The following is a 222,775-nucleotide window of genomic DNA, read 5'->3' as shown; positions in this document are numbered from 1 at the left end:
CATATGTTGAGATACACCAAGTGAGAAGACTGGTCTTTGACAATTACTAATAGTGTCCAGTATCATTAAAGGTTAAACAAGGCTACCAGAAAGGGGGCTGAAAAATAACCGACATGGAAGTAAGTCCAGTAGTAACATAACAGCTAACAAAACAAAAACAGTTGCAATAATGGGAGGCCCACAAGTTTGCACAACAAGATATTCTACTGTACATCAGGTGGACGGTATGTGTCATCGTCAACAATATTGTAATAATGGAAGGAACATTACTGTGGCTGAACTTAGGAAACGAATGATAACCAAGAATTAACAGTGCACTACAACAGTGAGACCCTTGTACCCGATGGCAAGTGCAAGAATATCTTCGTTGAAAAACTCACTGTATACGCATGCATGAGCAATGGCATTGTACCCAAAAAACAGGAATGCCCAGGCGGGCACTGGACATTACACTAGGTTTAGTCTCTATAAGAATAAGTAAGTAATCAAATGAATTTGCAGAATGTAAGTAATCAAATGAATTAGAGAAGAGAATAGAAAGACGACATCAGGGTTTAATGCAGGAACAACATGGACCCATGAGTTAGAATTAGCAATGCCTCCATGATGAACCAGAACTGGAAGAAATAAAAATGAATGGCAGTTACATGCGCAGGGCTACATCATACACTGGATGAACACAGCCTAACTGATGATGGTGGTTCATTAAATTATAATCTTCTTCTCCTTTTTTTTCGTAAAAAGAAACTTTGTTTTCGAGCTATCGATCGTTGGAGCATGGAGGTAGGTTGACGTTTTAACTTACCCTCATGAGACTGCTTTGCTCCGTGGAGGAAGATGTGAGACCTGCACGGGAACTTTGCGGACAGATCCCCGCGAGACAGACGAAGAGCATCCCGGCAGTGAAAAGATTAAACATCTTGAACGCGGACTTTCGATTGTGCTTACAAAATGAGCTAAGTTTCGGTTGTGTGTTTTGTTTCGTTGTGGCTCCCTTCTTCAACAGAGTTTCAAATTGTGGCTACAAGTCTTGTTTGATCGTCTTTATATAGACCTAAAACGTTTTGCAAAAATATGATGTAATTGAAGGGGTTGACGTCATTGAATCTGCCGAGTTGGATTATAGTTGAATATCAAAAGACAATGACGTCAGGATTCCAGGGAGACAGGGTTGACTGCACACCAAACTACTGACTACACTAATGATCCCAGTATTTAGGGCCGGCCAACCCAACAATGACTGAGTCTTATCAAATTAATGAATGGGGCTACGTCACAGGATTGAAGAGAGCAACAAAAGCCAACTCCGGATGAAAATAAATAGAAAAGTTCACTGCTGGATGCAATCATTTCAGCAAGCAACATTCCATAAGTAGGCCTAAACAGACTATGCCAATTGCTCTAGCAACATTACATAAGTAGGCCTAAACAGACTATGCCAATTGCTCTAGCTCTTTGATGTTGCTGAACGAGTCCTATTATACGGATGCAATCATTTCAGCAAGCAACATTCCATAAGTAGGCCTAAACAGACTATGCCAATTGCTCTAGCAACATTACATAAGTAGGCCTAAACAGACTATGCCAATTGCTCTAGCTCTTTGATGTTGCTGAACGAGTCCTATTATACGTGTTCCACTTTCAATACAGATCTTCAGTTCCTAAATCACGCCTGTTCGGCGCTCTGGGGCGCTCTATTCAATAGATGCATCGATCCGGTTAGAAACTTTAGGATTCTTAACAATGGCTGCTAAAATGTATGTCAGACACAGAAGGACAGGCCCTTATTTGGGCACTGTTGGCCACCATGGTTCTGCTACTATGTTCCCTGGGAACAGACTCAATATTTTGCCAACGCTTATAGGCTTAAACCGATGACACAATCATTTAAAAAGTAATAACATTTTGGTTGGTATGGACACCTTTATTTTCATTCCAAGAATTGCCACAACTGATGAGGTAATGCAAAGGAGCCTAATAGATTTCTGTAACTTTTTATACAGGTCGAGCATGAATCGGGGGTGAAATATCGTCTCTGCGTTTTGGGGGGAAGACTTGAGAAAATCAAGCACGTAATGCGCATAATGACATACCAAAACTGAACCGTCATTTTTTTCTTGTGGTGTTTATTTTGCTTGTTTGTTTTGTTCACTTTTGTTTTGTTTTGGGTTTGTTGTCGTTAGAAGTTCACCGATTGTTTATTTTTTATAACGTGGTTTGTTTATTAACAAGGATTTAAATGAATCAGCACTGGGGAATCTATACCCTTCCAAAACAAGTGACGCCATAGACGCAACATGACGTCGAATGGGGGTAAAACAAAGCCCTCTATAGACAAATGACGACCATGGAGGTCCTCCATGTGACGACCGACCACCTTTACCATTCCGGTTGGGTATGGCTTAAACTCTACCCAGTCTAGTTTTCAGGTTGTCTTCTGACCGGAGCCTTCGTATTGCTTGGATCTTGTCACACGAGCTATCTTTTACAGGCGATGTAGGCAGCCAACATTATATTTGTACGTTGAAATGTGACTGCTGATCTCTTCTCGTTAGAGATCACATAGAACTGGTTGCCTGTAAATCACCTTGTGTGGCGTGATCTTCAGATTGTCTCTGATTTTCTTCTTTTAGATCGATTCAATAAAGTGAACCAGGACAAATTTTGAGGGTGGAAATTCTATACTCCAGACAAAAAAATGCGGCCCCAGAAAGGATCGTCATTCGTCAAACTCGACCATTATACAACCTGTAGTCTCTTTATCGTCTACAACTTATGGTGTTTTATTAACGAACAATTCGTGTTTACTGAAGGAAAATAATGGTACTAAACAAACTACTCAATGACGCAAGTATAAAGAACACAGACCACGAGGTAGTCATTGTTTTTTTAAAATAATTTTCCCATGATGGAAACTCAGGAAACTTCCACATAGGCCGGCAGCATATGCAAACGCCAATCTGGCAACACCCAATCTCCCATATAAATATTGGTTTAACGTCTGTTTACAAGTAGCGAAACAAAAACAAACCAGTCCGTGCGCACCGTGCTCGATAATGAAGCATAGCGCTCGATTTCATTTGCAGCGAGAGCTGGCCTCGGACCCCTTCGAGATTTCGCGTGAAAATGCGAGCGTTCCGACACTGCTCCTTCAAACCGATGGGAAGTACATTTCCGTCGGAGTTAGACCAACATGGTGGGGTAAGTAGCCTTCTCGACAATCTAACGTAGATTTAGAACCCAATTTTTACCGAATTTAACCTTCTAAGACATTTATATTTTCAACTGAAGTGTACTTAAGTTTTCACACTTTTCGAAGAATAGCCTCACATTTTTGGTGAACTTGACTGTTTCGAGCATAATGGAGACAAATGAGGTCGATATTATGGTAGACGAAGGGTTTCCGGTCCTATTGATGGTACATTCATTTCTGCACGTTCAACCGTTGTCGTGTTTTCGGCCTCGTAATTTCACGAGAAATCACAAATTTCTCCGTTGTTGCGGCACTCATTGTTGCGTGACGTCACAGTAAACACGATTTTCTGGGGCTGCTGTTTAGTTGTTTTGTCTTTCGTCGTCGTCGTGGCATGTATTTATAAAACATTTTTTTAAATATCAGAAAGTAGTACTAGTAGGGACCTGGTTTAACTTTAAACATTGTTATAATTATACCATGGAGGAAGAAATAGACCCTCCATGCTCGTACTACACAGTGAGTCAGTGACAGTTCTAGGCTATTTTGGACATGATATTTACAATACACAAGTTTTTGTCTTCAACTTGCACTTTGTTTTATTGCATTAATATATTTGTTTCTTTAGTCATGTTAGTTGTCATCTTATTATACAAAGTTAAATTTTTAATAACCGGATGTGTTTATATCGCAAACCTTATATTAGCGTGCTACGGAGTACAGTGCCCCCAGTTTAGGTCCATATACAATGAGAATTAGCCTGGTTATTTCTGTCAACCTTTTTTTAAATAACTATATGATGGGATCTAAACAATGTAAAATTAAAATCTTATGATACTTTTTTTCCCTCCAAACCTCAGGCCTACCCTTGATGATCTACCGTTGTTTCTAGCTTTTGGATAATTCCGTCACAAAGTACTTGTCAGAGAACGTGAAGTTGAACATTGACTGGTTTCTTCCTGATGTTGTAACCCAGCCAGATTTCTACGGGGTGTTGTAATTATGACTGTTCGGGAATGCCGTGCTCAGAGATGTAGTTGGTATCGCTAGGCTTCCGAGATGAAAGGTGTCAGGACACTTCGTACCTTTGCCTCTTCGCACCCTAGACGCTTCGTACCTTTGCAAGGTACGAAGTGACTATGGGACTCTTCGTACCTTGGACACTTCGTACCTTGGACACTTCGTACCTTCTTACAAGATACTTTAGTACCTCGTACTAAATGAAAGGTTTTGCTGGGTTTTTTTTTTTCTCAAGCTAACAGACCCCGAATTGAGTTGAAACTTTTGCATGCTTGTGAATTTATATTTCTGAATATTTTTTTAATTTAAAGTTTAAAGTCTTAAGCCTGGTTCATACTTACTGCGAATGTGAATTCGATATGGATTTTACTTGAATTTTACATCACAACTCTGTTTTCGTTGCGATATTTGCACAATGCAATATTCGCACAATTCAACCTCTGCAAGTTATTTGTGAACTTTTGGTATCAACATTGGTATCGCATTCACATTCGCAGGAAGTGTGAAGCTTCATTTCAGATCAGAGACAGAAAAAATAGTTCAAATGTGAACTTAACGATCAGTAAGCTTTTCAACGAAAAGATCTTTGCCAATAGTATTGTACAATAACTTTAAGATAAAGAGTAAGCATTGTTCAATCATTGCTTTACAGGGTTCCCATCAAGATAAATTACATTATTTTAATCAATATTTATTGGCAGACAAAAATAGTACTTAATGTTGTATTGCAAGTTGCTTGTGATGTTTATAGATAATAGGGAAAATAAGAAACTAGTTGAATTAGAAAGTATAATTTCCACTTTATATGTTTACAGATCTCCTAATACCTGGGTGTTCCTGTAACAACTTTTTTTTAAATTTTTCTCCGAGCTGACCTAGCATTAAACAATTATTTAAATAATTAAGACTCTGTAAAGGAAAATGTGGATAATTGCATGAGACATTCCTGCAGCTGAAAGAATCAAATAAATAAATTAATAAATGAAATAAGAAAAGAATGTTGCAGTGTTTAATAAAAAATATGTTGTTAACAAATTGACCAATCCTCACAGAATAAAAGCATGAAAATGGGCAAGTAATGGTGGACCCTTGAAATGCAATAGTGTTTCTTTCATCAAGGTATAAACCACGGCGAATATCTAATACTATTTTCGGTGGAATGGCATATTAAAAAGCTTCAAAAAATAATTTTAATGGATTTAGCCATTGTACGGCAGACCTTCTTTAAACGAATCCCTTTTAGACAAATGCACAATCCTTTGAAAAGCCTGGTACCTCAATGTTTACCCAACACCGCATTAATCAGTGTAACGTTTGAAGTAGGGAACCAGACATGACTGAAGTGTACGGAAACGCTAGGCAAATGACTAGCGTTTCCTTACACAGCAGCTGATTGGTTACACTAGTTACATAGGACATTGAGCATGGTCCATGTTTTGACCAATCACGTGTGGGCTCTCATTTTACAAGCGAGACATGGCGGATTTCTCGATTCTGAACGGTCACGCTGACGAAGACGGATTCTTTTGGTGAACTTGACTGTTTCGAGCTACCTTGGAAATAACGAATACAGCGAAAGACTACATCAATAGTTTACCTAACAGTCCATCTGTAAAATTCTTCTGCACAATTTGGTTAAATATTAAAAAGATGACGTTTTTGAAGACCATTATTTCTGCACAAAGAGGGTAATGTTTTTTGTCTCATATTTCTTATTTTTGGATACATAAAATTATGGAATAATTTTTGTAGGTACAAGAAAACATTATTACTCCGTTTTATGAAAGTTTTTGTCTGTTAGAGTATTTAATACTCCCGAATTGGATTTTTTAAAATGCGTCCTCCGAGCTCATTATATATTCATAGCCGCGACGGTCATGAATATCTAACAAATGAAATGAAGGGGTTTTCTGACCCTTGCGCACTGACTGAAACTAGAGATTGAGAGTTTGTGAACAAACTCAAGGTGTTCGGTTTCCGGGAGTAAAAGCCTGGATTAAAAAACAAATATTACACCTTGCTTTGTTCTCAAGATTTGTAATAAATGATTCAAATTACAAAAACTGTCAAAACCACATGATTACGTCATCTAGTAAAAGTGTATGTTTGGTGACGTCATCGGTAATATTTGTTTTAAACCAGACCTTTGCCAGACTTGTATGGTGTGATGGTAAAGCATCAAAGGATGTTTATTTCGACCTAAAAGACAATAAACCACGCCCTTTCAAATCATTTCACAGTCACTTCCCGTTTAAACAGGTCAAAAGGTCAACGAAAGTTCACCAACATATCCATTTCTGTCAAGTACGTAAAGCCCTTTCATATGATGTACAGATTGTCAAAATAGCTTATGTAGTTTAGGAAATATGAACTTAGGAAATATTGACTGACGACTGAAGAAAAGACTGTAAGGGGCATGTATGTTTTAACCGCCTTGAACGAAGACTATTCTTCATGAAGCTTTTTCGCGCTCTATTGATAATATTTTAAAAAAGAAGTAAAAAAAGAAAACGTGGATCAAAAATAATGATTTTTTGAAATAATAATTTGAATTTTTATTACTCAAGAATGGATGACGTCATCATGACCTAACTAACAGAATATTCCACTCCTAATCCATATCTAACTATGTGCGAAGTTTCAAGTTCATACGAGTTTGGGAAGTGTGCTTTTGTTCGAGGACAAGGGACGAAGAGAAGAAGAAGATGAAAATCTGGATTGTTTTATTGATTTGTTTGTACTAAAGTTTTGTTTAATCCGGCAGTTTATTTTAGCAAGACCACTCCTAATTGCTTGGGCCTTATGCTTTAACCATTCTGTTTTCTTTGAATGTTTTGTGTTGTAACATCCATGTCTGTGCATGGAGGTAGAAATAGATTAGTTTACGTAACGTCCTTTCCTACTAGAGAAAGTTTGAAAGGGCTTATGTTATTTCAGAGATTTTTTTTTCTTCAAAATATTTAACTCAAAATAACTTGGATAGTTGTTTTAACAAATAATCAAAACAATTGATGATTATGCTAAGTTCAAGAAGTAATAGATATCGTAATACTGACGTGAATTCCGTGGGCCCAAAACGCCCTTCACCCGGGGGAGTGGTCGATCGATGTAACGTCTCTATTCTTCTCGGTGTTTAACCAAAACATGACCAATGTTCGTCATTTTGTACTGTTGTTTTCTCACATAATTAAAAGTCCCATGAATCACTGAAGTAGGTGACCATCTCAGCGAAACTTCGTCTTCAATTACACATTGACCACTAAGCCATCAGAAGGGTAACATTTGAACAATTTGACGCTGAAGATTGAAATGAAATCGTTTTCGCAGCGTTCTGCATAGCTATATAGCTCTATGCATATCACGCTATGGCACAGAGTACAACAAACTTGGCAGCATGCCACCAAATAAATTATGCCTAGTACACTACACGTGCACGCCACAAGTGTTACGCACAATCAATGGGGAAATTTCGTAGTTCTTTATACAAGAAATTGTGAACTTTCAAACTCAATTTTGAACCAGAAGACGAGCTCAAAATGGGATCACGTCTGCGAGGCATTTACGAAGTTTTTAACGAACTTTCCGATGATGTGTCGATTGTAACAACCCATCATGTAGATCAAAAGTTATGATTTTTTGAAATAATAAACTTTGAAAATTCATAACTCAAGAATTGATGACGTCATCGTGACATAACTCAAACGGTTTCTTCTCCTTATACATATCTAACTATGTGTGAAGTTTCAACTTTATATGTGCTTGGGAAGTGTGATTTTTTTAGCGGACAATCGCCGCTAATAAGCAGAATGGATGATCACTGGAGCGTGCTCTGCTGCACCGCTAATACACTACACGTTGTGTGTATGGCTACGTGCAATGTTTATGCACATACCAATGGGGATTTACGTTGTTCTTTAGACGTGAATTTTGAAATTTTCAACCTCTCTTTTGAGCCGGAAGACAACATCAAAATGGGGTCATGTCTGTGGGGCGTTTACGGAGTTTTCAATGACGATTCCGATGATGTTTCGATTGTAAGAATCCCTCATGTAGATCAAAAGTTATGATTTTTTGAATTAATAAACTTTGAATATTCATAACTCAAGAATTGATGACGTCATCATGACGTAACTCACACGGTTTCTTCTCCTAATAAATCGCTAACTATGTGTGAAGTTTCAAGTTCATACGATGTTTGGAAAGATGTTTTTGTAGGGGGACAAGGGACGTACAGAAGAAGAAGAAGAAGAAGAAGAAGAAGAAGAAGAAGAAGTATCAACTAGACTCAAGTTTTTGTCATAACAAAAACAAGGTGTTCGGCTTCCGGGAGTACAAAAATACACCCTGGTGGACAATTATCAAAGGAAAAACCCATGAAAATAGGCCTTTTCAAAGCATTTTACATGCACTTCCGGTTTAGAAAGGTCAAAAGGTCAAGAGAAGGTCACCAACATATCCATTTTTGTGAAGTACGTAAACCCCTTTCATATAATGTATAGATTGTCAAAATAGCTTTTGTGGTTGAGGACATAGGAACTTATGAATGATGACGACTGGAGAAGAGACTAACTAAACGAAAGGGAAATGTTTATTGAAAACGCCTTGAAAACAGACTATAAACGAAGCTGATATAATATTTTTTAAAAAGAAGTAAAAAAAAAACCCCAAAACAAAAACAAACATACAACAACATCAACAACTGGTTCAGCGGGTTTCCCATCCAAGTACTGACCGGGCCCGATGTTGTTTGAATTCACTGATCGGACGAGAACCGGTGTGATCAACGCAGTACGGTAGTAGTCAAAACAAAAAACTTGACGAAAATACACAAAAAATCTGATTTGAACCAGAAGACAAGGTAAAAATGGGGTCATGTCTGCGAGGCCTTTACGGAGTTTTTAACGACCTTTCCGATTATGTATCGATTGTAAGAATCCATCACGTGGATCAAAAATAATGATTTTTTGAAATAATAATTTGAATTTTTATTACTCAAGAATGGATGACGTCATCATGACCTAACTAACACATTATTCCACTCCTAATGCATATCTAACTATGCGCGAAGTTTCAAGTTCATACGAGTTTGGGAAGTGTGCTTTTGTTCGAGGACAAGGGACGAAGAGAAGAAGAAGATGAAAATCTGGATGTTTTATTGATTTGTTTGTACTAAAGTTTTCTTTAATCCGGCAGTTTATTTTAGCAAGACCACCCCTAAATGCTTGGGCCTTATACTTTAACCATTCTGTTTTCTTTGAATATTTTGTATTGTAACATCCATGTCTGTGCATGGAGGTAGAAATAGATTAGTTTACGTAACGTCCTTTCCTACTAGAGAAAGTTTGAAAGGGCTTATGTTATTCCAGAGATTTTTTTTCTTCAAAATATTTAACTCAAAATAACTTGGATAGTTGTTTTAACAAATAATCAAAACAATTGATGATTATGCTAAGTTCAAGAAATAATAGATATCGTAATACTGACGTGAATTCCGTGGGCCCATAACGCCCTTCACTCGGGGGGAGTGGTCGATCGATGTAACGTCTCTATTCGTCTCGGTGTTTAACCAAAACATGATCAATGTTCGTCATGTTGTACTGTTGTTTTCTCACATAATTAAAAGTCACATGAATCACTGAAGTAGGTGGTCATCTCAGCGAAACTTCGTCTTCAATTCCACATTGACCACTAAGCCATCAGAAGGGTAACATTTGAACAATTTGACGCTGAAGATTGAAATGAAATCGTTTTCGCAGCGTTCTGCATAGCTATGTAGCTCTATGCATATCACGCTATGGCACAGAGTACAACAAACTTGGCAGCATGCCACCAAATAAATTATGCCTAATACACTACACGTGTACGCCACAAGTGTTACGCACAACCAATGGGAAAATTTCGTAGTTCTTTGTACAAGAAATTGTGAATTTTCAAACTCGATTTTGAACCAGAAGACGAGATCAAAATGGGATCACGTCTGCGAGGCATTTACGGAGTTTTTAACGAACTTTCCGATGATGTGTCGATTGTAACAACCCATCATGTAGATCAAAAGTTATGTTTTTTTGAAATAATAAACTTTGAAAATTCATAACTCAAGAATTGATGACGTCATCGTGACATAACTCAAACGGTTTCTTCTCCTTATACATATCTAACTATGTGTGAAGTTTCAACTTTATATGTGCTTGGGAAGTGTGATTTTTTTAGCGGACAATCGCCGCTAATAAGCAGAATGGATGATCACTGGAGCGTGCTCTGCTGCACCGCTAATACACTACACGTTGTGTGTATGCCTACGTGCAATGGTTATGCACATACCAATGGGGATTTACGTTGTTCTTTAGACGTGAATTTTGAAATTTTCAACCTCTCTTTTGAGCCGGAAGACAACATCAAAATGGGGTCATGTCTGTGAGGCGTTTACGGAGTTTTCAATGACGATTCCGATGATGTTTCGATTGTAAGAATCCCTCATGTAGATCAAAAGTTATGATTTTTTGAATTAATAAACTTTGGATATTCATAACTCAAGAATTGATGACGTCATCATGACGTAACTCACACGGTTTCTTCTCCTAATAAATCGCTAACTATGTGTGAAGTTTCAAGTTCATACAAATTTGGAAAAGGCGCTTTTGTTAGCGGACAAGGGACGCTGAGAAGAAGAAGAAGAAGTATGAAGAACTAGAATTTAGTGTTTGTAGAAACAAACACAAGGTGTTCGGATATCGTCAAGGTCAGCGTTTGAGTCAATGAAATAAGTGTTGTTAAAAATGCAAAGATTTTTTTTCTCGATGTGTATTATGGTAATTTAGCATCAAAAGGGTTGTTGCTCGAACAACTAACAATTAAAGGAACACGTTCCCTTATGAGGCGCCAAGTGTAAACTTATTATTTAACGCAACTATTTACAACTATCTCACCAAGTCGACTTACAGAAACTAAGAAGTTGACTTAACAGCCTGAACACGCGTTGAGATGTGTGTGTATCAAACCTTGTGCACCACTATGAGAGCACTCTATTTCCTAGTCTGTATATTGCTTTTTAACTTTACGTTTGCGGGCTAAAACTAAATGTAATACTGTAATGCCCCTTTAAATGATGTTTGACCAGGCAAAGATATAAAGTAGGTTCCAACGGTTACAAAATATTAGTATGATTAGCCCGTGCTTAGCCCGCTCATGGGGGTTCCATTGTTTGTGATTAAATTTACTTCATTATCATTATGTTTGACAACTTGGACCGAGCACCTCTGGGTCAAAAGATGTTTTGGAGTTTTCTTAACTTTACAAAATTATGATATCACTTAACCATTGCTTCGTCCTTCGGATGGGACGTAAAGCCGTTGGTCCCATGTGTTATGTAACGCATATAAAAGAAACCCAGTGTACTTATCGAAAAGAGAAGGATTTCGCCCCGGTGTTCCCGGTCCGATCGGCAGCAAAATTGCGCCACAGCACCTTGTAAAGCATTACATGGTGCTACCAGAGTATTAGTATGATTAGCCCGTGCTTAGCCCGCTCATGGGGGTTCCATTGTTTGCGATTAAATTTACTTCATTATCATTATGTTTGACAACTTGGACCGAGCCACTCTGGGTCAAAAGAATTACGGATTTATTTTAAACACATGTCATGACACGGCGAAACGCGCGAATACGAGGGTGGGTTTTCCCGTTATTTTCTCCAGGCTAAATTTTCACAGGTTTGTTATTTGATATAGAAGTTTTGATACACGAAGTGTGGGCCTTGGGCAATACTGTTTACCGAAAGGGTACAATGGCTTTAAGTCATGTTTGACGCCTTGGATCGGGCACCACTAGGGCAGGAGATGTTAAGGAGGTTCCAAACGATACATAATTAGTATGCTTAGCCCGATCGTGGGTTCCAGTATTTTCTTATTTTATGTAAATAACATTACATGCGTTAAAGGAACACGTTGTCTTGGATCGGACGAGTTGGTCTAAAAAAAGCGTTTGTAACCGTTTGTTATAAAATACATAATGGTTGGAAAGATGTTGTAAAATGATCCACACAAATTTGCCTCGAAATTGCGTGGTTTTCCTTTTACTTTGCGAACTAACACGGTCGGCCATTTTTGGGAGTCATAAAAAACAGGATCTATGGAAAAGCTGAAAATAAAAACCATGACGAAATATACCATTGTTATTCAATAGAGAAGTATTGTAGTCACTTTGGTTGGGGAGTGAGGAAACTAGTAAAACACACATAAATCACAGTGCTGGCTGGGACATAATTTTATGCACCTGACAAATCTATGCATGGATATTCTTTAGAAGGTTGTGTTTGTTTGAATATATTCACATGGTTCGTTGAAATATAAGGGGGTTGGTTGTGGCGCCAACAACCTTTTTGTCCTTTTGACAACCATCATATATAATGTAACTTCACGGCTGATGGTTGCACTTTGGTATTGTCACTTTTCGACTCGGCTCTACGTGCTGTCTGGTACCTTCCATACATACATTTTGTTGTGAAGATTTTAATTGGGTAAAGGCTTATAGTTTGATGATTAATATGACGAAAACAAACTTTTATCCTTTTGAACTGAATTCATGATTTATTGTCTCATTCTTCTCACGTAGCTATTTAGTAGGGTCAAAACGTGAGGCCAATAACACTTTTTTGCAAGTACATGTACACCATGTAATGTTAGTTGGACGCAGTTTGCTAACAGCCTAATTTCCTTTTTTAAATAAAATCAGTAAATTAATAATTTGGCTTGTTACATAAAATAAAATTGAAGAGGATGCCTGAATTGACTAATACAATCGGAGTTGGACGAGGTGTAGACTTGGGAGTTGGACGAGGTGTAGACTTGATTCAAGTAGATCGACTTACTGACATAATCCATCTCACCAAGTCGACTAAGATAAAATGATCAGTCGACTAACTGACATAATTTATCTCACCAAGTCGACTTACAGAAACTTAGAAGTTGACTTAAAGCCATGGACCCTTTCGGTACAGAAAAAAAAAGTTCACAGATTTATTAATATTTTACAGGGTTTACAGAAGGTAATGGTGAAAGACTTCTCTTGAAATATTAGTCCATGAAATGGTTTACTTTTTGAGAAAACGGTAAAACAAGATAAATTCTCGTTAACGAGAATTACGGATTTGTTATAAACACATGTCATGACACGGCGAAACGCGCGAAAACAGGAGTGGGTTTTCCCGTTATTTTCTTCCGACTCCGATGTCCGATTGAGCCTCAATTTCCACAGGATTGTTATTTTATATATAAGTTGTGATACACGAAGTGTGGGACTTGGACAATACTGTTTACCGAAAGTGTATAATGGCTTTAACAGCCCGAACACGCGTTGAGATGTGTGTGTATCAAACCTTGTGCACCACTATGAGAGCACTCTATTTCCTAGTCTTTATATTGCTTTTTAACTTTACGTTTGCGGGCTAAAACTAAATGTAATACTGTAATGCCCCTTTAAATGATGTTTGACCAGGCAAAGATATAAAGTAGGTTCCAACGGTTACAAAATATTAGTATGATTAGCCCGTGCTTAGCCCGCTCATGGGGGTTCCATTGTTTGTGATTAAACTTACATCATTATCATTATGTTTGACAACTTGGACCGAGCACCTCTGGGTCAAAAGATGTTTAGGAGTTTTCTTAACTTTACAAAATTATGATGTCACTTAACCATTGCTTCGTCCTTCGGATGGGATGTAAAGCCGTTGGTCCCATGTGTTATGTAACGCATATAAAAGAAACCCAGTGTACTCATCGAAAAAAGAAGGATTTCGCCCCGGTGTTCCCGGTCCGATCGGCAGCAAAATTGCGCCACAGCACCTTGTAAAGCATTACATGGTGCTACCAGAGTATTAGTATGATTAGCCCGTGCTTAGCCCGCTCATGGGGGTTCCATTGTTTGTGATTAAATTTACTTCATTATCATTATGTTTGACAACTTGGACCGAGCACCTCTGGGCCAAAAGAATTACGGATTTATTTTAAACACATGTCATGACACGGCGAAACGCGCGGATACGAGGGTGGGTTTTCCCGTTATTTTCTCCCGACTCCGATGACCGATTGAGCCTAAATTTTCACAGGTTTGTTATAGAAGTTGTGATACACGAAGTGTGGGCCTTGGGCAATACTGTTAACCGAAAGGGCCCAATGGCTTTAAGTCTTGTTTGATGCCTTGGATCGGGCACCACTAGGGCAGGAGATGTTAAGGAGGTTCCAAACGATACATAATTAGTATATGCTTAGCCCGGTTTTGGGTTCCAGTATTTTCTTATTTTATGTAAATAACATTATATACGCTAAAGGAACACGTTGCCTTGGATCGGACGAGTTGGTCTATAAAAAGCGTTTGTAACCGTTTGTTATATAATACATAATGGTTGGAAAGATGTTGTAAAAGTAGAACAAAATGATCCACACAAATTTGCCTCGAAATTGCGTGGTTTTCCTTTTACTTTGCGAACTAACACGGTCGGCCATTTTTGGGAGTCATAAAAAACAGGATCTATGGAAAAGCTGAAAATAAAAACCATGACGAAATATACCATTGCTATTCAATAGAGACGTATTGTAGTCACTTTGGTTGGGGAGTGAGGAAACTAGTAAAACACACATAAATCACAGTGCTGGCTGGGACATAATTGTATGCACCTGGCAAATCTATGCATGGATATTCTTTAGAAGGCTTTGTTTGTTTGAATAGATTCACATGGTTCGTTGAAATATAAGGGGGTTGGTTGTGGCGACAACAACCTTTTTATCCTTTTGACAACCATCATATAATATTGTAACTTCACGGCTCATGGTTGCACTTTGGTATTGTCACTTTTCAACTCGGCTCTACGTGCTGTCTGGTACCTTCCATACATACATTTTGTTTTAATTTTTTTTCATTGTGTAAAGGCTTATAGTTTGATGAATAATATGACGAAAACAAACTTTTATCCGTTTGAACTGAATTCATGATTTATTGTCTCAATCTTCTCACGTAGTTATTTAGTAGGGTCAAAACCTATTTTGCAAGTACATGTACACCATGTAGTGTTAGTTGGACGCAGTTTGCTAACAGCCATTAACCTTTTTTAAATAAAATCAGTAAATTAATCATTTTGCTTGTTACATAAAATAAAAGTGAAGAGGATGCCTGAATTGACTAATACAATCGGAGTTGGACGAGGTGTAGACTTGATTCAAGTCTTAGATTGTGGTTATTCTTCTGCATCCTAGGCACAAAAAACGCCCCACATTATTAGCGATCACGCGGGCCCTAACTCGCAATCTCAATTTGCAACGTGTGCAGGCTGTGTATAAGTAAACTGTAAGTCGACTTGGTGAGATAAATTATGTCAGTAAGTGGACTCAACATTTTATCTAAGTCGACTTGATGAGATAAATTATGTCATTAAGTCAACTGATAGTTTTGAGTAAGTCGACTTAGCAAAATAATATGTCGGTTAGTAACTGGTTCCACGAAATAAGTCGTCTTGATGAGATAACGTATGTCGGTAACTCAATATGTTGGATGGCACTCCTGGAGCTCCGTATGTGACCTTTTGCCAGTCAAAACTTATCAATGGAAAATCACGCCATGTGCACGCACATGGCACTGGCGTTTAATGTGTAAACAAGTCTGAACAAGCTATAGTCGCGAGGGGTATGCTGCGTTGGGCATAAACACTTAAGCCAAGAAAATATACAAATGCTTACTTTTGAACCGTAAGACAAGGTCGAAATGGGATTATGTCTGCGAGGCGTTTACGGAGTTTTGAATGATGATTCCGATGATGTATTGATTGTAAGAATCCCCTGTGTAGATCAGAAGTTATGATTTTATATTAATAAAAAAACTTTGAATGACCATCATTCAAGAACGGTTGACGTCATCATGACGTAACTTAAACGGTTTCCTCTCCTAATAAATACCTATCTATGTGTGAAGTTTCAAGTTCATACGGGTTTGGGAAAGGTGCTTTTGTTAGCGGACAAGGTATTTTTGAGTTGGCCGAACAAACTTAAAAATACACTAGAGATAAAATTTTTGTTAATTACAATACGGTGTTCGGTTGGGCGTTACGTGATGACGTAGTTCAAAAACATTGAACCATGAAGATGACTTTTTCTACAACGTGTCGTTAATTTTTATAGTTAAACTTGTGTCACAGTTTTTAACGACTCCTTTTTTTCTTCACAAATGCAATATTTTTGTGTAAGATTGGCTTTAGGTTTTAATTTGCAATTTATGGAAACCCATTTAAAATTTAGCTACCTCCGCACGGGATGCTGTACACAGATTTGATAATCAACAGCGCCCTATTTTGTTGGACAAACGAGAGCTCTGTTGGGATTCCCCCCAAAACGTTCTCGCTATATGATTTGTACACATTTTAACATTGTTTTATTGTAATTTAATACCTGATGACGTAATTAGGCCTGTTTGTCTTAAAAACACTAAGGTTCAACTATCTGTTGAGTTTCAAGGTTCAAATCGATCTCAATCTTGAGTTATGCCGTAGATCAGCTCAAAAGTTGTTTTTTTTATGAAAAAAACACGAAGTCGAACTTATTCGTTGAGATACAGCGAAAACCAAATATCGTTTTTCAACATTAAAAACCTTGTCATGACCTAATCAATGACGTCATCATTCCAAAAAAATGGCGGTTTCATCTTCTCACTATTGTCTATGTACATAGTAAGTTTTAAGTTTGTACAAGCTTTACTTTTGTTTAAAAGCTCAAAAGTTGTTTTTTTCATGTAAAATACACGAAGGCGAAGTTTGACCCAGGGTAACGACCGGAAGTTAAGGTCATACGTTTTTTTGCGCTAACTTTTCAAATGTTGTCCAAGTCTTTATCTATCCGATACCCAAGTATGAACATCATAGCTCTTATATTCGTTGAGATACAGCGAAAAGCAAATGTCGTTTTTCAACTTTAAAAACCTTGCCATGACGTCATCAATGACGTCATCATTCCCAAAAAGTGGCGGTTTCATCTACTCACCATTGTCTATGTACATAGTAAGTTTAAGTTTGTACAAGCTTTACTTTTGTTTAAAATTGCTGGAGAAGGTTCGCAGGGAAAGAAGAACACGAGGGAAAAATTGCACGGTTTTCCTTTTACCTCGTCGACACGGTCGGCCATTTATATTTGACTCCCATAAATTGGCCGACCGTGTTAGTTCGCACAGTAAAAGGAAAAACACGCAATTTCGAGGTAATTACTTGTGTGGATCATTGATTCTACTTTTAAAACATCTTTCCAACCATATGCATTTTATACAAAACGGTTGCAAACGCTTTTTATAGACCAACTCGTCGTTCCTTTAAGAACAATCAAACACCAAACATTCAACAAGCACAAGTGATAGTTCGTCTCTTCACGTTAAGAACATACTACCCAGATGTTGTAGGCTCCCTTAAAGCCATTATACACTTCGGTAAAAAAAGAATTGAGAAAAATCACAGATTTACAAATAATTTACAGGGTTTACAGAAGGTAATGGTGAAAGACTTCTCTTGACATATTTTTCCATGAAATGCTGTACTTTTTGAGAAAACATTAAAACAACATCAATTCTCGATAGCGAGAATTACTGATTTATTTTAAACACATGTCATGACACGGCGAAACGTGCGGAAACAAGGGTGGGTTTTCCAGTTATTTTCTCCCGACTCTGATGACCGATAGAGCCTTAAATTGTCACAGGTTTGTTATTTTATATATAAGTTGTGATACACGAAGTGTGGGACTTGGACAATACTGTTTACCGAAAGTGCTTTAAACCATTTCCTGTGTTCATTGATTCATCCAAAACATATTCCAATAATTCATAATCTTTACAAACGGGTTTTTATTTTATTTACAATGCGCGGTTGAACGCCCCTCGTTATCATAATAATAAGTGGTTTCTCTGAATAATACGTCATCAATAATAGTTTCAATAGGGTGTTGTGTGAGGGCTGTGAGCTCACTTTACGCTAAAGAATGCAGCACACGCATCCATTCAAAATTTTAAAATTCAAACGGAAACTTCAGTGCCTTAAAGGAACGCGTTGCCTTGGATCGGACGAGTTGGTCTATGAAAAGCGTTTGAAACCGTTTGTTATGAAATGCACATAGGTAGAAAGATGTAAAAGTACAATATGATGATCCACACAAGTATTACTCAAAATTGCACGGTTTTCATTTTACGTCGCGAACTATAACACCGTCGGCCATTTATGGAAGTCAAATTTTTGACTCCCATAAACGGCCTACCGTGTTTGTCGACGAGGTAAAACGAAAACCACGCAATTTCGAGGCATATTTGTGTAGATCATTGTATTCTACTTTTACAACATCTCTCTAACCATACCGATTTTATAACAAACGGTTACAGAACGCTTTTCAAAGACCAACTCGACCGATCCAAGGCAACGTGTTCCTTTAAAGGGTGTATGTACTTTTTGTAGGACAAAAAATACAATGTCCTGACAGATTTACACTAAACTATATAGTAGGCCAGCCAAAGTGTAAAATTACACTTTGGACGGCATAGTTTGTTAATGGCTGGCATCCATGCTAGATGTATGGATCATGGGCTCGGGAAGACGATTAGGATGGATGCCCAGCTTGATTTTGAATTGTAAGGTCATTTTGGGGTAAAAAGGTCAAAAAAGGTCAAAAACGTCTTCCCGAGCCCATGATCCATACATCTAGTATGGATGCCAGCCATTAACAAACTATGCCGTGGTTTTTTTTTCTAGAGCACTTTTTAAAGTTTGGCTGGTCTACTAATACATAGCTTGAAGATAATGATTGAAGAAAGATTTCCTGAAAATATTATGAGCTTAGGTGCTGTACTTTTGGGGAAATGAGTAAAACAATGTCACGCAAACAATTCTGCTCTCATGTGACCAAAATTATTTGAAGAATTTAAAAACGTATTTTCATGACATTGTTTTACTCATTTCTCAAAAACTACAGCACCTCAGTAAGTAATAGTTGAAGGGAAGCTTTCCACTATGATTTTCTTCAAACCCTGTTAGTTTAATGTTAATCTATGGACATTTAGAAAAAGTACCAAAATCCTTTAAGACGTCTCAAAATCTTGCAGTTTGGCATTACTCCTATCAGTTGTCATGTACAAAACATCTACAAGGTGTTGTGATTGTAAGCAGTGATTAAACAATTAAAGTTTGCCTGATGTGAAAATACAACAAACGGAACAAAGGTCCGCCATCTTGGAGTCCTTGAGATGTTTTTTTTAAATTTTGACTTAAATTTGATAAAAAGGCTGGACTTATCCCTAACGATTTCATAGTCGAAGATCTAGTTTGGAATCTCCTGTTTCCTTCGAGAGCAAACATTGATCAATAATTTTGACATATTAATTACTAAACTACGTTTTTGACGTTTTTGTCTCATGCAGACACAAACAAAAATGGTCTGAGAATTACAAGGGCAACGACCGACAGTTATATGGTAACACAGCACCCATTGTTAACATTACGATTAGGCTTTGATATCCGAGCAGACAGCTGATACTATTAACAACCTATGAAACTGGTTACCAAATCGCGCAGTTTGTGATATTATATCTAATCTTTAATTGCTGGACAATCACGGTACGTGTCACGGATACTTTAGTTTCCGAAGTAGCATTATGTGTTTAGCAAAAATAGACCGGCTCTTCAAAACTGGGATTGGATATGCCAATTGTAGAACCAGCCCCAATATATCCCCAGACTGGTCTCTCGGTCAGTCAAACTCTAAAATTTGCTTTTGTTTAGTGGCCGAATTTGGGAACATCAAGTGGACTAAAATTATCTCCCTTATCGAAGCTAGTTGTATAACGAGATACCACTAGATTGGTTAAGTAAGGTTAATTAGTCTTAGTATGACCCTTTGATCTTTACACCAACAAGATAATGCCTTGATATGAAGCTTAAATCCTGGCGATGAGACTGGACGATTATTACGAATTACATCGAATACAATGATGGGGTTGAAATCCAGAATGATTCGTGCTGTCGGTTTCTTATTAATGGTGAGTTTGAGTATGGTGGTTCTGAGTTAAAGACAGTGGACACTATTGGTAATTGTCAAAGACCAGTCTTTTCACTTGGTGATCTCAACGTGTGCATAAAATAACAAACCTGTGAAAATTTCAGCTCGATCGGTCGTCGAAGTTGTAAAATAATTGACAGAAAAACAGCCTTGTTTCACGACGTTGTGTGTTATCAGATGGTTGATTTCAAGACCTCAAAATTCTAAATCTGAGGTCTCGAAATCAAATTCGTGGAAAATTACTTCTTTCTCGATAACTACGTCACTTAAGAGGGAGCCGTTTCTCACAACCTTTTTATACTATCAACAGCTCTAAGAGTTGTGCTAAAAATTATTTTGAGTAATTACCAAAAGGGTCGACTGTCTTTATATAAAATATCTCAATGAGTGGTTGCTTTGTATCCAAGAAACTCAACACTACTGTTGAATAGTTGTGTGACATTGTTACAAACTGTCGCCATCTATTTTTGTTTTGCATTATGGCTATCCATATGTTTCCAACCTCGGTTGACAAAAGTGACGTTGCAATAAAAAGGTCTATAGTTTAAACATTTGACCACCATTTCCCTCAGAATTACTTATATTTTTCGGGTAGCCATAAAACAAATCGTAGATCCATGTGATATGTTAATTTATGTTGTCTTTACGAAACTTTGTTATGAAAACGTTCTGTGATTGATAATAAACGTGACCGAAATGTTTAACATCCCGACAGGTGGAAGGTTTAGCATGCACGGTGACTGAGGTCGATATTAGATGTAAAGGGATCAGTCGTCAGGTCGGATGTACTGAGGTAGGCTGCTGTTCTCGCTCAACAAGAAAATAATGTACTGAATCAAAACTGATTAAAAATGACATTAATTTAAAGAGTGATCAAACGTATACCTTCCATTGAAATCGTATTGTACGATGTTTTATTGAATGTCTCTTTAGACACTGATAAAAACTATTGGTAAATTGTCAAAGACCAGTCTTCTCACTTGGTTTATCTCAACATTCGAAACCAAATTCGTGAGAAAATTACTTCTTTTCCGAAAACTACGTTACTTCGGAGGGCGCCCTTTCTCACAATGTGTTATAGGCCTATAACGATATTATTTTGAGTTATAACCAAAAGGGGAATCGCAGATAAATATTGTACTTATGTCCTATTCGATATTATATAACAAAAATATTTAAAAAAGCCACATTCTAAGATCGGCACATCAGTGGCACATGATCCCATTACCTACATACCGTACTTTCGAATTTATTTGTTTTTATAATGTGACTTTATACTATAGTCCTATTCCTGTTGTTTATTCCTGTTTGATATTTTTTATTTATTTTTCATTTATTTAATGTTTATTCAGTTCTTTTTAAACGACGACACATTGTTTTAAAAACCGTTTTGTTTACTACTACTAAAACATGCGGTTTCTTTTATTTATACCAGTGCTCTACAGAAGGCCATTGCTTGCCCGGCAGAGTACCAGTTGATCCTTGGTTATCGTTCGCCACCAAAACCCAGCGGGAACTACAGGTAAAATACGCGAGGGAAGGCGCAGAAGGGTCTGATTTCAAGTTTCTTTTTTAAACGCAAAATGGCAGTTTAGAAAGAAGTAATACGCAGTAGTAATATGAGAAATAAACAAATTAATAAAAATGATTGAATTTTGATATTGTTTAGTTAATAATATTAATTTGCACATTCCTTCCCCAGATTGATGACCAATGGAACAGACTCCAAATGCTCGATGTAAGTACATGCCTTGGCTTGTGACAAAAAAAAAAAAAAAAAAAAAAAAAAAAAAACCTCGAAAACAAACCTAATAAACCTTCCATCTACTCATTGTAAATCTGCTGCCACCAAGCGTCCACAAAAGTGTCCCGGTGGTATTCGAGGTTTTACAGAATCCCATTGGTACTTCTGTCAGGCTGGGAGGGGGGGGGGTGTGTTCCATATGACACCCGGTCTAGGGTCCGAATGCTAACCGAGTTGTTAGTATGTCCCTGTAGATTTCATCCCGAAAGGACATGGAGAGCGCATTGAGTATACAAAGTGCTCATCACAAATCGGTGTAAGGGTATAAAATACATAGTATTTTATCCTGACGCTTTTATGACTTGTCATTACACCTTGAACTTTACCTTCTTTATTTTACTCTATAGGCTCACAACGCTTACAATGCAAGAGCATACGGGTACGGATACGGAGGTAAGACAGTAAGACGACTGCCACAAACTGCAATGGCTGCCAATACACATGTTTCAGACAGGCTCGCCAGAGTCGCGCCGAACCAAATAGATTCGGAGCGACTCTAGTTCGACTTAAACATTTTAGTTTCAGCAAGTCAGTTTCCTTTGTGGTTCATTATTGTGATATTTAACAATTGTTTGTCTCTTTTTTGCTTTGATGTATCTAGGGCATCGTTTATTAGGGTCTATGAAAGCAAGTGTTTCAGTAATTTTGTAGGCTAATACCTTTGACGATAATGATTTTCAAAAGATGAGTTGTAGTTGGTGTTAAATTTCTCATCATTTGTTGTTACTATGATTGTGTTGTTCATTATTTTGACAGTTAACGATACGTGCAACTGGCCCCCACCGTATGAGAATAATTGGTGTGTTGCTTTGGCCAATCAAGTACTGAGTTTCACTGATCTACTCAACATGGGTATCCGGTCCCTGGAGATCGATAACTGGTGGTGTGAAGATGGAGCGGTAATCAATCAATCAATCTGTCTAACAATCGATCAACTTATCAATCAATAAATCAAACGAACGATGAAAACGCCACGGCGGTAACCAAAATGAAAAGAAAAAATCTGATTTCCCACACCGGGAATCGAACCCGGGCCACGGCGGTGAGAGCGCCGGATCCTAACCACTAGACCATATGGGATGCTTATTAGCAATGTTGAAATATTGGTTGATTACAGTAAAAGGACGCGTTTAACACTACCTGCTGTCAGACCTTGAGTCGGGTTGAGACCATGCCTTAGATCTTCATTTTCATCACCCATACTCTATGTTCGCAAATCTCGCCTGGCAAGCTACGGAGACAGTGCTATTTATTTCCAGCTGCGCACCGCATCTCTGGAATTCCTTGCCAGACGAGTTGAGGGACACACCTGATCTATCAACATTCAAACGCAACCTCAACACTCATCTGTTCAATCTGTCAGCAGAACTTGCTTGCAGCCGGCGCTGTTGAATGGTTTCCAGACACTGTGCGTCTCATAAATTTGATGTTATGATTATTATTATTAGATGCGGATGGCACATTTATCAGATGAGGCTGCCATTGGCTGTTTACCATACCATAGACTGTACGCAGACGGCATCAAGGAGATCGCTGATTGGCTGAATTCACCAGGCAATGAGCAGGAGATGGTGCGCATCTACCTCAATGTAAGCCAATGATTAAAGGGTGACTTCATTGTTGCCTCAATACGTTTAGAGGCGTGCCGTTGTGGCATGAGATTTTGTCCCACGGAAACCCTGTCCCCCCATAGGGCGAACTGTGTACAAACTACTTTTGAGCGCCCTCCATTGACACATCCTCCTTTAGCCCAAGTTAATTTACGATATGGAGGTCAGAATCTCCGGCGGACATCCCCGACGGCGCTCTACCAACTGAGCTAAGCTGTTAGTCAATATCTCTGTTCGGGTGCTAGTCAGAAGCCATGGTACAACCGCTAGCGGTGGTGTAGTCATAGGATCACCCAAGTTTACGATAAAACATTGGAAGCGGCAGCCAAGGCCCTTGAAGGGGGTGACACTGTTTTTATACCGTTGAATGGGTTCTGACTGCCACACCCGAGGAGGGAGACCGCCAACAGGGCTAGAAAGTTGTGTTGGTAGAGCACGTTAAACCACTTTGAAAACGAAATAATACACTCTTACATCATAATTAAAGGCATGTTAGTAATACTCGAAATAACTATCAGCATAAAACCTCACTTGGTAACGAGTAATAGGGAGAGGTCGGTAGTATAAAACATTGTGAGAAACGGCTCCCTCTGAAGTGGAGTAGTTTTCGAGAAAGAAGTGATTTTCCACGAATTTGATTTCAAGACCTCAGGTTTAGGATCTGAGGTCATGAAATCAAGCATCTGAATGCACACAATTTCGTGTGACAAGGGTGTTTTTTCTTTCATTATTATCTTGCAACTTCGACGATCAATTGAACTCAAATTTTCACAGGTTTGTTATTTTATGCATTCGTTGAGATACACCAAGGATGAGGAGACTGGTCTTTGACAATTACCAATAGTGTCCAATGCTTAAAATAAAAAAGAGTAAGTTACATGTTTGCCCTAAACATAGGCCTACACCCAAAGGAAGTTATGGGTACTTGCTCTATCTTTTGTCAACATTTACTCCTGCTTGGGCCTTTTTGTGTATTATAGGAGAAGTTCAGCCAGGGGCACGACGAGGAAGTAAACCGTCCCCTGGAGCAGTACCTGGGAAAGAGGATGCTTACTCCAGCAGAGCTCAAAGAGGATTACGGAGGAGTGTGGCCCACTGTGAGACAAATGAGACAGGTATTATCATCTCACACTGAATAGCCCTTTTCACACGACAGCAATTTATCAAGGGTCCCTGTAGAATTCACATGGTTGCGAAACTAGCATGATTTTTTTGTAATTAAATTAAAGTAAATTTTAATAATTCCTAACTTAATAACCAAACAAAATGAAGTTCACACACCGGGAATCGAACCCAGGCCAGTGGTGAGAGCATATGGGACTACATGCTCATACTTGTTTTGTTCTGGGATTGTTTAAATAACGCAGAACTTAATAACGAAGCAACATGAAATTGGATGTTCTATGTATTACAGTATTATTTATAACCAAATTGAACAGTTAGCATCTTCAATAATGTACCCAACCTTGTGAGTTGGTTAGTTTCCAAATTGTTGTTTAAACTAACTGTTTAACTATCTTCATCTTGGTCGGTTAGCTCATCAGTCGGTAGAGCGTCGTGCTGATAACGCGAAGGTCGTGGGTTCGAATCCCACATTGACCAATACACATTTTGGTATCGTATTATCAAGAAGGAACAAAATCGTATTTTTTCGCATGTCAAAATGTTAATTTGTAAAAGAATGCCAGAAATAATGAAAGAACTATGAAAACATTCTGATGAACTTCACCACCTATAAACTATACAGACATTACAAAACATTTCACAACCCTTGCTTTTCGCTATGAATATTTAGGCGGGCAAGAACGTGGTTATGGCGTCTGGGTCAACAGCAGGTTCTGGTGAACTTTACACACACGGTGGATTCTTCATTCATCACATTTACTGGGAAGATATCAAAGTAAACCAAGTAAGTGAAAACAAGCCCGGAGTTACCGGGTTGTTTAGTCTTGACTCAAGTCCCAATCCCGTGGCATCGGCAGAAAACTTATGTTTTGTGTGATGCTTTGCATTCCCTTAACCTGTTCCGCACGCGGGGCCACAGTTTGACGGCGAGCTCGCGCTGCGGTACGGGTTTGTTTGCTTGTAGTGTAGTTGGCGCGATATGCTGAAGGACCTCTCACACGAGAACGGGGACTTGAATCAAGTCTAAGGGTTGTTTGGCTTCTGAAGTATGAGGCCCACTACTTTTACAATGCACCGATGGTATAGTGCTGTGGCGCATTATGCACTGGGTTAGTTTACGTGCGTTTACACAACACACGGGACCTACGGCTGTACGTCCCACCCGAAGGACGAAACAATCAGGGCTAAATATTGATTTGGTTACTTTTGCAGTTCAGTAATTACCCTTCGTGCGGAACTAAGAACGCAACCAACATGATTCGGTACTATAGTGACGGAACACACTATGGGTAAGTCATTTGAGAGATTGTAACATGGGAAGACGCCTATCTGTCTCCATCAATAACAATTTACTACTGTGGAGTTAAATTTATAATTTAACTATGTAAGGGTGAGACTATTAGTAATTACTTGCACTATAGTTTTAACTAGAACATGAAAAACATGAAGACTTCCCACACCGGGAAAGGAGCCCGGGCCACGAGAGTGACGATTACATGCTCTGACTTGTTAGTCAATTTATTTAACAATTAATGGTTGTCAACTACATTTTGAAAAGAAGAAGATTGTATTACTTATTTTGCAAGCAAAATGAAATCGAATCGAACCGCGGCAACGGCGGTGAGAGTGCCGGATCCTAACCACTAGACCATACGGGATTACTTGATTTTACCTGTTATTCAATTTATTTAACAATACATTTTTGTTAACTACATAAAATAAAGGAGTTTATTACTAACTATTAGGCAAAATGAAAATTCCCACACTGGGAATCGAACCCGGGCCACGGCGGTTAGAGCGCCGGATCCTAACACTAGACCATATGGGATAACATGCTCTTACTTGTCAATCAAATTATTTCAAAAAGATTTTGTTTAACTACATTTTGAAAAAAAGGTATATAACTGAATTTGAATTCAAAAAAATGAATTTATCACTTTTTATTAGGCAAAAAGAAATTCCCACACCGGGAATCGAACCCGGGCCACGGCGGTGAGAGCGCCGGATCCTAACCACTAGACCATATGGGATTACATGCTCTTACTTGTTATTCAATTTATTTAGAAATACATTTTTGTTAACTACATAAAATGAAGGAATTTATTACTTATTAATAGGCAAAATGAAATTCCCACACCGGGAATCGAACCCGGGCCATGGAGGTGAAAACGCCGGATCCTAACCACTAGACCATATGGGATACCATGCTCTTACTTGTCAATCAATTTATTTCAAAAAGATTTTGTTTAACTACATTTTGAAAAAAGGTATATAACTTATTATGCAAGTAAAATGAAATTCCCACACCGGGAATAGAACCCGGGCCACGGCGGTGAGAGCGCCGGATCCTAACCACTAGACCAAATGGGATTACATGCTCTTGCTTGTTATTCTATCTATTTAACAATACATTTTTGTTAACTACATAAAACAAAGAATGTATCACTTTTTATCAGGCAAAATGAAATTCCCACACCGGGAATCGACCCGGGCCACGGCGGTGAAAACGCCGGATCCTAACCACTAGACCATATGGGATTACTTGATTTTACCTGTTATTCAATTTATTTAAAAATACATTTTTGTTAACTACATAAAATAAAGGAATGTATCACTTATTATTAGGCAAAATGAAATTCCCACACCGGGAATCGAACCCGGGCCACGGCGGTGAAAACGCCGGATCCTAACCACTAGACCATATGGGATTACATGCTCTTACATGGTATTCAATTTATTTAAAAATACATTTTTGTTAACTACATAAAATGAAGGAATTTATTTCTTATTATTAGGCAAAATGAAATTCCCACACCGGGAATCGAACCAGGGCCACGGCGGTGAGAGCGCCGGATCCTAACCACTAGACCATATGGGATTACATGCTCTTACTTGTTATTCAACTTATTTAAAAAATATATTTTTGTTAACTACATAAAATGAAAGAATTTATTACTTATTATTAGGCAAAATGAAATTCCCACACCGGGAATCGAACCCGGGCCACGGCAGTGAAAACGCCCGATCCTAACCACTAGACCATATGGGATTACATGCTCTTACATGGTATTCAATTTATTTAAAAATACATTTTTGTTAACTACATAAAATGAAGGAATTTATTTCTTATTATTAGGCAAAATGAAATTCCCACACCGGGAATCGAACCCGGGCCACGGCGGTGAGAGCGCCGGATCCTAACCACTAGACCATATGGGATTACATGCTCTTACTTGTTATTCAACTTATTTAAAAAATACATTTTTGTTAACTACATAAAATGAAAGAATTTATTACTTATTATTAGGCAAAATAAAATTCCAACACCGGGAATCGAACCCGGTCCACGGCGGTGAAAACGCCAGATCCTAACAACTAGACCATATGGGGTTACATGCGTCTTACTTGTTATTCAATTTATTTCAAATAGATTTTCGTTAACTCCATAAAATGAAGGAATTTATTACTTATTATAAGGTAAAATGAAATTCCCACACCGGGAATCGAACCCGGGCCACGGCTGTGAGAGCGCCGGATCCTAACCACTAGACCATATGGGATTACATGCTCTTACTTGTTATTCAACTTATTTAAAAAAATACATTTTTGTTAACTACGTAAAATGAAATCATTTATTACTTATTATTAGGCAAAATGAAATTCCCACACCGGGAATCGAACCAGGGCCACGGCGGTGAAAACGGCGGATCCTAACCACTAGACCATATGGGATTACATGCTCTTACTTGTTATTCAATCTTGTTAACAATACATTTTTGTTAACTACATAAAAGAAAGAATGTATCACTTTTTATTTGGCAAAATGAAATTCCCACACCGGGAATCGAACCCAGGCCACGGCGGTGAAAACGCCGGATCCTAACCACTAGACCATATGGGATTACATGCTCTAGCTTGTTAATCAATTTATTTCAAATAGATTTTTTGTAACTACATAAAATGAAGGAATTTATTTCTGATTATTCGGCAAAATGAAATTCCCACACCGGGAATCGAACCCGGGCCACGGCGGTGAAAACGCCAGATCCTAACCACTAGACCATATGGGATTACATGCTCTTACATGGGATTCAATTTATTTAAAAATACATTTTTGTTAACTACATAAAATGAAGGAATTTATTTCTTATTATTAGGCAAAATGAAATTCCCACACCGGGAATCGAACCCGGGCCACGGCGGTGAAAACGCCGGATCCTAACCACTAGACCATATGGGATTACATGCTCTTACATGGTATTCAATTTATTTAAAAATACATTTTTGTTAACTACATAAAATGAAGGAATTTATTACTTATTATTAGGCAAAATGAAATTCCCACACCTGGAATCGAACCCCGGGCCACGGCGGTGAGAGCGCCGGATCCTAACCACTAGACCATATGGGATTACATGCTCTTACTTGTTATTCAACTTATTTAAAAAATACATTTTTGTTAACTACATAAAATGAAAGAATTTATTACTTATTATTAGGCAAAATGAAATTCCCACACCGGGAATCGAACCCGGGCCACGGCGGTGAAAACGCCGGATCCTAACCACTAGACCATATGGGATTACATGCTCTTACTTGTTATTCAATCTTGTTAACAATACATTTTTGTTAACTACAAAAAACAAAGAATGTATCACTTTTGATTTGGCAAATAAAAATTCCCACACCGGGAATCGAACCCTGGCCACGGCGGTGAAAACGCCGGATCCTAACCACTAGACCATATGGGATTACATGCTCTTACATGGTATTCAATTTATTTAAAAATACATTTTTGTTAACTACATAAAATGAAGGAATTTATTTCTTATAATTAGGCAAAATGAAATTCCCACACCGGGAATCGAACCCGGTCCACGGCGGTGAGAGCGCCGGATCCTAACCACTAGACCATATGGGATTACAAATCTTACATGGTATTCAATTTATTTAAAAATACATTTTTGTTAACTACATAAAATGAAGGAATTGATTAATTATTATTAGGCAAAATGAAATTCCCACACCGGGAATCGAACCCGGGCCATGGCGGTGAGAGCGCCCGATCCTAACCACTAGACCATATGGGATTACATGCTCTTGCCTGTTATTCAATTTATTTCAAATAGATTTTTGTTAACTACATAAAATGATGGAATTTATCACTTATTATTAGGCAAAACGATATTCCCACACCGGGAATCGAACCCGGGCCACGGCGGTGAGAGCGCCAGATCCTAACCACTAGACCATATGGGATTACATGCTCTTACATGGGATTCAATTTATTTAAAAATACATTTTTGTTAACTACATAAAATGAAGGAATTTATTTCTTATTATAAGGCAAAATGAAATTCCCACACCGGGAATCGAACCCGGGCCACGGCGGTGAAAACGCCGGATCCTAACCACTAGACCATATGGGATTACATGCTCTTACATGGTATTCAATTTATTTAAAAATACATTTTTGTTAACTACATAAAATGAAGGAATTTATTACTTATTATTAGGCAAAATGAAATTCCCACACCTGGAATCGAACCCCGGGCCACGGCGGTGAGAGCGCCGGATCCTAACCACTAGACCATATGGGATTACATGCTCTTACTTGTTATTCAACTTATTTAAAAAATACATTTTTGTTAACTACATAAAATGAAAGAATTTATTACTTATTATTAGGCAAAATGAAATTCCCACACCGGGAATCGAACCCGGGCCACGGCGGTGAAAACGCCGGATCCTAACCACTAGACCATATGGGATTACATGCTCTTACTTGTTATTCAATCTTGTTAACAATACATTTTTGTTAACTACATAAAACAAAGAATGTATCACTTTTGATTTGGCAAATGAAATTCCCACACCGGGAATCGAACCCGGGCCACGGCGGTGAAAACGCCGGATCCTAACCACTAGACCATATGGGATTACATGCTCTAGCTTTTTAATCAATTTATTTCAAATAGATTTTTGTTAACTACATAAAATGAAGGAATTTATTTCTTATAATTAGGCAAAATGAAATTCCCACACCGGGAATCGAACCCGGGCCACGGCAGTGAGAGCGCCGGATCCTAACCACTAGACCATATGGGATTACAAATCTTACATGGTATTCAATTTATTTAAAAATACATTTTTGTTAACTACATAAAATGAAGGAATTTATTACTTATTATTAGGCAAAATGAAATTCCCACACCGGGAATCGAACCCGGGCCACGGCGGTGAGAGCGCCCGATCCTAACCACTAGACCATATGGGATTACATGCTCTTGCCTGTTATTCAATTTATTTCAAATAGATTTTTGTTAACTACATAAAATGATGGAATTTATCACTTATTATTAGGCAAAACGATATTGCCACACCGGGAATCGAACCCGGGCCACGGCGGTGAGAGCGCCGGATCCTAACCACTAGACCATATGGGATTATATGCTCTTACTTGTTATTCAATTTATTTAAACATACATTTTTGTTAACTACATAAAATGAAGGAATTTATTACTTATTATTAGGCAAAATGAAATTCCCACACCGGGAATCGAACCCGGGCCATGGCGGTGAGAGCGCCGGATCCTAACCACTAGACCATATGGGATTACATGCTCTTACTTGTTAATCAATTTATTTCAAATAGATTTTTGTTAACTACATAAAATGAAAGAATTTATTACTTATTATTAGGCAAAATGAAATTCCCACACCAGGAATCGAACCCGGGCCACGGCGGTGAAAACGCCGGATCCTAACCACTAGACCATATGGGATTACATGCGTCTTACTTGTTATTCAAATTATTTCAAATAGATTTTTGTTAACTCCATAAAATGAAGGAATTTATTACTAATTATTAGGTAAAATGAAATTCCCACACCGGGAATCGAACCCGGGCCACGGCGGTGAAAACGCCGGATCCTAACCACTAGACCATATGGGATTACATGCTCTTACTTGTTATTCAACTTATTTAAAAAATACATTTTTGTTAACTACATAAAATGAAAGAATTTATTACTTATTATTAGGCAAAATGAAATTCCCACACCGGGAATCGAACCCTGGCCACGGCGGTGAAAACGCCGGATCCTAACCACTAGACCATATGGGATTACATGCTCTTACATGGTATTCAATTTATTTAAAAATACATTTTTGTTAACTACATAAAATGAAGGAATTTATTTCTTATAATTAGGCAAAATGAAATTCCCACACCGGGAATCGAACCCGGGCCACGGCGGTGAGAGCGCCGGATCCTAACCACTAGACCATATGGGATTACAAATCTTACATGGTATTCAATTTATTTAAAAATACATTTTTGTTAACTACATAAAATGAAGGAATTGATTACTTATTATTAGGCAAAATGAAATTCCCACACCGGGAATCGAACCCGGGCCATGGCGGTGAGAGCGCCCGATCCTAACCACTAGACCATATGGGATTACATGCTCTTGCCTGTTATTCAATTTATTTCAAATAGATTTTTGTTAACTACATAAAATGATGGAATTTATCACTTATTATTAGGCAAAACGATATTCCCACACCGGGAATCGAACCCGGGCCACGGCGGTGAGAGCGCCAGATCCTAACCACTAGACCATATGGGATTACATGCTCTTACATGGGATTCAATTTATTTAAAAATACATTTTTGTTAACTACATAAAATGAAGGAATTTATTTCTTATTATAAGGCAAAATGAAATTCCCACACCGGGAATCGAACCCGGGCCACGGCGGTGAAAACGCCGGATCCTAACCACTAGACCATATGGGATTACATGCTCTTACATGGTATTCAATTTATTTAAAAATACATTTTTGTTAACTACATAAAATGAAGGAATTTATTACTTATTATTAGGCAAAATGAAATTCCCACACCTGGAATCGAACCCCGGGCCACGGCGGTGAGAGCGCCAGATCCTAACCACTAGACCATATGGGATTACATGCTCTTACTTGTTATTCAATCTTGTTAACAATACATTTTTGTTAACTACATAAAACAAAGAATGTATCACTTTTTATTTGGCAAAATGAAATTCCCACACCGGGAATCGAACCCGGGCCACGGCGGTGAAAACGCCGGATCCTAACCACTAGACCATATGGGATTACATGCTCTAGCTTGTTAATCAATTTATTTCAAATAGATTTTTGTTAACTACATAAAATGAAGGAATTTATTTCTTATTATTCGGCAAAATGAAATTCCCACACCGGGAATCGAACCCGGGCCACGGCGGTGAAAACGCCAGATCCTAACCACTAGACCATATGGGATTACATGCTCTTACATGGGATTCAATTTATTTAAAAATACATTTTTGTTAACTACATAAAATGAAGGAATTTATTTCTTATTATTAGGCAAAATGAAATTCCCACACCAGGAATCGAACCCGGGCCACGGCAGTGAAAACGCCGGATCCTAACCACTAGACCATATGGGATTACATGCTCTTACATGGTATTCAATTTATTTAAAAATATATTTTTGTTAACTACATAAAATGAAGGAATTTATTACTTATTATTAGGCAAAATGAAATTTCCACACCAGGAATCGAACCCTGGGCCACGGCGGTGAGAGCGCCGGATCCTATCCACTAGACCATATGGGATTACATGCTCTTACTTGTTATTCAACTTATTTAAAAAATACATTTTTGTTAACTACATAAAATGAAATAATTTATTACTTTTTATTTGGCAAATGAAATTCCCACACCGGGAATCGAACCCGGGCCACGGCGGTGAAAACGCCGGATCCTAACCACTAGACCATATGGGATTACATGCTCTAGCTTGTTAATCAATTTATTTCAAATAGATTTTTTAAAACTACATAAAATGAAGGAATTTATTTCTTATTATTAGGCAAAATGAAATGCCCACACCGGGAATCAAACCAGGGCCACGGCGGTGAGAGCGCCGGATCCTAACCACTAGACCATATGGGATTACAAATCTTACATGGTATTCAATTTATTTAAAAATACATTTTTGTTAACTACATAAAATGAAGGAATTGATTACTTATTATTAGGCCAAATGAAATTCCCACACCGGGAATCGAACCCGGGCCACGGCGGTGAAAACGCCGGATCCTAACCACTAGACCATATGGGATTACATGCTCTTACTTGTTATTCAATTTATTTCAAATAGATTTTTGTTAACTCCATAAAATGAAGGAATTTATTACTTATTATTAGGCAAAATGAAATTCCCACACCGGGAATCGAACCCGGGCCACGGCGGTGAAAACGCCGGATCCTAACCACTAGACCATATGGGATTACATGCTCTTACTTGTTATTCAATTTATTTCAAATAGATTTTTGTTAACTCCATAAAATGAAGGAATTTATTACTTATTATTAGGCAAAATGAAATTCCCACACGGGGAATCGAACCCGGGCCACGGCGGTGAGAGCGCCGGATCCAAACCACTAGACCATATGGGATTACATGCTCTTACTTGTTAATCAATTTATTTGAAATAGATTTTTGTTATCTACATAAAATGAAGGAACTTATCACTTATTATTAGGCAAAATGAAATTCCCACACCGGGAATCGAACCCGGGCCACGGCGGTGAAAACGCTGGATCCTAACCACTAGACCATATGGGATTACATGCTCTTACTTGTTAATCAATTTATTTGAAATAGATTTTTGTTAACTACATAAAATGAAGGAAGTTATTACTTATTATTAGGCAAAATAAAATTCCAACACCAGGAATCGAACCCGGGCCACGGCGGTGAAAACGCCGGAACCTAACCACTAGACCATATGGGATTACTTGATTTTACCTGTTATTCAATTTATTTAAAAATACATTTTTGTTAACTACATAAAATAAAGGAATGTATCACTTATTATTAGGCAAAAATGAAATTCCCACACCGGGAATCGAACCCGGGCCACGGCGGTGAAAACGCCGGATCCTAACCACTAGACCATATTGGATTACATGCTCTTACATGGTATTCAATTTATTTAAAAATACATTTTTGTTAACAACATAAAATGAAGGAATTTATTACTCATCATTAGGCAAAATGAAATTCCCACACCTGGAATCGAACCCCGGGCCACGGCGGTGAGAGCGCCGGATCCTAACCACTAGACCATATGGGATTACATGCTCTTACTTGTTATTCAACTTATTTAAAAAATACATTTTTGTTAACTACATAAAATGAAAGAATTTATTACTTATTATTAGGCAAAATGAAATTCCCACACCGGGAATCGAACCCGGGCCACGGCGGTGAAAACGCCGGATCCTAACCACTAGACCATATGGGATTACATGCTCTTGCTTGTTATTCGATCTTTTTAACAATACATTTTTGTTAACTACATAAAACAAAGAATGTATCAATTTTTATTTTGGCAAAATGAAATTCCCACACCGGGAATCGAACCCGGGCCACGGCGGCGAGAGCGCCGGATCCTAACCACTAGACCATATGGGATTACATGCTCTTACTTGTTATTCAATCTTGTTAACAATACTTTTTTGTTAACTACATAAAACAAAGAATGTATCACTTTTTATTTGGCAAAATGAAATTCCCACACCGGGAATCGAACCCGGGCCACGGCGGTGAGAGCGCCGGATCCTAACCACTAGACCATATGGGATTATATGCTCTTAAGAGTCAGTTCAGGTAAATAGTTGACATAGTTGCTCACGGTCAAAAAATGAATTTTTTTTATACTTTGTTGGTGGAAGGGCCTTGGGGTGCAAGTAAACAAAATTGCATTTTCAATTCTATATATAGCCCGTTGCCATGGTTACGGCTCATTTTGTTTTTTGGCCATTTTAGGCCGATTTTGGGGTCTGAAAAACTGGTTTTTAGCTCATATTTACAACTCCACCCCACCAAAACGCAATATTATTTCAAAAAACCTTTTATATCACTACAAAGTATCATCCTTGGCCTTCCTTGAGAAAAAAAATTATTGCTTTAAATATCACCCTTGTGCTATTTTTGCATCATGCATTAGAGTATGTTTTTAGAACTTGCAAAATCGAAATTTTTACCCTATTTTTGGACCCCAAAATGTCAACTTGCCAGGGGTCTCAGAAAATTTTCCTTTCGTCTGTGATTAGGGCCAACATTGGTCTTTCCATATCTGGTGTCAAAAACTTGGGCAATTGTATCCTGTTGGGCCAGTACTGCCTCAAAACTAGACTTTTTTCCCCAAAACATGAAAAATGACTTTTTAAGGGTCTTTTCACATAATATCGACATACGTGTCCATGGTAAAAGAAAAGGAATATTTTTCTTATACTTTGTGGATGGTAGGGACTTGGGGTGCAAATAAACAACATTAACATTTCAAATCATAATATAACACGTTGCCATGGTAACTGATCATTTGTGTTTAGGCCACTTTGGGCCGATTTTGGGGTATGAAAAACTGTTTTTTTTTGAGCTAATATTTACAACTCCACCCCACCAAAAAACAAAAATATTTCATAAAACCTTTTACATCACTACAAAGTATCATCCTTGGCTTTACTTGAGACAAAAAAATATTGCTATAAAGTTCACCCTTGTTCTATTTTAAGAACGTGCATTATAGTATGTTTTTAGAGCTTGCAAAATCAACATTTTTACCATATTTTTTGCCCTCAAAATTCCATTTTTTCAGGGGTCTCAGAATATTTTCCTTTCGGTTTTGATCAGGGCCATAATTTGTCATTTTATTTCTGGTAAGAAAAGCTCGGGCAATTGTATCCTGATGTAACAGAACTGTCTCAAAAATAGACCCTTTTCCCCGAAAACATAGAGAAATGCATTTTGAAATATTTGCTTCATTTTGAATTTATAACATGAAGAAGTAAGCAATAATTCCATCAACCTGGCAGCTTTTTATAAGCACTTTGTAGGTTTAGTGCATTACCAAACATTGATCAGGACTTGTTGATGACCTAAATCTTATAATTTGCCCCACCCCGGCCCTGGCCCAATCATATTTCTTGACATTGCATAAAATAAAATAACAGTTTTGTGAACAGCGCCTCTTTTTTGAAAGTCACATTTTTAAATTCCCCTGCACATCAAGAAAGTTTGTACTGTCTTTAATGTTTTATTGGTTCTCAGAATATTTCCCTTTTTGTTTTGATTGGGCTATTATTATGGTTTGCATGTCTACTGGGGAGAAACACTTTGGTTTATTGTATCCTGTTGTGACACTTCTGCCTCAAAAATGGTAATTTTTCCAAAAACAATAAAAATGCATTTTGAAGTTATCCCTTAGTTTGAATTGATAAAAAACAAAAACGAGCATGCTTGTTAAAAAAATATGGCACTGTTTCCATGCTCTTTAAGCCACTGAGATCTTGTTTTGTCATAACTACTTTACCTAGTTGTACAGGTATGATTCACATTGCAAGAAGAGAAGTAGTGCGATGAGCAATCTTTACTGTTCTTGTCTTTACATGGCCTTATAATAGTCTTCTTGGTCCCCTGCCCGCTACCAAACTAAACATTTTCATCCCAATCAGAACAAAGAGGCTCTAAAAGTGAGCAAGTACTGTATCCAAAGTATAAATGGCCATTCACCTGCTTTGGCCTTCTGTAAGCAGTTCCCCCATCTATGGTGGGGTTCCTTTCAATTGTACTGTTGCAAACAATAAAAGAGTTGGTTTATTTAACGTGATAAACAATTCAGCAGGTAATGTTTGACAATGTTTTTTGTTGATCGTTCTCAGAGACATATATAATAATTATGAATTAGTAAGATAGTGAATGGAAATAATAATCAAACTAGCCTGAATAGACTTTTGTTACTGCAAATGCATCTTACTTATTTATGTTCAGCAGGTGCAAGTTTTTACAACTTCTTTCAATGTTGTTTCATTAAAGGAACACGTTGCCTTGGATCGGTCGAGTTGGTATTTGAAAAGCGTTTGTAAACGTTTATTAAAAAATGCATTATTATTAGAAAGATATTTTAAAAGTAGAATATAATGATCCACACAAGTATCACTCAAAAACCATGCATTTTAAAACAAACCGTTACAAACGCATTTCAAAGACCAACTTAACCGATCCCAAGCAACGTGTTCCTTTTAAATAATCTCTTACGCTCATCTTGCAAATCGTTAGTATCATTGTTTTTAATAAGATCTTGGCAAACTTTTCCAACACTTTTAAGCGGGCTTTTTAATTTCCCACGTTTGTGTTGGACATGATTGGATGCTCCAAACCATCTGCCGCAAGCACAGAAACTACATTGTTTATGATCTCTATCTCTAAGAAAAGTTTTACATTTGGTAGCAGGCAGGGACCAAGAAAAGTAGGCCCTGTATTAAAGACAACTTGTAAAGAATGCTCATCGCACTCTACTTGCAATGGGAATCATACCTGTATAATAGGTAAAGTAGCCAAATCAAGAACTCTCAGTGGCAAAGCATTGGTTATGGTTTGGTTGGATACCATTATGTTTAAATAAAAACTTTGTATTCAGTACTCAAAGGGCATGGAAACAGTGCCAGATTTTTAACAAGCATGCATTGTTTTTGAAAAATTACTATACTTAAGGCATGATCAGTCACAACAGGATACAATAAACACAGTGTTTCTACCCAGAAGACATGAAAACACCAATAACAACCGAATGGGAACACTTTCAAAAGAAGAGGCGCTATTCACAAAACATTGTTTTATGCAATGTCAAGAAATATGATTGGGGCTGGGCCGGGCAAATTCTAAAATTAAGGTCATCAACAGTTCCTGATAAATGTTGGGTAATCCACTAGTGCTAAGGAAAAGCTGCAAGATTGATGGAATTATTACTTTTTAATGTTAGAAATTCAGTATGAAGAAAAAACAATTCAAAATGCATTTTTCTGTTTGAGGAAAAAAGTCTATTTTTGAGACAGTACTGTTAACATCAGGATACACTTGCCAAGTTTTTCTTACCAGAAATAAAAAAGACAAATTTTGGCCCTGATCAAAACCGAAAGGAAAATATTCTGAGACCCCTGAAAATAATGAAATTTTGAGGGCAACAAATCTGGTAAAAATGTTGATTTTGCAAGTTCTAAAAACATACTCTAATGCACGTTCTAAAAATAGCACAAGAGTGAAATTTATAGCAATATTTTTTTGTCTCAAGTAAAGCCAAGGATGATACTTTGTAGTGATGTAAAAGGTTTTATGAAATATTTTTGTTTTTTGGTGGGGTGGATTTGTAAATATTAACTAAAAAAACAGTTTTTCATACCCCAAGATCGGCCTAAAGTGGCCTAAACACACATGAACTGTTACCATGGCAACGTGTTATATTATGATTTGAAATGTAAATGTTATTTATTTGGACCCCAAGTCCCTACCATCCTACCATCCACAAAGTATAAGAAAAATATTCCTTTTTTTTTTTTACCGTGGACACGTATTTCGATATTATGTGAAAAGACCCTTAAAAAGGCATTTTTCATGTTTTGGGGAAAAAAGTCTAGTTTTGAGGCAGTACTGTCACAACAGGATACAATTGCCCAAGTTTTTGACACCAGATATGGAAAGACCACTGTTGGCCCTAATCACAGCCGAAAGGAAAATTTTCTGAGACCCCTGGCAAATTGACATTTTGGGGTCCAAAAATAGGGTAAAAATGTCGATTTTGCAAGTTCTAAAAACATACTGTAATGCATGATGCAAAAATAGCACAAGGGTGTTATTTAAAGCAATAATTTTTTTTTCTCAAGGAAGGCCAAGGATGATACTTTGTAGTGATATAAAAGATTTTTTGAAATAATGTTGCATTTTAGTTGGGTGGAGTTGTAAATATGAGCTAAAAACCAGTTTTTCAGACCCCAAAATCGGCCTAAAATGGCCAAAAAACAAAATGAGCCGTAACCATGGCAACGGGCTATATATAGAATTGAAAATGCAATTTTGTTTACTTGCACCCCAAGGCCCTTCCACCAACAAAGTATAAAAAAAATTCATTTTTTGACCGTGAGCAACTATGTCAACTATTTACCTGAACTGACTCTTAAATGTTATTCAATTTATTTAAACATACATTTTTGTTAACTACATAAAATGAAGGAATTTATTACTTATTATTAGGCAAAATGAAATTCCCACACCGGGAATCGAACCCGGGCCACGGCGGTGAGAGCGCCGGATCCTAACCACTAGACCATATGGGATACCATGCTCTTACTTGTTATTCAATTTATTTCAAAATATATTTTGTTAAACTAAATTTTGGAAAAAGAGAATAACTTATTATGCAAGTAAAATAAAATTCCCACACCGGGAATCGAACCCGGGCCACGGCGGTGAGAGCGCCGGATCCTAACCACTAGACCATATGGGATTACATGCTCTTACTTGTTATTCAATCTTTTGAACAATACATTTTTGTTAACTACATAAAACAAAGAATGTATCAATTTTTATTTTGGCAAAATGAAATTCCCACACCGGGAATCGAACCCGGGCCCTGGCGGTGAGAGCGCCGGATCCTAACCACTAGACCATATGGGATTACATGCGCTTACTTGTTATTCAATCTTGTTAACAATACATTTTTGTTAACTACATAAAACAAAGAATGTATCACTTTTTATTTGGCAAAATGAAATTCCCACACCGGGAATCGAACCCGGGCCATGGCGGTGAGAGCGCCGGATCCTAACCACTAGACCATATGGGATACCATGCTCTTAATTGTTTATCAATTTATTTCAAAATAGATTTTGTCAAACTACATTTTGAAAAAGGTGTATAACTTAATTATTATGCAAGTAAAATGAAATTCCCACACCGGGAATCGAACCCGGGCCACGGCGGTGAGAGCGCCGGATCCTAACCACTAGACCATATGGGATTACATGCTCTTACTTGTTATTCAATCTTTTTAACAATACATTTTTGTTAACTACATAAAACAAAGAATGTATCACTTTTTATTTTGCAAAATGAAATTCCCACACCGGGAATCGAACCCGGGCCACGGCGGTGAAAACGCCGGATCCTAACCACTAGACCACATGGGATTACATGCTCTTACTTGTTATTCAATTTATTTCAAAATAGATTTTTTAAAACTACATAAAACAAAGAATGTATCACTTTTTATTTGGCAAAATGAAATTCCCACACCAGGAATCGAACCCGGCCTTGGCGGTGAGAGCGCCGGGTCCTAACCACTAGACCATATGGGATACCATGCTCTTACTTGTTATTGAATTTATTTAAACATACATTTTTGTTAACTACATAAAATGAAGGAATTTATTACTTATTATTAGGCAAAATGAAATTCCCACACCGGGAATCGAACCCGGGCCACGGCGGTGAGAACGCCAGATCCTAACCACTAGACCATATGTGATTACATGCTCTTACTTGTTATTCAATTTATTTCAAAATAGATTTTGTTAAACTACGTTTTGAACAAAGGTGTATAACTTATTATGCAAGTAAAATGAAATTCCCACACCGGGAATCGAACCCGGGCCACGGCGGTGAGAGCGCCGGATCCTAACCACTAGACCATATGGGATTACATGCTCTCAATTCTTACTCAGTGTATTTCACAAAACATTTTTGTTAACTACATTAAAAAAAGAATTTATTACTGGTAATCAGGCAAAATGAAATTCCCACAGCTGGAATCGAACCCGGGCCACGGCGGCGAGAGCGCCGAATCCTAACCAATAGACCATATGGGATTACATGCGTTTACTTGTTATTTCATTTATTTAAAATAGATTTTTGTTAACATTACAAAATGATGGAATTTATTACTTATTATAAGGCAAAATGAAATTCCCACACCGGGAATCGAACCCGGGCCACGGCGGTGAAAACGCCGGATCCTAACCACTAGACCATATGGGATTACATGCCCTTAATTGTTATTCAACTATTTAACAACACATTTTTGTTAACTACGTAATTTTTTTTAATTGTTTATTATTAGGCAAAATGAAATTCCCACACCGGGAATTGAACCCGAGCCACGGCGGTGAAAACGCCGGATCCTAACCACTAGACCATATTTTGTGATTATAGTTTTTCAGCGAACAGAGTAGGTTTTGTACATAAAATGTACACATGGTTGTGTTTGTAGTTCTTTAGATCCAACAGTAATTTTACGTTTTCATGAAAAACAAAAATGTGCAGCCCATTTTCTTGTTACAGTCCAATCTACGACGGGGTGACTAGCACCGGTGTGATACTAGACTTCACCGAGTTCATCAAGTGTCGTATCCAGTATCCAGCCACGGACTTCATTACACCTAGTCTCATTCAGACTGCACTGTTTACGTGGGCAAAAGGGGAACCGTCAGGTACCTTGACTTCAGAGTCATGTGTCTGGGTCAGGTAAGTCTTATGTCACCAGCCTTTCAGTTCAGTTAGTTCAAATCGAGGCTGCAAGGGAAATGTACGATGGGCCTGTCTGTTGGTCATGAAGCAATATTCATAAAGATTGCTGTAATTAATTACTGTCCAAGTTGCTGTGTACTGTCAATCTGAAAAATTGACGCAACTTTCTGAAAATGGGGTCTGACATTTTCGAAAATGCTTATTTTTAACTGTTAGAGTATTCAAACATTTTAAACATCCCAATACAAATTATAAATTTCTTGTATTAACATGCAAACGTGCAAAATTATTCTAAACAACATGGCTGCCACGTGTAAATATAATACACACAACTAAGACCGAATCCGTATTGGCGGCTATGGCTGTTGCTAAGGGTGTTGCTAAGGAAGTCCTATACCTCAACACATGATGCACGGAAATCTAGCCGTAGCCGTAGCTGTAGCCGCTAATTCGGACAGGGGCTTAGACACTGCAAACAGTCAGGGTAAGTCATGATAAACATATAGAAGAGTTTGCGGTAACACCATGTAATATTTATCTCTAAATGAGTTGGGGTGGTTCTGAAAAGAACCGTTGGATTAACTCGACGTTTCGATCAGTATGCTCTGACGATCAGAGCATACTGATCGAAACGTCGAGTTAATCCAACGGTTCTTTTCAGAACCACCCCAACTCATTTAGAGATAAATATTACATGGTGTTACCGCAAACTCTTCTATATCTTATTTCCACCATGCAAAGTTTCAAATCCTACTTATGATAAACATACTTGGCTCTAGGGCCATCGCAGATCTGTATGCCAGATTCCATCTTATCATCAAAGTCACAATCACATACCTGGCTGAGCGTTATTTTTATTTTATTTTTTATTTTGACGATTAACATAGTAATTTCTCTTGTTCTTTTTCGTTTGTACTTCAGTAAAACTGACTGGCGTTGGTACTTATCAGACGATTGCTCCATCGAACTGCACTACGCATGTCAGAACTTAGACGAGCCTGACGATTGGACAATCAGTGCGTCTCCTGGACCCAGCGATCCAATAAGAGCCGAGTGCCCACCTGGATATAAATTCAGCATACCTCAGGATGGATACAGAAATCAGAAGGTTGGTTCTCTAATGGAGTGAAGGACTTAGCCAAGTTTTTGTTTTTCTCTGTCCACAATCATGAACAACAAAAATCAGTCCCCCATGTAACAAAGACCATGTCACATGTAAGACAACTTTTAAAGGCTGCAACTCTGATGAGCCAATGGTAAGCATCATGCGAAATGATTTCGACCACAATGCCCGCCATTTTTTTCAATACAAATTTAATTTCTTACGTCCTCTTTTGCAAATAACGCTGTGGACACAGATGCGGTTGGTACCCTCTGCCACCTCGCTGTTAACGTGGTTATTGGTGATAATACAGTGACAGTTTTTGTTGTTTTATAGTATGCAGCAGACCCCGATTCCGCTGGAAGTTTCACAAGCGACTGTATCTTTTTTGAAGAAAAAAAAAATGTGCCAAAACCAGCAAAATATTGAAGAAGGAAAAGAACCCAAATATTTATCTTGAGTTGGTGGAGGCAATAGTTAATTTATAGTTATGCATGACATCATAATCATAATTCAATATGCGTGACATTATTACATCTTTGTTGAGAAAATTGATGCATTAACTTGTTTTCTTCCATCTCCCACAGCTTCGAGAGTCCTCGTCTGGCTTGTCTCTCTGGATCAACTACCAACCATGGCTTCCTGAACCTGCTGGATCAACAGCGCCCTATGTTGTATCTTCCGTATATTTATTGCTCGTCACTGTTACTGGGACAATCTTTTCAATTATTATATAATAGGGATACAGGACAAAGTTTAATATAAACATAGTTTTTCTGATATGCAATCTGGAAGAGGTAATTTAAGCATTTATCTATAAAGAATCCCCCACCCTTCAGATCTAATCAGAGAGAAAAATAAATAAATAAACGCACCCCTCCGGCCGTCCTTACAGCTAAATCCTTACTAGGCCTAAAGTGGCAGGCGATTCTGCCCCCCCCCCCCCATCTGACAGCGCCCTCTTTTGAACCACCCGCCTTCGGCCAACGTTAATTTTCCATATGGGTGTGACTGGCTTTACAAGAAGAAGGGGTATTAAAGACAGAGGACACTTGTGGTAATTGTCAAAGACCAGTCTTCTCACTTGGTGTATCTTATGCATAAAATAACAAACCTGTAAAAACTTGAGCTCAATTGGTCGTCGAAGTTGCGAGATAATAGTGAAAGTGACCACCCTGGTCACACGATGTTGTGTGCTTTCAGATGTTCGATTTCTTGAACTCAAATTCCATGGGACACCTACACGATTCAATGGAGTGGACTGGCGTGTATTTGTTTTCATTTGTTGTTGCTGGTCTTTTTTTTTTAGCGGTGACTCGTGAAATTACTCCATGGCTATGTTTAATTATTTTTGAACAATTAAAGATTTAGAAATAAAAGTTGTTATTATACGCCTTGCTTGTCGAGGTGCATGTTTATTTGCTGTTTGGTGTTTTGGACATTTTCGGGGTGGGGGGGGGGGGGGGGGTGGGGGGCGTTCAAGGGCGGGCGAAGATTTATTCCCGGGCTTTTGATCTCAAAATCGTGAATTTGTTTGTTAGTCTCATTCTCAGGCAATGTAGGGTGGGGAGGGCAAAGGTTATAAGTGGCGGTGCCATGGGGGCTTCTAGGAGCCCAGCTCGTTATGCCACAAAGGTATTCACAGAAAAATGATGTGTTTTAAAATCCCCAACACTACTACCAACCCCTGCACACACCTACCACCTAGGAATCCAGCCTTCTGACCACAATTAAATGACGTCATACCACGGTGGACCAAGCTGGGACGCTCATCCGACCACATCAGCGTAGAAACATAAAAGCAAATTTGTTTAAGTTACTGTAATCAAAATTGCCACGAGTCGTGGTGATTTTCAACGAAGAGTTTTGTTTCTTCTAATTTATTAAAAAAGCGAAACCTTTAAAAATAGAAGGGCAATTCTATAAACTGCAGACAAACAAATTGCCAACAGGAATGTGATCAACAATCAATATTAATATCAGTGTCATCATTGCAAGGACTAGTGTTCAGCAAACAGACAGCTTGTCGAATGACCTTAGAACCAGTGGCAAACAACGATGACAGAGTCATTAGATAAAACACTGGTTTAACAACCTGCTTGTTTATCTTTCTCATAAACATAAACCGATACCAAGAACTGTAAATATTAGGACAGTGTTTCAAATAAAAAAGGCTAACAAATCTTGATTTAGATAGTGTATGTCGACCCTTGACCTTACGGGCGAGGTTGTAGGCACCCTTATATACCTGCACCAACACACACCAATGAGGTATCACACTGGTAGTGGTATCACTGCTCCCCACACACGGCATAGTTCTACGAAGCGTTTGGTTCCAGTGGATTTAAAGTTCGTTTGTTAAAGTTCGTTTGCAATAATGGGAACTAAGCTTGCCCATGTTGCCCTCATCTTCCTGATGTGTGCGCACTCTTCATTTGAGGTGAGAAACTTTTCTTGTAATGTTTACGGAAGAATTGAATTAAAATTCCATAAAGAACAATATTATGTTGTGTAAACTTGAATGCAGTTGAAAATAAAGCATAATTATTAACTTAATTACATGCAAAATAAAATTCCCACGCCGGGAATCGAACCCGGGAAGCGGCGGTGATAGCCGGTACCTAACCACTAGACCATTATGGGATGATGTGTCTATCAATAATTTATTTACCAATATTATAAAGTTTTGTAAAATAAAGCGTTGTAAAAGAATGCAGTTAAAATATCATTACCTTAATCACACACAAAATGAAGTAAGCCACTTCGGAATATCAGCGGCACAAGTCTGTTATTCTGCTGGCCACGCATTTCTATCTCACCTAACCTTTGACAACGTTACGGGAGATAAACAAAATGCGTTGTCAGCAGTTACAGACATGCGCGGCTGACATTCCGAAGTGTTACCAAACCGGTTTCACAAATTTGTCTGCTTTTAGATGCCCAAACTTGGCTTCTGAAGTCTTTAATTAATAGATTTAAGTCTTTTATTACTTTTCATGTTTGCTGACAAAAATGAAATGAAATGAAATATTTGAGTGAAAAATTAGCTTTCTCAATAACTACGTTACTTCGAAGGGAGCCGTTTCTCACATTGTTTCATACTATCAGCAGTTCTCCATCGCTCGTTAATACGAAGTACGTTTTTATGCTAACACCTATTTTGAGAAATAACCAATAATGTCATGTGCCTTTAAAAGGCAGTGGACACTATTGGTAACTACTCAAAATAATTATTAGCATAAAACCTCACTTGGTAACGAGTAATGGGGAGAGGTTGATAGTATAAAACATTGTGATAAACGGCTCCCTCTGAAAAGACGTAGTTTTCGAGACAGAAGTAATTTTCCACAAATATGATTTCGAGACATCAAGTTTAGATTTGAGATCTCGAAACCAAGCATCTGAAAGCACACGACTTCGTGTGACAAGGGTGTTTTTTATTTCATTCATATCTAGCAACCTCGACGACCAATTGAGCTCACAGGTTTGTTATTTAATAATGCATAAGTATAGATACACCAAGTGAGAAGGCTGGTCTTTGACAATATTACCAATAATGTCCTGTGCCTTTAAGAGCAAACATTAGATCTTTACATTGCCTTTAAGAAAGAGCCAGACTACATACACGGTCCGGGCTCACATCTGTAGTATACTACTGCCATCTTTCATACGAGCAAACTATTTCTACAAAACGGAAAAGAAATCATCTCCTGAAGACGGGCAGAGTATACTGTTCGAAACGTCAAGACCACACCGGCTCTTCTCATAGCCAACACTCACTCAAATGAGATATACACATGGTTGTACCCGCAAGTTTACTATCAATTTTGTCAATAATTGTTATAGTTTCGTCTTATGGGAAAATCATAGTTCATAATCCATTCAAAAATTGCGATACGATAACACATCAAAGTATTGTCGTGTAAACAAAACAATGTCGGCTACCTAATCCGTTGGACGTGATTTCTGATTTTGCAGGTCGGTGCGGTTGTTGATCCATCATGCACGGGGCTGAGTAAATCTGTCATGTGTACCAAGGTCAGTTTCTCTCAATATTGTTTAATTCTGTTTTTAGATAACTATCATAATAACTAATTTACATAACCCCCCCCCCGTTGTTTGTGGCGTTTGATTTATTGCGTTGTTTTTCAAAATAAACAACCTTGTCCCTAGAATCGGACCCCTTTTCCCCCTTTTCTTGTTAGAAACGTGGGGAAAGTAAAAAGAAAAAAAGAAAAAAAAATATGCGGTCAAGGGACTTGATTGATTTATATTGTTCTCAGTCTATAAAAACCTCACGAGAAAGACTCAGCTGGTCATTGGTGAGACCATTATAACATCTTAGACCATTTATATGTCATATACGCAGTTTGCAAACACAAGTTTCTTCCAGGCTTCTTCTGTTTTTAACCTCACATAGGCTTTAACAAAAATGCATTTGATTGTATTGGTGTTTTTTTTCTGAATATAGGCCTACATGTTTTTTATCCTTTTCAAATCGTAACCATTTGTATGTGCTTGTATGTGCTACTATCTTTTCGAAACGACGACTTCGGCTTCAGATTCGGCTCATCCTAGCTTGGGCACGCAGTTGTTCGACAATAGCGGGGTTTAGCTACACCGAAGAGTAGGCTCTATGGCTACACGTTGCGCGAGCAAACGTGAACGTGAACATCATATAAATTGTGTTGTTTCTGGGTGACGCCACCACTTTGCATGCTCACGAATGACATCTGCGCGCACGTATGTCTGACGTGAAAAAAGGTATAACTTCATGAATGCTAAAACGTAAGATTTTAACGACACAATTTTCTTACGTTCACGTTCACGCGGAACTTGCGTGTGCTTTGCGTACGTGCTCGAGAGATAGGAGCCTGAAGCCGAATCCAAAGCCGAAGCCGTGGATTTTAAGAGGGCCTTACCTCTTATGACGCAAAATAAAATCATTGTACAATGTTTTTCAAAATACAGTGTAGTGAGGACACCGGCAAGTGTATGCAGGGCGGGGTACCAGTTGACACCTGGTTGCAATTTGCCACTAAAACACAGCGTGACCTACAGGTAAGTACCCTTTTGAACGTTTCAATCTCATAAAAATGTTACTGACATAAACAATTAAGACCGTGCACATGACGTCATTTCAGTACGGGGTCCTCGCCTTGAGGTCAAAAAGAGGTTGTTCATTGGCCAATCTATGTGCGTTTCGATGTTTCGTCACCGTTTGACCTCAAAGATGGCGGCTGGATGACATCAATGAATAAGGTCTATACCAATCCGCGTCTTTTGAGATATAGCCGAAATTTTGAGCGAATATTTCCACGCAGGAAGACTAGTCTCTAATATCTAAGACTATTTTTTTCTCAAAATGAAATGCATCACACTACACAAAGCTGCTTTACTTTTTACCACGTAAGTTTTTTCAGAGTATTTACCATGCTTATACAGACCCTTTAAAGGATATGAGTAAACTATAAATGATCATATACGGGGGTGGGGTAAAATCATCTCTATCTTAAAACAAAAGGGTTTAGAATGCATAACTACATTAACAAGATTGACAATTTAAACGGTCATATAATACAACTTATTATTAAAGAGAGAGTGGCGTCATGTTCTTAAATTGTTTCACTGTAAGAAATTCTTATGAAACTTTATTTTTATTGCCAACTGTTTGTTTTCCACAATACTTCCAGATGGATGAACAGTTCCACAGACTGCAGATGCTTGATGTAAGTAGTCAATAATAGTCAAGAGTATTACAAGACAATCGATTGTTTTTCTTTATTTAACTCTTGTAGATGCACGGGAAGTAAGCATGTATTCGGCCCCATAGACCTTTTCGCAAATACCATTGCGCAAGCGCAGACTGTTGAATGAGGTGCAGTGTGGGATAGATATGGATCAAATATGATCACCAGCTAGACCACAGTGCACCTAATTCCGAGCATTACGCGCGCGCCCCATTTGCGAAAAGGTCTATATACAAAATAGAACGGATTACCAAAGACAGAACAAATTTTGCTTATGTATTTGACAATGATGTAACAATGTTGGTCTGCAACTGGTTTCTTTCGCTTTAAGGCAGTGTACACTCTTGGTAATTACTCAAAATAATTATTAGCATAAAACCTTTCTTGGTGACGAGTAATGGGGAGAGGTTGATGGTATAAAACATTGTGAGAAACGGCTCCCTCTGAAGTGCCATAGTTTTTGAGAAAGAAGTAATTTTCCACGAATTGAATTTCGAGACCTCAGATTTAGAACTTGGGGTCTCGAAATCAAGCATCTGAGAGCACACAACTTCTTTCATTATTATCTCGCAAGTTCGATGACCGATTGAGCTCAAATTTTCACAGGTTTGTTATATTTTGCATATGTTGAGATACACCAAGTGAGAAGACTGGTCTTTGACAATATTATCAATAGTATCCACTGCCTTTAACTTACTCCTTTCCCATACTTCTATCTCTCTCTCTCTCTAACTAGGCACACAATGGCTACAACACCAGAGCCGATGGTTACGGTGGTAAGTTCGACGTGCACTATAATACAATGCTTGGGATGGAAAGACGAAAATGGTGAAAGAAAAACATCCTTTTTTTTTTTTTTTTTTTTTTCTCCTGAAGACGATCAGAGCATACTGATCGAAACGTCGAGTTGAAACCAACGGTTCTTTTCAGAACCACCCCAACTCATTAGAGATAGTCATTACATGGTGTTACCGCAAACCTTTCTATTAAAGCATGTTGCACTGCTTTGTGTGCTTTCAGCGAAGTCTTTTTTATATTATGAGTGAAAATTTTACCTCTTTCTCAAAAACTTAATTACTTCAGAGGGAGCCGTTTCTCACAATGTTTTATACTATCAACAGCTCTTCATTGCTCGTTACCAAGTTAGTTTTTAAGCTAACAATAATTTTGAGTAATTACCAGTATGGGTCACGCTAAAAGAACATTCAGACATTACAAGAACCTTGAAGTTCGTTATAACTGGAATGTGCTTATTATTTAACATTATAACGCAACTATGATATGTATAATGTACTACTAGCATTCCGTGTCACGGCGCGACCTTTCTTCGCAGACGACCTTTCACCGTATAGTGTCGTTTATTACTCGAATCTTTATTCGGCAGATAAAACAAATATTGACTGCTTAATAATCGGGGAACAGTTAAAATTTGGGCATAGTCATGGTTTTGACAACACCTTGGGCCTATAATTTTAACTGTGCCCCTCATAGCAGTCAATATTTCCATATTATTTGTTTCCCCTGTATGTTTGGTTCCCTTCGTTTAAGTTGAGGACACATGCCCATGGCCGCCACCATACCCACAGGACTGTGACAACTATGCGAATCAAGAATTCAGCTTCACTGACTTACTCAATATGGGTGTCAGGGCCCTGGAGATTGACAACTGGTACTGCTTCAACCAGGTAAGCACAAGTTTCATGCTTTTAGTTACTAGCTAACTTTAATCACACACAGTTTTTCTTACTTGTATAACTCGTATACAGTACCCGTGTATATGTAAACCTCAGTTGGGGGCCTTTAACTTTAAGCACTTACTTGTACGGTTTAAACCAGGTAACCCTCAGCTGTATCGTTGTAAATTTGCAACCAGGTCTTGAACTTGGTAAAACAACATTCCAACCGCAAATGCAGCCCTAGACTTGATTCAAGTCCCGTTTTCATGGTGATGAGAGGTCCCCATCAAGCATTTGTATTTCGGCCAACTAGCAAAAAGCCGTACAGTGCGCGCGCCCGCCGTCAAAAGTGGTCCCAAGAATGGAGCAAGTTTGGGAATGCAGAACGTCATAAAACTATAGTTTTCTGGCGATGGCTCGGGATCGGGACTTGGGTCAAGTCTAGTGCAGCCCCTCCGTCGTTTCGCATCAATGCAACCCATCGAGATTAAACTTAACTTAGTTAAGACATTAATTTCTGCATTCGTCAAAAATCGTTGCCCTGAAAACCCTTGCAAGTTGCTCCTACATTTTATTGGTCTCATAATAAAATTTAAAAAATGACTTGCTTTTTCTTAACCATCAGATGCGCCTGGCTCACCTGGGGTCAACCATTGACCTCGTGTGTAGCGTCACTGATAGGCTGTTCTCTGAGGGTATCAAGGAGATCGCTGATTGGTTGGATCAACCTGGCAACGAACACGAGCTGGTGAAAATCTACATGAACGTAAGTTTAGCAACTGCTGGGAGAAATATTATATACTTAAATAAAACATGTGGCTGTCCCATGGAATGTTGTCCGCCGGAGATTCAGTCCCTATGGGAAATTAACATGGGGTCCGCCGGAGATTCAGTCCCTATGGGAAATTAACATGGGCCGGAGGAGGATGCACTGTCAGAAGAGGTTTGTACACAGCTTACCATAGGGGGTTGGGGGCGGGGCTCCGAACCTCAGGGGAACTTAATCTCCTGCCACAAACGAACATCAACGCGACTGTGGGCCTAAGCACTATTGACCCCCCATGCACCGAGTATAAACTGTTTCATGTATTTGTAATTTTAAAATGTGCACCTGGGCATAGTATCAATTTTGAGAACGCCACACCCCGGGCCCTGTCCCATCTTCCTTTACCCTGCGCCCCTACTTCATCAACATCACCACTCACGGGAGCCTTTTGCGGCGAGTAGAGTTGCTTGTATCATAAACTTGTTGACACTTGTCGTGGTGATGGCGAAACGACTCCATCGCTCACGCGAGAGGGCGATTCTGAAGCGGCCCTTTCGCAAGGAGTTGTCTCGCGAGTGCGAGGGAGACGTCCCGCTATATACTGCGACCGACATTAACGACTGGTGCGCAAGTCTATTGTCATCAAAACTATTATTCTTCATGTGGTGTTTTTAGGAGAAGTATGACCAGGGAAATGACGACACCGTGAATGGTCCCCTTGGAGACTACATGGGCAAGAAAATACTGACCCCTTCTGACCTTTCGGATACGTACGGAGAAGAATGGCCCACGATGAGAACGATGATCAAGGTACGTTCCTATGTGAGACTGTGAGGAAAAGGGGTAACCAAAACGAGGTTGAAAGGCAAAAGACAGGTCAAGAGAATTTGACACTGTCATTTCATTTATAGTGATAAGCCTACCAAACGAAGGTCAAAGTATACTGATTTCAGGCTTCGTTGGAGGTATATCAGTGTGATGTACACAAATCACAGTCAAATGTTATTTCTTTTGAATACGAGGCAAATTAATTCTAAATAGGCCTATGCAGGCGTTAAAATGATATTCCATCAGCACTTTAGTATTAACGTGTACATTTTGCTGTCATTTTTGTTTGCCATCAAACTTTACACTTTTACGTATGGAATGAATAAAATCTGAAAGCTTTTTTTAAACTAGACTTGTGGACAAGTCGTTAAATGTTTGAGCGTTGTATCAGCTGTCACGTGATTTTAGTGCTCTCGCAATATTGGTGGCTCCTGACTTATCCCTGCCCATGTGCGGGAGCCCAGTAGTCTCGCGCGGAGCAGCAGTCTTACGAGAGCGTCAAATAAACGACTTGAAAACAAGTCTACATTTGTTAAAAAAATGAAACATTTAACTTTTCAAACTTGAAGCTTTCTTTTTAAGGTCAAGTCTGGTCATCCCTTAAAACCTCGAGGACGGTTTACGTTTGGTTAACACTCCTAAAATTAATGGCAACAAAACTTACTTTGTTGTAGGCCCGCAGTTTTCGACAGGGCCTACATTAGTTTTCTACAGAAACAATTTGAGGAATCATTCAACTTTGAAATAATGTTAACGGGTGGACAAATTAATGTATCAATTTGTATCCCCCAATTTTTGAATATGAGCGACGTGACTGTCATAAACATGTCTCGGATAGTCACGAATTATTGTCTGCGTGAGTAGTAAAGTCTGAGTCACGCGTACCTAATTCTCAAAAAAATCACGTGTGTACCTAATTGTCCGTGCGCAATGTTGGCGCGCACGTATTGTTTGGCGCGTAAATTTTGGCGCGGTGCGCAAATTTTTGGCGCGAACCTAATTTTTTCGTGAGTTTCGATCCGTATCGGTGTGTACACACATAGCCTTGATATGTAAGTGTTGTGTGTGTTTGATGTTGAAAAACATATTGGATGATATTGAAAGAAAGAAAGAAAACAGTAATTTACTCACGTTATTTAGTGTCTCTGAGGACAAACCGTTATTGTTTGTACTCAGATGGAGGGGCGGGAGTGATTTGTAAATTCACGGAGCGGCGACAACATTCCACGCAGCACAAACGAAGTCTATACGTTTCGTTTGTATTTTCATGAAGTGAAAACACAGCGGGTTGATGAGTACGTTGACAAGACGTCGAGAAAGTAGAACAGAGATGAACATCTTGAAGTGTTTTGAACTAACTTGTATTGTGTAGATCCCAATGGCGAAACAAAGCTTGTCCAGACGTTAGCGCTAGTGCATAGAGAAATGGCTAGTGGTACGTATAATCTCAGTCAACCAGCTGGATGGAGGGGTTAAAGTCTAAATCCAACTGTGTTGTTGTCACCCGGCATTGTTTGTTGATTGTTTTATCTCTGACCTCGAGGGACCAAACTTGTCCGAACGAATCTATACGACATCACGTTCCACTAGCGAACTTTTCTGGACAAGCTTTAAAATATAGGGTTACTGAGTACAAGGGTACTCTGTGTATTATTTTTATTATCATAATTTATTCGGCCATTTCATAAAGAACAATAACAATACATGTAATTGCAAATAAGATTATAGTAAAAGGAAAAACAAAATAAAAAATTATGTTGAACAGAACTACATAAAGGCATACATGCTAAATAATGGCAACTAAAGCACTGGTCCTGAATAATGAAGACTGACATAAGGTTTGGATACAACAAGAAACATGTGAAGAATAGCTGAGAGAGTAGGGTAGATTGGGAAAGGAATTGCTTGTATTGCTTATAGCTGTGTATTGTTTATTTTGTATGGTGTTTTGAATTATATTTGTATCGACCAGTTAGTGATGGAATCAGCTTTTTTAATGACCTTACTTACAAGCGGATAGTGGTAAATGCAAACGGGTGTCGTCGCTATCTGGAGTTGCTAAGGTCTATCTAATATGCGAGGCAGGTGGACACTAATCGTAGAAGGCTGAAGCAACATTCTTATCAGTGATAGGGGTGATTAATCAAAACAGTGCGCTGAAACATCATATTATTATCTTTGATATGGGTGATTAAGGCAAAGAACAATTAAAGAGTAGACTTGTTTTTGTTTGCCTTTTATCCAGCTTGCGTCCATTCAAGGGCGCAGTGTTATTAAATTTTAAGGCAGACTTCTCTCTCTCCTAAGGTCGTAGAGAGGTTATTGATATGTTTAGTCAAAAGTTGTTTTTCACACGACTCTTCGACTGGTTTTTCTTGGTCCTGTACCCTGTCTTGATTTTGACTCACACTCACAACTTTTCTTTCTTTTTGTTTAAAATGTACTACGACGATATCGATGTGTTCGAAGCGTTGGTTAAGGAGGGTTCCACCTCAGTCGAGGACCTGGAACTTTTCCGAGTAGAAATGAACAAGAACCCATACCTGCTGGATTGGCACGGTATGGAGCTTGGTCAAGAGTTTCTTTCACAGAAAGATGCTTTTTTGTATCGCCATTAAGGTTGGAAACATGCCATTTACACAATGGTTAAAAAAGAGGGAGTTGTTTTGGACAATCAAAAATGCTGGTTGTGCCAATTGTACTTTGTAATCATTAAATTTGTGTTTTTTGTTTTGTTTGTTTGTTTGTGTATTTGTTTTTGTTTTTGTTTTTTTGCTGTCCTCGGGTAGTTGACCGTGACATGTCAGAACTTGTTCAAAAGTTCATTACCACTTTATCAAAGGTCATTACCACTTTAACAAAAACAAGCAGCATTTAAGAGCCAAGTTATTCTCTACTGCTCACACACTGTCAATGGTTAGCCCAGAGCGATGATCGTTTTAACCGGGTAAAAATAGTTGAGCACCATGGCCCAAAACAACGTGGACTGGGGTCTTGAATATACGGCCTCTCAAATGGAGACCATAGATCGGATGGAAGTCGAAGCTGAGATTTCAAACATTGAATGGAGTCCAGATTATACGGCGAGTCAAGTTCAGCAGATAAACGAAATGGAAACAACGGCACTACAAGAGGTAAGTTAACGTCCTCATAAAATAAAGTAAAGTTTGAACTAGAAATAGTATTTTATTGTAATAGTGTCGCCAAAAACAGGAGTTCTGAGCTGGTGTGTAGCCAGTTAACGTTATATATTTCAAAGAGCTTGTTTGTTTCGTTGTTATTATCACAGCCTCAAGAAGGAAAGGGTGTGGAGCAACAGACGTTCCGAACTGATAGCCCAGACCAGACGACCTGGTCAGATAGTTCTTCTGAAACAGCAGAGCCAAGAAGAATGATTACTTCCCCTCAGCCCGGCTGTTCCCATTGGCCGACTAATATCGCCGAAACGCCACCTCTGCCAGATTTGGTAAGAAAAAGAGCAAAAACAAAAACAACAATTCACATGTCAGCCATATCGTATTCAAGTGTGTGTACCCCGTTGGCAAAGAATATTTTAATTAAAAGTACGTTTGTTTCGTTGTTATTATGACAGCCCCAGGGAAGAAAGAGTGGAAAAAGAAAAAGACCATCCTTTGTGAGACCGAAGAAGAGGCGGACACCCCCCAGTCATCCCGAGAAGCTGAAGACGAGTAGCCCTAGGTCGGCTTTAAGTAAGCTTAAACGATTAGATAGTATTGATAGGAATAGGTTTACTTGTGATATCTGTGGAAAGTCATATTCTCGAAACTATTCTTTGAACCGACACAAGGAAATCCATTCAGGTTTTAAGGAAAAATGTCCAAATTGTGGTAAATTATTTATGAACCCTGTTAGTCTCAAACGTCATATCAAAACTCACAACTCTCACCAATCAAAGACAAATGCCGTTCTGACACCTGCTGCTGCGCTGCCTCAACCCCCGCATTTGCCGCCTCAACCCCCGCATTTGCCGCCTCAACCCCTGCTCTTACCGCCTCAAACCCCGCGCTTGCCCCCTGAAGACTCATTCGTGTTTCCGATTCCCCAAAACGAAGACAATAGGGATGATGAGTTGTTATCTCTTTATCGTAGCAACTGGGGTAGTATTAGGACCCATTACCTTCAAGACAGACCGACTCAAGATGTGATCAATTTTCGGTTGGGCCCGCCCGGGAGTGGGTCCGATCGTGACGCACGGTTGGACCAAGCCCCAGTTAGAGTGGAGCTAACGCCTGGTGTGTCACTCCATGAGGGGTTAAGGGGGTTGTTTCACACTTTCCAATGTAGAGTAAAGTTGAATCTGTCTTGTGGGTATGCTTTACGAAACATAGAGACGGGCGGTTTGCGGTATTTCCACTCTAGTTTTAACAACGCGCTTTTGTTAGATGAACCATTCACTATAGCTTCAGAAGAAGATTTTGCAAAATTTCTTGTAAAGATACACGACATGGATATGTTACAACACGCCCTGCATTCACGCCCGAACACGAAGTGGGTCGTTGCTGATATCAGTAACGTCACAATTTATGTAAACAAAATGCCTGCGTTTTACATAGGTTCAGCACCCGACCAATTACCCGATTACATCGCAAACAATGGGGGCCTTAACAACATTATCAAGAGTCACAATTCGGGTGCGAGATACAAGGATAATTTTTTTTTGTTTCGATGTCTCGCCTTAAAACAAGGGTACCCTGCACGCGCCCTCGAAAAACGTACCAAGCACCTCGTAGGTAGATATGTTGAAGTTATGAAAAAACAACCAACTCAAGGGGTTTGTTTAGAAGACCTCCCACACTTTGAGGAAATTTTTAAAGTGAAAATTCAAGTGTTTAGCCTCGTTCGTGAAGAATATCGCGCGAACGAGAACGAAGCGGGTGTTTACAGAGTAGTGGCTCGTCTGATACGTAGATCCCTATGCAAACATAAAGATATCATGAATGTAAACTTATACGGAGCACATTTTTCATATATAAAGGATATGAACCGATACAGTCAAGTGTTTGCTTGTCCTAAATGCAAACAGGTTTATAACAGAGCAGCCAACTTAAAAAGGCATGTGTCAAAGTGCGACAAGGGGGTTAAGTATGTATTTCCGGGTGGGTGCTATCGCCTACCAGAATCAATATTCGATGAGTTGGTTGAAGAAGGAATAGACATAGACGAAGACATGAAATATTTTCCATTTCGGGCCACATATGATTTTGAGGTGTATTTTAAACCGATAGAACAGGCGTACAGAGATATACAGGGACTCAATGCACAACATGAGTTATTGAGTGTCAGCTGCACTAGTAATGTTCCGGGGTACCAAACACCCGTTTGTCTCATAACAGACGGGGATTCTGCCCAACTAGTGTCTGACATGGTAGCTTGTTTGCATGAAATTTCTGAAAAAGCGAACTCTTTAATGACAGAACGGTTCGGAGATGTTTTTGCCCAGCTTGAGACACTAATACGCGAACAGAAAGTAGCACTTGCGCGCGAGCGGGTTAGGTATCCGATTCAGGAGTCTAAGGGGCGCGACAAGAGTTCGAAAAGGGGCAGGACAAGGAGAGCTGTAAAACCAAGGCCGAAAAACTCATGATCAAACTAAAAACTTACATCCACAAGCTTCCTGTTCTGGGGTTTAATTCTGGGAAGTACGACGTAAACATCATAAAACAGTATCTGTATCAACAATTCCAAGGAGATTCGGGGCTCCACATCATTCGAAAAGTGGGTGCGTACATGTCCATTAGCACGGACAGACTAATATTCCTCGACATCTGTAATTATTTGGCTCCGGGGTGCTCGTACACTAAGTTTTTGAAAGCGTACGAATGCTCACAGACAAAGGGATTTTTCCCCTACGAGTGGGTTGATACTCTTGATAAACTCGATCAGACCGAATTGCCCCCGCATGAGGCTTTTTACAGCCATCTTAAGGGGAGCATAATTTCAGAAGAAGAATATGCATACTGCCAAAGGGTCTGGCGAGAGGAGGGTCATGTGACGTTCAGGGACTTCCTTATCTGGTGCAACAACTTGGACGTGAAACCGTTTATCGAAGCTCTCGATAAAATGTTTCTGTTCTACAAACAGAAACGGATAGATATGTTCAAGTCGGCTATTTCCGTACCGGGGTTGTCTCTTCAACATTCGTTTCTGACAAAACCACAAGATGTTTATTTTTCACTCATAGATCGTGCAAATAGAGACCTCTATCATAAAATACGCGGTAACATTGTTGGTGGACCTTCTATCATTTTCCACAGGTATCACGAGAGAGATGTAACCTATATTAGGGGTGATAAGCTTTGTAAGAAGGTGGTGGGTTTTGATGCAAATGCACTCTACCTATGGTTACTTATGCAACCAATGCCGGTGGGAACCTTTGTGAGACGAAACCATACCAATCACTTCAGACCTGTTCGAAGTCATAGGTATGGGATTATGGCCACTGAGTGGTTAGACTGGGAGGCAAAAGCAAACGGTGTCTACATACAACACCAATTCAATTTCAAAGAGAAGTCTGTTGGTAGTAGAAACGTCCGAGTCGACGGGTATTGTCATGAGACCCATACGGTCTACCAGTTTCAGGGTTGTTATTGGCACGGGCACAACTGTAGACTCAATAAAAATGAGGTTAACAGTTCCAACCAAAAAACGAGAAAGGTACTAATGGAAGAGACCCAAAAGACGTCTGCCTACATCCGGGATCTTGGGTATGATTTAGTTGAAATGTGGGAGTGTGAGTGGGCAGACATTCAGAAAAACAACCCAGACTTGCGACACTTCTTGAAATCTGTAAGACTTCCACATTACAATAGATGGGAAATGTCCACAGAGCAGATCTTAACTGGAATTAGAAATGGTTCCATATTTGGCATGGTAGAGTGTGATCTTCAGGTACCACCTGAAAGTAGAGATTTCTTTGCTGAGATGCCCCCAATATTTAAAAATGTGGACATCTCCATGGGGGATATTGGTAATCACATGAGAGAGTACGCTGAAGATATGGAGATCATGAGTAAACCGAGAAGAAGCTTGATCGGGAGTATGTTTTGGACTAGAGTATTACTTGCAACCCCATTATTAGTGTGGTATTTGAAACACGGCTTGGAAGTCACGCGGGTTTATGAAATTATTCAATACCAATCAAGTGCGTGCTCCAAAGATTTTGGTGAGAGGGTTAGCCAGGCTAGGAGGGAAGGGGACAGCGACCCCAATAAAGCCATCATCGCCGACACGATGAGGTTACTGGGGAATTCTGCTTACGGTAAAACGGTGACTAATCAGTTGAAACATGTAGATGTTGAGGTGTGTTCTGACGCCAATGCCCCAAGCAAGATCAATGACAAAAACTTCAAAGCACTCCACCCAGTTGGTTGGTGGGATGTATGAGGTAGACATGTTTAAGAAAGTGGTCAATTTAAACTTACCCGTTCAGATTGGTTTCTTTGTTTGTCAATATGCTAAACTCCGCATGCTTGAGTTTTATTTTGACTTTCTTGTGAAGTTTGTCGATTCGCGTGATTTTCAGCTGTGTGAAATGGATACGGATTCGGCTTACATGGCCATATCGGGCGACACTCTTGAAGACGTTATCAAACCTAGTATGAAAGATCAATTCAATCGAGAAAAGCACATGTGGTTTCCCCGTCAGAACACCCCTGAACAGTATAACTATGATAAGCGGACCCCGGGGCTGTTTAAAGTAGAGTGGGAGGGAGACGGCATAATCGCCCTATGTAGTAAGACATACTTTTGTTTCGGGCCCACTGAGAAATTCAGTTGTAAGGGACTGAACCGACGAAACAACCAACTTACTAAGGATAAGTATATGACCGTGTTAAATACCAGGGCTTCGGGTGGTGGAGTTAACAGAGGTTTTATCATGAAAAGGGGTATAATGTTTACTTATGAACAGAGAAGGTCTGCCCTGACCTATTTTTATCCTAAACGAAAGGTCGCCGACGACGGGGTTTCCACAACCTATTTAGACATATGATGAGATTAACTGTGCAGTTCCACGGTCATTAGAAAAACAAACAAAGTTTTCTGTTAATAAGTAACACCTGGGACACCAATTAATAAAATGCCACGCAAGTATTTTTGTTTGAAATATAGCGTACTTAAGTAATAATATTATTGTTAGTAGTACTTGTTCACAATATTTGACAATTTGTCTAACTACTCATTTTGCTTATTGACTCCCTGTTTCCATAAATTTTGTAGACTTAAAAAGTATGTTGTAAACGAACGCATTGTAACTTTTACTGTAACTATGTATCAATATTGCGCCTAAAACAAAACAAACTGAATAATAATAAAACAGAGAAGTACCAGAAAATAAATAAACAAGGACTGGGTCCAGCCTTGATTATTTTTGTGTTAAGTAAATGTATATTGGATATTAAACTACAAAACCGATACAAGAACGGGTGCGTGGGAGGGAGTTGTGTTAGATTGACTTTAACCTGAACACGAACGATAGAACCAATAATTTATAGTTGATTTTGAACACCAACAAAGTGGGGGCGCTGTTCATTTTAATTGGGCTGAACATAAACGAAACGTGGGAGCTAATAATAGTTGAGTTTGAGTTGTGGTAAGCGGCGACGAAGACGAACACTACGAAGGGATACCCAAATTGTTCGCAACGGCATCGCATCTTCCGAAGAAGAAAAAGAGACAGCCTTTGTTTCCAAACGAGAACGAACCACCAACCAAGAAGAGAAAAAGTACCCGACGTTACTTTACCAGGAATCAAAAGTGGACGTCGTTATAAACCAAACACCTTACTCAGAACCGTCATTACGATACCTACTTCCGCTATGGAGTGTTGTTTCCCCAAACCTGAGTGCTCAACACCAGATATTCTGAAAAAGTCACGCTGTCTGTGGGTATGTTGTAACAGCACACTCGTCATCGAAGATTCAAATTTCGTCGATGGAGGAGTACCTGAAGAAGGTGTATTACGACACAAACCATCCTTCTGGTTTCGGTGGTGTGGATGCTGTTTATCGCGCAGTTCAAAAGGAGGGAGTGGACATCAGCAGGAAACAGATCGTTAGATGGCTGCGTCAACAACCAACTTATACGCTACACAAACCCATTCGGAGACGATTCAAACGAAATCGAGTCATAGTGGGAGGTATCGACCATCAGTGGCAGGCGGATCTAGTAGATGTATCTTCACTCGCTCGATACAACGGGAATATTAGATTTTTACTGACTTGTATTGACATATTTTCCAAATTTTCCTGGGTCGTTCCTCTCAAAGATAAAACGGGGGCGTCGCTTATCAAAGCCTTCGAACGTATTTTGCGAGATGGTCGTAAACCACGTGTGCTGCAGACTGATAAAGGTTCGGAGTTTGTAAATCGAAAATTTCAGAGTTTCCTTTCAAAACACAACATTGAATTCTTCACTACTCAAAACGAAACGAAAGCTAGCGTGATTGAACGCTATAACCGTACGCTTAAAACCCGTATGTGGAAGACCTTCACCGCCAAAAACACTTACGTCTATGTTGGAGTTTTACCAAAGCTTGTGTCTGCATACAACCGGTCGTTTCATAGGAGCATAAAAAGATCACCGGCGTCTGTCACACCCGAAAACGCAGAGGCCGTGTGGCACACGCTGTATGGGTCCCCCAATGGGGGACACACCGCCGTTACAACCTTCAAGTTTGACCTTGGGGATACGGTTCGTATAAGTATGGCGGCGAGAACCTTCAGTAAGGGTTACCTCCCCAACTGGACCACAGAAATTTTTACCGTCAGCGGAAGAGTACCCCGGAAGCCTCCAGTGTATAAGTTGACGGATTACGACGGTGAAGAGTTGAAGGGGACATTTTATGAACAAGAGCTACAAAGAGTTGAAAAAAAGAACGACATGTACGAGATAGAGAAGGTGTTACGCACGAGAAAGTGGCGTGGAGTGAAAGAATATCTTGTAAAGTGGCTCGGTTATCCTGCCAAATTTAATAGCTGGGTGAGAGGTCTAGTCAGCATATAATACAAGGCTTACAGATCATTGGTCAACACTTGATGGGCGAAAGAGCTTCGAGATGGAGTCCTTTTACGTAACTCTCCCCAGCAACAGCAGCATGGATACCTACCCGGAAAACGCACTGAGTCACTACAGCGTAAATTTACCCTCTGCTCTATCATTCGATGGTGAATGGGAGGTGTGTCTCGTCGAGATAACCTACCCTCGCAGATGGCTCAATATCGTAGAAGGTCACAACCACATCTACTGCAACGCTGAAGAGACTGAAGGAGGTGTACATATTCACACCATTCACGAGGGGTTTTACCAGACACTGGATGACGTACTTTCGAAGATTTCACCACCGATCGAACACGGCAACAAAATACGCATCAAGTACAACAAATACTTACAAAAAGTTATCGTCAGAACGGAGGAAGGCGTCGCCATTACTTTCGTCGAGCGTCTGGGTTACTTGTTTGGTTTTAACAAGGCTATGTCCATCACCGGTATAGAGAAGTCTCCTCACGTAGTGGATATGAAACAGATTCATAGCCTGTTTGTGTACACAGACATCATCGAGTACAACATCGTCGGGGACACGAGGGCACCTCTTCTACGAAATGTGGGTGTGCAAGGTGAATACGGTGATATAATTACAAAGACATACGACAGTCCGCATTACGTACCCCTTAAACAGAAATACATCACCACGATCAACATTAATATATTGGACGACATTGGGCAGTATATACCATTCATCGGCGGGAAGGTCATCGTGAAACTACACTTTAGAAAACGTCGCTCCACGTACTTCAACTGATTATAACGACTGTTATCATGAGAGCCCACTTCAGAGCCAACCCCGGTCACTATGTGGACCACTACACAAGACAACTCGGGCGTGGTCATCCAGTTTTTCGCGGCAGCCGCACTCAAAAAGGCTTCGGTCTTGGAAATATATTGGGTGGGCTTTTCCGAACCGCCTTGCCTTTGTTCAAACAGGGGGCTTAGACTTTGGGTCGTCAGGCCCTCCGCACCGGCTTGGGGATCGCACAGGACGCGCTGGAAGGAAAGAACATCAAAACAGCAGCACAGTCCAGACTGAAGCAGACCGGGCGTCACATGGTTGGACGGGCCATGCGGAATGTACAAACTCAACTAGCCACACCGACTAGAAAAACTTTAAAAAGAAAACGCAATCAGAAAAGCACCACTTCTACTTCTAGGAAGCGACCGAGACGAACACGCGATATCTTTGATTAGTTGCTCCGAGACTGCTGCTTCACCATGGCACTGCTACACGACCACTCGGAAGAGTGTACAAAGAGTGAACTCGATCTCTTTACTCTACCACCAACACAAACAAGTGTTGAGAAAGGCCAGTATGTAGAATACCACCCCATATCCAATGTTGCCGACGGAGGGCCTATACAGTTTTATGTTCCCGGATCAACCGATGAATACATTGATCCCTCCCAGACTCAACTCTACGTCAAAGTAAAGGTGACCAAAGCCGATGGTGCTGATCTAATCGACACGGACGTGGTCGGTCCGTGAAACCTGCTTTTACACTCGCTCTTCAGCCAAGTCGACGTTACCTTGAACGATCGCCTGATCTCGGCCTCCACTCCCACATACCCGTACAGAGCCATGATCGAGACGTTGCTTAGTTACGACAAAGGGGCCAAGTTTTCGCAGCTGACTGCTTCAGGATGGGTGAAAGACACTGCCGGCAGGATGGATAACGTTAATTGTACAGCGAGTGACGCGGAAACAAACGCGGGCTTGAAAAAGAGGCGCAAACGCATCCTGAACAGTCGAACCATTGATCTGATTGGACCCATCCACGGCGATATATTCTTCCAAGACAGACACTTGATCAATGGAGTTGATTTGAAAGTAAAGCTAATACCCAACAGCAACAGCTTTTGTCTCATGGCTTCCGGCGAAAACCCAACCTACAAGATAAAGATTGTGGACGCGTCATTGTTTGTTCGGCGGGTAACGCTAAGCTCTGCGGTAATGCTGGGACACATGAAAGCTCTGGAAAAGGGAACCGCTAAGTATCCCCTGCGACGTGTCGTTTGCAAAAGAGTGCCGAGAGGTAACTTAACACTGACTCAAGATCACGTGTTCTTGGGGCAGTTACCCAACCGAATCGTTGTGGGTTGCGTGTCCAACGCCGCCTTTAACGGATCTTTTTCCAAAAACCCCTTCAACTTTCAACATTTTAACGTCAACTATGTTGCGCTCCACGTCAACGGCGAACAAATTCCACACACCCCTCTGAAACCCGATTATAATCAAGGAAGGAAGAACTGCGTCAGATCATACCACACGCTGTTTTCCGGGATGGATAAAATGTATATGAATGAAGGTAACGACATCACTCTGAGCGACTACCCCGATGGATATGCACTGTACGCCTTCGACCTGACCCCGGACTTGGCATGTGGTGGCCACTTCAGCCTGGTAAAGCACGGGAACCTTCGCCTGGACATGCACTTTGCACAACCCCTCGATGAGACCATCAACATCATCATCTACGCCGAGTTCAACAATATCTTAGAGATTGATCAAGCTCGTAACATCATCTTCGACTACAACAGCTAGACAGAACGACCATGGATACCAACGAGATAACGTCCATCTTACAGAGAGACCGCTTTGCCAGTCAAGTCTTCAGGGGAGTGTTTGCGAGTGATAAATTACCGAGACATCACCTCCCCCAACCAAGCGCCATTGTTGTCAACACGGATCCGTCTTCTAAGCCAGAACAGCACTGGGTGGGTATTTACATTAGCAGAGACGGCGTAGGAGAATATTTCGACTCTTTTGGAAAACCCCCGACCCTACCGTCTATCAATAGTTTTCTTAAAACTAACACTCGTTTGACTGTACATAATCGGATTAGTTTACAGGGCCTTCTGTCGGCTGTATGCAGTCAATATTGTTTGTTTTTCCTATTACACCGTTGTCGAGATATCAACATGAGAACCATAGTTGGTTTTTTCTCGACCAAAAAGTTAGAAAACGATGTTGCAGTAAACGACTTTATCAGAAGACACTTTCCCCGCATCAACACAAAGGTGTACGACTTGTCTTTTGTTACTCAACAAATTTCAAATGCCTTGTTATAAGTCGGGAAGAGGGTAGTTGTTGCGTCAATTGAAATTTAACTTTAATTTATTTAAACGGATCCATTTTGTAATGTACTTTAATTTTAAATACTGCTTTGGTTTGTAGTAGCTATGTTATTGAACCCTGGTTTATCCAATAAAATATTGTTTTTGTCTTTTGAGAAAGAAATATATATTGTGTTTGTATTTTCTTTGTAGTTCCTTGTCTCTCCAAAACAAAAATAAACTTTAAACAAATAAAATAATACACAAACAACAAACAGACGATTCAAACGATTTGTTCAGTACCTTTTTAGCTCAACTTTAATTACAACAACCATAATATGATTAATACATAGGCCATTCTTAATTTAACACATGAAATCGGTAAAGCCTGTTGTTTTTAAGCAATCATACTATTTAATCAAAATCCATCACAAAAGCTAATAGTCTGGTGACATTGGGAAATCTAAACGAATTGAACGTTTGGGTGATATCCTCGGTTTCGTTTTGCCAACCCAACAGAATATCTTGAGTTATATCCTTTAGAGTTTCTTTTGTCAGACCCGCCTGTGTAGCATCAGCACCAAACAGAATACGGCATACGGCGTCGAAAACTTCGATGACCTCATTCGTGTCAATGGTTGAAACCACATGTTCATAATGATCGGAAACAAAGTCTTCCACACGATACTCTGGTCCATTACCGAAAAACAAACAGGCGTGGTCATCCTGGTTGCCCCAGTGCTCCTGACAACCTTTCTCAGGGAAGTTGTTGTTGTGTTTGGTACACCCTCTTAACTATACGTGCCTTCACTTGTTTGCCAAGAATTCTCTGAAGGAGTAGTCCAACCCGTGCTCTACAGCGCAGGAAGCTAGGTCTACAGTCTAGAGTAGAAACAGAAAAGTAGCAGTTAAGAGTCAATTAGCTTACTCAGGGCGTTATTGATGTCGTTGGTGTGGCTCATCAGCTGAAGCCACTGTTCTGCAGTGAGGTTCAAACCCTTCTTCCCCGCCATCATCTTACTGTGAACTTCGTTCCAGTAGTACTCTCGTATATTGACGTAGGAAACCCCCTTGAAAGCCTTCACGGTAGCAAAACGCTCACCTCCGATAGGAAACTTGACGGCCTTTCTCTCATTCTCAGCCTGGTCAGGATCTGGCTCAAATCTTCGCTTTCTGCTGGGCTTTTTCCCCTTCACGGCCACCATCGGTACATCGTCGTCTTGCGTAGCACTCAACTCGACCATGGCGGCTTTCAACACCTTGGAGCTTGGTTTCTTAGGTAGCATGTGCTGTTCTCGCTGGTAGGTAGGTACATCCTGGAGGTTCCATACGCTGTGTCGAGTGTATACACTAAAGTAGTACACTCTACCGCTCAGACTCTTGGCTTCACGCCAACCGGCTACAAGCATGTCGTGACAAATATCACGGGTGTTTTGGGTTTCAACTCCTTCATCCATCGCCGGTGGTGGCGAGTTCGGTGTCGGGCTGTAATCTGCTACCAATTTAGTATTCATCTTGGGAAGAGCAGCCATTATATCAACGTAGACGAGTTATTCAGATCTCACATAAAATCATTCGGTTTTCAGTGTAAGTGAAGAACACCGCCTTTTATATGAATCGCGAATAACACTTTACAATTTTAAGCAACCAATCAAAACAAAGCATAGGGGCCGTTTCAAAGCTTGTCCAGACGTGACCGGTAGGGGGTCGTGACGTCATATATACGGACAAGTATGGGTACAACAAAGCTTGTCCAGATAAGTTCGCTAGTGGAACGTGATGTCGTATAGACTCGTTCGGACAAGTTTGGTCCCTCGAGGTCAGAGATAAAACAATCAACAAACAATGCCGGGTGACAACAACACAGTTGGATTTAGACTTTAACCCCTCCATCCAGCTGGTTGACTGAGATTATACGTACCACTAGCCATTTCTCTATGCACTAGCGCTAACGTCTGGACAAGCTTTGTTTCGCCATTGGGATCTACACAATACAAGTTAGTTCAAAACACTTCAAGATGTTCATCTCTGTTCTACTTTCTCGACGTCTTGTCAACGTACTCATCAACCCGCTGTGTTTTCACTTCATGAAAATACAAACGAAACGTATAGACTTCGTTTGTGCTGCGTGGAATGTTGTCGCCGCTCCGTGAATTTACAAATCACTCCCGCCCCTCCATCTGAGTACAAACAATAACGGTTTGTCCTCAGAGACACTAACGTGAGTAAATTACTGTTTTCTTTCTTTCTTTCAATATCATCCAATATGTTTTTCAACATCAAACACACACAACACTTACATATCAAGGCTATGTGTGTACACACCGATACGGATCGAAACTCACGAAAAAATTAGGTTCGCGCCAAAAATTTGCGCACCGTGCCAAAATTTACGCGCCAAACAATACGTGCGCGCCAACATTGCGCACGGACAATTAGGTACACACGTGATTTTTTTGAGAATTAGGTACGCGTGACTCAGACTTTACTACTTGCGTGGACAATAACCACTCTGGATTTTCGTCGATATCTCAAAAACTTATAACCACCCTTTGAGATGAAATTTTAACAGGTTGGTTTTTATTGTATATATTTGAATAAAAAAGAAGAACAGTTCCAACAATCAAATTAATTGAATGTTTTTCAAATTTTGATGGTTTGCAGGATGGTAAGAACGTGGTGATTGCGAGCGGGAGTACTGCAGGGAGTGGTGAGGCTTACACTCACGGTGGAGTTTACATCCACGCCATCTTCTGGGAGGATCTCAAAGTCAGCGCGGTATGATTGCTTTCACATTCATGCTCTATCGATCAGAGGCGTGGAGGTCCGATTTCTGAGAGATGCTTATTAGCACACCATCAGCCGATTTCACGAAACTTTACGCAACTGCGTAAAAGTCAACTTGCGAACGTTTATGGCGCAACTTACGCCATAAACGTTGCGCAAGGGGACTTACGCAGTTGCGTAAAGTTTCGTGAAATCGGCCCCATGCCTGCTAAAAAATACACAAAATAATATGCAGATGGGTCTTGATTATGTGCATCTGCAATTTGACTGGTAAACTCATGTTGGCTAACCAAAACAAAAAAGCTTAATGCCGATTCATGTGCTTATGGAGCACATTATATGCAAGTGGTCATAATTATACACTAATTATTAGTCGGAGGTCTATAGGCAAGCGGGAAAAAAACATAATTTAGGGGCCAGGTTTGGGCCTTTTAACAATTCATTTTGTGTACGGATATCATGGGGAAGGGTGTGGTAAGGGTGGGGTGAAGGTTTTGAGCAGGCGCCCCTCTGGGCAAGCCACTGATGACCTTACCTTCCAAAAGAACAAAGTTAATGTTCATTTTATTTTATTTTATTTTCTGTAAAGGCCTTTAGAACGTTACAGTAAATATAATATGGCTTAATTCTTATTGGGTTTGAGATCATTTGAAAATCGTCATGCCTCACGGGTTTGTTTAAGCCCCGCCCCTTCCCGAACTGGGTCCGCCCGCCACCACCATCACGCAGGCAATTCTTTACCAACCATATTTTGAACCACACATCTCTCAAAGAGTTTTCACGCCATTTTCAGTTCACAAACTACCCCGATTGCGGCGGGAAGACTCTTACGAACAACCTGAGGTTCTACAGTGATGCCACGCACTACGGGACCAATGTGACGTAAGTAGAAATAGCATTTTAACACTGATCAACGTAAACGGACGACCAAATTATTTTGTTTAAACGAAAAGACCGCAATTTTTTTATTTTTTTTTTATTTTTTTTTTACACATTCCATAGTAGTTGGATGGCGTTTATTTAAAGGCAAAGAGTTATTGTTGGTATTGTAAAAGGGGCCTGTTTTCGCTTGGTGTCCCAACATAAATATAAAAAAATAACCAATCTTGGAAACTTCGGACGCAATTGGTCATCGAAGTTGCAGAAAGAAAACAGAAAATGAAAAATGGCTTCATGCTCTCAGATTCAAATTTTTGAGTGAAATAATTAACACTCTTTCTTTAAAACCACACTACTTCAAATGGTCGTTTCTAACAATGTTTTATAGAACAGCTCTCCGCTGATAATTGATAAGTTTCTATAACATCATTTGTATAGTAACTACAACAGGTATTTATTATACTCACGTGAAAGCCATAAATTGAAAGAGTTCAACATGGATAAGCAACCTTATAATTGGTTTGAATTATATCACAAGTAATGTTTTCATTGTAGAGACAGTAAATTGCACTGTATACGGACATACTTAAGGGTCAGTGAACAAAGACAAATTACCGTACTGGAGCTCGAGGGACTTGAACCAACGACCTCGTCAGTTTCCCTGGTGGTTTATCACTTGATGTTCAAATTATTATTGTAAGCGTTCGTTTCAAGTTTACGTTATACCCCTTTGGAATTAACTAAGTCCAAGCCTATGTCCGCAATCGACTCACATTCATTTTAAAGTAAGTTCACTTGTTGGTTTTCACATGGTTTTCATGATGACAGATTGAAGCACGATGGGCCGTCAACAACCGGCGTCATCTTCGACTTCAGTGAGTACGTAAAGTGTCGAGTACAGAACCCCGCCACCGATATGATCACACCGGAGCTTGTCAGCACTGCAGTGTTTACTTGGGCTGAAGGCGAGCCAACAGCACCTCCCACATCAGAGTCGTGTGTGTGGATTAGGTAAAACATGCGTTTGCAAAGGACACAACAAAAAATGTTGAGCGTCCTCAACTGCTCTAATTTTTACGAGATTTCCCTTTTTCCACGAAATATGTATATATTTTTTTCACGAAAAAAAAATGTATTAACTATTTCAACGATCTAAGCAAAACAAAATCATTTTGAAAATTAGCCAAGCCAAATCTTACAGCATAAGCAACAACCCCTACACCAGCCGTGGCTAAAAACCAAACCCAAAACCCAATGACACTTTTTAAATTTCTAAACGTGTATTGTAAATTTATTACACCAATTTTGCGTTATAATTATGTACAGTTTAATTTGTATTATAATGTCAAACGCAAATGCAATTTCTCAGTGCACCTGATTTTCATTCATTGAAACAGTAAGACAGATTGGCGCTGGTACCTGTCCGGAGACTGTTCTGTTGAGCTATACCACGCATGTCAGAGCACCAACGACCCCGATGATTGGACCATCAGTTCATCAATGTCTGCTTTTAGTCCAATGAGCAGTGGGTGCCCAGATGGGTACACATTTAGCGTACCGCAGGACGGCTTTAGAAATCAAAAGGTTGGTTTAAGAACATTTTGGATCTTTTTTCGTGTGTGCACAATAATTTGGCAAGGGTGAAAGTGGAAAGGGTTGTACATCAATCACCATATCACTTTGAAACAATCCCCCACTCACTGTGGTCCTTTTTAAAACCAGACAGCTTCGGCTCCAGAGCTTGGCCCGCGTTTGCTTTGAATTTGGAAAAAAAAGCCGTTTTGATTTAATATTTCCTCAGTCTATAGAAAACCTTTCGATAAAGACTCGATCAGCTAGGGTCGAAAGTGAGGCCATTATACAATTTCAGGCTATTGTTATTTCCTTTTGTTTGTATGCGTAGTTTGCAAGCGCAAGCTTAATCTGTTGTTGTTTTAAAATAGGCTTTGAATCAGTCACTGTGATTGTCCGTTCTGACTGTGTATGTTTTTACCCTTATCAAATCGTAATCATTTGTATGTGCACTACTATGGCCCTTTTCGAAACGACGTCTTCGGCTCCAGATTGCTCAGGCTCTGCTGTTGTTTGACAATATTGCGCATGCTTTGCGCACGCGCTCACATGGTTCCAGACGAACGAACGGAGCCTGAAGCCGAATCAAAAGCCAAAGCCGTGGATTCGAAAAAGAAAAAAAAAACCCGCATATGCCTAGACTTGTGGGCTCCGTTGCGCTGATATCCACACAATCTGTCAACCTTGCTTGTTGGACAATGAAACAATGATTGAACTTAAATGCTTAGTTTTTTTTCTTTAATTAGTTATACAACAATTAGCTTTGATCTTGTGAGTTCAAAACCCGATGTTTGAAAACAGTGTGTATTATGTATATTATTTTCTTGTGGGACATCGATATGATAGAGCTACATTTTTCATTTTTTTTTTTCCACAAAGAGTGTTGGGTCACAAAAGTACAGAGGCTCTTCTTAAAGGAACACGTTGCCTTGGATCGGACGAGTTGCTCTATAAAAAGCGTTTGTAACCCTTTTTTATAAAATGCTTATGGTTGGAAAGATGTTTTAAAAGTAGAATACAATGATCCACACAAGTTTGCCTCGAAATTGCGTGGTTTTCCTTTTACTGTGAGAACTAACCATATGCATTCTATTAAAAAAAACGCTTACAAACGCTTTTCAAAGACCAACTCGACCGATCCAAGGAAATTATAAACTTCCAACGAAATTATAACAATTGAAATTGTGTGTGTACCCTCCCTCCTTTTCTCATCTATTTATGTATTAATTGTTATTTATATCTGTATATATTTCATTACAGCTAAGAGATGCGAGTAATGGCAATTCTGTCTGGATTAATTTCACACCTGACGAAGAAGTGTCTGCAGCGCCCTCACTCGGCCAGTCATTGACATTGTTGCTGTTGATGTGCCCGGCAATCGCCCAATTTTTACGAGTTTAGAAGAGAGTCGAGAGACTATACATGTAGATCATTTTGTGTTTCTAAAAATAAACAGTCACTAGACCTACTGCAGAAACATTTCAATTGCCGGTTCCTCTTTTGGTCATTTTTTTTTAGACCCAAACAACCATAAGGGTCATTCTGCAAGGATAAGCTATGCAAGGTCCAATCATGGAGGCTACCTCCATGGTCCAACAGTGTCCGATGCCATGGATTATGTAACAGCGGTTCTGAAGCTAGCGGTATGAGTATGTGACGTCACATGTGTTGGATCATTGATCAATGTGTGGGATACCTCATCGTAACCAGATCCTTTCAGTTCAGTTATCATTTTCTGATTTTTGATATCTTACCTTTATTTTTTTTAAACTTTCAAACAGCTAGTTCTTTTGGGGGTAAAAATAAGAGTTTAAAATGGTGAATTGGTTGTTCCAACTTGTTCTACACTTCTAGTCTTGGTAAAAGACATCGCTTTTGGCTTCACCGTACTTTCCCCACAAGAGGGCGCTTCCATCCACGAAAAGAAGATCTAGCACTAAGAGTGGAGTTGTCTTTTTATCTAAAACCTGCACATTGGACTGTTGTGCCATATAAGTCAAACAATTAAATCATAGTTTAAACATATACAATTTAGAAAAGAACAGTGCAAGTATTTATCATTACTCAACAATGTACACATAGAAGGTCATAATAAAAAGATTGTCGTCAATAAAAAAAAATCTGGCAACATTTGTTTTGTCGAGTCCAGTTTTTATTTCTTGTTTTTGAATGATCATTGAACAAAAGAGCCTCGAGTGAACCTCTTACATGTAGAAACTAGGCATTTAGGCCGGTTCCATACATGTAGGCCTACATTTTCGGCCACAAACCCTTTCCCTTTTCCCCCAAACAAAAACTGGGCAGCAATGCTGCTACGTGCTGCCGCAGCATGTAGGCTATAATAATGATCAAGGTGTGTGTCCCCCAGCCCCCATCTCCCCTAACTATGGGCGTATAAATTTGACACCCCAGGATCCAATAACGCAGATTTTGGAGTAGATATATAAAATATAATGGCACTTTGTTGGTCACTTGGCAATTTATTTAATTGCTTGAACTTTCATGTTAGGTACGGCCAAGTATGTAGAGCACCAAGCACTCAATGGCAAGAACCATAGCTCTGGCCTCAAAGGTATCCAATCACTCCTGAGTGAGGAGAAGCATCGTTTGTGAAGTGTCTGATTACCCAAGAACACGATCAAGACTCGTAATGCCGAAACACGTTTACAAACCTTCTTCAAAGACAGCGGACACTATTGCTAATTGTCAAAGACTAGTCTTCACGGTCGGTGTATCTTAACATAAAAATGCATAAAATAACAAACCTGTGAAAATTTGAGCTCTATCGGTCGTCGAACTTGCGAGATATTGAGATAATAATGAAAGAAAAACACCCTTGTCACACGAGGTTGTGTGCTTTCTGATGCTTGATTTCGAGACCTCAAACTCTAAACTAAAGGTTTCAAAATCAAATTTGTGGAAAATTACTTCTTTCTCGAAAACTACGTCACTTCAGAGGAAGCTGTTTCTCACAAAGTTTTATACTATCAACCTCTCCTCATCTCGTAATCAAGAAAGGTTTATGATGATAAATATTTTGAGTAATTACCAATACATGTAGTGTCCACTGCCTTTAAACTGAAGAAACTACTAGGGGGAAAGGCTGGCAGGGTTATTGGAGAAAGTATTAATTTTTCGGGGTGAAGAAATAAACTTGAAATGGGATTCAATGCACTAGATCTTGCAAGAAGAAGTACACGAGAAAGTGCCTTGTAAATTGTGCCATGGGCGAGTGGTCTAGTACATGAGACTTAATTAGGCTTACCAGAGTAAGGTTACCAGCCAAAATACCATGTCACATGCACCATTTATGACTGGTACACCGATTGTTTTTGCTTAGCAGACAATTTTTTATGCTTTGAGCAGTTCTATAAAAGTCTGACCCGTTGGTTAAGTCATCGGGGTGTGGGTTAGAATCCCGGTCATGACACTTCCCTGACACTGCTTCTCTTCGCCCATGGTTATAATGGGTTACAGTGAGGTTAAAGGAACACGTTGCCTTGGATCGGTCGAGTTGGTCTTTGAAAAGCGTTTATAACTGCTTTTAATAAAATGCATATGGGTAGAAAGATGTTTTAAAAGTAGAATACAATGATCCACACGAACACGCCTCGAAATTGCACGGTTTTCCGTTTACCTCGTCGACTACCACGGTCGGTCATTTATGGGAGTCAATTTTTGACTCCCATAAATGGCCGACCATGTTAGTTTGCAAAGTAAAAGGAAAACCACGCAATTTCGAGGCAAATTTGTGTGGATCATTGTATTCTACTTTTAAAACCTCTCTCCAACCATATGCATTTTAAAACAAACGGTTACAAACGCTTTTCAAAGACCAACTCGTCCCATCCAAGGCACCGTGTTCCTTTAAGTTTGAAAAAGCATTTGAAGACATTTTACAACAATGTATCAACATACTTTTAAATACAATAGTGCCCTGGGTCCAATTTCATAGAGTTGCTTTTAAAGCAGAAAATATTGATTAACACATTTTCAGCTAACAATGCTTAAATGAGGCACCATTGTATTCTAACATGTCTTTGTTTAGCAAGAAAACCAGACGGCCAGATTAAATGTTCACCCTGAATTTACTTTAACGTCATTCATTTTCGCATGCCCTTTCGTGTGCATACATTTATAAGCATAGAATGGAAAATCGTTTAATAAGCACAAAATTGGTCGTTAAGCAGCTCTATGAAATTAGAGCCCTGGATTCAAATCCCTGCACTACACTGCTTAGCAAGACAGCTGATTCTGATCATGACTCATGTCGCCCGTTACATCCGTCGTTGTGATCTCATAGAACTGAGCTACAGGTACGGAGGTCATAGCCACATTGGATTGCTGGATGACGTGATCCTCGAGTGTGCACTCGTCTTGATTCAGATTGTCCTCTGGATGATCGATGTCTTGTGAGTCGTGAATGATCTGATACTGTTTGACGATCTGTGAGACTACCCTCGAGTCATCATCACCTGTCGAATGTGAGAAATCAGAGTCGTCTTGAACTTGTGCCATCTCTTCCTGGCTTGTTTGAATAATGTGAGTGACGTGTATGCTGTTCATGATACCAGCTTGGGCTTGGAGTGACTCCTGATCTTGGAGTAGCGCCTGATGATGGTCCTCTTGCGCTTCTTGCAGGAGCTGTGTCTCTCTCAGATGTTCGGAGTTGATCTGTATGCTGATCTGTTTACTCGGGGTGATACATGTATCTTCAACCTGAATACTATTTAAGACATGAATGTCAATCGGTTCGTCCTCGGACGCTAGTCCTCCCTCCGGGGCAGAGAGACGTCTAGAGTAGAGAAAGTGCTTTTCTTTCAAATGTCTCGTCAGTCCATGATTGTGCTTGTATGACTTTCCACAGTGACCACACTGATACAACTTTGCAGTGAAGTGCTTACGGTAGTGCATTTTCAACTCGTTCTTCCGTTTACCTGCCCAATCGCATTGATCACATTTATACCTCATCTGTTCTCGAGAGGTGTGCACAAGCCGATGTCCATAGAGGGACACTCTCGATTTAGCAACAAAGTCGCATTCAGCACACGGGTATTTATGGTCCTGATGAGTCTCCATGTGGATTTTAAGAACTGTTTCTGTTTTTAATGACTTCCCACAGATCTCGCAAATGAATGGCCGATCATCACTGTGAGTGTTCTCATGCCGTTTTATATAAAACTTGCTTTTGGTCTTGAATTCGCATTGAGAGCATTTAAAGTACTCTAAGCTTTCTTTGCCATTATGTTTCGTGTTTACATGGTTCTTCAGACTTGATTTCCATTGAGTCTTAAAGTTGCACTGAGTACAGGCGAGGAAGATACTCTTGTGTTTCTGTACATGCCTATAGAGGGATGTGGATGTCTTGTACGTCTTTGAACATTTGTGACACTTGTGGCTGCGAATCAAACTGTGCGTGGACATGTGCTCTAACAGCACCTTTCTATTCTTGCATACTATCTTGCAATCTGTACATTGAAACGTGTGCGCCCTTGTTGGTGATTTCTTCCGGTTATGTAAGTGAGAACATCTGAAGCGTTGGTGCGACTGGACACCTTTCAGAGATGTAAACGTCTTGCTGCACAGGTCGCACGGGAATCTCCTCTCCTGACGCTGTCCATGTATGCGATTGTGTATTTTAAGCCCGATCAGTGACGGTGATTGATAATCGCACTGGTCGCACTTCAATTTCTCTCCACCCGTGATATCTGTCATGTCTGTTCGTTTGGTCTGTGGTCTGCAATTGTTGAATTGTCTGTGTCTCTTTAAGCCACGATGACTCCCAAAGCGACGGAAACACAGGGGACACTTTGGCTTTTTCATCGCAAAGTGATGAACATTCCTCAAATGTATCTGAAGGCTATACTCCCTTGAGGTGTGGAAGTCGCACTTATCACACTGAAACTGCAGTTTCGGTTCTACATCTTTCGGTTCTACATCTTCCGTTTCTGGAGCTTCTGGTTCTACATCTTCCGGGTCGGCATGTTCATAGTCTGACGTCTCCTCTTCTCCTTGTTTCACATCTTCATTCTTCCTCTTAGACAATCTACTCACAACGTAATCCTTGAAAACCTTAGGTTTACGATTTCCCCTGAGCCCAGGTCTGGTTGGCCTCTCCCTCGACAAGTCTGTGAGGTCTTTCAAACAGGCAGACTCGGTCAATTCATGTCCTACATCTCTCTTCAACTGAGAGGTTTGGCCGTCACCCTCTGGAGATAACTGTCTTTCCTTCTTCGGACGGCCAGGCTTCTTCTTCCTCTTTCCAACCTCTTGCTTCCCTTTTCCATTTTCAGGAGTGTTAATAGATTTTTCCCCAGCTTCAGCAGATTGTTCAGGGCTTTTGGTCACATTAGTTTCACATATTCTATCAAAGGTTTCTGTTCCATCAATATGGCTGTCTGATGATCTCTCCACAGAAGAATGTTGGACCAAAATGGCAACCCTCTGAATGGACAAGCAATATCAAAAGTAACAACCATCATTTTATAATTTGTTTTCTTCATAATTAATGTTTTTTTTTTTTAATCTTTGATCAAGCCTGACTGCATAGAAAAAAAAAAAAAATCATGTTTTATCGCAGGAAAAAAACAAACAATTGCATTTGCTTTTATTTCATTTTTTGGGAAAACTACACATCTCGAACCCTTGACCTCCAAATGAACGTACTGGTGCCAACTGAGCCTGAAGTACTATGCACTCGAACCCTTTAAGGTGATCCCATTGTACATGATGCACATGTACAAGCCACTCTCAGCTGCTATGGACAAGCAAATTTATACAATATTGACCCATTTCACCTGACGTCATCATCAGAAAAATCTTGAATGGGCCAAATTTTTGGGCAATTTCACTGTGCGTTTTCATATATAACTCTATGCCGTGTGTTATGCAGTGAAGTGTGCATTTTAGGGGAAGCGGCGTTAATACATGTAAACCTAACTGCCCACCAACATGGTGAGCGTGGCATCAGTTGCCGTGTGTTACGCGCTTGCAAGGGGTCAATAGAGGAAAATAGACACAAAGGTCGAAACCTGAAAGAAAACAAAATTGTTTGCTGAGGATAACACAAAAAAAGTGACTTCCATTGTGGTCATCTTATTCCTAGTCAATGCACTTTGATAACGGTGTGCAAGTGTAAAGTGATTTCCTTTGTGGTCATCTTATTCCTAGTCAATGCACTTTGATAACGGTGTGCAAGTGTAAAGTGATTTCCTTGAAACTTAAAGGCACTGGACACATTTGGTAGCTGTCAGCATTCTCCCTTAGTGTATCCCAACATACGCATGAAAAAGGAAATCTGTTAAACTTTGTGCCCTTTTTGTCATCCAAATTGCAAAAAATATGAAAGAAAAAACACCCTTGTTGCATAACATTTGTGTGCTTTCAGTAGACTAAATTGATAAGAAATTACTTCTTTCTCAAAAACTACATCACTTCACAGAGAGTCGTTTTCTCCGATGTTTTACACTATCAACCGCTCTCCATTGCTCGTTACCAAGTAAGTTTTTATGCTTCAAGCTATACTTTGAGTAATTACCAAAATGTTTCCAGTTCTTTAAAGGCTCTTGACACTTTTGGTATACATGTACTCAAAACAATTGTTAGCATACAAACTTACTTGGTAATGACGTTAGAGGTAACTTAACTTTTGAGAAAGAAGTAATTTTCCACTAAAATATTTGGATTTGATTTCAAGACCTCGGAATTAGATTTTGTGGTCCCGAAATCCAGCATCTGAAACCACACAACGTCGTGTGACAAGGATGTTTTTTCTTCCAATATTATCTGGCAACTTCGATGACCAATTGATTTCAAATTGTCACAGGTTTGTTATTTTAAACAGAAATTGAGATACACCGATAGAGAAGATTGGTCTTTGACAATTACCAAAGGGTTTGAGTGTCTTAAGTAATTATTTTTGCCTACCTGGTTTGGCGATTGATCAGGTATTCTAAGCTGATCATCGGTCAGTTCTCTCTCCACCATTTCCTCTAAGTCTTCCTGGTTGACTGGGTTGGATTGGCTCCCTTTATCCACCAAAGACACATTGTTTACGTCAGTTAGGATCTGCCACTCTGCCAGATGTTTCTCCTTTTAAAGGAACATCAAAGAATTGGTAAGAAAAAAAAAAGTCTAAGATCACAGACTTACATAATACATACATGGTCTAATGGTGATAGTAAGTAGAAAACTTCCCTCAAAAAAAAATAAACTATTTGATAAGAAATATTGGATGAGAAATAAATAAAAGCCAATTTCCCGTTTGAAGTTTTCGCTCAGTGAGCGTTCACTTTTATTCAATTTTCTTTTAATTGATGTCATGCAAATGTGAACTGTTTTTTCACTATTTTCTTGTCACCCAGATGGCTGATTGATCTCAAAGTTCCACAGGTTTGTCAGTTTATGTATAGAATGGCTTACATAAAGTTCTTACAAATACAGCAACAGTACAAATAGTGCAATAAGATTGCTACATGAGAATTTCAACACACCTTTAGATGACCAGTGACCGTCACCTTCTGTGTGGAGTTAAAGCTACTGCAGAATCTACACTGGTAGACCTCAATGAGAAACACTGACAGGCATTGCTTAGCAAGACTCCACTCTGCATCCTCAGGGAGAATATCTGGAGTGTCTTCATCATCTTGGTCATCCTTCAAGACAAGGATATGAACATGATAAACAACTTGCATAACACCAGGGCCCGATTTCATCAAGCCTGTAAGCACAAAAACTTGCTTAGAACAAACAACTTTGTTCAGCAAAAATTTGTTACCAGCCGGCCACAAACAGTTAGAGTAACCATTGCTGCGACTGGTACCCCGTTCATTTTATTGCTTAGCCAAGACATTTTGCTAAGCAGAATCTGCTCAACAACTTTACGAAATTGGGTCTTGAAACTTGATGAAACTTGACGTAGAATGGTCCCCTAAAAACAGGGACTGGTAGGATGGATATATTGAATACACTACTTACCGTGCGATTTCCATCTCACAGCTCTGCTGAACCTATAAGTGCTGGAAAAAGGCGTGCTAACCTTCCAGCAGTTATGGTAAGCAAATAAATACAGAAAAAATTCCAATCCTCAGTAACTGCAAGCTGGTCACATCCTTGCTGCTTACCATTAAGCAGCTCTCTGGTCAGAGTTCAAATATTTTTAAATGCTTAAAGGCAGTGGACAGTTTTGGTAATTACTCAAAATAATTATCATCATAATTATAACCATCATAATTACAAGTAATGGGTAGAGGTTGATAGTATAAAACATTGTGAGAAACAGGTCCCTCTGTAGTGACATAGTTTTCGAGAAAGAAGTATTTTTCAACAAATTTGATTTTGAGACCTCAAGTTTAGAATTTTAGGTCTCGAAATCAAGGATCTGAAGGGCACACAACTCTGTTTGACAAGTTACCAATAGTGTCCACTGTCTTTAAAAGCATTGGGCCAGAGCAGAGATCCCACAACAAATCCTGTCCTGAAGTCTTCTGATCATTAAATCCACATACTTTGTACTAAACTTTTGTTTTGTGGTGTTTTGCAAAAACTCAAACATTTTCTTTTCTGGAGAAAAGGTCTGATGAGAGCATACAGATAGAAAGGGCAGACTTATCAAAACCAGCACACACCATTCGAGTTGTTTGCTTTCTTACAGCGTATAATATACATGTAATTGCCTAGACTTGTAGACAAGTCACTAAAGGAACACGCTGCCTTGGATTGGTCGAGTTGGTCTTTAAAAAGCGTTTGTAACCGTTTGTTATTAAATTCATATGGGTAGAAAGATGTTGTAAAAGTACATTGTGTAGCATACAATGATCCACACAAACATGCCTCGATATTGCACGGTTTTCTTTTTACCTCGTCGACTAATACGGTCGGCCATTTATGGGAGTCAAATTGTTGACTCCCATTAATGGCCACCCGTGTTAGTTCGCACAGTATAGGGAAACCTTGCAATTTCGAGGCAAATTTGTGTGGATCATTGTATTCTACTTTTAAAACATCTTTCCAACCAAATGCATTTTATAACAAACAGTTACAAACGCTTGTTTTTAGACCAACTCGTCCGATCCAAGGCAACATGTTCCTTTAAATGTCTGTGGCAGTGATAGCGTTCCATCTCTCTCCACGATAGATTCTTGCGTGACTGCTGGCTTTGCGAGACTACTGCTCCAGTTAATTGGGGAGTAGTCAGCAGCCAGTAGCTTCGCGCACCACCACCACCACGACATGGCTATCTCACCCCGAAAGACCATTAACGACTTGCCCAAAAGTCTAACAAAGGCGTTCAAAATGCGAGATAGCGTACCTGGTAATTATGAATCAGTTTGGATTCCATTTCCTTTTCGTTCAGTTTGCTTAATTCCTCTTGCCTCAGGTACTGCAGGTTCCGTCCCTGTATCAGTGCAATGGTTTGGGAGGTTAGCGCCAACTCATACCCAATGCATTGCTATGGCCCTGTTAACAAAAATAAATAACTGTTTGTAACATTAAAAATGTGTTGATACTTGACAGTATTAAAACAGAAACCTAAATGAACACGAACAATGCAATTAAACAACTCCTTCAACAACTCTTTTTTTTTTCCGGAACTTTGTAAATAGCGGTCTTACTAGTAAAACCCTAATGAAAAGGAGTAGGCCTACAGCACCCCAGTAACTTGGTCTAACGTCAAGCGTATTTCTCGGGTTAGCAGGAACTAACAGCTTTTGCGCTTGCCTACTCCACTTTCCTATTTACTAGGCATTCTACGCTTAACAGTTCAGTCACACAGCACAGCCAGCTAGCGCAGAAATTTGGCGCTTGGGAGTTTTGGGACGTAAGCGGAGAACGGTGATCATAATCTTGGAAGTGGGCGGTAAGCAGAGCCATGAAATTGGGCTCAGGCAAATTTCATAGAGCTGTTAAGCAGAAAACTAGCATGCATGAAATTTCTTCCTTATTTGTCTTTTTTGACTCTTGATAAAAACAGGATACCAAGTTTCCATTTGTTACATATTGCTTGTTAATGTTACCTTCTGGTATTCAGATGCTGCATTTGTTATCCTGAAAATCACATGGTAATCATGTTTTCTTAATTAATTAACAACGAAGAAATGTCATGCTAACGCCTAAGAAAGACCTCTTTTAAAAGACCTCTCTTGAAACTGGGCCCAGCCCCAGGTCATCACTGACTGAATGACTGACATGAATTATATCAGTAATATGACACAACGACAATGCCCATGTCTACATCCATACAGTGACGACTGACAAATGACATGATTGACACTGTGGTCTGCGTGGACTGATCGAAATCAAGACCAAATGCATGGATGGATGCAATAATCATGATTAATATTATTATTATTAATAATGATATGCGCGAGTAAACATGCCATTCCATGACCATTGGCATTGCCAATCCCATGTATTTTTAAATTAAACAACCTATCCTCAAAAACTCATTTATAATGTTCATTTCACCATGGAGGATATTCCTCCACGATTTCACTGACTAGAGCTAGAATTAGTTGCATTATATTTTTTATTATTACATGTATTGTCAGAAACTCTGTACCTTCTCGCATGCTTCTCGTTCTTAGAAGTCACAGTCAAACAACGCTCATCAGTTTGTGTTCAACACGCTGATTAGTATCCGAAGTAATAATCACGGCTACTAAAGTTCACCCAGTCCTCCGTCTTCAATCGGCTTCATTGGCCGTCAAAAACCTCTCATGTGTTTTTTCTCTACGCAAAAAAAAAAAAAAAATTAACAAACACAAAAGGCGAAACGTACGGAGCCTCTAAAGTACGGAACCCCTAAAGGGACACAAACAAAAGGTAATTTAAAAAGAAGTACACAGAAAGTAAATCATAATATAAATGAAAATTTTGACATCTGATTTTAGAAGCTAATTGTTTGATTGTCTCAAATTGTTATTTCGCTTTGTGTAAAGCTGTTATTCAAACTGAAATAGAAATTGTGTTTGTTCAACTAGCTATTGGATCTGAAAAATGGCTATGCGGGTCATATTACAGGCCGCCTTCTTTAGATAGCACCAGTATCGATGGTAGAGAATGTGTTAAAGACAGTGGACACTATTGGTAATTGTCAAAGAGCAGTCTTCTCACCTGGTGTATCTCAACATATATGCATAAAATAACAAACCTGTGAAAATTTGAGCTTGATTGGTCGTCGGAGTTGCGAGATAACTATGGAAGAAAAAAAACACCCTTGTCACACGAATTTGTGTGCTTTTAGATGCTTGATTTCGAGACCTCAAGTTTAGATGCACATGTTGAGGTACACCAACTGTCTTTGACAATTACCAATAGTGTCCACTGCCTTTAAGCCATCTTGATCGGGACTCATTCGCCGGTGTCACGTGTCTAATTCGTAGGCCCTTTTCTGTAAACGACGGGTTTGAGGGCTCCAGTTTTCACGAATTGTTAAAATATGGCTCGTTGGGTTGATCTGACTCACAGTTTTTTCTTTTGAGCCGGCAAAGACAACTGAAGTTCAGATGTCACTTAAATGTTTATTTTTGTTTTGAAAGACTGACTGGTTGAATAGGGCTTTTATTTACAGGGGTGCACCCATTGTATGATAGGCATGATTTTGTTGTTTACTTACCATGTCTCAGAGGTTACGGTATATTAATGTACAAACATCCGGGACCTGTTTCTTTACATCCAGGACCTGTTTCTTTACATGGATGGGGATGGATACAGAATTTTTTTAACAGAACTTAAAGGAACACGTTGCCTTGGATCGGACGAGTTGGTCTATAAAAAGCGTCTGTAACCGTTTTTTATAAAATGCAAACGGTTGGAAAGATATTTTAAAAGTAGAATACAATGATCCACACAAGGTTGCCTTGAAATTGCGTGGTTTTCCTTTTTCTGTGCGAACTAACACGGTCGGCCATTTATGAGTCAAAAATTTGACTCCCATAAATGGCCGACCGTGTTAGTGGACGAGCTAAAAAGGAAAACCGTGCAAGTTCGAGGCATGTTTATGTGGATCATTGTATTCTACTTTTACAACATCTTTTTACCCATATGCAGTTTATAAAAAACGGTTACAAACGCTTTTTATAGACCAACTCGACCGATCTTAGGCAACGTGTTCCTTTAATACACGAAGTTTTTTTATTACCATGTCTCAGAGGTTAGTATATTTATGTACCCAACCTCCATGCAGGACCTGTTTCTTCTGTATCTGTGTCTGTAATGTTGAGCCGGCAAAAAAATGTCTAAAGTCACTTCACACCAGCTGTGCGCATTGTGTGGATGAAATGGCTTAATTTTTGAAGTGCTTAGCGAGAGTGTCTTTGAAGATATCTAACGAGTTGCTGGAAATCACACTACTGGGTAAGGCGTTCCAGTCCTTGATGGTGGCCGGAAAAAAAACTGTTGCCGTAGATTTTGGTTGAGTGACGAAGTTGATGAAATTGGTGATTGTGTTTTCTGGAGGGACGAGTGGAATGTTGAGCAAAGTCTTGAAGAGGGATTTCAACTAAGTTATTAATAGGAATTTAATTTATTTGAGTTTATAACGATAAGGACATTAATTTACTGGGGTGCACCCTTATACAAATAAAGGTTTATCCCGGCTCAACAGTAGTCTTGGCCCAAGACGATTGTGCTAGATTCTGTATAGTATACTACGCGCGGTTGAATCGCCAAAGCGCGCCCGTCACGGTATGATTTAGTTATGTGGACGGCTCGAAATCTAGACTACACTCTGCAAGCTAGCAGAGTGTAGTCTAGATTTCGAGCCGTCCACGTAACTAAATCATACCGTGGCGGGCGCGCTTTGGTGATTCAACCGCGCATAGTACACTATCCAGAATCAAGCACCATCGTCTTGGGCCAAGACTAGCTCAACAGTGGCTGGAGGATAGGCCGTTGCATTATATTATAAATACTGCACGGACTGGGCTAAGTTTAGTAATTGCTTCCAACATTTACTTCGGATACGATTTATTTACCGTGCGATACTGCGGACAGAGCGGTGTACAGGATATTATTGATACATCGCGCGTTATTTAAATACACAAAAGCTGTGTTGTTAGGAGGCGGTCGACAGACTAGTAAGGCGCACACTTGCATGAACTGCGTTCGTTATAGTTGTCGTCGTACGTCTAGGTTTCAGACTGTCATCTGCTGTGTAAAAACGAGGATTGAAACGAAAAGTTAAAAAGGTAAATTCAAGCTTTAATTATTATCATATTCTTTTAAGGTGTTAAATTAGATTATGTATGATTGTTAAATAGGATTGGCGGCTGTGAAATGGGAGATTGGTCTTCAAACTTAGTCACATTGTTTTGTGCATTGCAAATGCAACATGATGATCATAAACATAACAACATGGGATCCTGCAAGTGCAACATGTGCAAATTAAACTCCCCAGGCAGTCCACACAACTAACACAGGACATGCTCTCTGCTCATGCTCTGTCATTGTCTGTGCTCTCTGGCAGTGCAACAGTTACACTGCAGTGCTGATGTGTGTGTGTAGTCATGTGGATTGCTTTGCTCTTTTTTTTGGGGGGGGGGGGGGGGGGCTGAAAAAAATGTGGGGGGAGGGTCATGGTGAATGCGGGGGGGGGGGCATCATCCTCTTTTTTAGAATATTATACAAATTAAATAATAAAAGTAATTACTAATATTTTTGAAACTTCAGTTGTTATTATATATTATATAAAACAACAGTAAAAAATAGTAAAAAATCAGTATTGTTGTAATTTACATGAAATAATGATTGATAAACCTACTTTACTTTATTCTTTAAATTGAATGCCAACATCTTGGCCCTGCATGTTGTCGCCAGGCATGCTCAGTCTCACCACACATCACAGCACCGGCGCCCGGCGGGATGTGTCAAGGGGGGCCGGGGGGGGGGGTGTTTAAGGAGATCAGGGACATTCACATTGTATCACGCAGGTGTGCACTATCTATACATACCTGTCCTGTGTGCTGTCTTGAAACTTTTTTAGTGAATGGCAAAGAAAGTTTTGAACAATTTCCAGATCTGGTTGCCACGTTTTCTTTCCTGAAATGAAAAAGTAAGATTCTATGTAAATGTAGGTTGTGCTCTTTGAAAAAGACGATTTGTAGCTCTTTGAAGAACAAAGCAAACTAACTTTTTATTTTTTTACTGTAATGATGTGTTCTAATGTCTAAGCTTGATTTAAAATGATAAATGCAAAGAATCTAAATGTACATACAGCTCTCACTACTTTGAGGGCCAGGACATTTTCATCCCTGTTTGTCAATCGTCAGGCATACATGTATGTACTTGGATATTCAACACAACATGTAGTCCTAATGTAGCTCAGCTTTGCTGTTTCTCATTTGCACCTGTGTGGAGAGAAGTGATCATGGTATCGTTCCTTGTTCAAGAGGGACATTGAAGTGATATGACCGGGATTCAAACCCACACTCAGCAGGGTAAGCCCTGACTTTTTAAATGATTAGAAAGCTCAGGCTTTTCATTACACTGGTCCCTTTTTTTTTCTTTTTTTCTTTTTTTCTTTTTTTATGCAAGTCGCCTGACACACAAGGCCTGAAGGCCACTTCAAGGTGTGGGCTACAATTGTTTTTTTTTCCAGAGGCCATTGCAACCTACTCCTAGGGCTGAACCAGGGTACCCCTTTCACAGTCCATACGAATGTAGGCTTGGGTATCTTCAATTCGAAGCCTAGCCGGTAGAGCAGAAAGCTTACATTGAGCTAGAAGGCCAGTCCACTTGGAGGAAACTTTGACTGTTTCTCAGGTGTTTTAATCTACAGACTTTGGCCAGCAAACCACATTCTTGAACCTTCTGGTTTTGAACTTGAGTCTGATGCACTAGAGACTGATTTGGCATGTTGGCCACAGCACACCACAATTCATATCCTCCATATGGTTGTGTAAGTTGCCCATTTGCATTAAAGCAAGCCACCGACCTTTGGCACTTTGTCATAGCTGTATTTACCGAAAAAGTATGACCCAACACGAAATAACCATCCGTGAAAGCGATCAATGTTGTCACCTTACACCCCGACATGCTTTCACTGAACTCATAAGATCAAAATATTGGAAAACTCATTTCTCTAAAACTATAGGGCCCTTGTCACACTGTTCAGACAAAAATGTTTCAAGAAAAACGTTTGCTTTCACCTTTGGCAATCTTTATACATGTACATGTACTGTACATATGTGAATCTCAGTGTGAGTTCTTTTTCAAATCTACTATATGTTCATGTTTGGTATCGTACATTGTAGCCAAGTGTTCTAGGGCTGCAGTTCATGTTTGGTATCGTACATTGTAGCCAAGTGTTCTAGGGCTGCAGTTCATGTTTGGTATCGTACATTGTAGCCATGTGGTCTAGGGCTGCAGTTCATGTTTGGTATCGTACGTTGTAGCCATGTGGTCTAGGGCTGCAGTTCATGTTTGGTATCGTACATTGTAGCCATGTGGTCTAGGGCTGCAGTTCATGTTTGGTATCGTACATTGTAGCCATGTGGTCTAGGGCTGTAGGCCTGGAATACACACAGGCCACGGAGGCCATGGCCCGTTGCCCAGCTTGGCCCAATTTTACAGAGCTGCTAAGCACTAAAAATTTGCTTAGCATGAAATTTCTTCCTTGAAAAAAAAACAGTTTTACCAACCAATTTTCCATATGATTTTCAGGATAAGCAAACAAAAGCTGAACACCAGTGACAGTCAATATCCATCAAATGGAAATCTTGTTGGTAATCTTGTTTTTATTAAGGAAGAAATTTCATGCTAAGCAAATTTTCGTGCTTAGCAGCTCTATGAAATTGGGCCCTGGTCTTGGCCTTGTTACCCTTCCAAAGTTTCCCATTGACTTTCAGATTTTGCAACGCAGTGCTCTTTGCAAAATGAAAATGGCTTTGCCCGTTTCAACATATTCAAAGATAAATTTCCAGGCCTGCATGGGGAGGAGGCTGTGGACTCGAGTTCTGTAATTTACAGAATTTGGGTTCCAATCCTGGCCAGGGCCTAATTTCATAGAGCTGCTAAGGACAACAATTTGCTTAGCATGAAATTTCTTTCTTGGTAAAAACAGGATTACTAACCAAATTTTCGTTTGTTGCGTATTGCTTGTTACTGGTATTCAGCTGACATTGTTGGATTATCCTGAAAATCATGTGGACATTTGGTTGGTAAATCCTGTTTTTATCAAGGGAGAAATTTCATGCTAAGTAAATTTTTGTGCTTACTGTACATAGCAGCTCTACGAAATTGGGCCCAGGGGTCGATTTCACAAAGAGTTAGATCCTATGAGATATACAAATTGCATGGATAGTCCTAAGTAAGGACAAGCCAGTCCTAACTCGAGATAAGACTAGTCCTAACTCTTTGTGAAATCCACCCCTGGTCAGTTGCGACATGTCCGTTTTAGCAAGGCACTTTATCATTGCTCTCCTCTACCTAGAAGTACAAATGGGAATCGGTGAGAGCTGGAGAGTAACCTGTAATGAGCATCCTGTCCAGGGGGATTATAAATATTCTCAGTTATAAATGCGAAGGAAACCGGATAAAACACCAGCCTGATGAGTCGCACAGACTTTACTTAAACGTACGTGTACAATGTTTAAAGCACAATGCACACTGCACAAAAGTGACAGCATTTAAAATACGTATTTTTTAATGGTTTTAGCATTGACATTGCCCTTCCCTCGTTTACTTTCGTGTCCTGGGGATCGTATCCTGTGGCAAAGATGAGCTGTGATTATCTAGGACTAACCCAGGATATGTCGGAAAGACCCAGACTTCCTCTTCTAATCTGTTTCTTGATGACTTTATAGTCTTCTCCCCAAGTTTATATGACAGGAAAAAACATTTTGGGAAAATAACCTTGAAACACATGTGTCAGTCGAGTGACACTGTTGATGCTATATAAGCTCTGAAGGTGTTGAATGTTGTTCTGTTGTTAAAATATGAGTTGCTTCGTGTGCGACTCGCATACATTCCTGATCTAAGCCTGAGATTTAATAAAAAACTACTCAAAATAAATGAGGTTGGAACTGGTTCAATTTATAACCTGTTAATTAAAGTACAAGTTTCCAAATGTTCGTTTTTTGTTTGTTATTTTATTATATATGGAAACGAACTAATCCAAACATTATTCGTGACTGTTACACCTTTTACACACAAGACCTTTTACACACAAGATGTAAATGTAGTGAAACATTTCCGCATTTAAGTTCAGTGTGTGGGGGAGGGGTAGGGGAGAGGGTGGCAGAAGTGAGGCTCCGTACTTATTTTATGCTTTTTGAGAAGAAAAACTGTCAAAATTTTGGCACCAAGAACAATACGTTTTGTCCATCTTCAGACCATTTTGTATTACTTCAAATTTCAACTCAACCAGTTTTGGTAGGCTTTTGAAACATATTGTTGGTTTTACCCATACACCTATGTGTGTTGGCAGTAGCAGAGTATAGGGCCTATTAAAGGCATAGTCATGGTTTTGACATCACCTTGGGCCTATAATTTTAACTGTGCCCCTCATAGCAGTCATTATCTTCAAGTACGCGCTAATCCTCCAATCAGATTCGCAGAATGGAGTGGTGATAAAAACCTATATTGCACGGATAATATCACTACCATGCGTCTTGTGTGTTCTATGTCATGCGCCAAGTTTGCTTGAAGATAAATACGTTATCACACGCGCGCTCGTGGAAATACGGAAAATATTGCGCGTCTGCGTCCCATATCCAACGAGGCCGAAGGCTATATTTTTCCGTATTCCACTCGCGCTTGTGTGATAACTTATAATATTTCCATACTCTGTACTTTCCTGAACCCTGTGAAAAAAATTGGGGTGGGATGTATGCAAACCCACATCCTTTCCAGACAATCTCAGGTGGTCTAATGTACCGTAGTTGGTGACACACTGCTCTAGATTAGAGTTGCAAGTGTCGTGGGTTTGAAATCCCAACCAAGTAATTGCCTGTGGTTTTGTTTGGGAACAAAGAGCTTGTGAAAGTAAAGTACTGATGATGCTAACACACATCAATTCAAGGGTAAAACCAAGGCCGAAAGGACAAATGGTGGCACTTTCTTGTGAATGTGAAAATGGCCTCCGGTGGTACATGTAGGATTAACTTGTGTGCTTCCTTTTCTTAAAGATGTTTCATGTTTTAAACTGCCCGTTCCATTTAACCTGGATTAGGGAATGTGTGTGGGTGGTTATGTATGTTTGTATATAAACTGCGTTGGCATGTGTTTACTGTTTCTAAATAAATTGACTTGGAGGTGAAGTGTAGGTAGATTTTTTGCAATTTAGTCTCAATCCTCTCAACGGGAGATCAATCATGCTTGTCATGTTTAAAGATACTGAATCCTAAAATTAATGACCATAAAATATTACTTGGTAAGAAGCGTTGCAGTGCTTTCCCAAGTCCTGCTTACAAAAAACCCACATCCCTCGGGACAGTTGGGAATCGAACACATGACCCTGCACCACTATTCTAGAGCAGATGTCACTAGGCCAGTTCAAACTGTCAAATCCTAAATATAGGCCTACAGTTTGTAGCTACTTATCCTATTGGTTAAAACTAAAACTGTTATTTTGGTCAGTTTTTTGGTTATTGCTTGATCACTGTTTTTGTTTACAAGTATTCCTCAAACACTTTTTATGTAATAAGCACTTTAAGGTTGGCCCCAGTTGAGTGACTTGTTGAGAGTAGTTTCTGTTGATGTGCCACCTGAAGGCTTTCTCTACAACCATGTCTTCTTATGGATTACATTCATCCCTAATTGAACCTCTTCCTGTTCACAACAAGTCCCTGGTCATTGACCGACCCTTTAAGGGATTTGGGGGGGGGGGGGGGTAACCCGCTGAGGACAGGGGACTGAGCCAAAGGTCCAGTGGCTTGTCTTTGAGTTTATAATTATAGGCATGTGCAATTAAGATAAACGAAAGCCAAGTGCTGAGAGGGCTTAAGGAATTATGAAGAGAATTCTTTTTAATTACAGGGTCACTGTCTTAGATTTAGTGACGGTTGTAGTGGGAGCTTTTTAGCACGTTGTAACTTTAATACACTCATGACTCAAGTGGCGGATCTTGTGTTTGCTTACTATACTCTTGGACCAGCATTTGGCAGGTATGACATGTTGTTTTGATTTTTGTTGATCATTTGCCAACTTTTTGTAACCAACTGAGTAGGCCTAATTTGATAATGCTGCCCAGTAAATTGTCGGTTCTTGGATGCTAACTTTATTTTTTTATAGACTAGGCCCAATAATTTTCACAGGACAGTCAGTTGGGGACAGTTGTTGTCTTGTAAACATTTTGACCACAGCAGAAATGTGGGGATCTTGTGAAGTCAAACTTTTCAAAATTTGTCAAACTTTGTTGATTTTGTCAGAGGCCATCTTGTTTTAAAATATCTTTGCATCTACTCTAAGTACATATTATCCTCCGAATTAATCTTAGCAGTTAAAATTCATCAGCGTCCATTTCATGGCGATGCTTACCACATAAGACTTTGCGTACAGCACCCTGTAAAAATAACGGGCACAACTCCATTGGCATTGAGCGCAGTGTTTCACGGTAAAGCAAAGCCATCTGGGTTCTACCATAGAGAAAGGCCCTTTCTCTATGGTTCTACTTAGATAGTTGAGCCTGTAGGAGAGAGACAGCCCGGGCTTAACCATGAGGTTACATGTAATTTGACTGTAAACCCTCTCAGCAAGACATACTTGTGGGTCTTGTAAACCCTCTCAGCGAGACATACTTACTGTGGGTCTTGTAACTTCACACCTGACGAGTCTATCTTTTATGGGACATAACTCTAATGCTACAATGTCAAATTTGTGCGTGTCTCCTGGTTGCCTACATGTACATGTAGTTTACTTATTGCATTCATTTGGCTGTCAAGGACAGCATTATCATTGATTTCATAATCATCGCCAGAGTAATTGCGTCCGTGGCAAGTTGTCAAGAATTTGTGCATCATCATGTCATGAGAAAGTGCTGAGGTCTTTAAGTTTTATCCTTCTTTTGCCAAACAGGATTTTTAGAAACTTGAATTTAAGCCATCAACTACACTCTATGAAATCTCATGCACAACTAACGTACACTGTCACATGGAAGTGATGATAAACTGTCAGATGATGGAGTCACACACAGTTCACGATAATAAATGTCACTAATAACAAGTAACTCTTGTCTTTGTACTTCCAGGTAAACATTACTGCCAAGGATGTGCCCATGCATGGCCCTGCCATGGTCTACCGGTGGTGTGAAACAAACCGATGAATCGAGCCTCGAGCCAGGAGCCGTCCAGATCAGTGCGATCCGCTTTATTGGTTCCCTATTGCTGTCTTCTTGTTGAGCCGTTTTCATGCCATTTCTAGTTAGGGGTGAAGAGCAACTGAACCTGGACGTGAATTATAACCTGACTGCACATCATCGGGTAAGTACCTTACAACGATCGAAGTACATAGAGATCAGCTTAGGTTCATTCCCAAGTGCACTGTAAGTAATTGTAAGTAAGATGTTTGAAAATACGTCATGTACGTGTTACTTTTAAAGGTACATGTATATGTAGATGTAGGGTCAACGATTCTGTTTATTGTTAAATTTTAAAAGGCTTCTGGATCTGGATCTGGATCTGGATCTGGATATACATGTATTATACTCGAATTAAAATGGATAACCCACATCACATCAGAGTTTAGAATTGAATAAGGAAAGATACTCGATAAAACAACAGTACTGAGAGAACAGCAAAAAACTGTCAAATGCTCACAAGAACATTGAATCCGTCCATAAGTGAGTTGATTGTGGGTACCTACATAACTCTTTAAGCCTGAGGTCTCCCTATTCTGTCATTTGTTCGGGGGTGCCCCCGAGTCAGAAGCCATACAACTGTTAATGTACCTGCCGTGAAGCCAGGGATCACACCCAAGTTTATGATACGGCCTGGGAAGCTGCAGCCAGAGGATCACAGGAAGGGGATGCTACTTTTTATTTCAGATATCAAATTATAAGCCACAAGGCAAACTGACTGGGTAAATTTTAAATGATTTGGGGTTGAACAAAGAAATATTGACTAGAGCGGGATTTGGACCAACCACCTCCGGATTAGCATGTATTGGGTTGGGTGTGATCCAAAACTTCGCAGCAGTGTACCTGTATAGCTCTGACTGGCACACTGAACAAACATATTGACAACTGAGACCGCCAACTAGTCTTGTTTTACCCTGGTAACAAACTGTGAAGTTTGAATGGTCGAGAACGAATCATGTGACATGCATCAAAAACGCATGTTACATGGCTCGACGGGCGGGGTAACATGAAAAGTGATGTACACCGGTGTACATCACCTCGATCGTTCCCAGCTTGGGCGATTTCCAGCGCTGTGTACGAAACAACCGCGGGTTCGAGGGAATTGTTTCTCGTTCGTCTGCTTATTAAACAATGAATAGTTCGTCGTAATAATGTTTGAGGATGACAACAGAACTTTGAGAAGAGGAATAACAATTATACAAAGGTATAACAAAACAATTGTTGTTACGCTGTGACTGGGGTCCATGGGTTTTGTACACCCTCGAGGGGAAATGAAGCTGAGGGTGCCATTTTCCCCCTCGGGTGTACAAAACGCCATGGACTCCGTCACAGCGTGCAACAATTGTATATTGGTGCACTGACGCTTCTCCTTTGCCTTAGGCACAGCGCAGGCGATCCGCCCCAAACCTATGGTATAGACCCATTTCACCTGACATCATCATCAGAATATTCTCTGATGCGCCATTTTGGTGGTCAATGTCAACGTGTGTTATTAGAGCATCCTGTCATTCAGATAAGTGCGCATTTTAGGCGACGCAACGTTTACACGTAAACCTATTGACCACCAACATAGACCTTATCGCAAATACCAATGCGCAAGCGCAGACTGTTGAATGAGGTGCATTGTGGGATATATATGAATCAAATTTTGCTACCAGCTAGACCACAATGCATCTAATTCCAAGCTTTACGCGCGCGCCCCAGTATTTGCGAAAAGGTCTATGGTGAGCGTGGCATCAGTTGCCGCGTGTGATGCGCGTGCAAGGGGTCAGCGCACAAACTGACCGTATTAACCTGACTTTCATGCTTATATACGCATTAACAACAAAATAGTTTTACTCTATCGGATGACATAATAATAACACTGACACAATCAATCTGATTTCAAGTATTTTATGTTCAAGTCAGGTTAGTGTATACATACAAGTACATTGTAGGTTAGGTAAATGAGAAACGTCTTGAACCAAGACTAACTACCAACTGTATCTGTTGCCAATGGGCTAGATAGCTCATTTGGTTCAAGAGTGGGTGTCATTCAGATGTCGTTGGTTCAAATTCTTGCTCTAAGTCACTGTTCCAAATCGTATGACAAAAAAACAGTAACACACGGGAAACCTTCCGTTATTGTGGTGATGCCAGGTGCATTGGGTCAACAAGCTTGTTAAAGGGACACACCGGCTCACCGTTTACGCAATTTAGGGGTGTAGAATCATAAATAATGTTTTTATAGATGGTTGCTGTAAAAAAAATCATCAAAATGTCACGTATTTAGCGAAAAATGAATTTAAAAAACCAAAGCGGCTTATAACAAGCTTCCGTGACATGGACTCTTTGAATGTGAATCTTACGTTAGTTTTTTCACAATTATTTACATTTTGTAGCGATAATTTGAATACATGATCTTTTTCATCAATTATTCGTAAATAATTTTGTAAAAAAAAGATTTAAATTTGGTTAAGTAAGTTACTTTTAGACGGCTGAAAGTAAAACTAGCCCGGAAGGTCACGTGATTGTTTGTACCACTTTTTGGTTAGAACAATCACGCGACCTGCGTTTTTGACTTAAAATGCTCAAAAACGGCTAAATTTGATGATTTTTTTTAAGGACTGTTCTTCTTCATTCCTGGAAGACCGTTGAAGTCATATCTTAGTCTATTTTGTAGCCCACCCAAATAGCCCAATTCGGCCGGTGTGTCCCTTTAAGCAAAACAATGAGGGTAGATTAGAACTTCAAAGTATTTTTTTATAAGGAGATATTTGACTAGTAACTAGACCCTTGCCCACAGTGCTGGCAATCTGTTCCTTCCATTAAACTGAAAATGTTTATTTGCAAAAAAAATATCATATTCAGTGGATGGAATGTACACAGCGTAGTCCATTACTGCTCCAATTATTTCACAAGTTTGGTTTGTTTGTTCGACACGCGAGTGGATGATTGATAATCATTGAACTTTAATGAACTTAAAGATTATCACCGCCAAAGAAGAAGTACCGCATTCACACGAAACAGACAAATAGGAAATCAAATTAAGAAAATAAATTATACTCCTCGATGTAAATAATTTGGGTAATGAATAATAAGTCATTTGTCAATTAGTGTTTCAAAGAGGTGATCCATAACCGTTGCTCTGCCTTTTTGTATACATACATGTACAAGGTTAAAGGCACTGGACACTATTGGTAATTACTCAAAATAATTATTCTGCATAAAAACTTACTTGATAATGAGCAATGGAGAGCTGTTGATAGTACATGTACATGTACATACGTGTAGGCTATAAGACATTGTGAGAAATGGCCCCCTCTGAAGTAACGTAGTTTTTGAGAAAGAAGTAACTTCTCACTGAAATATTTGAATAGAATTCAAAACCTCGGCTGAGTTCTCAAATTTAAGCTTATGAAAGAACACAACTTGTGCGACAATGGTTTTTTTTTTTTCTTCGACGTCCAATTGAGTTCAAATTTTCACAGGTTTTTTATTTTAAATGCATGTTGAGATGTACACCAAGTGAGAAGACTGGTCTTTAACAATTACCAATGGTGTCCAGTGCTTTTAAAGCCATTGGACACTTTCGGTAAACAGTATTGTCCAAAGGCCCACACTTCATGTATCACAACATTATATAAAATAACAAACCTGTGAAAATTTAGTCTCAATCGGTCATCGGAGTAGGGAGAAAATAACGGGAAAACTCACCCTTGTTTCCGCACTTTTCGCCGTGTCATGAAATCCATAATTCTCGTTGTCGGGAATTGATAATTGTTTTAATGTTTTATCAAAAGTAAAGCATTTCATGGAATAATATTTCAAGAGAAGTCTTTTACATACCTTCTGTAAACCCTGTAAGTTATTTTTAAATCTGTGATTTTTTTTTTTTTTTTCTGTTCCGAAAGTGTATAATAGCTTTAAAGATTTATTTTCTGTTGCATGGCAGCTGCATGATGGTCTCTGTCGACAGAAACCGTTTGACATATTCTTACGGTCCATTAAGCAAAGGAAGATATTTCTCTAGATTCACATTTATTTATGCTGTAATTTCAAGGCTTGCTCACCAGACATGTACAATCATATTTTAAGCTGGGTCCAATTTCATAGTGAGAGCTATTTAAAAAACGGTAAAAAATTGCTTTAAAAATGTTCTGCTCCCAAAGAAAGAAAAAACAAGCAGGATACGAGACAGCCAATATCTCATAGATCTATGTAATTAGGCCAAGTTTTGGGTGAAACAACCAAACAATAATTCATGTTCAGGCCAGGATTCACTATTTATTTTTTTCTATCTTGGCAAATAAAATAAGCAAGCAAGGCTGATATGGGGGCTCTTTTTACATTTTTTTTTATTTTACTTTTACATTTACATTACTATTTTAGATGGAAACATTTCTCTGGAGGATTGTCATGTGTACTGGTACTAACTTTATATTGCAGGCCTGATACTTCACAGAGGCAACGAAGGCGATTGCCTTTGTGTCCCCTGGTCATTGCCTTGGTGCCCTCGAAATGCTACAGTAGACATTTGCAATTTCATTATAGGGTGCCTTTTACCAAGAAGAAAATGCCTTGGTGCCCTTGCCCTTTCAAAAACGAAGCATACAGCCCTGATATTGGGCATGTTGGATGAGTATCTTCTTTTATAAGACTAAGGGTAGATTGGCTATTACCTCATGACTTCTGACCTTACATCTCTCTGACCTGAGTCAGTTATTGATTTTTGAATGACTCAAAAAACCATGGATTTTCATGTACTTTGTAGACAAGATTGGGTGTGAATCTTTTTCTAATGATATAAGAGTTAAGCTTTCAACTAAGTAAAACTAAAACAATTCAACTATTTTCCAACCGATTAGTTTTAACCCATACACTGATGCAGGGCTGTATATGCACCAAGGCACTTTCTCTTTGGTAAAAGTCACCCTATGAGGAAATTTTAAATTTCTACTGTCAGAGCATTTCAAGGGCACCAAGGCAATGACCAGGGGGCATTGAGGCAATCCCCTTCATTGCCTCCGTGAAGTATCAGGCCTGCTGATGTGTATGTACAAGTATGGATAAGCACTGTAAACTTTGTTCTGTGACATTTGACATCGGTTTGGATCTGAACCCACGACCTTTGCATTGCTAGAGCAGATGTTTTACTACAACCCTAGACCAACGAGCTAGCCTATTTGCCAGAGGCAGTTTGAATCCTATGAAGTTAGCAGCAGGTACTGCAATGATGTTATTTTTGCATCTGGATAACAAAAACATCATTAAATAAAACATGTGAAAATATTTTCTTCCTTTTATGAATAATTCCCTCTTGATTATGTTAACTTCTCACCAGAACTATGAACAGCGCCCCCAACCATGTCAGCAAGGGCATGCCGCACTGCGATGGCAGCGACATTGTTGACATTCCTGCTCGTTCCCACCTCCGGCCGCGGTCCGACCCTGAAAGTAGCGACGTACAACTTGTGGAATATCATGTTCAACTGGGACGTGAGGAAATACCACATTGCTAGCATGGTATGTATCAAACCAAGGCAGTCATATATCTTTTGGTGGAGGGGGGGGTGGGGAATGTGATTTCCATTTAACCTGACAAAACCGCAACACAGAGAAAGAATTACAATGATGTTGCGGAGAGATTTATTGAGAAATCTGGAATTTGAATGATATTGGGCACACATGCATGACACTGTTAATTGGTGGGAAGGAAACTTAAGAAGCACTAAGGACTACTCCAGAACCAGAAGGGGTGAGAAGGTGAGGCACCTCTCCTGGGGGGTTGGGGTGAGGGGGGGTGTTCAGATGTCTGCGTGGTAAAAGGCTGCTTGCCTGTGTTCTTCTCAGTCAACTACGGTTTCAGGAAAATCCTTGCTGGCAATGAATGGAGGTCTAGTTTCTAAAGAAAGTGTTTCCGTATGTGTACGTAGTGCCAAAACCTGTTCCGTTATATCAGGCATTGAATTTCATTCTGGAAAGGGCTCAGACAATTTTCCTGTGGATGAGGAGCACTTCAAAGAGGAAAGGTTAACTTTGTTTTGTAACTTTGCAAATTGCAATTGCTGTTGGTGCCTTGGGCTATTTAGAGGTCTGCATTATTACAGTTGCTCATAGGTTCAAGGATTGGTTGTTGTCAACGTAAAGGCACTGGACGCTACTGGTAATTACTCAAATAATTATTAGCATAAAACCTTACTGGGTAACGAGTAATTGGGAGAGGTTGATAGTATAAAACATTGTGAGAAACGGCTCTCTCTGAAGTAATGTAGTTTTCGAGAAGTAGTAATTTTCCACGAATTCGATGTCGAGACCTCAAGTTTAGAATTTGAGGTCTCAAAATCAAGCATCTGAAAGCATACAGCTTCGTGTGACAAGGGTGTTTTTTTCTTTCATTATTATCTCGCAACTTCGACGACCAATTGAGCTCAAATTTTCACAGGTTTGTGATTTTATGCATATGCTGAGATACACCAAATGAGAAGACTGGTATTTGGCAATAAACAAAAGTGTCCAGTGTCTTTAAAGTCACCTGGAAGTGGTATTTTTTTTAAATAAAGCTTTTGTCACTAAAATATGTGTTTTTATGAGAGGAATGTGAATAAAAAATTAACTAAGGTTTAAAAATCTTAGTTTGATTGTATTTACAAATTTACGAGTAGGCCCCGACCCGAGAGGGCGCTGTTCGTGACGTATTTCAAGGCGCGATATTTGGAGAGAAAATTTGAAGTCGGGCCCCCGTACATTACGTCTGGGAACATGGCACATCAAAACAAATTTAGACACGATTTTACACACATACGTACATTGAAACTTGAACAAGTTGAACGCCTAGTGGTTTTTACAAAAGCTAATGCTGCTATTTTTATTTAACTATGCGACTTTTTAGTGACCAAATGGGTTGTAAGATGCCTACGTATTATTATAGAAATACGGCCACGGAGCAGAATGCACGCACGCACTATGGCTGCTGTATAATGGGCGGACGGTCACATAGGACCTGCACGCACGGTGAATCGCATGCGGTACCAACAAAAAATCGTGTCACTTGGCAAAAGCTAAAAACATACCCTCAAAGTTCAAACTTACCCGAATTTTTTCACGTTTAGCAAATGCTCCTCTGAGTTCGTCACGTCTTTCAGATACCTTCTTCGACTTCCCACTAGCTAGAAAAATTGTTGGGACGGCGTCGTGTTTAAGAATGGCTCTTCTCGTCATGTCAAATGAGTTGTGTATCCAGGATTCGAAGCACGACGGCTCTAAGTGTTCGCTGCAGCGCTGAAAAAGACGTCGGACCGGACCACTTTGCTCTAGTTAATCTGACTTTCGCAGCCCACAACCGCCAATACTTGGGATCTGCAGGAAACAGATGAAGACTGACCCCATCTTTAGTTGTTTTGCTGCATCCAGCAGCAATACACCTGGTCGGCATTGCCGGGAAAATGCCAGAAAAAAAAACTTTTTCGCAGCGTACAAACTCAGTCACGTCTTAGAATTACATGTACTTTTGCACGTGTGTTTATCTACGCATCGAGGGGGTCTATGTTTGATCGAGGCAAAGTCTTCCTTTTCCTACGTCACAAAAGGGGTAGGCGGAGTCAACCCCCCCAGTCACTTAATTAATTTTTTTAACATATAAATCGTGACAAACAATTACTCAAAAATTTTTTTTATTGTTAATAAACATATACTCTTATGTTTAAAAGAAAAAAATCCTATTTCCAGGTGCCTTTAATTGAACACATTAGCAAGAAACATACAATAAAAAGTCACATGGGAAAGTTTCAGCTGAATACAGTGTGTCTTCTTGTTGAGAAAACGACAGAAAATCTGTCCGGTACTTTCATCAGGAATGTTGAATCTTGTTTAGGGATGTGACGGCAGGAACAACTGCATCTCTGGCCACAGCCTTCACAAACAGACAGAAGGGAAATCTGAATCTCCAAAGCCTCCTTTAATAAGTAATAAGCGATCTGTACTTTTATTGATTTCAAATAAACATTGATTTCAAATAAACAGGGAATGCAAACCAAATAGTTGTACAGGATACTTACAACCATTTTGCCATTACAATGCATCTTTTTATAAGTCCATGCTTTTTGATGAAATTAACCATCAAGTTCCTTTCAAGGTCATTACCAGTGTGTCCCTTCTTTTAACTTTGGATCGATAAGTTTTTACTTTATTTTCAAGTTATGGTAAGGCTTTTTAAGTTGCAAGGGCTGGAGAAGATATTCTGGGTTTTTTTAGCAAACTTTTTTCTCAACAACTTAGGATCAATCAACTTTCAAACATCTTGTTGTGGATTTGAATGATAAATTAGCTTGACCCTGTTTTGGCTCAATAGCTTCCCGTCACAGTACATTGATCTTTGACCTTCAATTAGTCATCTTCCAAATATATTAGTAGCTCAATCCAGTCTCTCCTGGAGGTCAACATGGCGCATTCACTGACTTTTGACCTTACAGTTGGCATCTTGCCAATCTTTGTCATCTTTCTTGGACAGAAAGTTAAAGGCAGTAAACACTATTGGTAATTACTCAAAATAATTGTTAGCATAAACACTTACTTGGTAATGAGCAATAGAGAGTTATTGATAACTTATAGCATTGTTGCTAACTGCTCCCTCTGTAGTAACATAGTTTTTGGGAAAGAGGTAATTTCTCACTCAAATAATAAAAGACTTATATTATGCATCCGAAAGCACACAAAGTTGTGCAACAAGGGTGTTTTCTCTTTCATTATTATTTTGCAAATTCGACGACCAATTGAGGCTAAATTTTCACAGGTTTGTTGTGTTATAAATGCATATATGTTTGGATAAACCAAGTGGGAATATTGGTCTTTGACAACTACCAAACGGTCCAGTGCCTTTAAGAGTTCAGCGTAACTGGTTCATCTCCTCAGCTGGTTTCGTTTATATACCTCTAATCTCACTTAAGGCCAGAGGAAGAGGCGACTTATCCTAGAGAGAGAGGGGGTACATCTTGACTGGTCATTAGTGACTCCAAGGCCATAGTGGGGATGCTTAGTGTTATAATGGACTTTTCCTTCGCATTAAAATTGTCTGGAAATGGTCTGTTAGTGTCGTTGTGTGAATTTTGTGCTGGCTGGATACCTTGTCAGGGTTTGCCCTTAACTTTTGTAGTGACTAACAAACAGAACTCAAGCATTTCATTTCACAGGTCAATATTTCAAAAGGAATAGGGAAGCTTTTTAAATACCCAAAGCGAATTTGTCTTTGACCCACCCACCCAAATTGTTGATTTTAGAAACTTTATACTTTGTTGTTTCCCTTAAAAAAAAAAATTATGAATTGAAAAATTATTTTCTGCAACCCACCAACAGTACCCCACATTTTCAACAATGAATCAAAATACTCAAATATTGATTGCTGAATGGCCACTTTATGGTGAAAAAACATTACATTAATTAGTCATTTTGTACAATCTATACTCATTATAAGCCAACTGCAAACAAGTGTATCAATTAAACGATCATGTCAATTAATTGAATGATTAAACAGCCACTCCAAACACTTACCTAATCACTACCGGGTTTTCTAATCACTTTAACATTGACCCAACAACCATCTTCCTTCATGATCCAATGACATCAGAAGAAGAGGTGCCTGTGTTTCAGGCTCACTGTAATTATTGCTCACGTGCAATTTGATCAGAAGCATGGTCTGAAATATATCTGATTGTTTTTTCTTATCAAGAGGCTGGGAGACTTTAAATATTGTTTTAGTATTTTTCATTGTTAAGCATTTGGGAGTTGATGTAGTTAGTTTATTCCACCCTTAGACAGCAAATGTCGCCCTCTTGTGACTTGGTTGTGATGAGAGGGCAATTAGCTGATGCTCAATGCTTGTATACCGACGACTTTGCAATACACAGCCGTCATACATGTAGGTAAAATGAAGCAACATTTGTGAAATATAACATCAGTCGGAAAAGGTACAAGCCAGAAGCAGGTGTGTCAGGTTATTCATTCGGATGCCATTAACTTTGTTGTAAACCCTTAGAACAGTCGTATTAATTGCGAAATAGTTTCTCAAAATCATACAAGCCTACACACATCGGGTTTCTCTTCGAGTAAATTGGACGATATATAGGTTTGTTTCATAAGGGTGGAAGGCCAGGTCAAACTTTCAAGGTGGGAAAGATAATCAATTATGTACACCTGATTGTGTAAGATGGGTTGTGGTGAAGGACAATTCTAGGAAAGTGAAAGATGCGGTAATTTTCAATTTCCGGAGCATTGTGTTTTTTCTTCTGGCCATGCAAAGATAATGCACCCCTAGTTTCTCTCTGCCAATGTCATAGCCATCGGCCACATACCATTAAACTATTAAAACCATTACAAAGGCCATCTGGAGATGTGTGTATAGTCATATGTGTATGTAATTTGGGAGAGCCCTTGAGTATTTGAGATGATTGTGAAAAGGAATGCAAGACTTGAGCGGAGATGGGGAGGAGGGGAAAAAACCAACAAAGTCTGCAGGGAGGAAGAGAAAAAAATGATCGGTTTCAACTTGAAAAGTTATCACAAATATTTACACCATGTGGCTTTCGGCTTTCCTTTCAAGGCCGAGACGTTGATCTGTTGACCAGTTACAACATTACTGGCTTTTGAGACATAATTTTAGAGTGGATATTTTCAATTTAGAATTAATCAACTTAATCATATTTCCAGTATGTCTCAGTTTGAGAAATGCCTAAAAAAAAAGGTGCTGGGGGAGAGGCAACCAAAGTTCATTTTTTAACTCTTGATTTGAAAGAACACCCCCCCCCCCCCCTCTCCCTCCCGACAGTTTAGGTTGGTTGAAAGGTTGTAACATGACCATGTTAAACCTGAGGGAACCATTGTCAGAACTTCTTCAGCAGTAAATATTGCTTAAAGGCAGTGGACACCATTGGTAATTACTCAAAATAATTATTAGCATAAGACCTTACTTGGTAACGAGTAATGGGGAGCTGTTGATAATATAAAACATTGTGGGAACGGCTCTCTCTGAAGTAACGTTGTCTTCGAGAAAGAAGTAATTTTCCACAAATTTGATTTCGAGACCTTTAGAATTAGACTTTGAGGGCACGAAATCAAGCATCTGAAAGCACACAACTTCGTGTGACAAGGGTGTTTTTTTTCTTTCATTATTATCTCGCAACTTCGACGACCAATTGAGCTCAAATTTTCACAGATTTGTTATTTTATGCATATGTTATGATACACCAAGTGAGAGGACCCGTCTGTAACTATAACCAATAGTGTCCAGTGTCGTTATAACAAGAAGCAGGGGACCAGTATTTTGGCGGGAAAATTGTTTGATGCTTGTAGTGTGTGCCCAGAACAATGTGTTTACACGATGAGAATTCGTTTCACTACTTTTATCTAACCCTCCCAGTGGATTCTTTAGCACATCACTGGTTTTAGTTGTTTCTTTTCAACTGTAGCTGTTCACACAAAACCTGACCACTGTGTGCGACTATTTTTGTCAGCGATACCATGCAATCCTGACCTGTGGTATAACTTCAAATAAGAATCATGTTGGGTTTCAGAAAGGCACAAACAACTCAATGAGTGTGTGTGGATTTGTTGTTTCTTGGTCTATAAACGTTGATGACATCAACCGTCATGATAGATGAATTTATAACCAGTCATTGATCACCCATCATGGTATAAAAAAATAACTATGAGTGGTTATTGCAAGCTTACATAAAAAGTAATAATACAATTTCCCTTAATTTCCTCTGGAAATTGGTCCTTCCCCTCTCTCTATGTTGGAGTTATCTGACCTGAAGGCCTTTAATTGTGATTATAAATTTGGCATCCACTGTCGGTTTTGAACGTTTATACAATGGGCTTGATATCGAGACATACATGTTACTTTGACGGCAATCAACTGCAATCAACTGCAATGCTTGCACAAGGAACACCTCAGCAGCTTTGGGGGATTTCCTCTGGAATGCAGCCTGCAAAGAGGGGTTGCAAAGTGAAGTTTAGTTTAGTTTTGCGATCCGCCCATTTTCTAATCAGATAGAGTCCTAATGTGGGCTTACGAGAGTTCAATTGTGTACAATTTATGAAAGGTAAACAAAATGAAGAACAACAGTGCAGGAACCCACGGACCCGACCCATAAAGTTGTGAGGGTTTCTGCGCCTGTGCTTTTTTTGTTTTTGTTTTTTTTGTCTTCTTCACCAAACTGTTAGTAGAGTTAAAGTTTTAATTCACTTTGCCAATCACTATTAATCCTTAAACGGATTCAATTTTTTACTGTGTCAGGCAAACAAGCAAGCCAGACGAGACAAACGCAATGTTTGTAAATCTTTGACTTTAAGGGTTTTCTTTTCCTTTTTCTGAAATAGTTACATTTTAACCGCCCCATATTCGCAGCCACTATATATCTTTTTATTATCAGTCACTTCTGCGGGCTCCGGCAAATTGCGTTAATCGTTCTACATCTTGTAAATCATCAACTTATACTTGACAAGAAAGATACTTAAAGTTGTTTGGACAGATTGAAGCTGGCTATAACACATCCATGATCCATCGTTAAGAAAAAGGAGGAAGAAAAAAAATCTACATCAAGTGGAATTCTGGGCATGCACTTGAGAAGCTTTTTGGACGTCTTCCAAGTCAAGAGAAACCTCTTTAGTTTTTTTTTGTTCGAAGCTGAGCAATATTTCCGGTGAGAGGAGAAAACTTGATGAGTTGATGTGTGGTTTGTTTTCAATAATGAAACTTAAGAGGAGTGTCCAGACAGAGTGAGGCATGACAGATATAGATGCGGGATGGGTAAATAGCCCCCTCTGTTGACAAGAAGTGCTTTGAGCGAAACCATCTGCCATCAGTTTCCGTTGTTCTTGGGTAAAATAATTTTGTAGTCGAGGGACTTCCATTACTTTCCCTATGTGGATATTTTTGTCTTAAATAATTTTGAGATTTTTTAAAAATTTAAATATGAAAAAAATATAGATTTTGCCTGTTAATTGTTAATTCCATTTTTCTTAATTCTGTAAAAACTTTGTAAATTTGAATGTTGTCAACCTTTTGGTTGTTTTTTATTCAGATTAAAATAAACCATTAATAATAATAATAATGGGATGTTCCTTTGTCAGTCATCCTGCTAAATAAGTTGGACTGAAATTAACCGAACCTCTTCCTCTTTGAATTATAAACGATGACTGGCTTTCTGTTAAAATACCACACATCAAAAGAACATGGTCTGCAGCTTGACAACACGTCAATTTTTCAGCATACTTGTTCCATTTTTAAAGAGCTGCATAGTGGAAGTTATTGCTTAACAAAGTGAAAGCGAAATTGACCTAGAATTGAAGCACTGGCCATTGAAAGTCAAAGATGTTTCGCTAAAACTTTTTTTGGGGGGAGGGTGTATGAAGATAAAATCTGCTAAAAGCTGATAACGAGATCTGTTTAAAGACTTTCAAGAACTTCCACCAGCCTATTTAGCAGTGTTGAGAGTCGTTGCTGAAGAACGATCTTAAACTAAGTTCAAAAATGGAGGACCCAGGGGTTTATATTTAAAATTAGGCGTTCATATGTTTTGTCATCCCGATGGAGTTGCAGATTCCAAGGAGATTTTAGGTGGTACCCTCAGCGCTAGAGAAGTAGATCAAAGAGCATTACATGTATTTCTTTATATCTTAAGGAAATGGCTGATATTTTGTTCGCTGGGTAGACAGAAGAATAAAAAGTCTGAAATAAGAGAGCCTGAAATCTCCAATCCCTTTATAAGGGAACCATGTGTTTTTGTTGTGAAAGAAACCAGCTTACATGTAAACTCTCGTTTTTGTTGTCCCAAATGTGCAAATAATGTGTGAGATGTGCGCGTAATCTAATCAAAACGAAAACATAGAAATAATGTGATAATGGGTGCATTGACTTTAACATGATGGTGTGACACCAAGAGTCTTTATATATATATATATATATATATATATATTTTCGCATAAACATATCTATTAAATCTTAACGGCTCCATCCATCATCAATATTTTCATCATCTGTATTCTTTATCTGCCCCCTCCCCCGGGGTCTCAACACATCCTCATATATCCTTATCATAATCTCATCACTATATTCTGCATCATCATCATGATTGTCATCTTTCGTCATCTCTGATAATTTTAGAGAAAAAATGTCTGCATAAATAACCCTGCCGTGAGGAACGTGCACGAAGGTATCCATGTCCACTGTGACCTTTGTGTTATAAACAATGTACATGTAGAGTGACCTACCTCTTGGTCTCCGATCATTTCAATTATAGACTTATATTCAACTGAAGACAAATACAGACTTGTACTTTCGTCGACAAAGTCCGTTCTTAGTGTCGAAATAAGTACTTTCTCTGTTTGGACACTCTTTAAGGCACTGGGGTGCATTTCACAAAGAGTTAGGACTAGTCTTATCTCGAGTTAGGACCAGTTACTCGTCCTAACTTAGGACTATCCATGCAATTTGTATATCTAGTCCTAACTCTTTGTGAAATCGACCCCTGGACACGTTTGTTAATTGTCAAAGACCAGTTTTCTCACTTTGTGTATCCCAACTTATGCATAACATAACAAACCTTTGAAAATTGAGACTCAATTGGTCATCAAAGGTGCAAGAGAATGATAAAAACCAAAAAAACAAAAACACCAACATTTGTATCATTTCAGATGCACAGAAAAAAAACTGTGTGGAAATTTGGGCTCAATCGGTCATTGAAGTTGCAAGAAAATAATAATTTGAAAGAAAAAACACCCAGCAGAAATAATAAAAGCCTTCGCGAAAGTCTATTACTTGAGTGAGAAAAAGCGGAGGTAACTTCAGAGGGATTCGTTTCTGACAATGTTTTATACTATCAACAGCTCTCCATTACTCGTTACCAAGTAACTTTTTATACTAACATTTATGTTGAGTAATTACCAATTTTCGCTAATGCCTACAAGTTAATCCCTTTTAAAACGCATGTACAATTTAAAAAAAATAATGCAATTTAAAGTTCATTTGTGTTTGGAACTGACCCTGGCGCTGTCTTTATTTATTGATGTGCACGGGTAATGACCCGATCCTGTCTCTCGCTAATGACACAGAGCGGCCAAGGACTTCTGTGTTGATCTTGATGAATTAGAAATGTATAATTACCATTATGGTATTGTATTGTTTTCTGTTTACGGCGCTAATGAGGCATTCAGCCTTATAGTCTGTAGTTTACAGTGTAATTACCGTATATCGTAAATCATCTTTGTTACAATTGAAACATTTTGCAAATGTTGTCAGTAGTTCCAAGGCAACAAAAATCAACCTGTACAAATTGTTGTATTGTTTAACTGCTTCCAGTGGCGATTTCACTCATAAATCATGATCAGACATGTTCCGACCACCACAACTTACATGTACACCTATAACACTCATTCGGTCATTCAAAGGTATCAATGGAAAAAATAGAAAAAAAGAAACAAACCAACAGCCCAGCAATAAAACAAAACGTACACCCTACAATCTAGTTTCACTTTTTTTTTCTTTTTTTTTAAATAACTGCTCACAAAAAGTAAGGAAACTTTTTTCAATCCAGTATATTTGTTATTGATCAATACTCTCTTTGTATATGGTATATATCATTGCAAAGCTGAACTGTTCCTCTTTAAAATGATACCACAATTGCAATGATTACATGTTGCTGGACTTGACCACGTTAATGAGAATGAGACAAAGTCACAAATCAAATGTGCCAAAATTAGCAATTTTGTGTTACTGTATGAACAATCAAATTGACACTGTAACTCAAACAAGCAAGACAACTCACTGATCTTAATCCACTTTATTGAGACAAGAAATTTGGTATAGAGCAAGACACTACAACTTACTGATCTTAATACACTTTATTGATACAAAAAGTTCAGTAACAAGTGGATGATCCGAATGCGTTGATGACAGCCTGGCACCTTCTGATGCTGCACACAAGTCTTGTGATGCGCTGATGATGAGGGATGGCGTTCCATTCTTCATTAAGGAACCTGGTTAGGTCAGTCACAGTTGATGTGTTGGTGGTTCTGGCACGGACAGCGAGGCCAAGCTGGTCCCACAGATGTTCCATGGGATTCAGGTCTGGACTGTTAGCGGTCCAATCCATCCGGTGCACCCCAACATTTTTCAGGTAGTCAGTCACCAGTCGGGCTTGATGGGGGCGAGCGTTGTCATCTTGAAAGATGGCATTTGGTCCAAAGTCTGCAAGTATGGGACTGCATTCGGCTGTAGAATATCGTCTTGCAAATACCCATCAGACAGGTGTTTTTCATGAGATGAGGGTTAATTATTGTGTCCGATGAGCTCATTGGTGCAAATCATTGTGTAAACCATTAATGGTTCTGAAAAGCTTGATCGGTTTAATTATTGAACATTACCTATTGACCATTCACAGACAACGGTAATTTTGGCACATTTGATTTGTGACTTTGCCTCATTGTTATGCATGTAGCCAAGTTCAGCAACATGTAATCATTGCAAATGTGGTATCATTTTAAAGAGGAACAGTTCAGCTTTGCAATGATATATACCATATACAAAGAGAGTATTAAATAATAACAAATATACTGGATTGAAAAAAGTTTCCTTACTTTTTGTGAGCAGTTTAGATGTAATAATAGTGTAATAAAAACTGCAATTAAAGGCTAGATAGCTTGAGCGCCGGTATGTTAAACCGGAAGTCGTTTGTTCATATCCTGCTCTAGTCAATTTGTTGTGGTTCGACCCCCCCCCCCAACGCCCAACTCGTTTTTACTTTACACAGTCAGCTTCTCTTGTGTTTTATTTTTATTTTGATAAAAACAATTTAAACGCACAAACTGTTCAAACACCGAGAGGCTCTTTTACACATTTCTTATGTTGCCTTTATGTGCGTGACTAAAAGCAAGTTTAGCATGTCGTGGGTTCGAATCACACCCGAGTAAGATGCATGTGATTGTTTTCACAGACGTAAGGAAAGTAGTATCGAGTAGACAGTGCTAACACACATCGTTGTATGCGGGTAAAACCAAAGTGAATATAAAAGCAAATTATTCACACTGTCGTTTGTCAGTAGGTGGTTGGCCGTCGTTAATAATCAACCGTTTATTTTCATTACATTTAGACTAAAAACCTTCATAATTTCCATAATTCATTGATAGAATGTTTGCTCAAAGTGTCTCCCGCGTGTGCATAATCCATCCATACGTCTTGCCAACTAGACATTCTCGTCTTGATCAAACCCAGCGGTATAAGGATCTCTCCCAAACAAGCAATTTTCTTTTTCAATCAGACATTTCTGAGAACGACTTATTAATCTTAAAACCGATTCCACGGAAGGTCGAGTTGGGTTTCAGGGTCAATAGCCACCCTATCGTACCCATAAGACTAATGAATAGTCATAGACCCCCGCACTCCTCCATCGTGATTCGTCAATGAGAAATTGCTTTTTGAGAAGGATTTATTAATCCAAAAAACCGATTCCACGGAAGGTCGAGTTGGGTTGCAGGGTTCAACAGCCATCATATTCAACCCATAAAACTAATAAATATTCATGGTCCCTGCACTCCTGCAGCGTGATTTGTCAAAATGAAAAATTGCTTTCTGTGAGAAGGATTTATTAATCCTAAAAACCGATTCCACGGAAGGTCGAGTTGGGTTGCAGGGTTCAACAGCCACCCTATATTCTACTCGTTAAGACTAATGAATATTCAATTATTCAAAGACACCCCCCCCCCCCCTTATGCACTGCACTATACTTCTCTCCATCATGATTTGTTATTCTCTTGGGAGAATTCTCTAGAATTGGTGGAATGTGATTAATTGTTGTGTTTTTCGGGAGGAAGGGGGGGGGTACCTGCCACGAGCTCGTCGCCCACTATAACTTGACTCCCGAGTCCAATGACCTGGATCTCAGCCAGTTGGGGCAGCAGGAAATTGTAGACTGGAACGAGATGGGGAAACTCGGAGCTCGGAGTATAAGGGACAATAGTGATCCATCAATCCAGATATTGGGTCCATCTTCGTTTGGTATTGATTTATTGATGTGAAGTTATGAGCCGAAAAATGATAGCAGCATACTGACTAGAAGTATTATAATTCTGCGTGTGTCATTACGTTCAGTGTCTTGAGGAGATACATATTAATAGTTAGGGGATTCTGTTAAAGGCAGTGGACACTATTGGTAATTTTCAAAGACTAGCCTTCACACTTGGTGTATCTCAACATATGCATAAAATAACAAACCTGTGAAAATTTGAGCTCAATTGGTCTTCAAAGTTGCGAGATAATAATGAAAGAAAAAACACCCTTGTCACCCTTGTCACACGAAGTTGTGTGCGTTTAGATGGTTGATTTCGAGACCTCAAAGTCTAAATCTTAGGTCTCGAAATCAAATTCGTGGAAAATTACTTCTTTCTCGAAAACTATGGCACTTCAGAGGGAGCCGTTTCTCACAATGTTTGATACCATCAACCTCTCCCCATTACTCGTCACCAAGAAAGGTTGTATGCTTATAAATAGTTTGAGTAGTTACCAATAGTGTCCACTGCCTTTAAAGGAACACGTTGCCTTGGATCGGACGAGTTGGTCTATAAAAAGCGTTTGTAACCGTTCGTTATAAAATGCATATGATTGGAAAGATGTTTTAAAAGTAGAATAGAATGATCCACACAAATTTGCCTCGAAATTGCGAGGTTTTCCTTTTATTTTGCGAACTAACACGGTCGGCCATTAATGGGAGTCAAAAATTGTACTCCCATAAATGGCCGACCGTGTTAGTCGACGAGGTAAAAGGAAAACCGTGCAATTTTGGGGCGTGTTTGTGTGGATCATTGTATTCTACTTTTACAACATCTTTCTAACCCTATGCATTTTATAACAAACGGTTACAAACGCTTTTCAAAGACCAACTCGACCGATCCAAGGCAAACGTGTTCCGTTAATGTTTCAGGCCTCAAAATAACCCACAGCAATTTGCCGCGGTGCCCTGTTTTTTTTTTCCGTGGACGGTGCTCTTTGCAAAGCATCAATACAAATCAAAATTGTCCCCTTTCTAGAGGAACATTGCTCCCCACCTTTAAAGAACACAATTCAAGGCTTGAAATTACTCAATGGGGTTTTAGCAGAGCTTATTTTGTCATCATTTTCTGTACAATTGATTGCACAGTGTAGGTGTAAGCTTACAGTTCAGATCTCTGCTCTAGATAGTGCATGGTGTTTCGTTTTATTCCAACAAGATGACCTATCTTGACTGTGATTTTTGTCTGCCGTATATTTACCAGCGCAAACTATACATAATGAATTTTAAGTGAAGTGAAAACCGTATGGACTTCAGTGAATGATTCATTCTGAACATGCACATTAATGTGCGATTGCCCATTTTTGTGGAAATTGTGCAATACAAATCGCTTATTATTGGTATTTATTAGTGTTCAAAATACTCGACATTAAAAACGCAAGGACAAGGGCGACAGCAAAATATAACAATGAAAAAGGGTGACATAATTAAAGAATATCCAATCTAAAATAAAAATTATACTGTAATGTGAACTGTATGCTCCTCTGTTTTTGAAGCTTTCTTCATAATGCAAATTAACTTTGATATCTCCGCAACCCTGCTCTTTTCACGGTTGTGTAGTTGTCACCTAACTCTAGGTTCCATAAAAGGTGAAGCAAAAAGAAATTCAAAGCTTAAATAAAAATGAGTAGATGAAACTATACTCCTCAGTGACATTTCAAGCTTTCTTCATACTGCAAATTAACTTTAATTGATCCGTAACTCGACTCTTTTGACGGTCGATAGTTGTCACTAAACTCTAAAAGTCAGTGACATTTTGTTTCCCTGCGTATTTATTGTCTTATGTCTTAAAATGCTATGCAGAAGAGATGAGGACCTGTCAGGGAAAGGAATGATTAATTAGGTGGGTCCGGACAAATTATAAAGATTTTGTCATCGTGGGGTATAAACACTGTGAATGTAAACACTGAATTGCTGAAATCTTTGGGATGTCTGAGTGTTTTTGAGGCCAGACTCTAGCGATGATTTGTAAGAAATGGCCGCACAATGTGTGCAGAGTTCACTAACCAGCTTTTGCTGGTGTCAATTTATGTCGACCGTATAATATGGGAGTATGTCAGTATGGTTTGGCTGTTTTATAATTTACGGGAAATGAAAGGTTTTTGTTTTAATAAACTTTAAAGTTCTGAAATTAAATGCAAAAAAGCATTGGTTGCCTGCACTTTAAACACAAACTACGACACTCTGTTTGGAGTTTATACATTTCATTTCAATCATTTTTAATTTTTATAGGATAAATATGGTTACACATTTCACAGGATAAAAATAGTTCCAATGTATAAACAATAAATAAGCATATCAAACTTAAATTACATGAAAATTTACAAATCAAACCTTAATAAAAAAGAAGAAAGAAAAAGCACACAAAGAAAAATCTAAATCCAAAACCAAAACGGTGCTCCTGAAGGAATACAGAAGAACAGACTGGGATTCGATGTGGCTAATCGCCAAGGACTGCCAGAAATAATTATCTACCAAGAACAAACACAGTAATAGGCCTATAAATGCTTCAAAACCTAATACAAATACTAAACATATAAAAATCTCTCAAATATAATTATGAATAGATGGAAATTTGCGTCGGGTATAGCGAATTTTAATTGTGGTTTTACCCATACGCACCGATGTGTGTTAGCACTCTGTGTTACTCAGCACTTTACACAACTAATTATTTAGGCCTCGGGAAAGTACTGAGTATACAGTGATGACACACATCGGGATAAATATTGGTAAAACTTAAATAAATGTAATTATGAAGCATTGAAATATAGAAATTGATGCAGACTGCGGATGACATTTGTGGCACATCTTAAATGTCTCCTTTTCAAAAATGCATTCACTCAATCTTGAAGAAGAAAACGGTGTTACTATACAAAATGGATACGACCCCGTGACAGGTCCTCGTTTGTATTTCCGTGGGGGAATTTCAGATGTCCAGAGGTACAATTTTATTGGCATGATTTTGAAGATATTGACTGTCTGAGGTGTTCACTAAACTGAGCCACGTGGGTGTCAATTTGTGGTGAGAGGAATTTGCTGATGTGTGTACATGGCGTGTTGTTCTAGTCAAACGTTTGACAGAAGAGACATACAGGGCCAGGACCTTACAGTTTGTTTGTCTTAACAATTATCTCGGAATTGGCATTTTCAAGCCCAAATGTTCACATGCCAGTGTGATCATGACGGGACGTTCCTTCTCCCATTTATCCAATATCCGTGATACTTCACGGAGGCAACGAAGGCAATTGTCTCCATGCTCCCTGGTCATTGCATTAGTGCCCTTGAAATGATCCAGTAGAAGTTTACATTTCCTCATCTAGGGTGCCCTTTACCAAGGAGACAGAGCCTTGGTGCCCTAATGCCCTTTCAAAGACGAAACATACAGGCCTGCAATCCCGTATAAAAGGCTACCTTTAAAAGAACCATCCGGGTCGGGAACTTCCGATGCAGCTGTGGTCCCCAGTGAGGATTCTGTGGTCATGTGTAGCCCTCGGTGGTACATCCCATGGGGCAAACATTGGCTTCTCCATGAACTACATGGTGTGTACTAATGATGTAAGAATGCGGTAGTCTGCTGTGTGTATGTACCGCTTCTTCACTTAGTTTAGCCAGCTGTGGCTTACCTCGGATGGTGTGAATAAAGCACACTTTGATGTCAATCAAACTTGAAGCTGGTGTAGGTTTCAAGTGATTGCATATTATTAACGACTTGATGACAATAGCAGAATTTTAATGTTGATTACATCATTTGATGTAGTGGGAAACTAAAATGATATTAATTGGTTAAATATCTTGTTATAAACTTGGCGATCTTGTTTCTCGTTTAGGAAGTTATTGAATAGCAATCTTTGATCCATGAGTCATTGGTTCAAGTCCCACCGGGTAAATTGTCTTTGGTCAATATCAAATAAGTTAAAGGATTTGGGTACTTTTTGTAACAAAAAACACAATGTCCACAGATTTGCATCAAACTTACACCGTTTGAAGACTAATGATATCAGAACGCGTACCTTAAAATATTAGTTGCTGAGGTGCTATAGTTTTTGAGGAATGAGTAAAACAATGTCATGAAAATACGTTTTTAGATGCTAAAATAATTTTCGTCTCATGATCACTGAGACGAAAATTGTTTTCATGACATTGTTTTACTCATCTCAAAAACTACAGCACCTCGGCAAGTAATATTTTAAGGGAAGTTTTCTCCATCATTATCCTCAAACTGTGTAAGTTTAGTGTAAATCTGTGTACATTGTGTTTTTTGTCCTTCCAAACAAATACATAGACCCTTTAAAACATATCCAGTCAGTTTCCCTTATACGGCGGTTTGTTAATTGATATTCAATGACAAAAAGTCGCATCCTCTGAGGGTGATCCCCTGGTTGTCACTTTCCAGGTATGTACCGTAAACTCGGGTGTGATCCCTGGCTACTCGGCAATTAACAGTTGTAATGGCTTCTGACTGGCAGCCCATAACAACTTATATAGAGAGTTTTCGTTTTCTACGACGGATGGTTCTGCGACGGTTAGTAGTTTTCAGCAAAACGTTGTCGTTTTCAGCACAACGCAGATTCATTCGTCGATGAAAACGAAAACTCTCTTATTATAGGGACACCGCCTACAACTGACGGTCGTTGTCCATCCCAAAATCATTATTTTAAGAGAAAGGTAGTTTTTAAGGAGCCTTGTATTTTATTATTTCCTCTTGCACAGATCCAGGAGGCAGATCTTGATGTGGTGGCATTTCAAGAAGTACGAGCCGACCTGGATGAGGAACATTCTCAACTTCTCGAGTTGAAGAGTTTACTACCATCGTACAAGTGGCATGTGTACCGTTCCTCGCAGAGGGTTACTCCATTCAAAGGTGCACCAACAGGATGGGAGATGGAAGGTACTTTAAAGGGTTTGGGAACAGGGTTGGCTACTTTTTGTTACACGCAATGTCCACATAGTATGTACATTAAACACACACAGTTAAGTGTGAAGATAATGATAGTCGGAAGTTTCCTTAAAATGCTACTGGCTGTGGTGAGCTGCAGTTTTTTTAGAATAATCATTTTCGTCTAAGTTTTAGCATGTCAACTGTATTTACTAGTTTTGGAATTAAATAATAATAATAATAATAATAATAATAATAATAATAATAATAATAATAATAATAATAATAATAATAATAATAATAATAATAATAATAATAATAATAATAATAATAATAATAATAAGATTTGGCCAGTAAACAGGGCGAACATCGTGCTCCGTAATTTTGACATAAAATTTGGAGATCCCCTGAACAGAAAATCACCAAGTTTGGAGTAAGTACAATTGGTGTGACATAGACAGCACTGGGAAAGTAAGGAACTACTACGACATCAACTTTCTGCAAAACGGAGGTGAGAAAAGTAGTTTTTCATCGATAAATATACACTACAAATTTAAATTCGGTGGTGCATCTTTGTTCGGTGCGGGAAAACACAACGCCCGCGCCTTTAACGCATCGCCTTAGAACTCCCATAACGACGCAGAAGCAAAGATCTACGCACAACGATTTGTAGTGTTGCCTTTGTTGACGTAACTTACAAAATAATAATGAGCGCAGAAGTTCAACCCCCTTCGCCCATGTCACGGCGGACCAGGCAACGCATGTTTGGCAACCCAGCTATACCAATCACCGAAAGAGCCCTGCCGACAGCTAGTAACAATACGCCACTCCAACTTGCCAGATCAACAAACCGCATCGGTCGTCACGCGGGTCAACGTGGACCGCGATCTCCAGTGAGGAACCAGATTGGGATCGAAAAGTATGCTGCTGGAACAAGCTCTACCCACCAAGTACTAGAGGAACCCCATGCAGAGGACGCACCTCAAAATGGCCCCCTATGTGCAACCACTGGAAACCCGAAAAAAGTCACAAGAAACAAATGGTCCCGGGAAGAGTATAAAGATGTTATGGAAGCATTCTACACCGCTTCTCTAAACCCGACTGAGACATCAACAACCAAAGCCGCCTACAATATCTGGCGAAAAAAACACCCAGCAGATCGACTGAATCTAGATGCTAACAAACTCTCCAACGTTAGACGTGACATTGTATCCAAACAACGTCTAACAGAAATGGAACTTGAAAACATCAGAGTACAGATAAGGGTGAGCATCATCAACCACAACGATATAGTTAGTGACAATCCAGATGAGACAGCTACCGCTGCTGAGGAAACAGAACCAACAGGAAATGCCACTGTTGACCCCCCATTGACACAACACCAAACAGAGACTACCCAAGAAGGAGACAATGTAAAGTTAAACGAAATGATAAACAACATAAAGCAGAAATTTGAAACACTGAAGGAAACGTCTTTCAAACAACGACCACGAATCCCAAAAATAAAGAAAAACCTATCCATAGAAGTCCTTAGACTCGCCAATGAAGCCATCCAAAATATCACAGGTGAGATGACGAGACCTTTGAACATAACAGAGATAAACCAACTCATACATGCAGCCGCCTCAACCATTGCAGACACAGTGGAAGAGAAACCTAGGCAAGAACGGAAGCGGAAGAGAAGGAAGCCTGTTTGGAAGGAGAACATAGAGAAGGAGATTAAGAAACTACGTGGACAACTATCACTCCTGAGTGAAGTTGAACGGAATTCCAACATCAAAGACAGGAAAAGAAAACATCTGGAACGAAAATTTAAAATCAAATGTAAGGAAGACATATCAACTGCCAAAGAAATACTCAAACAACGGATCCAAGCAAAGGCACATAGACTCAGAAGATTTGACAAAAGGAGCAAGTTCTTTTGGCAAAACAAGATCTTTAAAGAAGATGCAAAGAAATTATACCGTGAGCTTAGCAATAAGAAGATAGATGTCACCGAGCCACCCACTATAGAAGAAGTTGAGGAGTTTTGGAGTAAGATCCTTGAAAACAACAAAATGCACAACGTCCGAGCTACCTGGATCCAACAGCAACAGGACCAATACACAGATGTAACGAGCCAAGAATGGTCAGATATAAACACCATTGAGACCACTGCAGCTATCAATAAAACCAATAACTGGAAGGCACCGGGATTAGACGGAATTGCGAATTTCTGGATCAAAAACTTGCCTAGCATCCACGAAGATCTTGCATTGGCCTACAACGACATAGTCAAACACCCAGAGAAATGCCCCGAATGGCTGACACGAGGAACTACATTCCTGCTTCCAAAGTCGGAAGAGACTCGGAACCCTAAGAACTATAGACCAATCACCTGCCTGCCCACAATGTACAAAATCCTCACCTCCATCCTAACAGAGAGGACGTATAGCTTCCTTGATGAAAACAACTTGCTACCAGTAGAACAGAAAGGGTGTAGGAAAGGAAGCTATGGCTGCAAAGACCAGCTACTGATCAACAAAACCGTAATGGAAGAAGCCAAATTTAAGAAAAAAAACTTATCAACAGCGTGGATTGACTACAAGAAGGCATTTGATAGTGTACCTCATTCCTGGATAAGAAAATGCCTTGAAATCTACAAAATATGTCCAACTACTGTCAACTTCATCACAGCAAGCATGATGAACTGGAAAACCACCTTGAATCTCCACCATGCAGAAGGGTCGTTAACATCAAGACCGATTAACATTAGATGCGGGATTTTCCAAGGAGATTCACTATCACCACTACTTTTCTGTTTAGCGCTAGCACCACTTAGCAACCTGCTGAACAACAGTAGTTACGGATACACATCCGAAAATGGCAAACTTAACCATCTTGTCTACATGGATGACCTCAAGACATTTTCCAAGGATGACAACCAGCAAAAGGGTCTGCTCACCATTGTGAAGACCTTCAGTGACGACATCAGGATGGAGTTCGGACTCGATAAGTGTGCCAAAGCCACATTCATAAGGGGAAAACTCACCAAAACAACAGACCTAGACATTGACACTGTCACTAAAATCAAGGAGATGGACCAAGAGGGTACATACAAATACCTTGGAATAAATGAAGGTAACGGCATACAACACTCAGCCATGAAGGAGAAGGTCCGGAAAGAGTATTATAGAAGAGTGCGGATGATACTGAAGAGTGAACTTAATGCAGCCAACCGATTTGAAGCTATCAACACCATTGCAATACCTGTAGTATCGTACAGTTTCAATATCATCAACTGGAAACTGTCGGAGATTAAGAGGATGGATGCAAAGACACGAAAAATAATGACCATGAACAGGATGCACCATCCAAAAGCAGACATTGACAGGATGTACCTGCCAAGATCAACTGGAGGACGTGGCCTGATCCAGCTTGAACTGACCTTCAAAACCTCCACAATCGGTCTAGATGCTTATCTGACGAAAACTAATGACCCACTCCTCCAAATAGTGAAACAACATGATGACAAGAAAAAGCTCTACTCCATCAAAAAAGAAGCAGTAAAATTCAAAAGAGAACTTGACTACTCAGAAATCACACCATCAGATAATGAAGCAACAACTATCTATACAAAGCGAGTAAAGAAGACAGCAAAAACCAAGGGTCATGAACAACTACAGAAAACCTGGGAAGACAAGGTAATGCACGGGAAGTATCCAAAAAGGACGAAAGAAGCAGATGTTGACCAACTGAAGACACACCAATGGCTTAAAAACACCGGGCTGAAAGCAGAGACGGAGGGCCTTATCATTGCCGCCCAAGACCAGAGTCTCGCCACCAGATCATTTCACCATCGCATCATCAAAGATGGAATAGACCCACAATGTAGGATATGCGGAAAATATGAAGAAACCGTAGACCATATTATCTCTGGATGTCCAGAGCTGGCGAAGACGGAGTTTATTCATCGACACAATAAGACAGCGGCGTACCTTCACTGGAAAATTTGCAGGCATTACAACATAGAGACGACAGGGGAGTGGTACAAACATCAGCCGACAACGGTCACAGAGAATGATGTAGTCACCATCCTCTGGGACATGCCAATCCATACTGACAAAGAGATTAAAGCCAACAGACCCGACATCATCATCAAGGACAAGAAAGACCAGAGGTGTATACTAATTGATGTGTCAATACCTTCCGAACGAAACACCTCAATTAAAGTTGCCGAGAAGCTGTCTAAATACAAAGACCTTGAGATCGAGATTAGCAGAATGTGGAGTATGAAGACCGAGACAATCCCAGTGGTCATCGGAGCTCTGGGACTAGTAAAGAAAGGACTGGAGAAATTCATTGAACGTATCCCTGGCAGCATAAGCATCAACTTAGTCCAGAAGATTGCACTCCTCGGCACAGCTCACATACTACGTAGAATTCTGTCCATTAAATAACATCACCCCTTTAGCGCCTCAGATCCATAGTCTGGATCCGGCTCTGTAGGATGTATCGTAGATAGCATAAAATAAACTTCTTCATAATAATAATAATAATAATAATAATAATAATAATAATAATAATAATAATAATAATAATAATAATAATAATAATAATAATAATAATAATCATCATAATCATAATCATAATAATAATAATAATAATAATAATAATAATAATAATAATAATAATAATAATAATAATAATAATAATAATAATCATCATAATAATAATAATAATAATAATAATAATAATAATAATAATAATAATAATAATAATAATAATAATAATAATAATAATAATATAATAATATAATAATAATATAATAATAATATCAATAATAATAATAATAATAATAATAATAATAATAATAATAATAATAATAATAATAATAATAATAATAATAATAATAATAATAATAATAATAATAATCATAATCATAATCATAATCATAATCATAATCATAATCATAATCATAATCATAATCATAATCATAATCATAATCATAATCATAATCATAATCATAATCATAATCATAATCATAATCATAATCATAATCATAATCATAATCATAATCATAATCATAATCATAATCATAATCATAATCATAATCATAATCATAATCATAATCATAATAATAATAAACAGCATGTATAAGGCGCATTATGAATAAAAGATTCCTCAATGCGCCAGACAATAAAAACTAAAAGGCAAAATAACAAGACCAATTAAAATTATATAGCCTAACTACTTTTAAACCGAACATGCCGAAATACTTTTAAACCGAAATACATTTTACATGCGAAAATTATTTTCAGTATAGTTTTTGAGACGGAGTAATTTCTCATTCAAATAACAAAATACTTCAGGCTTAAAGCCTTTCTAATGCATCTGAAAGCACGTAAATGTGTGTAACAATGGAAGTTTTTTTTTTTCATTTTTCTCTAGCAATTTTGATGACCATTTGAGTCCAAATTTTCACAGATTTGTTACTTGATGCATACATTAGGATACACCAAGTGAGAATACATGGTCTTTTGACAATTACCAAAGTTGTCCAGTGTCTTTATCTGAAAAAAATGAATTTGTCTTCGTTGGAAGGCTAGGGCTTCTGAGCTGAACACCCTATCGTGTCTTCAAATTCCCAGCGTCTTTGAAATGTTTCCAGTTTGTATGCATTGATTGGGGGAGACTATACTTAAAAAATAATTCAATACAAATTGATACAAAAATTAATTAGCTGTTAAATAATTTGCAAGGTTGCGTAGTAGCGGTGTCAAAATGCAGGGTTTTATCTGACAATTAATTTTTGTTGTTGGAAGACTTAAGGCTGGCTACCCAGCTCATCGTTTCTACAAAATCCCAGCACTGAGCAGTTCTGATGCTTCCTGAAGGGAACAGAGGTGATTGCCTCGATGCCCTCTGGTCATTGCCTTGGTGCCATTGAAACTGTCATAGGGTGCCCTTTTACCGAGGAAATTTGCATCGATGCCCTTTCCCTTTCTTATAGAACGAAGCATACAGGCTCGTCCAAGCGTCTCAGTGTCTGAGACAAGTGCAATGCAATGTTTCCAGTTTGTAAACATGGATATGAGGGATAACAAAACAATTATTTGATACAAAAACTAATTAGCTATTAAATAATTAGTAAGGTTTGCGTTATAGTGGTGTCATAAGGCAGGGTTTTACCTTATACCTAATCCTTTTCTCATTATAGGCCTAGGGCTGCTGAGCAGGCACCCCATCGTTACATCAAACACCCAGCCCCTCACTCATCAGTCGCCCAAAGACAAGAACAAACGACTGATCCTCCACGCTTCACTACGTCTTGACCTCATCAACGTTAGCATCTCCGTGGCTCACTTCTCTTATGACCACTGGCAGCAGTGTGTGAACGTGGCCGAAATGATGAAACACATACGGGGTAAGTTTCCATCAATATTTTTTTGTGGGGACAAAAAGAGGGGGAGGAAGAAAATTGGAGAAACACAAAATGCTGTCACCATTCTGGGTCTCGCTCTAGTGAATGACGGCGCCGCAAATGTTAGTTTGTGTAGGCAGACAGCCACCCCCAATACGTCAACTTGATGGCATTCATAAAAGATATATGCGACGGGTATTCGGGATGGTGTGTATTTAAAGATTGGTTGATCATCTTAAGCTAATTTTTTACTCCCCTTCTGCCCTCGCCTCTTTCTATACAAGACTAAAGAGAAATCCCAGTGTCAGTGAACTGAAATGTCATCATTGATCACCCTGGTTTGTCTCGCCAAATCAACTTCAATTACAAATATTGTGGTTGCTCTCAGATTCCGTAGTCTCTTTAAAGACACTGGACACTGTTTGAACAGAAAAAACATTAAAGGTTCACAGATTTACAAATAATTTACAGGGTTTACAGAAGGTAATGATGAAAGACTTCCCTAGAAATATTATTCCATGAAATGCTTTACTTTTTGAGAAAACGTTAAAACAAATATCATTTCTCGATATCGAGAATTACGGATTTATTTTAAACACATGTCATGACACGGCGAAACGTGCGGAAACAAGGGTGGGTTTTCCCGTTATTTTCTCCCGACTCCGATGACCGATTGAGCCTAAACTTTCACAGATTTTTTTTATTTTATATATGCGTTGTGATACACGAAGTTGTGGGCCCTTGGACAATACTGTTTACTGAATATGTGCGATTGCTTTAAAGACACTGCAGCCGATTTCACAAAACGCTAGGATTGATCCTATCTAGAGTTAGGACGAGTAACTCGTCAACTTAGGATTAATCTTAAGGTCTGCATGCTACAGTGCAGGGTTGGGACCTGTCCTAAGTCCTAAGATTAGTCTTAAGTAAGGAAGAGTTTGGTGAAATCGACGGCTGGTCACGTTGGTAATAAAAAATTGTCTAGACCAGTATTCTCACTTGGTGTATCCCAACATATGCAAACCTGTGAAAATTTGGACTCAGTTGGTCATCGAATTTGCAAGAGAATAATGAACGAAAAAACACCCTTGTTGCATTTATATGTGTGTTATCAGATGCATAATAAAAGGCTTCAGCTGAAGTCTTTTATAATTTGAATGAGGAATTACGGAGAGCTGTTGATAGTATAAAACATTGTGAGAAATGGCTCCCTCTGAAGTAAAAACTACGTTACTTCAGAGGGAGCCAATTCTCATCAACAGCTCTCCATTACTCGTTGCTAAGTAAGTTTTTATGCTAACAATTATTTTGAATAATTACCAATAGTGTCCAGTACCTTTAACGAACGCGTCATTAACCTCGATATGAATTAGCATCAGGGACCTTTGTTTATTTGTTTCTTGAATGAAAAGAGAAAGTAAAACGCCCACCGGGGTTTCCCGAAGGACCCCTACAAGTGAAGTCACCTGCACAAATGTAGTTGCGTAGGCATTGTCTACTGATGTCACAGGGAATTTCTTGCACTCGTGGGATCGGCTCCAGACATTGTTTTAATGATATAGATGATTCTGTAAAATCATTAGTAATTTCATTATTTCTCTATTTCAAGAGCGAGAATGATTGCAATTGATATTCAGATCTTTTTAACTCAAATGTCAATTTCTTGATATTTGACATCCGTCACCGATGCATTAAAGGCACAGGACACTATTGGTAGTTACAAAATAATTGTTAGCACAAAACTTACTTGGTAATAACGAGCACTGGAGAGCTGTTGATAGTATAAAACAATGTAAGAAAGGTATTGTATAAAATTATGACCTACGCCACCTACGGTAGGAGTGTAGCTAGTTTTAATAAGCCCTGGGGTTGAAGTCTAAGTTTGTTATCGATAATTACGAGAAAGTAAACAAGTGTCAAAATATCAAATGAAAATTAAATTGTCATCAGACAAAAGGTGTTTTTTAAACACCTAATCAAGCTTAAAACAAGTAGGCCTACTTCCGTATGCTTGTATGCTCTATCTATGAATACTTAAAATAAGCTCGTAAAAAAAACAATCAGTTGATTTTTGTTTCCAATTTCTAAAAGGGAAGGGGGAGGGGGTAAGCGACTAATACTCATTAATCACATACTGTTTTAAATATGGCCTTTACAGTCCCGTTTGGTAAAGTGAGACACCTTAGGGAAATTGAAATTAGATCTTAGTCAACTATACTCCCCCTTCGGGGGGCAGCCACATGATCCCACTGAAAAATTATTCATAGATCAATTCGTAAAATGGATATTAATTGAACAGCTGACTGGTGGAATTCCTCAATAAAAGAAGGAATTCTAAAATAAATCAGGGGATTGGCCTAGCGATACAACAAATCTCATCAGTAGTAGCTTAAAGGGAGGGTAGACGTTTTGTAAGTACTCCAAAATGACCATACAAAATAACCTGGTCAAGAGCACTTGAGAGCTGATGATACTATAATAATACCGTGTTAGAACCGACACCCTTTAAAGGGAAGGTACACGTTTGGTAATTGTCAAAGACCAGTCTTCTCACTTGGTGTATTCCAACAAAAACATAACATATCCAGCCTGTGAAAATTTGAGCTACATTGGTCAACGAAGATGCTAGAAAATGATGAGAGAAAAAACACCCTTGCTGGATGAGTTTGTGTGCTTTCAGCTAGGAATAAAAGACTTCTGTCTAGAAGTTTTGTATTATTATAGTGAGAAATGACCTCTTCCTCAAGTAAAAATGTATGCTACTTCAGAGGGAGCCGTTTCTCACAATGTTTCATACCATTAACCTCTCCCCATTACTCGTTACTAAGTAAGGTTTTATGCTAATAATTATTTTGAGTAATTACCAATAGTGTCCACTGCATTTAAGGCTAGTGCTTGGACGAGTAACTCGTCCTAAGACTTGTCACTTGTGTTAACTCTTTGTAAAACCCACCCCTGGTCTTTGACAACTACCAAAAGTATATACCCTGCCTTTAAGTCGATCTAGCGTCTAGTTCTCATCTCCCCGTTTCTCCAATCCATAGTTGTGTTTTGTGCGTTATCCCTCAACCCTGCCTCTTCCCTTCTATTCTGTGTCATGTTTAATTGAGAGCTAGCGATGATTCTCTTTAATGTCCAAGGCAGGTGTAGTGCCTAAAGGTGCAGCCTCGTCAATTGGGGAGCAGCTGCCCTTTGTGTGTGTATTAAGCTATAGGTAGCACGTCGTGTTGCTTATGTGTGTCCCTCCAAGTCAAATCTTCTTCTTGACACTCTAAACAGAAATCCATCATCTTGGATTGTGCCGGTACATTGGGCATGTAATCCGAGTTAGATTTACTCTATCTGTATAGCTAGCTTTGGAATAGTGTAAATGATTCATGTGTCTCTGTGCGGCGTATCAATCGTGAACATATTTTGTTCAAGCTTTTTGTTTATTTATTAAAAATACATTTTCAATCTGTGATTTTAAAGGGACGGTAAGTTGTTTATTTATCACTTTACAAGAAAAAAAGAAAGATTGACTATATCTTAATAGTTCTTAACAATTTGTTGAGAACTGAAGACAGTTTGTACAAACCAATTTTTTGAAATGTTCCTTTACAAAAAGAAGAACTCTTTTGTGGATTTTTTTCTTCACATGATTTCACACCATTTCAACTTTTTGTTATGGATTTATCTAATATAAAATTAGTGAATCACAAAAGCGAATGCGATCTTCAAGTACTCATTTGCCAGGTTTTACAAACCTACAAATTCAACTGACAAGGAAATTAAAAAATCACCTACCAAGGTACTTCTTTGTGAAATTCCTCGGGTTCCTTCCGTAATACACTTCGTTAAGAACTCATGTTCTCGGAAAACTTTTCCAAACCATCTGAACCATTTGCCCTGAAGTTATGCCTGAATAATGGCATCTTATATACAGGTTTCACACAAAAATCAATGGTATCTTCATCACTCATAATTTTGATACAATTGGAATTTGATAAATGCCGGCATTCTAATCCGAAGTGGGAGGTCCTTTTAAAAAACAACTGACAAAAACAACTCAATTATCAAGATGCTTTTTCCAACGCCACCTTACTTTGAAATACTTCATGGTCCGACTGCAATTGAAACAAATAGTTCTCAGAAAAAGAATAAAAACAGATGATAAGTTCTCTGAATCATTTGGCAAGAAGTTATGCCAGAAACGTTTGCATCATTTATCAGTTGCATTCATTGAAGCCGGGTGAACAACCCTCATCGTCTGTCTTTATAGTACGGGCCTACTTTAAATAGTTTGTAAGAAATATAAATACAAGTATATATACATGTAGGTCAAAGTGTCATGGCCGAGCGGTTTAGTTCACCGGACCCATGCTCTTTTGTGTGGATTTGAATTCCTTGGGCAAGGCACTTAAAGCCATTGGACACTTTCGGTAAACAGTATTGTCCAAAGGCCCACACTTCGTGTATCACAACTTATATATAAAGTAACAAACCTGTGAAAGTTTAGGCTCAATCGGTCATCGTAGTCGGGAGAAAATAACGGGAAAACCTATACCCATGTTTCAGCACGTCAAACCGCGTCGTGACATGTGTTTAAAATAAATCCGTAATTCTCGTTAGCGAGAATTGATATTTGTTTTAATGTTTTCTCAAAAAGTAAAGCATTTCATGGATTAATATTTCAAGGGAAGTATTTTACCATTACTTTCTGTAAACCCTGTAAGTTATTTGTAAATCTGTGAACTTTTATTTTTTTGTCCAGTTCAGAAAGTGTCCAATGGCTTTAATTTAGTACCCAAAGTCAAATCAGTGCAACCCCTCACTTTGAAGTCCTGCATGCATTTAGTAATGTGAGGTTGTAAGATCTCCTATTTAAATAGGCCTACACTTTCGTTATTCTCTGATAAACAATATTCTCCTTTATGATAGAACAAAAAGTAGTCAGATCTTTAACCACTACATTTGTATTTGTAATGAGTAAACAGTTGAGAAAGGTATTTTTACCACACAACCCAGGATCAGTTTTAAAACATAACGAAATGCCGCCATTTGTATAACTTTCCCTCGTCAGTGCTGTCATTCGTCTGTTTTCTTAACACATACTTTCTTGCTGTGTGTGGCAGGCACGTGAATTGATTTGGTGTCAGGCGGCAGTATTTAGTCCTCTACGGCAAATACATCACATAGATGAGACACTCGATGGAGACTTGTGGCCGTGGTCGTTCACGGACGTATTTTTAGAGAGAAAGAGAAATGGGGTCGGACAAATTTGTATTTTTTAAGTGGGACGATGTCATATCGCGGGCAATTTGTTTCTGTCTTGGATTAAAGATGTTTTCATCATAGTTCATTTGGTTGATGCCTGGTATTTTGATATGGCGGGTTATTGTATAAACACCAAATCTACGAAATGAAATATTATCGGGTGTTTTCTTTGATTATTGGTTTGAACTTTGATTTTGTTGCCGATGATTTAAGGGAAACTGTACTATCCACAGCTCGTCTGGGAAATTACAGAAGGCATTGGAAATGATGTTACTTCAGGGGAGCCGTTTCTCACAATGTTTTATACTATCAACAGCTCTCCAGTGCTCGTTACCAAGTCGGTTTTTAAAGGCAGTGGACACTATTGGTAATTACTCAAAATATAGTAGCATAATAATGAAAGAAAAAACACCCTTGTCACACGAAGTTGTGTGCTTTCAGATGGTGGATTTCAATACCTCATATTCTAAAATTGAGGTCTCGAAATCAAATGCGTGGAAAAATTACTTCTTTCGCGAAAACTACGTCACTTCAGAGGGAGCTGTTTCTCACAATGTTTTATACTATCAACGTCTCCCCATGACTCGTTACCAAGTAAGGTTTTTTGCTAATAATTATTTTGACTACTTACCAATAGTGTCCACAGCCTTTAAATGGTCTGGCTCAAGAGGACACATGTGTCACGACCAGGACTTGAACCCACTCTCTGATTATGCCAGAACAACAACCATGGTGTCAATTTTACACCAGTTTTTTACTGTACAGTAAACAAAAGCTACGAGTAGATGCTTATGTTCTCTTGGATTAAAACATATTGATTCCTGCGACGGATCTGTCTGTTTGCCTTGTTACACACGCTACCAACAACTCTTAAATCGCCATAGCTTTTTTATTCGAAAGAAAATCTCCCAAAAGAGAAAATGAGAACAACAATCCTTATCAGTACCGGAAACATAAATCCATATCCATTGATAAAATTCATGTCATTTCAGCGTTATCAGATGAACGAACAGTTCTCATCCGTCTTCGAGGAATTGGAACGAGATACGGGAAATGTATACCTCTTGAAACAAAAGTGACGAAAGGTTCAGCGCTAACTAGGGCATACCGTAATTTTTAACCTCTTATTTAATAATACAGAGGTGTGCCTGTGGGGGAAAGGGAGCTGTTTATAAATTGACTGCAAATACCTGGGCATGCCATGGCATTATGGAGGGTGAGTTGGTGTATGAAAAACCCCATCGGGGCATGGCTGGCCGTTTATCATTCTAGCTCATCGTTGTCACTTTTATTAAAGGAACATAACAGAACTGTTTTTAATTTGTTGGCAACACAACAGTTGCTGGCAGCGTAAACACCTTTTAAAATCAACCATACACATTAACTGATAGTACAGAAGTTTGAGATCAGTCGGCCATCTGGGTCACAAAAAAAAATAGTGAAAAACCGATTACACATGTTGCATAACATCAATGAAAAAATGCATAAACACTCACTGAATAAACTCCAAATTTTGAGCTCAAATTTGGACTGGTCTTTGACAATCAACAAAAGTGTCCAGTGTCTTTAATAGGACCCCCCCCCCCCCCTCTTCTCGCCTGGATTGAAATACTGCAGAACGTGCCATTTTATAACGGCCGGTGGGGATTGCTGTGATTATCAGCAAATTACCACCACAGGAATTTCACAGCATTGCAGACGTGGTGATTTTATGTTATTATAATATCTTTCTTCTTTTTTGTTGTGTCAGAATTTCGTCTGGAATTTGTTTGACTGTGGTGGACTGCATACCGCCTTCCTTTAGGGTGCATTTGCAGGTCAGATTTATACCTGGATAGGATTCTGATCAGACTCGTGACACTCTGAAATCTCATGGGTCAGAATTGACCCGGATTCCAAGTCCCAGGTAGACTAGACTTGGTTCAAGTCCCTTTCTCGATCGTGCGAGAGGTCCCTATTTTCGCCGTCAGAAGGTTGGGTGATAGGACTGGAAATAAAAGAACGCCTACTGGATTGGGACTTGAGTCAAGTCTATAGGTCCCAAAGGGCGGGCCTGACCCGTTTCTGGTGCAGACCGACACGGAGGGTAGTTAGTAATGGTATTTTTAAAGTCGGATTCTGCGTCAGTTTGACCCATTTTTGTGTCATACTGACCTAGAAATGGATCGCATTGACCCCCAAATCGACCGGGCCCCAAGGGATCCGGTATCTTTCTTAACGAATAATATATGAACCTGTTCCAGAGCCGCCATCTCCCTCTGATTCTGCAGAAAGTTCCCTGAAAATAAATCGATCTTTCCACATTATTGAAGGGTATCAAACACAATGGCATTTTACAAATGACGTGAGATACAGACTTGTAATTGCTTTCTATGGCCGTGTCCGAATTGCTTATCTTTTTTACATATTATACCACGTTACTTCAAAATTTAAGTGATTTATGTATTAAACGCTGCAGTAGGCTTTTAACCAAAGGTTTTCAATGGCATTACTTTTAAGAGTGATTACCATACGTAAACCTCTCCTTTAAAGAAAGTATTTAGACAGATGGCATAAAGTTTATAATTTGCCCTAATTAAATGCACTTACATGGCTGGACCAGGTGCGTCACAGTTGCGCAGTTCTGGGTAATCATTGAATAGTAAGTTCATTTAGGTGTCACACCAATTGCCTTTAAAGGCACTACGGCACTATACTCTCAAAACAATTGTTAGCATAAAAAATAACTTACTTGGTAACGAGCAATGGAGAGCTGTTGATAGAGTATAGCTACGTGTGTGCGGCACCATAATGTAGCCCGAGCCCTCAATGTAGCCTGATCTAAATGTAGCCCCAAACGGCTCTCTCTGAATTTACGTAGTTTTTGAGGAAGTAATTTCCCACTCAAAAGACTTCAGATGATGCATTTTATCATGCATCTAAAAGCACGCACATTTGTGGAACAAGATTTTTTTTTTCTTTCACCATTTTCTTGCAACTTGAATGACAAATTGAGTTCTTATTTTCACAGGTTTGTATGTTGGGATGCACCAAGTGAGAATACTGGTCTTTGGCAATATTACCAAACGTGTCCAGTGCCTTTAATGTAAATACACAGGCAATGTACACATTTACGACCCTTGACTTTTCTGTTGTTCTGTTGTTCTTTCTTTCCTTCTGTAAATGATTTGGCCATGTGTTGAGAGGGATATTTAGAGAGAGACGTAAGTAGGGGGTTGTCAGAGATGACGTACCCATCTCAAAACAAACGTTAGTCATCACTCTTTAAATGTTACACACATCTTGTGTGGTACTATTCAAAGATGCATCATTTAATTTGTTGTTGGGAAATGTGAAATATTATTTCGGCAGATGTTGAAGGTTCCATTTTGTTGTGCTTAAAGCTAATTTCTGTGCTTAAGAAATTTATTTAGTGTGTCTGAAACTTCACGGAGGCAATGAAGGCAATCGCTTCTGTTTCCCTTGGGAGTGACCTTTATGCCCCTTTAAGATGTTCCAAAGGAATCTTGAATTTATACTTTACGGAAGTGCCCTTTAAAAACTCACCTGACAAGAACGTAGATTAGGCTTGTCATCATTTTACTTTGCATCTGAGATTTATACAAGAACAAGGCTTGTCAAATTGTACTCTGCATCTGAGATTGAAACAAGAACTAAGCCTTGTCATATTGTACTCTGCATCTGAGATTGATACAAGAACTTAGGCTTGTCACATTGTACTCTGCATCTGAGACTGATACAAGAACTAAGCCTTGTCATATTTTACTCTGCATCTAAGATTGATACAAGAACTAAGGATTGTCAAATTGTACGTTGTATCTGAGATTGATACAAGAACTAATGCTTGTCATATTGTACTCTGCATCTGAGATTGATACAAGAACTAAGCCTTGTCATAATTGTACTCTGCATCTAAGATTGATACAAGAACTAAGGCTTGTCGTATTGTACGTTGTATCTGATTTTGATACATGAACTAAGGCTTGTCATATTGTACGTTGTATCTGAGAATGATCTAAGAACTAAGGCTTTTCATATTGTACGTTGCATCTGAGATTGATACAAGAACTAATGCTTTTCATATTGTACGTTGTATCTCAGATTTATACAAAAACTGAGGCTTTTCATATTGTACGTTGTACCTGAGATTGATACAAGAACTATAGGCTTTTCATATTGTACGTTGTATCTGAGATTGATACAAGAACTATAGGCTTTTCATATTGTACGTTGTATCTGAGATTGATACAAGAACTAATGATTGTCATATTGTGTGTTGTATCTGAGATTGATACAAGAACTAAGGCTTTTCATATTGTACGTTGTATCTGAGATTTATACAAAAACTAAGGCTTTTCATATTGTACGTTGTCTTTGAGATTGATACAAGAACTATAGGCTTTTCATATTGTACGTTGTATCTGAGATTGATACAAGAACTATAGGCTTTTCATATTGTACGTTGTATCTGAGATTGATACAAGACTAAGGCTTGTCATATTGTACGTTGTATCTGAGATTGATACAAAAACTAAGGCTGTTCATATTGTACGTTGTATCTGAGATTGATACAAGAACTATAGGCTTTTCATATTGTACGTTGTATCTGAGATTGATACAAGAACTAAGGCTTGTCATATTGTACGTTGTATCTGAGATTTATACAAAAACTAAGGCTTTTCATTATGTACGTTGTATCTGAGATTGATACAAGAACTATAGGCTTTTCATATTGTACGTTGTATCTGAGATTGATAAAAGAACTATAGGCTTTTCATATTGTACGTTGTATCTGAGATTGATACAAGAACTAAGGCTTGTCATATTGTACGTTGTATCTGAGATTTATACAAAAACTAAGGCTTTTCATATTGTACGTTGTATCTGAGATTGATACAAGAACTAAGGCTTTTCATATTGTACGTTGTATCTGAGATTGATACAAGAACTAAGGCTTGTCATATTGTACGTTGTATCTGAGATTGATACAAAACTAAGGCTTTTCATATTGTACGTTGTATCTGAGATTGATACAAGAACTATAGGCTTTTCATATTGTACGTTGTATCTGAGATTGATACAAGAACTAATGATTGTCATATTGTGTGTTGTATCTGAGATTGATACAAGAACTAAGGCTTTTCATATTGTACGTTGTATCTGAGATTGATACAAGAACTAAGGCTTGTCATATTGTGTGTTGTATCTGAGATTGATACAAAAACTAAGGCTTTTCATATTGTACGTTGTATCTGAGATTGATACAAGAACTTTGGGCTTTTCATATTGTACGTTGTATCTGGGATTGATACAAGAACTATAGGCTTTTCATATTGTACGTTGTATCTGAGATTGATACAAGAACTAAGGCTTGTCATATTGTACGTTGTATCTGAGATTTAAACAAAAACTAAGACTTTTCATATTGTACGTTGTATCTGAGATTGATACAAGAACTATAGGCTTTTCATATTGTACGTTGTATCTGAGATTGATACAACAACTATAGGTTTTTCATATTGTATGTTGTATCTGAGAGTGATACAAGAACTAAGGGTTGATTCAAGAACTAAGGCTTGTCATATTGTACAAGGACGAAGCAATCATGTGAAGTATCTCGCTCATGGACACAAGTGTCAAGACCCTTAGACATACGCACCACTGATCAGAAACACCAGAGCTTGAGTTCAGTGCATGCGGTTCACCGCTCAGCCAGGAACACGAAAACTTATGATCGTTCTCGGAAATGTTTACATGCTCCGAACAATGTAAACAGTGGTAGTTTACCTGGTATTTTCGCTGCCACTTAGTAATAAGTGCACAATTTGCTGATTCTCTACTCTCAGCACCAAATAATGTTTGTACAGGTTTATTTGGCATATGTTTCTTGGAACCTCTGTAGGAGGCCGAGGGATGGGATATAGGGCAGCAGACTGGCAAGAATAAACCCTTTTTCTCAGAATCATTTACTTCTGCTTATATGCTTCTTTTCTTTACATTGATCTTTTCTTTCTAAGATTCTCTTCCGGTCTTCCGGCTGACACTATTCACCAGGTCGTGAAATTTGGGTCTTGTGTGCAAGTAAACATTAGATGCACTGTAAAGAACTATGTGAACAAAATCATTATTAGCATAAAACCTTTCTTGGTGACGAGTAATAGGGAGAGGTTGATGGTATAAAACATTGTGAGAAACGGCTCCCTCTGAAGTGCCATAGTTTTCGAGAAAGAAGTAATTTTCCACGAATTTGATTTCGAGACCTCAGGTTTAGAACTTGATGTCTCGAAATCAACCATCTAAAGCACACAACTTCGTGTGACAAGGGTGTTTTTTCTTTCATTATTATCTCGCAAGTTCGATGACCGATTGAGCTCAAGTTTTCACAGGTTTGTTATTTTATGCATATGTTGAGATACATTAACTGTGAACGCTAGTCTTTGACAATTACCAATAGAATCCACTGCCTTTAAAGGATTTGGGTACGTTTTGTAACACAAAACACAATGTCCACAGATTTACATTAAACTTACACCAATTGAAGACAATGATAGTAGAAAGCGTACCTTAAAATATTGGTAGCTGAGGTGCTGGACAGTAGTGTTTGAGAAATGAGTAAAACAATGTCATGAAAATACGTTTTTACATGCTAAAATAATACTCGTCTCAAGATCACTGAGACGAAAACTATTTTCATTACATTGTTTTACTCATTTCTCAAAAACTACAACTAATATTTTCAGAGAAGCTTTCTACTATCATTATCTTCAAACGGTGTAGGTTTAGTGTAAATCTGTGGACATTGTGTTTTAGTTCACAGACCCTTTAACCGGGTTTTGATACCTTTTGTATATGAAGTTTTTTGCCATGATATAAATCCCAACTCACTGTGAATGAAGGTGTATTTAATATAATTTACCTGTAGAAGTTTCAGCATCATCAGTTTTTGAGAAAACTAGTGAAAATCCCAGAGCGATGTTTTCAGGAGGAGAGTCACGGAAATACCAGTATAGTCGCGTTATAATACCAGTACTGGTAAATCAAAAAGTCAAAAAGTACAGCACCTCAGCAAGGAATATTTTAAGTGAAGCTTTCTACCCCCATTATCTTCAAACCGTGTAAAGTCTGTGGACGTTGTGTTTTACCCCAATGGGAAGTACCCAAACCCTTTAAGACTAAATTGTATAATTCCTATTGATTGACACTTGTCAGCAGCTAATGATGATGATGGAAAATGTTGATGCAAATTTGGAAGTTGATGTTTGATGGCCCATAGGACAGGTTGATAGTCATGTTGATGACACCCGGGCACTGACACTTTGTGAAATGATGAGACAAACGGTTTCCCTAGACATCTATTAATTATTCCATCAGATGATAATGTTACAAAGTACATTTTTTCTACAATTATGATTGACAGAAGCCAGACATCTCTTTGGTTTGATATTATTTGTATGAACATCTTATCTTTTCACCAGCTTCAAGACCAGCTAACTCTATCATAATGGGGGACCTGAATACTTATGTTGACTACCCTTGGCCGCTTGAGGGCCTCCTATATGGGTACTTTTCAACCAGCAACAAATGCCCCAAGTACGCGGCCCAGAAGAACCCCACCACAGAGGCGGAGCTTATGTCTTACTTAGATGCCTGGGCTGAGGTCAACCCACACAGAAACGGGTTTACGTTCAGTAACATGGTAAGTTTGGTTTGGATTTAAGGGCTATTGGTAATAATTTTCTTTTTACACTTTAATCGTCACCAGACTAAAAATTCTAATTTTGTTTTTAATGCCCATTTACACCGATGTTAAGTCTTTAACACTGTGAACTCGGTACTTTCCTGAGTTCTGTGAAAACAAATCCACAGACATATTAATTGGGTGGGATTCGAACCCACGACCTTTGCAATTATAGAACAGTGTCTTACCGATTAGACTAACAATGTTGATTTCTGACGAATGACTATAGTATGAAGTCCAATCTTATAATGGAGTCTGAGTCACTAGTCATGAAGTTCATGTCTGAGTTTTGAATCTGATGACGAATCCGACCTTTCTGCAGAATGGAGTTGTACAATAAAGATCTCGGCTTTCGCTCCTTAAAGGCACTGGACACCTTAAGGTATTCCACCAGTATTCTCATTTGGTGTAACCCAACATAAGCATTAAATAAGATATCTGCAAAAATTTGGGTTCAATTGGTCATCGCAGTTGCAAGAGAATAATGAAAGAAAAACACTCTTTTTGCACAAAAAGTGTATGCTTTCAGATGCCTAAAAAAAGGCTTTAGGCCTGAAGTATTTTATCATTTGACTGAGTAATTACATTTTTTTTTCTTTTTTATAAAACTATGTTACTCATTACCAATAAGTTGTTACATAAATGTATAAGACTCAATACACGAGTGTGTTGTTCTATAACCATTTCAAATGTTTGGGTACTCAGAACATCTTTATCCGTAGTTCCCCATTTGTTGCATGATTCAAACTGGCCTGTCGTCACCGGGCACCCTTCGAAGGTCCGCTAGAAATCAATAGTAGTTTTATTTTCCAGCTCATCATGGAAGTGTGGACAATTGCTGATGTATTTGTGTCTCAAACAAAATTTTAGCTTAGCATCTATGCACAGTGTCTTCTCTTTAAAGACTTCCAATGGATTCCATTGTAAAAAGATTCCAGTCAGCTTCTGTTTAAAGGCAGAGGACACTATTGGTAATTGTCAAAGACTAGCCTTCACAGTTGGTGTATCTCAACATATGCATAAAATAACAAACCTGTGAAAATTTGAGCTCAATCGGTCATCGAACTTGCGAGATAATAATGAAAGAAAAAACACCCTTGTAACACGAAGTTGTGTGCGGTTGAATTCGAGACCTCAAGTTCTAAACCTGAGGTCTCAAAATCAAATTCGTGGAAAATTTATTCTTTCTCGAAAACTATGGCACTTCAGAGAGAGCCGTTTTTCACAATGTTTTATACCATCAACCTCTCCCCATTACTTGTCACCAAGAAAGGTTTTATGCTAATAAATATTTTGAGTAATTACCAATAGTGTCCACTGCCTTTAAGAGTAATTAAAGAAGGTTTTTATTCATTGACATTCCAGAGGTGTTAAATGAAAGTTGGAGATCGTGGGTTTAATGCTATCCATGTCAATGTGGAGCTATCAGTATCATTTGAAGGAGTATATCGACGGCCCGGTTGTGGTGGTGACCTGTACTTTCTCTATGCCAGAGCCTTCATTACCAAACAGTCTGACCAATGTTTTAATCATTTAGCAATTCGTCATACCATACATAACTTCTGAAATGTCAACGCAAATATACAGAGGCACTGAATCTATGTGTGACCTGCTTCTGTAAATGAAAACGCCCTTTTATTTCGAAAAGGCAGGATTTATTTCTTTATCAGAGACTTCAGTGTGAAAGGAGCCCACTGAATACAATACTTTGTGTGGACCTTTTAAAGTTTGTCTTAAAGGCAGTGGACACTATTGGTACTAACTCAAAATAATTATTAGCATTAAACCTTACTTGGTAACGAGTATAGGGAGCTGTTGATAGTATAAAACATTTTTAGAAACTGCTCCCTCTGAAGTAATAACGTCGTTTCGAGAAAGAAGTATTTTTCCACGAATTTGATTTCGAGACCTCAGATTTGGAATTTGAATTCTCGAAATCAAGCATCTTAAAGCACACAACTTCGTGTGACAATGGTGTTTTTTCTTTCATTATTATCTCGCAACTTCTACTGCCGATTGAGCTCAAATTTTCACAGGTTTGTTGATTTGTGCATATGTTTAGATACACCAATTGAGAAGACTGGTCTTTGACACCTACCAATAGTGTCTATGTCTTTAAATCTGGATCTTTTATGAAGCTCACTTGATAACAAAGTTGATATCGAAAGTTCAACGCTAATTACAGTCTACAATTCAATGCAGATTTCACAGATACCATACACATATGTGCTATACATTTGTTGAGCTAAATTGAAAATGTTGTCTGCTACACAACAAACTACTCTCGGATAATGATAGAAAAACGTGTTGAATAGGATTGATGTATTTGTATAGATGGTGTGTTGGTAATCTGATAATAGAAGAATCTTCTTTATTAATCGAAGAGCAATGACCATTTTTAATTCTCATCTTTTTTATTCCGCAGAGGAAGGGACGGCTCCCCCTTTGATGAGGTTGATGAGTTTTGTGGATTTTTTTTACCAACTTTTAGGGACCAGGTTCGCTCTGGTATCCTGCCCTGCCCTTCACCTCTGTAGACCTCAGAACGATTCCCACGACCTTGGACTGGAGTTTCGCATGTTGACTAAGTTTTAAGTCCTTCCCTGGTTACGTTGTCCTTTCTTCTAGTTGTATTTCCATCCCACATCCCTTGTCTTTAACACACAGGTTTTAACTCTTCGTGGACAGGTTAGCTCTAGAATCCTGCCCTCCCTTCACCTCTGTGGACCTGAGGACGAATCCCAACCCATGGACTGGAGTTTCGCATGTTGACTGGGTTTTAAGTCCTTCCCTGGTTTTGTTGTTCTTTCCTCTGGTTGTATTTCCATCCCACCTTCCTTGTCTTTTATACACAGGTACCTTCAGGTGTACGGGTAACAGTGCTTGTTGCTGGGGAGAACAAGTTGTTTGGTTTCTTAACGAGAAGGATTTTATAAACAAACAAATATACACACTTTGATAAACGTATATGTATATTATTGTTATGTACTATTGTTTCAGGTTTTGTACCTTCAGAGTGATCAACCTGCAGTTTGTATTTTGTTGTTTCAGTAAAAGTGACTGTTAGTAGTAGTGATATGATCAGTAACAGTGATTGGTCAGTAACAGTGATTGGTCAGTAATAGTGACTGGTCAGTAACATTGATTGTCCGTTCAGATTGATTGGCCAGTAACACAGGTCAGTAATGGTGACTGTGGTCATAAATAGTCTCCACTGACCAGATAGTGACTTGTCAGGAATAATGACTGTCACTGTTAATAATAGTGACTGGTCATTATTAAACAGTCCCTGGTCAATAATAGTGAATGACCACAAGCAGTCAAGTGACTATTCGGTAACAGTGATTGGTCAGTAATAGTGACTGGTCAGTAATAGTCACTTTATACTGAGTTTTTTTTCTTCTTCTTTTTCAATGTGGTAATTTAAGGACCGGGTTCTCTTGTAATGCTTTGTTCTTGTCTTCCTTAGTCCAGGTTTAATCTGTCGTCTTTGCAGCACCACAAACCGATGTCCAATCAGTGATTCTTTTCACTGTTCGAGTTTCTAACCATATTAAAATACTTTGTGCATTTTTTATTGCCAATGTTTTTAATGCAAGTGTACACAGTAAACTGTTCTTTATCTAATTGTTGCTCCGGTTTTTATTGACCGTTCACTTGTTTTTCATGATTGTAACCATTTATGTTGTTCTCCAATGATTAATGGTTTATTGCTACTCCCTATTTAATTTAGTTTAACTTTGATTTAAATTTGAAATGTTTTTAAATGTAAAATTATGGTGTAATGAATAGTGGCATATTCCACCTCATTTTGATTTCAATTTGTACTATTGTTAAATGTAAAACTGTTGTAATTAATACTTTTTGCTCGGGACTTTTGTTTAAACCAATTTTATCTGTTATATCTTTCCAAAACATGTAAAGAAAAAACATTCAACCTATAACGTATACAATATTTTTTTTTTATTTAATAGGGATGTAAAACTAATGAAAGGGGGGAAAAAACGAGATGAAAAATTTGTTTTTATTTCTTTCTTTTTTTAATTCACAGCCCCAGCCAGGTTTCCAGAGTCGACCAGACCGCATCTTGCTCTCATCAAAGTCATGGAAGGTCGTCTCATGCAGTACGATCGGCCTAGGTAAGGATTACGCCAATAAGTACTCCAAGCACATCATCTTGAGTCGACTCGCTACCGTCCTCAACTCGTCCAAGTCCGTCTTCTACAACACACCGAGTTCAAGGGGTTGTTTACATGACTGTGGCCCCCATGGGTCATGCCGTTGTGGGGTTTGCGTTTCCGGGGGCAACAGAAACAACTGCGAGTTGCCCAACTGTCCAGAGTGCTCCTCCAACGCCTACAGAAACTGCCTGGTTGTGCTTTTAGTACTCGGCGTGCTGCTCGCGCAAATTCTGGTTGCTACGGTGCTCTTTATGCAACAGCTGAGAGTGGCGAGACGGAGACCGTTCTCGCGGTGTTTACGCGCATGTTTTGGTCAAGCTTTACGGGGGAAACCCCCTGTGTCTTTCCTACCTCAGGTCTCCTATTCCCGACAGTCTGCGGTCGCGGTTCTCGTGCACCTACTCAGCCCGTTGTGTCACCTGCGGCCTATCTGCCAGATTTTTATTTACTGCGTATGTACAGTGCTCCTCGTGTTTTTCTGTTATTTATACCTTTTTGAAGATTCACTGAGAACTATTTACGCCATCTTGCCCGAGGAGTTGAACCCATCAGATCATCTAATGGTCCAGGCTGCAATTATTCTTAAAAAATGAGTCATTAGTTACATTTTTTATACAGGTTCAAGTGCAGTTACCTTTATCACTGACCAACCATTTTGTTTTGTCGCTGGTAGCCAGTTTGTTTTAGAGTGAGCCGCCATTTTTCTTACAGAGCGGTAATTTTTGTCTATTCTCCAATATTTTGTTTTTAACTCAAAACAAAACTGAAAGAGAGAGAGATAGATTTAATTATTCATAAAATGATACAAAATAATTTAAATTCAAATTAGTATGCAGACCATTGGACAATTCTGTTGATTTGTTGAAAACATGAATATGTATAAGATGTAAATGTTACGATTTGTACTGTTAATACAATCTGAAGCACGTTAACCTGAAATCGAGTTAATGTTAGGAAATTTAAAATCAGAACGGACATTCTGTGATAGTAACATTTACTAATTAGAAAATACACGAAAACGTATACTATATAACTAAATATTGCTTCTATATGTTAATATTTCCAAATATGTCTTTATGTATCTGTGCAATGAGAATTACTAACCCATCAAGCAACTCCTTACATATTTTATCTTCCATTGGGGGGGGGGGGGGGGGCTATAACAACACTCTACGGATAACTCATCCTATTTAAACCATTTGACAGGTATACCCATGCCCATCTTGTATTAGGTGTCGCACACGGATATGCCGTGGGCGTTCAAAATGTAAGCATATCACATTGCCACTTGCCAACTCCATTTAGATATTTATATTTGAAATAAAACTGCCTGATATACTCTATATTATTTATAAAACTATATATATAAGCAATATAAGCAAAGATTATCTGTTTGACTCTGAAATAGAGATGCCGGTTTGTAGTATTCATAGTATACAGCATAACAGCTACTACGCAGAGTTAATTATTTTTTATTCCGGTGCAACTCGAAATTATTTTGTAAATCATTAAAATATAGGATTTGCCTGTGGCGATTTTAGATGCCACTTAAAAGGCTTCCTGTGCTTGCTGCGTTTGCTACACTTCGTGCTTTGATGTATGTTTGGGTTTACAGAAGGTAATAGTGAAAGACTTTTCTTGTAATATTATAATCCATGAAATGCTTTACTTTTTGAAAAAAACATTAAAACAATTATCAATTCTCGATATCGAGAATTACGGATTTATTTTAAACACATGTCTTGACAAATTTTCACTGGTTAGTTATTTTTTATATAAGTTGTGATACACGAAGTGCTGGCCTTAATTAAGACAATACTGTTTACCGAAAGTGTCCAATAGCCTAAGCTTGAGCAGCTCTGGGGTTATGTTATAACCACTGGCACTATGTTTTATCCACAGTTACCAAATGACATTTCTTTTGCAACGTCACAGCCCGAGTTTTTGCCAACACGGGTTGGAAAACTATGGAAAGCCATAAACGCAAATTAAAAACAGATCACTACTGTTTGTAACAATGTACAAAAATATTCAAACATTGCGTTGATTTTGTTGAAAAGAAAACAACTAATTATGGAAATATTTTATATTGAAAGTTTGTATGTTGAGTTTGTCCACCCATGGCGTTTTTTTTTTTTTGTTTTTTTTTCCAAACAAAACAAATATACAGTGCAATTAACACATAGTTTGGTGATACCAAGGTTGGTTTAAGCCCCCTACCGTTTGATGAAAAGGGAATGTTTGTGTCCACCCAAAGTGTGTTTGATTCAAACAAAGGGGATGGGGCCAAACCCCCAAAATATCATATATTAAATTATGCCTCACCCCAACCACACCCCAACCAAACCAACCGCGACCACACCCAACCCCAACCAAACTTTACTTGCTAGTATAGCTAGTGTAGTCCAGGCTGTTCATCGATGCGGAAGAAATTGTTTTTAATTTACCAACCTAAAACAAAAACCTGAAACATCCTTTTTGTCTTTTAAATATAGCTCAGCTTCATTTAACGGACAGTGTTAAATGCTTTGCGTATTGCCAACTATTTAATATTTATTTATTTTAAATCTTTAGACATACACAATAGTTGCAAGTGGTACAGGGGCTGTCAAGGTGAAAACTAAAGTATAAAAACTGTCATCAAAAGATGTGTAAAACTAGAACTATAAAAATGTATTAGGATTTAAATGATTTTTTATTCAAATTTGTGCCTTGATCATTCCCGTTTACCGTTAATTAAAATATTTGCCACTTTTAGTTTTTCATATTATTGTCATTTATTTTACTTTCGATTTCAACTCAATAAATCCTTGCCGTGCTTTTAAAATTAACTTTAAATTATATCAATTTTATCTAAGATTATTTTAGAACTCGTGTATATCTTAAAAAATAAAACATTGTACTATCTTTGATATTTGTGTTACACAAATTTGAAATTTTAGAAAGGTATTTTTTTTTATAATATCAAACCCTCTATTTTTCTTGCCATATCGTTATCCTTTATTATGTTAATTAAAGTGCCATACTAGTTCTTTCTCACAAAAGATTATTGTAACGCCATCCTATGTTCTTCATATTTTTATGTTTCAAAAATGATTTCTGAATTACTTCCCCTGGCAGTTTCTTTGCTGCCTTCCTAAATAACACAAACCCTCTATTTTCTTGCCATGACCTTTTATTCTTTCTTCTATAAAAAGTATATACATGTTTCTCACAAATGATTGTTTTAACGCCATCTTTTTCTTCATATTTTTTAGTTTTAAAATTAATTTCTGAACTATTTCCCCTGACAGTTTCTCCATCCTCCCTGAGGGGGACACCATCTTGAATGTTTCCGGTCTCCTCATCTCTTTTCCTCCTGGTAGTCACTTCCCCTCTTCGTCATTTAAACGTATCAAGGTCGGCATTTTACCAGATGTTGTTTTTATTTTTCGTCGATTATCTTTTACTTATAGTTTTTGTTTTCGTTTTTAGTTTGGCATAGGGCTTATATTATTATACTGTTTGGACTTAGCTTTGGGCTATGATTGGTCTTTTTTCTTTGTCTAAAACCATATATACTTTGTTCGTTCATTTTTACATTTACTCGACTTTGTGATGCAAGGCATATTAATCTTTGTTTTTTGTTTGTTTGTTTTTTTGGCCTGTTTAATAAATACATTTGTTTAATTCATTTTCTGTGAAATAGTTTCAACTTAATAGTTTCCTGTTCATTTGACAAACCGTGACACTTAAGAGAACCGTTTATTTCTTAATTATGTTTATGATATATTTGTGCTTGATGTCGGTTATTACAACCTTGTTTCCTGTTATTTTTCATTCCATTACATAATTCCTCTAGCTTAAAAGTAGTTTTATTCCTTCAAAACCTGTAATAGTTATCGGTATTATTCTTTTATAGAAGAAATCTCCTATAGGAATGCACTAGATCTAAACAGTGACAACATGTACATAGATTGAAAAGCGGGATTAAAATATGCTAGGACCATCATATTTACCATCATGTGGTTACCATTTGGCCAGGTAGCCTGTACTTGCCAGTTCAAAAAAAATCAAAACGAATGTCCGATATTCAAAATTTGTAATAATAAAATTACATTAAAACTATTTTGCTCTTTTAACATTATTGTTGCCATCATTTCATAAACATAGGCCACATATTTTTAAATACACTAAATGATTTTTTACAAAAGAAAACATTGTGAAACAAAATATATACCTTCAAGTATTTTATCGCTCATTTTTAGTTTGAACATCTGGCTCACTTAGATTGTAAATCTTGTTTTTATTATTAAAGGCAGTGGGCACTATTGGTAATTACTCAAAATAATTATTGGCATAAAACCTTTTTTGGTGATGAGTAATGGGGAGAGGTTGATAGTATAAAACATTGTGAGAAACGGCTCCCACTGAAGTGCCATAGTTTTCGAGAAAGAAGTTATTTTCAACGAATTTGATTTCGAGACCCCAGATTAGGAACTTGAGGTATCGAAATCAACAATCTAAACGCACAAAACTTCATGTGACAAGGGTGTTTTTTCTTTCATTATTATCTCGCAAGTTCGATGACCGATTGAGCTCAAATGTGTACATGTTTGTTATTTTATGCATATGTTGAGATACACCAACTGTGAAGGCTAGTCTTTGACAATAACCAATGTGTCCACTGCCTTTAAATCAAAACTTGGCCTTTGTCATTCCGTTCATTTTAAACAAATCTTGGCGATGAAAGCCGCTGCTTTGGTTAACATGAATGTAAATTGGTGAGGGTGTGGTGGATGATTGGGTTGACTTCGATCAGTTTTTATATACAGTGTTTTAAATTCCCATTTGAAGGAATATTAATTTGTCAGCACGGGGACAATTTGTTAAACATGATCAATCAGCTCATGCGTAAAGTTTGTGGTTGTAAAACTGTAAAGGAACACGTTGCCTTGGATCGGACGAGTTGGTCTATAAAAAGCATTTGTAACCGTTTGTTATTAAATGCATATGATTAGAAAGATGTAAAAGTAGAATACAATGATCTACACAAATATGCCTCGAAATTGCGTGGTTTTCCTTTTACCTCGTCGACTAACACGGTCGGCCATTTATGGGAGTCACGGTCGGCCATTTATGGGAGTCAAATTTTTGACTCCCATAAATGGCCGACCGTGTTTCTTCGCGACGTAAAAGGAAAACCGTGGAATTCTGAGGCATGTTTGTGTGGATCATTATATTCTATTTTTAAGTTATCTTTCTAACTATATGCATTTTGTAACAAACGGTTTCAAGCGCTTTTCAAAGTCCAACTCGACCGATCCAAGGCAACGTGTTCCTTTAATGTAATTTTCGCCATCTGTGTGGAAGTTTGTCACAAATAACGGAGGTTGATGCACTCCGGAGTAGAATGACTTGATTCGATAGCCAGATTAAAGACGAACATCAAATAAAATGTTCACATCTTCAGAATGTCGCATGGTTTGTTTAGTTATTTTCTTCATCGGGTTATGCTTATGTTGCTGCTTTAAACAAAACGACAGTGGAAGAAGCTTTTGGACTGGAGATAAATACATTATTGAGAAAAGGTGTGTAACATTGACGACACAACCACAACAAGCTAGTCCAATAAGTTTTTTGTTTTTGGGGGGGTTTTTTTACAAACAAACGAAAAAGACAAAAAACATACATCCCAACACACCAACAGACCTTAATAAAAAGTTGACTGAACTAACAATTACTTACTAAAGAAACGTCTTAAGATTTCATAATGAGCCAGAAACCTGAATATTACCGCCACATGTACGAACGCTTCGGGTCCCTCTCCCAGGTCAGAACACACAAGGGAGACTCCTTTTTTTTCAGCCTTAAAAATGTTCAGCAAAAATGTTTGTGGGTCTCTTCTTAGTTAAAAAAAAATGCCGATCAAAGTCACTTGATTTTTTATTTCTTGGTATTGCATTCCATGTCGGTAAGCTCTCAGCGTGTGTTGGGTCCTAAAGCGTGTGGAGTGACAGAATAATGTAGTCACTTATACTGTGAATACCACACTGGGAGACGTACCAGGTGGACATTGGTTTAACCAAAACATTTCCTTACTGAATAACATTCAGTTAAGGAGGTATGTTTCGCTGGTTCTCGAGCGGGTATGTTTCGCTGGTGTGTACAACATAAAGGTTGTTTTTTCTATAACACAACATTTCCGTACTCGATAACATTCGTTTAAGAGGCGTTGTTTCGCTGGTTTTACGAGCAGTGTCGGAATTACCGTCACTAAAGTTTAACAATGGTGTAAAACATGCAGTGCAGCTTGACCAACCCTGTTAAAAAACTCTTCCTTGTATCGTTAACGACTCTGTCAATTTATCTATGTTCAGTTCATGTTAGGCAAGATTGTTATGGATTAGTGTTTATACATTGAACTGTACTGTTGATGTTAGATCGAATGTAACCTAGACGAAGCTAAAGGAAAAAAATGATTGTCCCTTTCATGTCATTTTAGAACTACCACTTATATGCTGGGTACAAACTGTGATGTTGTAATTGACCATGGTTGTTGTCACATATTAAAGACACTGGACACTATTGGTAATTGTCATAGACTAGTCTTAACAGTTGGTGTATCTCAACATATGCATAAAAAAACAAACCTGTGAAAATTTGAGCTGAATCGGTCATCAAAGTTGCGAGATAATAATGAAAGAAAAAACACCCTTATCACACTTAAGTTGTGTGCTTTCAGATGCTTGATTTCGAGACCTCAAATTCTAAACTTGAGGTCTCGAAATCAAATTCATGAGAAATTACCTCTTTCTCGAAAACTACTTCACTTCAGAGGGAGCCGATTCTCACACTGTTTTATACTACCAACAGCTCTCCATTACTCGTCACCAAGTAAGGTTTTATGCAAACAAATATTTTGAGTAATTACCAGTAGTGTCCACTGCCTTTAAGATACCGAAGAGATAATCAAAGTCAACATCATATGGTGTTGGTATAGAATAACACCAAATTAAGTTGTTAATTTAGAAATTAGGTCTATTATGGTGTATACTTTTATTCCTGTTGGTACCATCCGACATCCACTGTGTCAATTTTAACACACCAGTTTTTGCAGTGTAGGCCTATACCTGAAACAGATGACAACATCATGATATGAGTGTATTGGAATGGTTTGCCAATACTCTCTTTGAATCAAGATAAGATACGGTAGCCTCTGGTATCTCATTGGCGATTTCATTGAGAAGTTGCTGGGTGACGCTTTTGTTAAGACTCTTTTAGTAAATAAAAGGTATACTTCTAGGGGTCGAATGCTGACAGAAGTGCCTCTACTGGTGTGCTTAAACGCGTAATGGATCGTTTAACGGGTAGCTAACTATAAGGAATTCTGCGCTCTTTTAAGACAGCGAACCATCATAGAGATACACAGTAGAGAGATAAAAGTGTTTTACGAATTTAGAAAAAGCCTTTTCGCTTGTCTGTCATGTTTTCATATATTTATAATATATATATATATATCATTTTTTACATACACAATGATTACAAAAGATGGACACAGGGGCTGTCAAGGTTATACAAAAGTACAAAAACTGTCATCTTGAGATGTGTAAAACCAGATCCCTGCCATTGCATTATAAGAATGTTTCAGAGTTTGTCATCAATTATCACGGTTGTTGGAAAAGGATTCTTCCGCTTTGCACAGGTCTTGTGGTATCTCTCAATTCCATCGCCACTCAACACCTAAACCTCGGCAGAATTATCCAACATGCAGCGTGCTAGAACTAATGACGTACTTGTCCTCAAATAATACCACTCAACGGTTCTCTACTGTGGGTCGATGACGTCATGTGTAGGTTCACGTTGATGCAGCATAGTTCTAATTCTGACTCCTCTAGCAATACGACGTGCCTCAAGATGATGGACGACGCACCCCCAAGAGATCACAAGCCATAAAGGGGAGAAAATGGAGATGATCAAAGAAAAAGGGAATGACTTGATTTACTTACTAAAAGATCTCCGCTAATACAAAAACACTCGTTACGGCAATTCAGCACTTAGACCTACCTTGTCTAGCTGAGGGACGTGTGCTGGTGTTAAGGGAGTGCCCCAGAGAATGTGCACCTATGACGCGCATTAGTGATGACACTTGCGTCAGCAGGCTGTCATCAAGGGCAATGGAACTCAGTAAAGGTCTGGGGAACTTTTCATCGGACATATATCATCTTGGCAGATATGTAATAAAAACGCAGATAACTGAAAGGTTTACTGCTACTTAAACTTTTTGGCCATGGATACGTTAATGTTGCAATGTTGCAAGAGTTTGCTATCTAGGTGGATATTGAAGGAACAGATTGCTTTAGGGTTTTGCACATAGTGTTGAAGAGAGCATCTCCTGAAGACGAGCAGAGTATAGTGTTTGAAACGTCGAGACCAATCAGAGCCAACACTCCTTCAAAAGAGATTTTACACATGGTTGTACCCGAAAGTTTACTTTTCATATATACATTTATAGTTACTTTTATTCTCCACATCAGCATGCAATCATCTGTTATATGAAACTTCCGGTACCAAAGTTGATTCCTTAAAATTGTGTACTTTTTGTGTCAGAAAACGGTCGTGTATTTATTTGTGAAACCCTTGTTTTACTCGTATAAGAGTACATGCAGACTGTATGTTCCGCTGGTTAGGTTTCCAGAGACAAGTGACAAGTTTATGTTTATACTTGAAACTACTGAACGTCTTTTAAGACGTTTGACTTTGGCTAGTGATTTATCTTTGGTTTTTAAGTCAGTTAGGAACCGCCGCTCGTGTAGCCGTGTTATTGTCGATAAAGGCACTGAGTTCGACACGCCGGACTGACATGTTTTGAAAGCTTTAGCTAGTGTCGACAATACTTTTCGTCTGGTGCTCGCCCCTCCCCCTGTCGTGTTCTTGTGTTCTGTAAATCTCCAGAACTCGTCAGAGGATTAATTTGGGGATGGATACTATTGCATAAGTGAAATGAACTTGTTTGGAATAGGGGGTGGGGGACAACCTCTGCCACATATGGAACATCACGTTGTAGCAATTACCATGTTCATTTAGGAAAGGGGGGGGGCTTTGTCGTTCGTTATTCCTCAATGGTTTGACAGAATCCGCTACATGACATCACGACTGTACCGGGAGTATTTTTTTCTTTTCTTCGAAACGCTCGTTCAAAAACCCTTATTGGAAATTTGCCAAGGTTCAATGCAGTAGCACCCATAGACAGCTACCCTGGGGATTCTGTTTACCTCCCCCCCCCCCCCCACCCCTGTGACCATACAGAAAGGATGCTGTGACTGAGCCGTCTGCGTGTTTATTATATTTCTACAAGTGTAGCGGAGCATGGTGATGGGAAATCAATGTAGCGGCTGATGCCCTGAAGGCTCCCTGGGCTTGGGCGAGCTCTAGCCCCGGTAGAGAGGCTCGACCCGGTGCCGCTTCAGGCAAAACTCAGTCACTCAGGTGAATTCATAGACTACCATTGAGGAAGGATTGCATATTAAATTGTTCTTGGGGTAATAATTTGAGGGGCGAATCTTAGGTAAATTGTTATATCGTTGGGCATCAATGTGAACTGATATTAAGTGCGTATTATTTTAGTCTGTATTTTGTCTTTTTCTTCTTCACTGTAGAATTAGCATTCTTTTGATAATACGTTGAACATTAAAACCAATGTCTTGAGACAGAATTGATCCCGATCCCGATCCGGACTCAAAGTAACCCAAAAAGTGTCAGGGTCAAACTGGTTATAACTCCGAGTGAGTAACTCAAGTTCCGGGCCATTTTAACCCGGAAAATTCCTGGTCTAATTGACCCGGAAGATTTTATCCGGAAATACAAAAAATAATTGCCAAAGGAGTGTCATGCCTCAGTACTTGTTTCCATATTTTTATTTTATTTTTATTTTTTGTATGTTCAAAGCGTTGAGTTGTATAACTTCTGAATCTGAATTATATAGTCGGCAAAGCATCCTTTCAGGAAACATCACACCAACTTTAATCATCTTGTTATCAAAGTTCGTCGGGCTACATTTAGGGGCCGCACAGACGTGCCACCATTTTTGACCACTTATCTCTTCGATGTGATATTGCTTGGTGCCGAGTTTGTTAGTCAATAAAAGGCCGGTGCCGAGTTTGGAAGGTGCCGAGTTTGCAAGTTGCCGAGTTTGCAGGTGCCGAGTTTGTGATGTGCTGGATTGTCCGGTATCCATTGTGTAGGCCTACTCCGAATTGTATACAGTCTAGATTGATTTGCATCCTTGTTGTAGCCTGTATGCTATTCCGTACTTAGCGAGGTTAACCATTTCTCCATTGCATTATGTACAAATAATGCTACCTTAGTTCTTTCTGATTAGCAACATTATAAACGGAAGCATGTTTTTATTCTGTATTTTTATGCTTTTGACGTAAAGTCAAGTCATGTAGTTTTGTGTGTGTGTTGTGTTCCAGCGTACAGCGGCTAAGTAAGTGCATCGGACTCTACTAGCTCTTGTGTTTTCTGATCAGCGGAGTTTAGGGTTCGAGTCCCGGTCGTGACACGCGTCGTTAGAGAGACACTGTCCAATTGTCCTTCGGTTGGGACGTACAGCCGTAGGTCCCGTGAAAGATCCAGCATAGTAGTTATCGTTAAGAGAATCAGTTTGCCTCAGTGGTTTTTTAGTTGCCATGAATGCAGTGCCCAATTTCATGTAGCTGTTATAAGCAGAAAATGCTTCTTTGAGCGGGCAATTTTGGCTGGTAACCCGTTTCTAGTCAGCAATATTGTTCTGTGCTAAGCAGGTTTTTGTGCTTACATGATTTACGGAACTGGATCCATTTGGCGCCATCAGCATGGTGTTATGTAAATAGAAGAGTCCGATCGAATCTATCTCCACGTAGCCTTATATTAAAATAATGAGCGCATTGAGATTCCCTCGGTGTGATCAAACGCTAATAAGACCTCCGTGAACTGGTTTGCATGGTGAATGAGATGCAAATAGCCATTATAACCCTTTAATGTGAGGGGGGGGGGGGCTATTCTAGATCTGGGTCATGGCTGACCCAATAGTGACTCAATTCAGCTTCCTGTATAACTGCTATACAATTATGCATGTTCCCGAGGGCGAGGCAATGATTTTGTAAATGCATTTAAAGGAACTTTACAGAACTGGTAAGAAACAAAAATCAAGAAAATCACATCATCAAACTTACATAGTCTAATGGTGATGATAATAGAAAACATCCCTTGAAATGTATCTGTGTGAAATGTCATATTATTTAAAGAGAAATAAATAATCTAGCTTCGCTTTTGGAGTTTATCGCTCAGTGAACGTTTTATTAATTTTTATTTTGGCATCGATGCAATGCAAAATTTTTAATTATCGCTTTTTGTTTACTATTCTCTCGTGACCAAGATGGCCGATCGATCTCAAACTTCTACAGGTTTGTCATTTTATGTATATATGGTGGATTACATAAAGTGCTTACACTGCCAGCAACTGTTTTGTTAGCAAAAACCAACTCTGTAATGGTCCTTTTAATGCATGTAAAAAATAATTGTATTGGCTTCGTTGCTTCTCTCCAAAGTAAAGCAAAGTTACTTATAATGTTAGGTGCATTAAAGGCATCCTCGTCCATGCGGACTAGGTGAGGACATGACACGAAATAATTGTGTGGGATTTGTTTGTTTGTCAAGTAGCCACAGGAAGCTTTCGGACTAGAGGGAGATTTTGACATAAACCCCAATCTTTAAAAAGGGGTATCGATTAACATACGATCTCAAATTGGAAACAATTACACTTTCTTATGTCATTATGGACGTGAACGTGGATCAATTTCATGTAAAAAAGGTCCACAGGCACTTACATCGCTCGATCATTAAATCTACAGTGTACCTTAAACATTTGACGCCATTTTGTTTGGCAAGCATGGTTTCGTTGAGCTTAGCTATACTTTGGAGGCTTTTTTTTATACTTTGGCCCACGAGTGTTTGTACGCTTGCGCAATTATTCAATTTACTTAATATTCTACCCGGGGAATTGCTATTTTAATCATTGGATACCAGGGGCCGATTTCACAAAGAACTTCGATTTATCTCAACTGCGAATCAATCGTAGTTGCTTTAGTAAAGTGTGATGCCACAATATCACGATGAGTCTTAGTGCTTTGTGAAATCGAGCCCAGAGTTGACTGTTGATATAATAATAATATACCTTGATTCGTATACATTGAACGAAAACACAACTTGCGAGTGGAAACAGAAGTTGACCCGCACGTGACCTCACTCAATACTGCTCAGTTTATCCCACAATGAAACAAGCTTCATCCTTTGGATGGATTGATGAGAACCGAGAATCGAGGGCAGTTTTTACAGTCACTTCCGGACCCTACGGCAAGCGGTCGATCGCTGTGTGTGCAAGGCTCACCAAACTGCACATCCGTGCGCTCTATTTAGCCACTTTGCTATTCATCAACTCGCAGGAAGAAGCAACATTTTGAGGTTTTTCGTGGTTTAAAGGTGTAGTTCACAATAGATAACGGTCGAAAAGAAATTAAGTGTTTTTTTTGTATTTATTTATCTGACCTAGTTTATCTGATCTAGTTTTTTCTTTAGTGTAAATTTATCCAGATTTAAATAATTTTGCAGGATACATTACTACCTTTATCTATAACAAATAGGATAGAAATCAAAGTATACATGACACTCACTCTATAAAATATTTCAACATTTGTTAAGATTGATTTATCTGTCCCCAAATCCTTACCCTAAACCTAGCCATAACCCGAACCAAAAAGTCACCTTAATCCCAAATCCCTCCCCAAATCACAAACCTTAGCACAACCCTTAATCTAGGCCTATATCCGTAGTTAAACCCTAAACCGAGCCTAAACCTAACCCCAGCCCTAGCCCGAGCGAAATTACCATGAAACTCACACGCGAAACACTTTGTATTTCCCACGTTTTTTCTGTTTTAACAAAACATACGCTGCGCGAGATACTATTCAACTTGTCTCATCCAGTCATCAGTCGGTCACTAACAAAGGCAGGTCAGCAGATAATTCTTATAATCATTATGAAAGATATACTGAATAGTCTCAAGACGTCTTGTGTTGCCAATAGTATTGAAAGTGGATTTTGCAAAAGAAAAGTGTACTAGACTGTGTGAAGTATATTTCCCTCTCCCCATATAATGCTGAACAGATATTGATGTATAAATCTGTCTTTTGTTAGAATAAGAATGTTTATATTTTCCGCATCTATTTGCACATTAGAATAAATCAATTATTAGTTTTATCAAAACAACTATTTTCAGCTTATTTTCCAGATATATCTTCGTATACCTGGTCGGGGTTTCCCTTTCCATTGACTAGGAAATTAACTCAAAGTATAATTTTAAAAACCAGGACAATTCATTTGAGAAATATATATACAAGAAATAAGTATCCTTCGAACTCAGAAATAAAATTATTCCTCCTTAGTATAATAACAGTAAGAACAATGTATATTCAACGACTAGTTATGGTGTTACCGTAAACCATACTTTGCCATGCAATACCACAAAACCTATACCGATCATTGAACTATACACACGCTCTGTACTATGCAAGCAATTTTTGCAATAATAATGTCCATTATTATTTTATAGTTGCACCAATATAATAATAACTGCATGTTAACCGCAATAACTGCAATTCACCGCCATGAATTAAAGCCACATAATCAAGACACAATTATTATTAGATACAAAAAAACAATCATAATATTTCTCGTCTGAGAGCTAGCTATATGGCTCGAGGGGAAAAGGGATGTTGGGGAATTTGATATTGTCCATCCTTTGAAAAATCTTATAATTCGCAATCATCCCACGTATCTAGCCAGCCTCCGGCACCGTCTAGCGGCGGTGTGGAGACAAGTGATTCTGGATTTATCTTAAAGGCACTGGACACTATTGGTAATTACAAAAAAATAATTGTTAGCATAAAAACTTACTTGCTAACAAGCAATGGAAAGCTGTTGAAACGGCTCCCTATGAAGTAACGTAGTTTTTGAGAAAGAGGTAATTTCTCACTCAAAATGTTAAAAATACTTCAGGCCTGAAGTATTGTATATGCATATAAAATCACACACATTATTTTGTGCAACAAGGGTGTTTTTTCTTTCATTTTACTCTTGCAACTGCGATTACCATCTGAGTCCTAATGTTCACAGATTGGTTATTTTATGCATATTGTGAGAATACTGGTCTTTGACAATTACCAAATGTGTCCAGTTCCTTTAAATATGAATGTTTAAAGGCGGATGTAAGACACATTGAGTGCGATCATGCACGAAATCCGGAGTTATTATAATCAGTTTCTTCAATTTGTTTTTTGTTTTTTTTTCAACTGCGTGAACTCTGCATTTTGAAATAAGCTGATCTTGAATATTGTCTACTTGCATTAACCTCATCTTAAAGTGACTGATTGGTTCTAATAAAGAGTATACTAGGCCTAACACAATTTTCCAATTAATTGTTTGGCTTTTGATATATTAAAGCCATTACTGGGGGCTACCGACGCTGGGGCTACCGATCACCATTTGCACGGCAAATATAGTGATGGCACGGTTGGCGTGTGCGTAAAGCGCGCGCCTCACCAAGGTGACCCCGGTTCGATTCCCGGTCGGGGCCATATGTGAGTTGAGTTGAGCGTTGGTTCTCTGCTGTGCCACGAGGGTTTTCCAGAATATCCGGTTTTCCTCCCTGGGGAAAAATCAAACATGGTTATTTCTCACTCAAATATTAAAAGACTTAAAAGCGCACACGTTATTTTGTGAAACAATGGTGTTTTTTCTTTCACTTTACTCTTGCAACTGCGATTAACGTGGTCATAATGGGTTGATGTGGCTGGCAGCCAAAGGCGCCCTTGCATGCCTGCTTCTCGAACACGTTGTAGCCGCGTCCTTCGCAATTCAGCTCTTAGCTGCGAGTAAGGATGATAGCCCCCAAATTATTATTATTATTATTATATGTAAATAAAATGACAGGCAAAATTCGGTAAAAGAATTTAAAAATTGCTATTAAATAATTGAATTAAACGTACTCCAATACCAAGTAGGTTTTTATGCTATTAATAATTTTTTAGTAATTACCAATTCTGTCCAAGGCCTTTAACCAGAAGTACCTAACAGATATTCAGATATTTGATAGTAAACCAAGGTCACATTTACGCAACATAATAATAAAAAATAAAAAAAAAAATTACACAAAATCTGCAGCCTCAAGTACGGAGGTCTGGAAGTGACATCCGACTTGTCGATATCCGGATAGAAAAAGTCAGATGGCACATCCGGAGGTCCGTACACAGTCTTGACATTGCTTGATTAAAGTTTAACCATGGTAACGCGACCGGCCTTGGGAGATGCTTTACATCTGATACTCGCCCGACATTAAAGGGCTTTGATACCATTATTTTTTGTAGATTTCTTTTGCCATGACATGAATACTTACTGTTGAGAAAGATGTAGTATTTATATGTAGAAGTTTCAGCTTCATTAGTCAACTTTATTTTATTTTATTTATTTTTTTTTTTTTTTTGGATCGGGGGGGGGAAGTGAAACCACAGAGCGATGTTTTCAGGAGAGTCGCTTCAATACAAGTAACTACATTTTGCATGCTAAAATAATGTTCATTTTATTTATTTATTTATTTATTTATTTATTTACTTATTTATTTATTTATTTATTTATTTATTTATTTATTTATTTATTTATTTATTTATTTATTTATTTATTTATTTATTTATTTTAATTCTTCGGAGAAAACAATAAAACGTGCACAAGCCGTCCAGGGAAGAGCAAAAGTCCAAAATCTGTCATCCAAAAAGATGTGCACTCCCAAACCTAGCTCATAGAAATGTCACAAAAAAGTTCGTCTCCAGAGACGACAATTATTTTCGGACATTAAAAAAAGAACAAACAATATTTTAAGGGAAGCTTTTACCGTCATTATCTTCAACCGTGGAAGGTTAATGTCATCCTGTGGATATTGTGGTTTGTGTCCTAAAATTTGTTTTACCCAAACCCTTTAAAGCCATTGTACCCTTTCGGTTCAGGAAAAAAACAAAAAGTTCACAGATTTACAAATAACTTACAGGGTTTACAGAAGGTAGTGGTGAAAGACTTCTCTTGAAATATTATTCCATTAAATGCTTTACTTTTTGAGAAAACTGCAAAACAATATCAATTCTCGTTAACGAGAATTACGGATTTATTTTAAACACAATGTCATGACACGGCGAAACACGCGGAAACAAGGGTGGGTTTTCCCGTTATTTTCTCCCGACTCCGATGACCGATTGAGCCTAAATTTTCACAGGTTTGTTATTTTATATATAAGTTGTGATACACGAAGTGTGGGCCTTGGACAGTACTGTTTACCGAAAGGGTCCACTGGCTTTAAGGCGATGAACGCTGATGTATATAAAAACACCGTTGAGAAATCACTCTCCGTCCCTCTGTGGAGCAACGACCTAGCGTGGCCTACAGTATTAATGTTTCATTAGATAGAACCTACCTTGATCATGAATTAACCATCTTGTGTCTCATTGAGACTTAATTTGGCATGACGAGTCGTGTCGTGGCTGAGTGGATTAGAGCTCTGATGTTTCTTATCATTAGCAGAGTGTTGGGTTCGAGTCCCGGTCGTGGCACCTATGTCCTTGAGCAAAACACTTTGTCCTTCTGATTGGCATTAAAGGCACTGGACACTATTGGTTATTACTTAAAATAATTATTGTAATAAAAACTTACTTGGTAATGACCAATAGAGCTGTTGATAGTATAGAACATTGTGAGAAACGGCTCCCTCTGAAGTAACGTAGTTTTCGAGAAAGAAGTAATTTCAACTCAAATAATAAAAGACTTGCCTGCCCATTATTTATCTCGAGAGTGACGAGTAACCCGTCCTAACTTAGGATGGGTTCAATGCATCCTAACATCTATGGTGGTTACGGAACTTAACTCGTCCTAAGTCCTAAGATTAATCATAAAAAGTTAGGAAGGGTTTGGTGAAACCGAGGGCTAGGCAGCAGCAGGGCTATCCCACCCCCCGTTCACAGTCCGAAAGGATGTATTTTAGAAACCGATACTAATAAGCAACGTCACAGCGATACGTTGTAAACAGATACCATAATACGTTGACCGAAATACACCTTATAAAAGACATTGATTCTAAATTACGGTTTCTTGCGTATGGTTTCGCTGTAAATAGATACCATAATACGTTGACCGAAATACACCTTATAAGCAACGTCACAGCGATACGTTGTAAACAGATACCATGAAACGTTGACCGAAATACACCTTATAAAAGACCTTGATATTAAATTACGGTTTCTTGCGTATAGTTTCACTATTAACGATTTCTGAAACCCTCTACGGGGCAATGATCTCCAGCCTCTCAGTGAGGTTTCCTCTCTGTGAGGTATCACTATACCTCAAGGTCCCGGACACTCAAGAGGGAACTCGCTGAATTGAGGATTAGAATTTGAAATAGACGAAATCAATAAAGCCTTTTTGAAGTATGGCGGATACAATGGTACAACCATAGAGTTATATATAAGAACAACTCTATGGCTACAACATAAAGGCCCTGTCACACCATGGCGTATCGCCTGAACGTTAGCCAACGTATGCGAAATATCGAAAATACGTTGGTGTACGCTGATATAAGTTTGGGGTAAGTTGGGGATACGTCGTTTACGTTAAGAGCACGCTGGGATACGCTGTTAAAATTGTGAACACGTCGAGCCCGCGAAATATTTTTGAGTATGTTCAAAATTTATCGGCGTACTGAACGTGTGCTTCATACGTTCTGCATAAGTTCCCCGTAATTTCATGGTACGTTAGACATACGTTGACATACGATGATATACGCTGGCATACGTTATAGGAACGTTACTCGTAGGTTGGTATACGTCGATGTACGTCGGCTACCGGGAAACTTGTGCCACAAAAAAGGTACTATAGTTTTAGTACGCGAGTACGAGTAGGCCAAAGTGTACTTGAAGTTTTACAACACTGATTTTTCACAACGTTGAGGTTTGGGCTTTGAGGCATTGCATGGTGATAATCTACCGATGAGTTGAATAGAAATACAAATCAGGCTAAAATTGGATCCAGTTTGGTCGCCAACTATTGCTCAAAATGAAAAGCCAACCTGATAAAAAAATAAAATAAACACTGATGTTCCAACATCTCTTTAGATCCTTTTCGAAACCTCAGTTTCAGATTTGACTTCGTCTTAAATACAGTCCATCACGAATTTGATTTCGAGCTCAGATTTAGATTTGAGGTATCGAAATCAAGCATCTGAAAGCACAAAACTTCAGGTGAAAAGGGTGATTTTTCTTTCATTATTATCTCGCAACTTCGACGATCAACGGAGCTCAAATTTTCACAGGTTTGTTATTTTATGCATATGTTGAGATACACCAGGTGAGAAGACTGGTCTTTGACACTCACCAATAGTGTCCAGGTGTCTTTAACCATTGACCAGTCTCAGAATTTTTTAGCGCGTCTTTTTTGTTATACATACACTCCGTAGCCGTATCTGAATTGGCGGCTACAGCTATAATAGCTACTTCTGTTGCTATAAGGTGTTGCTAAGGACGTCCTATACTTCAACGCACGATGATGCGGAAATCTAGCCGTAGTCATTGCCGCCCATTCGAAAATGGCCCAAGTCTGGGAGCAAACATTGACCAGTCTTCATTTATGATTAAGGAGAGCTGTTTTTACAATACCAAGTCTGTGAAGAGCCATTGACCATTCTGAATATGTGATAGGATCGTCAATTTGTTGACAATAATTATTTCCGAATGAAGTTTACCGTGACCGTGTGACCGTGACCGCTGTTCTTCCCTTCGTGGTTCGAAGTCAAGAAGACTCGTCACGGTTTGCCTGTGATGAGCTCTGGTTTCGGTCATGGTAACGTGTAGGTGTGAGTTCGGCCGTGGGTGGAGAGGCGGCCGCCACACACACCCACCTATAGTTACGTGACTGGAATACTCGCTAACTACACTAATAGGGTTGCCAATCATACAGCAGAAGGCCACAAACAGTGCAATTAGTCTTTTAAGAAGGTATACGACACATTAGCCCCAAACGACGCATTATACTAGCAGCATTTTTTAAACTGGAACAGACCTTTGACCAAACTGAATCTACTCTTTTCTCTGAATATATTGACAAATACAATTGATATGAAAGCAAAGTATACCCTTTTTCCAATACATTGTTTTAATCCTAGTGATACAGACAAAAAAAGTTACAATCCATTTCAAGTGGCAGCGTTTTAGAGATGTCGCCGAAAATCTGGAAGGATTATGTCCAAGTAGGAATAATCCGTAATTTGAATACACAATCTGAGAAACGAACATGATAGAAAGTTTCTTATGTTCTTTTTTGGGCTAAAAAAAATGGTGTCTTTTTCAATAACCACATTGACTTCGAAGTTAAATGATTGTCATAAGACTTTACAATATCGAAAATGATACTGCACTTCGAATCAAGTAAGTTAATTTTAACCAGTTAATTTTTCCAGTGCGCCAATGGGTGATTTCCAAGTGTATAACTTCTATTTAAAGGGAAGGTACACGTTTGGTAATTGTCAAAGACTCGTGTTCTCAGTTGGTGTATCCCAAAATAACCATAAAATAACAAGCCTGTGAAAATTTGGGCTCAATTGGTCATCGAAAAATGCGAGAAAAAGATGAAAGGAAAAAAAGCTTGTGGGACGAATTTGTGTGCTTTCAGATAGGAATAAAAGACTTCTAGCTAGAAGTCTTTTATTATTTTAGTGAGAAATTACCTCTTTCTCAAAATTACGTTACCTCAGAGGGAGTCGTTTCCCACAATGTTTTGTACTATCAACAGCTCTCCAATGCTCGTTACCAAGTCAGTTTTTAAGTTAATATTTGTTTTGAGTAGTACAAAACGCGTACCTTCCCTTTAACCCATGTTTCACCATCTTACGAAATCCCACTCATACTTTACCAAGCATCTGACGATGAGTTTTGAATGCCCACTTACACATGCTGTTTTCATTCTAATTCTGGCGTGCATCCCGTCTTGATCCAGTTTATAGATCGAGGACAACCTGCGTACAGATGTAAATCAACACATGGGGAGACATGTCATAGCTTAAGTATGAACCCTGTATCATGGTGCAACACTCGTTGTCATATTCCCACTATTCTCCTGTAACAATGGATACAAAAGCTCATGATATGAAGATGGACCAGTCTATTTTTGTCTTTACTTCTAAGCCTCATTTTTTGTAATATAAATAAGAGTGAGAAACAAACACAACAGACGACTTCTTTTCTGTTCATAAAATGGAGGAAAACACGTGTATTCGTTAGAAGGTAATACACATTCTAACCGGAGACCTATAACAAAAGAGGACAATACAGCCCTCGGTTCGGGAAAGGTTCTCGGTTGGAAAACGTGTACACAACCGCTGCTGCAAAAATAATTGTATAAAAGAGGGACAATAGGAGGTCCACGGCTGCAGGTGTATATGGGGCTACACAATGGGTGATTGTGATGGTGCAAGTACACACTGATACCTCAACACGCAACGCCTCAAAACCCATACAACAATTAAATATATCTTAACATGATACTATTAGCACATTTCCTCTGTTAAAATAAACCAAGAAGAGTTTTAAAAAGAAACAAAAAGAGAAAATAAACGATGGTGCAGTTATTCCTTTCATTTCTGATTCCCTCAATTTTCAACCGACCCACATCTTGTGACCCTATCTCAAGGTGTAAAATGAGTTGTCTGAACTCTGCCTCATACATCAGCGAATGCTGCTATTATACTTTGATTGACCCCCTGGGACAGACTAATCAGGTATTAAAGGCACGAACAATTGTTGGCATATAAACTTACTTTTGGTATAACGATAAGCAATGGAGAGCAGCGGTTGATTTATAGTTTAAACCATTTTAAGAAACGGCTCCCTCTGAAGTAACGTGGTTTTTAAGAAAGTGGTGATATCTCACTAAAATAATAAAAAGGTTCAGCTGAAGCCATCTATTATGCATCCGAAAACACACAAAGTAATGCAACAAAAAAAGTGGTTTTGTTTTCTTTCATTATGCGATTGCAACTTCGATGACTATTGAGCCCACATTTTCACAGGTTTATTATTATAGGCATAATGCTGGGATACACCAAGTGGGACTACTGGTCTTTGATAATTACCAAAAAGGCCCTTTAACACATACTACACGCTGGTCTACACCTCTTTGACAACCAGCTGTCGGATCATAGCAACCTTTGCTCGTTCTAATCATCGCAATGTCTTCTTAATTAGTGTCAAGAGTCTGATTCGTGTGTTGAGCCTAATAATCATTGCATTTGAAGCATGTGTTTGTTTGTTTTTTACATTTTACAAAACGCGTTCAAACTTAAAACTTATACCAACCGCCCGGATAATAATTAAAAAGCAGGGCAAGTCCCCCGAACCCCCGAACATCTACTCCGCGGTAGCAGAATGAAGCAAGACGGTTCTCTAAGAACAAACTCTACCTGGCAAGTAGATACACACATGGTGTTACCGCAAAACAATATATATTAATACCTCACATGCAATGCCTCAAATCCTATAAAAAGTTCTTCTTAAACATAATAATAAACAAATAATAAACAACGCTTATAAAGCGCCTTACATCCATGACTGGACCCCAAGGCGCTGTACACATTAAAAATAGCTGCAAACAAGAGCAAAAAAAACCCAAAGAGCATAAAAGATTTCTAAAAATACAAACCACCAAATGGACCAGCCAATAGTTAAAACCACAAACCGCGAAATTTAAAAAGTTAAGGAAAAGCACTACTATAAAAAGATTAGTTGAACTTGTATTTACAAAACCAATCAGTGATAACTGTTGAATGAGTCTGTAAGCATACTAATTTTACTGAATACCATGCAACTATTTAGTTTATCTGGCTGCTCTCATCTATCGACTTGTCTTACTGTCAAGAGTTTCCGCTCCTTGGTAAGGATCAAGTCTTTATCTTTCGCAAGGAAACTCTTAAAAGATATAATATGCTTCACATTTTCCCATGCAGAACATAGGTAAAGTTCGTATGGTTGAAAACAAAATCAATTTTTGGTAGACACATCTTTTGATGACAGTTTTTAAAACTTGTGTAGGCCGACTTCCTTTGATTTTCTCTTGGTCAAGATGTTTTATTGTCCGGAAAAAAAAAATAAAAAAAAAATAAAAAATATTAATAACAATCAGCAACCACGTGGTCTATTATTCATTACTTTTCATCTTTGTAACTGGCCAATGAAAGTCCAGAAAGGTTATTTTGATACGGAAGAAGAACCATAAAGCACTGTGATTGGTCAACTGCTCCGAATGACAACACACGCGTTCCACGCACGCGCTGTGGACAATCGGGACACAGTCACCCCCATCATAAAAAAAATCCTTGACTACATTTACATGATTCCTAAATTCCTAAATCTATTTTTGTATCATGTCCCCGAACCGCCAATCATTGCGAATTGGGGGGAGGGGGGGGGGAGACCAGAAGTTATTTGAAGGAAAACCTTGCCAAAGTCAACAACGAGTTAGTTCGACATGATTGGCTTGATAAGTTGAAAAGTGCATCACAGCGTTCCAATGTTTTTTTTTTTTTTGTCAGCGGTTTTGATTGTTGGCCTGTAACATCAACCGATATCTGGTGAGGTTAAACTAACAGGAGTCTTGTATCAGAACGACCCAAGCTCCGATCAGAGGAGATTGTCATATAACGAAAACAAATCATGATTCGATCTGAAGGAAGCATAGCCAATTGTAGCTGTTTTTAGAACACTCTGCAAAGTGTGCTTTTTGTTTTCTTTCTGTGAGTTCTCTATCTTTGGCAACTCTTGGTTCCGGTCCGAGTTTTCCGAACCGTATGTAGCAAAAGACACGAGCACTTTCACTTCAGGCAATCAGGTCATTCTGAAGAGAAGTTGGTTCTTAAAGAGTCTTTATACGTTTGGTAATTACTCTGAAAAAATGATGGAAATAAAAACTTACGAGGTATAAGAAGTATAATATAGGCCTTCGGCAGCTTGGGTATTATAAAGCATTTCGAACAACCTTTCACTTCGAGAAACACTTCATTACTTTGTCTTTCAGATGTGACAACCGTAGGTCCCACGGTGTTCCGACGAGAGAGTCAAAATCAACATCATTTTTTAGGGTGTTTTGTAATCACTTGTTGGCAGAAACGTTATTTTAATTCACATGGTGTGAATTTTGATTCCTATTATATCTATGTGAAAACACCTAGTGGTGGCAGTTAATTTTTTGAAAACTTAGTTTTTGTAGCGTACGGGTTTAACCATGTATGTTTCCTCAAGCTGACGAGAATACAGAGATTAAAGACACTGGACTCTGTTGGTATTTGTCAAAGACAAGTCTTCACAGATGGTGTATCTCAACATATGCATAAAACAACAAACCTGTGAAATTAAGAGCTCAATCGGTCGTCGAAGTTGCGAGATATTAATGAAAGAAAAAATCACCCTTGTCTCGAAATCAAATTCGCGGAAAATTACTTCTTTCTCGAAAACTACGTTACTTCAGAGGGAGCCCTTTCTCACAATGTTTTATACTATCAACCTCTTTCCATTACTCGTTACCAAGTAAGGTTGTATGCTAAAAATTATTTTGAGTAATTGCCAATAGTGTCCACTGCCTTTAAGGTTGTGTATTCCAATTGCGGATTAATAAATTTCTGCGTGAACCTTACCATCCTAGATTTTTGTTTTAAATTAATTATTTTGTTGTAAGGGTCGAACAGTTTCAAAAACCAAAGGTATAATTTTACTTTAAAGGGAAAGTACACGTTTGGCAATTGTCAAAGACCAGTGTTCTGACTTGGTGTATCCCATCATAAAAAAATAACAAGCCCGGTGTAAATTTGAGCTCAATCGGTCATCGAAGTTGCGAGAAAATGATGAAAGAAAAAACACCCTTGTTGGACGAATTTGTGTGCTTTCACATAGAAATAAAAGACTTCTAGCTAGAAGTATTTTATTATTTTAGTGAGAAATTACCTCTTTCTCAAAAACTACGTTTCTTCAGAGAAAGTTGTTAACCACAATGTTTTATACTATCAACAGCTCTCCAATGCTCGTTACCAAGTTAATATTTGTTTTGAGTAACTACCAAACGTGTACCTTCCCTTTAAGACTTGAAGTTCAGGCACCTGAGAAAATCCACATCTAAGAACACAGAAAGCAATGATTGCTCACATACACTCTCTCGAAAAACAAGTGTTCTTAGTAACTATGGATTGTAGATCGTGTTACCATTCCTTGTTCCACTTGCCCTGCACCAACATCCAGAGAAATGCTTCCCAACACAAACCTCTTTCTCGCAGATTATCCATGGGTTACCCTACACCAGTATCGATTAATGTATATCTGGCTTTCTGAATTCCGTCTAGCGCTATACCAATTATTCTAGATTTATAAAAACAGAAATATAAAGAAAAATTACCATCTTTTTCTCTCCACTGTCCTGCTGTTGGCGTGCCCTTGCTGAATCTCACACATCCCTTAAAGGGTATATGTACTTTTTGTAGGACAAAAAAAAAACCACAATGTCCACAGATTTACACTAAACTTACAGAGTTTGAAGATAATGATAGTAGAAAGCTTCCCTAAAAATATTACGTGCTGAGGTGCTGCAGTTTTGGGGAAATTAGTAAAACAATGTCATGAAAATAATTTTCGTCTCATGAGACGAAAATTATTTGAATCATTTACATACGTATTTTCATGAAATTGTTTTACTCATTTCTCAAAAACTAGAGCACCTTAGTAAGTAATATTTGAAGGGAAGCTTTCCACTATCACCATCTTCAAACCCCGAAGTTTAATGTAAATCTATGGACATTTTGAAAAAGTACCCAAATCCTTTAAAAGCAAAGTAAACCTTGTTTTTTTAATCGTTTGAATGTTTCAATCCTATAAATTAAAATGTAGATACAGGCCTCAAGGGCCTACACTAAAACTATCCCTGAAAATTCCATAGCAAAAGATGTTTGCGTAGCTAGTGATATCGCCGAAAAAAATGGAGCGAATAATGTCAAGCAGTAAGAATAATCCCTTATATTTTAGGAATACAACGTCTGAGAAACGCTACAGCAGTTATTTTTCTTATATATATATAAATATATATTTTGTTATTTCTTTTTTTTTTGAAAATAAAGTGATATATTTGTCCAACACCGCAGTACTTCGAAGTGAAATGTATTTAAAAAATACATTCAACTTTCCCAAAGCTGCTGTACTTCTTACCAAGTAAGTTTGCATTGCTTAAAATTTTCGGAGTCAGTACCAAACGTATAGGCCTATAAGTACAACCCTTTAATCGTAGTGTCTCGCTCTAGCACAGAATGCAAGTCAGTGTTTTCCCACCTTGAGCCTCACAGACAATAAAACACGACAGAAAATCTATAATGTGTAATTTGTAGTCGTGATTGGACCCGTAGTTCAAATAGAAGTCAGTTGATGTTTGCATCGAGTTGGGATGGATACACCAAGTGAGAATACTGGAACCAATTTATTGGAGCTGCTTCAGAAAATATTGCTTAACAGTTTTCTGCTTCGCAGAAATTAGCAGGATACCAGTCACAAATTGTACATGTGACTCGGGGGTTTGGCTGGTAACCTTATTCTGGTAACCAAATACGCTGTTGTGCTTAGCTAGTTTATTGGGCCCGGTGTTTGACAGTACCAAATGTACGCGTGTCCAGTGCCATTAAAGACACTGGGCACATTTGTAATGTTAAAGATTAGCTTAGTCTTCTCACTAACTTGGTGTAATAACAAAACTGTGAAATTTTGAACTCAATTGGTCGTCGAAGTTGCGTAAGAAAAAACACCCTTGTCGCACAAATCGTGTGCTTTCAGCAGATGCTTGGATTCGAGATTTCAGCTGTGAGGTCTCGAGTTCATTTTAAATATTATTTTCAAGTGCGAAATTACTTCTCAACAACTACGTTTCTCACTATCAACATCTCTCCATTGCTCGTTACCAAGTAAGTTGTTATGCTCTTATTTTGAGTTTCCGGTGCCTTTAATAGCATCTCGTCCGTTCGCATGTAGTCAGTGTTTCCCCACCTTGATCCAGACACACACACACAATACAGATACAAATAATCTATAGTCTTTAAGACCGTGATTGGAACCCGTGTAGACTTGTGGACAAGTCGTTAATGGTCTGCCGCAGATAGTCGAGTTTTGGCGGTGCTCTCGCGAGATCATTGCTCTTGCGCAGACTGCTGGTTGCCGACTTCTACGTAGTCGTGAGAGCAGTCTAGTCTCGCGGGGCCAGCAATCTCGCGAGAATACCGCGGGAAACGCGAGGAGAGCCGGAACGCTGTCAACGCGACAGCCATTTAACGACTTGTCCACAAGTCTAGAGCCCGTGGGGTTCAACCAGAAGTCAGTCTGGTTTGTAATTAAGCCGTAATTGAACCTCACAATGCCCATGAAACAATCTCACTGTGGACTGTATTTTGATAGCGGGTGTTGGGTTGAAGAGGAACAGAACGAAAGCCGAACGGGAGTGATTTCCGCCGATAATATAATCGTACCAGTCGGCGCAGATCACGACTGAGTAATTTATAGTTGTTTGAGTCGTAAAGACACCATTGTGCGATAATGACACTGTCTTTTGGGAAGGTTCGTGGTCAGACGCTAAACCCTTAATTAAATTCAAACAAAAAGCAGTCATTTATTCTAGTCAAAGATGAATTGTTTGTTCTCTTTTGACGTGAGGTGATTTCAGGTGTAAAATATATCGTGGGCTTATTCACACTGACCTGACTGTTGCGACAACGTTCGGGCGTTTTGGGGGATTTTGTATTCGTCACTGCTCCAAGAATTAACAAGGAAATTTTCCAGTAAAATGGCTATTAATTATTGAAGTGTAGTTGCCGCCATATGAATAGAAAATACCTCTTTATTGTGTACGTACATGAGTCACTTATCGTGTACGTACAAAATAAATCCAGGCGTATCGTTACGAATGTACGTACACAATAAATTACTCATGTACGTACACGGTTATTTACTAATGTATGTACACGGTTAGGTACTCGTGCACGTACACGATAAGTTACTAATGTTCGTTCTTACGGTAAGTTTAGACTTACTATGTGTACGTAAACGTTATTCATCGGACGGCATTGCGTTTCAGTTATTAACACATAAAAACAGCAAATCCAGTTTCGTTATCTTTTAAAAAAGACATATCTGCCTCGTTTTGTAGCATACGTTTTGGAAAACAAAATGCTGATTTTTGACAACGGTCATTCGTGAGTCTTTTAAAAGTTTAGCTGAAAGTGTTCTAGAAGTGTTTCTGGGTCATATGACATTTTGATGAGAGGTTTGTGGGCGCCGATGCCTGGAGGGAGAGGGCGGTGGGATTCGTGATGTGACTAAAGGGAAGCTTTACGGAATGGCAAACTGGATTAAAGGAAAGGTGTAGCATTTGGGTATCACTCTTAAAATTAATGGCAGTAGACACCGTTTGGTAGTATTGAGCATTTTTAGAAGCGTTTCAGGCAGGCCTTTCTTGGGCACCTCAAAGGGTAATATTGTTCTTTTCTTTTTATCCATTATTTTCTTGCAACTTCAATGACCAACTGAGCCCAAAATTTCCCCGGTTTGTATTTTGTGCATATGTTGGGATACACCAAAGGTTAGTGAGGATACTGCTTTTGCAAATAAAATCAAAGTTATACCCTGCCTTTAAGGCGAAAAACAAGTAACTTAGAAGACCAATGAGACCAAACAAAATCATGGGTTTGTTATGTCATGCTTGTTGGTATGCACCAGTGGGGATATCGGTCTTCGAGGATAAAACCAAAAGGTTACACTGCCTTTAAAGACACTGGACACTATTGGTAACTGTCAAAGACCAGTTTTCTCACTTGGTGTATCTCAACATAAGTATAAAATAACAAACCTGTGAAAATTTGAGCTCAATCGGTCGTCGAGGTTGCGAGATAATGAATGAAAAGAAAAAACACCCTTGTCACTCGAAGTTCTGTGCGTTCAGATGCTTGATTTCGAGACCTCAAAACTCTAAATCTGAGGTCTCGAAATCAAATTCGTGAAAAATTACTTCTTTCTCGAAAACTACTCCCTTTCAGAGGGAGTCGTTTATCACAATATTTTATATTATAACACCCCTTGCAAGTATTCTGCCTGCTCATCGGTTTAGAGCGCGTCACATGACATGTCTTAGTTTTGCTAGACGACGGCCGTGTGATAGTGCGTCGGTTTGCCATGCGCTAGTCCGAAGACTATTACACGGCGCCGTGCGCTAGTCCGACAGACTAGCACATGGCGTGCAGTACCCAGACGTCCGTTGCGTGTACGAGGATGATAAATTAATAGTCTGTAACCATTTCGGATTGCACGACACTACATGCAACACAGTAAGTAAAAGTGTTTGCAATCTGTATTCGCGTCGTCCGTGGATTGTAGCATTCAGGTCTGTAACTTAATAATAATAGTACAGTATTTAGAAATGTTTGGGGTGTTATAAAACAAACATTGACTGCTTTTACTCGTGCAATGGTTAAAAACTATGACTCCCTCGGTGATCCCCGGAGCGTTCTATTTTCCCTCGGCTTCGCCTCGGGAAAATAGAACGCTCCGGGGATCACCTCGGGAGTCATAGTTTTAACCATAGCACTCGAAGCAGTCAATATTTGTATACTATCAACCTCTCCCCATCACTCATTACCAAGTATTTTGAGTAATTACCAATAGTGTACACTGCCTTTAAGGCGACTAGAAGGCCTGAGAAAAGAAACAACCATGCACAACGGCACACTCGGGAGCGAGGTTGCCAAGAACATCGAAAACGTGACCATTAAAACTCGAGTACAGTCTGTCAGTGGTTTGAAGGACTCCGTCGCACAACCAGCCCATCGTTAATATCGATAGAAACCAGGCAGTTTAATTTCCCTTCTCTTTTGATGAGGACCCTATCGATGGAAGTCACCGGGCAGTAATGGACCCTGGCTATAAGGGGGATAAGGGCTTGATTTCCAGGGCATGGAGGGGCGGCTCTTCCCGGTCTGCATCCTCAAAACCAAATGTCACTTTCGCACTTTGAATACTTGTACTTTGACTGAATGTTAAATGAAACATTGGGTCGAAACGAGGAGGTCTTTTTTGTTTCCAGGGGTTCCTTTCAGATATTCTTTCCTATGGTCCTTTCTGTTCAACCATAGATAAAGTTTTATGTATGGTTCCACAAAGGATGTGTAGAGAAACGTATTGACTCATTGGGGTGGGGTGGGGTGGGGGTGGGGTTGAAAGGAGCGTATGTTAGGGGTACAACTTAAAGGCAGTGACTGTAAGTTGCTTCGTGTGACGAGGCCCGTTTACGACAGATGCGGCAACTGCCCGTACAAAAGTGCAGAGAGTAAACATTGAAAATAAGAAACAAACGACAGCTTGGAGTGCCTCTAAAAACAGCTAGTGCGGGTGTCTCTCCCCCCGTCAACCCCCTCCCCCCCCCCCCCCATCCAAACGCATCACTCACTCTTGGCGCACCTCCGCCGACAACAGCTTCGCTACATCAGGACAGACACATCCCAATCGAGTCCAAGGGTCATCACGTTGCCATGGGAACCCTTATCACAAGGTTCCGGTATGATCTATAATCGTCTTTCCTGCATCCTTCGAATAGACGATGCCCTGGACTTGGGCGGGAGGGGGGGGGTGCTCCTTAGATCCATCAATGTATCATCTTTAAAGCATAGTGCGGTTTTTCGAAGTTCGGGCATTGTGTTGGGGTTTTTTTTTTTTTTTTTTTTTTGAATCATTCGTTGGCATCCATTAAAAATGACGCTAAAAATTTCGATAACTCATAAATAAACACACGAGAATGGTTTCAATTATCAAAATATTTTTAAGTAAATGTTAGTGTTGAAGTCTGACTTTTTTTATTGGGAATAAGATCTGCTCCTTCGAGCTGAAATTGTTTAATATCATTTTTTTCACCAGTGACTAATTATCAACAATATTTGTATTTTATATAAAGATTTCAGTGTGATTGTTTCTCAGCAAAGTGTGTCAATAATTGTGTCAATAATGCAAACAGAGCACACCGATCTAAATGTCGACTTGAAACCAAAGGTTCTTTTTTAGAACCACCCCCAACTCAATTAGAGATTATCATTATACATGCAAACCTTTATTATATAACAATACAATCAATATCATATTCCAGGTGTGAAAAAGAGTCCCTACGGGCCTTCTTCTTCTCATCTCAAGACATCCAAGCCGAACATCCCTCGTGGTGATCACCTACCGAGGTGCCCCATCTCTCTCACCCTCACTCAAGCTTGAAGGAAAGCGAAGATCGTACCCTGGGAAAAGGGCTTCTGGCTATACCCCCTTAGTCTGCCTCGAGCTCACTCCGGCCTTGCTCATAATATAAGGGAAAAAAGGGAGAGAGTTCCGGCGGATTAAGTACCTGAGTAAAGAAAGGGAAAGGGGAAAAATCGAAATCGATGAAATGGTTAAGAAAAAAATTACTTCCAACTAGCTGGTTTCTGCTGGCGATGCAGAGAAATTGTGAGGCTGGCTTTTTTTCTTTTTCTTAAAACTGGGAGATATGCACAATGAAAACATCGACGGTAAGACGGTTAGATTTAGAACAGGGGAAAGAATGATTTCAGGTGCGCAGCAGTTTTTGAAACATTTGAGTTTAAATGGCATTTATATAAATAAGTATAAACCATTAGAAAGATACAGAAATATGTTATTTCAGTGAGAACCCAACTTATCTATGTAAAGCGATTGTCGGCGCTTACAGTCAGTGATATTCGGGACACGTCGGGTGGAAATCTATTTATTCGTCATCTCCTATATAGCTTTATAACTAACCCGTCAGCTCTCGTTGTGACAAGATTGCTATGACTAGCCAACTAGTATAATAATAACAGGAAAGTTGTGATAAGAGGACAGGAAAACAAAGAAACACAAGTCAGAAATAAGATTCGAGCATCAGATTGTATTCTTTGTCGGTTTCACATAGAGCTAGAGCTAACTCTAGATAAGACTAGTCCTAATCTCTTTGTGAAATCCACACCAGAACCTCACTCTTTATAACGAGTGTTGACTGTTTTATGTACATAACTTTAAACCAATGGTCATTGAAATGCTGCTCTAGTTATGAACAATTACGAATGAAAATGTTCAAAAGTCAGCGAGGGACACTTAAAAAAAAGGGGCGGCTTCACAAGGTTCCTTTTGTTCAAACTATATTAAAATAGAAAAATTAGTGAGAGTGTATTTTGGCCACACGGTGCTTTGAGGCGCACAGCTGGGCATTCAAGGGGGAGGGAATAGGAGGGCGGATCTAAAACAGGTTACTAGAGGGGTCGCCTCCCAGGATTCAAGATAACGTTAGTCTTTATTCAAAACGCTGCTTTTCACCACAGCCCACGATCACGGTGTTGAGATGATTTCATCACAAACAACAAACAACAAGAACGCATGGCATGGAGACTATTATGGTTTCTAGAGCATGATGTCTTTTCGCGACCACTTCCCCCTTTTACATTATTTCTAAACCTACTGCTCTGATTTCGCTGAGCTCACACCGCCGTATGTCGTCTGCGTAAAGTGGCCACGCCACCGGCACGTTGTGTTTTGATTGTATAGCAGATACATTATACATCCAGGTTCCCTCGAAAAGATATTGGAACTTGATAAGTACATTCGCCACATTGGCAGTTCTTTGAAGTTTCGTATCCTCTTTCGTCTTTGATCAAAGAAAATACAATTTCGCAGAACGACTGCCTGGATCATCAACATCCAATCGAGTTGATTGCGATCACATAACAGTTTTATTTGACAATATGTCATATATCGGTCCGTAAAGGCAGTGGACACTATTGGTAATTACTCAACATAATTATTGGCAAACCTTTCCTTGGTAACGAGTAATGGTGAACTGTTGTTGGAAAAACATTGTGAGAAACGGCTCCCTCTGAAGTGACGTCGTTTTCGAGAAAGAAGTAATTTTCCACGAATTTGATTTCGAGACCTCGGAATTGGGTTTTGAGGTCTCGAAATCAAGCATCTGTAAAGGTTTGTTATTATATAATGCATATGTTGAGGTACACCAAGTGAGAAGACTGGTCTTTGACACTTACCATTTAATAGTTTCCAGTGTCTTTAACGAGGCCACGGATTACGGCTCAGGCTTTCATCTTCCACGTACTAGTAAAAACGCAGCAAACTGAGAACGAGATTTCGCGCGATTACAGCGCATGCTGATGAGCTTTCATCCTAGCCCTATCGGGAGCATCTCCCCGTGTGTAATCATTATTCACAATCCTCAGATGATGCCCTATTGCATTATTACTTCGTCCTCCATAAACCCTCATCATTATCTCCGTGATAATCGCGAGGTTGTTTGTCTTCTTCTTATGATTATTTTATTTTTCCTGTCCAGGATCGAGGAGAATTCTTGCAGTTCTCATTGAAGTTGATGTAATTTTATCTAGTGCAGGTACGGCGTGTGGAGAGTGTAAAGCCCCGTTCACATGAGAGCAATTTAGCAAGGGTCCCTTGTTAAACTGTATCATGTTGTAAAATTTTACAAAGCATACCTCATGTGAAAGGACAACAGTTTTGTCTTCTGTCCAAGTTCTCTTGTAAAATCTTGTCAACCATTGCTACATTTTACAACCATGCTAAAATTAAGCGGGGGGGGGGGCAGTTAAGTTGATGTCGTGTGAATACCACTTAAGCGCCAGAAAAGACAATAAAATAATTGTTACTCAGCGGAGAAAGGTTTTTGTTCACCCCCTTTCTTTTCAACATTGATTGATTGCTTGTTTCCTGTGATTGATTGATGAATGATTTCATCCCAAAGCTCCCAAAGAAAACACGCCAAAAACATATTTCAAAGAAAAAAGTTAGAATGCCTTTTGTAAATCCATTTTAGGTGGTTTTTTTTAAATAAAATAGTTTTCTTTTCTTTTCAATGCTTGGGTTCGTGATCCAGGAGGCCAATCTCATTTCATTAACAATTTCTTATTTAAACCTTATAGGCCCTAACATTCTAAGTTTAAGGCTAAACATTTACCGATAGAAAATTAGTTGTTTCATGACATAAACAATAATGGCTGTTGAGATATCAAAAAGCCGCCATGTTTGCACAGCGACACATAGCAGCCGGGGCCGATGTTTCCGGGCCCCTGGGACTGAGGGTGCACTGGACACTGTACCCACAGCTGTAGCTGTCTCTATATTATTATTCTAGAACAATATAGGCCTATATCACTGCCAAATGTGCAAAAGAAAACCGTATTAATTCAAAGTGGGTGCAGAGAGAAGCATCGCTGTCATGTAATTTGATTTATACGCAAGGTGTTAGGCAGTGTGCACATTCACGCGGTGTTGGTTAAATGCGCTGCCGTCGGTTTTCCCGAACTCTTCCTAACTTATAGGATTTATCTTAGGACTTGTGACGAGTTAGATTCTGTGTATTGAAGCTATCCTATGTTAGGACGTGTTTTTTTTTTGTATCCTAACCCTTAGATAGGATTAATCCTAGCGATACGTGAAATCGGCTGCAGGATGGTCAACGATCAGTATTGTCACTTGGTGTATCCCAACAAATACATAAAATAACAAATCTGTAAAAAGTATAGACTCAATTGATCATCGAAGTTGCAAGAGAATAATGAAAGAAAATTATCCTTGTTGCACAATGTGTGCCTTCAGGTGCCCAAAGGGGGCCTCAGGTCTGAAGTTTGTATAATACTGTTACCTCTTTCTCAAAAACTACGTTAGTTAATAAGAACCGTTTCTCACAACGCTTTATATTATCAACAGCTCTACATTGCTCGTTACCAAGTAAGGTGTTATGCTAATAATTGATTGAAGTAACGTACAAGTACATGTTTAAATTCAACAGATGCAAACACCTACAGTCACACACAAGGTCGAGCTTATATCATGCAATCATGTAGATCAGTTAAAACCACTGGCTTTGAAAAAATCGTGAGATTTCTCCTCACGCCGAATCAAGACATCGTTGAGTCCCATCGCTGCGAAGGACAAACTTCAGATTTATACTCAGACACAGAATCAATGTTTGCCCGAGTAAGTTTCATCTGATGCAGATTGCGGGGAGTGAAGGGTTAATTGGTTTATTCGTGTCTCAGTCTTTCGCTGTGAAAAGGAAGGTGAAGTTTTAGTTCCTTACACTCACCGTGGAAACTAGTGGTAATAATTGCTCAAAATAATTATCAGCGTAAAACCTCTCTTGGTAACGAGTAATTGGGAGAGGTTTGTAGTATAAAACATTGTGAGAAACGGCTCCCTCTGAAGTGAAGTAGTTTTCGAGAAAGAGGTAATTTTCCATGAATTCGATTTCGAGACCTCAAGTTTAGAATTTAAGGTCTCGAAATCAAGCATGAGAAACACCAAGTGAGAAGACTGGTCTTTGACAATTACCAAAGGTGTCCTTAAACAGTTTGAAAGACGATTTTTTTTCCATGCAATAATGAAACACATAGACCGATATGGGTTCTAAACTCATATAAGACTTTTTAAAATATTTTGATTTAGAATCTTGTATGTACTTTCAGCTTTTTAATTGTTTATTGAGGCTCGGTAAAACTTGATTTTAGATAATTTGGGTAAATTTGCTTTTAAGGCCGAAATGAAGTGCCTAATAATAAAGTGAAATTATTGATTGATTTCGTAAAGGGCCTGTTGGGCATGCGCATTAACCACTGCTGCATATCTTACAGTTAGGGAGTAAACCGCTAACTCAAAGGTGTTCACAGCCACTTGTTATCATCGCTCAAAATCGATTGACTTCAAAATTACAAGATGAAATATCTCTTCAACCTTGCATTTTAAATCCTGGATTTCCTCTTCGCAAAGATCGGCGCCCTTGATGTAGTTGTATATCAAAATAAGCGATGTTCGTTAGAAACGGTCTCGAGCCTACTCAGTTTTGATCAGGGCCCCGGTTTCATAAAGTCTGTAAGCACAAAATCTTGCTGAGCACAAACAACTTTTATTTAGCAAAAATAGGTAAAATACCAAACAGTCGTCATTGCTGGATTGGTACTCCAATCATTTCTTCCTTAGCCAATAAATTTTGCTAAGAAGATTTTTCTGTTAAAGAGCTTTATGAAATCGGGCCCAGTTCAGTTTAGTTGATTTCTATTAGACCGATTTGCTTATAAACAATAGAGTGTTTAACTCTCGTGCGTATTCGAACTTAAATAGGGAGTGCAAGGTCAAGTTCCATTTCGTGATGCAATCATTTTCCAATAGGAACAGGCCTCATGAAAGTTAGGGAAATTAACAATCTTCAACATAATGCAAAGATGGTGTAAAATGTCAATTTAATTCGGACGAAATCTAATTGAAAACATCCCTTGAAATATTTCTGTCTGAAATTTATTATTTGATGCGAAACAAATAATCTAATTTCGCGTTTGGAGTTTATCGCTCAGTGAGCGTTTTATTCCTTTTTTCTTTTGGCATCGATGCAATAATGCAAAATATGTAATCGGTTTTTCACTATTCTCTCGTGACCCAGATGGTTAGGGGCCACACAGTCGATCAATATCAAACTTCTACCGGTTTTTTTTTCTTCAGTTTATGTACCTGGTGGATTACATAAAGTGCTTACACTGCCGGCAACTTTTTTGCTAGCAAAACAAATTATGTAATGTTCCTTGAAATTCAATGCCGTATGATAATGATAATCGCAAAAATTCAGGTACATACTGACAACTATGTACACCAAAATATACATTTTTGAAATGTGACTTTATTGGACGTATTTGGCACTCGAATTGTATCAAACTCAGTGGCATTTGTACACAATTTTAACACGAGGTTAGGGAGATTGATTGATTGATTGATTGATTGATTGAGGCATCATTAAAGGAACTGGCCACCGTTGGTAATTGCCAAAGACGTATTCTTACTTGGTGTATCCAAACATATGCATAAAATAGTCTGTGAAAATTTTGACTCAAATTGGTCATCAAATTACACCCTTGTGCACAAAGTTGTGTGCTTTCAGATGCCTTAAAAAAGCTTCAGACCTGAAGTCTTTATCGGAATCAAATATTTGATTGAGAAATGACCCTTTTCTAAAAAGCTACGTTACTTCAGAGGGAGCCGTTTCTCACAATGTGTTATACTGTCAATAGCACTCCATTCCTCGTTACCAAGTAAGTTTGTAGCTAATATTTAATGTGGGTAATTGCCAATAGTGTCCATGGCCTTTAACAAGCTCTAGTAAAACATACACCAGATGATTAATAAACACACGGGTGCCTTAAATTTGTAATCTCCGCATGAACTACTATTACTAACACGATCGGTATTTAATGGTCGTGTGTGTACTATGCCAGGGTCAATGAGTACCCAACTAATAATGTAGGCCCATGTTCAACCCCCATCGGTAGTTAATGGTCGTGTGTGTATAATGCCATGGTCAATGAGTACCCAACTAATAATGTAGGCCCATGTTCAACCCCCATCGGTAGTTAATGGTCGTGTGAGTATAATGCCATGGTCAATGAGTACCCAACTAATAATGTAGGCCCATGTTGAACCCCCATCGGTATTTAATGGTCGTGTGTGTATAATGCCAGGGTCAATGAGTGCCCAACTAATAATGCATGCCCATGTTCACCCCCCCCCCCCCCCCTGGTCGTGGGTGTATAATGCCATGGTCGATGAGTACCCAACTAATAATTCATACCCATTTTCACACTCAGTAGGCTCCACACCTGTAGCCAATCATCAGCCGTAATTATCCGACGTGGTATGCGTACTCTGGCCTTCAACTCCTTCCGCAAACGATCTAACCCCCGTCTCGATTACACGCGCTGTAAAGAGACTACATTGGTTATGAGGTTGACATAAACTAAATTGACTTGGGGATGAACAAAGAAAAGGGTTTGTTCTTGGTGTTTGAAAACAAATAAATTGATGGAAACTTTAATACCTTTTCCTGAAATGCTTTAAGCTTTATTTATTTTTGTGAATCACTAGTTTTGATCTCGGTTGACCAAAACTCGACGTTTGAAAACAGTGACAACAAATTAATTGTACAAATAGTTATTTTCCTCTCCGTTGTTTCTCTCCACTTCAAATGAGTTTAATCGATTGGGTTTTAAATGTTCACACATTTCGTTATCATAGGCCTATAAAAGTCACATTATAAAGTTCGAATACTGGTCGTCGAACATTATCAATGTTGTCCTATAAAAGGAAAAGGCAATGATTTGAGAGTAAAATCAATTCCAATATTACGTTGCCAATTACCAAACTATTAACCTTCTGAATATTTCTTCGAATTTGGAGGTCGGTATTTTTAGTTCCCGACAACAAGAAAGTAAGTCTATGTTTTGTCAGGGATCTTCTTCTGTAAAGTACATTATACGTGAATGTTTCAACTTCAGCAATCGAAATAAAACAACGAGGCTCGAAAAAAAAGCAACGAGTCTCGACAAACGCTATTTTCCCGTTTATGTGGACTATTTTAGACGGGAAATATTACCACCAGGGTGGAGGATTGTATGAGGTTGATCGTCAAATGAACTTTCAGATTGAAGCCAATCTATGTTTCAAGAATTGGAAATCATCTAAACAGCTGCATCGGCTGAGAATGTAGATAGTGTTATGGATCGGTTGTAGTGTATTGTGGTTGTAATTTAGATCTAAACCACAACCTTAAAGGGTTTTGATACCTTTTTGGAGATCAAGATTTAGATCATGACATGAATCCCTACTCAATGTGCACGAAAATGTTTGTAAAATATAATTTACCAGCTTCATAGTCAGCAGTCTCTGACTGTGCGCCAAACTGCATGCTTGTACGTCATCAAAGGCACAACACAAACACCTATCGGCAGACTATTTAAAGGGAAGGTACACGTTTGGTAATCACTCAAAACAAATATTAACTTAAAAACTTACTTGGTAACTAGCATTGGAGAGCTGTTGATAGTATAAAACATTGTGGGAAACGAAGTTACGTAGTTTTTGAGAAAGAAGTAATTTCTCTCTAAAATAATAAACGACTTCTAGCTAGAAGTCTTTTAATCTTATCTGAAAGTACACAAATTCGTCCAACAAGGGTGTTTTTTCTTTCATCATTTACTCGCAACTTCGATGACCAATTCAGCCCAAATTTTCACAGGCTTGTTATTTTATGGTTATAATGGGATACACCAAGTGAGAAGACTGGTCTTTGACAATTACCAAACGTGTACCCTGCCTTTAAGAGTAGTTGACAAACCGTCGACGATCTAGACATGAAACAAAAGTGTAATTCGTCTTCGCTATATACTTTACCCTAGCCGAGAAGTACGGTTTCTTTGAGTTAAAACACGATCCACTTCTAAATCACAGTAATATAGATAACAGATAAATAACAAAAAATAAAGCAACGAATTATGCCAAATCTCCATGAAAGTTTCCGACCAAACCCCCTGACTGTTACCAATAAGAGTTTTAAATTCACCAGCAGCGGGACACCACTCGCGTATCGTCAAGTATTGTTTGAAAATGATCGCTGTAAGAGAAAGTCTACTCGGATATTTCCACTTCAGTCCCATGCATTCTCCTTAATTTTACCGTTGATCAAATATCAGCTTAAGAAAGATAATACTACAAGTGCATTGACAGGGTAAAATTATTATCTGACGAATTAAGTTGTTACATGACCTAGATCTTTATTTTCAGAGAAAAGTCACAACATCTTTCAAGTAATAAATCATGTCCTGCGGGCAGTCGATGATACTTATGATGTTTTATTTTTTTGACATAATCCATGACTCGTCAAAAATATTCTATAGTAGCTAGGTTTCATTCGGCATGAGTTTGTCAGTGGTATAAGTTGACAGATCACAGTTTGCCAAACTGTGATAGTCATGTGACCCTCATGACACATTGAGAAACATCACCAAATTACTAAGAAAATTAAACTCGACTAAGATCACAGATTAAATGGTGGTGATAGGAGAAAACATCCCTTAAAGGCAGTGGACATTATTGGTAATTGTCAAAGACTAGCCTTCACAGTTGGTGTAACTCAACATATGCATAAAATAACAAACCTGTGAAAATTTGAGCTCAATCGGTCATCAAAGTTGCGAGATAATAATAAAAGAAGAAAACACCCTTGTCACACGAAGTTGTGTGCGTTTAGATGGTTGATTTCGAGACCTCAAGTTCTAAACTAGAGGTCTCGAAATCAAATTCGTGGAAAATTACTTCTTTCTCCAAAACTATGGCACTTCAGAGGGAGCTGTTTCTCACAATGTTTTATACCACCAACCTCTCCCCATAACTTGTCACCAAGAAAGGTTTTATGCTAATAATGATTTTGAGTAGCTACCAATAGTGTCCACTGCCTTTAAATTATTTCTGTCTGAAATGTCCTTTTTGATGAGAAATAAATGAAAATATTCCTCTGTTTGGAGTTTATCGCTCAAATGAGCGTTTTATTAAAACAAAAATTCAAGCGATATCATGAAAAATGTGTAATCGGGTTTTCACTTTCTTTTTGTGTGGTCACCCAGATGGCCGATCGATCTCAAAGTGCTGTCAGTTTGTCAGTTTATGTATCTGGTGGATTACATAAAGCGCTCATACACAGCCAGCAACTGTTTGTTAGCAACAAAACAATATGTAATTTTCCTTGAAACGTGTGTCTATTTTCCAACAATGTTCGACATCTCAGACTTACCACACGTCCTCCATTAAAGGCCATGTTACGCAATGACCCAATAAATAACTACCTGCAATTTTGTTTTATTGGGTGCTAAATAATTAAGATCTTCGCTTGCCCAGATGTATATCGGTTGAGGCAAGTTCCAGGAAGCTGCCTCGCTTGGTTTTTGCTCTACTACTAATAATTGGATAACACAACATGCTTTGACATTCTCTGCGACTAAAGCGCGTCAGTTTATGCTCCGTAGAAGGCAGGCTTCTTAAAGCTCAGATTGAGCCGTCTCTGCGCTCCGCGGGGAGGAGGTGTGAGAAAAAAAACTTGTATGACCCCCCCCCCCCCCCCCCGATGCAGTTTTCTATCTATTGAAACGTTGCGGTACCCGCTGCTAATATTATAACAACTATAGGATTCGAACTGTGTTGGTAAGACACTGCTCTAGAATTGCAAAGATCGTGAGTTCGAATCCCACCCGAGTATGCATGTGATTTCTTTCACAGGACTCGGGGAAGTACATCGCACAAATAACACTGTATACGGACAGCGTGCCATATCCTTAGCTGGTCTTGCCATAAGTCTTGCAGAAGAGCAATAGAAGGACGTCTCATCGCTTACAAAGCTTAACGAAGATGATACATTTTATATTTTATGGACTCGAGACTATTCTGTCTGATTCGAAGGGGGGGCACCCAAAAGCTAGTTCAGCTGCTACTTTTTAAATTGACTTTGTTTCGACACCATGTAAAAATGTTCCCATATGATCAGTGACGTGTCTTGGTGGCGGTTCAATGGATGTAATACCAGTCGATCACAAAACGGGACGAGGTATCGTTGGCCCTTGAAATAAGTGGGATTTTCCAATCATTGCCCACATCTAGAAAGTATACTCATACCACATACCGTACACCTTTATTGTTCTTAATTAACTTCTAAAGATTCCCTAGGCTGATGCCTTAGCAGTAGACCTGTAATATTTGTGCGTAGATGCATATTCAATCTCAATTCAACGTATCGATTTCCCACAGGGTTCCATTTTTTCTTTACGCGTTGTACTATGCCTCCACGTGCCGTTTTCAGAGATTGCAAGTAGCATTACAGTGTGTGAATCGAGTATGGATGAAACTGTTGGCAAACGGGTCACGGTTATGTTACGTTAATTAGACTGTGTTGGAGAGGGGGAAAAACATATTGGGATCCGGTTTCTTTTTGGCTGAGTCATTTGGGTGTAATGAATTAATGCTAAGCGACCAGGAAGACGAGGCGAGGAGATGAACGTGGCAGACGGAGGAGGCTCGAGACGGGAAGATGAAGACATGATAGAAAGGAAGTAGAGAAATCGCACATCATCACCCCCCCCCCCCCCCACCCGTCATGAAAAGAGCAAATTTATTCAGACAACTCTCAAGAGAGAGGAACCTACATCCAGACGGTCTATATGCACTGGCCTCATTTTCCTTGAATTGAAACACTTAGTGACTATTTTTCCATCCCATTTACTTCCTTGCGGGATGTTGTTTTAAGGAGGATGTTTTGGACGTCCTCAGAGAGACAGAGAGGAAGAGGAAGGGTGTCTGACCTAATTCTCCACCCGATAAGTAAATGAGTTAAAAAGCCTTCAGTCAGTCATGTTTCCTTTCACAGTTAGTTAGTATAGTAGGTGACAAAATGTGTCTCCTCTGGTGTTATTCTTCGATTATTTTCTTGGGCCTGGGGCTCAATTTGAATGTGCTTTTGCGTGGATACACAGTTATCATTAGTGTTGCCACCTTAGGTGAGGAAGACACATTTGTTCTTGTATACAGCCGATAGTGAATAACTGCATTTTTTACACTTTGGTAATTTTTTGAAATTTATCGCTTGAAATTGTCATTATGGTCTGGAAATTGCTCTAGAAACAGGATTTTAAAGCAACGGGATTTTTTTACCATGTTCCCCTTCAAACCGTGAAAAACATGCTGTAGATTCTACAAATCAATCTTAATTTGCTATGCTAACGTTTTAAAAATTAATAACGTCTACTTTGCATTTTGCTACAACATAACGCGTGTTTGAGTTTCAAGAGATTAACAAATCTATCCACTCCCCCTTTTCGGTTAGTTTTGAGCAGCAAAGGATAAACAAATCTACCCCGATCCGCACCCGATATTGACGTTGTTCTTCCAAAAATATTTTATGAAGAAAAGAAAAAACATAGTTTCAACAATTTTGAAAGCATCTTCAAGAGTTGTTGTTTATTACCAGAAAGGGTAAACAAAATTAATTGTAAACCTGTTTGGAGCAAAGTAAGGGTTCGGAAGACACCTCTAAAGCGAGACAAAAACTGTCTGCTGGCCAATTCTTCTACTATTCGGACGATTAAATACGCAGACATGCAAGTATGTCATCCATACCAAACTATTGCAAGTTTAGTGTCCGTCCATTTAAATAGATGTACCCAAGCTAAGACTGAAGACGGGAAAATACACTGGTATCTTTTATTTTTTAAGAAAGTCTAGAGAAAGTGAGAATAAGTTAATGTTTGTAATCACGTTTCAAGCCCAGTTTTCATATAACAAACATGTCATCTTGACACTTGCATTAAAGTAAAACATGTATAAATTTATTGATAGATAACTTTGCAGTTTTTTCTTTGTACAACTGTTCGTGCTTGGAAATCCAAGAACCGATATTATCGTTTACTTATTTAATTTCAACATGCATGCCATGAAAGAATTAAAAAACCAACACCGATTGTGAACATTTGAACACCGCAGTTTTTGCTGTGTGGTCATAACTCAAACATAACAGTGAAATACACGATTTATAATATCAAGAGGATATTACTAGGCATCTGATAGCACATAATGCTCCACAGAAACAGATTAAAGGCACTGGACACTATTAGCATTTACTCAAAATAAGCGTTAGCTTGGTAAACGAGCAATGGAGAGTTGTTGATGGTATAAAACATTGTAAGAAGCGGCTCCCTCTGAAGTAAACTTTGTTTTTGAGAAAGAGGTATTTTCTAACTCAAATAATATAAGACTTTACCCTTTTATTATGCTTCTGAAAGTACTAAAAGAAAATGCAACAAATAATATTTTTTGTGCATTATTCTCTTGCAAATCCGATGACCAATTGTGCCCAAATGTTAACACAGGTTTGTTATTTTATGCATATGTTGGGATACACTAAAGTGAGAATACTGGTCTTTGACAATTACCAAACGTGTCCAGTGCCTTTACACTATTAAAACTGGTGTCCCCCTCATGATTGGCTTGGGTTTAGAGAAGTTTTGCTTAGCCTCGTTCTTCCTGAACAGCTTTGTAAGACTTGGCTCAGATGAATGCAGTCCACTAATTAATAACGAGAAAGCAGAGTGACGGCCTCATTAAGTTTTATTAGATTTGAGAGCCAAATATTGTGATCTGAGTTCGCTGACCTGTAGCTTTATGGATGACAAAATAATGACCTGAAAATGCCAAGATGTCAAGAGGTGTCGGGTCATTAATTTTTAAGATTAATGCCCGGTCGTTTGGAAGTGTAGGGGTGTTTTGGAGGGAGAATAACTGGACGTTCATTGGAACACCCTTTATCAAATTTCGTAGAGGAAACAAGTTTATTATGAGTAAATGGGTAATTTTCCCTTTACTGTAAGTATTTTTTATGTATTTTAGAATGTTTAGCAGTTCACGTTGTGAGACACCAGGGCCCAAGGTCATGAAACTGATTAAGCACAACAATTAGTAGCTAAGCACCATCAAAATATGCTTACAAAAAAACAATTTACAAGCAAAAAAGCAAAACACATGAAACAATTAGAACTCGTAACGGCTCCATGAAATTATTCCCTGGGACCAATGTCATTAAAATGTTAAGCAGAAAATAATGAGTGGAGCATCAGTTGCAACAATGTAAACTGTATGGAATTTTGGCTGGTAATCAGTTTTCGTTAAGCAACATTTGGCTGTGCTTAGCAAGTGGTTATGCCGACAGGATTTATGAAATAGGCCGGAGTCGGTTGATGTAATACTTTATTGGAGGACGTTGTTGACCTCCATGTTCAGACAACCAGCGGGGAAGACCTAATACTTTTCTTCTCCATTTTATTCACAATATCCGGGATGCTCAAGCCATCCTCATAACCCGCTGCTTAAAGGCACTGAACACCTCTAGTAATTACTCAAAATAATTGTACGCATAACAACTCAATTGGTTATAAAACAATGGAAAGCTGTTGGTAGTATAAAACATTGTGAGAAACGGCTCCCTCTGAAGTAACGTAGTTTTCGAGGAAAAAAAAGCAATTTTCACTGAAATATTTAAATTGGATTCGATACTCTCCAATTCAAGCATCTGAGAGCACACAAGTTGTGCGACAAGGGTGTTTTTTCTTATATTTTTCTCTCGCAATTTCGACGAACGACTGAGTTCAAATATTCGCAGGTTTGTTATTTATGCATATGTTGAGATACACACCATGAGAAGACTGGTCTTTGACAAATACCGAAGGTGTCCAGTGTCTTTAAACTGAGTTCTGGCTAAGCATCATCTCAGCAGATGATTCCTATCTTCGAACTGTAAATCAGCAGAGTTAAAACCTTGGCTCTGTTGATAAAGCCGTATTACCTCACCTTGGGTTGTGTGTGTAGGAGGCTCTAGACGACCGGCTCGAATGGTCGAACGACGACATTTGCCCGGCAGTGTTTGGAAAGGGCATTCGCCTCTTTTTAGTGTAAAGGTCGTCTTAGGTTTTCGCAAAATGTAATATTGCTCTGAGGATGCGATGAGTCCATTGATTAATGAAAAATATGGAAAGTGCAGTATGCAAGTTCAGCTGTACAATGTTTGAGACATGTTTGGTCAATGGTTGATCTGATTGGTCGGTTAACTTTTTGTTTTGCGAACTCTATGTCCCCCCCCCCCCGCCCGCCCTCTTTCTTTCTCTTCCTCATAAAAACCACGCGTCTTAATTTAGTGTGCTCACTTTACGTTCCACTTCGGGCTTATTTGTGATTGTGTAATCTTTAGCTATGGTGAAAAACAACCTTGTTGCACAAATTCGTGTGCTTTCATATGCTTCACAAAATAAGGAAAGACTTCAGGCCTGCAGCCCTTTTTATTTATTTTTTTATAAAAAATTACCTCTTTCTCAAAAACTACTCCGTTTCTCACAATGTTTTATATTCTCAACAGCTCTCCACTGCTCGTCACCGAAGTTAGTTTTTATGCTAACAATTATTTTGAGTAATTACCAATAGTGTCCAGTGCCTTTAAAATAACACTTGAAGTTCACCCAGCAGCGCTTTAGAGACTGTTCACTCGTGCTAAAGAAGGAGAAAGAAGAAGAAGGAGACGGTCCACAGCGATCGATCAACCCGCTGAAAGGAGCGCATAATATGCCGAGCATTTAGGTCACGTTAATCGAGTAACGAAGTTCAAGATTGAGCGGGACTGTCCCTAGTGTCCGGTCTGGCCCGGGCAACGGGGCATGAACTCCCGAGGCTTGGCTTGAGGAGACTTACGGTACAGCTCCATAGTGAACACCGAGGACAAACATGCGAGATTTACTCCCCATGTGTCTAGTAAAATAACTCCTCTGGGGGAACCACCAGAATTTTAAGATGACCAACTCGACTCGTAAAAATACTCAACACATCATATTTTTGTGTTCTCTTCACATTGGTATTTTAACCGGCAGTTTGTGCGAATTAGGAAGACACGATTTGAAAATGTCAACAATTTTGTCGGGATGAGTGTGGTTTGTAATTTACAAACACTGTGGATAGCCTAACAAGGTCGGTGTGCTCAGATAACGTTCAAGTCACTTTCAAGGTAAGATACGCGACCGATTTGCCCTCTCGAGCAAGGTAACTTTTTTGGCGCAATGTACATTATCGGAAGCTGCCAGCACAACTGACAGGCTCTCTCCCATAGGATAAGAAGGGTTTATTATATATGTAGAGATAGAGGGGGGAGCCATGATGTGTCCTCCTCCTTCGTCCGCTTATTAATTAAAATAAGGATGCGCTGAATCAAGTTTAACTTCAATTAAGTGTTCATACTGTTTATTCCTCGACTTCCAATGTAGGAACTATACACACACTGACACAGTAGTATGGAAACACAAAAATAAAGAAACAGAAAAACCCCAAGCACCAGCCAGATGGAGATACACCAATCTCGATGTTGCTTAAACACCCTTTTTCATCTTATTGATGGACACCAAATCACACCAAAAAGCAAATATTAGCAACAATAAGTCAGCTATCTTTCAAAGTAACAACCATTCTCCACAATAATCGCAAAGCAAGAGGCCTTCTCGGCTCTCTGCCAAGAACCACTTAACCTCTCGTAAACACTACACACTGAGAAACCCCCAGTAAGCCAACTAATAATTAATCAAACTACTTTCTGTTGTCACCAAAACTTAATGGAGTTTCACAGGGTATCAAAAATACACAAATTCTTGTTAATTCCCTACCAAAACAATTTAAATGAGAATATGACATGAACTATTTTGTATCGCGGAGGGACTCATCCTGAGAGTGATACAGCACTAAGCCCGCGAAACGTTACGTTAAAGGGACGCTGTATGTAAAATTGTACACTTTGGAAACGTTGATTAAAGGGACGCTGTATGTAAATACCTCAAAGGCCGTTTCCCCACATATATTTTAATAAAACATGTTTTTTTGACAACGATTTCTTTTTACCTGAGTGTGTTGTTAACATGTCCAAGTATTGCTCATAGGTATTTTTATACTTCGCGATCTACACCCGGCTTTTTTCAGAGCCAACACTTCCACAACTTTACCTATTTATTGTTTGTTTATAGTTTCTTGTAATTGCTTCACATTTAAAGTGGACACTATTGGTAACTGTCAAAGACTAGCCTTAACAGTTGGTGTTTCTCAACATACGCATAAAATAACAAACCTGTGAAAATTTGAGCTCATCGAACTTGCGAGATAATAGTGAAAGAAAAAACACCCTTGCCACGCGAAGTTGTGTGCGTTTAGATGGTTGATTTCGAGTTCTAAATCTAAGGTCTCGAAATCAAATTTGTGGACAATTACTTCTTTCTCGAAAACTATGACACTTCAGAGGGAGCCGTTTTTCAAAATGTTTTATACCATCAACCTCTCCCCATTACTCGTCACCAAGAAAGGTTTTATGCTAGTAATTATTTTGAGTAATTACCAATAGTGTCCACTGCCTTTAAACTTGTTGTCTTTATTAATTAAGTTTAATAATTTAGTTTAATCTATCTCATTGACATTAATCGGCATATCTAACTATGTACTCAAATGATGATGGTGCAATTTCATGCCCCTCATATAACCAAATCTCCGACCCTGTTGATTGAAGAAACCCCCTCTACGATGTGTGGCATGGTCCAGTTCAGGATACCATGGGATATGAGCTGACCAGTATGTACAGGATCACTAGACAACTGTTAGTAATAACTCGCGCCTAAAGTGACTTTGATTGCTTCTGTTCCACGGTGCCCTTCAAACGGCACATTCATGACAAGGACAACCAACTATTGTATTTCAGCTTTTCAATCTCAGACGAAGTACCAAATTACCTTTGTCTTCAGAACATTACGTATAATTAGTGTACACGTTGACTGGTTGACCCCAGGTTTAGGTTACGAACTGTGGATATCTCTTTGCATTTATGGCTTCCCGTAGTTTCCAAACTTGGTTGGCCAAAACTCGAGCTGTGACGTTGTAATAAAAGGTCTTACCCACTCTGACAAGATACCATCTTGAATAACTAATAGTATTATATCGAAGTCTTATATAGCGCACGTTTCTAAGATACTTAAGGCGCTGAGATATACAAACTTTTAGAAAGATAGGTAATATTGCAGTGATGATTTCTGAGACCCAATTATGTAGCACCTTATAAGGGTTTACAAGGTGCTACGGCACATACAGAAGCCACAGCCAGGAACATCTGGACGAACCCCTTCTCTTTTCGATAAGTGCACTGAGTTCTTTTACATGCGTTACCCAACACAACGGCTTTACGGGTCCCATCCGAAAGACGAAGCAATGGTTAAGTGTCTTGCTTATAGGGACACAAGTGTCACGGCAGGGGATTCGAACCCACACTCTGCTGAACAGATACACCAGAGTTTGAACTACCAATTGGGACGCTGCAGGCAATTAACTCTTAGAGGCCATATTTCATAGAGCTGCGCTTAAGCAGAACATGTTTGTTTAAAATGTTCTGTCAGTAGCAAAGAAAAGCAGGGTACCCGTCACAAATTGTACATGATTTAAAAAAGATAGTCCTAACTAATAGGACTAGCCCTGGGATATATTAAAAACTTAAGGCTATTAGTATTAGGTTTACCCCAATCAAGATAAGACTAGTTCTAAATTAAAGTTCTTTGTGAAATCCACTCCTGGGCCCAATTTAAGCACAAAATTTTGCTTAAGCAAAAAATTCATTGCTTAGTAAAATCAGATTACCGGCCAATATACCACTCAATTGCTATGCTAAGTAAACAACAGCTAAATACTAATCATAAGCAATGTATATGGCATGACATTTTGGCCAGTAACATGTGTGAAATAAGCGAGCTATTTTCGTGCTTAAGCAAATGTTTTGCTTAAGCAGCTCTATGAAATTGGCCCCTGGTCTTATAATAAAGGGCGGGGCTACCTTAGAGGAAGGAACATGGTACAATAACACATTGTGACTACAAGGAGAACACGTGTAACGTGTAACCCCCCCCCCCCCCCTCCCCCAAGCATTCATGACGCTCGGCAATTTGACTAAAAGTCTCACTTGGCCGCAATACATCGCAAACCACTTTCATGTTTTGAGTGGCGCGGAGTGCAGGTTGAAATGCATACAATTCAAATGGTAAACGGCTTGTCTGGGAGTCTAGATCAATCATGTATATTCACTGGGCGCACTGTGGTTCCCGCTCAAATCACCTGGATTGGTGCTGACTGGGTAACTTAAGAGGAGTTTTCAAAGCAAAATATTACCAATACTTCCATATGCAAGTCAGACAAATCAGCTTCATTCCGTCTGACGCGATCACTCCACCTTTAAAGACACTTGACACTACTGGTAATTGTCGAAGACTAGTCCTCTCACTTGGTGTAGGCCTATATAACAAACCTGTGCAAATTTGAGCTCAATTGGTCGTCGAAGTTGCGAGATGGTAATGAAAGAAAAAAAAAACCCTTGTCACACGAAGTTGTGTGCTTTCTAAACCTGAAGTCGCGATATCAAATTCGTGGAAAATTACTTCTTTCTCGGATACTAATGTCACTTCAGGCGAGGGAGCCGTTTCTCACACTGTTTTATAATATCAACAGTTCCCCGTTATACTCATGCCTATACGTGTCAAAACACCATATAACCACAAACATGTGCTATACCTGCTAGCTGCTGTTTTATTACATAACGTTGTTGGTACTTTGGTGATAGATTTTATAAAAAGTTAGAAGAAAAAGAAAAAATTATTTAGGAAGGCCCATAACGAATGTCAACTACCAAACCCCACAAACAAGCAATCCCACGCAGCAGCAGCCATCTTGTCTTGTCCCCCAACGTACCCGAATACGACCAGCTGCAATTTCCGAAACCTAAATAGGTTCTGACTAATGGTTCTTCCGGGATTGTTATTGTCACACCTTACTGCAAATATGGGGGGGGGGGGTACGTCAGAGACAATACATTTACACACTCGGCAGGTGCGAGTACCTTACATCTTAAATTTATATCCATGTAGTTTAGCTTCCTAGAGAAAGTGAGCAGCAAAATTTCGCTCCACTGACTCGAGATTTGCCGCGTTTTTGAATTACCATACACAAATGTACAGGTATGAAAACTGACCGACCAGCAGTTATACCATTAAGATTGTTGCCATGGTAAATTGACATCGTTACCATAGCGACCTAACATTATTATTATAATAATAAAGCAACATCAGGTGAGAGAGAGGGGACTCCAATTTCCACACAAGTGTTAACAATTGATGAGGTGGATTCGTTTCATTATGTTCGTTGTGTAAGAGATAAATTGCACTTCATCCACACCGCACGAAAAATTGTACCATTTGCTGACACATGATTTCACGAGGTCCTACACAGTACATGATTTATCATAGTTCGCAATATATGCCTATAATGTTCCAGCGGATAATTCAAAATTGAAAACACGTTTTCTGTGATTGCATCTTCAGTAATTCTTTGCGGGCCCAAGCAAGCGGGCCTATACACACACAGAGCAAACACATAAATTACATGGCAATTTAAAATCAGTGGGAAGGACAGGTTATAATTCCTCTAATGAAATTCCCGATGAGAATTGTGATTGCATTAAATAGATACCCGGACACGGCATGTTTCATCAAACCGCCACGGAATCTGACAACGAAGGGCGAAAAGGTAAAGCAAAAAGAGATCAAGCTTAAGATTAACTACAGCGTTGTCATTTATTATAACTCTTGTACTGTGGTCTTCTAACATCAGACGTAATGTCATGCATTTTTTTGTTCATTTATTATAGCTTCCTAGCCCGGGTAGCTATACCGGTAACATTTATCACCTAGATTGTAGTATGTCCTTTAAAGGCACTGGACACCTCTGGTAATTGTCAGATACCCTATTCTTACTTGGGTATCCCAACATAATGCATAGAATAACAACTCTGTGACATTTCGAACTCAATTGGTTATGGTCATCGAATTTGTAATAGAATAATGATTTTTAAAAAACACCATTGTTGCACTACTTTGTGTGCGTTCAGATAACAACGGCTTCAGATGAAGTCTTTTATTATTCGAGTAAGAAACTACCTCTTTTTCAAAAACTACGTTACTTCATAGGGAGCCGTTTCTCACAATGTTTTATACCATCAGTAGTTCCTCATTGCTCGTTACCGAGTAAGTTTTAAGCTAACAAAAAATTACCAATAGTTTCCAGTGCCTTTAAGTTTGTGAGTTTGTGCCAGATGTTGATCCCAAGGTTGTGTCCGAGGTTTTGGCCGAATTTGTACCCGAGTTTGTTCCCGATGTTGTTCCCCCAAAAAGTTGATTCCGAGGTTTTGCCAAATGTTGTGCCTGAAGAGTTTTCATATTTTTTTTTTAATGTTAAATCAAGATTTGTTACTTTTGGTATATACGCTGAGGCGGACGTTTTTGGCACATTTTGGCAATACCATTTTGAATTTTTATCGATAGACGCTGAGAGAATTAAAGCAGGGCTCTTGCTTCAGGTCTTTGTTTACCTCTCCAAAACTCCAGGCACCTATTTGACAGCCGAGATCACTTGATTTGTTTGAGCAGTCCCAGGGTTTGCCCCTGGCAGCTAGCACAGATTCGAATATTCCACCCCGTTTCCTCGCTCCTTTGACAGCATTAGGGGGGGGCAATATTCTGGCTGTATGTTTTATGGGTATGAGGTGCTTGAGGAGCGGATATGTGCCACGGGGAGGTACGGTCAGCGGTCCCACAGTGTCAACATTAGACCTGCCGCCTGCAGAGAACTAAAATAATGTCCGAGGATGCCGAATGACCCTGGATGGGACGGGAGAGGAACGGAGCTTCGGTAGAGTGGACTGCAAATTTTCTCATCAAAGATGGTGTTCAAATAGAGACATTATGTGAATGAGAAAACGGTTGGGGGAACGGCTGTTATTTCAAAGTTTTAAACAGTGGAAATGCTAAAGTGAGCAAGATGGCAAAGGTTTTTCGGGGTGGCAGCATTTTGTGGATTTAAGTGATTCATAATTAATCCATGTGACGTCATACTGTACCAAACGAAGACACAATGATATTAAACGACAAGTCAGGGGAGGAGATGTGGGAGGTTAGGTCGGTGATGAATAAGGGGTAACAACTGCTCGGATATTTAAATATTCGTCCTTCGAATGGCACGTGAAGCCGTTGGTCCTGTGTGTTGTGTAACGGACGTAAAACAACCCCGTGTACTTTATCGAAAAGAGTAGGGGTTCGCCTTGGTGTTCCTGGTTTGATTGGCAGCATATTGAACAATGCACAGCACATTGCATGATGCTATGTGAACGGAGTAGGTCTCATAGTTCAAACGTAGTCCCACATCATAAATTAACGTGTAGGAATTACAGCGCGAGGAGCGTCACTGAGTGACGGATATTCGCGCTAATCCTAAATTGTTGTATAGTTTCACTGTTAAGTTGTGGCCAATCAAACAGATTGGAATACCACTGCAGCAATTATCATACCCTCACAACGATGTGGCAAATGGGTCCCAATTGTTCCTATGGCCATTTTTGAATCCACGGCTCCGGCTCCAGATTCGGCTTAGGCTAGCTTGGCTCCGCGGTTGTTTTTAACAAAATGTGCGTGCTTAGCGTACGCATTCAGGGCTTCAGACGAGAGGACGGAGCCTGAAGCCGAATCCAAAGCCGAAGCCCGAGTTTCGAACAGGGCAATAATACCCTAGCTCTTTCCTTCCTGTACAAACTCTGAAGTCCTCAGTGTACTCTCAATTTTCATGGGTCAAAATATTGACCCGCATTGGGAGCTGATTAATATCTGGGTCAGACTGATCCAGAAACTTGACTGGTGCATGTTTCCCTCCATCATTTTAAGACTGTTTTGAGAGGAAATCAATTCCTACCTTCAGCTCACCTGAGTTCTTTTCACACTATTAACTTTTAGCCCCCACACCAAGAGTGGCTTTTAGCCTTGTTTGGGGCAAGCTTGCATTACAAAATAAAAATGAAAAATGGGTATAAATTGGATTATAACTAGTTGTATTTTACTTCCAATCAGCTTGACAATTTTGGGTCATTTTGACACATATACTGACCCTGAAATGGGATCCGGGTCAATTGGGTCTATCGGTTTTTTTTTTTAGTGTCTGAGATTCCCAGAACACGGAAGACATTGGAGCCATATTGTGCATCGAGCATATTATGAATATTGTTCCTACTTTCCCCTATTTGACACGTGTGCCTCCGACATCCATTTATCTACTTTCTTCGAACCTGTCCCATGGGTAAACTTTGCTTATAGTCATAATATCAAAGGTCGTCCTTCTCGGGGAAAAACCCGGTAAATTAACCACTAATGAAATTATAATGAATAATTCTGGCAACGCAGAGAAAATTATAGTCTAGTCTCTTTGAATTATATAACGATATGGAAATTGTACATTGATTTATCCTGGTTGTGCACACAGTGCTGCGTCCGGCAAACGTGGTAACCAACGTAACCGCTCCATTAACCAAAGACAACCTTCGACCATGCGAGAGAGCTCCCGTCAGACACGCATTTCCTGACAATTTCACGAAGAGGTATTTTTGCGCCAAAATGTTAAACTATTTCCGTGTTCACACATACGCCCTTTTCGAAACCACGGCTTCGGCTTTGAAATCGGCTTCATGCTCCGTCCTCTCGTCTGAAGCCCTGGGCGCGTACGCAAAGCACGCGCAATTGCCAAGACACCTGCGGGGCCAAGCTAGCTTCAACCGAATCCGAAGCCGAAGCCGTGGTTTCGAAAAGACAACGGCCCCCAAATTCAAATCGGTTGTGCGTGAAGTGGCGCCTTCTCGCCCCAGCTCGATTCGTATTGAGTCGATATTCATTGGCCAGTCATTTTCACCTTAACTGTTGTATGAAGTTTTACACAGCCCTGATAAATATTTAACTGCATTTCGTGAGAATACAAACATCGATTGCAACTCGTTTCGTATTCGATTGTAGATTTTATTTTATTTTTTACGCGAAGGGGTATACTTGATGGAGGAAACTCGACTGTACCTCACCAAGATGTATACCTCGTTCTTCAAGGTTACTTGGGCCAATAAAGGTTCAAATTTCTCTGTAGGTTTTATTTATGTGTCAACATTATCACCTGGTGTGTAAAACTTTACATCAGGGTTAAATACTGTTTTGGGTTTCAGCCCACACTGCAAAAACTTGGGTGTTCAAATTATGGGTGTTGTCACATTTATTATAGATACTCAAAAAACTAAAAGTTTACAAAACAGAATGTTAAAAAATAGCACTGATTTTTATCAAAAGAATTACATTTATGTTATTTTAACACCCTATGATGTTAATTTTAATTCTAACTTTGGTATCTATGTGACAACACCCATCGTGAAGTTTAAACATCCCAGTTTCTGCAGTGATGTGATATAAGCGCTATACATGTACTCAGGTTTTCAACACCTACTACTGGAACAACTGCTGTTAAGCAGAGAACACAGCTTGACAAGTTTCTTGAGTGGTGAAAAAACTTAGTGGGGTTACATTTAGGTCAGGCTTTATTTAGGGCTCGGGCTACATTTAGGTGCCGCACAGGCATATACTTAATTTAGTTCTGTCCGGTAACATATTTTTGTTAGTAATACTTTTCTGTGATTAAGCGTTTCTGTGCTCACAGACTTTATGAAATAATTGGGCACTGAAGACAATCTGAGCAAACTGGTCGAAACGTCAAGTAGTTATAGGTTCCATTAGACATACATTGGCTTATCCAAAAACCCTACTTTCTCACAATTCAAAGCTTCAAAACCCTACACAACAAAGGGTAAGAAAAACTTAATGAAGTTATGGCCTTTTCGAAAGCCCCCACCAAGCATTTGGTGGGGGCTTGGGCTCTATCCTCTCGAATGAAGTTCCGTAATGCCAGCACACAATGTTCCAAAAATCTGAAGCAGTCTCAGCCCAAGCCGCAGTTTCGAAAGGGCCTTTATAAAAGACCTCTCAAGGAACACTCTCTGTCATCGAGGCCACACTATATGTTACCTCTTCAAGTTGTCACTCTTTGTTAATGTCAGTCACCAGTATAAACTTGACCCAGGATCGGAATCTCTGAAATGATTTTCTAAGAGCGGGATAAATCATTTTTGTTGATACCGTAAACAATGTCATAAACCTGAGGTCAAAAACTCGAGGAGTGCATTGCTGTAAAATGAGGTCATTGATCCCATAGTTAACTAATGAGTTATTTGAACAATGTCTACACAGGATATTGAGAATCTTTGTTGTAAGTAATGGTCTCACACACACACACACATAAAGAATTCGAAACCTCATTTAAATCCTTCCGGTACAAATACAACGAAGGAATTCTGAACTAATTTTGTCCTCGTTTACTAGAACCATAGAGAAAAGAGCCTTGGTCTACTCTACAGTGATCATGCCACGCCGTCGGTTTGGTAATGCTACTCTCATACGTAGGCGAATATTCTTGCGAATAATATGAATAATTATTTGAAATTCGCGATGAATTCGTCCAAAAGTTGCGATTGGATGGTAAATAAATTATGTTCTCGTTCGCCCAAATTTTGCGATTTGATAGTGAATAATGTTCTCGGTCGTCCCTAAACCTCTCCTTACCAATAACTTCCGCATAATACGCACGCTTTACCAACCGTCCCAAATGCTTACGCAAATCGGTGGCAAATTACCGTCTTCATAACATTCGCTAAAATGTAGCAAGCGCTTCGTATTTCCCCTATCACAGAGTGGCGAATGTTTTTCAAAGGTGGATATTTGAATTTCGCGTTGAATTCGTCCAAAATGGCGGTTGGATAGTGAATTACATTCATTTCGCTCTCACCCCTCAATCGTCCTCGGTCGGCCAATTTCTTACCAATAATCATACGAGTGATATTAAGAAAGCTTACCAACGCTTGCCAATGTCTCTACGAACGATGCCAATGCTAACGCACGCTTTACCAACGCAAGATTCTTACGAAAATCGACGGCGGATGACCACCTTCGCAACATTCGCTGAAAATTAGAAAGCGGTTTCTAAGTTGACCAATCTTCGTAGGGAGGTGGGAATAAAGCCCGGTTCATACTTCCTGCGAAAGTAAAGCGAATTTGACGTAAATTTGACGTCAAGAGGTCTATAACTTAGCTATTTTAGGACGCGCAGTACACGCTCCTATCCTGTCCGAAGATACGGTGGGGAGTCAAAGTGGAAAATAAATAATTGTACTCTCTGGTGGGAAACAGCCCACGAACAATATGCGGAGGTGCGTTTCTGCGTCGTGCAATAACATGGTTGTGTATAGTGGAATGGTTGTTTACACATCGTTTGGAGATGATAGTTGTTTGCCTTCATGCAAACTCCAAGCTTCACTTTGTCTCGTTACATTGACTTGTCTGAAAAATGAACAAGCCTATCTTGTGTATGTATCATGCAAGTTGTTTTTATTAGGCATTTTTTCCCCTGGCATGATCATTCATCAGCATTTCGGCAAAACACAAAGACGGTTGGTATTTTTGTTTTTTAAACACGAAGACACGGCGAATGTTGCGAAGCTTGAGCGATTGTCAAATATTTCCTTCCGATAGCATATTCGCTAGCATATTTGCCGTGTGAGAGCAGCATAAAGTGACCGATCTTCGTAGAAAATTACTTCTTTCCCACAATGTTTTATACTACCAAACTCTACTCATTACTCGTTACCAAGTAAGTTTTTTATGCTAACAATTAATTTGAGCATTTATCAATAGTGTCCATTGCCTTTAAGAAGAGGGGAAAAAGTATTGGCTTAACACACACAATGGCCGGTCTCTCACGAGTAGGGGAAAGGGTTGCCAGCGTGGCAGCTGATATACAGCGCATGTTGTGCGTATGAACCTGGTGAGTGCTATATTATTTAAAATCTACCCTGGGAAAATGGATAGAGCGAGAGCGAGAGAGACGGGGGAAAATTGAGGTACACAAACTTAAAAATTGCTCTTGAGAGAAATCCATTCAAGTAACCTTCGCAGAAAATTTCAAAAAGAATGTATTCACTTTGAGAATTAAATAAACAAATAATATGTCATTCCTGTGGGTGTATTCTAAAGTATTAACTTGAATTTTGTTTTACTAAATTTAGGAAAATATTTCACCAGATAAATAAACAAATAAGTAAACAAATAAATACATAACTACACACAATAAATAAATTATATTAATAATTAAATTCACGTGTCGTATATTCTTCAATAAAAACTAGAGGGGAAAAAAAAAACTCAATTTAAGGAAACATTTTATCATAATAAACAAATAAATAAGCACCACCACAAAGTAAATATTGAATATTTTATTCATGTGTGAATATTCTTCAGTGAAAAATACTATCAAACGACTAGAAAACAAAATAAAATAATTTAAAGCAAATTGTCAATCAGACGTCCCCTTTTTCACGGGAATTGTACCAAAAACAAAAAGACCAAAAGAACGAATGGGCGAAACTTTATGTACACCTTCCTTTAAATAAACGAAGCAAATTCTTCATGTATTCCTTGAAATATAAGATCAGTATAAGGTGAATAATTTTGCTGTCATTTTTGCCACATCCCCAAGTTTCACATCATGAAAGTATAAATATGGAAAACATGACTTGTCCAGAAAACATGACTTGTCCATTGTACGACGGAACAAGACTTGTAAATGTTTGTTTTATATAAAAAAATATGTCTACTCTTAGTTGCTGTTTTAATTGTAAACTATGGGCCGATTCAGCTTTTTGCCGCGATTCATGTTCTTTCTTAATAATCAATTTTGTAATTGAATTTACATTCTGTCGTATCATAAAGTGTCCATAATGAACAATCACATGCAGCCCATTGGCAAGTTATGTGAGGGTGTATTTGTGATTTTTGTATTCTTCGCGATAGAGCCCCTTAACGATGTTAATGTACGACAGTATGAACATGAATATCAGCTCGGCGTGTAGAATGGGATATTCACATTGATTTAAAGGAACATGTACAGAATTGGTAAGAAAAAAAATCATGAAGATCAAAGATTTACATCAAGCTTAAATGGTCTAATTGATGGTGATAGTAGAAAACATCCCTTAAAAAATTTCTGTCTGGAATCTCATATTTAATGAGAAATAAATCAAACTAATTTCCCGTTCGGAGTTTCATCGCTCATATGAGCGTTTTATTATTAATATTTTGTTTTCTATTGATGTCATACTAAAATGTGTAATAGGTTTTTCACTATTTTCTCATGACCCAGATGGCCGATCGATCTCAAACTTCTACAGGTTTGTCAGTTTCAATTTAACTTTTTGGGTAGATACTACGATTTGTCATTGACTGCCAAAGAGCTAACACATCACGGGAACACATCAGCAATGTTTGTTGTGGTCGTTGTTTTGTTGTCTTGGTCTTGCCTCAGGCTCTTTATAATAAGACTCGAAAGAAAACTTACTGGTTGTTTAAACCTTCTCAGAAACGCATGATTGGTGAATTTAAAACAGCCTAAAGGCATGTTCAGACTTTTTTTAATTCTTCGAAAACGCATGGTTTTTCTTTTACATCACGAACTAACACGGTATACGGCATTAATTGGGTGGGTCAATTTTTTTGACTCCCCAAAATGGCGGGCCTTGTTTGGCCGTGCGTAAACCACGCAATTTAACGGCAAACATGTGTGGGTAATTAGCCTATGCTACTCTTAAACCATCTTTCTAACAGTTTTGTTTTGTATTGTGCTTTTTATAGCAAACGATGTTAACCGCTTTTCATAGACTAACTCGCCTGGTCTTAGGCAACTGGTCACTTTAAGCATGGAAGTCAAATACATACCTTCATGCTTTAAATGTAAAGCAGAAAATGAGGCTTGGCAATTATAATTACCCCCTCCCCCCCCCCCCCCCCCACACACACACACCCCGGAACCCCCCCCCCCCCCCCCCCACTATAATCAATGAATTTTCAGAGCTTAGAAAATGTTTGTGCTTCTGACACTACAAAAACAATACAAATGCCCGATTTGTAAACCATGCAGTAGCTGAACTTTTCCCCTTGCCAATGGTAGGCCTATTTCCGCATGGCAAGCAGATGACACTCAGCCATGCTTCACTTGAACAGGCCTGGAAGCTGGCTGGAAATTTCGAATTATCGCAAGTGTAGAGGGTGTCTCGTGAATTAAGGCAAGTTCCCTATAAGAGTCCTGGCGACACTGGATCCTGCCCTCCTTGTATATGGAACAATAAGATGTTTAGGTTGTGAGATGCCCCACAGCTGTGATCATAGCGCGTTATTGCCTGCCTCAAATCATGCTCAAATGAAATTATACTGCACTTGGGTGTCTTCGCGTTATTTACGTGCTGGGGGCTCCCCCTCGACCGAAGAAATAAAATAAAAACCTCAAGCGCTTGAATAAATTCATGAAAATGAAAAATTTAACACATTTTGTTCTTCGTAAATACAGCAGTTTTGTTGTTGCTCTCATAAACAAACAAAAACTGCGCACGTGCTTAAGATTGGAGACATTTTTGGTTCTGGGCTTTAGAACCTCGTCAACGTTGTGAGGATCTTTTGTTTATACAAGCCATATGCATTTCGGTGTTTTTTTTCTTCTAAAATGTGTAAGCTTATATTAGCTTAAGACTGTGCACTCCATGCACGACGAGTCTTTTGAGAGATGGAAAGCTGCAACGTTCGTATTGTAAACCAGTGCTCTACAGGGATATGCCTATAATTATATAAATCCATTGCGTGTCTGTATTTAAGGCAGTGGACACCATTGGTATTTTACTCGAAATAATTTTTTGCATAAACCTTACTTGGTAACGAGTAATGGGGAGTTGGTGATAGTATAAAACATTGTGAGAAACGGCTCCCTCTGAAGTAACGTAGATTTCGAGAAAGAAGTAATTTTCTGCGAATTTGATCTCAAGACCTCAGATTTAGATGTCGAGGTCTCGAAATCAAGCATCTGAAAGCACACAACTTCATGTGACAAGGATGTTTTTTTTTCTTCTTTCATTATTATCTCGCAACTTCGACGACCAATTAAGCTCATTTTGTTTTCACAGGTTTGTTATTTTATGCACATGTTGAGATACACAAAGTGAGAAGACTGGTCTTTGACAATTGCCATAAGTGTCCTGTGTCTTTAATCGTGGGTGTGTATGTGGATATGGTATTCTTGGAACGAAGCCATCTAACATTGGAGCACGACTTCAAGTATTATAACTTCGAAAGAGCAGCTTGATTTCGGCCAATTTTACTACCAGAGATTTTTTTTAAATTGCATTAATACGTAGAATTAATTTATATCTCTTCTCTCTTAGAAAGCTACCTTTAAAAAAGCCTAAGTTACAAATGGGAACTGAGAGTTTAAAACTTGGAAGAACATCCCATACTACTATATAAAATAAATCATCACATAAGAGGTATTTTAAGAATGTTTATTCGGATCGAGAAGGAAGAAAAACAGTGTCACGGGAGAAAGGCATTTGGGAAGTTTGGTGTATCTCAACATATGCATAAAATAACAAACCTGTGAAAATTTAAGCTCAATTATTCGTCGAAGCTGCGAGATAATAATGAAAGAAAAAACACCCTTCACACGACGTTGTGTGCTTTCAGATGCTTGATTTCGAGACCTTAAAATTTTAATTCTGAGGTCTCGAAATCCAGCTCGTGGTAAAATTACTTCTTTCTCGAAAACTAGTTACTTCAGAGGGAGCCGTTTCTTACATCAACAGCTCCCACTACTCGTAAGGTTTTATGCTAATAATTATTTTGAGTAAATACCAATAGTGTCCATTGCCTTAAATCTTAGAATAAGATCATTAAACCAATTGTAAATAGTTAAATTAACATGTAAGCCGATTTAATTGTGTACTTTGTAAAGCGCAAAGAACTTTAAATGAGGCGGTATATAAATCGAACATTGACAAAATATGGTTTGTTAAACACATTTAAAAGTCACGCAAGAGGCCGAATTGAATTGAATTGCAATCATAACGTTAAGTATGTTAAAAACATAAATGTATGTAAAAGGCACATAGGCAAACAAAATAACTTGGAACACCAAGAAAAAAACACAATAATTATCATCTGGCATCCCATACAAGAATTTTGTAAGAATTCGTGTAAACCCGCCCTTTATTAAACATCGCCAAACCAGACAGCCTCATTCTAAAACACAAATTCTTCTGGGTTTTTTTAATCTACGCCTCACTTGCACTGTGCGTGCAGATATATAACAATTGAGCTCAATTTTTCACAGGTTTGTTATTTTATGCATATGTTGAGATACACCAACTGTGAAGACTGGTCTTTGACAATTACCAATAGTGTCCAGTGTCTTTAATCGTTGGAGGGTATGTGGATATGGAATGGCTAACATTCTTGGAGCGAAGCCATCTACATTGGAGCATGACTTCAAGTATTATAACTTCGAAAGAGCAGCTTGATTTCGGCCAATTTTACTACCACATTTTTTATTTTAATTGCATCAATACGTAGAATCCATAAAGTGCATAAATTCTATCTCTCTTAAAAAGCTACCTTTAAAAAAGCCTAAGTTACAAATGGGAATTGAGAGCTTAAAGGAACACGTTGCCTTGGATCGGTCGAGTTGGTCTATAAAAAGCATTTGTAACCGTTTGTTATGAACTGCATATGGTTGGAAAGATGTTTTAAAAGTAGAATACGATGATCCACACAAACATGCCTCGAAATTGCACGGTTTTCCTTTTACCTCGTCGACTAACGCGGTCAGCCATTTATGGGAGTCAAATTTTTGACTCCCATAAATGGCCAACCGTGTTAGTTCGCAAAGTAAAAGGAAAACCACGCAATTTCGAGGCAGATTTGTGTGGATCATTGTCAAGTTTTTGACTCCCATAAATGGCCAACCGTGTTAGTTCGCAAAGTAAAAGGAAAACCACGCAATTTCGAGGCAGATTTGTGTGGATCATTGTATTCTACTTTTAAAACATCTTCCCAATAATATGCATTTTACAACAAATGGGTACAAACGCTGTTTATAGACCAACTCGTCGATCCAAGGCAACGTGTCCTTTAAATTTGAAAGAACATCACATACTACTACATTATAAAAGAAATCATCACATTAAGAGGTATTTTAAGAATGTTATTCGGATGGAGGAGGAAGAAAAACAGTGTCACGGGAGAAAGGCATTTGGAAAGTTGTACCATCAACGTTTACGTGTCCGACTTTTTTCTTCTTTTTGTTTGCTATCACACAATTAATTTCCCTTTATGGACAACACTAAAAAGCTTACAAGTAATTATTGGGGGTTCGAGAGTGGCTATTCTTTTGTTTGGTCAAGAAAGAGCACACAGTCATAATAACCTTGTCCCGTGGGCTCTACTTCTTTACCGATGCACTTGGTGAACACAAGGTGATCTTTAAAAAAAAATACTAAAATATAAGTGGGTTTTTTTTTTTTTTTTTTTGCACGGTATATTTTGGTTTGACTCGCCACTCAGAGTGCTTACCTTTGAATCATAGAAAAGTGCACTGAAAACCCACCTCTTTAATAACGTGTATACAGCACTAATTACATAGCTTGTGTGTTAAAGACACTGGACACTATTGGTAATTGTCAAAGAACAGTCTTCTCACTTGGTGTATCTCAACGCATGCATAAATAACAAACCTGTAAAAATTTGACTCCATTGGTCGTCGAAGTTGCGAGATAATAATGAAAGAAAATAACACTTTTGTCACACGGCGTTGTTTGCTTTCAGATGCTTGATTTCGAGACACACAATTCTAATTCTGAGGTCTCGAAATCCAGCTCTTGGAAAATTACTTCTCGAAAACTACGTTACTTTAGAGGGAGCCGTTTCTCAAATTGTTCATACATTCAACAGCTCCCACTACTCGTTACCAATACCAAGTAAGGTTTTGTGCTAATAATTATTTTGAGTAAATACCAGTAGCGTTCATTGCCTTAAATCTTAGAATAAGATCATTAAATCAATTGTAAATTATTAAACTAACATGTAAGCTGATTTAATTGTGTAATTTGTAAAGCGCAAAGATAACTTTAAATAAGGCGTATATAAATCGAACATTAAAAAAAAATGGTTTGTTAAACACATTTAAAAAGTCACGCAAGAGGCCGAATTGAATTTGAATTGCAATCATAACGTTAAGTATGTTAAAAACATAAATGTATGTAAAAGGCACATAGGCAAACAAAAATAACTTGGAACACCAAGAAAAAAACACAATAATTATCATATGGCATCCCATACAAGAATTTTGTAAGAATTCGTGTAAACCCGCCCTTTATTAAACATCGCCAAACCAGACAGCCTCATTCTAAAACACAAATTCTTCTGGGTTTTTTTAATCTACGCCTCACTTGCACTGTGCGTGCAGATATATACCAATTGAGCTCAATTTTTCACAGGTTTGTTATTTTATGCACATGTTGAGATACACTAAGTGAAAAGACTGGTCTTTGACAATTACCAATAGTGTCCAGTGTCTTTAATCGTGGGTGTGTATGTGGATATGGTATGGCTAACATTCTTGGAACGAAGCCATCTAACATTGGAGCATGACTTCAAGTATTATAACTTCGAAAGAGCAGCTTGATTTCGGCCAATTTTACTACCACATTTTTTATTTTAATTGCATCAATACGTAGAATCCATAAAGTGCATAAATTCTATCTCTCTTAAAAAGCTACCTTTAAAAAAGCCTAAGTTACAAATGGGAATTGAGAGCTTAAAGGAACACGTTGCCTTGGATCGGTCGAGTTGGTCTATAAAAAGCATTTGTAACCGTTTGTTATGAACTGCATATGGTTGAAAGATGTTTTAAAAGTAGAATACGATGATCCACACAAACATGCCTCGAAATTGCACGGTTTTCCTTTTACCTCGTCGACTAACGCGGTCAGCCATTTATGGGAGTCAAATTTTTGACTCCATAAATGGCCAACCGTGTTAGTTCGCAAAGTAAAAGGAAAACCACGCAATTTCGAGGCAGATTTGTGTGGATCATTGTCAAATTTTTGACTCCCATAAATGGCCAACCGTGTTAGTTCGCAAAGTAAAAGGAAAACCACGCAATTTCGAGGCAGATTTGTGTGGATCATTGTATTCTACTTTTAAAACATCTTCCCAATAATATGCATTTTACAACAAATGGATACAAACGCTGTTTATAGACCAACTCGTCCGATCAAGGCAACGTGTTCCTTTAAATTTGAAAGAACATCACATACTACTACATTATAAAAGAAATCATCACATTAAGAGGTATTTTAAGAATGTTTATTCGGATGGAGGAGGAAGAAAAACAGTGTCACGGGAGAAAGGCATTTGGAAAGTTGTAGCATCAACGTTTACGTGTCCGACTTTTTTTCTTCTTTTTGTTTGCTATCACACAATTAATTTCCCTTTATGGACAACACTAAAAAGCTTACAAGTAATTATTGGGGGTTCGAGAGTGGCTATTCTTTTGTTTGGTCAAGAATGAGCACACAGTCATAATAACTTGTCCCGTGGCTCTACTTCTTTACCGATGCACTTGGTGAACACAAGGTGAATCTTTAAAAAAAAATACTAAAATATAAGTGTTTTTTTTTTTTTTTTTTGCACGGTATATTTTGGTTTGACTCGCCACTCAGAGTGCTTACCTTTGAATCATAGAAAAGTGCACTGAAAACCCACCTCTTTAATAACGTGTATACAGCACTAATTACATAGCTTGTGTGTTAAAGACACTGGACACTATTGGTAATTATCAAAGACCAGTCTTCTCACTTGGTGTATCTCAACGCATTCATAAAATAACAAACCTGTAAAAATTTGACTCCATTGGTCGTCGAAGTTGCGAGATAATAATGAAAGAAAATAACACCCTTGTCACACGGCGTTGTTTGCTTTCAGATGCTTGATTTCGAGACACACAATTCTAATTCTGAGGTCTCGAAATCCAGCTCTTGGAAAATTACTTCTCGAAAACTACGTTACTTTAGAGGGATCCGTTTCTCAAATTGTTTATACGTTCAACAGCTCCCACTACGCGTTACCAATACCAAGTAAGGTTTTATGCTAATAATTATTTTGAGTAAATACCAGTAGTGTTCATTGCCTTAAATCTTAGAATAAGATCATAAAATCAATTGCAAATAATTAAACTAACATGTAAGCTGATTTAATTGTGTAATTTGTAAAGCGCAAAGATAACTTTAAATAAGGCGGTATATAAATCGAACACTAAAAAAAAAATGGTTTGTTAAACACATTTCAAAAGTCACGCAAGAGGCCGAATTGAATTTGAATTGCAATCATAACGTTAAGTATGTTAAAAACATAAATGTATGTAAAAGTCACATAGGCAAACAAAAATAACTTGGAACACCAAGAAAAAAACCCAATAATTATCACATAGCATCCCATACAAGAATTTTGTAAGAATTCGTGTAAACCCGCCCTTTAATAAACATCGCCAAACCAGACAGCCTCATTCTAAAACACAAATTCTTATGGGTTTTTTTAATCTACGCCTCACTCGCACTGTGCGCGCAGATATATACCACGTATGTGAAGCTACTCTTCGCGTGTTAACCGACAGCAGGAAAAAACGCGCCAAAAATATTTCAGCGGTCATTTGGCCAGCCTCAGGAGCAGACGATAATCATCTTGCAACCAGTGAAAGATTGCAGCTACTTTAGTCTGACAATAGAACCGGCTGCATACTTGATTGGGAATACCATGGCCTTCGCCTTTCATCCCTGGTACGTACCTTTTTAGCAGTCTCGGTTTATTTTTAGCCCCGCAATAAATTTGCTCATTAGCGATTCGTGAAATAGTCTCTTGCGCATCTCTACAGCGCGTGCGGCGTGTATCGTCGTGCAGTGATAGTACATCACATCAGGGTGTACTTCCTGCCCATCCACGGAGACTCGGCAAACTCCAGCGGCCGACTGTAAGTGATCTGAGCGGGCAAGGAGAGATGTCAGTTTTTTAAATCCCGCCCATTGTGTAGCCAAGGCAACCAACCAGGCGGTGTGTTATGCCGCAAGCAAAGCCCAATATAATTCACTATGATGCGTGATATCTGGAAGCTAGCATGTGTATACTGACTCGCCTCTCGGCTTTTAACATTTCCCAGGATGCGAGCGTGTCCCTGGTGGACCCTGCAGGGGCTGAGACGGTCAGGAACACGGCATAAGTCTGATCAATGTGCCGGTCGCAACATATCATCCCGCTGAATCAGAACAATGACTATGAGTATATAGACAGTCAACCCAGACGAACAGTTTGAAACTAGGATCATGGCCAAGGAGGTGATCGTGAACGGCTCTGTACCTTTATATACTGAAATAAATGCCGCTGGATCTGCATCGAGTGTCAATGGAAACAACAATGTGACTGACGTGACACTGTCATTGGAGTGTGCTGGCTTGTTACGGAATAGTACCACTGTCCTGCACATCGACCCGGACACAGAGGGTTACACGCCGGTTGTCATCTCACTGTCGTTTTTAGTGGCCCTTTTGAGCTTTGGAACTGTTTTATCCAACGCACTGGTCATTCACGTCATACGGGCTGACCGGACACTACACACGGTGAGTAACTGTTTCGCCATGAGTTTAGCCGCGGCCGATCTCCTCGTTGGGTTGCTGGTCGTACCTTTCTATGCACTCGATGTCCATGTGTCCGAACAATGGCATGAGCACATTCCGGCACACACTATTTGGGTTACGCTTGACTTTCTATTGACCTCATGCAGTATTCTCAACCTTGTACTACTCAACCTCGACCGTTTCTGGTCGATCACCTCACCCATGAAATATATGCGTCAACGGACTAAACGTCGTGCCCTATTCCTCATTGTCTTAGTATGGGGCTTGTCGATCTTGCTGACAATCGTTCCCGCAGCTATATGGCCCTACGCCTTTAGGGGCATCTTGGTACCGACTAAGAGCCGGTTTGTGTGTTTCGGTTCGAGTGCCTGGCTGATGGCCGCGTGTGCAGTTTGCATTTACTTCATTCCGCTCACTCTTCTCTGTGCAATATATTCACGTATATTCAGGGCGATACACCAACGACACAAGATGGACTTGGGTCGTTCAAGCATCGCAAGTAACATGTCAAACCGCTTCGGTGGATCAAAACGCGGGAGCGATGTCAATCAACAAGGGTTTATCAGTGAGCAGGAATTACAGAGGTTGAGGAACATCTACGAGAAAGCACTGTGCCGGGAACGAGGTGAGAGGCACCTTACCGCTATGGTGAGAAAGAAGAAGGGCTACAGCCCCGGGGTGCACCTCAAACGTTACGAAAGCATCGACGAGGAAAAGGAAGGAATCGACGAATCGTGTGAACAGGATCCATTTAACTCGGAAATTAGCGAAGATCAGAACACATTATGCGGTAAGTCTCACCAGACCACGGTAGGGGTCAACAACATTGTCAATAAATTACACGTAACGCGTTCCGTGGATGATATTTTCAAACAGCCGAACCGAAGCACCCCGAACGCTTACGAGACTTTGAGCGTGCTGCCCAAGATTAAAGTGCCGCGAATTTTGGCCGGCATTGAGTCGAGCATGGACGTGATACGCGAACGTGATGGTAGCTGGTGCAGCTCCAAATCCAATAAGTCGGTTACCAGCGAAGACCGGAAGGGCGCGGATAACACCTCCAACCACTCCCAGGAAATCGCAAGTGCACTTGCCGCAGGGAGGAGGACAAGTTCTCCCACCAGCGGGCTCTTACATTCTCCGAAAGACCGCAGCCCCACGGGATCAAACCACTTGAGCGTGAGCGTAACCGAGAACATAGCCTCCAACTTCCTGCAAGTTTTGTCACCCGACTTGCCACTCGATATTCAGAAGCGTTGGAGCTCGCCGCCCATCTGCATCGAGGACCCGGCCTCGGAGCCTGACGACACCGACCAGACACCGGACGATGCCATCGCAGCGGAGGAAAATGACAACGACGACAACGAGTCAGTTACGACAGCGGCAACGACGATCACGAAGAGAAAACGATCGGACTCTGGAGAGGGCGCCCTTGCTCGACTGCGGGCTAACTCCAGCGAGATGATACGGCGTGCATCACCTCGGCTGGCGCGAAAGGAGGAAGGTGATACGGAGAGTCTACTGAACACGGAAAGGAAATCCTCCTTGGGGAATGGTTCCTTCTACCGTGAGAGCTTCCAGAGTAACCGCTTAATGACCCAGAAACGACAGAACGCACGGACCTCTTTCTCGCTCGATCTCATCACCGGGACCCGGAGCGACAGCGGTTACGCAAGCGACTGTGGCTTCCGCCGGCCGGGAAGCCTAGGCGTGACCACCAGTATCAAAAAAGAGCGCAGAGCGTCCCTGTCGTTTCCCATAGACAGCGCCACCATGGGGTCACTGACGTCCAGGGTGAGAACATCTTTCAGTAACTCATTCAGCGCAATCAGTGGCCGCGGAACCAAAGCCCTGACGCTTCTTAAGAAACAGGACAAAGCGGCCAAGCAGCTGGGCTTCATCCTCGCATGTCTCTTGGCTTGCTGGACGCCGTATTTCCTCCAAGTTCTCATCTATGCCTTCTGTTCGGACTGTGGTGACGTCACAGCCATGACAATTGCCGTCTTTCTTGGGTACACGCACTCGTTGTGCAACCCAATCCTATTCACCTTGTTCAATCCGAGGTTCCAGCGGTCGTGCAGAAGAATACTGTTCCCGTGTCGTTCTCGGGAGGAGAGCCCCCGGGGATGTCCGGTCGTACCACCATCTATGATATAAGAACATTGATCATTATTCTTCATCTTGTTTTTAAAGGCACCGAAGACTATGGTAATTCCTCAACATAGTTGTGAGCATAAAAACTGACTTGGTAACGAGTAATGGGGAGAGGTTGTTAGTATAGAACATTGTGAGAAACGGCTCCCTAACGTAGTTTCGTGAAAGAAGTAATTTTCCACTAAAATAATATTTGAATTTGAATTGGAGACCTCAGAAACCAAGCATCTAAAAACCAAAGGTGTCCAGTGTCTTTAAGGGCTCGTTGAATGTAATTATATAAACTATCATCAATTTGCAATGTGACCTCTTTTAAATAATAATTATTGTTTTGTTTTTTAAGGGTTAATTATGAAGACAAGAAAATAATGTGAAAAACAACTTCGTGCACAGTCACGAACAAGAACTGTTCATTTGATGCAAGCTACCAAACTAACCGGTTAATTTTACAATGACTAGGCTTAGGTTTGTCGTCTAGTTACTGAATCCAAATATTTATTTACTTGTGCAATTCATAATCATTGACGTTAAACAAAATGTTTGTATGGACAGATTGGCTGTTGTCAGTTTTACGTTTAAATCTCCCTTGTTGGAGTTTGCCGGGTCCGTTTTTACGGGAAGATCATCCAAACAAACAAACAAACAAAAGTTCAACTGTCTTCTATTTTGTTAAACGGCAACATCAACATGGTAAACCAATTAACAAGGGTGGCTTGTGCGTAAAGCGCTTCCCCTCACCAAGGTGACCCTGGTTCGATACCCGGCCGCTATTTCTTTTTTTCCAAAACGACACTGCATTGATTTGGTTAAAGAGCAGTCCAATTTCATTATGACGTAATTTTTACGGAAAGGGGAAAAAATGCAATGTCGTTTGGGGGGGGGGGGGATCGCTACCCGGCCAGGGCCATACGTGAGTTGAGTTGTGTGTTGGTTCCACGCTGTTTGCCACGAGGGTTTTCCAGACAATCCGGTTTTCCTCCCCAGGAAAAATCAAACACTTTCGATCTCTGGCTGTGCTCCGTGGTCATAATAGGTTGATGTGGCTGGCTGCATGCCTACCTCTCGAACACGTTTTAGCCGAATCCTTTATCACTATTAAAGGCAGTTGACACTATTGGTAATTACTCAAATAATTATAAGCATACCTTCCTTGGTGACGAGTAATGGGGAGAGGTTGAAATCATAAAAACACTGTGAGAAACGGCTCCCTCTTAAGTAATGTAATTTCGAGAAAGAAGTAATTTTTGACGAATTTGATTTTCGATACTTTAGATTTAGAGGTCTCGAAATCAAGCATCTGAAAGCACACAACTTCGTGTGACAAGGGTGTTTTTTTCTTTCATTATTATCTCGCAACTTTAGACGACCAATTGAGCTCAAATTTTCACAGGTTTGTTATTTGATGCATATGTTGAGATACACCAAGTGAGAAGACTGGTCTTTGACATTTACTTAGAGTGTCCTGCCGTTGATTTCACAAAGAGTTAGGACTCGTCTTATCTCGAGTTAGGACGAGTAACTATAGTCCTAACTTAGGATTAATCTTAGGATGTGCATGCTACAGTGTAGGGTTTGGACTCGTCTTAAGTCCTAAGATTAGTCTTAAGTTAGGAAGAGTTTTGTGAAATCGACGGCTGTGTCTTAAAAATTTACGGCAATACAAACCTTTGGTTAGAAGCCTACGGCTGCTCTCGGTAGTAAAAAGCATTTCGAGAAACATTATACTCCGAAGAAATGTGGTCATGAACAAATACATATCAGTAGTTATGCCGCAAATTTTCATTCTGGGAAGTAACTGCAGTAATGCTTCTCAGTTTGTGTATTCATTAAAAAAATATTCGTTCTGCGGACACAATCGGTTCAAACTTTTGGCAATATCTATAAAACAAAAATGTGACCAAATGATTTTTTTTTTCTTCAGATGTTTAGTTTTATTGTACACATCTAAATTAATAAGAAACAATCGAACGGTTCCCAAAACCACATACACTTTACCTTTAAATAACTTGATTGCTATATAGGGCAGGCTGAAACACGCACAGATTGTTTTTTTTTTATCGTGATCAGGGGCTGTCAAATTCTGTAGAGGAGCTGACTGATTTGTCTAAATAAGAAACTATTTCAGGAATTTGACTGAACATTGCAGCCATATTTGTTTCCAGCGGGTCTTGAATCCATGTGCGATGTGATCATGTTCACCCTCATACAGAATGGTTTTTTAATGTTGTAATATTTCAAGTCACCACGCAGTGCGTGGATGATACAGAACACAAATCACATTCGTGTATTTTTGTCTTCCTTATCCTTGGGAGGGCAAGGAGAAGAAAGGTTTTTTTTTCTTTTATAACACAAAATTTCATTACAAACTTTTGTATATTTTCAGTATTATTATCACTAGTATTTACGTGGCGGGCCAAAAGACAGACAGAGGTGTGTGGTTTTTGTTTTCGGACATAGACAGAAGACGACTAACGAACAGACTAAACAAACTAACACGACGAATGAAATTTTTGTTATTATTTTATAATAGGCCTTAACTCTTACAAATGCAGTCTTAGGGATCAAAAGGTCAAACTGTTGTACCATTTTCTGAAAACGGCAACAAAAAATGCTATTATGAACATTCATGTGTAAAAAATAAATAGACATCAATCAATCAATCGTTCCTGCACTTTAGTTATGGGAGTGTTTTCATCGTTCTAAAAATAGATAGTCAGAGAGATGGAATTATCACTCAGATGTTTCTCGGATCATGCTTTTTATCGTGAATTCACCCCGAAGCTTTGAGATGTTGATGTCGGTAGAGGATGGTCACGGGATCATAACATCAACGTGTGAATACTTCTATTTTAGACATATGTGAATTGAATTAAGACCCGTAAAGTTTATTGACTTTTATTGTTCATTGAGTCGATCCTCAGATGCCAGATTAAGGTTCTACCCAACAAAAGTAAACAGACCGATGGACATAAATAAGAAGAATATAGTACACCATAACAAATAGATAACCAAACTAAAACCGGCTAAGCGCCGACTTACCTACGTAATACGAAACAGACGATAACAACTGAGTATGCGACAGACAGAAATATACATTGTGTACAAAAAAGTGTTTACTATTTACTATCAACTTATATGCACAGCACGAGACAGAAACGCATTTAGAGCAACCAACGAACGGATTGACCAAACGACAGACAAACTTACGAACTAGGTGAATGGGACACGACATGACTGACACCAACAAACAAACAGACGAAACAGAGGACGAACGAACGATATCAAAACGTCAGTATACACAGATTGTGCGTGCTTTGAAATTTGAAATTGTTAAACACGTATTCATCGACTTGGACATGACGGCTAAAACAAAACGGGCTGGAAGTTAAACGCACACGAATCGTTAACGAACGCACGCACCACACGACGTTTATACATGTTGAGCACGTTTGAACCACTTCTTTTTGATATTGTTAAAAACAGTATTTGATAAATTTATACTGCCTATACTTGACCACAGCTACATTAAGAATTTAGAGTGTATTATGGGCCATACATAAATACAAAGCACAGCACCCTTGGCCGGTCTGTTTTTTAAAGTGAAAACGTGGTGTGCATTTTTCTACTTATTTTATAAGTCTAAATTCTAGAGGCAAAAATGCAAGTAGCTTTATGTGCTACGCATAACACGTATATGCAGCGACGGGTTGCATTATTATCATGTATGGCGAGTTCGTATGTAAAGGTTTGAAATCAAGACAAAAGAAACACACACAAACAGTATGTCGTGTGAGCAATTTGGTTAATTGCGTTAAAACAGTATAGGCAATTAAGCCCTTGGAGAGTTAGAGTCAAGGTCAATGCATACTTAACCAAGCAGTATTTATATACATATTATAAAGTAATCATTGTTTATCTGATGTACATTAATAATATGGTGGAATTTCATAAAATATTTATCATGGAGAGGCGGTGTTTAAACAAAAATTATACAACCAAAGACCACAGCTGTTGAATTCACGTCGCTGTCACTTAGTTTCTTTTTTTTTTTTTAAGAAATTGGTTTTGCAATGAAAATTTTATTAAGGGATTATTTAAAGTAAGATCATGGTATGTAAATTTGTTTTGTTTTTTAATGGCGTGTAATAAATCATACATACTACAAGGTGAAAGGATTGTACTTATTCTTAAACAAGTTGTTAAAAAATGATGTGAACACCGTTTATCAACTACGGGCGTAAGAACTTTTAATTTGAGTATTTATCTAATTTATTTATTTATTTGTTTGCTTTGTCTAACCTCTTTGAGGTTGTGACTTTACTTTGCTGTTTTAGTGCAATTATGTTGTTTAAAACGGTATTAATTATTATGATGCATGAATTGTTTATAAATTATTTAAATTATCACGTTCACCCAAAGTCTTCATAAACCTGTCGACTTAAAAATTGTAATTTAAGTTTTAGTGGCATTAAAGGGAAGGTACAAGTTTGGTATTTACTCAAAACAAATATTAACTTAAAAACTGACTTGGTAACTAGCATTGGAGAGCTGTTGATAGTTTAAAACAGTGTGGAAAACGAATCCCTCTGTAGTAACATAGATTTTGAGAAAGAGGTAATTTCTCACTAAAATTAAAAAATATTCTGATCTGAAAGCACACAAATTAAGTTCCACAAGGGTGTCTTTCTTTCATCATTTTCTCGCAACTTCGATGACCAATTGAGCCCAAAATTAATGTTCACATGCTTGTTATTTGATGCTTATGATGGTATACACCAAGTGAGAAGACTGGTCTTTGACAATTACCAAACGTGCACCTTCCCTTTAATCGAGCTTGCCTAAGATTTGAAATTAGTACTGGCGACATAGGTACTAAAATATTATTTCCAAGTGAAATTTTGTCGATGTTTGGTTTTGTTAATCTTTCTTTCTTTTTTTATTTCTTTTTTTTTCGGAGAAAAGAGTATTCTTTCAAATTGATCTGTTTTTCTATATTAGTGTAGAGTTCAGATAGATTAACATAAAACACAACAAGCTTCCGCATAAATACGCTCCTTGGCAAACACCCGAGCATCTATCATGTGAATAACCCGTCTACGTTAGGTTTTAAACCACAGATCGTGATAAAGCAACCTTTAAAAAGGGACTGACCACTATTGGTAATTACTCAAAATAATTGTTAGCATAAAACCTTACTTTGTAACGAGTAATGAAGACCTGTTGCTAGTTTAAAAAAGAAATGAGCAACGGCTCCCTCTGAAGTAACGAAGTTTTTGAGAAAGAGGTATAAACTGTTCAGTCAAATAATAAAAGACTTCAGCTGAAAACCGTTTATGATTTGCATGTGAAAGCTCACAAAGTATTAAATGCAACAAGGGTGTTTTTGATTTCATTTCTTCTTGCAAATTCGACGACCATTGAGCCCAAATCTTCACAGGTTTGTCGTTCTTATGCTTTGGGATAGCCTACACCAAGTTAGAATACTGGTTTTTGACAATTACCAAAGGGGTCCAGTGCCTTTAATCCTTGCTTGTATAGCTTATTGAAATACTTTACAGTTCACCACTTTAAAATCGTCATATTTGTTCCAGTTAACCCATCTCCCTTTTTTGCTGGATGTATAGCTGTTTGTATTTTAATTGGTGACAAAAATTGTGTTTTATGTCAACATTTTTTGTAAACTCTTAATAATGAAAATAAAGCCTTACAAACGATGCTTATACATCCGTAAGCGTTATGTAGACCCAACTGTTTGAATAAACTTTTATTGATGCACCCGACCCTGTTAGAAACAACGACTTTGGCTTGGGCTTTGACTTGGGCTTTGGATTTGGCTTGGTTGGGCTTTGGCTTATGGGCCTGCTTGGGCTTTGGATTAAATAGGCTTTGGATCGGGCTATTGATTGGTGGATTGGGATTTAGCTTTGCCTTTGGCTAGGGCTTTTGTTTTGGCTTGGTTGGGCTTTGGCTTATGGGCTTGCATTGGCTTTGGCTTGGGCTTAGGCTTTGGATTGGGCAATGGATTGGTGGATTTAGCTGCGGCTAAATTCAAACCTATGAGGGCTTTTGTTTCACAAGACGTGCCATGATGAAGCGATAAGGTTTTAAGAGTTTTTTTTCCTACAGTCATGACCGACCATCCTTCAAACTCACAATAGGTACAAAAGAGGTATCTGACGCAATAAATTTACAATTAAAAATAATTGATTAAATCTTAAAAGCCTCCGGTAACCGTTGCTTAGCTGGTCAATAAAAATCAATTTTAGTAAGTTCCAGCGAAGGATCAATACTACAAGCTGCGTGGTTCCTTGTTTGCTCACAGAATGGAACTCACTAACAACCAATCAAAATATATAGCCAGAAGCTCTTTGGTAAGGGAATCTTTATAATTTAACCAACGTGTGTGTTTTGTAGAGTTCTCTTGAAAGAACATTACAGAAATGGTAAGAAAAAAAGTCGATCGCAGATTTACATAAAACTGATACGGCCGAATGGTGATGATAGTAGAAGAACATCCCTTGAAATATTTCTGTCTGGATTGTCATATTTGATTAAAAATAAATAATCTAATAATTTCGCGTTTGGAGTTTATCGCTCAGTGAGCGTTTTATTCCTCTCTTTGTTTTTGCGTCGATGTCAAGCAAAAATTTCTAATCGGTTTTAACCAATTTCTCGTGACTCAGATGGCCGATCAATCTCAAGTTTGTCAGTTTATGTATTGTTTTATGGTGGATGACATAAAGTTTTCACACTGCCAGCAACTGTTTTGTTACCAAAAACCATTTTTGTAACGTTCCTTGAATTACACAGAAATCGAATGAGACAAATAACTAAAATCTCAGTCTTCATGTATTTGCCCAAGAAGAGGATAAATTTATAAGCACTTTTGCGCCCTGTTGAAAAAACACACAACAGTATATAATTCGCATGGGATGCTGTCTATTAAGTTGAGAAAAAACATCAAATCACAGACGACTGTTTGTTCGCCCCGAGCGGTTGGCACCATTTAAATTAATTTAGAATATATATTTTCTTTGGGGTAATTTTCGTTCCGTGGACCCTGGGTTTTAAAATTGTCCAGGGGTTTTTAAACAAAAATTCAGTTACCTGATAGTAGTGCATTTTGTCCTATGCCTTTTTGCAGCAGACCTCTCCACTTCGTCCCCACGTCCCCATCCCCCTAAGAAACAAAGTAGATTTCTTTATGAAATGTGATACGCGAATAAGCCCACGGCGCGCTGATGGTAGCGTATTCTGTTGCTGCAATAAACCAGGAGAGGAACGTAACAACGTATAGGAACCATTATGGACAGACTGATGTGCGTTTTTTTTTACGCCCATGCCCAATTTCATAGAGGTGCTTATTAAAGCACAATTTATTGCTTACAAATTTTCAGCTTAGCAGAAATGAGCAGGATACCAGTCACAAATTGTACAGGCGGTATGGTAGTTTGGCTGGTAACCTTAGTCTGATGAGCGCTGAGCTAACTTTTGTGTTTAAACAGCTGCATGAAATTGGGCCCCAATGCTCATGGGGAGGGAGGGGAGCTCCGTAAGTGACTTGCCAAGTCGTCTTCTCTTCATGGAATGAGTCGACCTGAACATTTATCGCGCCAAGATGACTGACTGAAACTAAGACGTCTACGAGTTTCGGGTTGACACTCCGTGTAGCTCCATGATCAGTTGATACACATGCATACTATTCTTTGGGAAAACGTCGTCCTGTGTAAACTGACACAATGAATTGGCTGTAGAAATAGATACTAGCTTGCTTATTCCATATATGCACGAGACTTTATTATTAAGTAGCGTAGCCACGAGGGGGGGGGCATGCTTCCATCACTTAATGGTTCAGGTGCAGCCACTCAAGTACACACCAAATACATAATTTTTATTATTTGTTTGCCTAAATATGGCATGGGTAAACAACACTATACACCCTTACTGTTCCGATGGTGGTGACCACTATTGTTTATGCACATTCGATCTTGCATTCACATCGCTCTAAAGCATCATGAAAATGTGAAGGGATGCACGTTCCGTTTGTGCATTATGTTTGGATACACCAAGCGATTAAAATGGTTTATGAAAATTTACAACCAGCCCTAAGTTAGGACATACAGGAATAGTTAAACTGGGACTAGTCATAAGTTAAGACTAGTTCTAAGTTAGCTAGTCATAAGTTAAGTCTAGTTCTTAGTTAAGACTAATTTCTTAGTTAAGACTAGTCATAAGTTAAGACTAGTCATAAGTTAAGAGTAGTTCTTAGTTAAGACTAGTCATAAGTTAAGACTAGTTCTTAGTTAAGACTAGTCACAAGTTAAGACTAGTCATAAGTTAAGACTAGTCATAAGTTAATACTAGTTCTTAGTTAAGACTAGTCATAAGTTAAGACTAGTCATAAGTTAAGACTAGTTCTTAGTTAAGACTAGTCATAAGTTAAGACTAGTCATAAGTTAAGACTAGTTCTTAGTTAAGACGAGTCATAAGTTAGGACTAATCCTAAGTAAAGCCTAGTTCTCTTCTAAGTTAAGACTAGTCCCAAGTTCTGTGTGAAAGCAACCCACACTGCCTTTAAATTCGGGGTGCATCAGAACATCAGCTCCATGATCAGAACATGTTGATGCAAAAACATGAATGCCGCTCCTCATCCCCATCCCTTTCAACTATTCCGCCGGTCTGAAATAAACATTCAGACCACACCAGTGGAATTCATCTAATGGTTAACCATCGGGAACCTATTCCGTTCAGTCATAGAGATGGTCCAACCAGGGGTCCCTGGATGGTTGTTGCAGGGAAGCGTGCAAGGCGAGAGCTGCATGGTGGAGGACGGGAACATGTAGACTTGATTCAAGTCCCATTCTCGTGCTAGAGGTCCTTATATATCGTGGACCTTGTTGGGATTTCGGAGAAGTTTCCTAATGTTTAGGCGAATGGATTGAAAATAAAAAGACTCTCACGGCATTGGGACTGGAGTCAAGTCTAGGGAACATGTGGAGACGTTTGCTGCTCAAACATCTCGACCATTTTTTTCCACCGGGCTCAGCTGTTCGGAGCCTCAGCTCTTGCACCTTAATGACACTCTTGTTAAAGGGTCTGGGTACTTTTTGTAGGACACGAATACAATGTCCACAGATTTACAGAGAATTTAAATACACAGTTTGAAGGTAATTATGGTAGAAAGCTTCCCTTGCAGTTTTAATTGCTGGGGTTTTGGTTTGTTTGTTTGTTTGGTTTTTTTTTTTTTTTGCGAAACGTAATTGCCAGTATAATTATCGTGACACCTCATTTCTGAAAAACTATGCAGCACCTCAGCAAGTAATATTTTAAGGTAAGCTTTCCAGTATCATCATTGTTCATTTTTAAACTGTGTAAACAGTAACTTTAAAGTCAATCTGTGGAAATTGTGTTTTTTCTTATAAAAAGTTCTAAAATCCTGTTCAAATACGTAACTTTCTTCTCTTCAGTCAGCTCGTTAAATTTTAAAGATATTTGTCGATGGTATACATAGGAGATATTCTACCTGTGAGAAACAGTGGGAGATATACTATTGCTTTCATCCTAAGCTTATCTGTCACCTTTAACAATTTGTACTGGATTGATGGTGGTGATCCGGGGTTAGGCGTCGGTTAGTTTAGGGTTTAGAGATGGTTTTAGAGTTGGGCTTAGGGTTCGTGAGAGTTTTGCTTTGGATGGTTTGATGTTGGTGTTCCGGGGTTAAGCGTTGGTTAGTTTGGGGTTTTAGAGATGGTTTTAGAGTTGGGCTTAGGGTTCGTGAGAGTTTTGCTTTGGATGGTTTGATGTTGGTGTTCCGGGGTTAAGCGTTGGTTAGTTTGGGGTTAAGAGATGGTTTTAGAGTTGGGCTTAGGGTTCGTGAGAGTTTTGCTTTGGATGGTTTGATGTTGGTGTTCCGGGGTTAAGCGTTGGTTAGTTTGGGGTTTTAGAGATGGTTTTAGAGTTGGGCTTAGGGTTCGATAGAGTTATGCTTTGAATGGTTTGATGTTGGTGGTCAGGGGTTAGGCGTCGGTTAGTTTGGGGTTAAGAGATGGTTTTAGAGTTGGGCTTAGGGTTCGATAGAGTTATGCTTTAGATGGTTTGATGTGGGTGATCCGGGGTTAGGCGTCGGTTAGTTTGGGGTTATAGTTGGTTTTAGAGTTGGGCTTAGGGTTCGTCGTGAGGCTTTGGATGGTTTGGGGTAAAGTGGTGGTATTTTAGACCTTTGATTATTGTGGTCAATGTGAGGTTTCGATTGGTTTAAGGTTATATATGTGTTTTGGTTTTGGCTGTAAGGGTCGTCAGGGTGGTGATTTGGTTGGTAGGGTTAGTGATATCGTAAGAGGTAGACCTATAGGTGGGTTAAGAGTTTGTGGTTTTTTTTTTTTGTTTTTTTTAATAGGCTCAGGGCGCCGGGTTATCAATGGTGTAAGAGTTTAGTCATAGTCTGGTCAGGGCTAGGCTTTGGATAGTTTAGGGTGAGTAGTGATTTTAGGGTTAGGGAAGCAGGGAATTCTGTGCTAACGTATTTCACAGGTTAGAGGCGAATGTAGGCTTATGCGCGCGTGTACTCTACGTTTTATTAGGCATTCTACGCTGATACAAGGCTAGCGCAGAATTTCGGCTTTTGCACGTAGGCCCTGTGCGGGGAATCGAATCGTGACCATAAGCGCAATTCGGCGGTAAGCAAAGCCATGAAATTGGGCCCTGTTAACCCGTAAGCAAACTTGTGTGCTTACTGTAGCAGAAAAAATGTATACACGTAATTCACCATAATTTATCAAGTAAACGGAACACTGATTTCTAGGCGCACATGCATGTATTATTACGTACCGCGGGTGAGCCAGCATTTACCCTAACGGTAAACATCTTCATGAAATAGAAATTCTGCTAAGGGACGTTCCGTAAACACAAAACGGCTGCTTAACATGTTTTATGAAATTGGCCCCTGGTCATCATCACGCTCTCTAGTCACGACCACTTTGCGACTTGCAGATTATTCGCTTCAACTCCTCGGGGGAAATACCGCGTGAATAGCCCCGCAACAAGAATTCAAATAAAGTCCCTTATTATTCTATGTGTTATACTGTCGTATAAGCGCATCACACAGTGGGGGTAACCCTAGACTTGACTCAAGTCCCATCCCGTGAGAGTCCTTTTATTTTCAGTCCCATCGCCTAACGTCAGAAACTCCCCGACCTGTGCCGCCATTCTCGGGCTACATTTTGACGGCGGATATTGCTTAGGGACTTCTCGCACGAGAACGGGACTTGAATCAAGTCTAGCGTAACCCTTGAGACTGTGATGGGCAGCGAGTTGGGGCTGTAACTCAGGAATATCTAAGTGTTTCTGACTTGTAGGTTATATTTACACCGATCCGCTGTGTCTTTTTATAAATATGCCAAAATGCTACTTCATTCAAGTTTAATGTAAAAAAAATAGTTTTGAGGCCTTTGTTTTCTTTCTTTTTTTACCTTTTTCATTTTAAAGACACTGGACACTATTGGTAATTGTCAAAGACTAGTTTTCACAGTTGGTGGTTCTAAAAATATGCATAAAATAACAAACCTGTAAAAATCCTTCGGATGGGACGTAAAGCCGTTGGTCCCATGTGTTGTGTAACGCATGTAAAAGAACCCAGTGCACTTTTCGAAAAGAGAAGGGGTTCGCCCGGTGTTGCTGGCTGTGGCTGCTGTATGCACCGTAGCACATTTTTGTAAACCCTTATAAGGTGCATAGGGTCTCAAAATCCATCACTGTAATAACCTATCTTTCTGAAAGTTTGTATAATATACTCAGCGCCTTGAGTATCTTGTTTTGTAGGTACGTGCGCTTCATAAGACTTCGATATTATTATTAAAATTTGAGCTCAATCGATCGTCGAAGTTGCGAGATATTAATGAAAGAAAAAACACCCTTGGCGCACCATGGTCACACAAAGTTATGTGCTTTCAGATGCGTGATTTCGAGACCTCAAATTCTAAATCTGAGGTCTCAAAATCGAATTCGTGGAAAATAACTTCTTTCTCGAAAACTACGTCACTTCAGAGGGAGCCGTTTCTCACAATGTTTTATACTATCAACCTCTCCCCATTACTCGTTACCAAGTAAGGTTTTATGCTAATAATTATTTTGAGTAATTACCAATAGTGGCCACTGCCTTTAAAGGGCACCTTTCCTTCGATGATGAGAAAGAATAATAAATCAGACCCTCTCATTGGCTGTAAATTAAGCAAGCAGACACTATCGACCTCTTTTGACGAACCGATGTTATTATTACAACGTAATCGCAACGTGGGGATGATCACAAAAGGAATCGATCATATGTGGAGATGATCACCATCAATATAAACATGGATCAACTTGAAGACGTCTTGCAGGAAAGACACCCTCTGAGTATCGTTTTCGATCGATCGCAACTCGCGAAAGTCTGTATTGATTTGTGCTATATCCTTCACCCATTAGCGCCTTTTTTTTTAAGCCGAGTAATTTGTTCATCAAATGAGATCACCTGAGGTCGTGCAGGGTATAGTGTCTGTGGTTCTTGTATAATTAGAGAGTTTTCGTTTTCGACGACGGATGGGTCGGCAAACGTTGTCGTTTTCAGCACAACGCAGACTCAGCCCAAGTACCAGTGTCGTAGAAATTGAGGGACGACCGTCCTCAAAGCAGACGCATGCGCAGATGACGCTAAATGTCATCCTTACCGTTAAGCAAGAGACTGATACTTAAGAAGGGGTAGGATGTTTGGTGGTTCATAACTAAATCCAAGATGGCAATCATACACATAGGTTTAGTTCGGGTGATGTGATATTGGGTCCTCATCAGGAACACGTAGGATCAATGTTCGTGAATCTTCAAACCGATCGATAAAAAAATATATATATCCCCGCAGTCCAGCACCACTCGCATGACGCAGTCGTCATATTGGCTCCTTCGGTCACCCCAAATAGGATCCTTCCAACACACGTCTCCATCACAATTACCAACATGGCGAATATAAAAGTCTGACACGGACCCCATCCATAAAACTTAATTTTTGCAAATCTATGTTCAACAAGTCAACAGTCGTAAAGTGTCAGCGCCATAAAGTTGGATAGCGCCATAGTTTATTTTCTACCAACATGATATAGACCTAGCGCCATTTTGTACAGTGTTGTTCTCGACTGATCCCTGCTGAAAGTTGGTGTGGGTGTTCTTTCATTCACTCATTCATTTTTTCCGAGTGGATTGTTGTCGGGTCGCGTTCTCATCGTTTGGGCGCGCAAATAGCGCAACTCGAGCCAATTCATAGTGTTATATAGTTATAACTCTATGAGCCAATTATAGAGCACACCGCCCGCATTCACTACAAAAGTGTACTCAATGCGGCAATGATTCAACACTAGACACAAGAGGGCGGTATGACAATATCATGGAAGAGTACTGTGGTCACCGGCTACATTCAGGGAACCGTTTGTTATCATGTAGAGACACGGGAAGGGGAGCCGGACCTTTAATTAAAGGAACACGTTGCCTCGGATCGGTCGAGTTGGTCTTTGACAAGCGTTTGTAACCGTTTGTTATAAAATGCATATTATGGGTAGAAAAATGTTTCAAAAGTAGAATACAATGATCCACACACATTTGCCTCGAAATTGCGTGGTTTTCCTATTACTTTGCGAACTAACACGGTCGGCCATTTATGGGAGTCAAAAATTTGACTCCCATAAATGGGGTAAAAGGAAAACCACGCAATTTTGAGTGATACTTGTGTGGATTATTATAATTTTTATTCTACTTTAAAAAAATATCTTTTTAATCATATCTATTTTATAACAAACGGTTACAAACGCCTTTCCAAAGACCAACTCGACCGATCCAAGGCAACGTGTTCCTTTAACAAAAGACGAGCATTCGCCAAAATACAATCAACTAATAATAAATAAACAAGTTGTTTTTTCAAGACGAAGCTTTGGAAAGAGAGAGGGAATGTCACGTGACTTCCCCAAAAGTAAACTTTCTACCAGTTCAACACTGAGGGCGCAATTGGGATCCCTATTATGTTTAGCTTCGCGCGGCACCACGCAATAATGAGGATAATTCAAGTATTTATACAAAATGTTGCTAAATGTTATGTGGGGCGAGGGTGGTATTCGGAGGGACAGAGCTACTAATCATTGTGTAGAATGGGATTAGAATTGTATTTGAAATCAGTGTGGAATAGTATTCGTTGTTGTCTTTTGATAATGTTCAGCGTGCGCAAGATTATGTTGCATGAGTTGCGAAACGTCGCCTGCCCTCCTCACTCTCTCTTTCGTAGCGGGCTTTTCTGGGCAAGTACCGGGTACTATTTTTTTGCTGCACACCATTATTTTGTCAAAATGGTATCGAAAACCTTTTCTGTGCAAATACTGGTTTGTAGCGACACACCATTTCGGCAAAATGGTGGAAAACATTTCATGGGCCATCACTGGTTTTTGTTTAGCAATGTATTGGTTAAAAACCTGCACTTGTCCAATGCTAGATTTGCGGGACACTTTTTTGCCATATTAAAGAAAACATGCACTGGCCAATACTGGTTTTGTAGCGGCACATCATTTTTGGGAATAAGTGTACCTTTTCCGGGCAAATACTGGTTTTGAAATGGTAGAAATTTGCCCAGGCCAATACTGCACTGGCTTTGTGGCATGAGCCCGGAGATGCAGCCCCCCCCCCCCCATGCGGCAAACTGTGTACAAATGTTTATGATAGCGCCCTCTTTTGAATCCTCCTCCTCAAGACCACGTTAAATTCCCGTAGTCGGACCGAATCTCCGGTAGCCTGAACGTCTGACGTCATTCCCCGAAACTCGTATGAATATTACGCCAGACACCGGCATAAAAACGGCATGTAGTTTGACATTTAACCTCCCTCATTTCACATCAAAGGTGCGTTCTATAAGCTTCCCTTGCCCGAACCCTCAGTGCTCTCGGGTGATCCCCTGATCGAACGATCACACTCGCCCTCCTCGGGGCAGACCGGGGTCGACACAGAGAAGCTACGAACGTCTAGAGATACGCGACGACAGGCGGCAGTACTGCATGTACTGTTTAGGCATGGAAAACTCATGTCACACTGCACGTATTTAATGATATCATTGTATCCAGTGGAATCACTGGATCTAGCGGCGGGGACCTGGCTTTATCCTTTCCGTGAGTCTAAATCTTCGGCGGAAAGAATGGGAGACTTTCGGGACGCTTGGTGGCAGCAGACCTACCACGTAAAATCCATCGTTCTCGGGAGTGTGCGCATGCTCAGAATTACACAAACAATTGCGATCTACCTGGTAAGTCTGCTGCCACCTAGCGTTTCAAAGTCTCCCATTCCCTGGGACAGCAGTTCTACTACTCCCTTGTGATCTGAAGTACCTGGTACTCGTTTTGCAAAAACTTACTGGTGCTCGTGGAGAACATGGCGTTTGTTTGTACACAACGCATCGATAGAGATAGAACATGCATGCTTGCACGATTACTTTACGTAGCACGGGTCATAAAATTATTTCTACCTCCATGCATGAACTTGAATTTGATTACAGTGGGTGGATACCACTAAATGTTTGACTAATAATGCCGTAACTGAAGTGGCCATAATGTAAATCTACTTCGCCAACTGCCTGAAAAGTTTGACCCCGTAGTACAGTTGAAGGCCGGGTGTGATCGACGTGCGATGCGCTATGCATGAATGAGACTGCACTATGTGAATGGTAGAAAACCTCTCTTTGGTTTTGTTGATGCACACCTTGTTGACAAAATTTATTTTTAAAGAAAATCCTTTCAGGGCCTATACTGTTTTTTTAAGCGGCACACCATTTTGGCAAACAGGTAGAAAACCTCTAAGGACAATGCTGGTTTTGTAGCTGCACACCATTTTGTCAAAATGGTGTAGAAAACCTTTTCTTGGCCAATGCTGGTTTTGCAGAGCCACT

General features: G+C 39.0%; 7 protein-coding genes, 1 long non-coding RNA gene, 50 other non-coding genes and 1 pseudogene across 59 annotated transcripts in view; 7 read left to right on the top strand and 52 right to left on the bottom strand.

Annotated features, from left to right (window-relative positions):
* Positions 1-1,356, bottom strand: part of LOC139934114 (uncharacterized) — a 40,545-nt gene extending 39,189 nt beyond the window's left edge. Inside the window, exon 1 of the mRNA XM_071928400.1 lies at positions 806-1,356. Coding sequence (XP_071784501.1) covers positions 806-919 — 114 coding nt within the window. The 5' untranslated portion in view covers positions 920-1,356. The remainder of the gene's footprint in view (positions 1-805) is intronic.
* A 1,679-nt stretch (positions 1,357-3,035) lies between these two features.
* Positions 3,036-4,834, top strand: LOC139934049 (uncharacterized). The gene is made up of 2 exons (XR_011785684.1): positions 3,036-3,201; positions 4,054-4,834. It is a non-coding gene; the product is annotated as an uncharacterized lncRNA (long non-coding RNA).
* Positions 4,835-20,184: 15,350 nt separating this feature from the next.
* On the top strand, positions 20,185-44,226 carry LOC139934052 (uncharacterized protein MT2135-like). Its single transcript, XM_071928341.1, has 13 exons — positions 20,185-20,259; positions 20,995-21,072; positions 21,715-21,801; positions 21,982-22,017; positions 22,431-22,476; positions 22,840-22,982; positions 23,532-23,672; positions 24,674-24,808; positions 25,489-25,602; positions 26,031-26,107; positions 42,039-42,221; positions 43,146-43,332; positions 43,914-44,226. Exons 1-13 carry the CDS (start codon positions 20,209-20,211, stop codon positions 44,061-44,063), a joined length of 1,428 nt encoding a protein of 475 aa, XP_071784442.1. The 5' UTR covers positions 20,185-20,208; the 3' UTR covers positions 44,064-44,226.
* Trnae-cuc (transfer RNA glutamic acid (anticodon CUC)) lies at positions 23,092-23,163 on the bottom strand. The gene has a single exon. It is a non-coding gene; the product is annotated as a tRNA-Glu (tRNA).
* On the top strand, positions 25,220-25,295 carry Trnai-gau (transfer RNA isoleucine (anticodon GAU)). The gene has a single exon. It is a non-coding gene; the product is annotated as a tRNA-Ile (tRNA).
* Positions 26,777-26,848, bottom strand: Trnae-cuc (transfer RNA glutamic acid (anticodon CUC)). The gene has a single exon. It is a non-coding gene; the product is annotated as a tRNA-Glu (tRNA).
* Positions 27,455-27,526, bottom strand: Trnae-uuc (transfer RNA glutamic acid (anticodon UUC)). Its single transcript has one exon. It is a non-coding gene; the product is annotated as a tRNA-Glu (tRNA).
* Positions 27,625-27,696, bottom strand: Trnae-cuc (transfer RNA glutamic acid (anticodon CUC)). Its single transcript has one exon. It is a non-coding gene; the product is annotated as a tRNA-Glu (tRNA).
* On the bottom strand, positions 27,966-28,037 carry Trnae-cuc (transfer RNA glutamic acid (anticodon CUC)). The gene has a single exon. It is a non-coding gene; the product is annotated as a tRNA-Glu (tRNA).
* Positions 28,307-28,378, bottom strand: Trnae-cuc (transfer RNA glutamic acid (anticodon CUC)). Its single transcript has one exon. It is a non-coding gene; the product is annotated as a tRNA-Glu (tRNA).
* Positions 28,648-28,719, bottom strand: Trnae-uuc (transfer RNA glutamic acid (anticodon UUC)). Its single transcript has one exon. It is a non-coding gene; the product is annotated as a tRNA-Glu (tRNA).
* On the bottom strand, positions 28,817-28,888 carry Trnae-uuc (transfer RNA glutamic acid (anticodon UUC)). The gene has a single exon. It is a non-coding gene; the product is annotated as a tRNA-Glu (tRNA).
* Positions 28,987-29,058, bottom strand: Trnae-uuc (transfer RNA glutamic acid (anticodon UUC)). The gene has a single exon. It is a non-coding gene; the product is annotated as a tRNA-Glu (tRNA).
* Trnae-uuc (transfer RNA glutamic acid (anticodon UUC)) lies at positions 29,329-29,400 on the bottom strand. Its single transcript has one exon. It is a non-coding gene; the product is annotated as a tRNA-Glu (tRNA).
* Trnae-uuc (transfer RNA glutamic acid (anticodon UUC)) lies at positions 29,498-29,569 on the bottom strand. Its single transcript has one exon. It is a non-coding gene; the product is annotated as a tRNA-Glu (tRNA).
* Positions 29,668-29,739, bottom strand: Trnae-cuc (transfer RNA glutamic acid (anticodon CUC)). The gene has a single exon. It is a non-coding gene; the product is annotated as a tRNA-Glu (tRNA).
* Positions 29,837-29,908, bottom strand: Trnae-cuc (transfer RNA glutamic acid (anticodon CUC)). The gene has a single exon. It is a non-coding gene; the product is annotated as a tRNA-Glu (tRNA).
* Trnae-cuc (transfer RNA glutamic acid (anticodon CUC)) lies at positions 30,006-30,077 on the bottom strand. The gene has a single exon. It is a non-coding gene; the product is annotated as a tRNA-Glu (tRNA).
* On the bottom strand, positions 30,176-30,247 carry Trnae-uuc (transfer RNA glutamic acid (anticodon UUC)). The gene has a single exon. It is a non-coding gene; the product is annotated as a tRNA-Glu (tRNA).
* On the bottom strand, positions 30,518-30,589 carry Trnae-uuc (transfer RNA glutamic acid (anticodon UUC)). Its single transcript has one exon. It is a non-coding gene; the product is annotated as a tRNA-Glu (tRNA).
* Positions 30,686-30,757, bottom strand: Trnae-uuc (transfer RNA glutamic acid (anticodon UUC)). The gene has a single exon. It is a non-coding gene; the product is annotated as a tRNA-Glu (tRNA).
* Positions 30,855-30,926, bottom strand: Trnae-cuc (transfer RNA glutamic acid (anticodon CUC)). The gene has a single exon. It is a non-coding gene; the product is annotated as a tRNA-Glu (tRNA).
* Trnae-cuc (transfer RNA glutamic acid (anticodon CUC)) lies at positions 31,024-31,095 on the bottom strand. The gene has a single exon. It is a non-coding gene; the product is annotated as a tRNA-Glu (tRNA).
* Positions 31,193-31,264, bottom strand: Trnae-cuc (transfer RNA glutamic acid (anticodon CUC)). The gene has a single exon. It is a non-coding gene; the product is annotated as a tRNA-Glu (tRNA).
* Trnae-cuc (transfer RNA glutamic acid (anticodon CUC)) lies at positions 31,363-31,434 on the bottom strand. The gene has a single exon. It is a non-coding gene; the product is annotated as a tRNA-Glu (tRNA).
* Trnae-uuc (transfer RNA glutamic acid (anticodon UUC)) lies at positions 31,532-31,603 on the bottom strand. Its single transcript has one exon. It is a non-coding gene; the product is annotated as a tRNA-Glu (tRNA).
* Positions 31,702-31,773, bottom strand: Trnae-uuc (transfer RNA glutamic acid (anticodon UUC)). The gene has a single exon. It is a non-coding gene; the product is annotated as a tRNA-Glu (tRNA).
* On the bottom strand, positions 31,873-31,944 carry Trnae-uuc (transfer RNA glutamic acid (anticodon UUC)). Its single transcript has one exon. It is a non-coding gene; the product is annotated as a tRNA-Glu (tRNA).
* On the bottom strand, positions 32,043-32,114 carry Trnae-cuc (transfer RNA glutamic acid (anticodon CUC)). The gene has a single exon. It is a non-coding gene; the product is annotated as a tRNA-Glu (tRNA).
* Trnae-cuc (transfer RNA glutamic acid (anticodon CUC)) lies at positions 32,212-32,283 on the bottom strand. Its single transcript has one exon. It is a non-coding gene; the product is annotated as a tRNA-Glu (tRNA).
* Positions 32,381-32,452, bottom strand: Trnae-cuc (transfer RNA glutamic acid (anticodon CUC)). The gene has a single exon. It is a non-coding gene; the product is annotated as a tRNA-Glu (tRNA).
* On the bottom strand, positions 32,551-32,622 carry Trnae-uuc (transfer RNA glutamic acid (anticodon UUC)). The gene has a single exon. It is a non-coding gene; the product is annotated as a tRNA-Glu (tRNA).
* Trnae-uuc (transfer RNA glutamic acid (anticodon UUC)) lies at positions 32,891-32,962 on the bottom strand. Its single transcript has one exon. It is a non-coding gene; the product is annotated as a tRNA-Glu (tRNA).
* Positions 33,060-33,131, bottom strand: Trnae-uuc (transfer RNA glutamic acid (anticodon UUC)). The gene has a single exon. It is a non-coding gene; the product is annotated as a tRNA-Glu (tRNA).
* Positions 33,230-33,301, bottom strand: Trnae-uuc (transfer RNA glutamic acid (anticodon UUC)). Its single transcript has one exon. It is a non-coding gene; the product is annotated as a tRNA-Glu (tRNA).
* Trnae-uuc (transfer RNA glutamic acid (anticodon UUC)) lies at positions 33,571-33,642 on the bottom strand. Its single transcript has one exon. It is a non-coding gene; the product is annotated as a tRNA-Glu (tRNA).
* On the bottom strand, positions 33,909-33,980 carry Trnae-uuc (transfer RNA glutamic acid (anticodon UUC)). Its single transcript has one exon. It is a non-coding gene; the product is annotated as a tRNA-Glu (tRNA).
* Positions 34,078-34,149, bottom strand: Trnae-uuc (transfer RNA glutamic acid (anticodon UUC)). Its single transcript has one exon. It is a non-coding gene; the product is annotated as a tRNA-Glu (tRNA).
* On the bottom strand, positions 34,247-34,318 carry Trnae-cuc (transfer RNA glutamic acid (anticodon CUC)). Its single transcript has one exon. It is a non-coding gene; the product is annotated as a tRNA-Glu (tRNA).
* Positions 34,416-34,487, bottom strand: Trnae-uuc (transfer RNA glutamic acid (anticodon UUC)). The gene has a single exon. It is a non-coding gene; the product is annotated as a tRNA-Glu (tRNA).
* Positions 34,756-34,827, bottom strand: Trnae-uuc (transfer RNA glutamic acid (anticodon UUC)). The gene has a single exon. It is a non-coding gene; the product is annotated as a tRNA-Glu (tRNA).
* Positions 35,098-35,169, bottom strand: Trnae-uuc (transfer RNA glutamic acid (anticodon UUC)). The gene has a single exon. It is a non-coding gene; the product is annotated as a tRNA-Glu (tRNA).
* Positions 35,268-35,339, bottom strand: Trnae-cuc (transfer RNA glutamic acid (anticodon CUC)). The gene has a single exon. It is a non-coding gene; the product is annotated as a tRNA-Glu (tRNA).
* Positions 35,437-35,508, bottom strand: Trnae-cuc (transfer RNA glutamic acid (anticodon CUC)). The gene has a single exon. It is a non-coding gene; the product is annotated as a tRNA-Glu (tRNA).
* On the bottom strand, positions 39,965-40,036 carry Trnae-cuc (transfer RNA glutamic acid (anticodon CUC)). The gene has a single exon. It is a non-coding gene; the product is annotated as a tRNA-Glu (tRNA).
* Trnae-cuc (transfer RNA glutamic acid (anticodon CUC)) lies at positions 40,135-40,206 on the bottom strand. The gene has a single exon. It is a non-coding gene; the product is annotated as a tRNA-Glu (tRNA).
* On the bottom strand, positions 40,305-40,376 carry Trnae-cuc (transfer RNA glutamic acid (anticodon CUC)). Its single transcript has one exon. It is a non-coding gene; the product is annotated as a tRNA-Glu (tRNA).
* Positions 40,474-40,545, bottom strand: Trnae-cuc (transfer RNA glutamic acid (anticodon CUC)). Its single transcript has one exon. It is a non-coding gene; the product is annotated as a tRNA-Glu (tRNA).
* Trnae-cuc (transfer RNA glutamic acid (anticodon CUC)) lies at positions 40,648-40,719 on the bottom strand. Its single transcript has one exon. It is a non-coding gene; the product is annotated as a tRNA-Glu (tRNA).
* Positions 40,817-40,888, bottom strand: Trnae-uuc (transfer RNA glutamic acid (anticodon UUC)). The gene has a single exon. It is a non-coding gene; the product is annotated as a tRNA-Glu (tRNA).
* Positions 41,155-41,226, bottom strand: Trnae-cuc (transfer RNA glutamic acid (anticodon CUC)). The gene has a single exon. It is a non-coding gene; the product is annotated as a tRNA-Glu (tRNA).
* Positions 41,326-41,397, bottom strand: Trnae-cuc (transfer RNA glutamic acid (anticodon CUC)). Its single transcript has one exon. It is a non-coding gene; the product is annotated as a tRNA-Glu (tRNA).
* Positions 41,664-41,735, bottom strand: Trnae-uuc (transfer RNA glutamic acid (anticodon UUC)). The gene has a single exon. It is a non-coding gene; the product is annotated as a tRNA-Glu (tRNA).
* A 1,385-nt stretch (positions 44,227-45,611) lies between the features above and the next one.
* On the top strand, positions 45,612-74,345 carry LOC139951773 (uncharacterized protein MT2135-like). Its single transcript, XM_071950852.1, has 13 exons — positions 45,612-45,766; positions 47,305-47,364; positions 48,298-48,387; positions 49,020-49,055; positions 49,813-49,852; positions 50,625-50,761; positions 51,378-51,518; positions 52,194-52,328; positions 68,135-68,248; positions 69,051-69,139; positions 69,965-70,147; positions 70,534-70,720; positions 71,969-74,345. Exons 1-13 carry the CDS (start codon positions 45,704-45,706, stop codon positions 72,107-72,109), a joined length of 1,416 nt encoding a protein of 471 aa, XP_071806953.1. The 5' UTR covers positions 45,612-45,703; the 3' UTR covers positions 72,110-74,345.
* Positions 57,809-60,704, top strand: LOC139951762 (uncharacterized; annotated as a pseudogene).
* LOC139951784 (uncharacterized) lies at positions 66,368-67,259 on the bottom strand. The gene has a single exon (XM_071950860.1). It carries the CDS (start codon positions 67,000-67,002, stop codon positions 66,379-66,381), a length of 624 nt encoding a protein of 207 aa, XP_071806961.1. The 5' UTR covers positions 67,003-67,259; the 3' UTR covers positions 66,368-66,378.
* A 149-nt stretch (positions 74,346-74,494) lies between the features above and the next one.
* LOC139951756 (uncharacterized) lies at positions 74,495-82,313 on the bottom strand. Its single transcript, XM_071950833.1, has 5 exons — positions 82,269-82,313; positions 81,018-81,166; positions 79,201-79,362; positions 78,635-78,799; positions 74,495-77,152 (listed from the first exon to the last, which is right to left on the bottom strand). The coding sequence occupies exons 2-5, from the start codon at positions 81,045-81,047 to the stop codon at positions 74,945-74,947; spliced, it is 2,565 nt and encodes an 854-aa protein (XP_071806934.1). The 5' UTR covers positions 81,048-81,166; positions 82,269-82,313; the 3' UTR covers positions 74,495-74,944.
* A 2,391-nt stretch (positions 82,314-84,704) lies between these two features.
* LOC139954192 (uncharacterized) lies at positions 84,705-139,675 on the top strand. Of its 2 annotated transcripts, XM_071953900.1 has the most exons (7): positions 84,705-84,897; positions 91,896-92,127; positions 97,327-97,508; positions 114,788-114,965; positions 121,153-121,359; positions 134,088-134,308; positions 138,402-139,675. In XM_071953900.1, exons 3-7 carry the CDS (start codon positions 97,350-97,352, stop codon positions 139,122-139,124), a joined length of 1,488 nt encoding a protein of 495 aa, XP_071810001.1. In that variant the 5' UTR covers positions 84,705-84,897; positions 91,896-92,127; positions 97,327-97,349; the 3' UTR covers positions 139,125-139,675. The 2 variants fall into 2 exon arrangements, with proteins under 2 accessions (XP_071810001.1, XP_071810002.1); XM_071953901.1 differs by lacking the exon at positions 84,705-84,897 and having other exon boundaries at positions 91,674-92,127.
* Positions 139,676-204,159: 64,484 nt separating this feature from the next.
* Positions 204,160-206,873, top strand: LOC139954523 (uncharacterized). Its single transcript, XM_071954364.1, has one exon. The coding sequence runs from the start codon at positions 204,370-204,372 to the stop codon at positions 206,836-206,838; it is 2,469 nt and encodes an 822-aa protein (XP_071810465.1). The 5' UTR covers positions 204,160-204,369; the 3' UTR covers positions 206,839-206,873.
* The last annotated feature ends 15,902 nt before the right edge of the window (positions 206,874-222,775 follow it).

Source organism: Asterias amurensis, chromosome 2 (assembly GCF_032118995.1).
Source record: "Asterias amurensis chromosome 2, ASM3211899v1".
NCBI lineage: Eukaryota > Metazoa > Echinodermata > Asteroidea > Forcipulatida > Asteriidae > Asterias > Asterias amurensis.
This window is presented reverse-complemented; position numbering and strand designations above follow the sequence as displayed.

Excerpts from the sequence above, each read along its gene's own strand:
- LOC139934052 (XM_071928341.1), top strand. The coding sequence starts at position 20,209 with ATGATGGGGTTGAAATCCAGAATGATTCGTGCTGTCGGTTTCTTATTA. Across the intron at positions 22,018-22,430 it reads ACAGACTCCAAATGCTCGAT|GCTCACAACGCTTACAATGC; the intron begins GTAAGTACATGC and ends TTTACTCTATAG. Across the intron at positions 22,477-22,839 it reads ATACGGGTACGGATACGGAG|TTAACGATACGTGCAACTGG; the intron begins GTAAGACAGTAA and ends TTATTTTGACAG.
- LOC139951773 (XM_071950852.1), top strand. The coding sequence starts at position 45,704 with ATGGGAACTAAGCTTGCCCATGTTGCCCTCATCTTCCTGATGTGTGCG. Across the intron at positions 48,388-49,019 it reads AAACACAGCGTGACCTACAG|ATGGATGAACAGTTCCACAG; the intron begins GTAAGTACCCTT and ends CAATACTTCCAG. Across the intron at positions 69,140-69,964 it reads CACTACGGGACCAATGTGAC|ATTGAAGCACGATGGGCCGT; the intron begins GTAAGTAGAAAT and ends TCATGATGACAG.
- LOC139951784 (XM_071950860.1), bottom strand. The coding sequence starts at position 67,002 with ATGGCTGCTCTTCCCAAGATGAATACTAAATTGGTAGCAGATTACAGC.
- LOC139954523 (XM_071954364.1), top strand. The coding sequence starts at position 204,370 with ATGGCCAAGGAGGTGATCGTGAACGGCTCTGTACCTTTATATACTGAA.
- LOC139954192 (XM_071953900.1), top strand. The coding sequence starts at position 97,350 with ATGTCAGCAAGGGCATGCCGCACTGCGATGGCAGCGACATTGTTGACA. Across the intron at positions 114,966-121,152 it reads AACAGGATGGGAGATGGAAG|GCCTAGGGCTGCTGAGCAGG; the intron begins GTACTTTAAAGG and ends TTCTCATTATAG. Across the intron at positions 121,360-134,087 it reads AATGATGAAACACATACGGG|CTTCAAGACCAGCTAACTCT; the intron begins GTAAGTTTCCAT and ends TCTTTTCACCAG.
- LOC139951756 (XM_071950833.1), bottom strand. The coding sequence starts at position 81,047 with ATGGAATCCAAACTGATTCATAATTACCAG. Across the intron at positions 79,363-81,017 it reads AACTGATTCATAATTACCAG|GATGACCAAGATGATGAAGA; the intron begins GTACGCTATCTC and ends CTTGTCTTGAAG. Across the intron at positions 78,800-79,200 it reads CGGTCACTGGTCATCTAAAG|GAGAAACATCTGGCAGAGTG; the intron begins GTGTGTTGAAAT and ends TTCCTTTAAAAG.